Source organism: Palaemon carinicauda, chromosome 8, assembly GCF_036898095.1.
Source record: "Palaemon carinicauda isolate YSFRI2023 chromosome 8, ASM3689809v2, whole genome shotgun sequence".
Lineage (NCBI taxonomy): Eukaryota > Metazoa > Arthropoda > Malacostraca > Decapoda > Palaemonidae > Palaemon > Palaemon carinicauda.
In genome coordinates this window covers 141,387,778-141,676,135 of record NC_090732.1, presented here as the reverse complement: position 1 = coordinate 141,676,135, position 288,358 = coordinate 141,387,778, and the positions used below count along the sequence as shown (strand labels likewise).

At 43.3% G+C, this 288,358-nt stretch overlaps 3 protein-coding genes across 9 annotated transcripts in view; 1 reads left to right on the top strand and 2 right to left on the bottom strand.

The window, feature by feature from the left end:
- Positions 1 to 6,448: 6,448 nt before the first annotated feature.
- Positions 6,449 to 97,504, bottom strand: wfs1 (wolframin ER transmembrane glycoprotein wfs1). Of its 2 annotated transcripts, none has more exons than XM_068379114.1 (6): positions 97,265 to 97,504; positions 49,769 to 49,876; positions 32,993 to 33,103; positions 25,354 to 25,450; positions 18,789 to 18,885; positions 6,449 to 10,070 (listed from the first exon to the last, which is right to left on the bottom strand). In XM_068379114.1, exons 1-6 carry the CDS (start codon positions 97,347 to 97,349, stop codon positions 8,133 to 8,135), a joined length of 2,436 nt encoding a protein of 811 aa, XP_068235215.1. In that variant the 5' UTR covers positions 97,350 to 97,504; the 3' UTR covers positions 6,449 to 8,132. The 2 variants fall into 2 exon arrangements, with proteins under 2 accessions (XP_068235215.1, XP_068235216.1); XM_068379115.1 differs by having other exon boundaries at positions 32,993 to 33,109; positions 97,265 to 97,494.
- Positions 97,505 to 108,318: 10,814 nt separating this feature from the next.
- LOC137645989 (uncharacterized) lies at positions 108,319 to 242,486 on the top strand. 3 transcript variants are annotated; one of them, XM_068379110.1, is made up of 7 exons: positions 108,319 to 108,462; positions 131,775 to 131,977; positions 161,483 to 161,631; positions 189,812 to 189,891; positions 214,071 to 214,171; positions 224,524 to 224,713; positions 240,850 to 242,486. In XM_068379110.1, exons 1-7 carry the CDS (start codon positions 108,438 to 108,440, stop codon positions 241,251 to 241,253), a joined length of 1,152 nt encoding a protein of 383 aa, XP_068235211.1. In that variant the 5' UTR covers positions 108,319 to 108,437; the 3' UTR covers positions 241,254 to 242,486. The 3 variants fall into 3 exon arrangements, with proteins under 3 accessions (XP_068235211.1, XP_068235214.1, XP_068235212.1); XM_068379111.1 differs by lacking the exon at positions 108,319 to 108,462 and adding an exon at positions 108,721 to 108,813; XM_068379113.1 differs by lacking the exon at positions 131,775 to 131,977 and having other exon boundaries at positions 108,342 to 108,462.
- A 29,848-nt stretch (positions 242,487 to 272,334) lies between these two features.
- Rilpl (Rab interacting lysosomal protein like) overlaps positions 272,335 to 288,358 on the bottom strand; it is a 474,364-nt gene continuing 458,340 nt past the window's right edge. For all 4 annotated transcript variants that reach the window (XM_068379106.1, XM_068379107.1, XM_068379108.1 and 1 more), the window contains one exon: positions 272,335 to 275,587. Coding sequence is in view for 2 of the 4 variants with exons in the window: in XM_068379107.1 (XP_068235208.1) it covers positions 275,506 to 275,587 (82 nt within the window). In the remaining 2 variants the exon portion in view is untranslated. The remainder of the gene's footprint in view (positions 275,588 to 288,358) is intronic.

Here is a 288,358-nt window from a genome sequence, read left to right as displayed (position 1 = left end):
TCTCTAACGACCAGAGTTTTGTGTAGTTTACCCTACTCCTCTTCTGTAATGGTAGACCTACCGGAAGGATACGTGCCCTGAGGGCAACCCCGCGGTAGGCCACCTGTGATCTCCAGTAAGTTTTATGAAAGTAACAATACTAAAGATCAGTGAGGCACTCGGGGGAAGGAAGGGAGGGCCATAACCCGAAAGTGTTTCTCGGTAAGTATGTTAGGAAAAATACAAATTACTAAAAATTTGTGATTTGTTCCGACACAGAGACTTACCTCGAAACACTTTCTTAGGAGACTTACACTTTAGGAGGTGGGAGTGCCTCCCTGACTAAAGACCCAAACAACTGGAAAGTAGGATAAACTACACAAACAGCTCATACTAGGGTGAAAAGTGCTTACCCTACATAATTCCTTGATGATATGCTTGATGAATGGAAAAACCATCTAAGGACTTCCTCGTACATTCCTTGAGGTAGTGAGAAGTGAATGTCGATTGGATAGATCAAGTGCCTGTCTAAGAATCTGATCTACCGACATGTTCTTTCAAAATCAAGAGAGATACTTATACCTCTATCGTCATGTGCCCTGGGCTTTCCTGGAACTGAAAGTCCTGCACTAGAATAAGTTTGAATGATGACTTGCCTGAGCCAAAAGGAAATGGTGTCCGGAAATTACTTTTCCGTCGTACCCGAGGAGACAAGATTCTTTATTCCTGGGTGATTCGCCGTCCTCTTTAGATATTTCCTTATAACTCTGTCAGGACACAAATTCAAGTCCTCTTGATTACCTGATTTTGGAATTGCTGGAATAGAGAAACCCTCGAACCTAGGATCCCCAACGGATGGGTTTTGGTTCTGTCGACAATCGAGGGGGAAACTTCGAGGAGATATCTCTCCAACCCCTTGAGTGTTCTACCACATAGGACAACCCATGAATTTCTCCTACTCTCTTCGCTGTCGCTAAATCTAACAAGAAGACCGCCTTAAGTGTAAGATTCCTGGCCACTATATCCTTCAACGGATCGAAGGGAGGCTTACTAAGCATATCTAGAACTCTAGCCAGGTCCCATTGCGGAACCCTAGGAGACGAGGGAGGACAGGACTGTTCAAAGCTCTTTATGAGCATCGAGACGTGTCTAGAATAACCTAGATCTATTCCTTCCAAGAGATAAACTTTCCAAGGGCGGCTCTTACCCCTTTTACTGCTGGAATCGACCTGCCCAACTCATCCCTGAGGTGAACGAGAAAGTCTGCGATGTCGGGTACCAATGCTTCTAAAGTCTTTACTTCTTTGAAGCACACCATTTAGTAAAACCTGCCCATTTTCCTTGGTAGACTGCTGTAGAGGACTGACTCAAGTAAAGTGACATTCGATCACCTATCACCTGTCTTGATTGAATACCCTTGTCTTTTCAGGAGGCGCTGGATAACCTCCAGTCGTGAAGACGAAGGGATTGAGGATTCTCGTTGAACCTCAGAAAGTGTGGGCGCCTCAGGAGGTCTGGTCTATCTCGAAGAGGCCACGGAGGGGGAATAGCCAGACCTTAAGATCTGTGAACCACTCTCTCTCTGGCCACCAAGGCACTACCAAAGTCAACTTTAGGTTATTGGCTGTCCTTACCCTGTTGAGAATCTGCCTGATCAGAGCAAAAAGAAGAAAGACGTACACGTCCAGATCGTCCCCGCTTAAGCTAAAAGTCAACCTCCAATGCCGCCTTTGGGTCTGGGACAGAAGAACAGAAAACGGGAAGTTGCGCGTTCAGTCTCGACGCGAAGAGATCCAATACCGGAGAACCCCCCATTCGGATGATGACTCTTGCTACTTCGGGGTGAAGAGACCATCTGTCCCTACTACTTGGCCTACCCTACTGAGGCCGTCAACTAGAACGTTTTCCCTTTCCCAGAATGAATCTCGCCGACAGTCTGGCTTGTTCCTTTTCTGCCCATTACAGGACTTGCAAGGCGAGAACGCACATCTCCTTCGACTTCAATCCTCCTTCCTTCTTTATGTACTCCACTACTGTGGCAGTGTCCGACATTAATGCTACTGAGTTTCCTTTTAGAAATGGACCGAAGTATAGACAGGCTTCCTGAACAGCCCTTATCCCCAGAACATTGATGTGGAGACACTTTTTTGTTTCCGTCCATCTGCCTCTTGCTGCTTTTCCTAGAGGATGGGTTTCCCACTCTTCTTTTGATACGTCTGTGAAGAGCAGAAAATCTGGAGGTCCAGGGAACAGTGGCATCCCTTTCAGAGTTTTTGCTCGATCTTGCACCATTCCAGGGATTGTTTGTTCTCCGGTAGAACTGGAACAATCTCGTTTGGGGAACTTCTCTGATCCCATCGATCTTTCAAGTTCCACTGGATGCTCCTGATCTTCTGTCTTCCTTGGGGTATCATCTTCTCAATTCTTTGCTCTTCTGGGTTGACCTGCCAGGAAGGGACAGAGGACTGGGTCTAGATTGGTCATCCTGTCTACTGATGGAAATGCCTTGACTAATAAGGAATCCAGGACTATCCCCAAATATGCCATCTTGTTGGTTTGGGACAGATGAGACTTGTCCAGATTGATGGTGATGTCCAGAGTTTTGCAAAGATGAAGAAGTTCCACGCCTTGTTGCTTCAAGACTTCCCTTGAGGAAGAAAAGGAGTAACCAGTCGTCCATGTACCGAATTAGGCGGATCCCCCGTTCGTGAGGCCAAACGGAGACCGTCCTAAAAATTCTCGTGAGTACCTGGGGGGCTGTGGACAGGCCTTAGCATAGGGCTCTGAACTGCAAAATCTGGGCACCCCACTTCACCCGGAGATACTTCCTGCTCGCTGGATGAATGGTATTTGGAAAATAGGCATCCTTGAGGTCTATGGATATCATGAAATCTCCTTCCCTCAAGGACGCCATGATCGTTCTTGGGGTGTCCATCTTAAATTGCGTTTTCCAAATGAATTTGTTGAGGGCTGACAGGTCTATCACTGGTCTCCAACCTCCCGTTGCTTTCTCTACCAGGAAGAGTCGACTGTAGAACTCTCCGGACCCGGAAGATGAACAGTCTCCATTGCTCCGTTCTCCAACCTTGTGGAGACTTCTTCCCCCAAGGTTGCTCTCTTCACGGGGTTTTGGGGGCCAGCCTTGCTTGCTGGAGCCAAGGGAGGTGGAACTTCTAGAAAAGGGAGCCTGTAACCCTCTTTCAAAACAGTTACCGTCCACGGTTCAGCCCCGTGGAGTTTCCAAGCTAGCCAAAATTGTCTGAGGTATCCCCCTACCTGAGGCTTGGGCAGGGGAGGGGAGCTTCCCACAACCTTCTACGGGAGGAACGTCCTGAATGGCCTCTCCTGGCCGAAGAGAAGGAATTCCTATTGGAGGAAGAGGCTGAATTGGTTCCCCTTCGGGAGGGATACGCTGACTGAGCCCACTGTGATGTCGAAGGTACTCTCCTCACTTGAGTTGGGGAAGACCGAGAACTAGCGGGACCCTCGGATACAGGCCTTCCAAATACCGGTCTCCTCGCCGATTGAACCTTCAGCAAGATGGTATCTTTCTTCTTCTTGATGGGAAAAGACCTTCGTCGCAAACCATAATATTCCGGAGGGCCCTCGCTTCCCTGCCCAGGATTCTCCTGGAAAGTTTCTTCAGGACCGAGTCTCTTCTTCCCAAGACCCAGTTCGCAGACAATGCCAAGGCCTGGAACGTGAGAAACTGAAGAGCACGGCCGCCCGATCCGACCAATTCCTTTATGGCTTCTCTCTTGGTAGGATCCAAAGAGTCCGTAGGGATCTGGGTACCTACTAAAGTAGTAGCCCCCCCGTCCCACCATGAGGCGACCTTCACGAGATCCTTGGACATCTCCTCCATCATGATGGACTCGGATGTGAAAAGAACAAGGGGGGCGCCGCAGACACCCTGCCTTCCAGGGCACCTTGTCCTAACACTTCTAGGACGTCCTCTAGCTCGCTAGCCCCAAGTGGAAGTCCTTCTAAAGCATAATACTTGCTTTGTGATTTCAGGCCCTGTAGCAGTTTGGCCGAACTGTGACCTTTGGAGGTGTCCCTATTGCGGGTGAACACCTTATCAATATGGGTACGCCCCAACTTTACGTCCCTCGCCTCGGGACGGGCTCCTCCATAGTTTTATTAAGGCCAGAACGCCAGTCAACTACTTCTTGAGGTAGTGGCTCCTCAATTTTGTGACTCCTTATTAAGGAGATCACCCTCCCATAAGCGAAGTCCTCCAGCGCTCCAAGATTCGCGTCCGCATCCACGTCCTCCGTCCGGCGATGGGATGTAGATTCATCACGAGCACCTCCTCTCTGATGGGACCTGCGGCTAAGACCTTCTGGAGAGACGGGCACCTCTGTCACTTACCGAGCCTTTGATATAGGGACGGGCTCCTCCGTGGAGGCGTGCCACGGAGGGATCCGTGCACTTGTAGAGTCAACACGGGCACCTCCGCTCTGACGAGTCTCGCGGTTAAGCCTTTCAGGAGAGACGGGTGCCTCCGTCATTTCAAGCGTTCGACAAGGGGATGGGCTCCTCCGTGAAGGTGTTCGACGGAGGGATCCGTGCACGACGATAACCTCCATGGGCTGACTCGTCGAAGCCGCCCCCCGGAGAGCCTCACCACAGAGCTTGTGACTGTAGTCAGGTCTTTGAGCTTACACTGGACGGGAATTGCCGTGGTGGCCAGGACCTCCGTCCTATAAGCGGAGTCCTCTGTTAGGACGGGCATAGCCATGGTGGCGAGGGCCTCCGTCCTAAAGGCGGGGTCCTCCGTTAGGACGGGCATTGCTGTGCTGGCGAGGGCCTCTGTCCTAAAGGCGGAGTCCTCCGCTAGGACGGGCCTTGCCATGGCGCGAGGGCCTCCGTCCTATAAGCGAAGTCCTTCGTTGGCACGCCCTCATTGTCGTAGACCAGGTCCTCCGTCCGGGGTTGATGAGCTGTACCGACGGGCGCCTCCGCACTAGGTTGTGGACTGAGGATGGACACTGCCGTGGAGGCGAGAGCCTCCGTTGTTTCTTTTCGAGGGTGACGAGGCTTCCGTGGGCTTGCCCGACGGAGGAAGCCGTCCCTGTCGGTCGCTCGCTGAGCTGACTCTACGAGGCTGCCCGTCCGAAACGGCGACTCCCCACACTGGTCGGGTAGAGTCGTCTATTTCGCGGCCTTACGCCTATCCGACGGGGACCTTGGGTCCTTCCGAGGATCAATCTGTGGCTGGCAGAGGCCCTTCTAGGAGGACTGTCACTGTTATGCCATAGCTGCTCCTCCTGAGTCTTGCCCGACGGCGGAAGCCGTCCCTGTCGATCGCTCGCATGAGCTGACTCGACGAAGCTGCCCGTCCGAAACGGCGACTCCCCACACTGGTCGGGTAGAGTCGTCTATTTTGCGGCCTTACGCCTATCCGACGGGGACCTTGGGACATTCCCAGGATCAATCGGTGGCTGGCAGAGGCCCTTCTAGGAGGACTGTCTCTGTTATGCCATAGCTGCTCCTCCTGAGTTTCTTCCTCGGGGACCCTGATGTCCTCCTTCCATTTCGCGAACTGGAACAGGACCTGGAAGAGATCGCCTTCTCCTGGAACCGCCGACGGTGAGTCTTCCTTCTCTAGGATGCCTTCAGCTGCGGAGGTACCTGAAAAACATGCCCAAGAATCGGGCGAAGAGACAGGGACATTTTACTCCACAAGGGATAAACAGACGAGACGTGACCCTTAAGCACCAGGGCACCGTCTCTAAGACCCCCACTAACCTCACCTTCAGGCCCCCCATATGCCTGGAAAGAATCTGCTACCCCACTATCATGAAGAACAGACTCCTGGGGAAGAGCCCCTGGCTTCTTCCCCTCAACAGACTTACCTCGTCCCCTACTCTGGGTAGGGGAAGGTGGTAGGGAAACTCTAACTGATGTTCCTCCTGTAGACGTCAAGGGCGAAGAGGTGCTAGCCTTCTGGGCGACCTCTTGGAAGACTTCTTATCCTTGGTACCTAAACGTACCCACTGTACTTCTGCCCCTGCACAACAAGCACAAGACTAACAATCACAAGGGAAAGCACAAAGAATATACTGTAAAAAACCCAAAGCACAAGCAAAAGCACTTAGCACGAGGGAGAGCACAACTGGCCATGCGAAAACCACACGGAACACGAAACGGGGTCACAATGGTCGAACTTTGATAAGAAGAGCGTCGAGATGTTATCACGACGCGACCAGAAAACTTACTGGAGATCACAGGTGGCCTACTGCGGGGTTCCCCTCAGGGCACCTATCCTTCCGGTAGGTCTACCATTACAGAAGAGGAGTAGGGTAAACTACACAAAACTCTGGTCGTTAGAGAGGAGGTTCCAGGTAACTCCTAAGAAAGTGTTTCGAGGTAAGTCTCTGTGTCGGAACAAAGCCCACATTAATATCACAAAGCATTAAATTTAAGAAGTAATGGTACATAAAGATAATTCATTTGCATAAAGCAATTTTTCAAATTTTATTAAGCAGCCATATTTTTGGAAAACGGTACAATAATTTTACAAGGCGCTACAACCCATCTGTCTCAAGCACCCATTACAAAAATAATAAAATTACTCCACAAGCTTCTATTCTACAAAACTATGATTTCAATTTTGATTAGGTAGTAATTGTAGAATTAAAAGTTTACAATTACATTTTTGTGCAATATTTAGTACTGAAGACCAAGAATACATGAAGCGCATCGCTGTTTATCATTAGGATAACTTAAGTCTCTGATATTTTTCAATTCACCACAGATCTATTTCTTTGGGGGGGGGGGGGGGGAATAAGTGACTAGTATTAGCCTATTTACAAGCAGAATTGTGATAATTTTAATGTCAAATTTCATTTGCCATGTGTCAAAAAAATACTTATCACAATGAAAGCAATACCAATTGGACATTATTTAAAAATAATACACTAAAATTGGTCCCCAAAATGGCTGTGACATTTAGCAGCTTTGTCTTCATCCATGCTTGTGTCCATTTAAGGTATTAGTATATTAAATTGGAATTTTTTTTTTTTTAAATAAATTTAATCAAGCACGTGAACAATTATCAGGTCAATTCTTTTTATTGAATGAAGGATATTTTTGAAACAAGGTAGTGATTCAGATTGTATGAGAATGTATGGATCTTAACAGAAAGGTATGCTCATTGTTGTCATTAATGTATACTATTTGGTGATTACTTTTCTCTAATTTCATGTAGGTTCGCAAACCAACAATATACTTACGTTTCTGAAAAAAAAGTTTTGTTTTTAAAGTCGACTTCTTCATCAGCAACAAACTATATTTAACGAAGACTTTCCTTAATTTCTTTCCAAAAAGTATATAAGTGCAGTTATATCTATACAAGTATGAAGAGCTGGATTCCTAATCATTGCTAAACTTGGTAAATTTACTCAGTTACCAATTCTCCAAGTCATAAATATAATTCAGTATAATCGCTACTAAAAATAGTAAATTTCTCAACTTACAAATTAATTAAAATCACATTAAAATATCACATACATTCAAAGTTCCTTATGAAACTAGGATACTGTATGTTTCAGGCGTCTATACCATATCTATTTTCTTTTTAAATTGATCTGTCGGTACTAAAAAGTTTAATTCCTTTTCTTTCATGAAGGTAATGGACTCTTAGCTATATGAGACTACACAACCCATTATAATAATTCATTAACCCTTAACTTTTATTTGTACTTTATTATTCATAAAAGAAAACTGAAGTGAATTATTTTGTTTGGAGAGTTTGGAATTGAACAAGGTTAGATGAAGGATTTTATCTAGTATATTTTGAATGGCTTTTCAAGATGCCTAATTTTTGCTCAATTTCACTAATTAGCTCTTGTATTAACGACTTTTATTTTTCATAGTTTTTGAAAAACTAACCGACTAGAAATTATTCTGAAAATTACAGTAGTTTAGAAAAATGTTGGTGGGCTCAGGTTACTATAAATTGTATCGTTATTTGTCAATCATTATTAGATAGTTAATGAAATTTTCAAATCTCATTACTGTTAGGGTAAATTCAAAGCTCATGACATTTGGAACTTCAAGTTCATAATATAGGAGTTAGGATGCTCAAAATGTAGATTTAGCAGTTTTTCTACTAAGGCAATAAAGAGAATAGATGGAAATAATTTCTAAACTGTTAGTATTGGACCCATCAAAAAATTGAATACAAAAGGAGGAACAAGCCAAATATCTATATGAGATTGCTCAATGTGTTTGGTGGCAGATTTAAGTTTCAGTTTACAGTTCACACATGATACTGATGACAATAGAAGTTTAGGATTCAGAGAGCCAATATTTTCTGCAAGAGCTCCTATAAATTCTATCTCATCTCCTAATTGCAATCCTAGCACAAACTCCTTATAATCATTATCAGCAATAATCTTTATTGAAGTTGTGCTAGTACCAAACTTCCAAGATGATGAAGATGAACTCATTGCTAAAGTTAGTTCAAATTTGTATTCATTCCAGTTATCAAGTACACATAGATCAGATCCCACAGCACTTTGAATCACATTACAATGATCAACCTGGCCACCAACAGTTTTACCTGAAGGGCATGGCTTTAATTGTTCACCTACATAACACCTTAGAGGCTTTTCTATTATTTCCGGCATTAAATTTAAGACACTCTGTGGAAGATTCCATATGCTAACAATCTCAACCTGAGTAACAGAACCTTGCCATTTTACAAATGTCCCTTGTAGGGGTAAACATCTGTGGGCAGTGGCAGCACCTGTATCTTTGGAGGGCCAACATACATTTTTGTAATTTTCCCAAAGTAAGTTTGAATGTTGCAACAAAGGTATCCTTTGCATCATACTCGACTGAAATATATATATTAAAACACCACACCCTATAAATACTTTAAACATTAGTATCAAGCTAGGCCACCAGTTTTTAAGGATTAAAGTTAATGCTACACATATAATGAGAATCAACACAGCTGTATAAAGCTCAAAACCTATATGCAAACATAGACTAGCAACAAGCAATCCTGGGATTGCAGTTAAAATAAAAGGCGTGAAAAATGGTAGCATGACTAGAGTTGACCATGTGACAATTGGGATTACCAAGTTACTTGAAGATGTCACAAGCTGAGTTGCCATGATTGCTAAATGACACCACATAAGACTCACCAAATGAGGGAGAAGGAATGCCAAGCCATGTTTTAAAAATACAGTTAAACAACAGGAACACCAAACCAAATGTAATACTGATGCAAAACCCAAATTCAGTTTTACATTATGCCATACATAAACATGATGAGCAACAAAAAGATCCTCTAACCCAGTCCCTGTGACAATGGGAAGCAGCCAGACACTAAGCTTGTTACACATTTCAGGAGCTACTGCAAACATGTGAATAAAAAGTGAAATAAACTGCCATATACTCAGCTCTTCAGGTACGAGAAAAAACGTTAGAGCTGCAACAAGATAAAGTACTGGTAAAAAGTTGATAAGTAGGTTTGATGAAGTAAGAGGCACAGCACATAAATAAAACACAAGAGCTAAAAAAGTGATAGCATACGGTTTCCAACATCTAGATTTAAACTTATTTTCTATTTGTGTTGTGTTGAGATCAGGACAATAGTGAGAAAAGACTACTGACCACATACGGAATGAATCGAAACGTTTTCTGATAAGCAGCATGTGTGCAGAGGAAATAATCATAACTATCAGGGCAACACAAGCAACAGAAACAGGCAGAACAACATTTACTTGTGCTCCTCCTGTAAGAGCTATCAAGGCAAACATCAGGCTTAACACTGCGAGTATGTTAACTGGGCTATTTAACTTTAACGTGTGCACGAAAAAATTTGTTAATACAACACCCAAAAAGTGTAAACAGCTTTGATAGACATCTGTAATTAATCTATGGGGTAAATATAGAATCTTCTGCATCTGAGACTGTTCTAGAGTTTCCATAGGAGTTATGTAATGGTGAAGAGGTGGAACACGACCCTCACAATATAATACTGATGCAGATACCAAGTGATCTTCTGTAAACCGCTCACCTCCATATCGTTTCTCAAGGTTCCGGCCATTCTCAAATTGTGTGGTTTCCGACTGCAAAAGAAAAAATCTACACTGCAGTATATAATTATATGTTTTTGGCATTAAAACAGGTATTGATGAAGAATTATTAAAATTTATACAAAATTCCTATCAAATATTTTTTTATGTGGGAATACCTTTGTATTTCCAATCCAGCTGAACAACTGAAAATATCACATGGTCCATTAAGCCAAATATTTTCAAACATATTTTGAACACTTGCATATGATGAACTATAAAATGCTATGCATTACCTAAATAAATTCACTTACGTAAAAAAAATTAAGTATTTTGTGTTTTTCCTAACTATACAAACCTGACATCTAGAGTAGGATTTCCGCGAAGCTGAAACAGCCGTTAGACTTATAACAAGGTAAACAATGTTTGCCTACTGGATGGGAGGTGCATCCCACCCAGCAAACTGTTTAGCAAACCTCACTTTGACCTTTAACTAAGACTTGCAGGGGTGGTAGAGGCAGGCATAGAAATTGACAGGTCTCAGGTTTGTATAGTTAGAAAAATAAAATTACTTTAAAAATTTGTGATTTGTCCCTACACGTAATACAAACCATTGACGTTTAATAGGAGATTCATCAATAAGAGCAAGTAACCATGGTTGATTAACTAAAGCAGGAAATTTCATTGTACTATGGAAGTGCAGAGAAGTGAGTCATGACTTGCATCAACCTTCTGACTACCTGAGCATGAAGGTACTGCAAGTATTAGGCTAGGTCCATACTAAAATCTAGTAGATTATCACAATGTATGAGGCATTATGCTGCAGCAGGCGAGTGACCCAGCCCTATTGTGATCTGAGAAGGTTCGAATCAGAGATACACCAACTCGGGTCTTTCTTTTGCTCTGATCCCACTGAAATGCATGTGCTGGGAGGATCTCTACTTTAAGACCAATAGGTTTTCAGTTACCACTGAAGTGACCGCACACGAAGAACTGTTGGGCACCACAGATGTACTAAGGCGGCTAGGTGACCCAGCAGGCGCTACTACAGGTAAGCTTGTGGTGTGGTTTGTGCCAGGAACTTGCAAGCCCATTGCAATGGAAAGATTTTCCCTTGTAGGGTGTTTATTCTCATGGTATACAGCACTGTAATGTTCATTGGCTACTTTCCATTTGGTGGGTTAGAATAGATTTTATCTATGGTAAGAAGCTTTTCTAGAAGAATATTCCAAAATTAAACCACTGATCTCTAGTCTTAGGTAGTGCCATTTTCTCTGTACTATGCCTTCCAGATTCCTGGGTTAGTGAAAAAGTCTTAAGAATTTTGGTGATTAATCTATTCTGAAGTAGTTCTAATTCTTTCATTCTGCCCTGTTTTGAGTATTTTTCTCCTGTCCTGTCTTCAGCTGTTGAATCTCGTCTTATTTTGTTGGACGGAAACTTGTGGTCTATTAAAATTCTTATTTCTGATCTACTGTAGATATTAATCTCTGGCACTGTCGTTCAGTTAGTTTGTAATCCATGTTGCATAGGATTTTTCATAATTCTGACCATCCTTTGCATTCAAATCATCCTAGAGAGTACCATCTTGTTCGTAAAACTAGATATGAAGTTTATTCTAATCATCATGCCTTCTCCATCATAAGACTCAATACTAAACAGTATTCTAGAAGTTTTATTCCACATGTGACCAAATTGTGAAATGATCTTCCTAATCAGGTAGTTGAATCGGAGGAAATTCAAAAGTTCAAACTTGTAGCGAATGATTTTATATTGACTAGTTGACCTGTCTCTTTTTATAGTTTATATACGATAAATCTAATTTAATCTTGTTAATGATCCTGAAATTTTCATTTAGATTGTTATTACTTCTCTCTTGTAATTTATTTCCTTGTTTCCTTTCCTCACTGGGCTATTTTTCCCTGTTGGAGCTCTTGGGCTTATAGCATCCTGCTTTCCACCTAGGGTTGTAGCTTAGCTAGTAATAATAATAATCATAACACTGACCTTCCTTAAGGAAAAGGAAACTCTCATAATCCATTCCATACCTACTACACAGTAGATTGTATAGTTTGAGATTATCTAAATGCATAGCTAAGCCAGGACTCTGAAAAATCAAGCTTAATGAAAAATAGTGTCCAATATTAATATCCAGATCAGGAACAAAAAATAATTCAAGACGAAATTCAGCTGCTGGATTAGAATAGCATACAATACAACTATGAAACAATATATTTGACTGGATCCTCCTATTCACTAGATCTCTAATATTTCACAGTAAATTTAAGGAAAATTATTTTGAGAAAGGAATTTTGCTTAAAACTCCAGAATATTAGGATTCCATTGATTTGCAAAACCTCATTACAAATTAGCTTCAACTGGCTCCATTAAAAATGATATTTTTATTATAAAATAAATTTTTAAATATACCTACCTGGTTTCGACGCGGCACGACAGAAATTCAAAATTCGTGGCGATCGCCGTCATGACAGTAGGTGGTCATACAGTCTCTGTTTTCAGAGGGATGGAGGGAGGGCCCTTTTATATATGTAACTACCAATTAAGTATATTTAAAAATTTATTTTATAATAAAAATACCATTTTCAAATATGTAACTTCCCTGGTAGTTACATATATATAGCTGATTCACACAGTTGGAGGTGGGTTGAAAACCTCATCCCATTGGGAATTCGTATAATTATTAATAACTACAATAGTAGTACTAACAATCTGGTTCTAACCTGATAAGGAAGCTGGCTTCACAATGATACTGACTCATTTCACCTGCATTCCTTAAGAGACTCAGGGATCCATTCAGGGGGCTGAAAGGTCTCTTGGGGCTGCCACAAGGTCTTCGACCTTAGCGTGGCTAGACCACCATCTTTGTAAACCTGGCATAGCCAAGGATACTGATTCTGGCGTTACAACCTGATAAGGAAGCTGGCTTCACGATACTGCCTCATTTTGCCTGCGTTCCTTTAGAGACTCGGCGATCCACTCAGGGGGCTGAAAAGTCTCTTGGGGCTGCCACAAGGTCCTCAACCTTAGCGTGGCTAGACCACCACCCTTGCAAACCTGGCATAGCCAAGGATACTGGTTCTGACCACCTACTCCACATTAAAACTAATTTGATTTGCATCCCAGATTGGCGGAAGGCTGCGGCAACGTTCCAGACAATCTGTAAACACATTAAAACTAACTTGACTTGCATCCAGACTGACGGAAGGCTGCGACAACCTGTGAACACAAGTACAAGAGAAAAGGCAAAGGTACATATTAAGTTATCGGGACGGCGCAGTAGACCCTTCTCTAATTACGAAGCCGGAGGTAACATACGGACCCAGGGAACAGCAATCCTCATACTGGATCTGGCCATCTTTGAGATAGCAGTCTGTGAAGATTGATTTCCTTCGTCAGAAAGTAGGCTCCAAAATTGACTTCATTTTATTGTGTTTTTAAGCCATAAAAATTGCTACAGCTCTAACCTCATGTGGTTTTACCTTACTCACAATCCTGGAGAGTTTCCCTTGGGGCAAATCCCTGAATCTTTTCAGGACTCTGTCCATGATCTTGATTGGAGGAAAAGCGTACACGTTTAGACCTTCCCAGTTCAGAAGAAAAGCGTCCAGTGCGCTCTATGTCATTTGTGAGGCGAAGAGGTCTATCGAGTGTTGACCCCACAACATCCAAAGGTTGGTGCACAATTTGTGATGTAGGGTCCATTCTGCAGTAAGAACTTGCTTTCTTCTGCTGAGTAGATCCGTCCTGACGTTTTTCTCCCCTTCTATGAAGTGAGTAATCAGGGCTTGGTGAATGGCCACTAGCTCTTTGATATTTATGTGTCACTTCCTCTCAGACTCTATCCACAGATCCTGTTGCAAATCGTATGCGTCAAACAGGGACGAAATCAACCTCTCTAGTTCAGACAGACCAGACACTTGAAGCGCGCCATGTGCACGAACTAAACCGTGTGCTGATTACTGTGAGAGATCGTCAACCGTAGCCGGGTGACCACCAGGGGAAAGTCCTTGTGACATTTCCGGAGTGCCTTGAGCGCGATCTGAACCGATTATCATCCCCAGAAAAATAAAATTCTGTGAGGGTGTTAGTTAAGATTTGGCCAGGTTACCATCAGACCTAACTGTTGCGTTAAGGGCATTATCATTTGAAGAGCCTCCAGACACTTTACTTGTGATTCTGCTCTGAGTGGTCAGTCATCCAGATACAAAGAAAAACCTTACTCCCTTTATGTGAAGTCAGGGAGTCACGTTGAACATCACCCGGGTAAAAAACGTACTTGTACAATGGACTGACGTCCAGAACAGGTTTTCATCCCCCCACGAGCTTTTCGGACCTAGGAAAAGTATGTTTTAAAAACCCCTCCGAGGAGATGTCCTCTACATTTCTATGACTGATTTCGACAGCAAAAGGCTCACTTGTTCTTAAAGAGATGCTGCCTCGTTTCCTGAGTGGACTGTTGTCAACTCTAAAGGTATCGACGACATGGGAGGCATAACACGTCTCACTCTTTGATTCAGTTTGTTGTCTTGAGAATCTGAGAGTTTGACCACCAGTCGCAATCCTCTGAGTTCCCCTTGAAGGGGCTCTCCCACGAAAGAGCTGACGAGTGGGAAGAGCCTCCTTTTGTACCCTTGCTAAAAAGCTAGCTGGGAGGATTTATTTAGTAGTCCTAGAGAAAAAATCTTGCGCAGCCTGTTAATCTCCGAACAAGGGACAAACCTGAAGATAAGAGGGAACAACACATAGGCCTCTTTTTAAGAACTCCTGCCGTGAGAAAGGGCGGAAAGTTCGATGGGGCCATCCCTCTAGGCCTTATCCAGACAGGCAATCGGATACATCTGAGCCTCAGTCTTAGGGTCTGTGGCTTCTGTGAGAGTTCTGAGAGTCCAGTCCGTAAGGCTGAAGACTTCTATTGTCTAAAAGTTTACTTCAGCCGATGGTCCATTTCAGAATTGGACCACATAAACTTCGACTTGCTCATGGTTGACCCGAGTGAGGAAAAGAAAAGGAGGCCTTCCCTAGATCCTTTCTCTTGGACGTCCATTGGTTGAGAGTTGAGAAAACTCTCTTAACCGATCTAGCCAGGACCATATTCTTGAAGGAGGATGTTTTCGGGGTCTTCCCTTCAAAAACTGAGGGTGGGCTCTGAAGAATAGGTTGAGAAAAAAAAGAAAAAATCTTCTGGGTACAGACATTAACACTGTAAGAATTTCTTTTTTTTTTAAATCATCTGACTGTAATGAATCCTGAGATTCGTCTTCTAATTCGGCTAATGGAACATCGATTCCCTGATTCGAATGAGTAGGAGACAAAACCGTGTTATCCTGTCGGTTATTATCTTCCAAAAATAATTCATCTTGTCCTGAAGACATCTCGTGAAGGATATCGTCCAGTTGCGAAGAAGCATCACGTTTATGTACTGTAAGCCTCGAGGGAGAAACAGATTCCAGTGCTTCCAGCATAAGATCATCATGCTGTAAGGGAGCATCAACATCTGTAAACCCATGCGAGGGAAAATCTTGATCGCGTGCGTCCCGCATTCGTTCAGCATGTTGTATGTCAACAGCGTGATGCGAGGGAGCGTTAGCTGCGCGTTCAGAAAATCGCGAAGGAGAGTTAAAAAACTTGTCTATCCTGTTGCGAGGACAAGTCCCGACCATGAGTACATCATGGGTACAGATTGAGATTGGTGTATGTTACCATGAGAGGTATCAGTCTAATGCATGAGTCCCGAATGCCGTGAGTTTGCCACGAGCCGTGAGGAAGTGTTAATATCGCGTCCAGTCACTCGCAAAGAAGAGACAACTGTTTGTCTATAGTGACGTGTGACAAAACCTGACTATGCGTCCAGCATATGTCCAGACTGCCGCATGCGTCTACTTTGCTGAGAGTTTACAGACTGCTGCATGCGTCCAGATTGCCTTAAGCTAACAGCGTGTCGTATGCGTCTGGCATAAGCAATAGTCGCGTGTTCCGCAGATCGCGAAGGCGAGACAATTACTTGTCTATAGTGACATGGGGACAAAACCTGACTGCATGCGACCAGTATATGTCCAGACTGCCGCATGCGTCCAGGTTGCCGTGCGTCCACTTTGCCGTGAGCTTCTGGCATGTGTCCACTTTGCCGTGACTGTTCAGAATGCCGTGAGCTGTGCGTCTACCTTGTCGCTTGCCGCAACGCGAACTGATCGCTGCGAGGGAGCGTTGCTGAGTATCGGAGAAATACGCTGTCCGATAATAACGGAAGACCGTTTTCTTGGTCTATTGCTGTCCGTAGATTCTTTCAGACGCGATTTTTTCTGCCCGAGAATCGTAAGCGGCCAATAGACACGAAATCGACCTCTTTAATTCAGACAAATCAGATACATGATATGCACCGTGTGAGCTAATTGAACGATGTACTGATCGCTGCGAGGTATCGTCAACTGTCGATATTTCCAGCGCGGCTTGATCCCGATCCGTATCTATTGTTGTGAGGGATTGTCAATAGTGTTAGGGTTTATTACGAGACATAAGTCTCTTGAGAGAATTAGGCTAGGTTCTTGAACGTAGTGGTTGGTGCCAACCACGTCGCGGTTTTGCGTCGTCCGACGAAGACGCAGACATTTTAACCTCGCCTTTCCTGTGGCGAGGGGGAGCGATCTGAGGATCGTCAACATGATCACTCGAGGGGACATCCGTTCGCTAAACAAGGTCTGCCATATCCTTTGGCCTTTCAACATTCCTTCTCCCAGGGGTTGGGGAGCATGGAAGAGGTCCCGGGCTGGGATTATGACGGACATGAACGGACGCACCCTCCACTGCACTGACACTGAATACTAGCACTTTTAATTATTTCACATTAGATCTTAATAGACCTTCCCGTTACAAGAGATTATACACTTTCGTCAATGGCTAGAAAGAGAATACAATAGAATACTATATGATTAATATTAGTATTCTCAAAATTGAAATATAAAATAACGATACCAGTAATTGGGAAAACAAAAAAAGATTGTCAAGAGTATTACGTATTGTAGATTGACTGCATTGCGTCATTATATGTGCCATTGAACACTAGCACTTTAAACTATTTCACATTAGATCATAATAGACCTGCCTTTTGCGAGAGATTATCCTCTTTAGCCAAGGGCCAGAATGAAAATACAATAGGATATATGAATAATATTAGTATTCTCAAAAGCGAAATATTTAATAACGATACAAGTATTGTGAAACTAAAATGATCGTTTAATATCTGACATCTCCCTTAGTAAAGCTACAAGCGTAAAATGACTGTACGCTCGAGAAAAAACTCTAATAGAAAATTGACTAAGGGAAATATACTAATGAGGCAAATATATACTTGAAAATAATATATTTCCCTACATTATACACATACTTATGCTTAGTAAGCTAATATTTTAAAAATTTCTTGCAAGAAAAGAAAATAATTCATATAATGCAAGTCATACTAAGCAGATTACGTCACAGGATAATGACGTCATCACGATGGCGGACTGAATTCCTCCAAGGTAATCACATTCCGCTCGGTTAAGAGTTACGTTACAAAATAGACTCACAATGTTTAATGTAGAAAATGTCTTCCTTCCATTATAACTTTTAAGAGTTGTTCGTTAATAAAGTAGGGGGAAAAATTTTTTTGATCCCTCAATGTACGAACAAGGAACGAAAACAAATACATACGTGCTCCCTGCTAATTACAGAGCGGGAATTAAGAGCAGCTCAAAAGCTGGTCTAGCCCAACACCCAAAGTTTAACAGAAGAACCATTACTGGGTCTGAACATATTTGCTTGAAAATCAAGTTCAATTAAACTGTCCAAGTTGGACCAGCAAAAATACTATCCTAAACAACATCTTTGATAGTTGAAATGCAGCGAAAGCTATTACCAATAATCAGACAAAAAAGGTACTTCACCAAATTGTAGAATATTGTAATATATCCACGAAACGAATTCCCGAGATGTTGTCTCGATCAACGACAGAGAATTTCTGAAGATGTTGGGAATGGTTCTGATAACCTACGAGTGATGGCGCTCATGTATGACCACCTACTGTCATGGCAGCGATCGCCACGAATTTTGAATTTTTGTCGTGCCGCGTCGAAACGCGGGATTTAAGCTATATATATGTAACCACCAGGAAAGTTACATATTTAAAAATGCATCTTATGCTAGATGAAGTGACCACTAGAAAACTGAAAGTTAACCGTTTCATATAATTTATTCATCCTAAGATAAGATAACACTAGAAGCTTTGCCTGAGAGCAAGACTGATAACTTCCATATGAAAACCGCTGAAGTATAATTTTTTCATTTTCTTATGAAATATAAGTATATAGCAATACCATGGTAGATAATTTTTTCTTTTGATACCCTTTCTAACATAACTATATTGCAATACGGTACAGCATTCTCTCTATGATTACTTTGACTATCTCGGAATAAATCAAAAGAAATTGTAAATGCTTTATCACAAAGGGAATACAGAAATGTTTGACTATTGTTTCTTTAGTCCCTTGGAAGCCATTCTAGTATGAGAAAGAAAAATTATAATTTGTACAATTCAATATTACATATGGATTCAATAGCACTGGTTTACATCAATTATATTTTCCACAAGCTTCTCCAATACATTTCTTCCATTTCATTGATACTATTCTCATAAACATGCTATTTATTACAATATAAAGAAATACTCAACTAGGTAATATATCAATAAATTATACAGTACATTAGAAGAATTACTACCTCAGTACATTCTGTAGATTCCTCTTTTCCACTAACCAAATTATGAACTTTGGTGCTCAGGCTGGGACTGTTTATGAAATCATTGCCATCACTTAAACTGCAAACAGAAAATAGTTACTGAAAAATACAAATTAATAGAATAAATGAAAATCTGCATACAATTATATAATATTTCTATACTTTAGCTTTCTTGGGAATACTGCCATTTTACTGCAATGCTCTTTAATTCCGATTCTAAAAAAATGCAATCCAGATGCACCTAGCTGGACTTACAGGCATGAATCTTAACCCTTTTTTTTTTTTTTTATTCTTGACGTTTTATTTCAATCTTTTATATCTGCAATCTACTCTATTAGATAAATTACATATCCTATTCTCATTGTAACAAGCTGAAAATTATGTAAAAATTCAAAAACTATAACCTTGATTTTTTAAATTAAACTTTGCTGAAATAATTTCACACAACATAAGATACAACTAAATAATCTCCAAACATATTACCATCACCGTGTTGTAAGTTCTTACAATATAAAGCATTTTTTCATACAAATCTAAAAATTCTATGGAGCCTTCATTTGCAATCTCATGTCAGCAATACCCTATATTGTTACAGTGGAAAATCGGTACTTGAACAAATCACAAGTCGCACAATAAAGTATATATTCAACCAAAAAATTCAAGTTCAAAGTGTCTCTGAATCTGAAGAAAATTTTCGGAACTCAAATAGCCTTGTCAGCCGAACAACCTCCCACCAACTGCACGGTGTTAGTTTGAGCCACCCTGCCATCGAAGGAAGACCCATGCGTTTGTGTTATAGATTGTACTAATCTGAATTTTTTTGCTATTTTTATTAACTCTAGCTATTGCTCATGGGTCCAAAAAAAGCCAGAAGTGAACAGAAAGATTAGAGGAACACAGTGAGAACAACAATTGAATTAAAAAAGGAAATAATTGCCAATCATGAAAATGGTGTTTGTGTCTCGGATCTCTCTTCTCAATTCAGCATTCCAAAATTGACGATTTTAACTTTTCTGAAGAAAACATACGTGATAAAGGCAGCTAATATTGCAAAAGGTGTGACTAAATAAGCAAAGGTCTCAGGTAATGGAAGAAATGAAAAAAAGTTGCTACTTATATTCATCAGAGAAAAGGAGTTAACCAGTGATTTATACAAAATTTATTCAAATTTCCTATCGATAATTAGCAATAAGTTTTATTTTAAGTTGGAATACCTCTGTATTTCCAATCTAGCGAAACAACTGAAAACATCACATGGTCCGTTAAGCCAAATATTTTCAAACATATTTGTGAAAAAGCATTACAAATTTATGGTGACCTTAAAAAGAAAACGGCTAGTACAAGTACAGCAAGTGATACATTTACGTTCAAACCACGCAGAAATTGGTCAGAAAAAAATAAAATACAGAACTGGCATACATAGTGTAACTAAGCATGGCGAGGCAGCAAGTTCGAACAAAGCTGCAGCTGAAAGCCTCATGAAAGAATTTAATGTTAATGACTAACTAAAGGAAGAACAGTTTCTTCATCAACAGGTTTTTAATTTTGATGTAACCGGGTCATTCTAGAAAAAATGCCAGCGAGTATGTAAACAACAAAGGAGGAAAAAGCACTGCCTCGGAACAAGACTATGGAGGATAAGCTCACTCTTTTATTGTGTGCAAATGCTAGTGGTGATTGTAAGATGAAACCCTTGCTTGTGTCATTCAGACAACCCCAGGTCTTCAAAAAGAACAATATCATGAAGAGTAAATGGCCTGTTATATGGCAGGCAAACACAAAGGCTTGGGTTACCAGACAATTTTACGAGTGGGTGCACCAAGATTTTGCCCCACAAGTGAAAGAATATCTAATGGCATACAATTTGCAAATAAAACGACTCTTAATCATGGACAATGGTCCTGCTAACCTCCCAGGATTAGAGGATTTTTTAGTTGATGAATTTAGTTTCATCAAAGTGAAATTCCTACCACTGTAAACAGGTCATTTCAAATTTTACAAAATTGTACACAAAAGCCCTCTTCCGGAGTGTTTCGAAGTGACAAATGACACCCAGTTACCACTTGGAGAATTTTGAAAAGAAAACTTCAGTATCCTCAGCTGTGTGAATATAATTTTCAGTGCTTGGAGTAAAGCAACTTAACGTACACTAAATTCGGCATGGCAAAAACTTTGGGCAGAATGTGTACCGGAAAGAGACTTTGAGGGCTTTCAGTATGAATCAATTTCTCCAGTCGAAAAAATTGCTGTCATTGATGACAATGTGTCCATGGGAAGAACGATGGGACTTGCAGTCGAAAAAGAACACTGATGAGCCTGTGAAAGGCCACTTAACCAAGTTAACTACTGAAGAGTTGTTGCACCTACAACAACAGCAGAATGATATGATTGAAGAACTGTTATAAGAAGAGGATAAAGGAAAGGAGTAGGTTCCGAGTGCCTTAATTAAGGAAATGTGTGAAAAATGGGGTGAACTACAACTTTTGGTTAAAAAATATCACCTGGATATAGTTGTAGCAAATCATTCCATGAACATTTTCAATTGGCGTGTTATTGCCCACTTCAGAAAAATTGTACAACAAAGGAAGAATGAACTTACAATGGATAGGTTCTTAGTTAAAGAAAAAGGAAAAGCAACTGCAAATATTGATTCACCAGAGCAAAAGAGGCAGAGAAATGAAAAAAAACAGGAATAATTATAATGTATGCAAAATCTTCACTGGTATAATTTGCCCAACTAGCTAAAAAGTTTTCTTTTACAGCTAAATACCAGGAGTGTCGCACTACTGACTAAATAAAATGCATTTATGACATGCGACAGGGGTCTCAAAATGGCTGCCTCCGGTGTCGGCTACGCTCAACCAAACACACTTAAATTATACAAATTTAGTTGTGAGAAGGGAGCCTTAGAATTATACACAGGAAAGATTAGATACTCAACTTTCCAGAGGCTGAAGATGCTGGAGATTGCATGATAATATTCCAAAATCAGTAGGAGTGCACTTAGCTTAAATGCTACAGATTAAAGAAATGATGGGCTGTAGTAGTACGGAGAGGAGGTCCACCGGGTACCTTTATAACGGCTTCCCTTTCATTCCCCACTCTTCCCCCTCAAAGAGTTAAATCTATTCGGGGTGAAGATTGCTATGTCGTATCAAAAAATACATCCCCTGATATTATGCGATATCCTTAAAGATATATTAAGGATACTCGCGTCAGGAGTTAGAATTTTGGAGACCTATGGTTAATTCTCTGGGAGTATCACTGTAGCAAATATCCCTTAGAAAGCTACCTACAGGAACCTTCCATCAGGACGACATGGCCGAGCCCAAAAATACAAAATATATAGTACCATATGTACAGTACTATTATAGTTACCCTTACTATAGACATTATCTATTGTGCAAACAACCCATCTTCTCCATATCTTTAATGGGTCACTTTTATTCTCGGCTTGCCTGGCAAATATCTTTTCTTATCATGGAACATTTTTCGCAATGGGAGTCATTAAAATCTTTGCATCTCGTTTCGCAGCATGAAAATTTTGTAAGCAGATTCTTTCGTGAAGAGAGGTATGACTGTAGTACTTTTTTCATTTAGGAAATAAAGAATATCCTTCGGTAGTTTGCCTTCAGGTGATTTGGAAAGCATGGACGATAAGTGTCAACTAACTTATATATTAAACAATAGAAAAGATTAAAATTAACTTTTTATTTCTTAAGATGATACAGTACAAATGTGTGAATATTAAATGCATTATTACCTCCGCCAAAGATGTTATATTTTTTAGATGGTTTATCTGTTTATTCATTAGTCTCTGTCTTTAGACAGGCTTATGTCAAAAAGGATTCTGATGAAATTTTCACCACAGATAGATCTTAGGTCATGGACGACACCATCAAATTTTGGAGATGATCCAGATCCGGATTTGCATTTTTCACAATTTTAAAGATTACGTCAAAACAGAAAGATTGTGATGAAATTTCCACCACAGATAGATCTTAGGCCACAGACGACTCCATTAACTTTTGAAAATTGTTCGGTACCAGATCGGGATTTGCATTTCTCACAATATTAAAGATTTTGTCAAAACAAATTGATACATTGGATTTTCACCAAATTCTAACTATGAATAGATATTATGCATCGGAAGAAACCATGAAATTTTGGAGGTGATACCACAATTCTGGATCAATATTGCAATTTTCACCATCTACTGTACAGTCAACATATGAAATATGGAGGTGATGTCCGTACATTTTAATCAAATGTTGGCAATATTTATTGGTGGAGGCCTGAAATCTTTAATCGTGGAAAAAGCATTTTCATGGAAGAAATATGTCCTACGTGCAGATTTTCATTGGTTGGCTGGAGAATTCTAGATATACTGCCATTAAGGATTGAACAGTCTTACTTCTTCCAGTTGATTCACAAGCCTAAGTATTGATGCAATAAACAACAAACCATGTTCTGTCTCAGTACTACTGTTGTTCTTACCATAAACTAATTTTCTATACATATTTGTAGCCTATTGCCACACTAAATCTCTCAGGCTACTTGGAATATCAGCAGAATTGTCTCTATGTAGGAACTCAATGAACATAGTTGAAGTTTGTGCTGTGTATCAAATGTGACCAACAAACACAAGAGGTGCCCCAAATTACAATTTCTTCAGAGTAAAAGATTTTAGATGCCCAAAATAAAAAACAAGAGCAAATAGAGAAGATATGAATTGAAAATCCTACTGAGATAAATGGCCAAGACTTACAAGAGGTAGAGCATGTATGTTACTAGGAAGCCACACTGGACTGTAAAGTAGGAGATGAAAGAGCGGTAAGAAAGAGTGGTGATAGTAAGGATGAAATAGAGGTAGGTTATTTATTTAGTTGAGAGAGCAAAGACTTATGATTGGTATATAAAGCCAATACTACTATATTCAGTATAAAGATGATTATGTGACAAAAAATGGAAAAGATTTTGATGTGTCCTTAGAATATTAAGTTTCATGGATTTAGTGTGATGGGGAGATCACATTACAAACAAGGAATTTTGGGAGAGATGTGGTGCTCTAAAACTAACAAAATGGCTCAGAAATAAAAAAAAAAAAAAAAAAAAAAAGGGAGATGGCTTGAATAAGCAATGAATAGTTAGTCCGAAAAACTGAATATGGAGGGAGGCAGGACAAAAATCTGTCGGAGGCCGAAAAAACTGTTGGCAAAAAGGGATAGCTTAGACATACTACACATCATAAAAGAATAGAGAGAGTGCATTTCATGTCTAACCCAAAAAAAGAAAATGCAAACACAGAAATTAGGGCATAAGGCAAATCACGGGGAAAGAAGTTGAACTATAACACAACTCGCAAGACAGTATGATTTCAAGTCAAGGAGAGTGACTCCTCAACTTCCAGATCTTTAATTGATATCTAAATACAACTCGCATCTAATTCTTCGATTGCACAAAAAAGGCAATTGAGAAAGTCAAGAGCTTGATGTTCAATATATCCAGAAGAAATCTTTTAATACTTTCAGTCTTAAAAGTTTTAAATATTATTTTCCTGTCTGATCTTCTGCTCCTAACACGTCTCAATTTCTTAAGCAAAAACTTGCCGTTTATTAAATTCCTCCAATTCTTTTATCAAAGCAGAGAAAAAGACAGAGTCTTGAGGGAACCACCCTATGATGCCTTCCCCATGTTAGGAGACGTATGCACTCATGCCCTGAGGATAAGGTACTATCCACCCCAAGGATAAGCATGACTACTCAAAGCTCCCTTTGAGTATGCATTGTTCCCTGAGGAGGAGATATCAAAACTGTAGCCAGGTGTTTCTTCAGCACAGGAGTGCACTAGATAGAGACATTCATTCTTTAAGACTACCATCGTATACAATCTCTCTCCCAGGACTAATCTGAGAGCAAGCAGAATGGACATCACTTAATTAAGGGCTACCTCAATGTGTCCAACAGAAGGGACCAGGAAGAAGGATGAACATAGTTTACTGTATAAGAATAATGAGAGTACTCAGCCCCTGGAGGGACCGTACATGTTATTGTTATGTCAGAAATATCTGCCATACCCAGTTCATAGGGAAATAGTTGCTGGGTGAGCTCCATCACTCTCCCTGAAAGGAGGAAAAGGGCTTCAAGGGCAGCATATACCCTTTGCTAACCTGGCCTATCTAGTGACTGAAAACAAAGTGAGAGCTCAGTGGACTACTGCATGGGCAGAACTTCCGCACTACCTCACAGCTACCACCACCACCTTTTTAAAAGTTTTAACAGCTGCATCCAAGTGCCCTGAAAGCATTTCCATTAAATTACGAGGGTTTGAATCTGTGAAGGAACAACTCTAAATCACAAACTAAAAACAGGAATAGGAACAAAATTCACAACAGTGCAAATGAGATGTATGTCACATATAGCTACTGCACAGACAATAAGTAGACAAGAATTCTAACAACAGTCTTTACTAAGGTACTTTTTAAAAAATAATGCAGAGAACTAACTCAAATGGAATAACCCTTGTGATGATAACACATATCACACACCTACAAAAGAGTAAATGAGCTGCTCTCCTTGCCAGTTTTTCCTGTAGATCCATCGCAAGGCACTCTCTTATTTCTCTGTAATTATGTTCACAAATCCCTGAAAAATATTAACCAAATGAAATTTAAAATTTAAAATCTGATTACTGTTACTTCCATATACAGTATTATATATGTTAAGAAATATCACAAATTTCAAAAGTAATTTGTACAGTATTTTTCCTAAGTATACAAAACTGAGCCCTTTAATAGGAATATGACTTCAGCAAAGCAGGAACAGGCATTAAAACATACCAAGGCAGTTAATAAGACAAACACATTACCTTTAGGCCTGGGACTTACATAGTGGTTGAGGTGAGAAGGGTCTCTTAAAGGGTTATGGTTTGCACTATTAGGAAAACAAGAAATTACTTTTTAAATCTTTATTTGTTCCTTCAAGAGTACTATCCATTATCTTTGATTAAAACGCTCATCCTTCAGATAAAGGAAGTCTATACAAAAAAAAAACTTTCCCGGGAATTATCAGATCATCAGATCCTGTGGACGAGCAAAGGTGTAGACTCCTGCCAACCTCTTAACAGTCTGTGCATAGAGATGCTACAAGCAATAACTCAGGACAGTACCAAGAAGTTACAGAAGAACCTACACCCTCATACAGAATACACCATGTTTACGTAATGTATCCATGGCTATTAAGAGAAATAGTATCAAATACATTCTATCCATCTTTCCCCTTATCTAGGAGGATGGGAAGATACTTCTTAACAGATCATGAATGTAAAGAAAGGTTGCTTAGTTATGAAGTCAGTCTCTGACTGCCCCATCTTACACGAGACAAGCGGTTTATTGGTTATAAAAACACCTACATATGACACCCCGTCCAGCCCATAGCTATTACTGCTGTACCCCCCAAGAAAGAGAGAAGAAAGAGTGACAGACCAGTTATTCTACCTTAGACGAGATGTTTGTTGTCCCATGAGGCAGCTAGGCTATATACATAAACTTGTTGGGCCGAGAGTACAGTAAAGGTATCCAAGGACATGTGGCTATACAGTATAATACTACCACAGGTATCCAAGGACATGTGCTATACAGTACAGTAGGGTCCCGAATTGTGAGAGAATTTGGTCGATCAATGACCTTGTATAGATGGAAAATCGCATATTTTGAAACACACAACTAACAGAAATAATTCCATTGGGGCCATGGCAACCAGCAACTTGCCTATTCAAATGTGTTTATTACCTATTTCCAATACTTTCTATGTACTATACTGTATTTCTTTATAATATAAAATTGTTCCTGTAAATACATCAAATATTTAATATACTTTAAATTTCTAATAACTTGAAAAATGGTTAAAATTACAACCAGGATGGATGTAAACACCGTATATTTCCCGTTATAACACGACCCAAAATACAGACAAATTTTAATGTTTGTCATATCTATTGTATAAGACAACTGGTGAATAGCATAACCATCACTCTATAGACTAGCTTTTGTTGTATCATTGAAAATCCAGAATTATCAAAATAAAGGTGATTTTACATCATGTGTTTCCAAACACGCCAAAAAGCACAATAGAAAACGACAACCAATGTTTTGTTTACGTTTATCTCTGATCATAACGAAGAAAGAGACGCATTTACACATCTGTGTATTGGTTAGTTTTTGCATCGATAGCAATCTTACCAAGTATTGATTACATGTTGATTTTGTTATTACCAATGTTCTACTTAATTTTTCTTAGAACTTCCAAATAAATGAAATGAATGCCATTTATATACTGTCATGTTTTTCTTTATGACACCACCTGAAACGGAAACCTTCCATTTGTTTACTGTACGCTCCATCTTCCATCATAATAAACAAACAAACGCATTAAACACACATGATCAAAGTGATAACTAATGATATTACAAACATTTAGTAAACATTATGTTATTACAAATATTTTACTTACCGTATCCATATAAATTCCAAAATTCGTAGCAAAGCTGGAGAACTTTTTTTTTCCTTATGCGTTTAATCCACAATAGTAACATTACCAATTCTTCAAAGTGCTAAAAGCTCCTCTTCTTACAAGCTTGGATAAAATAACAGACAACTTTGGTGCTAAGAAAAACACCATTTGGGTCTACACCACCATAAGCATCAAGGTTCACAAAATCGTAAACCTAAACTACTTAGTTTAGCCTCAGAAAAACAGGAATGAGGATGTTAAGATTTTCTCATTACTCTTTATTGTCAAACATCAGCCAAAAGTGTTGCCTTTTCCTTTGGACAGAGATTGACTGAGCCATGTGGTTTAATTAAAGGAGGAACTCTTGCATCTACACTAAAGAGTACAGATTAAAGGGTAGTCCACCACTTATGTTCCCGGGTTGTGGCAGAAAGGGTTTCTTTTATGGTATTGGAGAAGATCTCTTATTATTATTATTATTACTTACTAAGCTACAACCCTAGTTGGAAAAGCAGTATGCTATAAGCCCAGGGGCTCCAACAGGGAAAATAGCTCAGTGCGGAAAGGAAAAAAGGAAAATAAAATATTCTAAGAAGAGTAACAACAATAAATATCTCCTATATAAACTATAAAAACTTTAACAAAACAAGAGGAAGAGAAATAAGATAGGAGAGTGTGCTCGAGTGTACCCTCAAGCAAGAGAACTCTAACCCAAGACAGTGAAAAGCCATGGTACAGAGGCTATGGCACTATCCAAGACTAGAGAACAGTGGTTTGATTTTGGAGTGTCCTTCTCCTAGAGGAGCTGCTTACCATAGCTAAAGAGTCTCTTCTACCCTTACCAAGAGGAAAGTGGCACTGAACAAGTACAGTGCAGTAACCCCTTGGGTGATGAAGAATTGTTTGGTAATCTGTGTTGTCAGGTGTATGAGGATAGAGGAGAATATGTAAAGAATATGCCAGACTATTCAGTGTATGTAGGCAAAGGGAAAATGAACCGTAACCAGAGAGGAGGATCCAATGTAGTACTGTCTGGCCAGTCAAAAGACCCCATAACTCTCTAGCGGTAGTATCTCAACGGGTGGCTGGTGCCCTGGCCAACCTATCGATCAAGTGCTTCTCCCGAGGGCGCGTCGCCTCACAGACGAGGGAGCTGACGCTCAGAAGGTTGTTAGAGAAGATTTCTCCTTTTGCAAAAGAGAGGATCGATCAACTCACGTCTTCCGACGGTGCATCGCCTCTGGGACGAGGGAGCTGCCGCTCAAAAGGGAGTGTTGGAGAAGATCTCTCCTCTTGCAAAAAAGAGGGTCGATCAACTCCTTCCAAGGGCACATCGCCTCGCGGAAGAGGGAGCTGCCGCTCGGAAGGGTGTTGCAACATCATCCTTCCTCGGAAGGACGGACTGCGCAACATTTGAAGGTGAACCTCCAGGTCGTACATCTCCCTTCAGGCGAACCCGGCTAGAGGAACAATACCCAGTACAACCTCCGGAACGATGTCGAAACTCTTTCCCAAAACCTAGCAGTCCCGTAACAAGCCACTCCAAGAAGTTCCTGTCAGTCACTGCTCATGCACACCTGCTGAAGCAGAGCATACCTTAGGTGAGCAGCTGAGGTAGAGGCCAAAGGCCTCTTACTACCTTCCTTGCACGGGGAACCTATGTAAGGAAGGCAGCTCAAAAGGAAATTCATTAAGCATTAGGCCAGTTACCGTAACCAGTTAAAAGGGGATTGACGGGATAGACAGACTAGGTCCTTACTCTACCTAACCGAAATAAAGAGACTGTTAGTCACTAGTGCTGGTGTATGCGGGAGAGTTAACCTACCCCGCTCCCGCCTCCGCTAACTAGTAGTAGGTAGTTACCCCCTGACAAAAAGATTATCAGCTAGTTTCACCTGAGCTGAAATAATACTCCTCATTAAAGTGAGAAGGGTTTTTATTTTGCACAGGAATAAATGCTCTTTTACAAGCCTATGAATTAACTCCCGAAGCTTATAGAATGAAGTTTAGGAGTTGGACACAACAAGATAAGCAGACATATGTAGAATCAAGTAAAGAACAATCAGATTGGTTTGAAAATGGTGTAAAGCTGCAGAATGTAGGGATGATTTACATAGGTTAAGAGAAGCTACCGTATTTCCAGTGTCATAAGACGCACCTTTTTTCCTGAAAAATTACCCCAAAAATCACCCTGCATCTTAACACTAAGAAAAATTTGTACAGGGAAGTTTGACAACCCTCAAACACCCAACTAATAACTTACAAACACTCACTCAACAGATAAAATATAAACCGACAATTATCATTCATGTATAATAAAAAAATTATTTTCATATTATGCTTTGTTTATTATAGTACAATAGCAATTTATTTGTTTTGATAATCAGCTGATGACTCGCTAACCCCCTTCTACAAGCAAACAACTAGACCTAGACCTAGAGTCACATACAGTAGCAAAAGTAGTCCACCTAGAGGAATTTCTAAAGAATTCTTTGATCAATAATTAAGTTTGTGAGAAAATGTGTAGGCTATACGATAAATTTGGAAAATATTAATGGAATTTTACTTCTTTATCAAAATTTGATTAACATTTGGCAATAGTGCTACAATGTAAACAACACTTGGAACACTAAACAAGTAGTTGTTGTGGCAACTACAACTGATTTAGTGGTTTCTTCTATTCATATGTAAATAAATTGGGATATCTGGTGTTCAACTAATTGATATTAACTTAAGCATTTGCCAATATACATAAAATATGAAAATTTACTGTGCCAGACAAAAATCTCACTAGAGTTTCGGACTAGGAATTGCTGCTAGGAATTGTAAAATCCAATTTTTTTCCCAAAAATGCTTTTCTAATTTAAGGGTGCGTCTTACCACTTGTAGCGACTTATGACATGGGAAATACGGTATTTTAATTGAGCAGTTTAAAAACCGTGTTAATGAAAATATTAAGGTTCACTTAAATGAGAGAAAATTATCTACCCCTTGTGAAACAACTGTATTTGCTGATGATTATGTACTGGCTCACAAAGAATCTAGATCTAATGATAAAAGGTTTAATAGGTCAAAGAACTATAGGGACACAGATAATCATACTAATACAGATGATGTAGATCAAAGGTCTAATTCTGAATCGCATGTAAAGTCTCAAAGCAGCAGTTTTAATAACAATTCTGTTACTATCAGTTCCGTAATATGTACTTATTGTAAGAAAGTAGGTCACACGATGTCTGAATGTTTCAAGTTGCACAGGAAAGAAGCTAAAACTGTGGCTCTTGTAACTCTACCACGTCTCGTTATAGTGTGCTACCATTAGAGGTTAACACTATAAATGACTGCGTTTTTGACAGGAAGCCTGCTAATTCCAGTGTTTGTTTTAGACTTGTTGATAAGGTTTTCCAGCCATATACTGCTAAGGGGTTTGTTGCTCTTGATGGTGGTTCACCGTGCCTTGTTTGTATCATGTGTGATACTGGTTTTGCTCAGTCACTTGTTTTGAGGTTAGTTGTCCCTCTGACTAAGCTTTCATTTATTAGGGAGTATGCTTCCATTCGTGGGGTAGGTGCCCATCTTAGGGTTACCTTGCATTTTATGAATCATCATTGTAACAGTTTATTAAGAGCCTATTGTTGTTGGTGTGGTTTCCGAGTTGCCTATTAATGGCGTTCATAATCAGCAGCAGCAGGCCTCCGAAGACAAGTCTCTATGAGCGGTCTCTCTTACGAACGAGAGAGGTGAACACTCGTAGGAAAGACTTGCCTCGGACTTTGCTCCGGCCCCAACGGATGAGTCGACTCAGCAAGGGGGGAGCGTAGTCTTAGGCAAAGAAACCATAACAGCAATCACCATTGATGTGAAGTGATGAAGATGATGAAGGGAAGTTCTCCCACGGAAGGGAGGACAACCCAATACCTGGGGAGGATAACTTTCCCTCAGATGGGAAAGTAGTCCAACTCCTGGAGGCAGACCTCCGAGCAGCGCTCTTTGCTTCCTGTCAACAAGCCTTGTTCAAGTTGAAGATCTGCACTGAGCGCTGCATAAGAAAACGTAGCCGGAGATAGTTCCTCGAAGACAGTGTGCTGATCAGGAGCTGCCACAGGCGCAGAAGGAGAGGAAAGGGATGGCGCAGTGACACCATATTCCCCAGGCATGAACGCCACTGCTCTTCTATGTCAGCTATCTTATAATGATCAGCAATTAAAGGCTACTCCACATTCACATTCAAAGCTTTATAACATCTCGTTATTAATATATATAATCTAAAACATCATCATTTGAAAAAAGAAGAATGGCATCGCTAATTAAGGAAATAAAACAAATTATGTAACAAAAACTCCCTCGGGAGGAGCACCTAGTCTGTGGACGGGAAAGGTGTCCAACGATGAACAGAAACAAAATAAGGACTGCGCACTCCCTTCCCCGGCTGATGTAGACGGGAGAAGGAGAGCTGTAACGTAAAAACTGTAACAAAATAAGAATTACATTAATGAATTCAGCTAAGAATAGTCACTACTTGGGAAAACCTCTTAATCCCTTGGCGGTTAGGGGGGTTCACCGCAGAGATGAAGCCGAGAAGTTAAATTAAAAACAATTATAATTTCACTTAATTAAAGGAAAAACCATTCAGAAGCGCAACCTAACCCGCAAACGGGAAAGACCTTGAGAAAGAGCAACACCTAAGTCAAGCTCTGAGGAGGCCACACTCCCTTCCCGTAGCAGATTTCACGTAGAGGGGAAGGCGACAACAACAGCTGGACGGAGGAGTATCCAAACGATGACGATCTCCCTGCAGCGGCAGCAGTCACACAGAAGGCTATCTGTTAATGAGATAACCGATGTCCAAGGGGGAAAGGTTGGGAGAGAAGGTTCTCCGCCCTCAAGAACCTGCCGTACTTCGCTATCACCCAAACCGCTACATACACTGCAAGGAAGCTAAAACATATAAAGAATAAACACATTAAGAATGTTTCCACATATATAGAAGAGAAAAACAGAAGTTAATAAGACAAAGATTAATGGCAGTCCATAATAGACGAGGAGGAAAAGCTGCTACAACCGCTCACCCTCCGAGCCAAAAGTAAAGTGGGGAACAGTCACAGGTGTGTAAGTGAAGAGGGTAGCTAGCTAACACCCTACCCCATGCAAACTAGCAGGATGAGTAGTTACCCCTTGCTGAATTTTAATGGCTCGTCCTTTCAGCTCCGCCAAAAGTAATACCCTTATAAATAGTGTACATTTATATTTCAGTTACGGAAACTACCAGTTAGTGTACTGACATTCTAATTATATTCCAATCTCTCACTAGCTTCTTTTGTCACAGTCGTTGAAATCATTATCAACAAAACCTTTGATGGAGAGAGTAAAAAATCATTCAAATCCCTAGTCAGGAACTGAAAGGTTCTACAACTAATGTGAACAATGAATCTCCAGCCTTCTGTTAAATACAAAATATGAAAAGCCATGCAATATTTCAATACTGTAGCTCCTATAGATAAATAAGCTATCCTCAGTTACAATAATACATCCTTCACTAATAAGCATTTATATATGAAGAACTTTATTACACCAACAACTTGTAATACAACTAATTACTTAAAATCAAATAATTTTATGACAATATGATTCAGTTAAAAATGCAAAGAGAAATACGAGTAAAGGGGTATTGCTTACCAATATTTTTATCAAGGCAATCTTGCAAAAGTTCTGTTGCTTCTCTATTGCCCTGCAGGGATGATTGATTAAGCCAGAACACAGCCAATCTTGCATCTTCTTCCTCGCTTTCTGCATCTGGTATAAGATTCAAAAATACGAATTCTTCAAATTATATATAATTTTTGCTCTCATAGAGATACATACATATACCAAGGCACTTCCCCCAATTTTGGGGGGTAGCCGACACCAACAATGAAACAAAACAAAAAGGGGACCTCTACTCTCTATGTTCCTTCAGCCTAATCAGGGACTCAACCGAGTTCAGCTGGTACTGCTAGGGTGCCACAGCCCAACCTCCCACATTTCCACCACAGATGAAGCTTCATAATGCTCTCATAGAGATAAAGGGTAAATATCAATTTAAATATTTAAGTTTTGAAACAAATTAATCCATATGTTCAAATTAATCTGTATTTTCCCCAACTATATAAGCCAAGTCCTTTAATAGGAATATGATTTCAGCGTAGCTGAACTCGGCTGTTAAAATCATAATAAGGTATCAATAGCTACTGGTGGGTAACTGAGAAGCCTTACCCCCTCGCCAGCACTAAGTAGCCACTTTGACCTTCACCTAGGACTTGCGGGGTGGTTGAAATGAGTAATGAAACATAAAGGACTCAGGTTTATATAGTTTGGATAAATACAAATATCTTTAAAAATATGTGATTTGTTCCTACACGAATACAGTCATACACGAATACAGTCATACCTCACTTCACGAAAGAATCTGCATACAAAATTTTTACGCTGTAAAACGAGATGCAAATATTTCTATGACTCTCTTTACGAAAAATTTTTCATTTTAAGAAAAGATTTATACCACCCAAGCCGAGAATAAAAGTCACTATAATAGTATAGTACATAATATGGTACTGTATATATTGTTTATGTACAGTATTGTATTATTTTCCATTCATTATTACATTATGCTGTAATAACTACTTAATTTACAGGTATTAACAGTTAGTTTAAGTATATTGAATGGTTGAAATGTATTTGGCTGTACAGTACAGTATTTCACTGTGGTTACACTATAGCTTTATTATAAGATTTAATGTGGTTTTGTAGTTTTTGGAACAAATTAGGCATTTTGCATGTGAAATGTGACAAAAAAAAAAAAAAATTACTTTATGAAAGCCACTCCAGAACGAATTAATTTTGTGTTGCGAGGCATTACTGTACAAACCCATGGCCTTTAATAGTAGACATCCTACGGAAGAAGGAAGATCCCAACAACCAAGCTGGCTGGTTTAAAATCTCAGGATATTCAAACACTTTGGCCTGGAGAGGTGCAAAAATGTTGACTCCAGCCCATGTCCCATCACCCGAGAAAGGTTTCTGTCCAGCGACAGGGGGTTACTAAAGAACCTCTATATTAGAAGGATATTATGTTTAAAAAGTGTGGCCAATTAAAAGTAAAGGGGTTGTACACTTTTGTATCCATCCTTCTCATAACAAGGAGGGAGATGATGTCAACCCTCATTTTTTGCAAGTTAGATAACAGAGACAGGCCCAATAAGTGAATAATCGCGAATGTGTGTTGCCCTAGGGTGGTTTAACTCCTAATCTAACAAGTCACTGCCTCTTGCCTACGAGAGTGCCTGATTAACACACTAAGTACTAGCTATTGTTGTTTTTATTTGGTTTCTACCAGTTTATAATCAAATGTAAAGTACTGAACACGATAAGGCTACAGTACAGTATTGTACTACAGTAAACTAAAACTTTACCAAGTCGTCATCTACCTTTACTGTACAGCACTGTATAACAAAACACTGTTGTTCCTATCTAGTAATAATGTAATATACCACGCACTAATACTGTAGTGTATATTACTGTGATATATGTACATTAATATCACTACTGTACAGGTTAACTGTACTGTAAGTTTTCGGTGTTTTCGTTCTTGACGCATGGCGCAAATCCTTATCTGTCATCTCTTGCACAGTACATCTACAGTACAGTAACTGGGTAATAATATTTATATCATCTTCTATTTCAATAGGTTAGAAAATTAAAAGATAATAAAAGTATCATTAGTAACGTTAACAGTATAATCACTGCATAAATGCATACAGCCACAATATCAGAAAAAATAAAAATCAGATGTTTTGCTTGTATTTCAATCATCGTATGATTTTTACTACTTACTTAGTAGTTTGGAAGGACTGACTTAATAACATATAATATGCAAAGCATAATCATATACTAAAGTTGTGTGTTTAAGTAGAATAAAAATAAGAATTAATTTCATCTTTTCAGTAAATTCATTTGCTTTCATTGACCCAGGATTGTTAATATTTTTGCCAAGATGGCGGTAGATGTTACGTTTACATATTCTAAATGACGAATATGTTAAGTTGTAAATATTGTTAGAAGTCACAATTTTTTTTTTTTTTATACTTTATTAAACATAAATACAGCTTATTTTATAATCTGAAAACAAATATCTCAGTAATATTTGTTTCTTTTAAAGAAACAAACAAAAACATATGCACCAGCTAATCTCTTTCTCCCTTACATGTGCTATACAATAGGTTGTAAGTTGGCCAGGACACCAGCCACCCATTGAGATACTACTCCTAGAGAGTTATTGGATCCTTTGACTGGGCAGCCAGTACTACGTTAAATCCTTCTCTCTAGTTACGGCTTATTTTTTATTGCCTACACGCACACCGAACAGTCTGGCCTATTCTTCCCTCATTCTCATCTGTCCTCATACACCTGACAACATTGAGATTAACAAACAATTCTTCTTTGCTTAAGGGATTAACTACTACACTGTAATTGTTCAGTGGCTACCTTCCTCTTGGTAAGGGTAGAGGAGACTCTCTAGCTAGGGTAAGCAGGTCTTCTAGGACACTCCAAAATCAAAACATTGTTCTCTAGGCTTGGGGAGTGTTATAGCCTCTGTACCATGGTCTTCTACTATCTTGGGTTATAGAGTTCTCTTGCTCAAGGGTTTATATGTGAAAGATCTATTTTAAGAGTTGTTACTGTTCTTAGAATATTTTATCTTAATTGTTCATTACTTCTCTTGTAGTTCATTTCCTTCTTTCCTTTTCCTCACTGGGCTATTATTCCCAGTTGGAGCCCTTGAAGTTATTGCATCTTGCTTTTCCAACTAGGGTTGTATCTTAGCTTGTAATAATAACAATACTTTAATAATAATAATACAGTATACCAGAAGAAACTAAAATTTTAATTTCCTGGGAAATGACAAATTTGGAAACAATTTGTATTTTTCCTAATGATACAAACCTTTAGCTATTTAAAGGGGTATTACTTTCGGCAAAACTGAAAGGACGAGCCATTAAATATTAGCGAGGGTTAAATAATCATCCCGCTGGTTAGCAGGGGGGGCTAGCTACCCCCTTCACTCACACACCTATGATTGTACTTCACTTTGCTTGCTTGAAGGTAGGACTTCAAGGGGTATAAGGTTGGCGAGTAAGTTTGTATAAATAGCTAAAGGATTGCATCGTTATGAAAAATACAAATTGTTTCCAAATTGGTCATCTGTTCCGTAACTAGAATACAAACCTACGCTATTTATAGGGGCGACTCGCCCATTAGGAGGGTGGATGTCCCTGCCAATCTGTCTTTTTGTCTTTACCCGGGGGTTTCCTTTTCTTATGTAGGTTAGTACAAAACATAAGGAGACCCTAACACATCGCTAAACATTGCTATGCATGGTCTGCGGCCTACACAAGCTGTGTGTCGAGATACAAGCAATGTGACTGTCAAGGTATAAGTTATTCCGAGTCCATAGGAATTAACAGAGTTGACAGACTTTACAAATACCACCTCGCTAGGATGTGAGGACGTAACAGTATTGACCAAATACTAGGTTACACAAGGGAGCTATGGTTTACCTGCAGTGATTCAGGCCGGCTTGTGCAGAGGACCAAGGATGTTGCTTTCCCCAAGAGAGGGGAGGATGAAGAAAAGAAAAGACCCAGTCATTCCTTTTCATTCACACAGACTAAAACTGGTTAACACTGCCCTCAACCATCAGCTACTTGTCCAATAAGGAGCTTGAGGTATTAAACCAGCTGTTGTGCAGCCACCACAGGACCAATAGAGAATGTATCGAGTTTCCTGTGGATCACGTCTTGCAGGTAATGAGCAGTGAAAGTCGTCTGATGCATCCACACCCCGGCTTGCAAGATCTGCGTCACAGAGTAGTTTCTTTTGAAGGCCCAGGATGTAGCTATGTCCCTCTGACATCATGTGCTCTGGGTCGCTATGTTGAAGGAGGATCCGGGTTCAGTATGAGGTCAATGACCCTGCGAATCCATGCTGAGATCGTGTTTTTTGTGACCCTCCTCTTGTTCCTCCTGGTGTCGACGAAAAGCGAGGGCACTCAGGGACGAGCTGCAGCGGTTCTCTTGAGGTATTAACTCAAACTCCTTCCTAGCCACAATAACATGATCTGGATTGTCAGTTACAGAGCGGAGACTCTTTATCCTTGAGAAATTGAATCTAGGATCCAATACCCCTCGGATTCTGAGTCTTGGCAACAAACTCAGGGATGAAGCTGAATGTTACCTCTTCCCATCTCCTTGAATAAGAGAGACTATGAAGTTGACTGGCTTGTTTAGCCGAAGCCAAAGGAAGTAAGAACACCATCTTCCAAAAGAGATGTCGATCTGTTGCCTGGTGTAATGGTTCGTAGGGAGGCCTCATTAGAGACCGAAGAACTCAAACCACGTTCCAAGGGGGAAGTCTCACTTCCAACTGAGATCAGGAAGTTCGTAACTTCATACGAGTGGAGAAGTTCTAGCGATGAGGAGATGTCCTTTTACTGCCTAAACTGAGAAGCGCATCTCTTCCCGCACGTACACGAGGAACTTTGCTATTGCTGGAATAGTGGCATCAAGTGAAGAGATAACCCTTCCACGACACCAACCACAGAAGTAGTTTCACTTTGCCTGGTAGACTGCAGCTGAAGATCTTTGCAGATATCCAGACATTCTGTTTACAATTGTTGCAAAAATCCTTTCTGAGTGAAGTGATGCTGGATAGTCAAAGGAAGTAAGAACACCATCTTCCAAAAGAGATGTCGATCTGTTGCCTGGTGTAATGGTTCGTAGGGAGGCCTCATTAGAGACCGAAGAACTCAAACCACGTTCCAAGGGGGAAGTCTCACTTCCAACTGAGATCAGGAAGTTCGTAACTTCATACGAGTGGAGAAGTTCTAGCGATGAGGAGATGTCCTTTTACTGCCTAAACTGAGAAGCGCATCTCTTCCCGCACGTACACGAGGAACTTTGCTATTGCTGGAATAGTGGCATCAAGTGAAGAGATAACCCTTCCACGACACCAACCACAGAAGTAGTTTCACTTTGCCTGGTAGACTGCAGCTGAAGATCTTTGCAGATATCCAGACATTCTGTTTACAATTGTTGCAAAAATCCTTTCTGAGTGAAGTGATGCTGGATAGTCTCCAAGCATAAAGACGTAGCGAGGCTACTCTTTTGTGGAAGATTTTGGGGAGGGTTGTCCGAGCACTGTAGATCGTGTCATGTAGTGGAGGGAGTTCTCTCAGAAGCTCTGGGAACCATTCTGCATGATGCCATAGCAGAGCTATGAGGGTCATTGAGAGGTTGATCGATATTCTGTCCGTGTTGAGAAGTCTTCTCATCAGACAGAACGGGGGGGGGGGGGAGGCGTAAACATCGATGGTGTCCCACCGTTGTTAGAATGCATCTTGACAGAGAGCCCTGGGATCTGGGCCTGGGGAGCAATAAAACGAGAGCCTGAAGTTCAGGGCTGTTGCAAACAGATCCACCGTCGGAGAACCCCACAAAGTCAGGACTTTGTTGGCTACTAGATGATCCACTGACCATTCGGTACTCACTATCTGCGTTGCTCTACACAGATTGTCAGCGAGCAAATTCCTTTAGCCGGGAATGAAGCGGGCTGATAGACACTGAGTAGACTTCGGCCCATCTCAGTATCTCTACTGCTATGTGGGATAGGTTCTGCGAAAAAGTACCTGCTTGTATGTTGATGTAAGCCACTACTGTAATGTTGTCATTCATCACCACCTCTGAGTGACCCACCAGGAATTGGAGGAACTTCTGAAGGCCAAGGAATACGGCCTTCATCTCTAATGTGAAGGTACTTTTCAAACTCTGACCAGAGGCCTGAGGTCGTGTGGTGCAGCAAGTGGGCTCCCCACCCTTCTTTTGATGTGTCGGAATACAGCATCAAGTCAGTGGGGAGGAAAAGAAGATTGTCGCCCTTCCTTAGATTCTTGTCTACCACCAGCCAATTAATGTCCGTCCATTCCTCTGGTCCCCTGGGGATCAAGAATGTCCAGGTCCCCTGGGGATCAAGAATGTCCAAGAAATCGAAGGCCTGATTCCAATTGGACTTCAGCCGCCATTAGAGGGATCACATCCTGAGGCGGCCGGTAGGAACTAGACGGGCCAGAGATGATAGGTGTCCGAGGAGACATAGCCACTTCTGGGCTGGAAGTTCTTCTCGTCTGACAAAAACTCTCGCGACTTTCCTCAGCCTCACTACCCTGTCGTCTTGTGGGAAGGCTTTGAATGGGAAGCAGGGAAGACTTCTTGAGATTTACCATGATCCCCAGATCTTGGCAAACACTCAGAAGTTTGTCTCAGTGTTGAAGAAGGGTTGCCATCTAGTCTGCTAGGATAAGCCAGTCATCCAGATAACGAAGAAGTCGGATGCCGATCCTGTGAGCCCAAGAGAACACTAGGCCGAACACTCTGGTGAAGACTCTGGGTGCTGTGCAAAGACACAAACACAATACCCTGAACTGGTATTTTTTTTTTGTCTAAGCTGAATCTTAGATACTTCCCTGAAGACGGATGGAATAGGATCTGGAAGTATGCATCCTTTAGGTCCAATATGCACATGAAGTCCTATGGCCTTACCGCTTGTCTGACTGTGTCTGTCGTCTCCATGCTGAACGAAGTCTGTTTGCCAAACTTGTTCAGAGCTGTGAAGTCGATGACTGGTCTCCAGCCTCCAGATGCCTTTTTCACAAGAAAGAGTCGACTGAAGAAGCCTGGGGAGTCTTCAAGGACCTCTTGGAGATTGATTGATTGATTTAAAGTTTTCAGGCATCCTGACATCTGAGGTCATTGACGCCGGTAACATTTAATTTATGTATACAAAAATAAAAGATAAAATAAAATAAAAAATAAAAGAGTATTCAATTAAAATCATAAAAGTTGAATGTCATAAAAGTTAAATATTTTTCAGAAGACCTGCTTCTGAAATAAATCTAAAAATGCCACTTGCATGGTAGGACACATCATTTCCAAGAATCTTGGCAAGGATGAACCTGCCACCCTCACCTCGAGCCTCAAACAAATATCTATTCCGCAAGTTGTTATAATTGGGGCATTCGGTCAACAAATGCCTTACTGTTAGAGGTACTACACAGTCGTCACAATACGGTTGGTGTTGGCCCTTCAGCAGAAACTCGTGTGTCAACCGAGTGTGACCAATACGGAGACGACAAAGAGACGTCTCCCATTTTCGAGGCATCATATTATACCTCCAAGGATATATGTCATTTGTTATCTCTCGCATTTTATTGCCATCTTGATTATCCCATTGCTGTTGCCATTTATTGCAAACCAATTTCTTGATGTCAGGTAAGAAATCATCACAGGAAATGGGATACCTTCTTGGCAGCAACTCTGATGCAGCCTCCTTAGCCAGTGAATCTGCCTTCTCATTCCCGGACACACCTACATGTGCTGGAACCCAACAAAATTGAACTGTTATACCTCTCCGTCCAATAATGAAAAGCCATTCTAAAATCTTTAAAACTAGAGGGTTATTAGAATTAAAAACTTCCATAGCTTGAAGGACACTCCTTGCATCACTAAAAATTGTAAAATTACCCTTCTTCTCCAACGCTATTTTCTCAATAGCGGTTAATATGCCATACAGTTCCGCAGTAAATATGGAAGCGGTCAGAGGAAGTGCACCTCTACAATTAAAACCATTAGTATGTACTCCAAATCCAACGCCAGCATCAGATTTGGAGCCATCAGTATAGATAAAAGTTGATCCTCTATGTTCTCTAACATGTTCATTAAAAAGAGACCTGGCTTCTAGGTCTGACATATTCTTCTTATCTCCAATAAAATATTTACAAAAAGATATCCCTGGTAACTTCCATGGAGGCGTTGGTGATACCTTGAATGGAAGTACCTTATTTCTAATTATATCCAGACTATTTAATAATCGTTTCACCCGAAAGCCATAAGGTTGAGGAGATTTTGGGTGCAACTCAAAGTATGATGCGTGTCTTTCGAGGCTTGCAGTCTGAAAGGCGAGAGAGTTAGGGAGTCTTTGCAATCTAAACCAATACCGAAGAATGGAAGACATTCGGTAAAGGTCTAGAGGTAACTCTCCAGCATCAACAAGGAGACTTGGGATAGGCGAGGTTTTAAAAGCTCCAGTAGACAATCTAATACCTGCATGATGTATCGAGTCTAATATTTTTAACCGGCTTGGGGTGGCTCAAGAATATACCTCACAACCATAACTAATTTTGGAAAAAATCAAGGCCTTGTATAATTTTAAAATAGTATTGCGGTCTGCCCCCCACGATGTATGGGACAATACTTTTAAGATATTCAGAGCTTCAACACATTTAGCTTTTAATGCTTTTAAGTGAGAAACCCATGTCAGCCTACAATCAAATATCAAACCTAAAAATTTAGCTTCTCTTGCACATGGTATCCGTTGACCTTTAATGTATACATCCGGGTCTGGATGTACTCCCCGGATACGACAAAAATGGACAACGGTAGTTTTACTTGTCGAGAACTTAAATCCATTCATGTCAGCCCACTGGATAATTTTATCAATAGAGAGTTTGATTTTTCTCTCAACCATTGCCATTCTGGTGCCAGCAAATGATATTGAGAGATCATCCACAAATAATGTTGAGAGAACATCCTGGGGAATGGCTGAGGATATCCCATTAATTACTAGTGCAAAAAGGGTTACACTCAGCACACTACCCTGAGGAACTCCTCCTTCCTGGCACTTACTCTCAGATAGTGTTTCCCCAACTCTCACTTGAAAAACTCTACGTGAAAGAAATGCCTGAATAAATAGTGGCAGCTCTCCTCTCAATCCGATTTCATGAATGGTTTTAAGTATACCATATCTCCATGTGGTATCATATGCCTTTTCAAGGTCAAAAAATACTGTAACATGGTGCTGTTTGGAAGCAAAGGCTTCACAAATAGAAGACTCTAGTCGTATCAACACATCAGTCGTTGAGTGCATTTTTCGGAATCCACATTGAATCTGTGATAAAATACCTTTCTTTTCCAGGTACCACATCAGCCTTGCATTGACCATCTTCTCCATGATTTTACATAAACAAGATGTCAATGCAATAGGACGATAGTTTGCTGCTAAAAACTTGTCTTTACCGGGTTTTAAAAAGGCTAAAATAATGGCTAGTTCCCAAACACTTGGGTAACTATGATCATGCCATATTCTATTAATAATACTTAAAATAAATAGCTTTGTATTAAAATGTACATGTTTAATCATTGCATATGGAATTCCATCGGGTCCAGGGGCTGTATCATTGCAATGAGCAAGTGCGGAATCAAATTCTCTTTCAGTGAAAGGAGAATTATACGACTCTTCCCTTCTTGTTGCAAAATTTAAAATTTTCTTTTCTTCAGCGCTCCTATACTGGTGACCAGGGGCTCCTTCACACTTGCTGGATACATTTGAAAAATGATTAGCCAGGGCATTGCTAACTTCCTTTGCTTCAGTTACATACTGGCCATTCACCTTCAACACTGGTGGTGGGTTGGGGGTGAATTTGCCAGCTATCTTTTTTACTTTCCTCCACACAGAAGATGGTGGTGTTCTACTGTTAATGGAGGAAACAAAAGACATCCATGACTGGCGCCTTGCTTCTTTCATGGCACGACGGAACTGTGCTCTACATTTCTTGTACATAATTAAATTCTCATCAGTTCTGCGTCTACGCAATCGTGTTAAAGATCTTCTTGTGGCTCGGTGCAGGGCAGTTAGTTCTGAAGACCACCACGGGACTGGTCGTCGTTTGAATAACCCTGTTGTTTTTGGAATTGAATTGACTCCTGCTGTATGGAGAGTTCCATTCAGTAAGTCTATGGCATCATCGATATTTTCAACTTGTCCTGCATCCCCCTCAATTTCGCTTAGCTCACGAAATTTATCCCAGTCCGCCTTGTCAAGATTCCATCGTGGCGATCCCTGTAAAGGTGGACCATTGTTGGTGTTTATAATGATTGGTGCGTGATCACTAGTATGCCAATCATCTAATGTTCTCCAATCGAAGTCGATTAGGCAATTAGAGCTTACGATTGCTAGGTCAATACATGACAAGGTACCTGTCTGGACATGAAAGTGTGTGGGCTCTCCTGTATTAAGGAGTCCCACATCTTCATTTTCCACAATTGATGATATGATATTTCCCCTCGTGTTTGCTAAAACATCACCCCACATAGGATGTCTACCATTCGAATCTCCAAGTAAAAGAAAAGGTTGAGGGAGTTGTTGAATCACCTCCACTAAGTTGTCATACAAAATGTTATCATTTGGAGGCAAGTACAGAGAACAAATTGTATATTTTCGCCCTATGTCGATCTGTACAACCACTGCCTGCAGAGGTGTACGAATAGACAGAGAAACTTGGGGAACATCTCGACGAAACCTCTTGGAGAGCACCCTTCTCTAACCTAGGCTGGACGTCTATCCAAAGGACCAACCCCTTTACTGATCCCATAACAATGGAGTTTATCGTCACTGGAGTCTTGATCAGTGGAGGGAGAGATGAAATGAATGGGACGCAATATCATGAACGAATCACGGAGACTGTCCAGGGATCGGCCCAAAGCTGCATCCACCTGTTCCAGCAGCTCTTTAGGCATCCCCCCCACTAGAGGACAAGCAGGGGGATCCCCTATCCTAGCATTTGCAGCCTTTGCCACCACCTCTAGGCTGTTTCCCTCCAGGAGAGGACTTAGTGCCTTTCCTGTCCTTGGCCAGAAATAGACTTTTAGACACCTCCTCCTTCGCTGCCGTTTTACTTGCTGAGGCCTTAGGTTGGTTAGTTTGTGGAGGAGCAGGTGGTCTGTAGGGCCGGGATGTCAAGGCCCTATGGAGGAGGGAGGCCTGATGGGACTTCCTCCATCTCTCCGCAGCTTGCTCAACATCCCTAGGCTTAAATAAAGAGGAACCCTCCAGAGAGGAGTTCCGAAGCCTTACGATCTCGACATTGGGGACTTGCTGATGGAATCTCTTGGATAGCATGTCCCTGCGCTTGAGGATGGCGTTTGCTTACAAGTTCACTACTTGGTGGGCCAGGAATGGTAGGGGTACCCGAGAGAGGGTAGGCTTCCATCACCTTCCTGGTACTTTCTTTGGAAAAATCCTCTGCCCGTACCAGGATCCCTACAGATCCCAACCAAAGATCCAGTCAAGAAGTCGCCTGCATGGCATACTTGGCAACCTTCTCCTAGTTCAGGATCTCCGAGAACATGACTTGACGTCCAGAAAGCCTCTCTAGAGAGACCCCTTTCATCAGTTCCTCTAACTAATGGTGAAGAGGAAGGGCTAGGGGAGGCTTGTACAAGATCTCATAGTATCACATCTGTTGTACACCCGGAGGTGGGAGGAGATTGGGGGACAAGCCTGATAGGAAGGAAGCAGAGAATTCGGAGAGTTAAGAAGCAACCTTACGCCAGGCACTCTTCAGCCCCTGAGACCATGACAAAGCTGCAATGGACTTCAAGGGCTTCTGAGTGCCAAAGACATGATTATTATTATTATTATTATTATTATTATTATTATTATTATTATTATTATTATTATTACTGTCCAAGCTACAACCCTAGTTGGAAAAGCAAAGTGCTGTGAGCCCTGGGGCTCCAACAGGGAAAAATAGCCCAGTGAGGAAAGGAAATAAGGAAATAAATAAATGAAGAGAATAAATTAACAATAAATCAATCTAAAAAAAAGTAACAACGTCAAAACAGATATGTCATATATAAACTATTAACAACGTCAAAAACAAAAGTGTCATATATAAACTATAAAAAGACTCATGTCCACCTAGTCAACAAAAAAGCATTTGCTCCAACTTTGAACTTTTGAAGTTCTACTGATTCAACTACCCGATTAGGAAGATCATTCCACAACTTGGTAACAGCTGGAATAAAACTTCTAGAGTACTGCGTAGTATTGAGCCTCATGATGGAGAAGGCCTGGCTATTAGAATTAACTGCCTGCCTAGTATTACGAACAGGATGGAATTGTCCAGGGAGATCTGAATGTAAAGGATGGTCAGAGTTATGAAAAATCTTATGCAACATGCATAATGAGCTAATTGAACGACGGTGCCAGAGATTAATATCTAGATCAGGAATAAGAAATTTAATAGATCGTAAGTTTCTGTCCAACAAATTAAGATGAGAATCAGCAGCTGAACACCAGACAGGAGAACAATACTCAAAACAAGGTAGAATGAAAGAATTAAAACACTTCTTCAGAATAGATTGATCACCGAAAATCTTAAAAGACTTTCTCAATAAGCCAATTTTTTGTGCAATTGAAGAAGCCACAGGCCTTATATGTTTCTCAAAAGTAAATTTGCTGTCGAGAATCACACCTAAAATTTTGAAAGAGTCATATAAATTTAAAGAAACATTATCAATACTGAGATCTGGATGTTGAGGAGCCACCGTCCTTGACCTACTTACAATCATACTTTGAGTTTTGTTAGGATTCAACTTCATACCCCACCGTGTCCTAATCCTCCTAAAGAGCCGTCTCCAGATCTGAAAACCTATTGAGGCCCCTCATTAAGGTCAGATCGTGCAGAAAGGCATGTTCCGACTCCTTTTGTTCTCCTTCCGATCCAAGACTAGCAGCGAGATCTTCATCATACACCACCGAGACGTCACGGGGTGGGTCCTGATCGGTTCTGGCTAGACTGACTGTAGGTTTGACACCCTCTGCGAGTCTAGTACGACAGCTGTCACACCACTACACTGATTGGGAAACAACTGCAAAACCTTTGCGTTTCTTAAATTAGCCGGATGAGGATGCTGGAATTACATCTATATGCTGTGGTGGCTGAAAAAAGTGGCTACTCGGTGTGCTGGTGAGGAAGTGGGGCTTCCTCGTCACTCGCCAGAAACTACCGACACGTCATAATAATTTCAACAGCAGAGTTCCAGCAATGATAAAAACACTCCTACTAAAAACAAAAAGTTTGTATACGTTTAGGAACAAATATCTTTAAATATACCATTTCAAGACATTAAAGTAATAGTAATTACTACTGTAGTTCCTTAACCCTGGATAGGTACGGTGGGTCGTTTGCGACCCCGAGCGTCAAAAAAAAACAGGTTTTTCTCACGTGACTCACCCCCGTGACTGAATTTGTGGGTGATCGACCTGCAGGAGGTGTCTCCCCTACACGCTCTAGTAGTGTCCAGATGTGCATTGCTGTAGCTGTACTCCTTCCCCGATTTCTGAGACGCGTCGGGGTCGTTCGCGTCCGAGTTTACCCTTCTGAGGTAGTTTGCATAATTATCAAAGTTATTACGTATTATGAAATTGTCGTAGAATGGTGCAACTTGTATAGGTTATCAGTTGTGGAAAGTCTTGGTGGATTGTTTGGCTACCATGTGCATGTTTTTTTTTTTAGTTAAAATGTCGTTCATCACCACGAGGACCATTTTACCGCGAGTGCCCCTTTTTCATTTTTTTCCATTTTTTTGCCAAGTCATTTTTCCGTAAGATATTGCCAAATAGTGTCGTAAAACTTTTGCTTGTTTAGTGTTGGAAAGTGTGTCTAGATGATCTGGCTACCCATGCATGACTTTGTTTTTGTCAGATACGACGTAGTTATTGGTATATTGGGTATTTAACTGCGGTTACCAATTTCTGTTTTTTTTTCAATATTTGTAAAAATTACTACGTAGTAAGGAATTGCCGTATATTATTCATTTTTTTTTCATGTTTATGTGTTAGAAAGTGTGCCTTGATGGTTGGGCTAACACGTGCATGTCTTTTTTTTTATCTGAGATGTCGTATATTAGAATGTCGGGCATTTTACCGCGAGTGTCCCTTTTTCCTTTTTTTTCATTTTTTTGCCAAGTCATTTTTCCGTAAGATATTGCGAAATAGTGTCGTAAAACTTTTGCTTTTTTAGTGTTGGAAAGTGTGTCTAGATGATCTGGCTACCCATGCGTGATTTTGTTTTTGTCAGATACGACGTAGTTATTGGTATATTGGGTATTTAACTGCGGTTGCCAATTTCTGTTTTTTTTCAATATTTGTAAAAATTTACTACGTAGTAAGGAATTGCCGTATATTATTGATTTTTTTTTCATGTTTATGTGTTAGAAAGTGTGCCTTGATGGTTGGGCTAACACGTGCATGTCTTTTTTTTTATCTGAGATGCCGTATATTAGAATGTTGGGTATTTTTCCGCGAGTGCCCCTTATTATTTGTTTTGCATTTTTTTGCTTAGTCATGTTACCGTAAGGAATTGGCAAGTAGTGTCGCAAAACTTATATTTTTATAGTGTTGGAAAGTGTTTTTAGATGATCTGGCTACCCATGCCTATTTTTTTTTTAGCCAGATATGGCGTATATATAAGTATGTGTTCGATTTTCCTGTGATTGCCATTTTTTCGTTTTTTCCCATTTCTTTCAAAATTACTACGTACTAAGGAACTATCACAGAGTAATATTTCATTTATATGTTTATTTGTCGGAAAATGTGCCTTGATGGTTTGCCTAGCACGTGGCTGAAATTTTTTTTTTCTGAAATGCCGTATATTAGAATGGCCATTTTTCCACGAGTGCCCCTTTTTATTTGTTTTGCATTTTTTTGCTTAGTCATGTTACCGTAAGGAATTGGCAAGTAGTGTCGCAAAACTTATAATTTTATAGTGTTGGAAAGTGTTTCTAGATGATCTGGCTACCCATGCCTATCTTCTTTTTTTAGCCAGATATGGCGTATATATAGGTATGTGTTCGATTTTCCTGTGATTGCCATTTTTTCGTTTTTTCCCATTTCTTTCAAAATTACTACGTACTAAGGAACTATCACAGAGTAATTATTCATTTAGATGTTTATTTGTCGGAAAATGTGCCTTGATGGTTTGACTAGCACGTGGCTGAATTTTTTTTTTCTGAAATGCCGTATATTAGAATGTTAGCCATTTTTCCTCGAGTGCCCGTTTTTATTTGTTTTGCATTTTTTTGCTTAGTCATGTTACCGTAAGGAATTGGCAAGTAGTGTCGCAAAACTTATATTTTTATAGTGTTGGAAAGTGTTTCTAGATGATCTGGCTACCCATGCCTATCTTTTTTTTAGCCAGATATGGCGTATATATAGGTATGTGTTCGATTTTCCGGTGATTGCCATTTTTTCGTTTTTTCCCAATTCTTTCAAAATTACTACGTACTAAGGAACTATCACAGAGTAATGATTCCTCTAGATGTTTATTTGTCGGAAAATTTTGTTTACTTTTTTTTTGATTGAATATCATCAAATTTTTTTAGCTAAAATATTGTTTTACATTTTTTTTTTCGATTTTATTTCCCTTCAAAAAACTTTTTTGGGTCAGAATTTTAATTTTATATTCGTAAAATAATCGACAATTATCCAGCAACCCACCATACAATTTTTATGCATATCCAATAATAATTAGATTAGTAAATAACACCTTGAAATTGACATACCCTTCCTACATTTCAAGTGGCAGATTAGGGAGTCTGAGTCAGTGTGGTTGGCGGCCATTTTGTGGACATATCCGAAGCGTAAGCTGCCCTATCTATATATATTCTTGTTCCCTATAGAATTTGTGATATTTTGGTATATTTTTACCTGCATAAATATCATATTATATATTAAATATATGTATTTTTTTACGGAATTTCTAAGTACTCAAAAAATTACCTTTAGATATGGCCCCTGATATAAATGTAATTTACAAAATAATGAAGATTTTTTTACATATTTCTATTTTAGGATAACATATGTTTATTCCCTAAAAAAATTAGCCACTTCCTATTTCATTTGGGTACCCAAAAAAATTCATGAAATTTGGACAAATTTTTTTGGCCAAAAAAAGTTACCCTTTTTTTCTCATTTCAGATCTTCACCTCCATGGGTCTGACTTCATCCAAAATACATCAAGATGTGTCCTAAACATTCAAGAATCAATTCCTAAAAGGATTTGTGTATATATGTATAAACTTTTTTTTTATGAATTTTTATGTCAGGTCTTTTTTTTTTCTACTTAATTTTTTAAAATATTTATAATAAATAGTTTTTCTGCAGATGAGTAGTATTTATCTATACAGTTGTTTTAAGCATTCATTGAAGTTTTTTTTGGCAAAAGAAAAAAGGAGGTTACTGCAAAAACTGATTTTTCAAGAATTTTTTTTGGCGTCGGGGTCGTTCGCGTCCGAGTATACCCTTAAAGGGGTGTCCGAGGACCGTACCTATCCAGGGTTAAATAATGAAGTTAACAATTTGCATAATAGTAATGAAGATGACTTAAAAGACTTTACTATATTCACGTAACATTTTTTGAAACATTAATTTCATGGCTAAATCCTCATTTTTTATTGTAATAAACTCCTAATTTTAATGAAAGTGAAGGTCAAATTTTACATAGAAAAAAAAAATAAAACCAACCATCTCCCAACTGCTGCAACAAAGTCCGTCCCATAACTAACTGGGATTCTGGACAGCCATCCTCTGCTAACTGACTTCGCATTCTCCGTAATAAACCTCTTGGGCCACCTGTAAAAAGCAAACCAAATATCACAATTTTTTTTTAAGTAATTTGCTTTGTTCCTTACTATACAGTACAAACCTGAGTCTTTTACTATAGGAGAATAGATAATAGTTAAGTTGGGGAACACGGCAATTAAAATTATAATGAGGTGTAAACAACAGACAGGTAATTACCTTTCACTTGGATGGAAGCATGGGAATTTCTTGAGGGCTGGCGATGGTGGGAAAGTTTGGGTAAAGAACGAAGGTTTTTTTAGTTAAGAAAAATACAAATTACTTTAAAAATTTGTGATTTGTTCCTAAATGAATACAAACCATCCTTCTTTACTATAGAGACTCATCCCTAGGAGGGAGGAAGTCCCCTTTCCAACTGGCTGGAAACTTAACCCAAGGACACAAAACTCTTAGCATTTTGGATGCTGAAAGTGTAAAGGCTCCTTACACTGTGTGAATACCAGAAAGAGAACCAGCGGGTTTCGTGGCCCTGGCTTTTGAGGGGTGTTCTCAAGCCAGAATTCCTTTTATCATAAACCTGGCAAGGAATGGGTTTGCTGATGCTGCAGCCTTAGAGACCATTTCAAGATTATGGGTTTGCTTCGCTAGATCACACTCCCCCTCATAAGGAGCAAGGGAAAATATGTGCTTGAGTATGGAACAAACACATTAAGTGGGCTTACCTAACTATCTGATTGAGTCCAGCTGGTGAGGTCTTTCAGAGCTATACCCCAAGAGATTGAAAGTAATAAAAAAGGCCAGTCATTCTTTATTTTCATCCCAGTCAGCCCAGCATTTGATCCACAGTTACTGGTCCTGTGAAAGGAGCCAAGGCAGCTATACCACTTGCCGAGCAGTTACAACAGGTCCTGAGAACGTAACTAGGGTCCAGTGGGTCAGATCCCGCAGGTAGTTAGCAGTGAGCGTTGTCAAATGCTTCCAACACCAGCCTGAAAAACATGCATCAGAGCGAAATTCCTCTCAAAAGTTAAGAGGGAATAATACTGTAACTCTTAGGACATGAGCTTTTACAGGTGTCTCTTCTGAGGGTGAGGAAGTGGGCGTCTGAAATCATCTCTCTCTGCCAGAATGGGATTGTGTTCTTTGAAAAATGCTCACAAAGAGATGTTGCAGGCGTGGTCTAAGTCCTAGTCCGCTTGAGATACCACCCGAGTTCTCTTTAAGGGACACAATAATATCTGATCAGATTATCGGTTATATCCCTAAAAACCCTAGAATCAGGCACCTAGATAATTTTGCTTTAGATACAAAGGTAAGGATAAAGAAGAGTGGATCTGCTTCCACCTCCATGAATGGATGATGTTGAACATGAGACCATGGAGTTCGATGATTATTCAGCTGAAGGTAAAGCGAGCAAGGAAACTGTTTTCAGGATAAAGTCCCTATCTGAGACTCACCTCAACAGTTAATAAGGTGCCCTCTTCCAGGAACGTAATATCTATTCAACGTTCCACAATGATGGACTCCCTCAACTGGAGGACAGGTCTGCTCAAAACTTTGTATTAGCATTGAAATTTCTTCTTCTACACCCTTCAGTCTATAGACGGCTCAAGGCCAAAAGAAATCCTTTTACCAGTGAAACAGAGCAAAGACTCTTCTTGCGGAGGACGAACAAAAAATATCAGCAATTAACAGAATAGAAATTCCTGGAGGAGAGCCATCCTTCCCAAGATGTAGGACCATTTGGCCTGGTAGACTGCTGTTGAGGATCTGTGGAGGTATCCATACATCTGTTGCGAAATCTCTTGTGGAAGGGCTTTCTCTGAAAGGAGATGCTGAATAACCTCCTTGAAGGAAGCTGGAGAAATCCCTCTGTACCTTGAAAGATCTTGGATTGTGGCAGGCACAGCAAGTCTGGGAAAGTAGACAATGCTTTTAAGGTTTTGTTAAGAGGAGCAGCAGGTCCAGGTATCACTCCCTTGGCGGCCACTTGAGTACAGTATTACAGTACAGCAGGTTTAATGCTGGTCCAACTTGATTTAGGATTTCTTAACCTGTTAAGCGTCACCCACGTGATAAACCGTTCACCACGATCGACTCGGTACCGCCTTCAACTGCATATTCCGTTCATAACTTTAATTGCCTTTTTCAAGCCGTCAGTCTCGTGACATTACGTTTAATCGTATAGTAAGTATAGGATCACCACTTGGCAACACTCAGTATATGGGGGCTGTAAATAGAAACTTATATGATGTCTGGCAACTATTTTTCTGAAGGTAGCTTGATGTTAGAAAACTGGTTTCCTATCAGTGCGCTTCGGGCGTTCATGCGGAAGTGGTTGTTTGTTGTTCCTTTTGTAATGAACAGTCTAAAGAGGAAGGTTATTTCTTTAGATGAAATAAATGATATTCTTGTTGAGGAATTTGATAATGATAACCTGTTTGATAATGAGAGCACTAGTTTTGAATCCTCCAGTGATGAGTACTGTATATTGAAAAAACAAAGTTTTCTTTCGATGCCGAAAGCGAAAATGACTTCTCATTATCAAATGACTGGACAACGAGATTTCACAAAACTATATAGGAAAGGAAATGCCAACAGAGAGAGAGAGAGAGAGAGAGAGAGAAAGAATAAAGTGGATAAATAATGTACAAATGTATGACGAACATATTTGAAAACGAGAGAGAGAGAGAGAGAGAGAGAGAGAGAGAGAGAGAGAGAGAGAGAGAGAGAGAGAGAGTTGTCCCTTTGCTTTTGTTGCTTATCCAGGCGTAAGATTTACGATTGAAGATAAAAAGAACCCATTAGAATATTCAGTATTATGTAGCAATTTGACGTGAAATAATAGAAGTATTATTTGTTTTTTTACTCTACCATGTAATTAATATCCCTACTTTTAACTATGAATACGAATTATAAGCATAAAGAAATGATACTAACTTTGAAAAATTATCATTAGTGAAATGACCGCTCAGGGCAAAAAAAGCGTGACGGTACGTTAGCGGCAACCTGGTCCAGGGGGGACGCTTAACAGGTTAACAGGCAAAACGGCAATAAAGTATATATATTGAGGTCATCCCACAGATGCTGGAACACGTTCTTGAACGCTGCTTTCAGGTCTGGAACTGGAAAGCAATCAATCATGAGTTTATGGTTAAGGAAGGTCCCAAATGGATCCAATGTCTGAGAACACCACAAAATCAGGATCTCTGATACTGTCCGTAGGCATAAAGATCATCCTCATCCAACAATCTGCACGTTATTCCTCAATTTGACTGCTATTGCACTATGCTCCTTTCATCCGGGATGAAATGACCCAACATGGTAATAGAGATGAGCTCTGTCCACTCAAGGGTCATTACTGGTTGTTGGCACAGTTGCAGAGATGTAGTAATTCCTTGCTTGTTTGTGTAAGACGCAAGTAGTGTTGTCACTCGTAAACACTAACGAATGCTTGCGCAAAAAGGGGAAAAACTTCTGCAAGGCTAAAGCTTTAGTTCTCATTGCTTGAATGTTCCTGGCAACCTGGAACCGTCCAGGAACTTGACACTATGTTTTTACCAAGGAGAGCTTCTCACACTTCTCTGAATGTGTCTATAAAGAGGAGGAATTCCAGTGGAAGTATCGAGACTGGTAACCCCCTTTCATGAGGCTCATCTCATCTAGACACCATCAAAGATCCTTTCTGGATTCCTCCCCTATCCGTATTGAATAGAGCAGAACATCCACATGCTGTGACCAGGAAGCTTTAGTCCCCATTGTAAAGATCAATGATAAGATTTGCCTCTGGGGACTAACCATTCTATGATGTCAAATTCCTAAGGCACTACTGCCACTGATGTGCTGGAAGGGACTGCCACAGAAATCTTTTGGGATGGCTATACAGTACTTTCCTTGCAATGTAACTATATCTATCCCGAGATACACTAGTCATTGAGTGGGGATTAAGAAAGAATTTCCTTGATTCATAACGAACCCCCGGTCTTGACAACAAGAGAACTCGATCTAAGAGGAGGAGAAGGTCGTCCTCCAACCCTGATAGGCTCAGCCATTCATCTAGAGAGCAGAGCAGGTGAAATTCGTTGGCATGCGTCCATGAGGATACCATCTCAAAGATCATTTGTGAAAATTACACAAAGTCCTTCTCGGTGGTCAATCAGTCTGTGGAATCTTGAAGTCACAACATGACATTTTAGCACTCAATTGTCCACGGCCACCTGGTGTATTAGGAACTCAACCGCCCTATCTTCCGTCAGAACAATATCTCGCACGGTAGCCATGGTTGTGACTTCCATACTAGAAGCCTCTGATGGTGAAAAGAAACTTTCACCATTGAAAAACATCCTCCTGAGCAACCCGGTGTCCAGGTTGTACCTGCGAGGTTTAATGGAAGCAGTGAAGGGAGAGTCTCATTCCTCTGATAGTATTTTCTCTGCCTCGTAAAGGCTGCAGGAATCAAGAGAGAGGATAACTTGCTATATAAAACACCTCATTTCCGGAGACCTGAGAATCCCCTTTTTCTAAGATTTCCTTGGGTAAAGCCAACCAAGATGGTTCAAGTCTAAGTGTCGGACTGCTAGGGGCGAGACAGAAAATTTCGATGGCTACCTTCTTGTCCTTCAGGGAAAAGACAAGGCTTCTCCTAAGCTGTAAACCTTTACGATACAGCGCAGCCCCTTGAGGAATGTTCAATCTGTGACTACCATTTCTGTTTTTTGGAAGACAACCATTCCTCCCTTTTGAATGAGACCTACTACGAGTACCCGAGACGTACATTAAAAGGATGCGTCTGAAGCACACATCTGGTATGATGCTTCTGTATAAGGAGCAACATATGGAAGGAAGTTCAACTGACTAACATGCATGTAGTGAAGATCACGATGTGGTAGCACACCCGGGAGATATCAGTCTGGCAGATTCCCCATGACACAGGAGTGTCTGTAAACTTGCCAAAGTTGGGTTCTGATGGAGCAGCTTGCAGAGACAAAGCATCTGGGATAGCGCACCTAGGAAACTCGTCTGGAAAGTGAGCATCGGACTCTCTCTTTCTATGTCTTTTAGGTTCAACAGCACCCTGCACATTGTAGGACTTAGATTTGGCATATTTCATGTTTGAAGCTCATACAATGGTTCAAGGATAAAAAATTTACAAGTGGAAGTTCCACTGTATATACAATATAACATTGCTTTACCAGCAACGCCACCTAAAATTTCTTATTTAACACCAGTTGTTTTGACCTTTCCATACCTCAACATTGAGTTACACAAACTGCTTTAAACTCTCAAATTCCTCCCACAAGATCATGTTAATATTGTCGCTGTTTGAGTTTAAAGTGGAGATATTGTGCTATGGGAACATGAATACAACAAGACTAAAATATATGCTGTAATTGGGACTCGTGAATAGCTCCACTCAGGCTTTGAAACATAAGTACTGTACTCTGTGCAATTTAGCATACAGGGCACAGGTGAAGGATACTCAAGAAGTTTTCTGTCATTGCCTAGACATGATTTTGTCATAATGAGGTTGACTCGATTACTGATGCGTTCAAAAGCCTAGGCGAGGTGATAAAATGTTATTTTCATTAGTAAAATAAATTTTTGAATATACTTACCCGATGATCATGTAGCTGTCAACTCTGTTGCCCGACAGAAATCTACGGTCGGGATACGCCAGCGATCACTATACAGGTGGGGGTGTACACAACAGCGCCATCTGTGAGTAGGTACTCAAGTACTTCTTGTCAACAAGAACTCAATTTTCTCCTCGGTCCACTGGTTCTCTATGGGGAGGAAGGGCAGGTCCTTAAATTCATGATCATCGGGTAAGTATATTCAAAAATTTATTTTACTAATGAAAATAACATTTTTCAATATTAATCTTACCCGATGATCATGTAGCTGATTCACACCCAGGGTGGTGGGTGGAGACCAGCATACATGTTAACAAAGAAGCTAAGTATCCCGTATCTTATTTTAGCCGTTATTCAAAGTAACAAACATAAAATAAATAAGTACCTGGTAAGGAAGTCGACTTGAACCATTACTCTGCCTTTTTAAGTACGTCTTCCTTACTGAGCCTAGCGATCCTCTTAGGATGCTGAGCGACTCCTAGGTGCTGAAGTATTAAGGGCTGCAACCCATACTAAAGGACCTCATCACAACCTCTAATCTAGGCGCTTCTCAAGAAAGAATTTGACCACCCGCCAAATCAACCAGGATGCGGAAGGCTTCTTAGCCTTCCGGACAACCCAGAAATATTTCAAGAGAAAGATTAAAAAGGTTCTGGAATTAGGGAATTGTAGTGGTGGAGCCCCCACCACTACTGCACTCGTTGCTACGAATGGTCCCAGAGTGTAGCAGTTCTCGTAAAGAGACTGGACATTCTTAAGATAAAAGACGCGAACACTGATTAGCTTTTCCAAAAGGTTGCGTCGAAAATATTTTGCAGAGATCTATTTTATTAAAAGGTCACGGAAGTTGTGATAGCTCTAACTTCGTGTGTCCTTACCTTCAGCCAAGCTTGGTCTTCCTCATTCAGAAGGGAATGAGCTTCTCGTATTAACAGTCTGAAACTAATAGGATAAGGAATTCTCTGACATAGGCAAAGATGAATTCTTAACTGAACACCATAAAGCTTCAGACGGGCCTCGTAAAGGTTTTTAAAATAGAACTTAAGAGCTCTACAGGACATAATACTCTTTCTAGTTCATTTCCAACCATATCGATAAGTTTGGAATAACGAACGATATTGGTCAAGGCCGAGAAGGCAGCTCGTGTTTGGCTAGAAAACCAAGATGTAGAACATGTAGCCGTTTCGGATGAAAATCCGATGTTCTTGCTGAAGGCATGAATCTCACTGACTCTTTTAGCTGGTAAAGCATATCAGGAAAAGAGTCTTAAAGGTGAGATCTTTCAGGGAGGCTGATTGAAGAGGTTCGAACCTGTCTAACATAAGGAATCTTAGAACCACGTCTAAATTCCAACCAGGTGTAACCAAACGACGCTCCTTCGTGGTCTCAAAAGACTTAAGGAGGTCCTGTAGATCTTTATTGTTAAAAAGATCTAAGCCTCTGTGACGGAAGACTGATGCCAACATGCTTCTGTAACCCTTGAAAGTGGGAGCTGAAAGAGATCGCTCTTTTCTCAGATATAAGAGGAAGTCAGCTATTTGAGTTACAGAGGTACTGGTCGAGGATACGGATACTGACTTGCACCAGTTTAGGAAGATTCCCCACTTCGATTGGTAGACTCTAAGGGTGGATGTTCTCCTTGCTCTAACAATCGCTCTGGTTGCCTCCTTCGAAAAACCTCTAGTTCTCGAGAGTCTTTCGATACTCTGAAGGCAGTGAGACGAAGAGCGTGGAGGCCTTGGAGTACCTTCTTACGCGTGGCAGACGTAGCAGGTCCACCCTTAGGGGAAGAGTTCTGGGAACGTCTACTAGCCATCGAAGTACCTCGGTAAGTTATTCTCTCGCGGGCCAGAGGGAAGCAACTAGTGTCAACTTTGTCCCAACGTGAGAGGCGAACTTCTGCAGTACCTTGTTGACAAACTAGAACGGAGGGAATGCATATAGATCTAGATGAGACTAATCTAGTAGAAAGGCATCTAAAAGAACCACTGCTGGGTCCGGGATAGGTGAGCAAAGTATTGAGAGCCTCTTGGACATCGAGGTTGCGAAGAGATCTATGGTTGGCTGGCCCCAGGTGACCCAAAGTCTCTTGCATACATCTCTGTGGAGGGTCCAATATGTTGGAATTATTGTCCCTTCCTACTAAGACAAACTGCTAAGACATTCAAGTTGCCTTGGAAGAAATTTGTTACTAGTGAAAAGTCTAGACCTGTTGAACAGGAGAGGAGGTCACTAGCGAACTCGCACCCTGTCAGAGAGTAGGTCCCTCCTTGCTAGGAGATGAACATCAAAGCAGGGAGTTGTCCGTGTTGACCTCCATTACTTTGTCTTGAAGGAGAGACCTGAAGCTTTTCCAGGTCAGACTTACTGCCAGAAGCTTCTTGCAGTTCCATAATCCCGAGCATTCCCTACCGCCTAAGGTCGCACCCCAGCCTACGTCCGATGCGTCTGAGAAGAGAACGTGGTTGGGAGTCTGAACAGTCAGGGGAAGACCCTATAAAAGGTTGATAAAGTCCTTTTCTCAGGTTAGACCAGACTTATCTTCCGGAAACCGGGATCGAGACCGCTTCTAGCGTCTTGTCCTTTTCCAGTGAAGAGCTAGATGAAACCGAAGAGGATGGAGGTGTAGTCTTCCAAGTGACACCAAATGCACCACGGATGACAGTGTCCTAACCAGACTCATCCACAGCCTGACAGGGCCGTATTCCTTCTTCAGCATCTTCTGGATGGATAGCAGGGCTGGGGATTGATCTTCTTGTTCAGCCATGTCCTCATCAGAGGGTTCCTCATCCGAAACTGATGAGGAAACGGCAACGGAGTGGGCAACGTCTGACTCGCTGAATCCGGTCGCACTGGTGGATGCGTGACGGAGCCGGACACAAGATCATGGTACTGCTGCACAGTCTGTGAACTGTCAACCATGGGGAAGCGAGGAAGTACAGCGACAACCCGAAACTGTCTAGACTGTCTGGGTAGTACAGACAACCCCTTATCGGGTTGCTGAGGTTGCCGCACTGCGTCACAACAAGTCACCTCTGCTGGTTGTTGAACGTCTTCCCAGTGACACACTGAACGTCCACAACCACCTCCGAGAGTAGCATAACATCAACGTGCGACTGGCAACCCACACTGGGTCGCACCGGTGGAGGAACCATCTCAACTGGCGGACGTGAGTAGGATACCTCAGCGTCAACAGGGCGTACAACCAACCGGTAGGAAGGTCGTTGGCAAGAAGGGTCTTCTCCGTAAAAAATCCTCTATCAAGGACTAAGCTTGGACTGCATGTCTTGCAACAAAGCCCAAGGTCTATGGGAGCAGGTGTGGCAACAGACGGGGTTAGCGACTGAAGCGGAACCATTTACCCTCTCTGGAAGCATGTTATGCTTAAATAAAAGTCCATAGGAGGCTAAGCAGCTTAAGGCTCCTCTCCAAATGACAGAGTCCTCAAGGGAATATCAGAAGGAGGGAGAACAGCACTTTCTCATCTACAGGAACCATATCCGAGAAAAGCTAGGTTCTCTCAGTGAGGGTTTCACTGGTGCAAAAGCAGCAGACCAGAAGGCAACGTTATGAAACTGCTTGACAGTCTGTGAACTGTCAAAAACTGAACTGTCAACCACAACAGGAGCGTGAGGACATACAGCACTGGTGTATAAGTAGCAGACCAGAAGGCAACGTCATGTAACTGTTTGACAGTCTGTGAGTTGGCAACAACCAAAGTTGTGTGGGGAAGCTTCAACTCCTGACTGACTAGTTTGCTGCTGGCGAGTGGCGGTAACCACAGTGTGTTGCGGAGGCTGACACACCGTGTCAAAACACGGCAGCTTGTGGTAGCTCACGCACGGCAACGGAGTGCTCTGTGTGTGGGAGTCATCATACATCTGGCAGGGTTGACTGTGCATGGGTGGAGGAGCTCTCACAACAAGAGTGTGAGAGCAGGAAGCCATGCCGGGCGCACAACCGTGGGAGGTGTAGGCCCACGGGTGCATCGTCAACCTTCTCCGCAGTCGGAGTGTGGGAGCTGGCAACAACAAAAGCAGAGTGCTGGTGCGTGGGAGGGGCTGCGGTGGGTTGAGGAGCATGCGGTATGGTATGCGGAGCATGCTGTAAGGTATGCGGCTCATGCTGCATGGTATGCGGAGCATGCTGTAAGGTATGCAGAGCATGCTGCATGGGCTGCGGAGAATGCCGCATAGTGCTGGAACCCGGCAGCTCTACAGAACCTTCCCACTGCTGGTGCGGTAGCTCACGCATGTTAGCAGATGGTGCAGCAAGAACATGCGTCTGGCAGGGTGGACTGCGCATCGGTGGTGGAGCTCTCACAGGTGGAGGGTGGGAGCAGGCAGCCGCAGTATCTGCTGAGCGCACAACCTCGGCGGGTTGTAGGTTAACAGGTGCATTGTCAACCTTCCAGCACGATACTCCTGCATGAAGGAGCAAGCTGAGACTGTATAGTCTGCAGCATGGACCACTAGGGTCTATGAAAGACAACAACAAACGGAGCTACTGTCCGTTGTGACTGAGGGTCTAAAACAGCTGGTGCGGCAACAGGAGTTACTGCCTGTTGCGGTACCACCTTGCCTCTCTTGGGAGGTGTGCAGTTGTAGTACTGCAGCGAGTCCGAACTGACCCAGTGGCTACACCTAGGCCGTTGGACTTGCGCGGAAGGGACCGACTTGCACTTAAAAGCTGCAAGATTTGGTCCATGGTTTCTGCGAGAAACCTCTTCCGCAGACGAGGAATAAATGGGCTCTCTCGTCTTTGTGTGGGTGGGGTGATCACGTCGGCAACGTGTGTAGATACACCCGAAACCACGGAGGGAAACGTTTGTTCGTCGATCAAGACCTGTGGAACCCATAAGTCCTTCGACATTACTTCTCCCCTGGGCTTGGGAGCTTGTAAGAGGTATCGGACAAGGTGAACAACTGGCACGAACAAACGAACCCTCGAACGCAACACTGTAACACTTTGCGCATATCACTTTATCACTTTTGATTTTCTGTTTGCACTTATTTCACTGAACTCGAAACTTTAAGTGATTTGTACCTGAAACACGCAATCCTATCCTTCATTAAAAGGTAGTAATTGCGAAAACAGTATTACAATGTAACAGAAAAACATAATGAAAGATAAAGAATTCAGTGGCTGGAAAAGAGACTAAACACTAGATCAAATAAACTACGTTTAAAATCTCTCACCGCATAAAGCCTGGGAACAAGAATAAAACTCTAGAAACGTTTTACCTTCTTCCCCTATAGCGACTAGGGAGAAGAGCAAAAAACGAGAAAAACGTTACCCGCTTGAACGAAACGTTTATCCTCCTCTCTCTCCCTCCGTCTCTATCTCTCTCTCTCTCTCTCTCTTGACTTAGAACCTGAGAGATGAGCCCAATTATATATCGTTAAAACATATTATTTGTTAAAGGAAAAAAACTGAAAGGTTTCCCAAATAAAAAGTTCCTTTATTAGAATTAAAACCATTTAAGCTAAGAAAGAATGAACGAAACGCTAGAATCGGTTTACTCATACTGCAACGTGAAACCGTGAAATACTCTCTCTCTATCGTAACGATAGAGCGCAAGTTGAACGTTCTGAACGTCAACAACTGCGGAGACTAAACAAAACGTTAGTTCAACTTTGAAAACAGTACGAGACTATCAAAGAAATTCTTTCAAAAACATTAAAATTAAAATAGCATAAATTCTTAACAGGAAAAACGATATGACGGGCTCAATGTTAAATAACTTCGGTTCCAAGTAAGGACCGCCTACTATTAGGAAAGGTCGCATATAAACAAACATAAAAATTAATTTTTATAAGTTTATAATAAATGGAAAGTTAATAATAAATGGAAAGTTAATCGAAGAGGCCTATAAATGGCGGAGAGATATAAAATAAATCTATAACTTTGTTAAGCAAAATTACCAAAAACCTAAACACACTTCCGTCTAAGGGAAGGGTGGGTCATAAAAAGTGAAAGAGAGTCTATACTCTCTTCGACACCAACACTTCCGTCTAAGGGAAGGGTCAGCCATTTAAAAGTGAAAGAGAGTCCATACTCTCTTCGTCACCATAATAAAATCTATCCAAAACGAGTTCAAGTTTTGAAATGAAGATAAAAACCCCTGCATAGCGAAAGCTCAAAACTGGAATGGTGTACTTCACCAAAAAGTTGTGAAAACAAATCCAGTTAGGGACGGCGTATTAGTAGGTCTTGCCGGAGGCACGACAGAGGAAAAATTGAGTTCTTGTTGACAAGAAGTACTTGAGTACCTACTCACAGATGGCGCTGTTGTGTACACCCCCACCTGTATAGCGATCGCTGGCGTATCCCGACCGTAGATTTCTGTCGGGCAACAGAGTTGACAGCTACATGATCATCGGGTAAGATTAATATTGAAAAATACACATTAGATGATTGTTCCCCTAACAATGAGTGCTTATTTTTTGTGAGGGCTCTCTAGGATCATGGGGTTGTTCAAAAGTGGGTCTGCTGTCGCCCTTCAAGTGTTTGTGTTTATTTGTACCAGTAGGCAGACAAATATATAGAACAAAATCTACCGTTTAGTACTGATAAAATTTAGTGCAAGGGATTATAAACTTGTAAATAGATGGGAAAATTTAACACCACAGTACAGTAGTCATATAAAATTTTCTACTAAAATTGTTCAATATTTACCCATTGCATTTATTGTCCCTACTTTGCAGAAGTTTTTACATTTTTTCATGATTGGTAATAAAAACAAAATTGTAATGAACTAGTATATTGTAGTTAGAAGTTGATTCACATATGAGAGGGTTATTGTCATAAAATCTAAACTGCCATGACAATTGTTTAAGCAAATCTTTATTTCTTTTTTTCTCATTATAGGACCTTGATGCTTATGGAGGTGTAGACCCAAATTATCTAAAGTTTTTGAAAGTCTTTTGGCAAAACGTCTTAATAGGTTTGCTGAAGGTAATCATCTATACCCTAGTTTGCAATTTGGTTTTCGTAAAGGCCTTGGAGCATGTGATGCCCTTCTTACAATCTCCAATGCTGTACAGAAATCCCTTTATTGTGGTCAGGAAGTTCGTATGATTGGCCTTGATTTTAGTGCTGCCTTTGACTGTGTTAATCACGAGGCCCTTGTTTTCAAACTCAAACAGTTGGGAGTGGGTGGGTCATTTCTTAGCATTAGTATTGATTTTTTAATTAATAGATCTCAAAGAGTTGTTGTTGATGGGCACCATAGTGAGTATAGGAATGTGATCTTCGGTGTTCCACAGGGTAGTGTTCTTGGCCCATTACTTTTCTTACTATATACACATGACTTGTGATTTAGCCTAGAAAACAAGCTTGTTGCATATGCAGATGATGCTACTCTCTTTGCATCAATTCCATCCCCTGAATGTAGATCTGGGGTTGGTGAATCCCTTAATAGAGTTTTAGCTAAAATTATTGCATGGTGCAAATGATGGGGTATAAAGTTGAATCCTAATAAAACTCAAAGTATGATTGTAAGTAGGTCAAAGACGGTGGCTCCTCAACATCCGGATCTCAGTATTGATGATGTTTCTTTAAATTTGCATGACTTTTAAAATTCTAGGTGTGATTCTCGACAGCAAATTTACTTTTTAGAAACACATTAGGTCTGTGTCTTCTTCAATTGCACAAAAAAATGGCTTATTGAGAAAGTTTTACAAGATTTTTGGTGGTCAATCTATTCTGAAGACGTGTTTTAATTCTTTCATTCTACCTTGTTTTGAATATTGTTCTCCTGTCTGGTGTTCAGCTGCTGATCCTCATCTTAATTTGTTGGACAGAAACTTTTGGTCTATTAAATTTCTTATTCCTGATTTAGATATTAATCTTTGGCACCGTCGTTCAGTTAGTTCATTATGCATGTTGCATAAGATTTTTCATAACTCTAACCATCCTTTACATTCAGATCTCCCAGGACAATTCTATCCTGTTCGTAATACTAGGCAGGCAGTTAATTCTAATAGCCAGGCCTTCTCCATCATGAGGCTCAATACTACACAGTATTCTAGAAGTTTTATTCCAGCTGTTACCAAGTTGTGGAATGATCTTCCTAATAGGGTAGTTGAATCAGTAGAACTTCAAAAGTTCAAAGTTGGAGCAAATGTTTTTATGTTGACCAGGCTGACACGAGTCTTTTTATAGTTTATATATGGCATATCTGTCTTTAACGTTGTTAATAGTTTATATAGGACATATCTGTTTTGACGTCCCTGTTTTTAGAATGATTTATTGTTAATTTATTCTCATCATTTATTCATTTCCTTATTTCTTTTCCTCACTGGGCTATTTTTCCCTGTTGGAGCCCTTGGGCTTATAGCATCTTACTTTTCCAACTAGTGTTGTAGCTTGGCTAGTAATAATAATAATAATAATAATAATACTGTAATAGATTTTCTTTTGATGACCAATTATATTAAGAATAAATATTTTTTATTACAATATTTTTTTGTCACCACTCAAATAACCTGTTTTTTCAGCTACAATAGTAAAGAAAATTGTCATTTGTTCAATAACATTACCCAAGATACAGTAACTATCCAGAAGAAAGTGTATATAAATGTAGTGTGGCTGGAGAGCGGTCAGCATCCCGAATCAGGCAGTCTGCATGCTACATCCAGCAGCATTCTGCTAGCCACCATAACAGAGATGTCTGAAGGAAGGTCTAGAAGATCCACGACAGCCTGGAGAAACAGCAATTGAAGGGCACTTCCTTAAGGGAAGAGCGCCTGGGAGAAACTCGCCATCCGAAGACTTTGAAGGAAGGCTGGAGGCAATGCAGCTTCTCTAAAACATCTGGGGCAGCTGATGGGGGTCTAGATGTTACATGATAATCCAGAGAAACAGGAACTAAAGGGTGCTTCTCTCAGGAAGGCATCTAGGAGAAGACTCTCCTTCCGAAGACTTGGAAAATAGACTGGAGTAAAAGCTGTTACTGTAGGGAGGTCTAGAAGTTCCAAGACAAACTGAAGAGATACACCACAGGCATCTAAGATCCCCCTCCTAAGATAGAGGACTTAGCATGCTCCAAAGAGCTAGTGTTCTGGAGGAGACCTCCAGAAGGGCAAGGGCTTGAGTGAAATAATGCTCTGGGTTCGCAGTTGAAGAAGACACCCACAGCACCTCGCAGGGGAAAGATTGATTGATTGATTTGAGTTCTCTGGCATCCTGACATCGCAAGGGAAAGATCCCCTGGTGAGGAGGCTCTGAAGGTCCATGGACAGGCGGTGGAAGAACAGGAAAACCAGAAGAGCTCCTGCCTTCTGGGAAGAGTTGCTCCTGCTCCTGCAGGGGGAGTTCCTCAATAGGAATGTCTGACTGGAGTCCTAAGGGCTCCAACTCAAGCTGAAAAAAGAAACTTTCCCTTGGGAGGAAGACTCACATTTCCTTTGGGGAAGGCTTCCCTTCCTCGAAGACTGCCAAGGTAAGTGTTGAGTGAGGGGTCGTGGCTAAACCACCTCAAGGATAACTCAAAAGGCAATGAAGACTGCTTCCCCAAGGACCCAACAACCGCATAAGCAACGAATTCCAGTCCCAAAATGCCAGGCAGGGACGAAACTAAAAGACTATGAACATATAACAAGAAGCCCTTAGATGCGGTCATATTCCCTGCAGGAACCCGGGGGAAGAAACACTTCTTAAATTCAAGAAGATACAGAACAATCCCCAAAAGACTTTCAAATAATTCATACACGCTAGAAAAGAAAGAAAACCAAATTAAATATGCCTAAAATTCCGTCCAGCAAGAATGTCTGTTCTCTCCCAAGGCCAAAATCCAAATGAGTTATCAGTGAGCTTTGCTGTTATCTAGTCCTATAGTAAAGGACAATGGCTTGTATTCATTTAAGAACAAGTTTACGTTTAAAAGTAAATCAAATAAAAACTATTAACAGAAAGTGATTTGAAATCTTCATACCAGTAAAATGTATGAATGATAAGTTCATAAACATTAATTTACTATTCTAATAGTTATAGCCATACGCAGTACTGCTAAATTCTATAAGAATGAAAAAGAATGGGATTTAAACATAACAAAATTAAAGCAAAGACTGTTAGGACTTAACTAATAATTTACAAAACAACTTTTCCATAACTTTAATCGATAGAACAGTAACCAATTTATATCTAACATCAAGAATGCCCCTAACTATGCAATAAAACCCTTTTTTTTTAATTCTTCTTCAACACTGATCATAGAATTTTATACACATACAATTTCCAAGGAACATAATTGCAAAAGGGGCGAAAGTAATGTACAGTACTTGAATTTTCTATTCATAAAATGAATTTAGGACTTTTGGCAGGGATTGTAGATTGACAAATAACATGGGCCTGTCAAATACTTCTCTTTAAATTTTATAGCACTTGACTGATTCCCAAAGTATATACCAAACCTTTGTCACTTGAACTGCCTAACAATGGATTGGATTAAATCTAAAAATATGTGCCATAAGAAGCAGCACTAGGGCCAAGGTAAACATTCAGCAGCCATTTCCTAAATTAACCCTAAATATGACAAATTCGTTGACAATATGGAGTTTTTATGATAAAACAAAGTTTTATGAATACTTACCTGGCAGTTATATATTTATAGCTGAGTCTCCGACTGTGGCAGAATTTAATCGAAAATCTACGGCAACCGCCTTGTGGTGGTTGTGTGGTTAGATGGTTAACAACCCTTACAGGGTGGTACTTGGAATCATTCCCATTTTCTGTTCCTCAGATTATCTTTGCCCGACCTGTTTCCTGAGGGGAGGTGGGTGGGCTTTAAAATATATATATAACTGCCAGGTAAGTATTCATAAAACTTTGTTTTATCATAAAAACTCCATTTTTATGAATAGAACTTACCTGGCAGTTATATATATATAGCTGATTCACACATTTGGAGGAGGGAAACAGACAGAAAAACATAGTTGGGGAAACAACTAAAGAGTTGTAGGAGAACAAACACCTTGATTCCTTACCTGCTAAGGTAGCTGACTTCAAAGGTAACTGCCTCTAGAGTCGCTTTCCCTTAGGAGTGTTCAGCCAGGAGTAGACCCGCTACGCTGCAAACAACTCAATCGAGTCTGTCAAAGGGGTAGGACCAACAACTTGACTAGACTTCAGAAAACTACCTTCCCATATAATAAAACCTGCAACCTTACTAAAGCTAACCACCTAACCTTGCAGAAATAGATATAAACTATCTATCTGGACTTGAGGGAACCGTACCACAAGACGAGGACCTCAGACAACCATAAAAAACACAAACCCATATACAAGTACATAAACTAAGGTTGAGTAGGGGTAGTAACTCCTTTGCCTAATACAGAAGCCGCAGCTACGTATGGGCCCAAGGTATAACACTTGTCATAGTCCACTCTTACCTCTCTGAGGTAATGAGAAGCGAAGACAGAGTTGCTCCTCCAGAACGTTGCATCCATGATCTGCCTAACTGACATATTTTTCCGGTATGCCAGCGAAGCAGCAATGGCCCTTACTTCGTGAGCCCGTACTTTTAACAGGGCGAAGTTTTCTTCCTCACAAAAGAGGTGGGCTTCCCTAATAGTTTCCCTCAGGAAAAAGGACAAAGCGTTCTTTGACAGGGGTTTTTGAGGATCCTTCACCGAACACCATAAGGAGTTGGAAGCACCCCTCACGCTCTTAGTGTGGGCCAAATAAGCCTTGAGAGCCCTAACCGGGCAGAGGAGGCTTTCCTGTTCCTGACCCACTAGATTCGTGAGGTTAGGGACTTCGAAAGTCCTGGGCCAGGGTTTCGAGGGGTTCTCATTCTTGGCGAGAAAGTCGAACCTCAAGGCACAAACCGCTCCATTTAGGGTGAAGCCTACACGCTTCTCGATTGCCAGGACCTCGCTGATCCTCCTGGCATTCGCTAGAGACAAAAGGAAGAGGGTTTTCTTAGTCACATCTCGCAGAGAAGCTTGCGAGATAGGCTCAAACTTCCTGGAGCACAAAAACTTAAGCACCACATCCAGGTTCCAAGAAGGGGGTCATAAGTGCACCTGCTTCGTTGTCTCAAAAGACCTAATGAGGTCCTGCAAGTCCTTATTCTGAGATAACTCTAAGCCTCTATGCCTAAAGACGGTTGAGAGCATGCTCCTGTATCCTTTAATGGTAGATAAAGCCAGCTTACCATCCTGACTGAGGTACAAAAGAAAGTCTGCAATCTGGCTTAGAGAGGTAGAGGACGAGGAAACCTAGCGCCTCCTGCACCAAGCTCTAAAGGTCTCCCACTTTGACTGGTAGACTCTTTGTGAAGAGATCCTCCTTGCCCTGGAAATAGCTTTCGCCGCTTGTGCCGAAAAGCCTCGAGATCTAACGAGCTTCTCGACAGTCTGAAGGCAGTCAGATTGAGAGCGAGGGGGTTTTGGTGGAATCTCTCGAAGTGGGGTTGTCTGAGAAGATCTGGACTTGCTGGGAGTCTTCTTGGAAAGTCCATCAGCAACCCTACCACTTCGGTGAACCATTCCCTCGCAGGCCAGAATGGAGCCACTAGGATCATTCGTCCCGAATCGAGGAGAGCGAATTTCCTGACAACCAGATTGATGATCTTGAACGGGGGAAAGGCATACATGTCCAGCCCCGTCCAATCCATCAAGAAGGTGTCCACTGCAACAGCCTCCTCGTCCAGGACTAGGGAGCAGTAGTTGGGCATCCTCTTGTTTAGACCGGAGGCGAAAAGGTCTATTACAGGTCTGCCCCACAACTTCCAGAGGCTCCGACAGACATGCGGGTTGAGAGTCCACTCTGTAGGAAGGACTTGTCCCCTCCTGCTGAGCATGTCTGCCCTGATGTTTCTCTGCCCTTGAACAAACCTTGTCAACAACTGGGTCTCGTTCTCGTTCGCCCAAAGGAGAAGCTCTCTCGCAGTTGAGAACAGAGAGAGGGAGTGAGTTCCCCCTTGCTTCCTTATGTACGCGAGAGCTGTGGTGTTGTCGGAATTGATCTCCACAGTCTTTCCTGACACCGAGGTTTTGAAGGCCTTGAGCCCTAACAAAATGACCATCAATTCCTTCCTGTTGATATGCCAACTGACCTGACTCCCTTCCCAAATACCTGAGACCTCTTTGTTCCCTAGTGTTGCTCCCCAGCCTGACTCGGACGCGTCTGAGAATAACACTAGGTCGGGGTTCTTCTTGAACAAGGAGATCCCTTTTCCCAACAGAGCTGGGTACAGCCACCACATTAAAAGATCCTTGATCTCTGTCGGAATGGGAAAAGAAAAAGTGTCCTCCTGGATCTTTCTGTTCCAAACCTTTGCGAGGAAGTGTTGCAGAGGCCTTAGGTGCAGTCTCCACAAAGGGACAAACTGCTCCAGGGAGGATAGAGTTCCCAGCAGACTCATCCACTCCTTCGCTGAGCATTCCTGCTTCCTCAAAAAGTCTTTGACTTTGTCCAGGCACCTGGTCTGCCTCTCCTGGGAGGGAGAAGCCTGAAAAAGAACTGAATTCAGAACTATCCCCAAATAGAGAATAGTCTGATTCGGCTCGGTCTGAGACTTCCCCCGGTTAACGATGAGTCCCAAGTCCTGAGTCATCGTATAAGATAGAAGGAGACCCTTATCCCCTCCTGGTGCAACCAGCCTGCCACATTCGCCAATAGTCTGGTGAAAACTTGGGGAGCTGTACTGAGACTGAAGCAAAGTGCCCTGAACTGGAAGCACTTGCCCTGAAACACAAACCTCAGATATCTCCTCGAAGACGGATGAATGGGGATGTGAAAATAAGTGTCCTGCAGGTCAAGAGAAACCATCCAGTCTCCTGGACGAACTGCAGCCAGCACTGACTGAGTCATCTCCATGGAGAACTTTGTTTTCTCCACGAAGGCGTTCAGAGAGCTGACATCTAGGACTGGTCTCCATCCACCCGAGTTCTTGGGAACCAGAAACAGGCGATTGTAAAAGCCTGGGGAGGCGAGGTCTTGAACCGGCTCTATTGCTCCCTTGACCAACATCTGGTCGACTAGCTCCAGAAGAGCCTCTCGTTTCCCCGCGTCGGTGTACTGAGCCACTAAGGCTAGGGGAGAGTCTGAGAGAGGTGGTTTCTTTAAAAAGGGAATCTTGTAACCTTCCTTGACGACTGAGAGGGACCAGGTGTCCGCCCCTCTCCTTTTCCAAGACTGCCAAAAACGAGACAGTCTTGCCCCTACTGGTGTCTGGAAGACTTCCATCTCATTTTGTGGATCGGGGACTAAACGCACCCCTGCTGGTCCTTGGCCCTGACTCTTTGTCTTCTCCCCCTAAAATCCGCTCTCGAGGAGATCCTGCCCCGAAAGGGCTGTTGAAACTTCTTCTCCTCCTCCTTCAGAGGAGCAGGAGCAACAGGTAAGGTCTTTCTAGCCGACCGAGACAAAAGGTCCTGAGTAGCCTTCTGAGCCAGAGAAAGGGAGATATCTCTGACCAGAGCTTCAGGAAAAAGATTGACGTGAAAAAGGGGCGTACAGTAGCTCCGACTTCTGGGCAACAGTCACAGATCTAGAGGTGAAGGAGCACAAAAGGGCCCTCTTCTTTAAGACCCCTGCTGAGAAAAGGGAGGCCAATTCATTAGTTCCATCCCTTAGAGCTTTGTCCATGCAGGACATAATACTCGTCAGGTCCTTCGTGTCCTCCAGGAGTTCAGACTTCCTGGCCAGAGTCCCGAGAGACCAGTCCATGAAGCTGAAAACCTCGAAAACCCTGAAAATTCCCTTGACGAGGTGATCAAGCTCCGACATGGACCACATCACCTTGGCAGAGTTTAAAGCATGCCTTCTTGCCGAGTCCACAAGAGCCGAGAAGTCACCTTGGGAGGAGGCAGGCACTCCTAACCCCAAAGGTTCCCCTGTCTCATACCACATACCGGCCTTGGAAGCGAGACGAGACGGTGGAAAAGAAAAGGTGGTCTTGACAGCTTGTCTCCGTTCCTTCATCCAATCATCCACTTTAGCGAGAGCTTTCCTAGCCGAAATTGAAAGTTTCATTTTGATGAAGGCCGAAGACTTAGTAGCTTTCTTCCTGGTAAATTGAGAATGAGGAGAACAAGGGGCCGAAGGTTGAAATTCCTCCCCATAAAGTTCCAAAAGAGAGCGAGAAAGAACCTTGTAATCACTAGAAGAGTCGGCAGGTTTTTCTTCCTCTTCCGAAATATCTTCGAGGTCCTGCTCAAGGATAACATCCCAAAGAGTTGGGCTGCCAGCAGTCTGGCAGCGAGAGCTGTTTGAATCCTGGCGCCGAGCGCCGCTAACATCCAGTCGGAGAGAAGCGGTATCGTCACGATGACGAGAAGCGGTATCGTCACGATGACGAGAGGCAGTATCGTCACGATGACGAGAAGCAGTATCGTCACAATGACGAGAGGCAGTATCGTCACAATGACGAGAGGCAGTATCGTCACGATGACGAGAAACGGAAGCGTCCTGAAGATGCAGGCTGCCTTCGCCTTGAAAATGCAGACTGCATTCATCCTGTTTCCTAAGAAACGAGGCAGTAACGTCCTGGCGTTTCGAAAGAGAAACGGAATCGTCACGGCGCCGAGAACGAGAGGCAGTATCGTACTGGCGCCAGGAGAGGCGAGAAGGAAATTCCTGGCAGCGTGCCAATGAAGAGGGTGTGCGGTCATACGGCCGACGAAGTGCGCAGAGGTTTCTTGGGAGAGATACTAAAATCTCTCTTAGAAGAAGATCTCTTCACAGGCAAAGAGACGTCCTTACGTCTGACGGACTGAGAAGGGTGGCTGAAAGCTTCAACTAACGATGAAAGTTGTTCCTGCGTAACAACCATGAAAGCTTTAGCAACCTCAGCTGGCTCTCGCGGTGCCGAAGACGGCAGTTGTCGTACGGCTTGACTGGGAGCGCTGGCAGAAGAAGTAGGGAGTCTAGCAGGATTAACTGGGCTAAGGACTCTCTGTTTCGTCCTTTTAACAGGAACAACATCGAAATCGTCTTCCGAAGGATCAGGGTCTCAGCTACTCGAACCGGGAGAGGGAGAGCGAGACTGCACGTCCCAGTTCCACCCTCTCTTCATTGGTCTTGATTCGTAGCGCCAATTACGTCTGGGAGAACGATCAGGCGAAGACACAAACGTATCCGACACGCCTTTCCTACGCCATACCCCTAGGTCTAGACCTAGGGGTATGGCAGATTCGATCAGTCGCCACCTCCACTGCACTTTCACAAACACTAATTTCACCTACACCCTTACCTTTAAAGGCCTCCAACTGTGCTTTAATGGCCTCCAATTCAGCAGCTAATTTAGCATACCCAGGGTCATCCGTAGGCACAGATCCTGTAGAAGGGGCAGGAGTCACTACATTTGGGGAAGGAATACCTTCCAAAGGGGTTACAAGCAAAGGGTCTGCTCACTAGCAGACTTTGACTTTGATTTAGCTCTTCTAACTCTATCAATCTCAAGTTTGCGCACATAGCGCTTCATAGCTAACCAATTATCATCACTTAAAACCTCGCATTCCTTGCACTTATTATCTAAAGCACATTCAAACCCCCTGCAACCCATACAGATAGTGTGAGGGTCAACCGAAACTTTCGGCAACCTCACCTTGCAAATATCATTCGCACAAATACGATAATGAATTTTCTCACTCATGATAATAAAGGAAAAAAGACAAAAAAACAAAAAACAACACGATTGCCAAATCCCAACACAGTGGACTTCACCAAAAACGAAGTCCAAAAAAGGGATGAAGGGAAAGCGATCCGAAAAAAAACTCTGAAAGGCGGACCAACGATGTTGTCGATCCGGCCGGCAGAGAAAATCTGAGGAACAGAAAACGGGAATGATTCCAAGTACCACCCTGTAAGGGTTGTTAACCATCTAACCACACAACCACCACAGGTTGCCGCGATTTTTTATTAAATTCTGCCGCAGTCGGAGACTCAGCTATACAGTGTATATATAATTTCCAGGTAAGTTCTATTCATAAAATTGTATTTTTCCTAACGATACAAACCTTAGCCATTTATTTAGGGATATTACTTTCTGCGAAGCTGAAATGATAAGCCATTAAAATTTAGCGATAGTTAACTACCCATACCGCTAGTTAGCGGAGGCATGGGGGGTAGCTTGCTACCGCTCCCACACCAGTGATTTAGCTCACTTTGCTTGGAGGTAGGATTTCAAAGGGGAGAGCGCTGACGCGAGCGGGAGATGGTTGGCAGAGTGCGGCAGGCGCATATGGAAGAGTGCTGGTGGCGCTCTGGAGAGAGAGCTGGCTTGCAGTAAAATGCTGGTGCATAGGACAGCAATGGCGCGGGCGCGAAAGAGTGCTGGCGCTCAGGAGAACGCTGATGCGCAGATCGTTGGCGCGTAGGATACGCTGGCGCGCAGGAGATCGTTGGCACGCAGAAGAGCGCTGATGCGTAGAAGATCGCTAGCGCGCAGGATAGCTGGCGCACAGGAGATTGTTGAAGTGCAGCAGAGAATTTGGCGAGCAAGAGATCAAAGTTGCGTGGGCGTGCGCTGAAGTTTCAGTGAGCTCTGTTACGACGGCTATCGTAGGTTGGGTGGCGAGCTGGCAAATGTTGCTCTCTCTGGTGAGGTTGCGCTGAAGAGCGCGGGCGCTCTGTAAAGCATGACGGAGCAGGCTGGCACTGACAAGATGTTGGCGAATGCTGGTGCCCTGCAGGGCGTTGGCAAGCTGGAGAGCGTTGGTGCACTGCTGCACGCTTAGGAGGCTGTACCAGGGACAGGAACGGTGATGGTAGATCGGCAGGTCAGCTGGTAGGATGATCAGGAATTGGGATGTGCCCTTTGGAAGGGCGAACATCCACCGATGGAGATCGCGAACGATCCACAGAAGAGTCCAGGACCAAAGTCCGAGGACTAGCTGCAGCGTCGTCAGGAGAAAGTCCAGGAACAGATGACGCCCATGAGGGTTGTTGAATTAGCAAGCTGACCTTCAGCAGTAGCAACCCTCCAAAAAGGAGTCTCTATGAGTGGCCACTCTCGCAAACAAGTGAGGTGATCACTTTGCAGGAGAGACTTGCCAAAGACTATGCTCCACCCCCGAAGGAAGAGAGACTCTGCAAGGGGGGAGCATGGTCTAGGCGAAGACAGCAACAGCAGTCGGAGTCGATGAAGTGATGAAGATGCAAGGAAGTTCTCCCTCGCAAGGGAGAAACAACCCCACATCTGGGGAGGAAAGCTCTCCCTCGGAAGGGAAAGTAGTCCAACTCCTGGAGGCGAACCTCCAGGTAGTGCTCTAAGATGACCTGGCAAGAGGGCTAACTGAGGAAGCGTAGCTGGAGCTAGTTCCTCGAAGATGAAGTTCTGATCAGGTAGCTGCCACGAGCGTACTTCTAAGAGAAGGAATGACGGCCTCTGAGGGTAGGCAATGAGACAGTAGATTCCCCAGGCATGAACAGAACAGCTATGCTTCGTCGGCTCTCTTTAGTCAAACGAAGAACTGCATTACAAACTGAGGAAAAATAAAATAAATTATGTAACAAAAAACTCCTCGGGAGGATCGCCTAGTCCGCGAAGGAAAAGGAGACCACCGAGGGAACAAACATAAAACAAGAACTGCGCTCACCCTTCCCTGGTCGACATCGACGGGAGAAAGGGAGCGGAGAGTAACTATAATTAAACAAGAATTACAATTATTTAAATCAGCTAAAAACAGTCACTAATAGTAAGAATCACTGACCCTCCACAATTATAATTTCACATAAATGAAGAAAAAAATTGGAAGCGCAACCTAACTCGAGAACAGGAAAGGTGCTCCCCCCAAATTAGTACACTGTCAGAGGCCCATGAAAGGTGAATGGCATTGAGAAGAGAAAGACCGAAGTCAATCTCTGAGAGGCCACACTTCTTTCCCTCAGTAATCCATATGTTCCCTGTGGAAAAGGGTAAGGCTAAGACAACAGTTGAACGAGGAGGGTCCAAACGATGACGGTTCCCCTGTGGCGGCGGACGAGTCAACAGTAGGTCATCCGCCGACAGGAAGAACGATGGCCTTGCCCAAGTGTCTTGAGAACCTGTCGTATACGTTATCGCATGCACAGCACAAACACTGAAAAGGAAATTTACAAAATTTCTATATATATATATACATAAACATTAAGAATGTTTTCATATACAGTATACATACAAAAAAGTAAGTTAAAAGACAAAAATTAATGACAGTCCAAAATAGATGAGGAGGAAGAGCGGTTACAACCAGTCTCCATCCGAGCCAAAAGTAAAGTGAGCTAAATCACCCGTGTGTAAGAGGGAGCAGTTGCAAGCTACCCCCCCCTCTTACTAGCGGTATGGGTAGTTGACCCTCGCTAAATTTTAATGGCTCGTCATTTCAGCTTCGCAGAAAGTAATACAGTACCCCTAAATAAATAACACAGGTCTGTATTCCAGTTACGGAACAAACAAAATTACAATAAACACCAGACAATGTCTATAAGATACTTTCCTAAAATGTAGTAGGTACTAATATTTACAAGTACTGTACATGAGTGAGAAAAAATCACAATTTTTTTAAATAATTTACATTTTTCCTAGCTATACAAACCTGAGTGCTTTTGGTAGGGAATCTGTTTTCAGAGCAAAAAGGGAGGCCAGTGAATCGCTTGAATAATTTACAGAGATAAAAAGTGTTTGGGGTTGTAAACTGCATCCCCCTTTGGTTGCTGGATAGCCGAGGAACACAAACTATGACGTTGAAGGAGCTACAGCAGCGTTCTGAGATACGGCCCCAGCCAAATGCTATAGTCACGAGACAAACGTAAAGCTGTACCACCTGATTAGTAAGGAAGCCAGGGGGACCCAAGCTGGCGGGGTGACAGGATCACTGACCTGAATCCATGCATTGGCCCTGCGAGACCAATCATGGAGCCGACACCAGTCCATTCCAGCTACCGTGGCTTCTGGGGACTGAGGTTTGGGGTTCTGGCTCTGTGACTAACGAGGCGTGGAACTGTAACAGGGAGCCCTGTCCCTGGGAAGCTGAGGCATAGAACTGTGACATGGGTCATAGTCCCTATCAGGTTCATTGGCCCAAGTGATCAAAAATCCAAGAACACTAGAAAACCAGCCACCAGAGTAGCTGGGGACCCAAGCCGTGGCCCAAGGAGGCCAAGGCTCAGCACCATTACACGGAGGTCACGCCCTGGCCCCGTGCATCGGCTGCCTATCCCAATTGGCAACAAAAGTAACCAGGTACCCAAACCCTGACCAAGGGGGCCCTATGCGTGGACCAGTGACATTGGATCACTGTTACATCCCTCATGTTCCACTCTGCTACAGGGGTAGTTAAGGACATTCGGCACAAGTGGGATCAAGGCTCGAAGATGTCACAGGGTTACAGGTTAGAGGGTGGTAACGCTTGCCTACATGGTAGCCCAGGATCCAAGGGGGCCAAGGCTACAGCCATGACAAGGGCCTTGTGCATCAGTTTTAGGAGGTCGAAACATTGGTCCTTAACGCCAGTCCCCCTTGGTTATCAGGTTAGCCAGTAACCTGAGCCTCGGCCATGCTACACAGGGTCACAGCCTCAGCCGTGCATCAGCCCCAGGCGATAGAAACCATGCCATGGTTCCTTCCACATGGGGTTGGAAGCCATCAAATCCTGTCCATTCTTCCTAAGAAAGGTAATGTTGAAAAGAGGGAACCTTTCCTTCGACAACGACTTACTGGACTTCCTCAACTACTTCATTTTAGAAGAAGTGAACAGAGTCCAAAGCCAAAGAGGATGCTAAGGAAGAGTGCGCACGTATCTTCTTTCCAACGTACCTTTCCGAGCCTATATGCAGAATACTTGGAGTCTGAGAAACTAACATAACAATACTCCCCAAGGGAAGAAACCACAGAGTTTACTCCAAAAGGAACCACCACACTGGAGAACACTGTTACAGAGATGGGTAGTACATTAACAGGGGAGTGGAACCCCAGATCCCCCACACACAAGGGTCAAGGTGAAGCAGAGAAGAAAGGGGGACAGGAGTGACTAGATCAAGGAGGATGCACAGAGAACTCTCCCTCTGCACAAGGGAAACATGTCCTTTTGGGCCTTGGGCACCCAAGGAGGGGGAACCACTGAAGATATCACAGGAGACACAGACCCCGCCCTTCACCACTGCTGTCACCGATGGAGACACTGGTACCAAAGAGCCTACCTGAAAGTTCTAAGGAGGCCAAACCAAAACCTTCTTTATGTCCCACTCGTCATCAACAGTAGCACAAACGGAGAAGAACCTCCAACCTCCCATGGAGAGCGGCGAACAGTGGGGAACCCAACACGCCAACAGAACCCGGAAGCTTGCCGACGTCAGTCAGAGGGTTCCTTGCTCCGGACGCATACTACCCAAGAATAAAGCCAGGGATGCAAGTGCATGAGCAGCAATAGCAGACATACCCAATGAGATGAAGGAAGAAGCAAAGCATTTTTAGCCTCTTGATACAGCAAAGAATGCAGCAATCTATACTTGGCACAAGGAAGACTACAAACAATTATGCCCCTAGCACGTGCACCAATCATGTAGTGTGGATCTACAGCTGGCTTAACAAAAAGAGCATATGTTAAATCCAACCTCCACTGACCAGGTGTCTTGTTTCACATTACTGTATAACTATCAACAGCCAGCCTTCATTTCCCTAAGAAAAAATAAAATGAAAAGTTGTATTATGGTCGCATTGGTATTTAGGTACTCAATATGGCCAAAAACATAAGTGAAGAGACTTTGACAGGTAAGAGGCAAGGCTCTTTGCCCTCCCTCCCACCTGTTGCTTATGTTTAACTGCTTGTTAAAATTATTCAACAGACGTTCAGTTAGCATTTCCAGAGGAAAGAATAGGTGTTGATACTAGCTACTGTAGCAATCTTGGTTGTGTTATGATACACAGTAAGTTAAGGCAAAGATATTTGACATCAGTTGTAGGATTTTGTTGAAGCTGAAGGGCAATTGTTTCTTGTTTTAATCGGTGTCTTGGAAATTTGTAATCAAGCCCTAATTTTTTAGGAGAAAAAGAGATGGAGAGACTGGGTGTGTGTAAATGTACTACAACTCGGATTAACACCAACCAATAAGCAACTTACTTCAGTAGTGCAAGTGTTACAAGTTGTCATAGTTCTTTTGGAATTACTTTTTGAGTGATTATTATTATTACTATTATTACAAGCTAAGCTACAACCCTACTTGCAAAAGAAGGATGCTGTAAGCCCATGGGCTCCATCAGGGAAAAATAGCAAAGTGAAAAAATGAAACTAGGAAATAAATACAGTAAACTTAATAAACAAGTGAAATAAAATATTTTCAGAACAGTAACAACATTAAATTAGAGCTTTCATATATAAAACATAAAACTTAAAAACAACAGGAGGAAGAGAAACAAGATAAAACAGCATGCCTGAGTGTGCCCTTAAACAAGTGAATTCAACGGGTGGCTGGTATCCTGATCTTCTGAATTTGAATTGGTCACAATTGTATAAAAGTGTTGAACCTGTTGCTCTTTTGAATATAAATCGGGTCAATATGATTGATAGCCATACCCCTACTCGAATGCTAAAATACTGTGAAAGACAAACTCTGGTTCAATAAGGACTACAAACATGACAAATTCTTAGATAATTTGTATCTTTCCCTTCCTAATACAAACCTGTAGCTATTTATATTGGATATTACTTCGGCAAACATGCTTATTCTGAGAAACAGGAGGCCTATCACCTTTGGAAGGGTAACAGATCAGATATAATTTGGAATAACTATACTCGGCTAAGATCTGTAGCTCAGGGTTTATGCTTCTTCCTCAGGGAGGCAAGCAGCACCTCCATAGATTCCACATGCAAGAAATAAGGCTCTAAAAAAAAATTACAGGAGAGGACAGTCGGCATTTCTTCGTCACTGAAGTTGAGGGTTTCTCAGTGACGGGTAAACTCTCGGCAGCAAGAGAAGGGAGCTCCTCCACAGCGGCAGGTAAAGATGCAAACATTGGCACCAACTAATTGCTCTCCGCAGGTGAAACAATAGCAGGAGGGAAAACAGGAAGAGAAGACTTCTGAGCTCTATCGATTGTTAAGAACTCTAGGAGCTTATTAATACCAAGGGTAGGCCACAACACATAAAATGTCCAGATCACTGCGTGAGTCATCAACAGTCACAACAGCAGGAGCACATTAGGGGGAAGCAGGAGAGTATCACCTTTGCTCGAAGGAGAAAATGTTATTTTTATTAATAAAATAAATTTTTGAATATACTTACCCGATAATCATGTAGCTGTCAACTCCGTTGCCCGACAGAATTCTATGGAGGGATACGCCAGCTATCACAATACTAGAAGGGGGTGTATTTACCAGCGCCACCTGTGGCCAGGTACTCAAGTACTTCTTGTTGACACCTCCTCAATTATTCCTCGGTCCACTGGTTCTCTATGGGGAGGAAGGGAGGGTCGATTAAATCATGATTATCGGGTAAGTATATTCAAAAATTTATTTTATTAATAAAAATAACATTTTTCAATATTAAACTTACCCGATAATCATGTAGCTGATTCACACCCAGGGGGGTGGGTGAAAACCAGTGTACAAGATTAAAGGATAGCTAAGTATCCCATATTTCATATAATCAGTTATCCACAATAACAATGAAATAATAAGTACCTGGTAAGGAAGTCGACTTGAACCGTTACTCTGCCTTTAATAAGATCGTCTTCCTTACTGAGCGCAGCGTTCCTCTTGGGAGGCTGAATCAACTAAAAGGTGCTAAAGTATACAGGGCTGCAACCCATACTAAAGGACCTCATCACAACCTTTAACCTTGGCGCTTCTCAAGAAAGAATTGACCACCCGCCAAATCAACAAGGATGTGGAAGGCTTCTTAGCCGACCGTACAACCCATAAAAAGTATTCAAGAGAAAGGTTAAAAAGTTATGGGATTATGGGAATGTAGTGGCTGAGCCCTCGCCTACTACTGCATTCGTTGCTACGAATGGACCCAGGGTGTAGCAGTACTCGTAAAGAGACTGGACATCTTTGAGATAGAATGATGCGAACACTGACTTGTTTCTCCAATAGGTTGCATCCATAACACTCTGCAGAGAACGGTTCTGTTTGAAGGCCACTGAAGTAGCCACAGCTCTCACTTCATGTGTCCTTACCTTCAGCAAAGCAAGGTCTTCTTCCTTCAGATGAGAATTTGCTTCTCTAATCAGAAGCCTGATGTAGTAAGAAACTGAGTTCTTAGACATTGGTAGAGAAGGCTTCTTGATAGCACACCATAAGGCTTCTGATTGTCCTCGTAATGGTTTTGACCTTCTTAGATAGTACTTAAGAGCTCTAACTGGGCAAAGTACTCTCTCCAGTTCGTTCCCCACCATGTTGGACAGGCTTGGGATCTCGAACGACTTAGGCCAAGGACGGGAAGGAAGCTCGTTTTTAGCCAAAAACCGAGCTGCAAGGAACATGTAGCCGTTTCAGATGTGAAACCTATGTTCCTGCTGAAGGCGTGGATCTCACTTACTCTTTTACCTGTTGCTAAGCACACGAGGAAAAGAGTTTTTAATGTGAGGTCCTTAAAAGAGGCTGATTGGAGCGGTTCAAATCCTGATGACATTAGGAACCTTAGGACCACGTCTAGATTCCAGCCTGGAGTGGACAACCGACGTTCCTTTGAGGTCTCAAAAGACCTAAGGAGGTCCTGTAGATCTTTGTTGGAGGAAAGATCCAAGCCTCTGTGGCGGAAAACCGCTGCCAACAAACTTCTGTAACCCTTGATCGTAGGAGCTGATAGGGATCTTACGTTCCTTAGATGTAACAGGAAGTCAGCAATCTGGGTTACATTGGTACTGGTTGAGGAAAACTGCATTGGCCTTGCACCAGCTTCGGAAGACTTCCCATTAAGACTGATAGACTCTGAGAGTGGATGTCGTCCTTGCTCTGGCAATCGCTCTGGCTGCCTCCTTCGAAAAGCCTCTAGCTCTTGAGAGTCTTTCGATAGTCTGAAGGCAGTCAGACGAAGAGCGTGGAGGTTGGGTGTACCTTCTTTACGTGAGGTTGACGCAGAAGGTCCACTCTAGGAGGAAGAGTCCTGGGAACGTCGACCAGCCATTGCAGTACCTCAGTGAACCATTCTCTCGCGGGCCAGAGGGGAGCAACCAACGTCAGCCGTGTCCCTTTGTGAGAGGCGAACTTCTGAAGTACCCTGTTGACAATCTTGAACGGCGGGAATGCATACAGGTTGAGATGGGACCAATCCAGCAGAAAGGCATCCACGCGAACTGCTGCTGGGTCTGGAATCGGAGAACAATACAAGAGGAGCCTCTTGGTCATCGAGGTAGCGAATAGATCTATGGTTGGCTGACCCCACAGGGCCCAAAGTCTGCTGCAAACATTCTTGTGAAGGGTCCACTCTGTGGGGAAGACCTGACCCTTCCGGCTGAGGCGATCTGCCATGACATTCATATCGCCCTGAATGAGCCTCGTTACCAGCGTGAGCTTTCGATCTTTTGACCAAATGAGGAGGTCCCTTGCGATCTCGAACAACTTCCTCGAATGAGTCCCTCCCTGCTTGGAGATGTAAGCCAAGGCTGTGGTGTAGTCGGAGTTCACCTCCACCACCTTGTTAAGCTGGAGGGACTTGAAGTTTATCAAGGCCAAATGAACTGCCAACAACTCCTTGCAATAGATGTGAAGTGTCCTTTGCTCCTGATTCCATGTTCCCGAGCATTCCTGTCCGTCCAGTGTCGCACCCCAGCCCGTGTCCGATGCGTCCGAGAAGAGACGGTGGTCGGAGGTCTGAACAGCCAAAGGTAGACCTTCCTTGAGAAGAATGCTGTTCTTCCACCACGTTAGAGTAGACCTCATCTCTTCGGAAACAGGAACTGAGCCCGTCTCTAGCGTCATGTCCTTTATCCAGTGAGCAGCTAGATGATACTGAAGGGGGCGGAGGTGGAGTCTCCCTAACTCGATGAACAGGGCCAGCGATGAAAGTGTCCCTGTTAGACTCATCCACTGCCTGACTAAGCATCGGTTCCTTCTCAGCATGCTCTGGATGCATTCTAGGGCTTGGAAGATCCTTGGGGCCGACGGACAAGTCCGAAAAGCTCGACTCTGAAGATCCATACCCAAGGAGACAATGGTCTGGGATGGAACGAGCTGAGACTCCTCAAAATTGACCAGGAGGCCCAGTTCCTTGGTCAGATCCATAGTCCATTTGAAAATCTCCAGACAGCGACGACTTGAGGGAGCTCTTAAAAGCCAGTCGTCTGACGGAGCCGGACACAAGATCATGATACTGCTGCACAGTCTGTAAACTGTCAATCATGGGCAAGCGAGGAAGTACAGTGACAACCCGAATCTGTCTAGACTGTCTGGGTCGTACAGACAACTCCTTAACGGGTTGCTGAGGTTGCCCCACTGCGTCACAACAAGTCCCTACTGTTGGTTGTTGAACGTCTTCCCCGTGACACATTGACTCCGTAAACAAAAAATCCTCTAACAAGGACTAAGCTTGGACTGCATGTCATGCAACACAGCTCAAGGTCTATGGGAGCAGGTGTGGTAACAGACGGGATTAGCGGCTGAAGTGTAACCATTACCTTCCCTGTAAGCATGTTATGCTTAAATAAAAGTCCATAAGAGGTTATGCAGCTAAAGGCTCCCTCCAAATGACAGAGTCCTCAAGGGAATATCAGAAGGAGGGAGAAAAGAACTTTCTCATCTACAGGGACCTTATCCTAGAAAAGCTAAGTTCTCTGAGTGAGGGTTCACTGGTGCAAAGCAGCAGACTAGAAGGCAACGTTATGAAACTGCTTGACAGTCTAGTGAGTTGGCAACAACCCAAGATGTGTTGAGAAGCATGCGGTAAGGTATGCAGAGCATGATGTATGCAGAGTATGCTGTATGCAGAGCATGCTGTATGTAGAGCATGTTGTATGCAGAGCATGCTGTATGCAGAGCATGTTGTATGCAGAGCATGCTGAATGCAGAGCATGCTGAATGCTGAGCATGTAGAAAGCAGAGCCTGCTGTAAGCAGAGCCTGCTGAAAGGAAAGCAGAGCGTGTGCATGGCGTTTAACATTTCTCAGAAATTCCATGACCAGTGCTAGAGTGCTTTATGCATGCTTGCATGGGGTTTAAACCATGGTATGCTGAACAGCAGAGTCAGAACGAGCTGGAACAACAATAGTGTGGTTTCCTCTTCAAGACTCCGATGAGGGAACACCTGAGGCTCAGTCTGCAAAGGCTGAATAAAAGACAAGCAGAAGGAAGGCGCATGGGTGGAGGAGGCTGACTCCTAGCATGAGTGGTTGAACCCAAGGGTTGCGCTTGCTGAGCGGTTGGTGGAAGCGGAGTAGCAAGTTCCAGTTCCTGTGGTGTGAGCGGAGCGCGATGAGGAAGAGGCTGCGCAGAACAAGGTAAATGTCTCGCAAGCTGAGGCTCCTGAGGCGCAAGGCTAAGGTGTTGTGGTGCTTGCCTTATGGAGGGTTGAGCTCGCTGCAGCAAGAGCTGAGGAAACTGACTCATGGACGGGAGAGGTTGTTGTACCTCAACCGAGTGTTGCATCACTGGTGGAGCAGCAAGTGGAGGCGGAGGAAGAGAGGTATAATCCTCCTGATCCCAATGTAAAGGTTGCCTTAAGAAAGGCGGAGGCTGAACACCACAGGGAACAGCAAACTCAGCACGTGTCTCAACATCGTACGCCTGGCAGGTGGAACTGCTGGCAGGTGGTACTGCGATCAGGCGGAGCGAGTGTAGGTGGAGGGAGTGTAGGCGGAGGCGGAGGAGCAACACTCTCAGCCCGACACTCACGCATCAAGTCCGAAAGCTGTGCTTGCATGGACTGTAGTAGAGTCCACAACATCATACGCCTGGCAGATGGTACTGTGATCAGGCGGAGCGAGTGTAGGAGGAGGGAGTGTAGGCGGAGGCGGAGGAGCAACACTCTCAGCCCGACACTCACTCATCAAGTCCGAAAGCTGTGCTTGCATGGACTGTAGTAGAGTCCACAACATCGTACGCCTGGCAGATGGTACTGTGATCAGGCGGAGCGAGTGTAGGAGGAGGGAGTGTAGGCGGAGGCGGAGGAGCAACACTCTCAGCCCGACACTCACTCATCAAGTCCGAAAGCTGTGCTTGCATGGACTGTAGTAGAGTTCACAACATCGTACGCCTGGCAGATGGTGCTGCGACCAGGCGGAGCAGGTGCAGGCTGGGCGAGCACAGGCGGAGCAGGTGCAGGCTGGGCGAGCACAGGCGGAGCGAGAACAGGTGGAGGGAGTGTAGGCGGAGGAGGAGGTGCAACACTCTCAGCCCGACACTCACGCATCAAGACCGAAAGTTGTGACTGTATGGACTGCAGTAGAGTTAACTTGGGGTCGGCAGACACTAAGTTCTGCTGAGGTAAAGCCTTAACAGCAGAGATCTGTTGTGGCAGAACCTTACTCCTCTTAGGCGGAGTGTAATCAACTGATGACTGAGGAGAGTCAGAGCTAACCCAATGACTGCATTCGGGTTGTGAACTTTAACTTCGTACGTCTGGCATAGGTCTGGACTTAACGTTTAAGAAGTCTTGAGACCTGAGACCAGCGTTACTCTGCCTTTATTTTCTCCCCTAATCTCTTCTGCAGACGAGCAAAAAAAAAAAGGGCTCAATCGTCTGCGGGTGGGAGTGACGGTCTCGGTAAGACACGCCCACAACCACCGAGAATACTTCTGTGCGCCGATCAAGGCCTGCTGAACCCTTATGCCCTTCGACATTGCTTCTCCCCTGGGCTTGGGAGCTTGCAAGAGGTCCCGGACTGGGAGGACGACTGGCGCGCACAAAAGTACCCTCACGCACTAATCACTTATCACTTTGATTTCTGTTTGCACTTATTTCACTGAACTCGAAACTTTAAGTGGTTTGTACCTGAAATACGCAATTCTATCCTTTCTCAAAGTTAGTAATTGCGAAAACAGAATTACAATGTAACAGAAAAATCTAATGAAAGATAATTCAGTGGTTGGAAAGAGACTAAACACTAGATCACTCTAGAAACGTTTAGTTTCTTCCCCTAAAGAGACTAGGGAGAAGAGCAAAAAACGATAACGACGTTACTCGTACGCCTGGCAGGCTTGAATGAAACGTTTATCCTCTTTCTCCCTCCGTCTCTATCTCTCTCTCTCTCTCTCTCTCTCTCTCTTGACTTAGAACCTGAGAGAAGAGCCCAATCATATATCGTTAAAACATATTATTGTTAAAGGAAAAAAAAAAAACTGAAAAGTTCCTTTATTAGGATCAAAACCATTAAGTTAAGAAAGAATGAACAAAACGCTAGACACGGTTACTCTTACTGCAACGTGAAACCGTGAACATTCTTTCTCTATCGTAACCATAGAGTGCAAGTTGAACGTTCTGAACGTCAACAACTGCAGAGACAAAACAAAACGTTAGTTCAGCTTTGAAAACAGTACGAGACTGTCAAAGAAAATCTTTCAAACTCTGTGGCGGAAATAGCATAATATGTTAACAGGTAAAACCGAAATGACGGGCTCAAAGTTTATTAACTTCGGTAAAAGACCGCCTACTATTAGGAAGGTCGAATATAAACAAATATAAAAATTAATTTTAATGAGTTTATAATAAAAGGAAGTTAATCGAAGAGGCCTATAAGAGGCGGAGAGATATAAAATAAATCTATAACTTTTGTTAAGCAAAATTAAGAAAGAGAGTCTATACTCTCTTAGACACCAACACTTCCGTCTAAGGGAAGGGTCGGCCATTGAAAGGTGAACGAGAGTTCATACTCTCTCGTCACCAAAATTAATCAAATTAATTCCAAAAGCTAACTAAGCTAATATAGAAGTTTCCAGTAAAGCGACAGCCGAAATCAAAGAGAAATACTTCACCAAAGTCGTGAAAATACTCCAAGAACATAAGCGTATCCCAGAACGTCTTGCCGGAAGCACGACAGAGGAATAATTGAGGAGGTGTCAACAAGAAGTACTTGAGTACCTGGCCACAGGTGGCGCTGGTAAATACACCCCCTTCTAGTATTGTGATAGCTGGCGTATCCCTCCATAGAATTCTGTCGGGCAACGGAGTTGACAGCTACATGATTATCGGGTAAGTTTAATATTGAAAAATAATACTCCCATTCGAAAAACTTCCACGGGTGTGGGTTTAACTCCCTTTCTCTTCTTTCCTCCGTCATTTTTGGCCTTGTGCAAAGGCAAAGAGAAAACCCAGATTCGCACCTGAAAGAGGGATGAAGGAGCTTAAGTGTTTCTCAAAATCAGCTTAGGTAATGCCAAGTCCAATGCCAACAAATCCATCTTCAACTTTTTCTTCCTCTTCTTTGAGAACTCAGCAGACTGCACAGGTCCTTCCCTGTACTAGGAACAGGAAGAAGTCTATGAGCAGTCAAGACCACTGTAAAATCTACAGAGGATGACACTCCACGTCAGATCTTGCTCACGTACCTGCCAATACCTCAGCCAGGTTTACTAGGGTATAGCTGCATATCTGCTAAAGCAGACGAAATCAAAGCACAAATAAACAACAAAGCAACCTGTATAGACAAAAAAAAAAAATAAAAAAATAATGGCCATACCAGGATGCACAGAAGAGTACATCAGTAACCCACATAGGCTGAAGTCATATTGAAAGTAGTGCTATCTATTGTGTGGGCAAAGTTACCCACCATCCTGCAACCAACTGTGTTTACCTTGTTAGAAGCTTAATAGCCATTTCAGTTTCTCAGAATTAATACTCCCATTAAAGTTTGAAGGTTTACATTATGTATAGGAACATACCAACACCAAATTCTTTTGACCATGGACCTTTTCTGTGGGCACGACCATCTCCTTTTAGCCTACCCTGTATGCCCGGTCTACCGTGCACTGTACTTACAACAGATAAGACACTTATGTCAGGTAGTAACATGAAGAGTGTCTATTGGCCTTAAATAAAAGATGACAAATTCGAAGATAATTTGTATTTTTCCTAACCATACAAACCTTAGCTATTTACAAAGGGTTATTACTTTTAGCGTAGCTGAAATGGCGAGCCATTAGAATTTAACGAGGGTGTATTACCCCCGCGCTAGTTAGCGGGGGGGGTAGGGGAGTGGTAGCTAGCTACCCCTCCTCCCCCTCACACACAGGTGAATACTCACTTTCACTTAGAGGTAGGACTTGTCTTGGGGGACAGGGCTGGCGGGCAAATATGTGTAAATAGCTAAGGTTTGTATGGTTAGGAAAAATACAAATTATCTTCGAATTTGTCATTTGTTCCGTAACCGAAATACAAACCACGCTATTTACAAAGGGTGACTTATCCCTTAGGAAGGGTGGAAAGTCCCCAGCCATACTGGCTTTGGCTTTACCCGGGGACTCAGAATCCGAGTGAGTCGCACTCGAGAAAAGGAGTCCCTGCACCTCACAAGTTCCTTGCACCGCAAGGAACCATGTGGCCTACGTAAGCTTGTGTGTGAAGGAAGAAGTGTGACCCGTCTTAGGCAGTTGACCTGGAGTTCCAGAAGGAACTCTGGGTTAAGACGTTCCCAATACCACCTCGTCAGGGTATGGGGGACGCGACAGTATTGACTCAATACTCGGAACACAAGGAAGCATGGTTTACCTGCAGAGGTTCGAGGTCAGCTATGCAGAGACCAGGATGCTGCTTCCCCGTAGAGGGGATGATGAAGAAAGAAGTAAGGGCCAGACATACTTCTTTCGTTCATGCAGACTAAAACCTGATAACAATGCCCTCAACCTTCTGCTACCTGTCCAAAAAGGAGCCTGAGGTTAGACCAGCTGTTGTGTAGCCACCACAGAGCGATAGAAAACGTATCGAGACTCCTGTGGGTCACGCCCTGCAGGAAGCGGGCTGCGAAGGTCATCAGACGCTTCCAGACTCCAGCTTGTAGCACCTGCGTCACAGAGTAGTATTACTCGAAGGCGAGGGACGTTGCGATGTATCCAACATCGTGCTGTAGGGCGACGTGACGGGGGAGGGTCTGAAGACAGGTCGAGATGAATGTCCTTGAGTCCGGGCTGAAGAGGTATACTGGTGACTCTCCCCCCATGTTCTCCTTGTGTTCCCAAATCGGCTGCAACTGAGGCCAAACTGCAGCTGTTCCCAGCGCTAACCTCTCGATTCCTGTACTGGCAAGAAAGAGAAGGTCTTGGGACATCAGACACAGAATGGAGACTCAAAATCTTGAATGAATCGGACCGAAGGGTCGGGACCCACAGATTCTGAGTCTAGCCAACAACTCAGGAGCGAGCCTGAATGTTGCCTTCCCCTCTTCCTTAGAAAGGGGGGGAGTAGTAAGAGACCAAGAAGATTGCTTACACACTGGCCGTGGCCAGAGTGAGCAGAAGACCCAGGGCGGAATACAATCCGAGGCCTGTCGTAAAAGGGTCTTGAGAAGATCTCTTAAAGGACTAAAAGTCCGAGCCATGCTCCAAGTTGGAGGTCTTCCTCCGACTAGGGCAGGGACGATCGTAGCTTCGCATGAGCGAGGATAGATCCAGCGGGCAGGAAAAAGTTATTCCTTTAAGCCTGAAGGTCAGGGAAAGGCTGAGCGACAGGCTTCATTGCCAAGAGCGGAAAGGAGTTTCCTCCCGCCGAAAGGCGATAAGACCGTTATTGCTGGAGAAGAGGCCTCACGGGAAGAGGTATATCTCCCACGGCACCAACCACCTTAGACTCTTCACTTTGCCTGGGAGACCCCTGTGGATGACTATCGCAGATGACGCGACCTCCGTACCGCGACTGTAGCGGGTTGTCTCTTCTAGAGGAGGAAGCGTAGTGTCTCCAGGCATGAAGCCGAAGCGACGCCCCGGTTCGGGAGAGATGTCGCAGTGTGGTTGCTTGAGTAGTCTGCGCCGTGGGAGAAGCTCTCCCGGGAGTTCCGTCAGGGGAAGCAGAGGGTCCAGAAACCGTTCTGCACATAGTCCCAGTGGAGCTCTCCCATTGAAAGGTTGACAGACAACCTGGTTTTGTTGAGACCCATTGTCCGCAGACAAAAAGGAGGGAAGACGCAGGCGTCGAAGTTGTCCCACCATCACCGGAATGCATCTTGCCAGAGTCTCGGGGTCTGAGACTGGGGGGAAAACTAGCGGAAGCTTGAGGTTCCAAGCTGTCGCGATCAGGTCCCCCAGACCAGCACTTGCTGGTTACCCAAGGTCAAAGACCCCTAGGTACACTCTCTCTATGAGGCTCTGCTCGGATAGTCTGAGAGAAACATTCCCCTGCCTGGAATGAGAGAGCCGATGGTGGAATTGAGAGAATCTCAATCATCCCGATATCTCTACTGCAAGATGTGAAGGTGTGAAAATGCGTCCCCTGCTGGTTAGCATGAAGTCGACACGCAACGGGGCGACTTGGCAGGAGCGGTAGGATCTGAAGAGGGGCCAGACTAAGGCCCTTAAGCCTGCCTGAATGATGGAGAGGTATCCTTCAGGTCTTGACCATAGGCCTGGACCGGAACATGCCCCCCCCCTTTCCTTTGACGAGTCCGAGAACCGCATCAAGAATGTGGGGAAAGGACGAGAATATCCACTACCATCAAGAGGCTCCATAGATCAACACCCATTGTAGGTTTAATAGTTCCGCTGGTCCCATAGGGCCAGGGAGTCCGGTTAAACATTGCCTGAAGCCACCGGAACTTGGATCGCCCCACATGGAACTTATCCTGAGGCGACCGTTCGGACTATAAACGGGTCAATGAGGAAAGAAGAACTAGGAAACGTTCCAAGGTAGGGCTGAAAACTCTGCTTGACTGAGAACAGGTACTGCGACTCTCCTCAGTCTTGCCACGGTGAACCGAAAGGAAGGCTCGGAGGATGTGGTAACAGAATCTGGCGTCCCCAGGTGGTCACCCATCCAAGTACCGACGTTGCTTAACCTCGCTGGACGGACGAGAAGCGGGGTTTCCAACGTGGTAAGGCGGTTGACTCAATATCATGGCCAGATACTCCAGATGTTGAGGCAGAGGAAGAGAAGGCTCCAAGCAAAATACCATGAGCCCACACTCATGGTCAGCATTCGGAAGCTTTTCCCGGCGCTGAAGAAGGTCGAAACCCGAGCCTACCGGAGTTGACCAGCCCTCCAAACAGCAGAGGAGGCGGAAGTCTGCACCTGAGCGGCCAAGAGGAAGGCAGGGAGAGTTCTCTGGGGAAACAAACCTGCTATGCCACGGCGGGATAGCCACACTGCATCATAAGCAGGAATACTTGCAGTTTAGGCTGAATTCGACGAGCACCCTGGAAGATGGATGGAATGGAAACTGAAAGTACCCGTCCTTCCGATCCAGGGTTAAAGGAGTCCTGTCGCCTCGTTACCAGTCTGATCGATTCTGCTGGTCTACGCTGGCCGAAGTTTGTTCGACAAACTTGATCAGGGCTGAGAGGTCGACTATGGACATCCCCTCTCAGATCCTTCCTTACAAGAAAGGATCGACTGAGGGGGCCGGGGGTGAAGCCGTCGATGATCCTAAGGAAGACCTTCGCCTAAGGTATGGATCATTCTGCCCAACCGGGCAACTCTGCTGATGCTATGGCATAGAGGTTCAGAGACACTGAATTCGCTGACAGAGACGGCAGGCGCGATATCCTTGGCTACTCACAGAGATTGTGCGGGAATGGGCATCGGGAAGCTGTCATTCGGATGAGTAACCTTAAGCATCCTCCCAGCGAAAAAACCTGCAATCCTAGAGTTCGTGAACTCCTTTTAGGACTATGCCCCCCCGGGGGAGTCTCCCGTGCCATCTGTTCCTGACAGGAGGAAACTGCAATTGGACACCTTGTCCCAGTTGTCGTAGCCGATAACTTAGGCCGACGTGGTTGAAAGAAAAGGGAGCTGGAGCCCTGCAGAGTCTGGAAGAAAGCGCCTTGGAGGAGTGAAACCGGAAGTCGATTTACTCCGCACAGCAGACGTCTAAGTCTCTGTCCTTGGGCAAAGACAAAACTCTTCTCAAGGATGGAAGGGTGTCTGAGGTCGTTGACCTCCACAGATGAGACACCCGAATGAAGCCTTCAGTCAGCGCGTCCAGATGGTACAACATCGAGCTTGTCCGCAAGTAGATACTTAACGACGAAAGGCCAAGGTGCCTGAGCTCGAGAGGAGGAAAGTACCCTTGATCTTCCTGTAGCTTCCTTGAACCAAACCTCGGGCCGTAACCGAGGAGGGAAAGAACCTGGTAAGCTCCCAGAGGAAGAGGTAAGCAGTCACCCCTTGTCCGATGGAGAAATCTTCAACGGAAAGCCCCCCCGCCAAAAATCCTTCCAGGGCGGGAGAAGGAGAGAGTACTCGTGCAGGAGAGGGGACCCTCGAGACCGACCTCTTGGGAACCAACTTCGCCCTGGGGGAAGTCACCACTAAGTCCACTCCTCTCTTTCTCTTCAGCGTAGGAGAGACAGCCGCTGGTTTGTTACCCTGGCCGGTGAGTGCTGGTTTCATAAACCTCATTAACGCCCGTGCCAGCGGATCAAACCATGTCTGCTGCTCCAAGGACACAGAGTCCGAAATCCTCGCTAAGGTGAAAGGGATCGGGCGATCCTTTGGAGAGGACACGACGGTTCCTGCCTGAAAAGAAGGTGGGAAGAATGCTGTACTGACCTGTCTTCGTCCTGCACTACCAACCTGTGCTTGGATGGAGGTGATCCCGAGTGCCGCCTAGGAGCACGCGTCCCTGCTGCTACCACCGGCTGTGGAATTCGCCGCGAACTATGGTCGCGCGAGGGCGAACAGTCGCGCAAAGGCGAATGGTCGCGCGGGCGCGCAGGTGAGTGCTCGCGCGGGCGCGCAGGCGAGCGGTCGCGAGGGCGCGCAGGCGAGCGATCGCGCGGGCGCGCAGGCGAGCGATCGCGCGGGCGCGCAGGCGAGCGATCGCGCGGGCGCGCAGGCGAATGGGCGTGACGGCGAGGGATCGTGCTGCTGCGTAGGTGAAGAAGATCGCTGGCGGTAAGCGATGGCGAGCAGCATGTGTAGGTGAATGATCGCGTGATAGGGTGCGATGGTGATCAGCATCCGCAAGAGGGCGAGCGTTCAGGGTTGTGCGATGAGGAGCAGCATGCGTAAGCGGGCAATCGGGCAGGGTTGTGCGATGGCGAGCAGCATGCGCAGGTGAATGATCGCGTGAAAGGGTGCGATGGTGATCAGCATCCGCAAGAGGGCGATCGTTCAGGGTTGTGCGATGAGGAGCAGCATGCGTAAGCGGGCAATCGTTCAGGGTTGTGCGATGGCGAGCAGCATGCGCAGGTGAATGATCGCGTGAAAGGGTGCGATGGTGATCAGCATCCGCAAGAGGGCGATCGTTCAGGGTTGTGCGATGAGGAGCAGCATGCGTAAGCGGGCAATCGTTCAGGGTTGTGCGATGGCGAGCAGCATGCGCAGGTGAATAATCGCGTGAAAGGGTGCGATGGTGATCAGCATCCGCAAGAGGGCGATCGTTCAGGGTTGTGCGATGAGGAGCAGCATGCGTAAGCGGGCAATCGTTCAGGGTTGTGCGATGGCGAGCAGCATGCGCAGGTGAATAATCGCGTGAAAGGGTGCGATGGTGATCAGCATCCGCAAGAGGGCGATCGTTCAGGGTTGTGCGATAACGATCAGCATCCGCAGTTGAGGGTCGCGCGATGGCGATCAGCATCCGCAGTTGAGGGTCGCGCGATGGCGATCAGCATCCGCAGTTGAGGGTCGCGCGATGGCGATCAGCATCCGCAGTTGAGGGTCGCGCGATGGCGATCAGCATCTGCAGTTGAGGGTCGCGCGATGGCGATCAGCATCCGCAGTTGAGGGTCGCGCGATGGCGATCAGCATCTGCAGTTGAGGGTCGCGCGATGGCGATCAGCATCCGCAGTTGAGCTAGTAGCTGGCGAACCATGTTCCTTCAGAAGTGTTGGAGAACGTTGGCGTGCCAGCTGTAACACACGTGGGCGATCCGGAGATCGCTGGCGAGCTGATGATCGCTGACGAGCTGACGATCGCTGGCGAGCTGATGATCGCTGACGAGCTGATGATCGCTGACGAGCTGATGATCGCTGACGAGCAGAAGGCTACGCGTGGAAGCCTGTGCAAAGAAGAAGAGTCCTTGACCCCGACCTGAACCGAAGTTCTAGATCGCGAGGGCGAACGTGGGCGCACAGGGCACGTAACAGGAACCGCAGGGAAGATCATCTTGAAAGCGCTGACGAACAGGAGAGCGCTGACGAACAGAAGGGCGCGCAGGGAAACCCTGACACGCAAGGGAAGAACCCCCGTGGGGGCAACCCTTAGCCCCGAAGGGATCGTTGTCCGCCGGGAGACTGATGTCCGTCGGAAGACCGCTGTCCGTCGGGAAGACCGTTGTCCGTCGGGAAGACCGTTGCCCGTCGGAAGACGAGATTAGACTGCTGTCCATCTGCACCAAGACGGAAGATCGAGAAAAAGAAGTTGTAGGCTGCAAACGGAGATTCAAAAAGGCGCCTCAAGCACCCTTATAGGGAGATGAGAGGCCCTTACGACGAGGCGGACGGAGGGCCTTACGGCGAGGGAGGCCAACAGCAACAGCAACAGAAGAAACCTCCGAAGAGGAGTCTCTATGAGTGTACTCTCTCGCGAACGAAAGAGAAACACTTCGTGGAAGAGACTGGTCAGCCAGTGACCTAAAAGGGGCAATCCTCCGAAGAGGAGCTCCTGCAGTTGCCCAGCCCCTTGAGCGAAACTGCAGGTGCGACCGCTCAGCACCAAGAGCATAGTCGCACGAAAAAAAGGCAAGAGAAGAACCCCCCAAAAGAGGAAAAGCTCAAGGCTGGACAGGAAAAAAACTTCCCTCGGAAGGAAAGTTATCCGCCCAAGGAGGCAAGCCTCCTGACTGTTCTAAAATGAACTGGAGAGCTGTCCGTCGACACGGGAGTACTACCAGTAGAAGGAGACACGCCCCTGACGACAATACAAGGGGGGAGGCAGCAACAGCCGAATCCCCAGGACTCAACCAGACAGCTCACACCGTTGCTATATTACAGAAACGAACTAGATCGGTAACTGTAAAAAAATAAAAACAAATAATATTAGTACACATTCATTCCCCCGGGAAGGCTCCGAAGAGGAATCCCGAGGAAAAGGAACAAGAATTACACAACAGGCACGTGCCCTCACAACCACTTACACTCGCGGAAGGAGAGCTGTAACCAAAACAGAATTATAACAATTATAATTATGTAACTATGTAATTATGTAATTTAAAAATGAATGAACACTAAGGAAAAAAACGAAAACCCCGAAAGGAATCGTTCTACAAGCTGAAAAATTAACAACTACAATTAGATTCATAAACTAATTGAAACAAAATGTACGGCGTAGCAACCCCACCCACACGGGAAGGAAGCTACAAGGGCGTAGTAAAACATAGTAAAAGGGTGAACGACCTCAAGAGAGAGAGAGAGAGAAAGACCGAAGTCAAACTCGATCGCAACCCATAAAATTAGGCCGTGGTGGCCTAACTGCCGAGGCCTCCACGTAGATATCGTACACTACACACACACATCTGAAAAGGAAACTTACTTATTTCTATACTCAAATATATATACAAACATGAAAACATGTTTACATATATATTGAGTAAAAGAAAAGTAAGCGATTAAGTAAAGACAAAACAGACAATGGCTGCCAAGCGAGGACCAAGACAGAGACGTCTGTCACAGTCCGAGCCAAAAGTGAAAGTGAGTATTCACCTGTGTGTGAGGGGGAGGAGGGGTAGCTAGCTACCACTCCCCTACCCCCCCGCTAACTAGCGCGGGGGTAATACACCCTCGTTAAATTCTAATGGCTCGCCATTTCAGCTACGCTAAAAGTAATAACCCTTTGTAAATAGCGTGGTTTGTATTTCGGTTACGGAACAACTACCATTTTAATTGTAAGACTTGCACTAATTTGCCAATGTCAATAACATTGAATATTTCTATATCTATCAATTGTATATATCTTTCCTACTACAGTCATGCATCATTTGGAAACGCTATGAAGTTTACCAAGTAAGAACACAATTATCTTGCACAGATTTGGTGATTGGACGGGGTGCGTTACATAAAAGCACGGACAGCATTCTATGTTGGGTTAGGAGGAAGTTTAAGGTTTTGTTCACTAATACCAGTAAAAGTTTATATTTTCCCTTTCATTTTATGAGGGCTCAGCAAGTAAGAAAATACAGTATAGCTTTTTGGACAACTCTAGCAATGATTATGGTCAAAACTGTTGTCGATACCACTATCGAGTTGTTTTGTTGAATTTTTATGTTGGGTTAAGTTTGAAACTAATTTATGATGTTAAAGTGCACTCAAATACTACCCAAGGCTCTTACGTCTTCAACTAATGCTATATCTAACCAAACGAATATCATTGAGCCTTCTAATCATATGTATAGGCCATACCTCATGCTCTACTGCACATAAGAACTATAAGTATCCTTGCCTTAAGTCTTACCTCATTATATGTATGTTACTATTACCTTACTACATTAGTATTTTTATTGTGATATTTTGATAAAAAAACTACTTTTTCTTATAGAAAAAATTACGCTCTCTTCAAAAATGACACTCGTTCCCGTCGCAAATTAATAGTTCCAGAAATATATATATCTATATCCTACGATAATGGGGGACCCCCAGTGGGAACTCGGGGTTTTGGGTGGGGAAAACATACTGGGGAGGCGATATATAAATGTAAAACCAGCCTTTTCTTCTCTATACATTACCTTCTCGGATGTATCATAAACGGAGCAAAAGACAAAACAGTATAACTGGACAAACTTTGGAGGCACCATTGCAAAGGCTATGTCTCATGAAAAAATACAGTAACCAGAGCTGCCAACGTGTGAAGTAGATAAAATGTTAGCGTAACATTAGCAGTGTTTCTCATTTAATTTTTCTCATTCTACTTGCCGGTTGTAGTCGCTCCCATTCGTTCGTTTGTACATAGCAGGTTTCGACCTTCTGCGCAAAAACCCTGCCTCCCTGCACAGAGACTCTTCCTCCGCCAATAGGATTTCTTCTTCTCTAATTGTGAAATGTAACTATTCATCTTCTCCACCAGCTCTGTTCAAATCTATTACTTGATCCAGTTCAACTATACCATTCCTTTTATGTAATACCCTCATATACCTATTACGTTTGACCCCAGTATTACTCGTTTTATTATCCGATACCTTATAAAATCACCTCATCTTATATACCCATCAAATATTGTTTATCATACACTCCATTTTATCTTCCTATTTTACTTTTATACATTTTGTTATTACCTTGTCACTCTGGACAAGTTTCCCATTCTAGTTCATTCATGTTTAATCTCTAGACTCCGTTGCTTTTCCGTTAACCAATCACGAACCCATACGTATGTAAAGTTTGCACAGGGGGGTTAATATTTCCCTACCCACACCTTCCAACAAACCCTTTTCCGTGGAAACCTTTGCCCAAGTCAGGTCTCTGTAGTTCAAGTGACGTCTTTTTGCGTATTTTACGATCAAAGTTTTAGAAAATTGTAACGCCTTTTGTAATCCATACTTGAAAGTATTTTGGTGAATTCCAATGTTGATAATTTTCTTAAATTTCGTAATGTAATATACCAACTTTTACAGTGTTCCAAGTGCAGTATTAAACTAAGGCAAAGCAGTTAAGACACCACAGACTCAGTCACAACACCCCTGTGACCCACGAGTTACATTGTCACGGTCATAAAAGTACAGTAAGTCATTAATTTCTTTAAATTTAATGTGTTAGTTTTACTATATTTTGTTAAAGTACGAAGCTCAACATTACCGCTTGCCAGTGCATACAAGGTTGATGTTTTATTTTCTTGTGATCATAAGCGAGGAACAAGAACCATTATATTTAACATTGCTAATGTTAGCGTAACATTACTAATGTTACTGTGCTCAGCTCAACATTACCGCTTGTCAGTACATACGAGCTTGATGTTTTATTTTCATGCGAACGAAGCAAGCTAATGGCGAAGCAAGAACCATTATATATGTTATCGTAACAGTGCTAACGTTATTGTAATGTGAGTGAAGTGACACGGATTAACATGATATACATAAAGGGCATATTGGGTTTGTGACCTGGGAACTTCTAAGTTAGGTTAGGCGGGTTTGTTATGTTCTGTACCCTTTTTATACTTTTTTATATATTGTGTAAAGGGTATAAGGAAAAATTCTTTACAATACACATGATAATATTACCATAGCATTGCTAACGTTAGCCATACCACTGTAACGTTGGTATCGTTGTGTATCATTGGTAACGTTGCAATGTTATCGTTAGCAGTACATACGCGGGTGAAGTGACACGGAATTTGAACAAGTCATTACATTTAAGCATTCTAACAAAATATATATAAGACATTATATCTAAACATTTTATCAGAAAATATATTTTTTCCTGTAGAAAATCCCGTGATTTAACTGGTTTTCACCTTCATTTCATCCATAATAACAGCAACCAGTTCGGCTACTTAAAGTTAGTCGAATTGATTGTTCTGTTGGTTTGCTGTTTAAATGAAGGTAAAATTCCGTCAAATCACATTATTTACTACAGGAAAACATATATTTTCTATTCGAAATCAGAATCTGTAATACAGTAAAACTTTACCCTTTAATATTACTAACGCTTTGTAGCATTAAAGCTAGGAGTGGATCATATCTTCTTGATAGATCAGGACTCCGCACCTAAATAGTGGAGCCTGGTTCAGAAAGGCTTAGATTATCAAAATAAATCTTGATACAGAAACATTTAGATTTAAGTATAGAAAGGGACGTTAGTGTTTTCTCAGCTCTGATATATCCAATGACTAGATAACACGAAAGCAAGCCACCAAACCCGTTTTGGATAACCACCTTGTACACTCCATTGTCGTCTTGAAGATGTTTTCTTTCCTGTATCTAAAGGTACAGTTGGATCAGCAGGTAATGTGGCAGACATAACTCTCCCCTTTCTCAATACTGTGTCGATAATCCTCAAGCAATTAAAATCACACTGTAAATTGACAAGTAGACACAACTTAAATTTGACGTCCAACGCGCTCCTCCCAAAAAGGTAAACAAAGGTAAGTGAGCACCCCCACCGTTCTTGCTTTTTTGTAAGGTTTCCAAAGATGAATAATTAACTATTTGTTTTGATGACTTCCACTGACCTATTAGTTTTTAAACAGACACAAAACTAACCATGACCATTGAGAACATTACCTGAAATGCAAATAATGCTGATTTCTTTTAACTATCACGTTTTTCATCTATCTGTTCCGTGTTTGGTGCTGTAATTTGATTCCACAGCTCATGACTTAACACCATTACCGCAAGTATCGCTCGGATGTCATTAGTATGATATTTTTTAAAATATGATCACAGTTGTGTAATTCATTGTGGATTCTAATACACGGGATGGTAAAATAGTAAGTTAGGGTGATCTGGTAACATTATATGCGTAGGAGGGGCAACTTTCAAGTTGACACATGCAGGTGTGCGTTACGATTAAATGAATCATCGTTATTGCATTTTGTAGCAAAGACAATATTAGCTACACGAAACACATTCTGGAATTATCTATCGTGAGTTGAAAATATCTTCATTTTTATTCATCTTTGTCCTATACCAATTCTACACCTTGAACACGATATTCAGAAAGAAATCCAAAACTTCAATCAAATCAGTGAAGTTAACGCTAACACATTAAGCGTAAAGCGTTTGAGAAATTTAGGTTAACCCCATCAAATATGGGTGTTATAATAGTTACTTCCCTTCAACTGTAATTTTTATTTTTAGAATAACGTCATTGTCCACATTTTACTTTTCATTTATAAGATTGTGCACGCCGCACCCTACGCAATAGACACGGAAGTAAACGATTATCGTTACAGCGTTGGATGTGCATCAGTGATTTTCAGTTACCAGTCTTATTTAATTTCATATTTAAATCGATTTCCTTCAGAACAAAATTAAACTATGCTATAGGATTATCAGGAAATTTGACGAAATCGATAACTTTCTTCATCCTATTTTCCTAAGTTTTCCTAAGTATATTATAATTATTGTAAAACAAAGAAAAAATCTAAAGGTGCTTACATAGCTAATTTGCACAGACATAAAATTGGCCTAACTATGATGAAACAAGACTGTAACGAAAAGAATGGAAAGATCTGTACGCTATAAAATGGAAATTGAAAAAAAAAAATCTTCATATAAACGGCGTAGCAGTAAAACTTTGTAGGTACTAGGTTGGCTAGGGCACCAGCCACCTGTTGAGATACTACCACTAGAGTTATTGGGTCCTTTGGCCAGGTAGTACAGTACTACATTGGATACCTCTCTTCTGTTACGGCTAATTTTTCCTTTGCCTACGCATGCACCAAATAGTCTGGTCTATTCTTTCCCCATTCTCCTCTATCCCCATACACCTGACAACATTGATATTGCCAAATAATTCTTCTTCGCTCAAAGGGGGTCTATATTGCACTGCAATGGTTCATTGGCTAATTTCATTTTGGTAAGGCTAGAAGAGCCTTTTCAGTTATGGCAAGGAGCTCTTCTAGGAGAAGGACACACTAAACTCAAGTCTTGGGTAATGTCATGGCCTCTGTACGTACCATGATCTTCCACTGTCTTGTGTTATCTAGCTTGATGGCACACTCGGTCACAATATTCTATCTTATTTCTCTTCCTCTTGTTTTTTTTTCAAGTCTTTATAGTTTATATGTGAAAAATCTATTTCAATGCTGTTACTGTTCTTTAAATATTTGATTTGATTGTTCATTACTTCTCTTGTAGTTTATTTATTCCTTGTCCTTGTTGGACTATTTTCCTTGTTGGAGCATTTGGGCTAATACAACTTGCTTTTCCAATTATTATTATTATTATTATTATTATTATTATTATTATTATTATTATTATTATTATTATTATTATTATTATTATTATTATTATTATTACTTGCTAAGCTACAACCCTAGTTGGAAACGCAGGATACTATACGCCCAGGGGCCCCAACAGGGAAAATAGCTCAGTGAGGAAAGGAAAAATAAAATATTTTAAGAAAAGCAACACTAAAATAAATATATCCTATATAAACTATAAAAAATTATAACAAAACAAGAAAGAGAGAAATTAGATAGAATAGTGTGCCCGAGTGTACCCTCGAGCAAGAGAACTCTAACTCAAGACAGTGGAAGACCATGGTACAGAGGCTATGGCACTACCCAAGACTAGAGAACACTGGTTTGATTTTGGAGTGTCCTTCTACTAGAAGAGCTGCTTACCACAGCTAGAGAGTCTCCTCTACCCTTACCAAGAGGAAAGTAGCCACTGAACAATTACAGTGCAGTAGTTAACCCCTTGGGTGAAGAAAAATTGTATAGTAATCTGTGTTGCCAGGTGTATGAGGAGAAAGGAGAATCTGTAAAGAATATGCCAGACTATTCGGTGTATGTGTAGGCAAAGGGAAACTGAACCGTAGCCAGAGAGAAGGATCCAATGTAGTACTGTCTGGCCAGTCAAAGGACCCCATAACTCTCTAGCGGTAGCATCTCAACGGGTGGCTGGTGCCTACTACCTACTATCCTAATTAAAAAAAACAAACGTGTATTTCATGTTGATTGTCTCATTTGGGATATCACCACAAACATCCAAATGAGTGCTCTCGCAAACACACACAGGGGCTAATACATCATCATCATCACTTTTCTTTTTCTTTTTTAATGATATCGTTAAGTTGTTTTAAGGCATTCCTGTTAAGAGTTGTGCGTTGTTAGTGCTTAGGGTCATTATTTCGCTTTCCGAGTAAACTTTCTAGTTACCTCCTTTCAGTTCTTATTTGCCCTTCGTTTTGCTAGTAAGAATTCATTTAATACATTTGAATAGATAATTTATGGGCTAGGATTTTTTTTTTTTTTTTAATTGATGAGTGGTGCTTGTGTTAATTTGCAACATCTACAATGTTTTGTATTTTCCAAGTACTGTTACAAGTATAGTTATACAGTAGCTTATGTTGTCCGGGACATAGAAGGGACTCCTGAATATTTCGGTATTATTTCTAAAGTAGGCGATCTAACATACTATGTTTTGCTCTAGCATTAATATCCAACCAGTGGTGTTCTATTGCTATCGAGTAATGCCTCCTGCAGGGTTTCAACCTTATTTTATATTAATTACATTCATAAAAGGTGAAATTAAGGCCATAATTCTATTTATAATAATATTTTTTCACTGCAAGAAGAATTGCTTCCTGCTTATTGATTTTTTTTTTTTTTTTTTTTTTTTGCGTATCTTGCTAGCCTTAAGATAAAGTTCAATGGGCCTACACAAGTGCCCTGTTGCTTTGAAAAATAACCCTGACAAAATTCTGCTGTCTGTAGGGAGTTTTCCACTTGATATACATCATAGATAATTCTAAATACATCACGTAAATACAATTTTACGTTTCTAAAAGCCTTTAATTCCCATTTCACCAGTAATCGTCAATAGGCGTAGAAGGAGATGCTGAATTCCCATTTTAAATCTTCAATTTTAACCCTGCAGCCTTCTTGAAATAAATGTCATCGTTATTCAGGTAATTTAGTCCGCGAGATTTTTACTTGTTTTATGAACATACTATCTTCACAATTATTATATGGTATGCCTACTGTACTTATGATGTTATCCTAACCAATAGCAATCGTGATCTAATCTTTCTTTTGGCAGACTTCTTGGCAAGTCACAATATTTTTCTACCGATTCCATCAGCACAGGCCAGTCATCTGCTTACTTCAAACACTTGTTTGGAATGTCTTCTAATGGCAATGTGGTAAAAGGGGTGGCATCGTCTCTAATGTTTTTGTTGATGGTTTGACTAACGATCAGGTCTATATATGTTTCTAGTCAAGAAGGATAAAAACGTTTCGATTTATTAAGAAGTCAACGCTATTCAATAAGAGAAGTAGGGAAATGAGTTTGCATCAACCTATAGGTAACACGAGGGAGCAAGTCGAGTAAGATGGACTGCAGAAAGTTATGAATTATGAAGTGCAACGTACTCTATGGCAAAACCCATATCATCTTTATCGTTATAACAGTAGATAGATTGATTAATTGATTAGGAGTTACCTAGCATCCTGATTACAGCAGTAGAATTTTTTTGTTTGAGCTATATATGAAAACTAACATAACAGGGAATGTGATGAAATGCAATAGACTTGTCAAGTATAGAGTATGCATTTATGATTGCCTTATAAAAGTATAAACTTTCCGCGGTCAACATAAGTGTTGTAACATGAATTTTCATAATCATATCTATCATCAGAAAACGCTTGTACTTTTTTCTAATGCACTTGCATTCACATGCATATGCAACGCCTGCTGTCGAGAACTTCTCCATATACAAATCGATTCAGATTAAATTTTCAATGACACGGGTAACCTGGCCTGTAGATTTTATTAAGAAAAATATATCATTATAGATTATGGTATTGAATAACTGGAGTACATCGTGTTTTAAAACAAGGAGAAGAAATTCCTTTGGCTTACTAAAAGCTATTTCAAAATTATCAGAGTTTAAAATCTTAATTCCCACTGAATGGCCAATTACGACCCAAGTTTTTTTTTATTATTATTATTCTTGTTAGATCAGTTTCACCCCATCGTTGCCACAAAATTAAATTTGTTAACGACAATTTAAAGATTGAGTTATGTTGTTAACACAACTCTTATTCCGTTTAAAAAAAAAAAAAAAAAGATATGAAAATTGACTTTTAAAAAAAGAAAAATCATGATTAAGTGAGGCTTAATTCATAACTTTACTAACATGTGAAACCGGCTAACTATGGAATTAGTTTCATGATAGATCTTCTTAATCCATAGTCATAAACCTAGTGTTGATCAAATATATGTATAAAGATAACTTAACATATCGTTTTTTTTTTCATTTAGAATCAAAATAATTACATTAAAACATTTGAATTTTCGACGAGATTAAACTGGGACACGTTAGAAGCATACTTTTTATCTTTATTAATGATTATATGGTCGTAAGGAAGCTACTGTATACTCTATAGTGTACTCTGTTTTTTTTTTTTTTTTTCAACGAGAGGGCTATGATGTTTCTTATAATTAGGGTGAAAAGATTGATGAGTACTTACCTTAAGCAGCAATCCTAGATGGAAATATATAATAAGAGATACTTTAGGATGACCATGAGAATATAAAGAAGATTAACAATGCACCAAAGAAAGTGGGGGATGCTTTAATCATATGTGACCTTTTTGGAACGAAAGGGTATTCCACGAATACTTTCATCTCCTATTGCTTTTTCTGTGTCCTGGCTTGATAATGTCTATCATCAATTTACAATTGTTTTCAATCTTAATTATGTCGTCATATAGAATTCTGATCACAGTTCCTACTTCATGTTCAACTAATTATCACCCTGTTTCCGTGAACTGCCTATTAAAACAAATCGAACTCCAATTAAGATATGGACAATGACTTAATCCCATTAAATCAGTCTCACTAGTATCGATGTCAAATGGTCTCACAATTTCTGAATGGGAAGCTCTTCTGCCAGATGCTCTTCACTCAATGCGGTTTTACTATGAGCAACAAACTGCGCACACCATGAGTGACTTCAAATGCCAACGAAAATCTACACTAAGCCAATCGATTTTCTCGTAAATGTCTACTCCAAATCTTACAGTAGGCTACTCCCTAAGAGTCATTAAGAATTCAGGAGTGAAATGCCTGTGGATAAGATCCAGCATATTCATGCCAATGGGATGGACACGAGTCTATAGTACTCTTTTTGACATAATATATCTCATGGTGATTAAACATAAATTGAGTTATTTCAGTGAAAAAAAAAAATCTTGAGAAAACAAGAAAGTCCTCAGTTTCCTCTTGAAAGCCTTAATATCTTAAGCCTTTTGGATGTCTAGTGGGAGCTTGTTGAAGCTTTGGGTCCGTATATTTGAAAGCTCCAGAACCTACAGTAGACATACATCTTGGCTTTGATAACTTGAAACCATCCGTAACTATTATTGTGATGACACGATTTGCTGGCTGCACGATGTGTAACAATTCTCTTAGATATTTTGGATGTCTGGTTCTGATAACTCGATGAGTCATTGCACATATCTTAAACTCGGTTCTAGCTCTAACAGACTGGCATTCCCTAACAATAGTAAGAACGTAGTTTAAAGATTCAGTAGTATCATTAATCCTTTATGGAGAAATAAAATTGTGTATCATCCGCAAATAGTTTAAACTTCATGTTTTTATAGATGGCCCTAATGAGGTTGGACCTAGTAGGCTACACTTCCCTGGGGGTACCTCTCTGCTTAATGGTTCATATGCGATGGATGGTTAAGAGTTTCTAATACGTACACAATAGTTTCTTTTAACCAAGTAATACTAAAAAATTTCATCTTCATTACCACTGGACCGTAAATTATTAAGTATGTTATCTAACCTACAATTCTTATAATTGTATCGCATGACTAGAAAAGTTTTATATATAAATTTCTTCGGATATTAGCAGGGAAACCTACTCTCTACAGGTTCTCTACTGTCATTTTCTCTTGTTCGTTCATAGTATTCAACATTTCATATCACACATAGCTTATTTACTGTCAAACGACTGATAGAATAAGTAAGTCTCCAGTTTCCTCTTGAAAGCCTTAATGTATCTTTTTTTTTCTTCCTCTTGTTTTTTAAAATGGTGTTGGGCAGACTTAATAGAAGCGCCATGGATGCTTGGGGGATTTATCAAGAGGTTTTCTTTTCCTTATCTGATTCTTTCTTTTTCGAAACCATCCTTACTGTCCTCCTTTCAGTTGAAGACTGAAGTGGCTATCCTGGAGGGTATTCAACCATGCATGGTGTATCGGGTCCTCCATGTTGACCAGATTTTTCGACTTTTTTTTTCTATGGTTTATGGGTTTGATCAATCACTTGATTTATATTTCTGTACACATTGTTTTTTATCATTCTAGTTAATTTAGTTTTTAAGTACGATGTATCATTTTTATTACCATTAATTTTTATGCTTTCAGGAGACATTGAGCGAAATACCGGACCAGTCCGTCTTAGATGATTTCGTCAGTATCATCTACTGTATTGCAATATTCGTGGTCTTCATGCAAACATTCAAGACCTTACAGCTGCGTCCTGACAGTATGATATTCTTTCGTGCTCAAAAACTTTGGTTTTTAATATGAGGCACTTATTTGAGCTTCTTATAACTGGTTTTAAGAAGCCAATAATGTTGAAACGTGATGCCATCCCTAGGGCCAGGGGAATGGCGGTGTATATTAGGACTGAATACCCTGCTTCTCATAAGTCCTGCTATGTATGTGGATGTCATGAGATTCAGGTAATGAAAGTTTGTGGCAGGCATAATGACTTCTAGGCCTATTTGTGTTCGATCTACCGGTGTCCAGACATAGATTATTCTATTTTTGATTGTCTTCTTACCATTATGGCTAATATACAAGGAGATGATAGAAATGCCTCCTTTGTCTTTGCTGGCGATTTCAATACTCACCAAAGGGAGTGGTTACGTTCTGTTCCTCATACCGATCACCATGGCTTAAGAGCTTTAGACTTTGCCTCTGAGTCAGGCTGTGAACAAATCATAAGTGAAGCTACTCACAGGTCTGGTAACTGCTTGGACCTCGTATACACTGACTCCCCTAGCGTTATAACAAGTAAAGGTTGGTTCTCCAGTTGGGACATCTGATCATGCCTTGATTTCATTGGTGATGAAGACTGAGCAGCCTGTCCCCGATGTCTCATACTCATGTAAGATTTATATGAAATCTCAAGCAGACTAGAATGGAATTTTGCATGATCTTTTTGGATTGAATCGGTCACAATTGTATAGTAGTGTTGATCCTGATGTCCCTTTGAGTGATAATCTAGTCAACATAATTGAGAGGCGTATCCCTTCTCGTACCGAGTGAAGAACAAATCATGGTTCAATGATAATTGTAGACGTGCTTATTAGGAGAAGCAGGAGGCCTATCATCTTTGGAACGGTAACAGATCAGATTTGATCTGGAATAACTTCATTCAGCTTAGAGCGTTTGTTCAGAGAGTTTATGTTTCAACTGAAAAGGAATACAATTTAACCATAAAAGAAACCCTTTCTGGTACAACCCAGGAACATACGGGGTGGACTACCCTTAAATCTCCACTCTTTGATGTAGATGCAACAGTTCCTACTTTATTTGAACCAGATGGTTCTGTCACTCACTGTTCAAAGGAAAAGGCAACCGTTTTAGCTGATGTTTTTGACAGTAAGCAGAGTAACGAGAAACTCGAACTTCCTCATTCATGTTTTCCTGAGGCTAAACTAACTAGTTTTGCTTTTCGATCTCGTGAAATTAAAGCTCTGTTGATGGATCTTGATGCTTATGGAGGTGTAGACCCCAGTGGTCTCTTTTCTCTGAGTGTGTGTGTTTTTTTTTTTTATAAAGACCGCAGATTTCTTAGCTCCATAGTTATTTGTCCGCAAAGGCCTTGGAGCATGTGAAGCCTTTTTTACAATCTCCAGTGCTGTACAGAAATCCCTTGATGGTGGTCAGTAAATTTGTATGATTACCCTTGATTGTAGTGCTGCCCTTGACCATGTTGATCATGAGGCCCTTGTTTTCAAACTCAAATAGTTGGAGTTGATAGGTCGTTTCTTTGCATCAGGAGTTTTTAAGTAATAGATCGCAAAGAGTTGTTACTAATGGACAGCAAAGTGAGTATAAGAATGTGATATCTGGTGTTGCTCAGGATCGTGTTCTTGGCCCATTACTTTTCATACTATATAGGCTACACATGAGATGTGGTTCGGCCTAGAAACAAGCTTGTTGCATATACAGATGATGCTACTCTTTTTTAATCAATTCCATCTCCTGAATGTAGATCTTGGGTTGCTGAATCCCTTAATAGAGATTTAGCTAACATCAAGGCATGGTGCAAATTATGGGGTATGAAGTTGAACCCTATCAAAACTCAAAGTATGATTGTAAGTATGTCAAGGACATTGGCTCCTCAACATCCGGATCTCAGCATTGATAATGTTTCTTTAACTTTGTATGACTCTTAACATTTTAGGTGTGCTTCTCGCCCTGGACAGAAAATTTACTTTTGAGAAGCACATTAGGTGTCTTCTTCAACTGCACAAAAATTTGGCTTATTGAGAAAGTCTTTAAAGATTTTCGGTGATCAATCTATTTTCAAGCTATCGCATGTCTCGAAAAAACAAAAAGTGGGCTTTAAACTATATGCAGATGATACTCAGTTCTACCTTTCAATTTCAACAACACAAGATTCAGTGAAGAAAATTGACTAGATAATGACTGAAATAAAAACATGGATGCAGAGGAAAAAGCTTAAGTTAAATGATAAAACAGAATGTATGTTTTTTGGCACAAAGGTGGCTTTGAAGAATTACCAGTTATTTCAAAGTATAAAAATTGCTGACGCTGATGTTAGGATTGTGCCTGTTGTGAAAATTTTGGGTGTACTGATGGATTGTAATTTGTCAATGAGGGATCAAATAGTGAATACAGTGAAAGTGTGTAACTATCACCTGAGAAACATAGCATTTATTAGAAAATATTTAACAGAGGGCAGTACAAAAATTTTAGTGATGAGTCACGTAATATCAAGGCTAGATTATTGCAATTCTCTGTACTATAAATTGCCCAATACACTACTAAGAAAGCTTCAAAATGTGCAAAACCGGGCGGCTAAACTTATAAAAGGCATTAAATTTCGGGAGAGAATAACTCCTGCACTGATCGATCTACATTGGTTACCTGTTAAGGCTAAAATTGAATTTAAGATTTGTTTGTTTACTTACAAATGATAAGCCTAAATATCTTCGGATTGCTTGGTCCCCTACCCTCAAGCTACTAGCACTGCTGTAAGAGTTAGACATGCTGATGACCCATATAGACTATTCGAAATTAGTGTGAATCATGCAATAGGAGGAAGAAATTTTTGTTATGCTGCACCAAGACTCTTTAACGACCTTCCACTTGATCAAGAATAGCAAAAATGTGACAGCTTTCAAGAAAAAAACCCCGAAGACTTATCTCTTTGGAAAGTGTTATAATAGTGATAAAAAACTATTAAGCTTGAATACAAATGCTAGCAAATACTGAAAAGATACAGAGCAAAATATAAACTGAAAAGAAATTATTTTCACACATCAAGGCCCGCCTGAACAGACTCTTAAGCAGCCCATTCACGATCAGTAATTACTGAAGGAATTCCTTCAGTAATTGCTGATCGTGAATGGCTTGCTTTAGTGTCTGATGGAGGGCGAGAAATAAACCCTTAAAAGTAAAAGTAAAGTAAGTGTTTTAATTCTTTCATTCTATCTTGTTTCGAGTATTGTTCTCCTGTCCGGTCTTATAGCATCTTGATTTTCCAACTAGGGTTGTAGCTTAGCTAGTAGTAGTAGTAGTAGTAGTAGTAGTAGTAGTAGTAGTAGTAGTAGTAATAATAATAATAATAATAATAATAATAATAATAATAATAATAATAATAATAATAAATGTCATCAATCATTCGGATGTCTCGTTGGAGCTTATTGTATAGTCTTGGAGCCGCATATTTAAAGGCTCTGAAGCCTACAGTAGACATATATCTAGGTTCCAGCTATAGTATCTTATATCAAAGTCCACATACTATATCAATGTGTATTCACCCTATTGTATACAATTCTAAGGCAACCAACACATCGTACAAAGCCTAATAAACTAAATTTTCCATAATATGCTATAACCAGAATGAGAAATAGTTATAAGTAAGATAAATGTCAGGAAGTTAAAAGCTAAACAATTTGCTTTTAAAGAGAACTTAGGGGAAGAAAATGAAAAAAAAAAAAAAATCACGGAGGTGACAGTCTGAGTCGTTACAAGTCGGTAATTACGCCATGACTACTACAGTCTACACTGTAGTTTGACTGAGATTGGCTCCGCTAGAACTAGTGAAAACTTGACCATAAATTCTGGAAAATAGTCCGTGTCATATCATTAGTTTTAGTGAAATGTCTTTGGAGAACTCTAATGAAGGTGAGTGACTTATAAAAGACCAAGCTTAGCTAGTTACTACTCAATTTAATGGGAAACTCGATCTCCCTCATTTCCATTTTCCTGAGGAGTTAGTTTAGCTCTTCGTTCCCTTGGTATTTGATACTCTTAAGTAGGTTTCATACAGTTAAACGGTAGTTTGACAAATACGTTTTTGAAGTGGTTTGGACGTGTGAATGGGGTATTTGATTGCCAAGCACTTTGGTCAAATGGTTTGGAAAAAAATTCTGATCGAGCCTGACTTTAGTGAACTGGTCGGTACTTTGGTCTTCACACAGCAAACCCTTTGCATTTGAGAACACGCATCAAACATGCCTCAGATCTATATATATGGTAATTCTATACAATAGCTCCGCCACTAATAATTTTTATCATAGTTTTTTTCTGATAAATTACTTGGTGCTTTATCTAAAGATGACCTTTTTTTTCTGATAAATTACTTGGTGCTTTATCTAAAGATGACCTTTTTTTCTGATAAATTACTTGGTGCTTTATCTAAAGATGACCTTTTTTTTTCTATGGTAAAGTTTTACTGTATTATAGATTCTCATTTTGAACAGAAAATATATGGTTTCCTGTAGTAAATAACGTGATTTGATCGAATTTGACATTTATTTCAACCGCAAACAAACAGAACAACCATTTCGACTAACTTTAAGAAGCCGAACTGGTTGCCGTTTTTACGGATGAAATGTAGGTGAAAACCGGTCAAATCACGTTATTTTCTACAGGAAAACATATATTTTCTGTGTAAATGTTTAAATATGTCTTTTGTTAAATATATTCTGTTGAAATGTTTAAATATAATGACTTGTTCAAATTCTGTGTTACATAACTCATGTATGTACTGCGAATGCTAACATTAGCAATGTTACGCAACGTTACCAACGTTATGATTGCATTGCGGTATTATTGTACTGTATTACAGGGCAACGTAATCTAGGAAAAAACTATATTCTATAGAAAAAATTCCGCTCTTCGAAAATGACACTCGTTCCGTCACTTTTTCTGTTCGAAGTGAGAATCTGTAATACAGTAAAACTTTATCTATAAGGGTTCTTGTTCTGCCACTGGCTCGCTTACGCTCGCAGGAAAATAAAACGTCAAACTCGTATGTACTGGCAAGCTGTAATATTGAACTGTGCATGCTAACATTAGCTATGTTACGATAACATTAGCAATGCTAAATGTAATGGTTCTTGTTCCGCCAATGGCTCTCTTACGCTCGCAGGAAAATAAAACATCAAGCTTGTATGCACTGGCAAGCGGTAATGCTGAGCTGGGCACGCTACCAAAATAGTAAAACTAACACATTAAGATTAAAGAAATTAATGACTTACTTTTATGACTGCGACGACGTAACTTGTGGGTCACCGGGGTGTTGGGACTGTGAATCTTTGACGTCTTAACTTCTTTGTCTTAGTTTAGTACTGCACTTGAATACTGTAAACGTTGGGCTATTACATTACAAGATTTAAGAAAATTATCAACATTGGAATTCACCAAAATACTTTCAAGTATGGATTACTGCAGTCGTACAAGTTTCTTAAATTACCATCGTAAAATACACAAAAAGACGTCACTTGAACTAACAAAGACCTGACTTGGACAAAGGTTTCCACGGAGAAGGGTTTGTTGGAAGGTGGGGGTTGGGAAATATTAACCCCCCCTGTGCAAATTTTCCATACGTAAGACTTGGTAATTGGTTAATGGAAAAACAACGGAGTCTGGAGAGTAAACATGAATCAACCAGAATGGGAAACTTGTCCAGATCAAGTATTTATGTGAAATCTGGGCGTGACAAGGCTTTGACCCCCTTGCGACCCCCCTTTACACAGCCATATTAAACAGAAGACTGCTTAAAACCCTTTGTGTACTTACTTGGGTTGGAGGGTAAAGGTAAGCTGCACCTTTCCGACTCAATGCCCAATGCACAATAACCTCACGAATCGATGAGCACCAATCATTTATAGTTTTGTCTGAAATTCTTAATTAATTTTAAACAATTTTATAACTAGATTTTACACCAATATAATTATATACAAGTAACAAATTAGATTCTATATCTAAATAAGACTTTTCAAACCAAGTTCCCATGTAAAAACTACACCTATTTTTTTTCACTTTCTCCTTATTTTTCAATATAACATGCCTTCTGTCATACCAAAATGCTTTTTTGTATATATCAAGTCAGCACTTAGAACCACAGGTGGGACATAAGGTGTCACTTTAACTTTTAATAACACCGTAACCTTAGCAGTACCTTATTATTCTTTTGATGTTACCACAATAATGCAAAACAAAATCTTTATCATTTAAATAACATTTGGGACAAGAACTTGGGAGAAAATCTACAGAAATGGATGTCAAATTAGATGGTAAATGAGAAACCGCACCAGAAGTTGAAGGTTCACACGCCTCCATGGCTCTCAAAAGACTGAAAAATTAGCAGTGGCAATTGTGTGAAAAGTGTCGAAAATTGTTCAGTTTCCTAGTTGAACTGTAACCTGATTGGGTATTCAAGTCAAGGGGTTCTAGTTTTGTTAAAACGTTAGTCCCAAGTAAAATGTGGATAATCATCATTCGGTTAAAAACTATGACGTTTGGTGACGTCATGTTATGTAGAATACAGTCGATGATGTAATAATGACATAATCTATGTTTGTTCCGTAACTGAAATACAAACCACGCTATTTACATGGGGTAATTACTTCGGCGTAGCTGAATGACGAGCCATTAAAGTTTTAACGAGGGTTTCCTACCCCACCGCTAGTTAGCTGGGGGTACGGAGGTGTAGCTAGCTACCCCCCCTCACACACACCGGTGAAAGGCTCACTTTACTTTTGGCTCGGGTAGAGAACAGACCTGTCTGTGCTCTCCCTCGCTTTGACTGCCATAATTAATCTGTCTTTTTGCTTTTTCTTTTTCGCAGTGTGACTGAAGTTGGCCTCTGCCGTTATGCATACTTGCCCAGGACTTCCTGGCCGCCCTTGTGGGACCTTTATGTCGACGGTCGACACGGATCCCCACACCTTGTGTCCTCACTGTAGGGGCCAACGGTGTGATAGCGGTAACGTATGTATTGAATGTAGGGAGTGGTCTACCTCCCAGTGGGAGAGGTTTGCCTGGCGCCGTAAGAAGAAGGCCAAAAGGGATCTTTCTCTTTCAGAGGCTTCTCTGAAGAGAGAAAATTCCAGGACTTCTTCTTCCGTTGCCCTTTCCTCCTCCGAAGCTCCCCCTCGAGCGGCCTCTTCTGAGAGGCCGGCGAGTGGTAGCGTAGACCGCTGTGCTTTTGACCGATCCCTGGGTGCGGGAGAGGTAGTTGCCTCCCATAGCGAGGCAGCTGTCCCTTCTCCCCCGGAGGAGAGTTTTTTTTCTAACAATGATTTATTGCAGCTTTGGGCTTCCTTGGGGCTTCAGGTTTCGCCCTCCAAGGAAGCCCTGTTTGACATGATCAAACTGGGTGCAGCCGTCAAACAATCGCCAACTACAGCGGAGATAGATCCTCTGTCTGTGGTTGACGTTGTTGTGATAGAGACATCCCGTGGGTCTAGCTAAACTCCCGTTCCTGTGGCTGAGGTAGCTGAAGGCTTAGACTCTCCCTCCGAACATCCTTCGAGGGAGGATCTAAGTCCCACGGTCTCTCCTGCCGGCGATTCTCCCCCTCGGGGGAGTTCGCTTACAGAGACTCCTCTTCGGAGGCCCATCGATGGTCAGCTTGCTGATCCCACGGCCCCTCATGGGCGTATAAGGCGGAAGGCTCGTCTTCCCCTTCGCCGTAGAGGCCTTCCTTCCCCTTACAAGGGAGTTAAGAGGCGCCTTTTCGGCTCGTCGTCGCCACAATCCTATGCGGAGGAGACGACTCGCCGTTCTCCTGTCCTGCTAGCTACCAACCTAGACCTCTCCGGGGATCGTTTGCGATCCCCTTCGGAGGATGGTCGTCTTTCGGGACATTGTGACCTGTCGCCCAGACCATCCACTTCCAGAGTTCCTGATGCGCATGACGCGCCACCTGATACTGCCACTGCGCAGTCTCCGGGCCCTTCGGGGCTGAAGGGTCTGGAGCGCAAAATGCGTCTCTTGCCCTCAAGGGCCAGGAACCGCCTGAGCGCTCGCCTGCTGATGATGCACTCACCCTCAGGTGTTCGCGCCTCCGTTCCTGTTACGTGCCAGGGTTCCCCTGTGCATATGCGCCCAGTTCCTGACACGGCGCTCCAGCGCTCACCTGCGCATACGCGCCCACCGGTGCCCCAGCGGCCACCTGCGCCATCGTGCCCACCAGCAGTTCCTGATACGGCGCTCCTGCGCTCACCTGCACATACGCGTCCACCGGTGCCCCAGTGGCCACCTGCGCTCACGTGCCCTTCAGTTCCTGCATCATCGCGCGTGGTCCAGGAGGCACCTAAGCTGGTACACAGGCGCCCACAGGTTCCTACGGACTCGTCGCGCCTGTCTGGGGAGACGCGCAACACGTGCCCACGCGCGATTCCAGCTCCAGCGCCCACGCGCTCACCAACGTGCCCTCGTGCTGCGACATCTCAGCGCGTCGCCCAGGAGGCTCCCAAGTTAGCGCACGGGCGCACACGGCCGCCTCTGAGCTCTCCCTCCAGACCGTGGGAGCTTGCATCTGATGCAACCGCGCACGACGCTCCGGTAACGCGCCCTGTTCCTGCTACATGCCCCGTTCCTGTATTCAAGGCGACCAAGGTAGCCCTTCAGCGAACACGAGAGCGTCCTCATCCAATGGCACGTCCTGCGCGGCTGCCGCAACAACGCACTCCGGTGCGACCGCATCCTGATGCGCGCCATGCGTGCCCACGATCGCCGGCGCGACCAACGCGGCCACAGGCGAGTATGCCGGTCTTATCCGACCAGCGCCAACCTCCGCGCCAACGCGCCATCCAGTTTGCTCGCGACCCTGCTCCAGCGCTAACGCGCCCTCGGCCGATTCTTCCGGACACGCGCTCAGGCGTCCCCGTTATCTCGCGCCCTTCGGGGCCGCACCAGGTCGCTGCGCGCCCACACGTTCGGCCGCCTCCTGCGCGCCCGCACGTTCGGCTGCCTCCTGCGCGCCCGCACGTTTGGCCGGCTCCTGCTCGCTACTCGCCATCGCCTACGCGCTCTCGCGACGACGCTCCCACTCCAGCTGCTGCGCGCTATCGCCATCGCACCATCGCTCCTAAATCCCCGCTTGAGCGCCATCGTGCCCGCGCGAGATTCCAGTATCGCGCCAGCCATTCACGCTCGACCCTGACCAGGGCCCGGCTTACGAGCCCCAGCGCGAGCGCCGCCAGGCGGACTCCTCTTCGTTGCGTTCCCCTCCCCGCAAGCGCAGACCAGCGCGCTCGCCGGAGGAGGGATGCTTCCCGGACAGGTCTAGGGACTCTTCTCTTTCAGCCATGCAGGCGAACCCTCGTTTGTCGACTCCTCCTAGGGATCCCTCGATCCCCTTCCCTCCAGAGGGGGTGTCTGACAGCGCGACTGTCAGACAGCAACCCTATTTCGGCACCCTAGTCAGAGCCCTTGTGCAGGCTATTAAGCCCGCCCTCTCTGATTCGGGCCACGAACCAGCAGCAGCTTCCTCCCCCCTGAAGAGGAAGAGAGGAGTCTCTCCCGTGGAACCTCCTCCGAGGCCTATTCTGTCTCCGCGCAGATCCTTGCGCAAGGCTCCTTCTCTCCCCCCAGACCTTCTCGCCCTCCCCTGCGGAGGAGGATTACACCTCCGCAGGAGAGTCGGATGAGCCGGACCACTCCCCCATTGCACCAATGGGGGAGGCTCCTCCTCTCCCCGAGAGGTCTTCTCGTCCAGATGTGGAGAGCCTGCCCCCTTCGCTGCTCGAGTCCTGTATCCCGCCCAGGAGGGAGCCTAAGGACTCTAAGACGATTCCCAAATCGTCAGCGAGGATCAGGCAGGAACCGTCTAGAGCCGTCGAGGATGTCCACGTGTCCCCCTAGGAAGAGCCACTGGGGACGGGAGATTTCGCTGCCAGTCCTTCGGGAGGAGAGCACCAGGAGTCAGAACACGCGTTCTGGCAAGTCCTGATCTTCATGAGGAACCTTAATGGGATCCCAGACCCTGAGGTCCCACCTCGTGAAGGGAAGGACACGGTCCTGGACCGCGTCTACGGCACCCAGAAACCCTCTAGGGCCAGTGCAGCTTTGCCCTGGTCTCAGGGGATGAAGATTGCCAGGGACAAGGTCGAGGGCCAGCTCTCTGAGCTTCCCTCCTCCAGCAGATTAAGTGCCAGTAATAAGCTCCTCCCTCCTCCTCGAGTCCACCAGAGGAGGTACTTTGAGATCCTTGAGGAGTCTTGTCTGAGTCTTCCCTTACATCACTCCGTGGAAGAACTCACAGGGGGAGTCCCTCTTGAGAGACTCTCCAACCGGCACGTGTCCTTCTCAGCCACTGAGATCCTAAGCCAGGAGAAGGTCACCAAGTGCGCCATGCAGGCGACTTCGTGGCTCGACATCTGGCTGGGGTCTCTGGGCATCCTGGTACGGTCCGAGGACCTCTCCAAAGAAAGCACCAGGAAAGCGCTGGAAACCTTTCTTCTCTCGGACACACGGACCATTGAGTTTCTGGCCCACCAAGTCTCGAGCTTGTGGGCCAATACGATCCTCAAGCGTCGGGATGCTGTGGCCGAGAGGTTCCATTATAAGGTACCCAGTGCAGAGGCTAGCAGGCTCAGACACTCTTCCGTTCTCGGTAAGAGCCTATTTGAGCCTAAGGACGTGGAGCTCACTGCTGAGAGGTGGAGGAAGTTCAACCAGGATTCTCTCATCCACAGGGCCCTGACATCAAGGCCCTACAAACCTCCAGCAGTTCAGCAGCCCCGTCTGGCTAAGGACACAAAGAAGACGACCACAGCGAAGCCCAAGGTGTCTAAGCCCTTTCCTGCCAAGAGCAGAAGGGGCAAGAAGTCCTCCAGGGGAGGCAAAAACCCTAGAGGTACCAGCCGAGGCCGGAAGCACCAGGGTTGGCAATCCCCCTGCATGTCCACCAGTGGGGGGATGCCTACAGAGTTGCGCGACAAGGTGGCAGCAACTCGGGGCGGATGCCTGGACGATCTCCGTGATCTCTCTAGGTTATCGCGTCCCGTTTACAGCCTCTCTACCTCCCCTGACAGCGAATCCAGTGTCGTTGAGCTCTTTTGCCATGGGATCGGCAAAGGGGCAGGTCCTCCGGGCTGAAGTCCAGACCATGTTGGAGAAGGACGCTCTCCGGGAGGTTGTAAACGGGTCCCCAGGCTTCTACAGTTGACTCTTTCTTGTGATAAAGGCGTCTGGAGGCTGGAGACCAGTCATCGACCTCTCGACCCTGAACGGGTTTGTCAAGCAGACTCCGCATGGAGACGGCAGACACGGTCAGACTTGCGGTAAGATCACTAGACTTCATGTGCACACTGGACCTGAAGGACACGTACTTCCAGATCCTAATCCATCCGTCTTCAAGGAAGTACCTGAGATTTTGCCTAGACAACAAGATCTACCAGTTCAAGGTGCTGTGTTTCGGTCTCTCCACAGCTCCCCAGGTGTTCACCAGAGTATTCACCATCATCTCTTCGTGGACCCACAGGATCAGCATCCGTCTCCTTCGTTATCTGGACGACTGGCTGATCATAGCGGACTCAGAGGCAACCCTTCTTCGCCACCGAGACAGACTCTTCGAAGTTTGCCAGGATCTTGGGATTGTGGTAAATCTCAAGAAGTCCTCTCAGCAGCCCTCTCAGAAACTGGTATATCTAGGCATGGTCATAGACACCAATCTCCAGAAAGCCTTCCCATCAGACGAAAGGATAGCAAGACTGAGGAAGGTTGCGAGACCTTTCCTCAATCGAGAAGAACTCCCAGCCCAATCGTAGCTTCGTCTCCTCGGCCACCTCTCCTCCCTGACCCGTCTCGTTTCCAACAGTCGCCTCAGAATGAGATCCCTCCAGTGGCGACTCAAGTCTCGGTGGAGTCAAGGACACGACTCCCTGGACACCTTGATCCCGATGGGACCTGCGGAACGGGCGGACCTCAGTTGGTGGGTGGCAGACGAGAATCTACGAAAGGGAGTGGATCTTCTCGTCCCTTCCCCGGATTTGATGCTGTTTTTGGACACATCAAACAAAGATTGGGGGGCTCACGTTCTGAGCCACAGGACCTCAGGCCTGTGGTCAGAATCAGAAAAGTACCTTCATATAAACCTGCTAGAAAGGAAGGCCGTGTTCCTGGCACTTCAGAAGTTCCACCAAGTCCTGGCGGGCCACTCTGTGGTGGTGATGAGCGACAACACCACAGTGGTGGCTTATATCAAGAAGCAGGGAGGTACCTTTTTGGAACAGCTATACCATCTTGCAGTAGAGATCCTGAGATGGTCCGAAGTCCACTCAATTTCACTAGCGGCTCGCTTCATTCCAGGCAAAAGGAATGTGCTCGCTGACAGTCTGAGCAGAGCGACGCAGATGGTGAGTACCGAGTGGTCTTTGGATCCTCAGATAGCCAACAAAGTCCTGACTTTGTGGTTTTCCCCGACGGTGGATATGTTCGCTACGGCGCTGAACACCAAGCTCCCGCTGTACTGCTCCCCAGTCCCGGACCCCAAGGCTGTCTGGCAGGATGCCTTCCAACAACGGCGGGACAACGTCGATGTGTACGCCTTTCCCTCATTCTGTCTGATGAGGAGGGTACTCAATAAGACCAGAACATCAGTCAATCTCTCAATGACCTTGATAGCTCCGCTATGGCATCATGCAGAGTGGTTCCCGGACCTTCTGCAACTCCTCACGGAGATTCCGAGGGAGCTCCCTCTACGTCGCGAGCTACTCAAACAACCACACTCCAACATCTACCACAAAGCCGTAGCTTCGCTTCGACTTCACGCCTGGAGACTATCCAGCATCTCCTCACAGAGAGAGGATTTTCGCAACAAGTTGCGAACAGGATGTCTGGCCACCTGCGCAAGTCATCCGCAGGAGTCTACCAGGCGAAGTGGCGAGTTTTCTCTGGTTGGTGCCGTGGAAGGGGTATCTCTCCCCTCGATGCCACTTTACCAGCAATAGCGGAGTTCCTCGTTTATCTCGGCAGTGAAAGGCTATCGCTCAGCCTTAAGTCTTGCCTTCAGGCTCAGAGGAATGGACATTTCCTCCTCGCTGGAACTGTCTCTCCTCATAGGGAGTTACGAACTTACCTGCCCTCAGTCGGAAGTGAGACCTCCTCCTTGGAACATGGTTCGAGTTCTCAGGTCTCTTAAGAGACCTCCCGACGAACCATTACGCCAGGCTTCTGATCGCCACCTTACCTGGAAGACGGTGTTCCTGCTAGCTTTGGCCTCGGCCAAGCGAGTCAGTGAACTTCATGGTCTCTCCTACGACGTCGCCCATTCAAGGGGATGGGGGGAGGTAACGTTCAGCTTCGTCCCTGAGTTTGTTGCCAAGACTCAGAACCCGGGAGTGCCGGACCCAAGGTTCAACTCCTTCCAGGTTTCGAGTCTCCGTTTTGTAACAGATGACCCAGACCATCTCCTACTGTGCCCAGTCAGAAGTCTGAGGTTGTATCTTAAAAGAACAGCTGCAGTTTGCCCCCAGGTGCGAGCTTTGTTTGTGAGCACCGGGGAGACGAAGAGGAGGGTCACCAGGAATACCATCTCGGCCTGGATTCGCAAGGTAATTCATCTGGCCTTGAATCCTGACCCTCCTCCGTCACGTTGCCCTAGAGCGCATGACGTCAGGGGCGTGGCTACGTCCCTGGCCTTCAAGAAGAACTTTTCAGTGACGCAGGTCCTGCATGCTGGGGTGTGGAAGCGTCAGACCACCTTCATGGCCCACTACCTGCAAGACGTGACACACAGGAGGGTCGATACGTTCTCTATCGGCCCTGTGGTGGCTGCACAACAGCTGGTCTAACCTCAGGCTCCTTATTGGACAAGTAGCAGAAGGTTGAGGGCATTGTTACCCGGTTTTAGTCTGTGTGAATGAAAAGATCTGTCTGGCCCTTTTCTTTTCTTCATCCTCTCCTCCCTTGGAGAAAGCAGCATCCAGGGTTCTTTGCACAGCTGACCTTGAACCTCTGCAGGTAAGCCATGCTTCCTTGTGTTCCTAGTATTAAGTTGTAATACTGTCATGTCCCCATACCCTGACGAGGTGGTATTGGGAGAATCCTAGCCTAGATTTCCATCTGAAGAACTCCAGGTCAACTTCCTAGGACGAGTCACTGCTCACCTTCACACACAGCTTACGTAGGCCGCAGCAGTCTCACAACTGCCAGCGAGGAGCAGGGACCCCTCACCCCATGAGTTCGTTCAAACTCGGGTTCGGGGTCCCCAGGCAAGCCAAAGCCAGTATGGCAGGGTACTTACCACCCTTCCGAAGGGTTAAGTCACCCCATGTAAATAGCGTGGTTTGTATTTCAGAAACGGAACAAATGACAAATTTGTAGATAATTTGTAATTTTCCTATACAAACCTTGGCTATTTACACATATGTGCCCGCCAGCCCTGTCCCCCAAGATAAGTCCTACTTCAGTAAAGTGAGCCTTTCACCGGTGTGTGTGAGGGGAGGGTGGGGGTAGCTAGCTACCCCTCCCTACCCCCTGCTAACTAGCGGCGGGGTAGGAAACCCTCGTTAAAACTTTTATGGCTCGTCATTCAGCTACGCCGAAGTAATTACCCCATGTAAATAGCTAAGGTTTGTATAGTTAGGAAAAATACAAATTTTCTACGAATTTGTCATTTATAACGTACAAATGAGAGGTCGATCTGAAGAGGAATTTGAGAGAGTTATGAAGGCGAGGGCCTTATTTTTTTTAGGTGGGTCAAATTTAATTTAGATTTGTTCCGTAACTGGAAAACAAACCACGCTATTTAATAGGGGCATTACTTTCAGCGTAGCTGAAATGACGAGCCATCAATTTTTAACGAGGGTTTACTGCCCGCACCGCTAGTTAGCGGGGTTAGGGGAGGGTAGCATGCTCCTCCCCCTCTCACACACCTGTGTTTGAGCTCACTTTGCTCTCGGCTCGGATGGTGGTCAGACGTGTCCGCTCTCATCCTCGACGTCATATTGGCAGCCATTTAATTGCTTTTGTTCTTTTCTTTTTGTAGTTCTGTATATGTGAATGTGTCCTCTGCGATCATATGCACCTGCCCTGGGTTTCCCGATCGCCCCTGTGGAACATTCATCTCGGCGGTCGAGATTGATCCTCATGCCCTTTATCCTTCATGTAGGGGCCAACGGTTTGATAGCAACAAAAAGTGTAGTGACTGTAGGGAGTGGTCTGCCTCGGAGTGGGAGAGGTTTTCGCGACAACGGAAGAAGAAGTCCAAACGGGATATTTCTCCTTTGAAGGTTGCTTCGAAATGAGAAAAACCCAAGGCCTCTTCTTCCGTTACCCAGACCTCCTTTGAAGCTCCCAGTCGGTTGGTCTCTTTCAAGAGACCGTCGAGTGGTAGCGTAGACCGATGTATTGTTTTCCAACCTTGGGGCTCGAGAGATGACGTTGCTTTCCCTAGCGAAGCAGCTCCACCTCTCCCCCCGGGGGAGGATATATCACTAACCTCCCTTTTGCAGCTTTGGTCCTCCTTGGGGCTTACGGGTTCACCCTCCAAGGAGGTTTCGCTTAACTATATCCGATTGGGTGTCGTTGTCATGCAATCGTCATCACCTGTCTTTTGTCGACGTTGTGGTGTCAGAGGTATCCAATGCGGTATCACCCATCACTACCTCCACTCCAAACTCTACGGTAGCTGATGGCTTAGTTTCTCCCATGCTTGTGTTTCTCCCCCTCGGGGAGTTCACTTACAGAGACTCCTCTTCGGAGGACTGCAGAAGGTCAGCTTGCTGATCCAATGGCCCCTAGAGGGCGCATTCGTCGGAAAGCTCGCCTTCCTCTTCGCTATAGAGGCCTTCCTTCACCTATAGTGAGGAGGCGCATCTTTGGTTCAACATCTTCGATGCAGTCCACTGCAGAGGAACCTCTAGACCAATCATCCATCACTGCTCCTGCATTGGTCCTGGACCTTTCTGCAGATCGTTCGCGACCTCCTTCGGTGGAAGGTCGTCCTTTTAAAGGACACGTCAACCTTCCACCCGACAGACCTGCCGACCTGCCGTTGCCGTTTCTACATGGGCCTAACAAGGCTCCACCCAAGCACGCTGTTGCGCGCCAACAACATATGAGCTACGCGCCAACAACATATGAGCTACGCGCCAACAACATATGAGCTACGCGCCAACGAGACCTGACGAACGCTCTTTAGTAGCTTGTCAGGCCCCATCACTAAACCCTAAAACAGGGCATCAAGGGCGTACATGCCAACAGGAGCATAGCTCCATCACGTGCTATGCGCGCCCTCATGCGCATATGCGCCCACGTTCTCCTGCGCGCCCTGCGCAAACTGCGCCTGCGTGCCCTGCGCTTACGCGCCAACATTCTCCTACGCGCCCGTGCCGAGCTGTGCACCAGCACACTCATCTGCGCGCCATCAGCCTCCTGCGCAATGGCGCTCGCCCGAGCGCCAACATTCTCTTGCCCGCGCGCATACGCGCCCATCATCCAATTCTCCTGAGCGTCATGCTGTGCATCATCCTATGTGCCAGGAAAAACCTGTTCGCCAACAATCAACAGAAAGCTGTACTTCTGGGAAGTTAGCAATGCTGCCTTCTCCCACGTGCCAACCAGTACCAACGCGCCATTGCTCACCTGCTCGACAGCCTTCTCCCGCATGCATTCGCAAGGATACACGTGTGCGCCCTGCGCACACTCGTCCATCCTCTCCAAGGGATATGCGCCAACATTCTCCCGCGTGCCCCACGTGATTCAACTGCGTGCCCGCACGCTAGGTAACTTTCTCCTGCGCGCGCCCTACGGCTGGCATAGACGCGCGCCAACTCCCTCCCGCGCGCCCATCTACTCAACGTGATAATCCTGCCCGCCTGCGCCCACGAATACTCTCGCGCGTGCGAGCCCTGATATTCTCCCTCATGCGAGCGTCAATATCCTCCCGCGCGCGATACTATTGAACGACGTACGGCAAGGTCGCCATCGCCTCATTCCCCTCCCCGCAAGTACGGTGCATTGTGGGAGAAGGGAAACATCCAGAGGGGTCCAGGATCCCAAAGCTACCACAGGTATGCCTGACAGCGTGTCTGTCAGTCAACAGCCCTGGTTCGGTGCCCTGATCAGAGCCGTGACTCAGGCTTTCAAGCCTGTCTTCTCTGAATTTGGACACAGAACCATGGCATCTTTTACCCCTTTGAAGAGAAAAAGAGGAGTTCCAGACGCGGTCACTTCCCCAAGGGCGAAACTGACTCCACGCAGACCTTCGAGGCAGGTTCCTTCTAGTCCTCAGTTTGCCTCTCCTTCCATTTCGAACGAAGATTTCCCGTCCCCATGGGAATCACACGAGGAGATACTTTCCCCCATCGCACCAATGGAGGAAACCTCTCTTCGCGCTGAGGGGTCTACTCAGTTGGGGATTGGAAGGAACATGCCACCCTCGTCAATGTTGGAGTCTTATATCCTTCCCAGGAAGGAATCCAAAGACTCCAAAACATTGCCAAAGTCCTCTACTAGGTCTAGGGTGGAGCCAACTAGCCACTCAGGGAATGTCCGTGACTCTCCCCAAGAAGAGCCTTCTGGGAGAGGAGGAGACTTCGCTGCAAGTCCTACAGTAGGAGGAGACCAACAAGAGTCAGAACATGCGTTTTGGCAAGTTCTGACTCTAATGAGGGCTCTCAACGGGTTTTCTGACCCAGAGATCCCTCCTCGAGAGGGCAAAGACCGTGTCTTTGGTACTCAAAAACAAGACCAGTGGAGTTTTTAAATATGTAACTTCCCTGGTAGTTACATATATATTGCTCAAATCCCGTGTTTCGACGCGGCACGACAGAAAATTCAAATTCGCGGCGACCGCCGCCATGACAGTAGGTGGTCATACATGAGCATGGCGCTCATAGGTTATCAGAACCATTCCCAACATTCTTCAGAAATTCTCTGTCGTTGATCGAGTCAACACCTCGGAAATTCTTTCGCTACTAATTACTTTATTCTACAATTTAGTGAAGTACCTTTTGTGTGATTATTGTTAACAACTTTCGCTGCTTGTTTCTGGACATTCTCTGGACTTTTCACTATCGATTTAAATAGACTCTGTTGGTTTTTTACTTTTACTGTTTTTCTGTTTACAAAATGGCTGACTCTATAAGAAAGTGTTTTAGAGGATGCAAGACACGTATGCCTAAGGCCTCTATTGATCCACGTTCAGTATGCAGTGGTTGCAGAGGTCAGGTTTGTATGTACAATAACAGATGTAATGAATGCAAGTCTTTGTCTGATTCGGAGTGGGAGGGGTTTTGATCGCTATATTAAGCATTTGGAAAAAGATAGAATTAGGAGGTCTAGATCAACTAGTATACTTTCTAATAGATCTTCTGATGGTGATATTCCTTCCAATGTTCATGTTAATATTCCTATTCCTATTGCAGTAGTCCCAGACCCCAATATGGTGTCGGAGGTAAGTGAGCCTTACTTAAATGATGTGATGGCTGCTATTTCAGCCTTAGGCGCTCAAGTTCGCTCCCTAACTACGGAAAAAGAAGTAATGTGGGGTGCATTGCGTGGTTTGCAAAGCAAAATAGTGAAAGTGAAGTGGAGGGTGCGTCCGTTCGTGTCCGTCATAATCCCAGCCCGGGACCTCTTCCATGCTCCCCAACCCCTGAAAGAAGGAATGTCTAAAGGCCAAAGGATATGGCAGACCTTGATCAGCGAACGGAAGTCCCCTCGAGCGATCATGTTGACGATACCCAGATCGCTTCCCCTCGCTACAGGAAAGGCAAGGTTAATATGTCTGCGTCTTCGTCGGATGACGCAAAGCCGCGACGTGGTTGGCGCCGACCACTTCGATCAAGACCAATCAAGAGACGTATGTCTCCTAATAAACCATCTTGCAGTGACTGGTGTTCGCTGGAGGTTTTCCTTAAGGACGAAGACGACGTGTCAGCACCGAAACAATATCGTAAGATGCATTTTTATGATAAAACGAAGTTTTATGAATACTCACCTGGCAGTTATATATATATTTTAAGTCTCACCCTCCTCCCCTCAGGAAACAGGTCGGGCAAATATGATCTGAGGAACAGAAAACGGGAATGATTCCAAGTACCACCCTGTAAGGGTTGTTAACCACCTAACCGCACAACTACCACACGGCGGTTGCCGTGAGTTTTGAAAAATTCTGCCGGACGTCAGAGACTGTAGCTATATATATATATAACTGCCAGGTAAGTATTCATAAAACTTTGTTATATCATAAAAACTCCATTTCTGGGTCGACCTGTGACGCCCGGTGAAAAGAGTCCTTCTTTACACTTTTCTGATATAAATACTTCCAAATATACCAGAGAAAGTTAAAAGTATGGAATGCAGAGGTTACTACCCTCGCGCGAGCACCCAGTGGGCGTCGTGTATAAAGCAGGGGCATGTGAAAGCCTCTATTCACAGGCTGTCTTCCATTTAGATAATTCCTTCATCAAAGGAAGGGCCATAACAGAGGCCCTAGCTACCTTACCTGAGCTACTCCACCGACGCCCGACACTAGCGACATCTGGACTTCATCCTTCTGTTGGACGTCGTAAGCGCCGTATTGTTCATTTTGTGCCGCTTGGTTTTTTCACTGTTTTCGTGAAGTTTTCATCATGGCCGAGGCCCTCCTTGCTTCTGCACCAATGTTAAGTACCATAGATTGTTTTGACAGCCTTTTTTAGTACCGGGCTAGTCTTTACTTAATTCATTTTAGTGTTTTTAGTGCGACCGGCTTTTTGCCTTCCACGGCGTTGGCAGCCATTGTTATTGTTTTCGTTATTACGTCTCTTTTAACTTGTTATGCCCGTTTGGTACTTTTGTCAACTTAGGTTCATTATCTTTTATCCTGGCCTTGTGCCATATATATTTTTATATTTTGAACCATATTTTATTAATCTTGGTACTTTTTATCGCTTACGAGTCCATATTCTAGTCGAACGGAGAATAGCGTTCGGGGCTTTATTATAGTTGAGTTATTACCATTTGGCGTTATTATATTTTCGCTATTTTTCACTCTTTTTCGTTCTCGTTTTGCTATTCTTCGTTCCTCCCTATTTTAATGTTTTGTTATGATCATGTACTATTATGTGTATTTTATTTTAGGTTCGTTATAGTTTTTTGTTATAGTAACCACGAGAGAGAGAGGCAGGAGTTCCCGTTTTCTGTTCATACGGTCACGTGTCTCCCTTTATCTCTCTCATATATTTTAGTTATACCTAGTACGAGAGGCTGGAGTTCCCGTTTTCTGTTCATACAATCACGGGTTCTCCCTCTCTCTCTCTCTTCCCCTTGCGGGAATCACGCATTAATTTTATTATTTAAATTTTTATCTTATGGTTACTTATAGTTTATTTTGAGGCTAGTGTTTTTTAAATAGGTCCTGTCGTGTGTGAGTCTATTGTATTGGTTATTTGGCTGGCCCAGAGCCACCATTAGTTCCCCCTCCCCTAGTTCCATCCTCTCCCCGCTACAGCCTTGGGAGCTGGGTCTGAACCCCTATCCAACTCCGCCATGAGTTCCATACCATGAGCTGGGAACACGTACCTTTCTGTTATTCTAGTGCACTCCTCCGGGAGGGTTTTGTCCCCTCGGTGGTCCCTTGCACTTTGACTCCGGCCCTCCCCACAGGACTTATTCATCATCCCCCCCCCCCCCCCCCCCCTGGGAGGTCTCCTTCAGAGTTCTTTCATAGATCATACTACTTTTTTATATATAATATAATATGGGTATTTATTATTTCAAGGACCTACCACCAGATCTCCCGCATCCCTGGAGGTCTCCCAATCACTAGTCACTATTCTTATGTAATTACTAAGAGCTCCGGCTCACTTACTCTATATTACTCCGTCGCACTACAGAGTGTGTTCACTTTTTTATTTATTATAGTAATTACAACGGAGCTTCGGCTCTCTTTTGTAGGAACCTTAGATCACATGATTATTCTCAGACTCTTTATAACTTGGCTTGTTATATCAGAGTTTCCGAGAGGATCCAGACTTATGTCTCCCTTTTTATTACAGAAAGTTCGCTGTGCTGCCAAGGGCTGCTCCGCCTCCTTTAGTGATCCGGTAGGCCACGATGTCTGCCGGTCTCACGCTCACTGTGCCATCCCCTTTGTCCGTGAGCCGGGCCAATCCCCTTACATGGTGTGGTTCCCAGTGGCATGCACGTTATGTTATGACCTTTCGTCAATCCTGTGGAATGACGATGTTAGTATTTTTCAATAGTAATTTATAAGGTTATAACATATTTTACGATTAATTTAATTTGTTACTTTCTGTGATACTGAAATTTTTTACTTTTCGGAGTATTTTCTCCTTCAATCTCTTTAATATTCTCACCACTTTCAGGCCGACGAGGATGTCCTCCGGACCGCCAGAACGAGCCTCCGATCTTGGGTTTCGGGCTTTGGGCGTAATGTTCCCTCCGGATCCCCCTACCTCCTCGACGAAGACATGGCCTCCCGTCTCTTTCCGGGCTCCTCCTCAGCTGCGGTTCCCTCAACCTTAGCTACACCAATAATTGAAGCCATCAGGGCGACTATTCCTCAGGACGATAATCAACTCTCAGGAGACGTCTCCGCCCTGAATATTAACGTTGAGCCCATGGACGAGCAGGTAAGTGGTGCGGAGTTGGCAGACCCTTTTCTCTCGTCTTCTATTTCTCCTGCCTCTTCTTTCATCGGCTTTGATAAGCCTCAGGCTTCTACTTTGGATCCCTCTCTCTCTTTACGACCCAAGGTGAAGCCCTTACGCAATTACAAACCTAAGTCTCATACTTCAGCTTCACCAGTCTCTGTGTCTCCGGTTCCAGGACCTTCCACTACTCCTGACATCCCTATGGGATCAAGACCTTCTCAACCTTCCAAAAAAGGCAAGTCCGCTAAAGCCAAGGCTTCGTCGGTGGGCAGTTCCTCGGAACCCCCGTTGACAGAGATGATAAAGGAGATAGGTCAGACTCAGATGCAACAACAATCTGGGGTAATAACGGAGCTGAAAGATATGGTGGCTAATCTCCTCCGTGCAGGGAATAAGGTGGCGCTTCCAGTAGCTCCAGACTCCTCTAAGTGTCCTCCTTTCGAGAAGAACAACCCATGGAGGTTCGCTAAACATGAACCCTACTTAGATGGTGCATTAACACTAGGGGGCTTAGGGACCCGCCCTCTAGTCTAGATGATCTTGAGTTTTACCCTCCGGGGCTTCAGTTCCCCTTCAACGGTTTCGTCCGGTTGAAGGAACATGCCCTTGCTAGGATGGATAAAGTCCCTAAAGAGACTGTAATCTTTCCTAAGGAGCAAGCTCAAGCTGTCTAGGCTCGGACTCTTGCTGAATGGGGTTGCATCAACTCCAAACGGACCCCCCATAAGGGTTCTTATACGATTTTCACCACTCCTCAAGCCATCCCATCTCCTCTTACTGATAAAGTGGCCGAGTTGACGATCCAATCGGCCAAGGAAGGCTCCTCTATGCCTGTCCTTAAGGAGACGGACCCCACCTCAATGCTTCTTCCGGGCGCCTCAGCCCTCTGGAATGATGCCTCCACTACCTTTACGGTGGGAAATTTCGACCCGGACTGCGCCTCATCTCTCTTCTCTGAGAAGCTCCCCAAGTTACCGGATCACCTTCTCAAGTCAGAGTTTGATGCTAGAAACAGACTAGCTAGATCTCTTCACTCCATGATCTCGACAGAGATGTTAGCCTCCCTATACCCGGATGAATCTCTATTTCGAGTGTTTGCTAAGAACCTCCTCCAGACGTTCCAGTTCGACCTGCACGATTTCTGGACATCCCGGATAAACTGCAGGAAGCATGTTCTGGCTGAAGCGTCCATAAGGCACGAGCCAAATAGGCTCATAGCCTCCTCCTGCTGGTGCAAGACTCTGTTTCCACAGGAGGAAGTAGACAAAGTCCTACAAGATGCCGCAAGGGCTAACCAAAACTTGCAAGTGAGATGGGGTCTTTCGACTAAAAGAAAGGTAAAAGCAGTGAAGCAGTCTTTCTTCAAAAAGAAACAACGCTTTACTCCATACAAGACCAACCGTGGACAGTTCCATCAATTCACAGGCCCTCACTCGTCAACTCCTTCTACCTCTAAGACGGCCTCTCCACAAACAGCTCCTCCACCGCAGATTGTATACCTTCTTGCTCCCCAAGGTACCTAACCTAACCCCATGGCTCCTTGGATGCCCTCCCCTGCCTTCAATCCATCTTATGAAACCTCTAGTACCTTTCGAGGATACTCTAGAGGCGGCAACAGGAGTAGAGGTCAGTTCCGCCATCGAGGCGGACCAAGAACCAGGGGTCCTCGAGGAGGACGAGGATCTAAATTCACCCCCTCTCAATGAAGGGAATCAGGTAGGAGGGAGACTATATCACTTCCGGGACCAATGGACCTTCAGTCCTGGGGCCCACAGCATAGTCTCGAAAGGCCTAGGCAGGAAATGGTCACAAGGATCTCCACCTCCAGCAGTGACCTTCTTCCAGAAACCGACTCCAACCTTGGAGGAATACACCACGGAATTACTCAAGAAGAAAGCAGTAAAGAGGGTATGGTCACTGAAATTTCAAGGGTGCCTGTTCACAGTCCCCAAGAAGAATTCGTCGGCGTTGAGAGTAGTCCTGGACTTGTCAAAACTGAATTCTTACATTCTTTGCGACAAGTTCCGTATGCTGACTGTCTCGCAGGTGCGGACCTTACTTCCCCGTGGGGCCGTCACCACCTCTATCGATCTTACAGACGCCTATTATCACGTCCCAGTAGCACGAAACTTCTCCCCTTACCTCGGCTTCCGCCTAGGCAGGAAGGCCTTTGCGTTCAAAGTCATGCCCTTCGGCCTCAGCATAGCCCCCAGGATATTTACAAAACTGGGGGAAACAGTGCTCGAACAACTCAGGAACCAAGGGATCAAGGTAATTGTCTATCTGGACGATTGGCTCATCCGGGCAAAGTCGATCCCGGAATGCAACAAAGCTACAGCCAAAGTGATCCAATTCCTCAGCAAGCTGGGTTTCAAGGTCAACTTACAAAAGTCTCGCCTGCAACCAGCAAGCCAGTTCGAATGGTTAGGCATCCAATGGGACCTCACAAGTCACAGGCTCTCTCTTCCTCCCAAAAAGGTCAGAGAGATAGCATCCAAGACAAAGAACTTCCTCAAACACAAACAGGTGTCCAGAAGAGCCTTAGAAAGAATCCTCGGCTTACTTCAACTTACGTCAGTGACAGACCTCTTATTGAAAGCCAAACTCAAAAACATCAACCGAGTTTGGAGAAAGAGAGCTACAACACATTTACGAGACAAGATATCAGCGATCCCCTCAATCCTAAAAAAAGAGACTCCGGCCATGGTCCAAGCCAGAGAACCTTTCCAAATCGGTTCCTCTGCAATTCCCTCCTCCACAAGTGATGATTCATACAGACGCATCTCTGAGTGGTTGGGGGGGGGTATTACAAGCAACAGATGTTTCAAGGCTCCTGGTCCCCACCATGAGACACTTCCACATCAATGTACTGTACTAGAAGCCATGGCAGTATTCCTGACCCTGAAGCGGCTATCCCCTCCACGGTCCACTCATATCAGGATAGTCTCAGACAGCACAGCAGTGGTACACTGCATAAACAGAAGCGGATCAAAATCTCCCAACCTCAATCAAGTCCTGGTCACGATTTTCGCCTTGGCAGTAGAAAAGAACTGGTTCCTATCGGCAACTCACTTGGCAGGAGTCCAGAATGTAATAGCGGACTCACTATCCAGGATGAAACCACTGGAGTCAGAATGGTCTCTAGACATGGATTCTTTCCGGTGGATTTCCAGGCTGGTTTCCGGTCTCCAGGTAGATCTATTCGCGACACAACTAAACCACAAACTTCCTTGTTATGTGACCCCAAACCTGGATCCTCAGGCATATGCTATGGACGCATTAACCCTGGATTGGAACCATTGGAAGAAGATTTACCTATTCCCTCCGGTGAATCTTCTGATGAAAGTCTTACACAAACTACGCTCCTTCCAAGGGGCAGTGGCTTTAGTAGCACCGCACTGGCCAAAGAGCAGTTGGTTTCCTCTCCTCCTCGAGTTGAAACTCCGTCCCTTCCGGATCCCATTCCCCAAGCTGACCCAATTAGTCCAAACTCAGACTGTGTCAGATTCCTCAAGGATAGCCAAAACCCTAACTTTGTCGATTTCATGAAGTTTGCAGCCCACAGGGACGCAAACATTGACAGGCAGATTTCCTAAAGAATTCGGAACATTCTCGCATGACCTCTAATCTGGCCATCTCATTCTTTTAAGTCCCTATTTGACAAGGGCCTAGCAGCTAGCACTATAACCACGATTAAGTCAGCTCTGCAAAAGATCTTCCTCGTGGGTTTCAATATTGACCTGGCAGATTCCTATTTCTCATCTATTCCGAAGGCATGTGCTAGGCTCTGACCTTCGGTTCGTCCACAAAAGGTCTCTTGGTCTCTGAACGAAGTACTAAAACTCGCTTCAGACACAGATAACGAATCCTGCTCCTACATTACTCTTTTTAGGAAGACCTTATTCCTAATGGCCTTGGCCTCAGATGCTAGAATATCAGAATTAGCAGATTTCCTCCCGTCAGGCGAAGTACTACTTTCTCCAGACAGAGCTTTCCTAGCTAAAAACGGGGACCTGCAAAATAGGTGGTTCCCTTGGAACATTATCCCTCTTCTCCAAGATACTTCTCTGTGTCCAGTCACTACACTCAGGGCCTTTTTAGCTAGAACCGCCACCCGCACGTCTGGCCCCTTGTTTCTCAGAGAACAAGGAGGCACTATTTCCATTCAAGGCATCAGGCAACAAATCCTTTACGTTATTAAGCAAGCTAACCCGGAATCATTTCCCCACGTTCATGATATCCGGTCGGTAGCAACCTCCATTAATTACTTTCTGAACATGGATTTTGATGACCTTAAGAAGTATATGGGTTGGAACTCTCCTATGGTTTTCAAACGCCACTATTTAAAGAACCTACAAGCCCTTAAATTCCCCACGGTTGCACCTGGGAGTCTTATCTCCCCCCAATAATCTCTTTGCTCTTCCTTTTCATCCCTCTCTCTCCTTCTCCCTCCTACCTGCCACTCGCGCCACGTCGCCGCTCTCCTGGGTGGTTCGTTTAGCCCTAGAATTATGTTACCATTGCTTCGTTACCCTGGTTATTACCTTTTAGTGTGTTTAACCTTACCTTATGTTATATCATGTTACCATTTCTTTAGCCATGTAAGGTTTGATTTCGTTTTGTGATTTGATTCTCGGGATGCTTCCCCTGCATTACCTTTTATTGTTATTCCATATTTCTGAATTCCTGTATGGCTAATTTGTAATATTTTATGTTTTACTTACCTTAATATAGTATTTTGTTTTTTGGTACATGGTGTTTGACTCTCTCCTTATTATTTTATAGTATTTATTGGGCTTGGAAGGCATTCTCTGGTACATTTTCACCGGGCGTCACAGGTCGACCCAGAAAAGGGATTTTGACAAAGGAAAAATCTATTTTTGGGGAGATACCTGTGACGCCCGGTGAAACCCTTCCCTTACGTTACCCCACCCTTTCCTTTCCAAGCCATCTGTTCTTGCAGAAGGATGTAGTCCAGATGTCGCTAGTGTCGGGCGTCGGTGGAGTGGCTCAGGTAAGGTAGCTAGGGCCTCTGTTACGGCCCTTCCCTTTGATGAAGGAATTATCTAAATGGAAGACAGCCTGTGAATAGTGGTTTTCACACGCCCCTGCTTTATACACAACGCCCACTGGGTGCTCGCGCGAGGGTAGTAACCTCTGCATTCCATACTTTTAACTTTCTCTGGTATATTTGGAAGTATTTATATCAGAAAAGTGTAAAGAAGGACTCTTTTCATCGGGCGTCACAGGTATCTCCCCAGAAATAGATTTTTCCTTTGTCAAAATCCCTTTTTTCATAACGATACAAACCTTAGCTATTTAAACAAACTTGCCCGCCAACCCTATCCCCCTTGAAGTCTTACCTCCAAACAAAGTGAGCTAAATCACCAGTGTGTGAGTGGGAGCAGTAGCAAGCTACGCCCTCTACCCCTGCTAACTAGCGCTATGTGTAGTTAACCCTCGTGGAATTTTAATGGCTCGTCATTTCAGCTTTGCAGAAAGAAATACCCATAAATAAATAGCTAAGGTTTGTATTGTTAGGCAAAATACAAATTATCTATGAATTTGTCATTTTTACAATTTTGTACTCCTCAGGAATGCCATCAACATCTGAAGAAATCCATTGGGGTCGTCAGCAAGTATTATGTCTAATAAGTAATGTTGCAGACTTTTTTGAAGAATTTTATGATGGAACAAAGAAGAAGAAATTGATATGGGAAGCAATTTCACAAAAAATGTTCAAAGAAGGCCATACTTTTACAGGAGTCGAATGTGATAAAAAGTGGAGGAATCTAAAAGTAAGATTTTGTGTTGGATGTTGGTAATGTATCATAGAATATAACTTCTTTCTTAACCTTTACTGGACAAAAACCTTTCACTGTAACCTACCTCATTGTACTGCACATGTTTCTTACATGCTCATGCACTGTACATTGATACTACAGTATATTGATTTTTTTTCTTCTCTTGCTCTCTCCTGCACTGATAATAGAAAAACCTGTTTGTTCCGTAACTGAAATACAAACCACGCTATTTACATAGGGTTTACTTTCGGCGTAGCTGAAATGACGAGCCATTAAGTTTTTAACGAGGGTTAACTACCCCCCGCTAGTTAGGAGGGGGTAGGGAAGGGGTAGCTTGCTACCCCTCCCCCCCCCACACACCTGTGAGTTGTCCCACTTCACTTTTTGGCTCGGACGAAGACAGACGTTGCTGTTTTTCGTCCTCGTTAATGACAGCCTTAATTTTCTTTTTGTCTTTTTCTAGTTCTGTGTGCTTGGAAGTTGGCCTCGACCTTTGTCATCGTTATGCACAAGTGCCCTGGACTCGCTGGCTGCCCTTGTGGGACCTTCATGACAGCGGAGGACACCGATCCTCACACCCTTTGCCCGCAGTGCCGAGGCCGACGGTGTGATAGAGAGAATACGTGTGGTGAGTGCAGGGAGTGGTCTGCCTCCCAGTGGGAGAAGTTCGGCCGCCGGCTTAAGAAGAAGTCTAAGAGAGACCGTTCTCCTTCAGGGGCAACCTTGAAGAAGGAGGACTCCAAGGACTCCTCTTCCGCCGCCCGAACCTCCCACGAAGCTCCCACTCGATCGGTCTCTCCTGAGAGGCTGCCGAGTGGTAGCGCAGGCCTTTGTGGTGTTTCCCGACCTCGGGGTGCGGGAGAGGGCGTTGCCTCCCTTAACGTGGTAGCTCCCTCTTCTCCGGGGGAGGATAATTTGGATTTTGAAGAGTTTGACCAGACTGTTGCTAATAATGATTTGTTTCAGCTTTGGGCTTCCTTGGGGCTTAAGGGCACGCCCTCCAAGGAAGCCCTGTTTGACTTGATCCAGTTGGGGGCTGCGGTCAAACAGTCGCCGGTAATACCGGAGGTATTCCCTTCGGATTTTGTCGACACCGTTTTGGCCGAGCCTTCCGACGGGTCTGGTCAAACCCTTGATAATGCTCCTGTTGCGGACGTTGCTAATGGCTCTCCTCCTCCCTCCGAAGATCCTCCGAGGGGGTAGGTGGGTTCCACGGTCTCTCCTGCGGGCGGGTCTCCCCCTCGGGGAAGTGCGCTGACTGAGACTCCTCTTCGGAGGACTGATGACCCGGATGCCCTTCCTCGTGGTCGTATTCGACGTAAGGCCCGTAGGCCTCTTCGCAGCAGAGGGCTTCCTTCTCCCTATAATGGAGTTGGGAGGTGCCTCTTTGGGTCGTCCTCTCCTGATCCTCCCCCTAAGGAGGAGCCTCTCCGTCAGGAGCAGCCCATCACAGCAGCGCCCCTTGACCTCTCCGCGGATCGTTCGCGATCCCCTACGCCTGCCAGACCTTCCGAACTGCCTTCTCCATTCCTGGCCGCAGATGCAGTTTGGGCGCCTTCTTACCCTGTTATCCAACAGGCACCAATCCCTTCGGGGTTAAGGGACTCTACTCACGGTGTGGGTAAGTCCCTTGCGCGCCCTCCTGCGCGTTTGCGTGCAGTAGCGCTCAAGCGCTCCCCAGAGTCAAAGTCTTCGGACTTAACTCGCCAACGCTCTCCTGTTCGGCAGCGCTCCCCTGCGCGGCAGCGATCACCTGCTCGCCAGCGCTCTCCTTCTCGCATGTCTCCTGCGCGCAGTCGTTCGCCTGTTCGTGCTTCATGCCCTTATTCTCCTGAACGCACGCGACATCGCTCGCCATCGCGCCAGCGTTCTCCGACGCGCCAGTGCTCCCCGCCTGGCAAACGCTCGCTAAGTCGCTCGCGACTTCTTTCATGTTCTCCTACGCGCCGCCATCGATCGCCTAGTGCTCAGTGCACACCTTCACCCGCGCGGTCTTGTGCTCCTTCACGTGCGTGCCAACGTGTTCCCTCACCAACGCGATCGCTCGCCATCGTGTCCTTTCGCCTACGCCCCAGCGCGCCCACGCGCCGTCTCGCCCGCGCACCCACGCGCCCCCTCGCCCACGAGCGTATGCACCCATGCGCCCCCTCGCCCACGAGCGTATGCACCCACGCGCATTCTTCCACACGTGGCAATGCGCCCGCGCTTCGGAAATCGCCCGCGCTCGATTCCTTGAATGCTTTTCCGCGTGAGGACCGTCGCGATTCCTTTTCCCGCAGGGAACATCAGCGCGGTCAACCGACAGGGACACGGACTTCCAGAGCAGCCTCTGGATTGCCTCCGCACAAGCGTAGGTTTTCTCACCAGGACCAGCCTTACCTTATTGCCTTATTTCTTGTTTGTGTTCCCCCAGGTCCCTCAGTGTGAGGCACCTCGTATATCCACCAGAGAGTTGCTAATGCATCTTCCGGTGTATTTTGCATCTTCCAGGAAGGAGCTACGGAGAGGTCCATGCAACACTCTTTTTCCTCTTCTTTTCAGGCAGGCCCCGTGGTGTCCACTCCGAAGGATCAGGAGATCCCCTTCCCTCCAGCGGGAATAACTGGCACTGCATCAGTTACTCGCCAGCCTTGGTTCCGTCACATTATGAACGCAGTGGTCCAGGCTGTGAAGCCCGCCCTCGTTGATATGGGACTTATACCAACTGCAGGCTCTCCCCCACTGAAGAGAAGGAGAGGAGTGGACTACGTGGGGACTTCTCCTCGGGTGAAGTTGGCTCCTAAGAGGTCGGTTAGGAAGACTCCTACGCCTTCTCCTACACGTGCTGTTTCTCCTTCTCCTATGCGTGCTGTTTCTCCTTCTCCTGTGGACGTGTTATCTCCTTCCTCAGGAGAGTCCAGCGAGGCAGGGCTATCTCCCATGGCACCAATGGGAGGAACCCCTCCTCTTCGGAGAGAAGCTGCTCGCGAGGATGCCCCCTTCCGGACCTCTTTGCTGGAGTCCTGTATTCCTCCTAGGAGGGATCCCAAGGACTCCAAGACGATTCCTAAATCGTCATCCAGGATACGTCCAGAGCCAACTAAACCCTAGGAGGACGTCCACGTATCTCCCCAAGATGAGCCTTTGGAGACCGGAGACTTAGCTGCCAGTCTGCAAGGAGGAGACCAGTTCGAATTGGAACACGCTTTCTGGCAGGTCCTAGGGTTGATGAGGCAGCTCAACAAGTTTAAGGACCCGGAGACTGCCCCTCGTCAGGGCAAGGACACGGTGCTAGACGAAGTCTATGGCACCCAGAAGCCCCCTAAGTCCAGCGCAGCTTTGCCTTGGTCCAAAGGGGTGAAAGGGGCCAGGGACAGAGTCGAAGCCCAGCTCTCCGAGCTCGCCTCCACCGGTCGTTCTTCTGCCGGGTTCAAACTCCTCCCACCTCCTCGAGTACATCAGAGGAGGTACTTTGAGATCATGGGGGAGTCCAGTATGGCCCTTCCGCTCCACCATTTCGTGGAAGAGCTGACAAGGGGAACTCCTCTCGAGAAGCTCTCCGCCCGGCAAGTGACGTTCTCGGCGTCGGAGATCCTGAACCTTGAGAAGGTCGCGAAGAGTGCCATGCAGGCAACTTCGTGGCTGGACGTTTGGCTGGGATCTCTATGCATCCTATTGCGCTCTTAGGATCTGTCCAAGGAGAGCAATAAGAAGGCTTTGGAGACCTTCCTCCTCTCGGGCACGCGTTCGATTGAGTTTCTCGCTCACCAGGTAGCTAACCTGTGGGCTAACTCAATCCTCAAGCGTCGCGACGCAGTGGCCGAGAGGTACCATCCGAAGGTCCCCGCAGTGGACCTCTGCAGGCTCAGGCACTCTTCCATTACTGGGAGGGATCTGCTCGAGCCCAAGGACATAGAACGAACAGCCTAGAGGTGGAGGAGATCGAATCAAGATTCTCTCCTCCAGAGGGCCCTGACATCTCGGCCCTACAAGCCTCCGGCACCTCAACAGCAACAGCAGCCTCGCAAGACACCGAAGCAGGCTCCGGCAGCTGACAGGGGTGTTTAAGCCGCAGCCCTTTCAGACCAAGGACAGAAGGCGCGGCAAGTCCTCTAGGGGAGGTAAGAATCCTAGAGGCAGCGGTCGAGGCCGCAAGCGCTAGGATTGGCAATACCCCCGCGTGTCCACCTGTGGGGGGATGCCTGAAAAGTTGCGTGCACAGGTGGCAGCAACTTGGGGCCGATACTTGGACGGTCTCTGTGATTGGTCAAGGTTATCACGTCCCATTCACGACATCTCCACCTCCCCTGACAGCGAATCTAGTGCCGCTGAACTCCTATGCCATGGGATCGGCAAAGAGGTTAGCCCTTCGGGCGGAAGTCGAGACCATGCTCAAGAAGGATGCTCTCTAGGAGGTCGACGACGGCTCCCCAGGCTTCTTTAGTCGACTCTTTCTTGTAAAGAAGGCGTCTGGAGGCTGGAGACCGGTCATCGACCTTTCAGCCCTGAACAAATTTGTCAAGCAAACTTCGTTCAGCATGGAGACAGCAGACAGTCAGACTTGCTGTGAGACCGCAAGACTTCATGTGCACACTGGATCTGAAGGCCGCGTACTTCCAGATCCCAATCCATCCGTCTTCCAGGAAGTACTTGAGATTCAGCCTAGACAGCAAGATCTACCAGTTCAAGGTGCTGTGTTTCGGTCTCTCCACAGCTCCTCAGGTGTTCACCAGAGTGTTCTCTTTGATTTCGTCTTGGGCACACTGGAACGGCATACGTCTCCTCCGTTATCTGGACGACTGGCTGGTCCTGGCAGACTCGGAGTCAACCCTTCTTCGACACCGAGACAGGCTTCTGGAGGTTTGCCGAGACCTGGGGGTCATGATAAACCTCGAGAAGTCCTCTCTGCTTCCGACAAAACGACTGGTATATCTAGGCATGATATTAGACACCGATCTCCACAAAGCCTTTCCATCAAACGACAGGATAGCAAGGCTGAGGAAGGTCGCAGAACCTTTCCTCAGGTGGGAAGAGCTTCCGGCCCATTCGTGGTTGCGTCTTCTAGGTCACCTTTCCTCCCTGGCACGTCTAGTTCCGAACGGCTGCCTGAGGATAAGATCCCTGCAATGGCGGCTAAAGTCCTGGTGGAATCAAGGCTCCGATTCTCCAGACTTTCTGGTCCCTATAGGACCCACGGAACTGACGGACCTTCGATGGTGGCTGAACGACGGGAACCTCCGGAAGGGAGTGGATCTTCTCGTCCTCCCCCAGAATTGACTCTGTTTTTGGACGCGTCAAAAGAAGGGTGGGGGGCCCACATTCTGAACCAAAGGATCTCAGGCCTCTGGTCAGAATCAGAAAAGTACCTCCACATCAACCTGCTAGAAATGAAGGCAGTTTTCCTGGCTCTTCAACTGTTCCAACGGACCCTGGCGGGCCACTCCGTAGTGGTGATGAGCGACAACACTACGGTAGTGGCTTACATCAACAAGCAGGGAGGTACCTTTTCTCGACAGCTATCCCATCTTGCAGTAGAGATTCTGAGGTGGTCCGAAGTCCACTCGGTCACACTTTCGGCTCGCTTCATTGTTACATAAGTTACCCCTATCAAGTGCGCCTCACGCACGTTTTCTGTAATGTTTGTTATCAAGTGCGCCTCACGCACGTTTTCTGTAATGTTTGTTTTGGTAAGCGTCACTGTGTGTCTGGCAGAAGTTAGCCCGGCTGCTTTGTATCCTTTCTATTATTAAAACGTATTTTTCAGTGACTCTAAGTGTCTGTATGATACCCAATTGATACCAAGGATTAACATGGTAGCAGAGCGTGTGATGAACTAATTCAAGCAAGTGATCAGGTAATAGTAATGAAAAAATTTTGCATTAATTGGCGTCATCTCCCATCAGCACTGGTTTGTTTACTGCGATATCCCGTTTTGGACTTATAATTCTGTGTGAACGACGCGAGATTTAATCAACATGTCTTCAAAATTACGTGATCCGCCTAAATATTCAAGTGATAAAAGCTATGATATATGGCGTCAGGAACTTGCAGCATGGGAAATAATAAGCAATGTGGCGAAAAAGGACAGAGCCATTGCAGTGGTGCTCTTGTTGCCCGATGAAAGTGAGATTCGGTACAAAATCTTTAATGAAATAAAAATGGATGAATTAAATACGCTTGATGGCATGGACAAATTGTATGAGTATTTGGATAAGTGGTGTAAAAAGGATGAACTCTCAGGTGCTTATGAAGGCTGGAGAAAATTTATTAAGTATGAGAAATATAAAGAAGATTCTATGGAAAAATATATAAATCCATCCATCCATATACCAAGGCACTTCCCCCAATTTTGGGGGGTAGCCGACACCAACAATGAAACAAAACAAAAAGGGGACCTCTACTCTCTATGTTCATTCAGCCTAATCAGGGACTCAACCGAGTTCAGCTGGTACTGCTAGGGTGCCACAGCCCAACCTCCCACATTTCCACCACAGATGAAGCTTCATAATGCTGACTCCCCTACTGCTGCTACCTCCGCGGTCATCTAAGGCACCGGAGGAAGCAGCAGGGCCTACTGGAACTGCGTCACAATCGCTCGCCATTCATTCCTATTTCTAGCACGCTCTCTTGCCTCTCTCACATCTATCCTCCTATCACCCAGAGCTTTCTTCACACCATCCATCCACCCAAACCTTGGCCTTCCTCTTGTACTTCTCCCATCAACTCTTGCATTCATCACCTTCTTTAGCAGACAACCATTTTCCATTCTCTCAACATGGCCAAACCACCTCAACACATTCATATCCACTCTAGCCGCTAACTCATTTCTTACACCCGTTCTCTCCCTCACCACTTCGTTCCTAACCCTATCTACTCGAGATACACCAGCCATACTCCTCAGACACTTCATCTCAAACACATTCAATTTCTGTCTCTCCATCACTTTCATTCCCCAAAACTCTAATCCATACATCACAGTTGGTACAATCAATTTCTCATATAGAACTCTCTTTACATTCATGCCCAACCCTCTGTTTTTTACTACTCCCTTAACTGCCCCCAACACTTTGCAACCTTCATTGACTCTGACGTACATCTGCTTCCACTCCACCATTTGCTGCAACAACAGACCCCAAGTACTTAAACTGATCCACCTCCTCAAGTAACTCTCCATTCAACATGACATTCAACCTTGCACCACCTTCCCTTCTCGTACATCTCATAACCTTACTCTTACCCACATTAACTCTCAACTTCCTTCTCTCACACACCTTTCCAAATTCTGTCACTAATCGGTCAAGCTTCTCTTCTGTGTCTGCTACCAGTACAGTATCATCCGCAAACAACAACTGATTTACCTCCCATTCATGGTCATTCTCGCCTACCAGTTTTAATCCTTGTCCAAGCACTCGAGCATTCACCTCTCTCACCACTCCATCAACATACAAGTTAAACAACCACGGCGACATCACACATCTCTGTCTCAGCCCCACTCTCACCGGAAACCAATCACTCACTTCATTTCCTACTCTAACACATGCTTTACTACCTTTGTAGAAACTTTTCACTGCTTGCAACAACCTTCTACCAACTCCATATAACCTCATCACATTCCACATTGCTTCCCTATCAACTCTATCATATGCTTTCTCCAGATCCATAAACGCAACATACACCTCCTTACCTTTTGCTAAATATTTCTCGCATATCTACCTAACTGTAAAAATCTGATTCATACAACCCCTACCTCTTCTAAAACCACCCTGTACTTCCAAGATTGGATTCTCTGTTTTATCCTTAATCCTATTAATCAATACTCTACCATACACTTTTCCAACTACACTCAACAAACTAATACCTCTTGAATTACAACACTCATGCACATCTCCCTTACCCTTATATAGTGGTACAATACATGCACAAACCCAATCTACTTGTATCATCGGCAACACAAAACACATATTAAACAATCTCACCAACCATTCAAGTACAGTCACACCCCCTTCCTTCAACATCTCAGCTTTCACACCATCCATACCAGATGCTTTTCCTACTCTTGTTTCATCTAGTGCTCTCCTCACTTCATCTATTTTAATCTCTCTCTCATTCTCATCTCCCATCACTGGCACCTCAACACCTGGAACAGCAATTATATCTGCCTCCCTATTATCCTCAACATTCAGCAAACTTTCAAAATATTCCGCCCACCTTTTCCTTGCTTCCTCTCCTTTTAACAACCTTCCATTTCCATCTTTCACTGTCTCTTCAATTCTTGCGCCAGCCTTCCTTACTCTCTTCACTTCTTTCCAAAACTTCTCCTTATTCTCTTCATATGACTGACCCAATCCCTGACCCCACCTCAGGTCAGCTGCCCTCTTTGCCTCACGTACCTTGCGCTTTACTTCCACATTTTTCTCTCTATATTTTTCATACTTCTCTATACTATTACAGTACTCTGCAGCCATTCTTCAAAAGCCCTCTTTTTCTCTTCCACTTTTACCTTCACTCCTTCATTCCACCATTCACTGCCCTTCCTCATGCTGCCTCCAACAACCTTCTTGCCACATACATCACTTGCAATCCCAACAAAATTTTCTTTTACTAACTTCCACTCCTCCTCTAAATTACCAGTTTCTCTTACTCTCACCTCGTCATATGCCATTTTCAACCTTTCATGATATTTACTTTTTACCCCCGGTTTTATTAGCTCTTCAATCCTCACTACCTCCCTTTTACATCCACCTACTCTATTCCCCCACTCTTTTGCTACAACTAATTTTCCTTCCACCAAAAAATGATCAGACATACCGTTAACCATACCCCTAAACACGTGCACGTCTTTCAATCTTCCAAACATTCTTTTAGTTATCAACACATAATCCATTAATGCCCTTTCTACTACTCTTCCATTTGCCACTCTTACCCATGTATACTTATTTTTATCTTTCTTTTTAAAGAAGCTAGCACTTATTACCATCTCTTGTTCAACACACATGTCTACCAATCTCTCACCACTCTCATTTTCACCTGGTACGCCATACTTCCCAATGACACCTTCTACCTCTCCAGCGCCCACTCTAGCATTTAAGTCACCCATAACAACTACATAATTTCTTCTACCCAGTCCTTCTACACACCTAGTTAATTCATTCCAGAACTCATTCCGCTCTTCTTCACTTTTCTCACTACCTGTCCCATACGCACTGACAAACGCCCAACATTCCCTACCCAACCTAACCCTTACCCATATTAACCTAGATGATATCTCCTTCCATTCCACTACTTTACCTGTCATCCATTCACTCAGCAATAACGCCACACCCTCTCTCGCTCTTCCCCTTTCAATCCCAGACACTCTACCAGACATTTCACCAAACATCACTTCACCTTTTCCTTTCATCTTTGTCTCACACAAGGCCAATACATCCATCTTTCTACTTCTAAACATACTTCCAATCTCACATCTTTTACTCTCTATCATACTACATCCACGCACATTCAAACACCCCAAAACTAGAGTGCGGGGAGCAGTCACTCTCCCCCCAGCTCCATCTCCGTGTCGATGTCTCGCAGGAATTTTATACAAGAGAGGGGGTTCCCAGCCTCCTCGTCCCGTCCCTTTTAGTCGCCTCTTACGACTTTGATAAAAAAGCAAAAGTATTGAATAAATTCAAGATTGAGATCCCAAAGAGTATATTAGCTTTCATTTTACTAGACAATGCAGCATTGGATACACAACAAAAACAGATAGTGTTAACGACAGTGTCGTTTGATAAACCAGGAGAAATGTACGATAATATGAAAGTGGCTCTAATAAAGCTTTTTGGGAGCCAAGAATGTTTTTCAATGGAAAATAAAATTGAGACCTCGGTTTCCAAATCTGATACTGCAGTGGCAATAAAGGTGGAAAATTCAGAAACTGCTTTAGTAGCAGAGGAAGCGTATCTCTCGGATCGTGGAAGGTATAGATGGAATGACAATAGACGTAATCGCTACATTAGAGGTCGTAGTCGAGGTAGAAGTAATTGCAGGAACAGTGAATATCAGGATTTTGTTAGAAAGTGCTACGTATGTGGCTCAACTTTACATCTAGAAGCATCATGCCCTCATAATGTTCAAGTTAATCAAAATGAAGGGAAGATTGAGGATAAAAATGAGGGAAATAAAGAAGTTCAATGTATGGAAATTTTTACAAGTAATAATTCTGGGAATACATTAATTGAATAATTTAACTATGGGGTGTTAGATTCAGCATGCAGCTCAACAGTATGCGGAATAGACTGGTACCGCACATTTCTGGATTCATTGGACCATAAAGAATTAAAAGAAGTAGAGGAAGAAGAAAGTAATACGAAATTCAAGTTTGGTGATGGAGAGATTTATAAATCATTAAAAAGGGTAATTTTGCCTGTTACAATTGTTGGCATCAAGACGAGAATTGGAGTTGAAGTAGTAGAATGCGCAATTCCTCTGTTGATAAGCAAAACTACATTAAGTACAGTAGTTGTAGTGCTGTTATCAACTTCAAAACTGATATGGTACAAATTCTGGGAAGGGGAATAAAACTAGATAAAACTAGATAAAACTACTACTGGGCACTATAAAATTCCATTGCTTGATAAAACAAAAGTGAAAATTGAGACAGTTGCTTTCACCATATCTGGAGATGAGAAAGAAAAAAAGTAAAAAATAAGGAAGATTCATCAACATTTGGTCATCCTAGTTATGAGAGATTGAGGAAGTTGTTGATTGATGGTGGTATAACTGATCAAGATTGTTTCAATTATGGACAGGAAATATCAAATGAATGTGAAGATGACACACTGTGGAAATTGAACAAGTGTGAGTATGGACCTACAGATGCTGCACGTAACTGGTATTTGACTATGCGAACATTCCTACTACAAATAGGGTGCACTCAGGTGAAAACCGACCCTTCTGCTTTCTACTGGTTTTATGAAGGTGAACTCGAAGGTGTATTTGTCATGCACGTGGATGATTTTATGTGGAACGGAACGGAAAGATTCAAGAACATGGTTATTAACAAAATTCATCAAAAGTTTAATGTTGGACAGCAATCACAAAATATTTTCAAGTACATTGGTTTGGATGTTACTGGAAACAAAAATGGAATCATTGTAGATCAAAACAGATATAGTCAATCAATTTCCCCTATAGAAATCAATTCAGAGAGGGCACTAAATAAAAGTTCAAAATGCAATAAGGATAAAATAGAAAATCTCAGGAGTATTGTCGGACAACTTGGATGGTTGAGCACAAACACTCGTCCTGATATCTCTTATGAAGTATTAGAACTGAGTTGCAGCACGACAAATCCTAGAGTTGAACACTTATTGCAAGCAAACAAGTGCCTCAGAAAGGCGACCATATTCGAGAGTTCTATATTCTTTCCGAAACTGGGTGACCTAAAGAAGTGCAGACTTGTTGTTTACAGTGACGCCTCTCATGGTAATCTTCCTGATGGTGCCAGCAGCGCAGCTGGTTTCATAATTTTTCTTGTGGAGAAAACAACAAGAGCTGTCCTTTGTATTGGGAATCCAAGAAAATTAAACGAGTCGTCAAGAGCACTTTGGCTGCAGAGACACTATCAGCCACAGAGGCAGTCGATACTACATTTTATATTGGAAATGTTTTATCTCAAGTTATCTTCAATTCGGCTAATAACTTAATCCCAATTCAATTGATCGTAGACAATCACTCATTATATGATAATGTTTATTCCACGAAAAATGTATCTGAGAAACGGTTGAGGATTGACTTGGCAATTCTGAAAGAACTGATTCATGAAGGAGAACTTCAAATAAAATGGATGAAATCACAGTATCAATTATTTGATATTCTTACCAAAAAGGGGGTTAATCCCTACAACCTTATGAAAGTATTTGAAATTGGAACATTGTAATTATTTCATGAAATTCATATCCTATAATTTGTATTTTTAAATATTTAACCTAGCCGGTGAATATATAATAGCTGCAACTCTGCGGCTCGACAGAAAACACACTCAAAAAACTCGCGAGCGATCGCTATGAAGGTTGCGGGTGTGCCCACCAGCGCCAACTGTCGGCCAGATACCACTCTTGTATGTAAACAAAACCTTCAATTCTTCTCTGTCGACGTTGACGACAAGACGTGTCAATACTCGCTGTAGAACCTGGAGTTTTCTCAACATATTTGGTGAAGTACTTCATTTTGGTTTGAGCTTTCGCAGTGCAGGTGTTTTATCTTCATCTTAAATCTTGAACTCGTTTTTGGATAGATTTAATTTTTGATGACAAAGAGAGTATGGACTTTCTTTGACTTTTAAATGGCCGACCCTTCCCTTAGACGGAAGTGTGTTTAGGCTTTTAGCAATTATCTTATCACGTTATAAATTAATTATAGATTTTCCTCTATATATTTTATATCTCAACCGCCTTTATTAGGCCTCTTCGATTAGCTTTCCATTTATAATAAACATCAAAATAAATTTTAATGATTTGTTTATATGGGACCTTTCCTGAGAGTAGGCGGTCCTTACTTGGAAACCAAAGTTAAACAACGTTGAGCCCTTTCAATCGTAAATAGCTTTTAAAGAGCTAATGATTTAAAACTTATTAAATGAATATTTTTTAATAGATATTTTATGAAAGATTTTCTTTGAATAGTCTTCGTACTGTTTCAAAGATGAACTAACGTTTAGTTTATTTATGCTACGCAGTTTGCGCTCTATCGTTACGATATAGAGAGAGAGTATCACGGTTTCACTTTGCAGAAAGAGTAAATCGATTCTGACGTTTTGTTCATTCTTCTTTCAAAGCTTAAATGTTTTAAATTCTATTTTAAAGGAACTTTTTAATTGAAAAACCTTTCAGTTTTTTCCTTTGGTCAAATAACCTGTTTTTTTGACGAAACGTAAGTGGGCTCTTCTCTTAGGTGCGAAATCAAGAGAGAGAGAGACTGAGAGATAGAGACGGAGGGAGAGAAAGGAGAGAAAACATTCCGATCTTTATCTCGTCCCAAGCGGGTAACGTTGTTCTCGAGTTACTCTCGTCCCTAGTCTCTGTACGGGGAGAAAGGATAAAACGTTTTTAGTTTTTTATTCTTGTCCCAAGGCAATGTACGGTGAGAGATTGAAAACATAGTTTTGAATGAACTAGTGTTTAGTCTCTTCCCCAGCCACTGAATTTTTTATCTTAAAATATGTTTACTGTTTTTTGCTGGTATTAATGTGCTTGCATTATACGACTGATTTCGCAATTACAACCTTTTGATGAGGGTAGAATTGCGTGCTTCAGGTAGAAATCAGTTTTATTCATACCTGATGTGAATTGTTAAAAGATTCGATTTCAGTGAAATAAGTGCAAAACAGAAAATCGTAGTGATAAAGTGATATTGCGCAAAGTGTTATCAGTGTTGCGACCGAGGGTTCGTCTGTTCGTGCCTGTCGTTCGCCTAGTCCGGGACCTCTTGCAAGCTCCCAAGCCCAGGGGAGAAGTAATGTCGTACGACTTATGGGTTCGAGAGGCCTTGATCAGCGAACAGACGTTCCCTCTATGGTATCGGGTGTATCTTACCAAGATCACCCCTACCATAAGGCGAGAGAGACGATTTTCTCCTCGTCATCCGAAGGCTTTTTGCATAAGAAACCGTGAAACAAGGTTTCGAGGCCCTTTAAGCGAAAGTCAGTCCTTTCAGGACAGGTCCAGCGTCCTGGTTTTAACCATTAGGACAGCTCTGACCCTATGCAGTCATCGGAAGACTGCTCGCCGCCTAACAAAAGCGTAACACAGACTCTGAGAGTCTTTTTGTAGGCAAGGTTTTGCGGTCACAGACGTTACCCTCGTCTCTTACCGCAACCATTCCCGTTGATCCTAAATGGGTTGTACGGCAAGACATGCAGAATAAGCTTGCCTCCCTTATGGAAGACTATTCTGCCGATAAGTCCGTTGAGCCTAGCCGTTTATCTCATCGAGATCCTGGCTTTCAGCCACCCTAACGTTCCTTTGTGCGTCCTGTTGACGTTGGCGTAGCTAAGTCACGTCAGTCAGGTTGTTTAGAACCACACTCGATGCGGTCTCGTGTGGATTTTCAGCCACATTTGGACGTTAGGCCACTTGCTGATGCTTCTGTTGACGTTCAGGACGTTCGCTAACAATCGGAGTTGACTTGTTTTGACGCTGAGCGTCAACCTCCGCATTCTAGAGTTGTTTTGACTGCTCAGTCTAGGCGGTCAAAGCAGTCTCGAGTGGACGCTGTGCGTCCTCACGCACCTGTTGTTGTTGACAGTTCACAGACTGTCAAGCAGTTACATGACGTTGCGTCCTGGTCTCTCGCACCTGTTGTTGTTGACAGTTCACAGACTGTCAAGCAGTTACATGACGTTGCGTCCTGGTCCGCTACTAATGCACCAGTGCGTGTGGACTCTGCTTGTAAAGCATTGCCACCACAGTAGGTCTCTCCCTTGCTTGAGACTCAGCTATTATCGGACAAGGTTCCTTCAGATGAGGAAGTTGCTGTTCCCCCTCCTACTGATATTCCCTTGAGGACTCTGTCAGACGGAGAGGAGCCTAAAGCTGCTTAGCCCTCTATGGACTTTAAATAAATCATGCTGATTTTTAAGGATCTTTGTCCGGATCTTTTTGTAACTGCTGCTCCTCGTTCGCCTAAACGTCAGAGCTTACACTAGGCCTAGCTACTTCGAAGCCGTTGTTTTATAAGCTAGTGCTCTCTTGCTCTCCTAGAGAGCTTTACGTTTGCTAGGCGACTGGTTTATCACCAGGAGGAGTTTGGGGGATACAGCCTTTGCTTTCCCTTCTTTTAAACTGGCTTATAGAGTGAGAGTCTGATATGACACGAGAAGTTCTCGGCTTGGGAGTTCCTACCTTTGCCCAGATAGACTTCTCAAACCTCATAGACTCTCCCTGGCGCCTGACCATGAGACGCTCCAAGATTTTACTGGTCAACTTCACAGCTGTTTTCGAGCCTTTGAAGTTTTGCTGTACAATTATGTCATGCATAAACAAGGCTTTCAGGGATAGCTCCAATGATCTGACAGCCACGTTCTCTGCAGGAACAAGTCCCTCAGGGATGGCTCCATGATTTGGCAGCCATGTTCACTGCAGGAGTACGTAAGAGGCAAGTGCGCTCAATGTGTTCATTGTCAAGACAAACTTCACGATGAAGTCTACCAGGCTGTTTTGACAGCATTTATGGAAGGCGACTGGATGGTCTCTCTCGACCTTCAGGAGGCATACTTCCACATTCCTATACACCCGGATTCCCAACCGTTTCTGAGGTTTGTTTACAGGAATGTGGGGTACCAGTTTCGAGCCCTGTGCTTTGGCCTCAGTCCTGCGCCTCTCGTATTTACGAGGCTTATGAGGAAGGTGGCAAAATCCCTCCATCTATCGGGGATCCGAGCCTCCCTGTACTTGGACGACTGGCTTCTCAGAGCATCGTCCAGCCTTTGCTGTCTGCAGGATCTACATTGGACGTTGAGTCTGGCCAGGGAGTTGGGACTTGTGGTCAACCTAAAAGTCCCAACTGATCCCATCCCAGATTATTCTATTTTTGGGGATGGAGATTCGCAGTCAAGCCCTGCTCGAAGTCCAACTAATGCTGAAAAGAAAACGTTTATTCAGTCAGGAGTTGGAACAGTCTCGTAGGGACTCTCTCATCCCTGGAGCAGTTTGTCTCACTAGGGAGACTACCCCTTCTGCCTCTCCGGTTCCATCTAGCCTCTCACTGGAACTAGGACAAGACGTTAGAGACGGTATCATTCCCAGTCTCCGAACCAATAAAGGCATGCCTGAAATGTTGGGACAGCAATATCAGTCTGAGAGAGGGACTATCCCTAGCAGTCAAGAACCCAAACCCCGTGTTGTCCTCAGACGCGTCGGGTTTGGGTTGGGGTGCGACCCTGGATGGTCGGGAATGCTCGGGTCTGTGGACCTCAAGTCAGAAGAGCATGCACATCAACGGCAAGGAGCTATTAGCAGTCCACTTGGCCTTGATGATATTAGAAAGCGTCTTTGAAACTAAGTGGTAGAGGTCAACTCAGACAACACCACAACTTTGGCGTACATCTCCAAGCAAGGAGGCACACACTCCTTCACGCTGCTCGAGATCGCAAGGGACCTTCTCTTATGGTCAAGAATTCGAGGCATCTCCCTGTTGACGAGATTCATCCAGGGGGACTTGAACGTCTTGGCAGACTGTCTCAGTCGGAGGGGTCAGGTGATACCCACGGAATGAACCCTCCACAAGGACGTGGGCAAGAGTCTTTGGGCTACTTAGGGTCAACCCACCATAGACCTCTTTGCCTCTTCGTTGACCAAAAGGTTACCAATCTTTTGCTCTCCAGTCCTAGATACAGAAGCAATCTACATAGACGCGTTTCTACTGGATTGGTCTTTTATGGACTTATATGCATTCCCACCATTCAAGATAGTCAACAAGGTACTGCAGAAGTTCGCCTCTCACGGAGAGACAAGGTTGACGTTGGTTGCTACCCTCTGGCCCGCGAGAGAGTGGTTCACCGAGGTACTTCAATGGCTGGTAGACTTTCCAAGAAGTCTTCCTCTAAGGGTAGATCTGTTACGTCAGCCCCACGTAAAGAATGTCCATCAAAGCCTCCCCGCTCTTCGTCTGACTTCCTTCAGATTATCGAAAGACTCTCAAGAGCTAGAGGCTTTTCGAAGGAGGCAGTCAGTGCGATTGCAAGAGCTAGGAGAGCTTCTACCATTAGAGTATACCAGTCGAAGTGGGAAGTCTTTCGAGACTGGTGCAAGTCAGCATCTGTGTCCTCGTCCAGTACCTCTGTAGCCCAAATCGCAGATTTTCTTTTACATCTGAGAAAGGTTCGCTCCCTTTCAGCTCCCACGATTAAGGGCTACAGGAGCATGTTGGCTTCGGTCTTTCGACATAGAGGCTTAGATCTTTCCAACAATAAAGATCTCCAAGATCTCCTTAAGTCTTTCGAGACCTCTAAAGAACGTCGTTTGGCAACTCCTGGATGGAACTTAGACGTGGTCCTAAGGTTCCTCATGTCAGACAGGTTTGAGCCATTACATTCAGCCTCCCTGAAGGATCTCTCCCTCAAGACACTTTTCCTAGTGTGCTTGGCTTCGGCTAAAAGGGTCAGTGAACTTCATGCCTTCAGTAAGAACATTGGCTTTTCTACAGAAAAAAGCTACTTGTTCACTTCAACTTGGTTTCCTGGCCAAAAAATGAACTGCCTTCTCGTCCTTGGCCTAAATCTTTTGATATTCCTTGCTTATCAGAGATCGTAGGCAACGACCTGGAAAGAGTATTATGTCCTGTTAGAGCTCTTAAGTTCGATTTAGCTCGTACTAAGTCATTACGAGGGAAATCTGAGGCATTATGGTGCTCAGTTAAGAAACCTTCATTGGCTATGTCAAAGAATTCTTTGTCATATTTTATCAGATTTTTTTAATACGAGAAGCTCATTCTCACTTGAAAGAGAAAGACCGATGTTTGCTTAAGGTTAAGACGCACGAAGTTAGAGATATAGCAACCTCCGTGGCCTTCAAGCAAAATAAATCTCTGCAAAGTATTATGGACGCGACTTTTTGGAGAAACAAGTCAGTGTTCGCGTCATTTTACTTAAAAGATGTCCAGACTCTTTACGAGGACTGCTACATACTGGGTCCATTCGTTGCAGCGAGTGCAGTAGTGGGTGAGGGTTCTACCACTACACTTCCCTAATTCCAATATCCTTTTAATCTGTCTCTTGAAATGTTTTTAATATTGTTTTATGAGTTGTTCGGAAGGCTAAGAAGCATTAGGGGTTTGATGAGGTCCTGTTGTATGGGTTGCAGCCCTTGATACTTCAGCTCCTGGGAGTCTGTCAGCATCCTAAGAGGATCGCTGGGCTCCGTGAGGAAGACAGACTTACAAGGCAGAGTAATCGTCTAAGTCAACTTCCTTACCAGGTACCTATTTATTTTGGTTTTGTTATATTGATAACTGTCAAAATTAAAAAACTCTTAGCTTATACGCTGTAAACATAATTAACTCTGGTCTCTACCCACCTCCTTGGGTGTGAATCAGCTATTATATATTCACCGGCTAAGTTAAATATTTAAAAATGATATTTTAATTATAAAATAAATTTTTGAATATACTTACCCGGTGAATATATAAATTAAATGACCCTCCCTTCCTCCCTAATAGAGACACAGCGGGACGAGAAGAATTGAAGGTTTTGTTTACATACAAGAGTGGTATCTGGCCGACAGTTGGCGCTGGTGGGCACACCCGCAACCTTCATAGCGATCGCTCGCGAGTTTTTTGAGTGTGTTTTCTGTCGAGCCGCAGAGTTGCAGCTATTATATATTCACTGGGTAAGTATATTCAAAAATTTATTTTATAATTAAAATATCATTTTTCAACAAACGTCACTTTTTATTTTTCTTAAAAGTAAGGGGAATCTGTTACATAAGTTACCCCTATAAAGTGCGCCTCAGAAATCTTTTTGTCTCTACGGGTGTAAAGAAAAAGCAGGTATCTAAGAATACCATCTCCTTTTGGCTGAGACGGGTTATTGTCAGGGCCTATAATGATGAGGGATTGCCCCTGCCAAGTAATCCCAGGCCCCATGACATTAGGGGTCTAAGTACTTCTCTGGCTTTTGAGAGGAACATGGCGGTGGGCCAGATCCTTAGAGCAGGCACCTGGTCGAACCAGTCGACCTTCACAACGCATTACCTCAAGGATTGCTCGAGGAGGTCTTTAGACGGTTTCTCTATTGGGACAGTCATCTCCGCGCTCCAAGCGATTTAACGGTGAAGCCCCAGGTACAATCGTGGTTAGCAAAACCAAGAGACACAGGTTCGTTTCCTTTCACCCTTGTCCCTTTGTTCCTTTCCCTGCTCGGAGATAACCCCACATACAACCCGAAGAAGACATGTCTCTACAACTTCGCCACAGGACTCAACATCATGGAATTTTTTAAAGGGTAAGTACTTAGACACTAACATGAGCTCTTTGTGTAGTTTTCCCAACGTTTCGTTTTCCGTATATATATTGCAACCTAGTTCACATCTAGGTTCCTGGACATCTGGTTAGCTTGGTCTGAAGTTCAGGAAGACACTCCCACCTCCTAAAGTGTAAGTCTCCTAAGAAAGTAGTTCGAGGTAAGTCTCTGTGTTGGAACAAATCACAAATTTTAAGTAATTTGTATTTTTCCTAACATACTTACCGAGAACTACTTTCGGGTAATGGCCCTCCCTACCTTCCCCGAGTGCCTTACTGCCCTTGAAGACCTTTTGTACCATCCTAAGAACTTACTGACGAGCGAGACCCAAGCTAACGCCGACCTAGCTCAGGACTACCCTCAGGGCACGTTCTCCTTACGCCTGAGTTAGTCCCCACAAAAAACGGAAGTAGGGTAGACTACACAAAACTCTGGTCGGTTGAGAGGAGATTCCAGATACCTCCTAAGAAAGTAGTTCTCAGTAAGTATGTTAGGAAAAATACAAATTACTTAAAATTTGTGATTTTTAAATTTTGTTTTATTCTGTTTAAAATTACTTTCAATATAATGTTTGTGATATGACTCATTAAGCTGATGGTACTAAATAAATTGTATTCTACTGCACCAGGTTTCTTAGGTATTGCCATGAAAATTGATTTATACATCTCTTGGAATGTATCCTGTATCATATATACTCTTAGCTAACGCTACAATTTTTCTTATTCCCAAAACTCTATATATTAATATCATTTCAATGTTCACATTGTCGTTCCTTGGGCTTTTTCCCTTTTTGAAATTTCTAATAATACTAATTATTTCCTCAATTAGTAAGTTTGGGCCATTCATGTGTGTGTAGTCTTGGTCTCTTACCCCTGTTATTTTAAAAAATATCTTTTACATAACCCTCCCATCATTTCAAGATGGCTTCAGTCTCTATCACAATTATTCCCTCCCTGTTTTTAATCACAGTTCCTCTTTCTGTTCTCTTCCTTCCCACCACTTTTTTATCTTTCTGTGTATGCTTTCAATTTTATGATGTCTCTCTAGTTCTTCTATCTCCATATACTGACCATTAATTCAGGCCTCCTTTGCTGTATCGCATGCTTGTCTAATTTCAAAATTCAGCTCTTCGTACCTTTTTGGGTTCTTTTCTTCATGCCCTCTCCTCTCTTCCATCAAATCCAAGATCCCATCTGACATCCATCTCAGCCATCCCCTTCCCCCTTGCTTGGGCACCATTTCCTTCACTAGTTTCTTAAGAGCTATTTGTACGTTTCTCCAGTCCCTGTCAGTTGCCCCATCCCCCTCCAGTGGTTCTTCGCTGTTTAACACTTCATATCTATTTGGCACTTCAATGTTATATGCCTCTTTAAGCTGTTTATTTGTTAAAAGTAGTGTTATATCCCCTTTTCTTCCCTTTAGCTCTTAATTACCTTCTTCAATTTTAGAACAATATCTGCTACCACAAGGACATAACATGATCACTATAGCAATCTACCCCTGGGTAAGTCCTGACATCTAGCTCTGCATTTCTGAAACTTTTATTTATATCAATAAAGTCTTTGATTTTTACTTCTATCTCCAGGAATTTTCTATCTCCATAAGAGTCTAGATTGTTTCTTGAGTTACGTATTTTTTAATATAAGGTTGTTAGCATCACACTATGAAATTAGCGTCTCTCCCCTGGAGTTGCAATCTTTCAATCCAAATGGTCCAACTAGATCTTCAAATTGTTTCTTTCCTACCTTTGCATTAAAGTCACCTATTATTATTGTGATTTCCTGTGATTTGCATTGTTTTTTTGCTTCAGCTATCTGGTTATAAAGCTCATCCACCTCCTCTTCCTGTACTTCCTTGTGTAGGTGTATAAACTTTGGTGATATTTACAATAGATAGATGGCCCTTCATTTTCATCACCATCACTGTCCAACACTGCTCAGTAACCCAAAACACAACCCGATACTGCTTCACTAACCATAATACCCACTCCTCTCTCAAGATCATCCCCTCCAAGGTAATAAAAGGTGAAATCATCACCTACTACCTTTCTGGCTCCTTTCCATTAAACCTCGCATAATCCAAGGATACTCAAATTCATTCTGTTCATCTCTTTCCATTTCCTCAAATTTGGTTTGTATAGTTAGGAAAAATACAAATTACTTATAAAATTTGAAGTTTTATCATAGCTATACAAACCTGGGTGTTTTGAATTAAGTTTCCAACTGCAACCAATCCTCTCAGTCGTAGGTCTAAGAACAAAGGTCATTTTTTGACGGAGGAGGGAGTGGCTTCCCATCAAACCACTTGTTGTTAAAGGGGCCGGCCAGCTAATGACGTTTTTTAAGGACAGGACTTTGCCATTTATACCACTTAATAAGGTGACTTAGGACATCTCAAAACTGCATATGATTTTTGCCTCTGACCTGTTTTGTGATGCCAGTGCGATTTATCCTGAAAATTAGTGTTTTTCAAATTCTATCTCGTCCCTTGATACTTAATATTAAGACCTGGCATTACCACCCTATATAGACCTGATGTAGACCTCCAATAAAAGTTTTTTTTTTTTGTATTAGTCATTTTTTTGCTAGATATGAATTTTTTTATAATGGTAAAAGAATAAATCCTATAAATCATGGAAAAAGCTAAAAAAAAATCCTATGAAACAAAAACTGGAAAAAAGGGCTCTATTTTATTGTATTATAATGTCTTCCAAAGTTATATACTAAATTTCAATGCCATATTTTGAAAACTACGGGAGAAGATAGAATTTGAAGGTCAATAACTACAGTTTTGAGATACAGGCATTCAAAGTTTTTCTTTGTATTTTTACAAAGACTATTAGTAAATCATGATTATTATGAATTTAATGTTCCTCTTTGGATATTAATAAACCAAAACAATGTTATTTATCATAATTTAATCATAAATTAAGATCCCTTTGCTCAATATCTTGCTTCTTTAGGCGAGACGGTCGCTTCTTCATTATATTCTTCTTTCACTAACTCCGCTCATATCGTCGATATTACTCACTTCTGAACTCTTATTAGAGCGAATTTTCTTCTTGTTTATGTTAGTGAGATGTTAAAATTGTCTTTTCCTCTTTGGCATATCTTTAAAACTAGGGGAGAAGATAGAATTTGAAGGTCAATAAGTATAGTTTTGAGATATGGGTGTTCAAAGGTTTTCTTTGTATTTTTACCAAGACAATACCGTATTAATAAATCAGGATCTTTATGAAGTTTATGTTCCTTTTTAGATATTAATAAACCAAAACAATGTTATTTATCATAAATGAAGATCCCTTTGCTCAATATCTTGCTTCTTTAGGCGAGACGGTCGCTCCTTCATCATCTCTTCTCTTCACTAACTCCGCTATTGTTGCTGATATTACCCACTTCTAAACTCTTATTAAAGTGAATTTTCTTCTTCCTTGTTAGGGAGATGTTGAAATTGTCTTTTTTCTTTTTGGCAGATGAAATTCTTGCCAAAACTGACGTAAAAACGAGGTAATGTCAGAGGTCAAACTCAAACATGTACCCCCTCTGAAGTTTGTGCTAGCATTGAAGGGTATAATCATAAAACTTCCTGTCTTGTGACTCATGGAATCCATTACTCACAATTTGTTTTATATTAAAATGTAATAGTTATCAAAATTTACAATAACAGAAGATATACTGCATTTTCTTCCAGGGATCAATGTTTTTGGTTAATTGAGTTACTTTTACTAATTACTCTTTAATTATGAAAGTAAGTGGAATTTTGACAAAATATTTTGTATATGCATTCTCTGAATTGTTTCAGGATTTTGTGTTTTTCTTCCTATACCCCTATATATTGGCATACCGGCCGGGCCCATTAACCAACAACTTGTTAACAGTTGAATGGCTGTTTCAGAGCTTCCAAATACATATTCTTATTTTTAAGGACTCGGGTTTGTATAGCTAGGAAAAATACAATTGTTTTGACATTCTGTAGAAACCCTCGTTATTTATAGGGATATTACTTTTGGCGAGGGATTGGCACCCCAACCACTAGTTACCGGGAGGGCGGGGGTTAGTCGGCTCTCTCACACCTGTGCTGAGCACCCACTTTGGTTTTGGTTCGGGGAGAGAGACATTGTCTCTCTTTCTCTGCGCTCCAACTTACCGGCCATTTGACTTTTTTTTTTTTCTTAAACTTATGTATTTCTTTATATATATATATATGAAAATAGTCTTTTAATGTTTTTATATATATTTAAGCTTTTCTTTACAGTGAATGTTGCTGTTTGTGTGACTGGGTAGCACATCAGATTCTCAAGGGTGGGGAACCTTCTCTTGCAATCTTTCCCCCTCTTGGATGCCGGACAACCCGAAGGCTGGTGGCCTTCTGAGTGACTCAGCCTTCGCCTCAGAGGAATCACCATTGTGTGGATACAACATTTTTGTTCGGATGTTGAAAGCTGCTCTCTTCCTGCAAGTTCTTTGAGGAAGACTGCTTACGGCCTACCCAGAACTTGACTTCACTTCAGTCTTGCTCTTCCTCGCTGACAATGCCGCTCTCCCTTGTGTAACCTGATACTGTGTACAGTCATACCTCTCTTCACGAAAGACTCTGCTAACGAAATTTTCAAGCTACGAAATGAGATGCGATTATTTATATGACTCACTTTACGAAAAAATTTTCACTTTAAGAAAAGAGATTTGCCAGCCAGGCCGATAATAAAATAGTCACCCATCACACAGTTGAAGAAAATGGGTTCATACAGAAAATGTAGCTGTAGTCTATAATAGTGGTAACTATAATAGTATAGTATTGTACTGTATGTATTGTATTATTTTCTATTTATTATTACATTATGTTGTAATAACTACTTAATTTACAGGTATTAACATTTAGTTTAGGTAAATTGAATGGTTCAAATGTATTTGGATGTACAGTATTTCATTGTTATACTGTAGCTTTATAATGAGACTTAATGTGGTGTTTTGTAGGGTTTGGAACAAATTTGGCAATTTGCATGTGAAATGTGACTCACAACATGAAAAAATCACTTTATGAAAGCCACTCCAGAACGAATTAATTGTGTTGTGAGGCATTACTGTATATGTTTATATATTTCTTGCTTCCCCATTCCCCTAGTGAGGTGGGAATTGGGGAATTTCTAATGGTTAGGTTGATGGAATCGTACAACTCAAAGAATTCTTAGGTGGACGAGTCTTATTGTTTAGTTATCACACAATCACATGGATTGCCCAGGCCACTATCTAATGCATATGCATGAGAATTTAGTGAGGTGTCAGGGTGTTCCTCTAGAAAGATTGTGTGAAACACAGGAACACCTGGGTCAAAAGCCAACCAATAGGTTAGGATTTCCACCCACCTAAGAATGAGTCTTTCCCTATAAATAGCAAAATAGTTTGTGTAGAGTGTCGTAACAAATGACAAATTTGGAGGTAATTTCTATGCCACGGGGGCATAAAAACAATTAGAATAGCGCCAACGTATCCCTGCATGTCGTAAGAGGCGACTAAAAGGGACGGGACGAGGGGGCTGGGAACCCCCTCTCCTGTATTTACAATCCTGTGAGACATCATCAAACAGATGGAGCTGGGGGAAGAGTGACTGCTCCCCACACTCTAGTTTTAGGGTGTTTGAATGTGCGTGGAAGTAGTATGATAGAGAGTAAAAGATGTGAGATTGGAAGTAGACGGATGGATGTGTTGGCCTTGTGTGAGACAAAGATAAAAGGGAAGGGTGAAATGATGTTTGGTGAAATGTCTGGTAGAGTGTCTGGGATTGAAAGGGGAAGAACAAGAGAGGGTGTGGCTTTACTGCTGAGTGAATGGATGACAGGTAAAGTAGTGGAATGGAAGGAGATATCATCTAGGTTAATGTGGGTAAGGGTTAGGTTGGGTAGGGAATGTTGGGCTTTTGTCAGTGCGTATGGGCCAGGTTGTGAGAAAAGTGAAGGAGAGCGGAATGAGTTCTGGAATGAATTAACTAGGTGTGTAGAAGGACTGGGTAGAAGGAATTGTGTAGTTGTCGTGGGTGACTTAATTGCTAGAGTGGGCGCTGGAGAGGTAGGTGTCATTGGGAAGTATGGGTTACCAGGGGGAAATGAGAGTAGTGAGAGACTGGTAGATATGGGTTGAACAAGAGGTGGTGGTAAGTTCTAGCTTTTTCAAAAAAAAAAGATAAAAACAAGTATACATGAGTAAGAGTGGCAAATGGAAGAGTGGTAGAAAGGGCAATAATGGATTATGTGTTGATAACTAAAAGAATGTTTGGAAGATTGAAAGACGTGCACATGTTTAGGGGTATGGCTAACGGTATGTCTGATCATTTTTTGGTGGAAGGAAAATTAGTTGTAGCAAAAGAGTGGGGGAATAGAGTAGGTGGATGTAAAAGGGAGCTAGTGAGGGTTGAAGAGCTAATAAAACCGGGGGTAAAAAGTAAATATCATGAAAGGTTGAAAATGGCATATGACGAAGTGAAAGTAAGAGAAACTGGTAATTTAGAGGAGGAGTGGAAGTTAGTAAAAGAAAATTTTGTTGGGATTGCAAGTGATGTGTGTGACAAGAAGTTTGTTGGAGGCAGCATGAGGAAGGGCAGTGAATGGTTGAATGAAGGATTGAAGGTAAAAGTTGAAGAGAAAAAGAGGGCTTTTGAAGAATTGCTGCAGAGTAATAGTGTAGAGAAGTATGAAAAATATAGAGAGAAAAATGTGGAAGTAAAGCCCAAGGTAAGTGAGGCAAAGAGGGCAGCTGACCTGAGGTGGGGTCAGGGATTGGGTCATTCATATGAAGAGAATAAGAAGAAGTTTTGGAAAGAAGTGAAGACAGTAAGGAAGGCTGGCTCAAGAATTGAAGAGACAGTGAAAGATGGAAATGGAAGGTTGTTAAAAGGAGAGGAGGCAAGGAAAAGGTGGGTGGAATATTTTGAAAGTTTACTGAATGTTGAGGATAATAGGGAGGCAGATGTAATTGCTGTTGCAGGTGTTGAGGTGCCGGTGATGGGAGATGAGAATGAGAGAGAGATTACAAGAGAGCAAGTGAGGAGAGCACTAGATGAAACGAGAGTAGGAAAAGCATCTGGTATGGATGGTGTGAGAGCTGAGATGTTGAAGGAAGGGGGTGTGACTGTACTTGAATGGTTGGTGAGATTGTTTAATATGTGTTTTGTGTTGCCGATGATACAAGTAGATTGGGTTTGTGCATGTATTGTACCACTATATAAGGGTAAGGGAGATGTGCATGAGTGATGTAATTCAAGGGGTATTAGTTTGTTGAGTGTAGTTGGAAAAGTGTATGGTTGAGTACTGATTAATAGGATTAAGGATAAAACAGAGAATGCAATCTTAGAAGTACAGGGTGGTTTTAGAAGAGGTAACAGTTGTATGAATCAGATTTTTTACAGTTAGGTAGATATGCGAGAAATATTTAGCAAAAGGTAAGGAGGTGTATGTTGCGTTTATGGATCTGGAGAAAGCGTATGACAGAGTTGATAGGGAAGCAATGTGGAATGTGATGAGGTTATATTTAGTTGGTGGAAGGTTGTTGCAAGCAGTGAAAAGTTTCTACAAAGGTAGTAAAGCATGTGTTAGGTTAGGAAATGAAGTGAGTGATTGGTTTCCGGTGAGAGTGGGGCTGAGACTGGGATGTGTGATGTCGCCGTGGTTGGTTAACTTGTATGTTGATGGAGTGGTGAGGGAGGTGAATGCTCGAGTGCTTGGACGAGGATTAAAACTGGTAGACGAGAATGACCATGAATGGGAGGTAAATCAGTTTTTGTTTGCGGATGATACTGTACTGGTTGCAGACGCGGAAGAGAAGCTTGACCGATTAGTGACAGAATTTGGAAGGGTGTGTGAGAGAAGGAAGTTGAGAGTTAATGTGGGTAAGAGTAAGGTTATGAGATGTACGAGAAGGGAAGGTGGTGCAAGGTTGAATGTCATGTTGAATGTAGAGTTACTTGAGGAGGTGGATCAGTTTAAGTACTTAGGGTCTGTTGTTGCAGCAAACGGTGGAGTGGAAGCAGATGTACACCAGAGAGTGAATGAAGGATGCAAAGTGTTGGGGCCAGTTAAGGGAGTAGTGAAAAATAGAGGGTTGGGCATGAATGTAAAGAGAATTCTGTATGAGAAAGTGATTGTACCAACTGTGATTTATGGATTAGAGTTTTGGGGAGTGAAAGTGACGGGGAGACAGAAATTGAATGTGTTTTAGATGAAGTGTGTAAGGAGTATGGCTGGTGTATATCGAGTAGATAGGGTTAGGAACGAAGTGGTGAGGGTGAGAACGGGTGTAGGAAATGAGTTAGCAGCCAGAGTGGATTTGAATGTGTTGAGGTGGTTTGGCCATGTTGAGAGAATGGAAAATGGGTGTCTGCTAAAGAAGGTGATGAATGCAAGAGTTGATGGAAGAAGTACAAGAGGAAGCCCAAGGTTTGGGTGGATGGATGGAGTGAAGACAGCTCTTGGTGATAGGAGGATAGATGTTAGAGAGGCAAGAGAGCGTGCTAGAAATAGGAATGAATGGCGAGCGATTGTGACGCAGTTCCGGTAGGCCCGACTGCTTCCTCCGGTGCCTTAGATGACTGCGGAGGTAGCAGCAGTAGGGGATTCAGCGTTATGAAGCTTCATCTGTGGTGGATAACGGGGTAGGGTGGGCTGTGGCACCCTAGCAGTACCAGCCGAACTCGGTTGAGTCCCTTATCAAGCTGGGAGGAATGTAGATAGGAGAGGTCCCCTTTTTTTTGTTTCTTTTGTTTGATGTCGGCTACCATCCAAAACTAGGGGAAGTGCCTTGGTATATGTATGTATGTACAAAACTTGAACTCTTTATACAGATTTTTCCGGCCATCGCCTATCCCCCTGCAAGTCTTGCCTGTCATCAAAAGTGGTGGTATAACATAGGTGTGTGTGTGAGCGGGGTAGCTGGTACTACCCTCTACCCCTACTAACTAATGGTGGGTAGTTATACCTTGCTAAAAGTCTAAGGGCTAGTTTTCAGCTTCGCCAATAGTGTATTCCCAATAAAGACCTCAAGGTTTGTATAGTTAGGAAAAATAAAAATGGCTTCCAAATTTGTCATATTTCTTAGGACCATGGATTTGGATGTTTTTCTTAATCCTAGGAATTTTCAAGTGGATTTTATCTCCAACTCACAACCAGCCAATTTTATTCTAGCGGTGACCAGATTGTGTAATGATCTTCATAATCTGGCAGTAGAATTGATGGAACTCCAAAAGTTCAAACTTGCAGTGAATGTTTTCATGTTGAACAGGTTGACATTAATTTCTCTTTGTAGTTTATCTATGAAAGTTTTATTTTAAGATTATTACTTATCCTAAAATGTTTTAATTTTTTTATTTACTTCTCAGTTATAGTTTGTTTATTTCTTATTTTTTTCCTCGCTGGGCTATTTTTTCCTGTTGGACCCACTGGTATTGTAGCATCCTCCTTTTTCAACTAGAGTTGTAACTTAGCTAGTAATGATATTAATGATAACAATAGCAATCTGAGATTTCAGGCCTCTGCCAATGAATATTTCCAACATTTAACTAAAGTCTTTTGACATTGCCTCCCACTTTTCATATGCTGACTGTACAGTAGATTGTGAAAAGTGCAATGTTTATCCAGAATCGTGATCTTGATCCATATCACTGCCAAAATATCATGGTTTCTTCCGCTATATAATATCTATACATTGTTAAAATTTGGTGAAAATCCAATGTGTCAATTTGTTTTGACGTAATCTTTAAAACTGGGAAAAATGCAAATCCAGATCTAGAATCTGGATTCAGTACCAGACCGTCTCCACAAGTTAATGGAGTCTCCCATGGCCTAGGATCTATCTGTGGTGGAAATTTCGTCAAAATCCATCTATTTGTTTTGACGTAATTTTCAGAATTGTGAAAAATGCAAATCCGGATCTAGAATCCAGATCCGGATCATCTCCAAAATTTATTGGGGTAGTCCATGACCTAAGATCTATCTGTGGTGAAAATTTCCCTCGAGTGGTTTAGACGTAATCCTGTCCACAGACACGGACAAATAAATGAATAGATAAATAAGTAAACAAACAAACTAAAAAACATAACCTCCTTGGTAGAAGTAATAATGCTTGGATACAGTATTTTGTACCCTAGTCATTCTCACATAATATTAATTTCAGACTAATTTCAAGTAGAGTTAATATTGTACAAAGTTCTTCCCCCTAAGCCATTTAGATTTCTGTCCCCTAATCAGTCAGCCTACACTGAAATGTGGTACTTGTATTTTTAGGTACTCAGGGTTTGTTATAACTGATTGGTTTGTAAAAATATATCTTCAATAACCATTTTCCTCTTTTGTCTTTTTGGCTCAAGCTAAAGAAGAATTTGTTTACAATCTTCATAATGATTTTAGAATGCTGTACTGTATATATTTCAATATGTGTATTCTCTTATTATTTTTTCTACAATGTAGAATAATGTACAGTTGCTAGTACTGTATTCTCTGATCAAGCAAAATACTATAAAAGTGATTATTCTTCCAGGCAACTTATGTAAAAGTCCTTCAGAAACAGATTCAGGGGCGCCCAGGTTACAGATTTGAATATTTTGATGTTTTGCACCCCATACTAGGCAAGGAAATTAATCCTCTTGGAATGGGAATGAAAACTTCTGTTAGAACAAAGGGTCAAATGTAAGTGCAATTACTGTGTATACAGTACTATTTTTGTATTTCATAAGCTATAAATTTCAAATGGTGATTAATTTTTTGGCATGTGTTCCTTTGATTGAATGTATGTGTATATCTTAACATACCAGAGGTTTTTTAAATAACATATGCAGTGTATGTATCTAGTTGGGGATGAAAGACAGAATAGATTAGCAGGTTGGATATTGATAAGCATTGTAGACAAGTTAATTGCAGACTAGAACTTAATCAAAATTACATAACATTATAATTTTATCTGTCCTTTCATTCACTTGAGATTCTGTACACTTGTAAATGTAGCATTCATTAACATTTATACAGAGTCATTGTTTTGTAATTTCTCTAGGGAATGCTATTACTCATTGTGTTCATGGACAATCAGTCTTCACAAACCTGTCTCCTAAACAGTGATCATCATACTGAGGTCAGTATCTTAAGTAATACTCATGGAGGCTATTTGTTGATATCCTTTTACCTTATTGTGGAGCCATTTTCAACAACATAACGAACCATGACAGCTAAAGACCAGAAATACTGTAGTATGTGCTGGTCCAGAATATGAGTCCTCATTTACTTGCCGAAGAGGTCCACAATTGGTCCTCTTCTTTCAGGAGAGGTATCATAACTTTAGACTAACCAATCTTCCACAAGGCATAGGAGCACCATCTAAACAAGGAATGGTACTTGTTGCACACTTTTCTTGTGAATGATCTGAAAGTAATTGTAACACAATAAAACCTTATCCTCTGATTCAACAACTGAATATTTAACTTCTGTATATGCTATTGAACCATTGATGCTGTACCAGTATCAGAAAGTATACTGTATGCTTAAAATAACTTAAACATGGACATTAAACTAAAACCACCAGGCAAAATTTTGAAACTCCTGGCCATTACATCACCACTCAGTAGAGTAGGCTGCTATAAAGTTGTTTCAAGTAAGGGTATGTTAGCCCAAAGGGTAATAGGTTTCTCAAATTCTTCTTTCTTTTCTATTTCCTTTTCATTCGTCTTTTCAGTTCTATCATTCACTCATTTTTGCTGTTCATATCAGTCTGTATTTATTCTTTATACAAACTCTTATATTCTTTCTTATTCCTTATTATCCATATTCTTCATTCCTATTCCTTATCCCATTATTCAGTATTTCCCGCTATGTATGTTCCATCCGTATTAAACTTACTTGATGTAGATTTGTTCCCACATGAATGCAAACTACCATCATTCAATAAGAGTATGACTTTGGCAAATGAGTAATGACTGTTAAAAATTTAATGAGGTAGTTATAGTTACCTGGAGGTGGTGAGAAATCCCCCTGCCAGCTGTCAGTCATGTAGACACTCATTTTTTTACTTCAGTCGCAAGCAGTACACATACTCTTACTGTCCATCAAATTTTGGCTGTTTTAATCTCCTTGCTATCTCTTTCCAAATGAATGGATAAGTATGCAGACAAGTTGTCATGTTTGGGCAAACATGAATCAATCAGATGGGAAGTACAAGTTTATACAGTTGTTTGCCAGTTAGGCTAAATATGTGTGACAAGTTTATGTGAAAATCAGCCATTAATTTCACCATTGTTGTGCGTTTTGGAGGGCAATGACTGTTCACAGTCATCCCTTTGCTGTGTGTGGCTGTACAGCAATGATGGAAACCTGAACCTAAAGTTTCTCTTCCTTTGAAATCTCTGGTGCTCTATTGACAGAAAAAAGTTTTATGCTGCTGTTAGTACTTCTAAAGCTTCCCCTGTTAGTGGCTTCTCGACTCTTGCATCTTTCTTGGAGGTGCTGAAGGGTGTGATACCTGCTGGTGTAGTTATGGATACATTTGTAAAATCCCTTGCTTTCTCATCCTCTGTGAGACGATCGTCATTGGTTTCCAAGACCTCAAATCCCAAGAAGGCTGAATAAAAAGTGTGTACAGTACACTCCTCCTCCTACACTGCCTTGTTTTTGTTAGAATCATTAGATGCTGGTACTTCTAAGAAGATAATGATTTCTTCGTAGAATTCCAGGAAGATTAATTGACAGGAGTCACGTAAGACTCTAACCGATCTCTCCCAGCTTACATAAAGAGAGACGGTGTGTTACAGAGAACCAACCCAGACTGCGAATGCATCTTGGTCCGTTGTACAGGGGCTTACACTCCTGATATTGGTACAGTGTTTGGTTTAAAGGTCTAAAGGCTACTCATGAATGGCAGAGGCAAGGGACAGTGACATTGCCCTATCAAACAAGACAATGCCCTAGAGACACCATATACAGTATACATATGATCAGCACCCAAGCCCCCTCTCCATCCAAGTTAGGACCAAGGGGGGCTAGGTGATGGCAGCTGATGACTCAGCAGATAGACCTATATGCTTCCCCAAACTCCCCATCCTTAGCTTACAAGGATGATGAGGTTCCAGCAACCAAAGAAGCTATCAGGTTTGAGCGGGACTCAAACCCCAGTCTGGTGTTCGCCAGTCAGAGACGTTACCACATCGGCCACCACAACTTGAGCTTACATACTTTCAGTCAGGATGAAGGGTTCAGCCCTTCTTTCCCCATTTTCCTCAACTCTTGACTGATCTCTCTTCTCTTACGAGAGAGGGAGAAGTCGTTAAGTGATGAAAACCAATCCAAACTGGGAAGGTGCCTTGGTACACAATATGAGGCCAATACTCCCACTACAGGTGTTCCACAAATTTTCTGGTAACTGTTGGTCCACCACCTCTTTTAATATAAACAAAATCATAAAATCATGAGGGAACTTGAAAATCCCATGGCCGCCTAACTAGTTTACTGGCCGCCCAACAGATGGCTCTGTGTGTAGCACACCATCCATTTTTTGGGCTCGAGCCATGTTGTCCTAATGGAAGTTCCTCGAGGCAACTTCTACTTGGGATATTTCCTGCAAGTGATATACCACAGAATTTTACCTGTAGAGGTATCACAGGCTTCTAACCCATGGAGTGAATATCCCGAGAGATATCGTGTATGTAACAGGGACGTGTTTAAAACAACCACGGCTATCCTTCTATGAATACAGTTAACCATGTTTCGAAGGATATCGGATAGGATTGGATACTTGAGAGAGCCGTTACAACTCCGATCCCAGTGTGTTACTGTAAACATGTTCGCTGGTTCTCCATTCCTTCTTGCAGCGCCCCCAGTGTGTTACTGTAAACATGTTCGCTGGTTCTCCATTCCTTCTTGCAGCGCCATCTTATTTGCCTTGCTTTTGGAGTTTTCTGCTTGTTTTGCAAGTTTTATTGGTTTTTCAGGATTATGGATGCTTTTGCTTCATCGGTTGAGTACCTTACTTTTTTTTGGTGGAGAATAACGCATCTCCCCCCACCTCGTTTTTTGCGCAATGCATCCGTTTTTATCTCACAGCCACTGAATGGCCGAAGCCAGAAGCTCATGTTTTCAAACTATCAGTGTTTTATATGAATTGCTTAACTAGCCTTGTTGAAGTGTGTTGAATATATATTTTTACAATTGGTATAATTCTAGGTTAGACATTTGCTTTATTGCATGCTTGTCTTACCTGGTCTAGGCTTAGGCTTACTATTTTCCCATAGTCTTTGGCCTAGGCTAGCTAATATTTACAAACCCACCTTCCCCTTCTTGCCACGTAACCATACGGTTCTCGTGAAGGCTGGCACACCTCCTTGTCTACTGATACGTCATAGCGGGGAACTGCCACCTTGAAGGGATTCCCTGAGAGCTGTAGATAGATGGACACAGCCGCCCTAGATCAACAGTATCCCATCTTTTTGGGCTCAAGCATGTCGTCCTGATGGAAGTTCCTATAGGGTAGCTTCCTAGGGTATATTACAACTACGGCGATATTCCCAGAGAATTTACCTTAAGGTACCCAGAATTCTAACTCCTGGAGCGAATATCCCTAATGAAAGTACCAGGGATATCGCGAAATATCAGAGGACGTATTCTTGACACGCCACATGGCAATCTGCACCCCGAACAGAGATAACACTTCGAAGGGGTCAATTGGCAAGAAAACGAAAACGAGAAAGAAAGGCTCTCTCTTCTCCCGTTTCGTAAGCGTGCATTGCGTCGATTCTGGCGCCATCTGTATTCCTTTTTGCGTAGCTTAACAACTCGGTGTTTTTTCCTGTGTTTCTCGCAAAATCTTGGATTTAATCGCTTTATTATGCTTTCTCCAACTTCGTCTGCCTCTGATAAGTTGAGTATTATTTCTTTTATGTATAAATGTAGGCTCTTGGTAATTTTTAAAGTGATCAATAGTAATAATCTTTGTTACAAGAGCCGTTGCCTACCGGAGGCGTCCTGGACGCTGTCGCTCGCTAGGTATAAGTTTAGTTAGCCAGAGCGACGTTCCCGGCTGTTTTGCTTTAATAATTTTAGCTATTTAGCGTTACATAGGATTTCCTTATTCGTGCTTTTAGTATTGTTTGTTTTGGCGAAGTATTCGCCAATTCTGGCCTACGCTAGACCATGTAGCCTAGTCGTTTGGCCCTAGTACTTTCCTGCATGATTTTTGGATTTCCGAGTGTTTTAAAATTTTATTGAAGCTTTAGGCAGTTTTATACATTTAAGATTATATTGATTATTTCCAAGATAGTATACGAGTGAGTTTCGGTGATTTAGGTAATCGATTCTCTTGGTGCCTAGGCTAAGTTGCCTATGGAGCCTTAGTATACTTTCTCATACTCCCCGGTTGCTTTCTTTTCTTCGGAGAAGGTATGCAATCCCTTTCCCTCTGTTTAAGCCTTGGGCTTAACCCTAGTGGTTTATCTGAATTAACTTTCGATACAACTATATTGGGGTGTTACTGTACCTTCCTGTTCCAGTAAGTCTGGCTTCAGAGAGGGGCAGAACATCAGAGTTTTTAGTCTGAGTCTGTGTTTGTCTGGCTTGGGGTTGAGCTCCCTCGCTAGTCTGACGCAGACATAGGAGGCTTAACCTCCTTAGGTCACTCCCGAAGGTTTCTGTACGAGATGATTCCTTCTTTTGTGATCTAGCAGACTAGTGCTTGTTGATGTTCTCGGTGGGAGGATAAGATCCTTTCCCCGGGAGTAGCAACACCTTCCTTGCTTTGGTTCAGTGGGGGTTGGCAAGTATTGCTGACCTCCCTCCTTGGATCTCCCTTAGGCTAAGATGAGTTTTCTTGGCTGCGGGTGATTCTTTACTAAAGCAAGGTTGGTAGGACCCTCTTTGTCCCTTCCCCCTCTATCTCTGTAATGGCCTAGCCGTTACAGTACTGTATGTCATTCTACATCTGGACCTAGTATAGGTTAGGATGTGGAATTGACTCGGTCCCTTGCCGGCTGGCAAAGGTCTTCTGCTTTGAATGCTGCCCGGACCTCCCTTGGTCCCTCATCCATGTCTGTCTGTAGAGCAGACGGCATTGGTCAGGAAGCCTGAATTAGATTCTCCCCTTCCTTATTTGCACTCTTTCGGATTGCCAGGCTTTGAGGTAGTACACTCTCTTATCCTGGCATCCATTCTGTTTTCTTCTAGTGCTGCACCCGACCCGGCTGCCGGCCTATGTGGCTGGCAGCCGGGCAGTCGGAGTTCTCTGGTTCTTTTGCTGCTGGCCGGCATCGGTTGTTTACCTTTGCCGGCTGGCTATTGTCACGCCCTTGTCTGCCGGTCACTACGAGCGGTGGCCGGCAGCCGGGTACTACCTTGTGTAGTTGCCGGCCGACATTGGCTGTGGCACATGCATTTGAACCAGCGTTCTGCCGCCTTATAGCTGTTAAGTAGTATACTTTAAAGCTAGTTGTGGTGTGTGCCGGCCGGCGCATTACCTTCTATACTGTACCAGTATTCTTCAGTATAGCATATACTGTAGGGAGAAAACTATAGTATAGTATTGGTACAACACTGTGTTTTCTAACACTTTTGTGTTGTCTTGCACAGCCCTTTGGTGTTGCCTTACAGATAAGAAAGTGAGTTCTTTCTTGTCTATTATCCGGTATTTTAAAATCATATCTTAGGTGTGAGCTCCACCTGTTTCCTCTGGAAATTTTTCATTGGTTACTCTAGGACAGATTAACCATATGATTTTATTATCTGGAAGGCTGCAACATTGGTTGTGCGGGAAACACAAGTGTGTGTCTTTCCTTTCTGATTTGTTATGCTAAACTGTGCATATCCAGTGATACGTAGTTCACTTGATACTCATGGAAATTTCTTCTCTTTACAGGAGGACCATCCGAGTGCGGAAGTGCTTTCTGCAACGTCCGCAGTAAGAACTTCTGCGGACATGAGTTATGTAGGGGGCACGCAGCATGCGCTGTCTCCAAGGGTGATCTCCGGTATTGGGACCCTCAGGTATGTACCGTGTGCTCTAACCTGATTACTGAGGCTTTTGATTCCCCTAGGACGGCGGAATCAAGGGATATAGCAAGGGAGAAGCTTCGTACCTGGGTAAGGGGCTTCCAGAAGAACACCTCTGGACCTTATCTTCCAAGTGAGAAGATGAGGGCTTACCTTTTCCCTAGGGCATCAGCTGATGCAGTGATTCCCCAGCCTCAAGAGGAGATCCCCCTAGTTCAGATCCCGGTGGATGCTGAAGTCGCGGTCGCCTTGCAAGACATCCAGTTGGACGACAGGATGTCAGACGTGTCCGAGCGTCTGGAGGAAGACCTCCTGGCAGAAGGCCAGGATGAAGATCAAGCCCCAGACATTGTAGAGGAAGAGGCCGACGAGGTGTCGGCTGCTCCGGTTCAGATCCCTGAACCTATTCCCTCAACATCGTCCGCTCTCCCAGTAGAGCTGGGACAGGCCCTCTCCTCCATTGTTGGAATGATCCAACAAATGCAGAAGGAGAATAATGAGAAGGCGGCTGCAATGGAACTGCAGATGCAGAAACTTGCAGCATCACGTGGGCCCCAGAAAAGGCTCAGTGTGAAAGACCTTCCCTTGTGCTCAGATGCTAACCCGTGGAGATATGCTGAGCACATGCCGATGACGATTGGGAAGATCGTCTTGTCGGATAAGTTGGGTTCAGTTCCCCTAGAGGAGGTGGAATTCTGGCCCAGCAAAGGGTCATATCCGGACTGTTATGTCCGGTTGAGGAAGGAACCAGCATCAAAGGAGGAGACAGAGCCGAAGGAGGTCATAGTGATGGACCATGCTAAGGCTCAAGCTTTGCTTTCATCTTCGATGAAAGAGAGGGGCTTCACGAACTCAAAGGTGGCTGCATTGAGTAAGAAGCTCCCTTCCTTTGTGTCCTCTCCTGCTAGAGCCTTCCCCTTTTTGCAGAAAGGGTTTGCGGCTGTGTTAAAAGCAGTCGAGGCTGGCAAGCCTTGCCCCTCCTTGGAGGAGTGTAAACCACAAGGACTGGAAGGACGTCCATCTTACCTTCTCAGTCGGGAAGTTGGAGGCTGATATTGCCGGACGTCAGTTCGGTGAGAACCTCCCTAAGCTGTCTGACTCTTTTGCGGAGAGAGCTCGATACAAAAGAAAGACTGGCTGCCTCAATGTCTTTTCAGACCACTCTTGAGACGATGGCAAGTGACCCTAAGATCCATGAAATGTTCATGGTAGTGGCCAAGACTCATCTGGCCACAGTGACGAAGGATCTTTACAGCTTTGTCATGGTGAGGAGAGCTTGTAGGGAGTTCGTGTTCACCTCGGCTACGGTGATGCACGAGCCAAGGAAACTAATCTCCTCCAACATTTGGGGTAAAGACCTTTTCCCTAGCGAATCGGTCAAAGAAGTTGTTGATAAGGCCGCCACGGAGAATAGAAACCTTCTCCAGAAGTGGGGCCTGTCTATCAAGAGAAAGTCTTCCCCGGATGAGGGTCCCCAACCAAAGAGGAAGACTAATAGGACTAGGCTACCGTCTCGGCCAGCCAAGCCATTTAGACAGCAACAGCAACAGCAATTGCCGATGCCTTCAGTGCTCCGACCACATTCCAGTGGGTACCCCAGGCCGTGTCGACACAGTCCCAGGCATTCAACCCAACGTTCGAAGGGCAGTCAACTTCCTTTCGAGCAAAGCCTAGAGGAGCAGCCAGAGGCTCGTCTAGGCGCCCCTCAAGGGGAAGGGGATTCAGGGGTGGTCGCGGTCAAGGTGGCAAGACCTCAGGACAACAGTCCAAGTGAGATGATACCGGTAGGAGGGAGACTTCGGAATTTTCGGGATCGGTGGACCTTCGATCCCTGGGCCCACAGCCTACTCAAGAATGGACTGGGCTGGAGCTGGTACAGCACTCCACCCCTGTGCCCTCGGTTTTTCCAACACTCCACCCCCGTTCTGGAGGAGTACATCCAAGATCTGTTGGAGAAAAAAGTGATCCGAAGGGTAAAGTCCATCAAATTCCAAGGGAGGCTGTTTTGTGTTCCCAAGAAGGACTCAGAAAAACTCAGTCATTCTGGACTTGTCGCCACTCAACAAGTTCATAGTGAACTGCAAGTTCAAGATGCTAACACTGCAACACATAAGACCTTACTGCCCAAGAGGGCATTTACCGTCTCCATAGATTTGTCAGACGCCTATTGGCACGTTCCAATCAATCGTCGACTCTCCCCCTACCTAGGGTTCAAGCTACAACGAAGACTATAAGCCTTCAGAGCCATGCCATTTGGGCTAAATATAGCCCCAAGGATCTTCATGAAGCTTGCGAGCGTAGCTCTCAAACAATTACGCCTAAAGGGAATTCAGGTAGTAGCTTACCTGGACGACTGGCTGGTGTGGGCAGCATCCAAGACAGAATGCTTGCAAGCTTCCCTGCAAGTGATCCAGTTCCTAGAGTATCTAGGCTTCAAGATCAACAGAAAAAAGTCTCGACTTTCTCCATCTCAAAAGTTCCAGTGGTTGGGAATCCACTGGGACCTAATGTCACACCAATTCTCCATCCCGGCGAAGAAAAGGAAGGAGATAGCTGGTTCTGTCAAGAGACTTCTAGATTCCGAAAGGATATCAAGACGCGAACAGGAGAGAGTACTGGGTTCTCTCCAGTTGGCTTCGGTAACAGACCCGGTGCTAAGAGCACAGCTAAAGGATGCAACCGGAGTTTGGAGAAGTTATGCATCAAACGTGCGAAGAGATCTGAGAAGACCAGTTCCGCTTCGTCTACGTACTCTTCTCAGGCCTTGGTCCCAAGCCAGGCATCTAAAGAAGTCGGTATTTCTTCAGCCACCTCCCCCGTTGGTGTCGATTCACACAGACGCCTCGAAGGAGGGGTGGGGAGGTCACTCTCATCGGAAAAAGGCCCAAGGGATTTGGTCCAATCTATTCAAGACCTTTAACATAAACTTTCTAGAAGCTATGGCAGTGCTCCTTACCTTAAAGAAAGTCTCCCCGCGTCACTCGATCCACATAAGGTTGGTGCTGGACAGCGAGGTAGTTGTGAGATGCTTGAATCGACAAGGATCAAGGTCGCCACCTCTCAACCAGGTGATGTTGGCCATCTTCCGATTGGCGGAAAAGAAGAAGTGGTACCTGTCGGCAGTTCACCTTCAAGGAGTCCGCAATGTGACAGCGGACGCTCTATCCAGGTTCACACCGATAGAGTCGGAATGGTCCCTAGACGCAGGATCATTCTCCTTCATCTTGAGTCAAGTCCCAGAACTGCAGATAGACCTCTTTGCGACGAAAGACAACAAGAAGTTGCCCCTGTACGTGTCCCCGTACGAGGACCCCTTGGCGGAAGCAGTGGACGCGATGTCCCTCGACTGGAGCAGATGGTCCAGGATTTATCTGTTCCCTCCTCACAACCTTCTGTTGAGGGTCCTCAACAAACTGAGATCCTTCAAGGGAGTAGCGGCAATAGTGGCCCATAAGTGGCCGAACAGCGTGTGGTTCCCCCTGGCATTGGAACTACGGTTGAAGTTTCTACCGCTACCAGATCCACTTATGACCCAGCGAGTCCAGAAGTCGACTGTCTGCGCTTCATTACAGAAAACCCGTACCCTGCAGCTCATGATTTTCCCTCCCTAGCGGTGAGAAAGCGTTTCGGGATTTCGAAAGCCAACATAGACTTCCTAGAGGAATATAAGTGCAAATCTACTAGAAGGCAATATGAGTCATCTTGGAGAATATGGGTGGCCTTTGTCAAGGCGAAGAATCCGCAGGAGATCTCGACGGACTTCTGCTTATCTTTCTTCATCCACCTCCATGGTCAAGGGTTGGCCGCTAACACGATTTCAACGTGTAAGTCTGCTTTGACAAGACCCATTCTATATGCCTTCCAGGTCGACCTCGCTAACGAGATCTTTAACGAAGTTCCGAAAGCCTGCGCTAGGCTCAGACCTTCAGCACCTCCAAAGCCCATTTCATGGTCTTTAGATAAAGTTCTTCATTTTGCTTCACTGTTGAATAATGAGGAGTGTGCGTTAAAGGATTTGACCCAAAAAGTTATTTTCCTATTTGCACTCTCGTCCGGGGCCAGGGTTAGTGAGATTGTAGCCCTCTCGAGAGAGGAAGGTCGTGTTCAGTTCCTGGATGGGGGAGAACTGAACCTGTTTCCGGATCCTACGTTTCTCGCCAAGAATGAGTTACCCACCAACAGGTGGGGTTCCTGGAGAATCTGCCCTCTGAAAGAAGATGCATCTCTATGTCCAGTAGAATGCCTAAAGGTCTATCTTCGTAGAACTTCAGACTTCAAGGGTGGTCAACTATTCAGGGGAGAAACGTCAGGCTCAAATTTATCACTGAAACAACTCAGGGCGAAAATCACATAATTTATTCGCAGAGCGGATCCTGACAGTACACCCGCAGGTCACGATCCGAGGAAAGTTGCCTCATCCTTAAATTTCTTTAATTGTATGGATTTTGAACATCTTCGTTCATACACTGGCTGGAAGTCTTCCAGAGTGTTCTTTCGTCACTATGCGAAACAAGTGGAGCAACTAAAGAGATCTGTGGTAGCAGTGGGTTGCGTCGTTAACCCTGCTGTTTGACTCTGCGAGGAACAGTGGTTTTAATTGGAACGATTAATTCCAGGGTGAGTGTGTAGTTACATACTGTGCTACAAACTAAGTGAGGGCACCGAGTTGCCCACGTTGACTGTTCCACTTCCAAAGGTGAACCTAGCATAAGTGCAGACATGTGTGCCGAGCGTTTCTAAGCTAATGTAAGGTATGTTAAAAGTGGCACTAATGTTTTTCTTTCAGATAAACAAGTTTCTGTTTACTATCATACTTATGCTTAAAGTTTGGTTATCATCCTCTTATATATATATATATATATATATATATATATATATATATATATATATATATATATATATATATATATATATATATATATATATATATATATATATATATATATATATATATATATATATATATATATATATATATATATATATATATATATATATATAATTGTTGTTAACCTGTCTATTTATTGTCTGTCAATAAACTTGTTCTTGAGAACCTTGCGTCTCCTTCACCTGTGTCAATTTATTGGTATAATTGAGCATTCATTCTATGTATATTTATCTGGTATAATTCTATTAGATTGTTCCTTTATGCAAGCTAACTCCTTCACCTGTGTCAATTTATTGGTATAATTGAGCATTCATTCTATGTATATTTATCTGGGATAATTCTATTAGACTGTTCCTTTATGCAAGCTAATGTTGCATTGGTTTATGCTTTCCCTTAGCGGGAGGACTCCATCCCATAAGGGGACGGTGGCGGATTTACAAGTTTCCTCCTATGCGGATATAAACCTTTGTCCAATACAAGTATTGAGCGGAGAACTGGTCGATATTTCATATTGACGCAGTGGTTCTTTACAAACTATGCTTTACTTAATATAGGGTGAGACCACTATATTGGCTTGTCTGGTATTCATACATAGGTATATGTACTCTTCGAGACTTTTCCAGAGTCTAGTAGGACTCTTCCCTGTAGGGGGCAGGAAGCTCTAACATGGTTTATGGTTAGTTGAAAAGATGTATAACGGTAACATCTTAGGTCTCTAGGTCTAGTCGACCGGGGAAATACCTCCGGGGAGTACGGCACGTTCTGAGAATCCACAGATAGTAATGCTCTGGTATACTTCCATCAGGACGACATGGCTTGAGCCCAAAAAATGGATTTTGAGCGAAGCAAAAAATCTATTTTTGGGTGAGATGGCCATGTCGTCCTGATGGACCCGCCCTTCCCTTTCTATGAAAGGGCTGTAGGACCCCTCCCTACATACAGTATCTGTAGCACCTCGTGTATCGCTACAAGGAATACAGATGGCGCCAGAATCGGCGCAATGCACGCTTACGAAACGGGAGAAGAGAGAGCCTTGCGAACGGCTCTCCTTTTTCTTTCTCGTTTTCGTTTTCTTGCCAATTGACCCCTTCGAAGTGTTATCTCTGTTCGGGGTGCAGATTGCCATGTGGCGTGTCAAGAATACGTCCTCTGATATTTCGCGATATCCCTGGTACTTTCATTAGGGATATTCGCTCCAGGAGTTAGAATTCTGGGTACCTTAAGGTAAATTCTCTGGGAATATCGCCGTAGTTGTAATATACCCTAGGAAGCTACCCTATAGGAACTTCCATCAGGACGACATGGCCATCTCACCCAAAAATAGATTTTTCGCTTCGCTCAAAATCCGTTTTTTTGGGCTCGGCCATGTCGTCCTGATGGAAGGTTCCTTTAGGTAGCTTTCTAAGGGATATTTGCTAAAGTGATACTCCCAGAGAATTAACCGAAGGTTTCCAGAATTCTAACTCCTGGCGCGATTTATCCATAATATAATTTTAAGGATATCGCATAATATCAGGGGACATATTTGTAGATGCGACATAGCAATCTTCACCGCGAATAGATTTAACTCTTTGAGGGGGAAGAGTGGTGAACGAAAGGGGAGCCGTTATCTAGGTACCCAGTGGACCTCCTATCCGCTTTACCACCGGCCGCCATTCCTTTCTCTGTAGCATTTAAGCTAAGTGCGCTCCTAACCTTTTCCCGGTGTTCGTTACGGATTACACTAATATTAATCATGCAATCTCCAGCATCTTCATCCTCTGGAAAGTTGAGTATTTATTCTTTCCTGTGTATAATTTTAGGCTCCCTTCTCACAGTTAGATTTGTATAATTTAAGTGTGTTTGGTTGAGCATAGCTATGAACCGGAGGCGGCCATTTTACGACCGCTGTCGCACATTATTATTGGATTTATTTAGTCAGTAGTGCGACATTCCCAGTATTTAGCTATAAATTTAGCTAGTTAGGCAAATTATATTAGTGAAGATTGTGCATACGACATTATTGTATTCCTCTTCCTAAATGTGACTTTATTTTTTGTATACGCAGGGGGCCTTGGCGGTACCAACCATGGCCGCGATCCCCACCAGAGTTAGGGTAGCCTAACTCGGATATGTATACGTTAGTAAAGTAATTCCCCATATATAACCTCGCCCTATCGTTCCTTATTAATTCGGATGGGGACATACATCCGCTAGAATTTATAGATAAAGTTCGATATATATTCTCTTAGAGAAAAGAGGCTAAACCCTTCCTCCCTCCCTGAGCCGCCGCCATTACAGGCGGCAACCTCTATCTTTTGTCATCGCCGTTGAGTAGAACTCCGGCTTGACCTAGATAGTAGTAACACCGTCTTTCTTCTTTGCCTCCGAGTACTCCGGCTTTGAGGTTAGATGGTAATTGAGGGTGCCCTGTCTTGCAGCCGACAATGTGGCCGACAGGGGAATCTTTGCTCCTCTGCTGCCCACGACGTCATCAGCACAGGAAGCCATGCTTCCTTAGTCCTCGATCGAAGGTAGGCGGTATACCTGCTGCCACCTCTCTTTCCTGTGAACTATAAGACCCTTCTCCCCCCTGTCCTTTACTGTTTGGCTAGTTATCATAACATGCTTTCATCGGTACTTAGACAGTCATCCCGGCTTGCCGGGTTGACTGCGTTGCCGACTGGAACCCTACCGGCGGCGGTTAGGTAGCCGCCTTCCTTCACTGGAAGTGAATGCCCAAGGGGGAAACATTGAGCCGGCCCTGACGGCTGCCGGTGGGAAACCCAACATACTGTGAGAATTCTTCAGTCCTCTCTTGGTCTGCCATCCACAAACCTGCAACAGGCAGTATAGCCGGCGGCAGACTTTTGTGGATGAATGGAAGCTAGAATCAGATGGATTCCTCCCCTTCCATTAGAACTCTCATTCTGGCAAGGAGACAGTAGGCAGCAGGATAGTCCTCCTACACTTCCAGTTATTGTGCTGTACCATAATAATAGGAAACCCTCCTTTCCCTTCTTTCTCTCTCTCTCTATCAGTTAGTGCTGCCAGGTACTAACCTAACCCGGTAGTGTACCGGTAAAACTACAGTATACAATAATACAGTAGTATAAGTAATTTCTAACGTACTCTGTGTATCCGATCACAGTCTACTGTTGGGACTGCATACCATGTTGAGGTTGAGTAATTCCTCAACACCCAGATGAATCCTTTGATCATCGGGACCCACATAAAACACCGTTCAGTATTAATATACAACTGGTGGAGAAGTTAGTGTAAATATTTACTAATCCCGTCTCTAAGTACCAGAGTCGTTCCACCCTGTATTATCCCTTATAGGGAATCTAAATATTACTATTGACGAAGGTCTCAGCGATTGCCTTGGAGAGGAAACACAGATATGTGTCTTTTCTATTTCCTTTCTAGCTTACTATCCTAAGCTATTAATTACAATAGTAAGTATTACTATTAAATGTATGCATTTATATCAATGATATAAACAACTGAATACTCATCAAATTCTTTTCCTTTACAGGAGGAGCCAATGGTGACGTGAGCAGTTATGTTCTACAACCACAAGAGTAAGGGCTTTCGTGGGCATACGGCGTGCAGGTCTCATGCCCCCTGCTGCATCGTATCTGGATCCCTGAGGTACTGGGACCGGAAGGGTTGCTCCAACTGCTCGACCTTGCTGACCAACAGCTTTGGAGAAACCATCCCTGTCTCCATAGAGGCTAGGGATACAGCAAGGGAAACCCTTCATAGGTGGGTAAGAGAGTTCCAAAAGAACTCTCCGGGACCTTACCTGCCCAACGAATCTCTCAGGTGCATTCTGTTCCCTAAGGCTCACCCTGGTGCGGTAGTGCCCCCGGAATAGGTCCAGCCTCCCTTCATCCAACTGAAGATCGATGCGGACATCCACAAGGCACTCGAAAGCATTGTCATCCACCAAGAACGGATCTCGGAAGTGTCTGCCGACACTGAACAGGACCTACTGCAAGAAGGCCCTGAAGAAAACGTGGTTCAACTACCAATGGAGGAAGGATCCGTTTCGACGGTGATTGAGGACCCCCAGTTCACCGTGACGCCATATCAACCTATGCCGTCGACATCTTCAGCCCCAACTCCTCAACCAACTACACAGGTTGACAAGAGCGAGGCGCTCCTATCATCGATTCAGCAGATGTTGGAAGTGTTCCGAAAGGAACAGGAGGAGATGAAACAGGCCATCCAACAAACGAAGAGAGAGGTACAAGAAAGGAACCACCCCGGAACTTCCAAGGGCTCTATTAAACCTCTTAAAGTATCAGACCACTGTCACTGCTCCGAAACCAACCCCTGGAGGTATATGGAGCACATGCCCATGATGAATGGGAAGCTATTCATCTCTGAGAAGTTGGGGTCCAAGCCACTTGAAGATCTTGAATTATGGCCCAGCTTTTCATCCTACCCAGATTGTTACATGAGACTGCAAGATGAACATGCATCCCGTAAGAAGACGGTACCAAAGAAAGTCATTATCTTCGAACATGGTAAGGCACAAGCCATCCTTACCAAGACCCTGAAAGGAGCCGGATACACCAACTCCAAAGTCTCAGCACTGAGCAAGAGGCATCCAACCTTTATTGCTCCTTCCTCCAGAGCTTTCCCCTTTTCTGAGAAAGCCCTCGACTGTGTCATTAAGGCAGTCGAAGAGGGCAAACCCTGCCCAATCCTACAGTAATGTAAGCCATTCTCTCTAGCTGTGCCTACCTGCGAGGAGAAGTGGAAAGATGTACATCTGACCTTCAGTTGTTTTAGGGATGAGTTTGATCCAGAGGTTCCTCCTTTAAAGAGCTGTCCTCCCCTGAAGTCTGAAGTTCTACAAAGATAGACCTTTAGACACTCTACCGGACATAGAGAGACATCTTCCTTCAGTGGGTAGATTCTCCAGGGACCCCACCTATTAGTGGGTAGCTCGTTTTTAGCAAGAAAGGTTGGATCAGGTAAGAGATTCAGTTCTCCCACTTCTGTGAACTGAATGTGGCCCTCATCTCTAGCCCCGGAGGCTATGGCAAACAGAAAAATAACCTTTTGGGTTAGATCCTGAGGGAACAATCTTCATTGTTCACAGATGAGGCCTAATGTAGGACCTTGTCAAAGACCTTGAGATGGGCTTTGGTGGTGCTGCAGGTCTAAGCCTTGCACATGCCTTTGGAATCTTATTAAAGATTTCATTCGCTAGATACACTTGAAAAGAATATAGAAGAGGTCTAGTCAAGGCTGACTTGCACCTAGTTATCGTGTTGGCCGCCAGACCTTGATTATGAAGGTGGACAAAGAAGGACAGACAGAAGTCCATTGAGATTTCTTCCGGTCCTTTTGCTTTCACAAAAGCAACCCACTTTTTCCAAGAAGACTCATATTGTCTCCTAGTTGACTTAGACTTGTATTCTTTTAAGAATTCTACATTGTCTTCTGAGATCCTAAACCTTTTCCTAACCGCTAGGGCATGAAAATCATAAAATGAAGGGTTCGGGTTCTCTGTGTTAAACCGAAGGCAATTAACTTCTGAACCTTCTGAGATAGTCCTGGGTTCAGAACTAGGGCCAGCCTCAGCCTCAGTTCCTTCATTAAAGGGAACAGGTTGCTCTTGGGCTACTTGGGAGCCAACAGAGCCACTCCTCCGTGGAAGGATCTAAGCACGTTGAGGACCTTCAGCAGGAGATTGGATGGGATGAACAGGAATTCCTAAGTCCATCCCCTCTGCACTAGAGACATGATGTCTGTTATCTTTACTAGAGGATCCTCATATGGGGCTACATATCGAGGTAGTATCTTGATGACGCTCGTGACGAAGAGGTCGATCTGCAGCTCGAGGACTTGTTCCCATCTGGGAGAGAATAGGTCTGCATCCGTGGACCATTCTAACTCTATCGGCTTGAGCCCGAATAGAGCATCCGCTGTCACCTTGCGGATCAGTTATACATGAACTGCTGATGGGTGTCATTCCTTTAGGTAAGGGATGGATAACATCACCTAAATTAGATGAGACGCTCTTTAGCCTTGTCGGGTTCAAGGTCTCATTATCGCTTAGATGACCCAGATCAGCCTGAGGAGGTCTGATCTGCGTGGAGAGAGTTACCCCACCCATGACAGGGCCAACATGGCCTACAGGCTTTTAGCCTTTGACCATTGTTAGGAAAGCGAATAAGGGAAGACCGATATTGGTCCTTTTAGATCTCTTTGAGCGTTTGATGCGTATCTTCTCCAGACTCTTAACGCATCTTTCAGCTGTGCTTTTAGCATTGGGTCTTTTATTATCGCGAGCTGGAGAGAGTTCAGAACTCCTCCCTGTTAGCGTCTTGGAATCCTGACTGATTACCATAGTCTCTTGACTGACCCTGCGATCTCCTTTTACGTCCCCAAGGGAAAGGAGAGTTGGGGTGACCACAGGTTTCAATGGTTATTTTAACCATTGAAGCCTTTGAGCTGGAGAGAATTGAGACTTCTTGAAGCTTATCTTGCATCCCCGATGTTCCGGGAACCGGATCACTCCCTTGGATGCTCATAGACCAACCACTTCGGGTGTTGCCCACCCCAGCCTTTCGTCCAGGTACGTTGTTGCCTGTACCATTTCTAGGGCTGGTTTTTGCTTGACTGTGTCTGCTAATCCCGTGAAGATACTTAGGACTGTGTCTAGTACGACAAGTATCTTGCCTAGGATACACGTTATCTTCTGTAACTTGGATCCTAGGTAGGAGGGGAGGGGGTGACTGACGAAGTTGTCAACGGGCATCTTTCAGGTTTGACAAGACTGCGAACACCCCTCATTGAAATAAGGTCCTTATGTTTAGAAGGATTAACATTCTGAACTTGAATGGCGACAAGTTCAGAATGACTAAGTTTTCTTGAGTCGTCCTCGTGAACACCAAACAGCCTTCCCTGGAATTCGATGGACTGTACTTTCCTTACTGCTTGTATGCTCTAGAGCTCTAAGGTATACTCTTCTAGGAGGGTTTTGGAATGTAGGAAGAGTTGAGGAAATGATGGTGGAGGTATGTCTACTTCCCGTCCTAGTCCCATCTCGATTAGGCCTTGGACCCAAGGATCGAAGGTCCAGCGATCCTGAAGGAACCTCCTTCCTACCAGAAGCGTCTGTTTGCTTCGCAAGATCAGAAGGTTTACATATCCGACCGCTTGCCTGTGGCACCGCGGTCATTGTGACTGTGGGATGTTATTGAACATCCCGAGGAAAACTACTAGACTTTTCTGTCTTCCTTTTAGGTTGGGGACCCACAACTGCAGAAGACTTTCTTTTTGAAAGGATGCCCCACTTTTGGAGAAGCCTTATGTTCTCCATGGTGGCCTCTTTAATCGTCTTTCTAACTATCTCGTTTGGAAAGAGGTCTCTACCCCAGATGTCAGAAGATATTAGCTTCCTAGTTTCGTGTTTCATTGTCTCGGCAGCGAATACAAACTCTCTACAGGCTCTCCTAGCCTTCATAAAGGCATAAAGGTCTTTTACTAAGGTGGCCATATGCATTTTGGCCAAGACCATGAGCATGTCTGGGGTAGTTTGGTGGGTTTAACACAACTCTATGCAATTCTGTAAGGATAGGGAGGCTGCAAGTCTCTCCTTTGTTTCTTGTTCGTTATACAAAAGAAACTCTGGTAGTTTAGGAACATTCCCACAAAACTGTCTACTAGCAAGATCCGCGTCTAGTCTTCCAGTTGAGAAGGTTAAGTGGACTTCCGTCCAATCCTTCTCCTGCCTGGGAAAGGCTAGTGACAGAGGCTTGCACTCCTCAAGTGCAGGACAAGGTCTACTTGCTTCCACTGCCTTAGCAACAAATTTAAATCCCTTCCACGTAAAGGGGAATGATATTGAAGCAGGAGCAAGATAGGAAGGGTGTTTGTTACCTGGTGTGAATACTTTCGACACCGAGTAACCCGCCTTTCTCAGGCTATTTGACAAAATAGCCTATGCGTTATCATGGTCGAGAATCATGACTTCCTTACGTTCCGTATCTTTTCTTGACGTTGGTTCATGTCTCAGATGAATGAAGCAATTAGGGAAAGCGTCAAAGCTTGGCTGAAATTGGATTTTGTCTAAAGGAACAGCACCCATCTTCTCCGAGATGTAGAGTTTGCCGTTTAAAATCTGCATAAGCTCCGCAAACCTCCAGGGATTGGTTTTGGAGCATGTCTGAAGGTCTTGGTCTATGGGTCGTTTGTATGACCCCTTTTCATCTTGTTTGCGAAGGTTTTCTATTAAACCTTTCATTTGGGCCCATAATTGGTCCATTCCATCAAATGGAAGGGTAGGGGGTGATGATGTCGATGTCAGTGGCTCTACAGCCGACACAGACGGTCCCAACACGACCTTCTCCCCTTCTTCCCTTTCCCGTGAGGGCTTCCTGCCCTCCATCCCAAAGGCTATCTGGCCGCGGGGAGGTGTGAATTGTGCCTGGGGCACCACTATTTCCTTACTTGCTTTCGGTAATAGTAGGTTACGCAACCTATCATTAGGTAGGTGTGGTCCCGGAGAGATTTTCTGGAAACCTCTCACCCAATTGCATAATTTGTTACGAGCTGCCTCCCTAAACTCTATCGACTTGGGATTCTCGAAACCGTCGAACATTAAGGTCCGACATACATTGCAAACCTGCGGGTTCCAATAATGCAGGGATTCGGGAATAATATTGCAGGGGGCATGAAACCTGCATATATTATGACCGTAAAAACACTTACTCTTGATCTTGCAGAAGACTGCAATACATGTCATTTGGTGTTCCTCCTGTAAAGAAAGGAAAACAGGATGAGTATACAATTGATTATCTCACTGATAAGCAATATATAAAAGTCATCTTTTGACAAAATAGCTTAGGATAATAAGCTATAAAGGGATAGTGGGAGACACATACTTGTGTATCCCCTGCAAGCAAATGCTGTTACCTCCCCTCAGTATTAATTATAAGGGGATTCCTCTATCAAGGGAACTCCAACTAAAAGGGTTCTAACCCCTAGGGGTAGAGAAGTTCCCTTTTTATTCTTAACACTGTGGGGTAAGGATGACTGATTTCTCAATCAGAATATTGAAGGAATACCAATCTTTCAATATAGGAATGGTACCAGCAGAAGCTCGCACAAGGATACCCAAGATATGTTAGAAATAACTACTGTATAATCATACTATAGTTTTCTGCTTGCAGTATATACTATATTGCAAATTACTGGCTACTGTATAATTATATATAATGTAGTTCAGCCAGTGTGCTGCCTTTGTGGCAAGCATCTGATGGTACGGTCCAGCTGGCATGATGCCAACTGGACTAGGAAAAATTAAAGACATATATTTGTGTATCCCACCCAACCTATTTGCTGTGGCCTCCCTTACAATATTAAATCATAGAGTTTCCTGATCAGGGAGACTCAAGGATAAGGGCTCTACCCTTTAAGGATTAGAAGTGTAACACCACCAGCCCTTAAAATATTTAATATTGTAGGGCAATATGAAAACTGATTACTAATCAGAATATTGAAGAAATTCTATTCTTTTAATATACGATTGGGCTCAGCAAATACCTGGGTAGGGATACCCAAGATATATTGGAAATAACTACTAATATAATATATACAATAGTTTTTCTATCTGCAGTATATCCTATACTGCAAATATATTGACTACCTGTATAAACATATACTGTAGTTCAGCTGGCGTGTTGCTGGCATAGCTAGTTCTTACAGGCACATCCAGCATGCTAGCTAAAAGAGAGAGAGATAGCATGGAGTGAAGGCTACCTATTACTGTGTATGTATACAGTAATTAAGGATGTAAAAGTCTAATTTTACTGCCTTCTCCAGAAAGAAGGTTCAAATGGAAGGGGAGAATGTAACATTCAGGCTTCCATCCAGCCATAGTACTATCGCCGGCAAGGTCCCGCCGGCACGCTGCCGGCAGGCTAGCCTCCGGCAGTGCTAGTACAGTCGGCGTGCTGCCGACTGAGTCCGCATCTATCTGTGCAGGCCTGGCCGGCAGTAGCTATACCCCGTCGACAGAACTTGTGGCCAGCAGTCCAAGGGAGAACTGAAGAACCTTGGTGACAGAAGGGACTTCCCACCCACAGCCATCATGCCTGCCGACAGCCGTCATGGCTTCCAACAGATGACATGGTTATCAACAGCATGCATCGCCTTTGGCAGCCGCCATAGCCGGCGACAGCTTGTAAGACACATGGTTGCCGGCAACCAACATGGCCGCCGGCAGTTGTCATGGCGGCCTGCAGCTGGCATAGCCGCAGGCAGCCGGACAACGGCTGTAGAGAGGGAGTCTGGCCAGCCCCGGCAACCTTCCGGCAACGGTAAGGTTGTAGGACGCCGGCTCAAGAAAGACAATGGCTCGGCCATCATAAAAGAACAGAGGGGGAGGAAAAGGGTCCTATATGAGGTGTGGAAGGAGCCGGCAATGTTGCCGAACCTACACACCTCTAAGAAACTCTGTTTCAGTATCGGCGGCATCCTAGGCGACAGGAGAATTTTCTATTCTCCAACCTAGGGTGTGCCAATACAGTTAAGGGGACGGCAGCAATGCCGCCTCCTCTCAACAAGGGAGAAACAGAGTTCCAGAGCTGCACCATCCTAGGCCTCAGAAATATACTACTCTTCAGCCTAGGGTCTGTGAGCATAGGACTAGTCTACTAGGCCACAGGGAGAAAGTGGCGGTATCATACAACCATTTTAGGTGTAGCCTAGGGATGGCTAGCCTCCTATGCCGGCAGCCTAGCCGGCAGGGGAATGACTATTCACCCTGCAGGCTGACTGCCGGCACAAGACTAAATTCTCTGAGATTCTGATTGAATCCCAAAACTTGCCATCTGCTGTTAAGGGATGGGACAGAAAACCCTAGGGTAGTCATGCCTGAATTAAAACTCAAGGCACAACCCCCTAGGGCTACACTCAGAGGGAAGAGAGATTACCCTTAAAACTCTATTAGAGACGAGTATCGGTTATATAATAATTCTAGGAGATATCAATCTCTGATGAATTGAAAACCAATACACGAGGGTAATCGGGGAAATGTCAAAAGTATATGTTGCCTAGGTTAGGTTACCCAGGCAAGGCAAGATTTCGGTTACCCATATCACCGAAACTCTGACATATACGATCGACACAGAAAAAGGAAAATTATGCATATAAATATCTTTACAAGTATCAAATGCCTAAATAGCTTCCATAATTAAACCGCGAATGTCGTTCTACTAACTAAATCTCACATGCCCAGCAAACGACAGCGCCCATATCGCCTTCGGTAACAGGCCTAGCTCCTAATCACAATAAATTACTCTAATTTCACTGTGAGACAGGAACTAAAAAGGGATTTTGACGAAGGAAAAATCTATTTCTGGGGAGAGACCTGTGGCGCCCGGTGAAAAGAGTCCTTCTTGTATATCTTTTCTGATAAAACCTTCCAATTATACCAGAGAAAGATAAAAGCATGGAATGCTGAGGTTACAACCCTCGCGCGAGCACCTTTTGGGTGTCGTGTATAAAGCAAAGGCGCGTGAAATCCACTATTCACAGGTTGTCTTCCATTTAGTTAATTCCTTCGTCAAAGGGATGGGCCGATACAAAGGCCCTAGCCAAACCCCCAGCGCCACACCACCCACGCCACGACGCGAGCGCCATCTGAACAACATCCTTCTGTATTGGCCATGATGGCTTGGAAAGGAAAGGGTGGGATCGTGTAAAATAAAGGGGAAGGGTTTCACCAGGCGCCACAGGTCTCTCCCCAGAAATAGATTTTTCCTTCGTCAAAATCCCTTTTCTGGGTCGACCTGTGGCGCTCGGTGAAAATGTACCAGAGAATGCCTTCCAAGCCCAACAATAACTACTAATTTAATAAGGGGAGAGAAACTACACCATGTAAAGAAAATCATATATAATTAAGGTAAGTAGGCATAAAACATAAACTAGCCACAGGGCATAGTGAGAGTAAGGTCAAACAAACATGATAACAGGGAAATCTCTGAGTATCATAGGAAAACATGCAACAAAACTGACATGGCTAAGAATATCCCAACCTTACAACAACGGAAAACAATAATAGTTACAATCATATTAACCTAATATGTAATAAACTTAGGGCTAACGAACCACCAAGGAAGCGGCGTCTTGGTGCGAGTGGCGGGTAGGAGGGAGAAGAGAAGAGATGGATGAAAGGAAGAACAAAAGATCAATGGGGAGAGATAAGGCTCCCAGCTGCAACCGTTGGGTATTTAAGAGCCTGTAAGTTCTTTAGATAGTGGCGTTTGAAGACCATAGGAGATTTCCAACCCGTGTACTTCTTAAGGTTATCAAAGTCCATATTCTGGAAATAGTTGATGGAGGTAGCTATCGATCGGATATCATGAGCATGGGGAAATGATCCCGGATTGGCTTGTTTAATGAAGTATAGGATCTGTTGCCTAATGCCACGTATGGAAATGGTACCTCCTTGTTCTCTGATAAACAAGGGGCCAGACGATCGGGTAGCAGTCCTGGCTAAAAAGGCCCTGAGAGTGGTGACCGGACATAGAGAAGTATCTTGGAGAAGAGGAATAATCTTCCAAGGGGACCACCTATTTTGGGGGTCCTCGTTCTTAGCTAGGAACGCCCTGTCTGGGGAAAGAAGTACCTCACCTGAAGGGAGGAAATCCATGTTCTCTGAGTTTCGTGAGAGAGCTGCTAGTTCTGAGATTCTGGAACCCGAGGCCAAACCTGTTAGAAATAAAGTCTTCCTAAGAAGAGTGATATAAGAGCAGGATTCGTTGTCCGTGTCGGAGGCCAGTTTGAGGACATCATTTAGAGACCAAGAGAACTTTTGAGGACGAACCGAAGGTCGAAGCCTAGCACATGCTTTTGGAATAGATGAGAAATAAGACTCCGCCAGGTTAATGTTAAACCCAACCAGGAAGACTTTCCTCAGAGCTGACTTAATGGTGGTTATAGTGCTAGCTGCTAGGTCTTTGTCAAATATGGACCTAAAGAAGGAGATGGCTAAATTAGGAGTCATAACCGAATGGTCTGAAGTCCTTAAGAAATCTGCTAGTTTCTTAACTGCCGAATCATATTGCCGAATCGTTGAGTCCCTTTTGTCTGATTCTATAAAGAGGACATTATCTGGGTCGATGTTTGCGTCCCTACGCGCCGCAAACTTCATGAAATCCACAAAGTTAGGGTTTTGGCTATCCTTTAGGAATCTGACACAGTCCGAGTTTGGACCACCTGGGTCAGTTTGGGGAATGGGATCCGGAAGGGACGGAGTTTCAACTCGAGGAGGAGAGGAAACCAACTGCTCTTTGGCCAGTGAGGTGCCACTAAAGCTACTGCCCCGTTGAAGGAGCGGAGTTTGTGCAAGACTTTCAGTAGAAGATTCACTGGAGGGAATAAGTAGATCTTCTGCCAATGGTTCCAATCCAGGGTTAATGCATCCATGGCATAAGCCTGAGGGTCCAGGTTCAGTGTCACATAACATGGGAGTTTGTGATTGAGTCGGGTCGCGAATAGATCTACCTGGAGACCTGGAACCAGCCTGAGTATCCACCGGAAGGAGTGCATGTCCAGGGACCACTCCGATTCCAGTGGGCTCGTCCTGGATAATGAGTCTGCTATCACATTCTGGACTCCTGCTAGGTGAGTTGCTGACAGGAACCAGTCTTTGTCGGCTGCCAAGGTGAAGATAGTGACCAGGATCTGATTCAGGTTGGGTGATTTGGACCCCCCTCTGTTAAGGCAGTTGACTACGGCCGTGCTGTCTGAGACTACTCTGATGTGGGTCGACCTCGGAGGGGAGATTCTCTTAAGGGTCAAGAACACCGCCATGGCTTCGAGAACATTGATATGGAACTGTCTCATGGCGGGTGACCAAGAGCCCTGAAACATCTGATGTTGGGAGTAACCCCCCCAACCACTCAGAGACGCGTCGGTATGAATTGTCACTTGTGGAGAGGGGAACTGTAGAGGAACCGACTTGGAGAGGTTCCTCCGATCGGACCATGGTTGTAGTCTCATTTTCAAGACAGAGGGGATCTTCAAGGTCTTGTCTCTTAAAGGTATTGTCGCCCTCTTTCTCCAAACTCGATTGATGTCTTTGAGTTTGGCTTTTAATAGGAGATCGGTCAGTGAGGCAAACTGGAGTAGGCCGAGGATTCGTTCTAAAGCTCTTCTGGACACCTGTTTGTGTTTGAGAAAGTTCCTGACCTTGGAAGCTATCTCCCTCACCTTCTTGGGAGGAAGGGAGAGCTTGTGCTTTGAGAGGTCCCAACGGATGCCTAACCATTCGAAGAGGCTTGATGGTTTTAACTAAATGGAAGACAACCTGTGAATAGTGGATTTCACGCGCCTTTGCTTTATACACGACACCCAAAAGGTGCTCGCGCGAGGGTTGTAACCTCAGCATTCCATGCTTTTATCTTTCTCTGGTATAATTGGAAGGTTTTATCAGAAAAGATATACAAGAAGGACTCTTTTCACCGGGCGCCACAGGTCGACCCAGAAATACGCATATTGTAAAGATTCAATACTCAACTTTCCAGAGGTGAAAGAAGCTGTAGATAGCCTAATAATAATCCTGAAAATCGATCGAAAATGTCAGATCAACAGGGAACACCACCGTGCGAATTTGCTACAAAATTAGGAATGTCCGCCATATTGGATTGTCAGCCATATTGGATAAGGTGCCATTGTGATACTCAATAGTAGTAGGGGAACTAGGGTAACCTTGATGCGGCTCCCCTTCTAATTCTGCCACTTTCCCCCTCGAAGCGTAAACGCTATTCGGGGTGCAGATTGCTATGTGGCGTGTCAAGAATACGTCCCTTGATATTATGCGATATCCTTGAGAGAAATTTAAGGATATTTGTGCCAGGAGTTAGAATTCTGGAGACCTAAAGGTAAATTCTCTGGGAATATCACTGTAGTACATATATCCCTTAGGAAGCTACTCTTAGGAACCTTCCATCAGGACGACATGGCTTGAGCCCAAAAATATAGTTGTAATTTTTTACCACAGTAAAGTGATATAGAGATAGAGTGTGTAGAGATAGGTAGTGGCGTGCACTGCTCCCAGTGTAAAGGAGTGCGGGCTATTTTAAATCATCGCCCAGCTTGAATTTTATCGCAATTTCTACGAGAATTTTTATTCAATAGGTATTGCATTGTTCTTGGCTGCAAAAAACCGAAACCGTGAAGCAAGAACTCGCAATTAATGAAGGTCGACTGTACTGTACTCCGTTTCTGCTGTAAAAGGCTATTGCTCAGCCTCGTCAAGTCTTTTTGCTTAATGTGGTAGAAATTTCTTCCTCGAAAGAGATTTCTATGCTTATACAGAGCTTTTGAGTTGTCCTGCCCTCCAGTAAGTTTTAGGAACCTTGAGGAAGGCACCCCATGAGCCCCTAAAGCATGCGTCTGATAGGGACCTTGCCTTAAAGATAGTGTTCCTTCTCGCTTTGGTGTCAACCAAACGAGTAAGTGAACTACACAGGCTTTCATTCATCATCCATTAAAGGGGTTGCAAGGAGGTCTCTTAAGCTTTGTCGCTGAGTTTATTACAAAAACCCAAAATCTCTCGTCAGATCCTAGATGTTTGTGTTTTGATGTTTCTTAGTCTTTGGGGGTAACCAAGGGCCCTGATCAACTCATATTGTGTCCTGTTAGGGGGTTGAGGAGCTACTTGAAGTGTTCCAGGCTAATCAAGCCTTGTCTGCAAAATCTCTTCATAATCACAGGGAGGAACAAGAAGAGAGTTGCCAAAACTACCATCTCCTTTTGGTTTAGGCAAGTTATTTCCCGGTCTTTCGAGTCTTCGACGTCAAGCTCCCAAGTCAAAGCACACAACATTAGAAGTGTTGCTGCCTTTTTAGCTTTCAAAAGAAACCTCTCTGTGATACAGATTCTCATGGGAGGAGTCTGAAAAAGACAGATTACCTTGATAGTCCATTACCTGCGGGATGTGACTCACAGGACCATGGGACACGTCTACTCTGGATCCTGTTGTTGCTGCTCAGCAGGTGATATTGCTTCCTCGGTTCCTTAACAGGTCCAGTATCTGTAGACCAAGGGCTAAGGTTACAAGTAAGGGTGGGATGAAAGTGAAGAGTAATTGGCCTTCTTTTCCTTTCAACCTTTTTCTTCTCTTTGGGTATAGCTTCAAAAACCAGCCAGCACGACCTGCTTTAGAGGTAGGCAAGTTCAATTTGCTTTCAGCTTTTGAGTGCATAAGCACTTGAGAGCCTTTTTCCCACATTCCTTGCAAGGGGGAGATGTAATGCAATCAAACATACCTTACCTTTTTACTTTTTAGACAATCTTCCACTATGGCAACACTTCAACACTTTGGTTAAAGCTCAGAGAGGTCTAGCTGCAGATATTTAAGACTGCACAGGATGTGTTGTCCATTTTTTACTTCATTTTATGGCTCACAAGGTGTAGGGATCAGGACTTAAGCACTAATGCTAAGGGCGAGATTCTCGGGTTAAGTTTCTATTTAGTTTGAACTTGGACTTACTCCCTACTAAGGATGAGTTTCCTATAGTAAAATAAATGATGGTTTATAATTTCTATTTATCTTAACTATACAAAAATGAGTTCTTTACTCAAACTTTTCTGCCATCACTAACCTCTGACGTAAGTCCTGGCTGCAATCCAATTAAGCCTGCAGTGGCTTCCCCGCTGCCAATAGGGAATTACCTTGCCGGCTGTTGATACTTCGTTAAAAGTTTTAACTGCCGTATTCCAGCTTCACTCTTATCTTTCTCCTTCAGTAAAGAACTCGGGTTTGTATAGTTAGGAAAAATTTAAATATTAAAAATTTGTCATTTTCAAAGCTTTTCTTAATTATTTTACAAATTGTTTGTATTGCACTCATTCAGTTTTTGTTTAATGCAATTTCTGTTAAGCTTTGTTTGATTTAGATTGATACTGTATGTCTAATTATATAATCATATACCCTTTGGTCACCAGGCAACAGCCAAACAGCTTGTCGTTGAATCTTCATGGGAAGTATGGAGGCAACTCCGAATACGAAGAAATTAATGTTGATGGTAAGGCAATCTTGTACAGTCATAATCATATTAAATTTAATCTTTTGAATGATTTTATTTCTAGTTTTATATGAATTTAAAATTACAAACCATGACTTTACCTGGACGTATCACTGTGACATACAGTAATTCCTTGCCTATTACTGGTATTTCATTCCAGGAACCCCCTATATAGCTGATAAACCGTGAATTACTGTAGATTCAATAAATATGTGGTATAATTTGTTTTCATCATATTTATAATTTTTCATATTTTATTATCTTATAAATTTAAGCTTTTATAAACCCTCCCAACACTGCAGCTAACTTACCTGTGGGCCTTTGAATCCCTATGGAACACAAGGGAGAGGAATGCATGTGAAGTCTTTCAAATGGTTCTCTAGTTCTCCACAGTCCAATCTTCTAATGAAAAAGTTGACTGACAACTGGTGACCAATCTCCTTTACTATCAAAAGGAAGACAGCAAGTACCGTTTGGTCGGCCATCATGAAGATATCTCATGCTCAGAGAATCTGAAGGATATGTACGTCTAGATATCCATCTTATGGTCTTTCAGAAGTTTCCACCTCATCCTCTTGGCTTTGATTTTTAATTCAAAGCCAGAGCTCCAGTCTGTCTTATCTTTCTGCTACCTACTAGATTGGAGTTTTTTCGACAATCTACTTGTAATATCTCCCACTAGGAGGCAATGCTCCAGGACTAAGACAGTTGACTTTTTATTGCCATGCTCTGAGAATCATGTTAATCAGTAACTCATCCACATGGCCAGGTAGAAATAGAGGACCGTATCATGCTAATGACACATTGAACTTTTGTTTCAACAGACGTAAGGAAGTCGCACAGTTGCTCCCGCACCACCGACAACTTTTGGTTGGATGGTAAGCAACGTACTTTGTAACTTTTCTTGTTATGGGGAAATTCCACACGGCTCCCAAACTAGTAATTGCTCCAGTATTGTTGGAAGTTACACTGGTAAGCAGTCCCCAATTTTCCTTCTTTCTTGTTTCAGAGGAATATGGAACAGGAACATCAGGCTTGGTGACTGATTAACTTTTCTTCTTCAGGGGAGTTCCACTTGAACTCCACCACCAGGAATCCTCATATTCCCGGACAAATACAAGGAGAATGGGGCATATCTGTAAAACATGAAGACCTCAGGGCAGTGGTTCCCAAAAGTAAAACATTTGCTTTTCAACCTACTGGAAGTTCAAGCAACACTTTATGCTATCTTCCCAACAGGTTTTAATAGTTACCCAGTGGCATTCTAGAACAACTCCAGCTTCATGACTTAGTCTTTAAGCAGAGGGGTTCTGTTTCACAGGTTCTGTTTCACAGACCCTTGGTGTTTGGGCAAGCAGACACTCACCTGGGCAGCCAACATGATAGAGTTGTATGCAAAATTCATTCCAACTAAGGAATATTCTAGCAGACATGCTCTGTCACTAGGGTTACGGAGTAGGATCAGTGACTCTTCACTTTTGTGCATGGTGGAAAGGCTTCATACACTTTGGGTATCACCATTAAAGGACCCAATTGCCTCACAATTGATCCAGAAGTCCAATTATAGAACATCTGTAAGTACACTGCTCCATCTTTCCAAGGAAGTCGGTAGCATTTGGGTCACCTTCCAACTAGTTCTCCAGATACCTTACTCTTTCCGCTCATTTACTTGATTTACCGATTACTTAACAGTCTTTGGATAATTTTGGTTTCAGGACACCCTGACAGCTCCCAAGTGCTACATACAAGGTGGCATCTATGCTAATGGCATTGTAAAAAGGCATATTCTCTCTGCAATGAATTATGGTTCCCCTCATCTTCCATGGCCAAGAAAGCTCTGCTCAGAAACTGCAATAAAAAGCTATCACTCAGCCTTTAGTTACACCTCTAACTAAAGAGCTTGGACCTTTTCCCCTTCATAAAATCACTTTGGAACAATCTTCCTTCTCTAGGAACTCAAGCCCCTTAAAGATGTTGCTTAAGTCCTCAGGTCTCTCAATCTTACCCTCATGTACCCTTGACTGTGCTTCAGATAGCATTTGACCCCTAAATTTCTTACAAACCCCAGCCTGTACATTACCATGAGCTTACCATCTGATATTTTGTGTCATGAGTCATTCTCAAAGGAAGAAGGTCTTCCTCTCCCTTGTCCAGAGTTTTGTCCAAGAGCCAGATTTTGGCTTGGCACACTCAAATCTCATGCTAGCAGGGACATAATGACACTCTTCTGTCCTGTGAGGACATGAAGTTGCTTTATAGAGATCTCAAATCCTATAGCAGAGCACTAGACACTTTCATGGTGAAAGGGTAAAGATAAGATATCCAAGAACATGGCTTCTTCTTATTCATGTACCTTCAGTCATACTGATCCAGTGAGATTCTGGAAGTACCATTCCGGTTCATGTCAGGACTATCGGATCTATCCTCACCTTTAGGAAGGTGAGGGTAGGAATCTGGTATAACAGACAACTGTTGCTGCCCACTACCCACAGGAGTTTATCCACAAGTAGCTCTTCAAGTCAAGTAGCGTCTCGTTTAAGATAACGGTTGTGATATAAGTGTGGCCATTCTCCTCTTCCTTTTCAATTTGGGGTGAAGCAATCGCTTGGTTGTATTCTGGATCGGACGCTAGATGCAGCAAGCCTCATGACTGTAAGTTTTCTTTACACAAGTTCTAGAGAGAGAGGCTTCAGCCTTTCAGACCCACTGGTTTTGCTATGCCACACCCCTGGCTCCTCCCCCAGACAGCCGTAAGCGGGCACAAACCACGCCCATCGGGGCGGAGCAACCAGAGACATGTGAGTTGACAGGAACCAAACCGCCATATTTGAAGTTGACAGGACACAGGCAACACCTGTTACACCTCACCATTACTACAACCCTCCCCTAATTATTGTTACGAGGGACAACGACTTAATCAACCAATTAAAATGTCCAAAAGAGTCGTAGTATCAGCAGATGTGCATAATCTTAGCGAAACTAGTGATGATGACAATGTCCCACCAGCACAACCCAAAAAGAAGAGGTGTCCCAAAATGGAAGAAACCAGCCAGGAACCTTCCAACAGTGAAATTCTTCAATTGTTATTACTACAGAATCAAACATTATTGAAACTAGTGGAGAAAGGGTAAGGTTTAATATTCTGTTTTTATATAAAAAAAGTCTTGGATAGCAGCGGATATAGACTGATGACGTCACAAGCATGGCAATAAAAGGTAAACAGTGAGCCGGAATGGACCGTGCGGTAGTTATAATCGTAAAAGTTTGAAAATAGATAAATTTCGAGACCGAAGTACATTATCATCTAATCCTAAATTATGTGTAAAGTGAGCCTAAACATTATTAGGGCTAGATACTTAAATGCCAAAGGTAATTAGTAAGGTGAGGTGTTAACTAGGTTTGCCTTACGTTCCAAAGAGCCGAGTAGCCTAACTAGCCTAAATTTTTTTAACTTTGAGTTTAACATACTACGTCAATCTAGGCTACCTATTAGCCGCTCCCTTTCGCCTATCCCACCGAGATCCTATCGTCGACATTTAACTGGAGGGGTTCCTGTCAAAGGCGGTATAATTGCGCCTACCTCAGCTAATGGGTAGAATTTTATATCACTCGTTTCCTTTCGATATAATGGTTTACCCCTTACCATGAGGAACTGCGTCTTAAGAATTTCTGACAGGTCGGCTATATAAATAATATAAGATGATTACTGTAGAGGCTATATAAATTTAAGTATGAGATATTAGTGAGAGGATGCCGATTGACCTGAATTAACCGATGAAGGCCATTTGAGCCTAGAACCCGATTGCCTGGCTTCAGCCTTCTAGGTCTGCTGCTGTCCAACCTGATTTGTAAATTCATGAGCCATATTATAGACATCAATTAAACTTTTATAATCAAATTTGAGTCTAGGTTTTCACTCCTATTGCAGAAGTGGTTCGACTGCAAAAAGGAATGACAATACTCCTTCTCCTAAGCGCCCTCGCCATAAAGTAGATTTACCTGAGAATGCAAATGAAGAATTATTTACAACTTATTGTGAAGATAGTAGTGACTATGAAGAATTTAACCTGCTTACCTTTAACAAACCTATTCCTACTTATATATCTAACAATTTTAATGCTGTGCCCTCCATTCATAGAGATGGGAAAATACAATTAAATGACTCCCTAATTGCATTAACATTAAGTGAAGGAGACAAGAACTCTCATGATCAATTCTTTGTTTGTAATCATAATAAAGAACTTGCAGATCTTTTCAAATTGATAAATTTGCCAAAGTTGAACTTTTGGCCAAGCGGCATGTTGTTTAATGAAGATTTCAAGAAGAAATTTCACTTTGATATTGAAAACATTAAAATGGCTATATCTTCTTTTCAAGGGCATGCAGCTCTGGCCCAATTAGCTTACCCCTCTAAGATTAACGATATTGATTTCATTACTAAAGTGATAATTGGGCCTTTCAGGAAACACATTGATCTAATTAAAAGTTGTTCCGTAACCGAAATACAAACCACGCTATTTACAAAGGGTATTACTTTTAGCGCAGCTGAAATGACGAGCCAATAGTTTTTAACGAGGGTTAATTACCCCCGCGCTAGTTAGCGGGGGGTGGGGAAGGGTAGCTTGCTACCCCTCCCCCCTCCACACACCGGTGACTTGCTCCACTTCACTTTTGGCTCGGCGGTGATCAGACGTGTCTGTTCATCGCCTTCGCGACAGCCTTTAATTTTCTGCTTTTTCTTTTCAGCTTGTGTGATTGGTTGGAAGTTGACCTTCAGTTATTTTCTTTTATTTACTATGCGTACATGCCCTGGAGTTGCCGGCCGTCCTTGTGGGACTTTCATGTCGGACGTTATTACGGATCCTCACACCCTCTGCCCTCAATGTCGGGGCCGACGGTGCGACCAGGATAACATGTGCCGTGAGTGTAGGGAGTGGTCTGCCTCCCAGTGGGAGAGGTTTGGCCGTCGGTGTAAGAAGAAGTCCAAGAGAGACCGTTCTCCTCCGGGGTTAGCCTTGAAGGAGGAAGGTTCTCGGGACTCTTCTTCCGCCGCCCAAACCTCCTCCGAAGCTCCCCCTCGTCCGTCCGCCTCCTAAGGAGAGTCGTCCGAGTGGGAGCGCAGGCCCTTGTTCTGTTTCCCTACCTTCGGTGGGGGGAGAGGGCGTCGCCTCCCATAGCGAGGCGGTTCCCCCTCCTCCTCCGGGGGAGGTTATTGATAATAATGCCTTATTCAGTGATGATCTTTTACAGATTTGGTCGTCCCTGGGGCTTAAGGGCTTGCCCTCCAGGGTCGCTCTTATTGACCTTGTCTCGTTGGGGGCCGCTGTTAAACAGTCGCCGGTGGTAGCGGAGGTAGACCCTCTGTCTATTGTCGACGTCGTGGTGACAGAGGCCTCCGACATGGCTGGGCCTTCCGACGCAGGTGCTGTTGCTGGTGATGGTGCTCAAGGCTCTCCTCCTCCTTCCGTGCATCCTTCGAAGGGGGAAGTGAGTCCTTCGGTCTCGTCTGCTGCCCAGCTTCCTTCTGAGGGAAGTGTTTTGACGGAGACTCCCCTTCGGAGGACCGATGGTCCCGACGATCTCCCCCGAGGCCGCCTCCGCCGTAAGGCTCACCGCCCTCTACGCCACAAGGGCCTCCCTTCCCCTTACAGGGGGACTAAGAGGCGCCTTTTTGGGTCTTCGTCCTCCGGGGGGGACTCTCCTCGTCAGCCTCAACCGACTGCTCCGCCCTCCTTGAACCTCTCTGCAGACCGCTCACCATCTCCTGCCGGATCTTCGCCTTCTGGAGAACTCGTCACCCGACGGGCAACGGTCCCTTCGGGGCTAAGGGATTCTTCCCTTACGCGAGCAGGGCTAGCGCACAAGCGCTCTCCTGCTCGCCAGCGATCTCCTGCTCGTCGACGATCTCCTGCTCGCCAAGACTCTCCTGCTCGCCGACGCTCACCTGCTCGTCGGCTCTCTCCTGATGTTCGCCCCCCTCGCCAGCGCTCTCCTGCTCGTCAGCTCTCTTCCGAGCGTCAGCGCTCATTTGAGGACAATCGCCCTGCGGTCTCTGACCACCCTTTAGTTCCTGCTGAACTCCCTGCTCACCATCCACCTGGTCCTGTGGCTACGCAACATCGTGCTGCGCGTGTGTCAGAAACACATGTTCGCCAACGCGCCAGCGATTTTCCCGTTCCTGCTCGTGAACGCGCCGCACCACCTGTCCTCTCACAGGACACGCGTCGACCTTCTGCTCGCCAGCGATCACTAGCTCGCCAGCGATCACCTACACATGCTGCTCGCCATCGCACGACCCTGCATGATCGCCCGCTTACGCATGCTGCTCCTCAACGCACAACCCTGAACGATTGCCCTCCTGCGGATGCTGATCACCATCGCACCCTTTCACGCTATCATTCACCTGCGCATGCTGCTCGCCATCGCACAACCCTGCACGATCGCCCGCTTACGCATGCTGCTCCTCATTGCACAACCCTGAACGATCGCCCTCCTGCGGATGCTGATCACCATCGCACCCTTTCACGCGATCATTCACCTGCGCATGCTGCTCGCCATCGCACAACCCTGCACGATCGCCCGCTTACGCATGCTGCTCCTCATTGCACAACCCTGAACGATCGCCCTCCTGCGGATGCTGATCACCATCGCACCCTTTCACGCGATCATTCACCTGCGCATGCTGCTCGCCATCGCACAACCCTGCACGATCGCCCGCTTACGCATGCTGCTCCTCATCGCACAACCCTGAACGCTCGCCCTCTTGCAGATGCTGATCACCATCGCACCCTATCACGCGATCATTCACCTACACATGCTGCTCGCCATCGCTTACCATGACGCGGTCATTATCGCCAGCGATCTTCTTCACCTACGCGGCAGCACGATCCCTCGCCGTCGCGCCATCGCTTGCGTTCGTCACCTCGGACACGTGTTCATTTACCTGCCCACCCTCACGCCCACTCGCCTGCGCGCCCGCGCGATCGCTCGCCTGCGCGCCCGCGCGATCGCTCGCCTGCGCGCCCCGCGCGATCGCTCGCCTGCGCGCCCGCGCGATCGCTCGCCTGCGCGCCCGCGCGATCGCTCGCCTGCGCGCCCGCGCGATCGCTCGCCTGCGCGCCCGCGCGCCCGCGCGATCGCTCGCCTGCGCGCCCGCGCGATCGCTCGCCTGCGCGCCCGCGCGATCGCTCGCCTGCGCGCCCGCGCGATCGCTCGCCTGCGCGCCCGCGCGATCGCTCGCCTGCGCGCCCGCGCGATCGCTCGCCTGCGCGCCCGCGCGATCGCTCGCCTGCGCGCCCGCGCGATCGCTCGCCTGCGCGCCCGCGCGATCGCTCGCCTGCGCGCCCGCGCGATCGCTCGCCTGCGCGCCCCGCGCGATCGCTCGCCTGCGCGCCCGCGCGCGATCGCTCGCCTGCGCGCCCGCGCGCCCCGCGCGATCGCTCGCCTGCGCGCCCGCGCGATCGCTCGCCTGCGCGCCCCGCGCGATCGCTCGCCTGCGCGACCGCTCGCATGCGCGCCCCGCGCGATCACCCGCGCGATCACCCGCGCGACCATTTGCCTTTGCGCGACCGTTCGCCTTCGCGCGACCGTTCGCCTTCGCGCGACCGTTCGCCTTCGCGCGACCGTTCGCCTTCGCGCGACCATATTTCGCGGCGAATTCCACAGCCGGTGGTAGCAGCAGGGACGCGTGCTCCTAGACGGCACTCGGGATCACCTCCATCCAAGCACAGGTTGGTAGTGCAGGACGAAGACAGGTCAGTACAGCATTCTTCCCCACCTTCTTTTCAGGCAGGTACCGTCGTGTCCACTCCAAAGGATCGCCCGATCCCTTTCACCTTAGCGAGGATTTCGGACTCTGTGTCCTTGGAGCAGCAGACTTGGTTTGGTCCGCTGGCACGGGCGTTAGTGAGGGTTATGAAACCAGCACTCGCCGGCCAGGGTAACAAACCAGCGGCTGTCTCTCCTACGCTGAAGAGAAAGAGAGGAATGGACTTCGTGGTGACTTCCCCCAGGGCGAAGTTGGTTCCCAAGAGGTCGGTCTCGAGGGTCCCCTCTCCTGCACGAGTACTCTCTCCTTCTCCCGTGGACGAGGCCTTTCCGTCCTCAGGTGAGTCCAGTGGGGCGGTAGTCTTCCCCTCGGCACCAGGGGGGGAGACTTCGCTTCAGGCAGGAGAATCGTCTCGTGAGGAAGGGGCCCCTCGAACCTCGTTGTTGGGATCCTGTATCCCTCCCAGGAGGGAATACAAGGATTCCAAGACCATCCCTAAATCCTCTGCAAGGATTCGTCAGGAACCCACGACTACCCAGGGGAATGTCCACGTATCACCCCAGGAAGAGATTCCTGGGGCAGGAGACTTAGCTGCCAGCCCGCAGGGAGGAGAACAGCAAGAGTCCAAACATGCCTTCTGGCAGGTCCTAAGCCTGAAAAGGCAACTTAACAGTCTTACGGATCCAGTCATCCCCCCCCCCCCCCCCCCCCCCCCCCGTGAAGGCAAAGACGCGATTCTGGATGAAGTGTTTGACGTTCGGAAGGCCCCTAAGACCAGTGCAGCTCTGTCCTGGTCTCGGGGGCTGAAGAGTGCCAGAGCTAGGGCCAATGCTCAGCTCGCACTTCTTGCCTCCTCCAGTCGTTCCACTGCCGGGAACAAACTCATCCCTCCTCCTCGCCTTCAGCAGAGGAGGTATTTCGAGATCCTGGGTGAGCACAACCTCGCTCTTCCTCTCCATCACTCTGTGGAGGAGCTGGCGAAGGGAGTTCCCTTGGAGAAACTCTCTGCCCGGCAGGTGTCGCTCTCGGCGGCAGAGATCCTTAACCACGAGAAGGTCGCTAAGTGTGCCATGCAGGCCACTTCGTGGCTGGACTTCTGGTTAGGATCTCTGGGCATCCTATTGCGATCGGAGGACTTGTCCAAGGAGACCAATAGGAAGGCCCTAGAGACCTTCTTGCTCTCGGGCACCCGCTCCATCGAGTTTTTGGCGCACCAGGTTACCACCCTGTGGGCCAACTCGGTGTTGAAGCGTCGCGATGCTGTGTCCGAGAGATTCCATCCGAAGGTCCCCGCCGTAGATGTGTGTAGGCTCCGACATGCCTCCCTCCTGGGGGAGAGCCTGTTTGAGCCTCAAGACTTGGAGCGAACGGCTGAGAGGTGGAGGAAATCCAGCACGGACTCCCTCCTCCACAGGGCCCTTACAACTCGGCCCTATAAGCCTCCAGCCCTGCCACAACAGCAGCAACAGCCTCGTAAGGCTCCCAAACAGGCACCGGCAGCTAAGAAAGTGGTGTCTAAGCCCCAGCCCTTTCCAGCCAAGGTCAAGAGGGGCGGTAAGTCCTCCAGGGGAGGCAAGACTTCTAGGGGTGGCGGCCGCGGCCGCAAGCCCTAGGGGTGGCAGTCCCCCTGCGTGTCCAGCTGTGGGGGGATGCCTTCAGCGTTGCATCCGCAGATGGCAACATCACGGGGCCGATGCTTGGACGGTCTCAGTGATCGGCCAAGGTTATCGCGTCCCGTTCACATCATCTCAACCTCCCCTGACAGCGAATCCAGTGACGTTGAGCTCCTATGCCATGGGATCGGCAAAGGGGCTGGCCCTTCAGGCCGAAGTCGAGACCATGTTCGAGAAGGGTGCTCTCCAGGAGGTCGTGGACGGCTCTCCAGGCTTCTTCAGTCGACTCTTTCTTGTAAAGAAGGCTACTGGAGGCTGGAGACCCGTCATCGATCTCTCGGCTCTGAACAGGTTTGTCAAACAAACCCGGTTCAGCATGGAGACAGCAGACACGGTCAGACTTGCGGTGAGACCACAAGACTTCATGTGTACACTGGATCTAAAGGATGCGTACTTCCAGATCCCAATCCATCCGTCTTCCAGGAAGTACCTGAGATTCTGCCTAGACAACAAGATCTACCAGTTCAAGGTGCTGTGTTTCGGTCTCTCCACAGCTCCTCAGGTGTTCACCAGAGTGTTCACCCTGATTTCGACTTGGGCGCACAGGAACGGCATTCGTCTCCTTCGTTACCTAGACGATTGGCTGATCCTAGCAGACTCGGAGTCGACCCTTCTTCGACACCGAGACAGGCTTCTAGATCTTTGCCAGGATCTGGGGATCTTGGTAAATCTCGAGAAGTCCTCTCTGCAGCCGTCCCAACGACTGGTTTATCTAGGCATGCTAATAGACACCAATCTCCACAAAGCCTTTCCATCAGACGACCGGATAGCAAGGCTGAGGAGGGTGGCGGAACCTTTCCTCAGGCGAAAAGAACTCCCCGCCCAATCGTGGTTGCGTCTCTTAGGCCACCTATCCTCCCTGGCCCGTCTGGTTCCAAACAGCCGCCTCAGGATGAGATCCCTTCAATGGCGGCTCAAGTCCCGGTGGAATCAAGGATCCGATTCCCCGGACATTCTGATCCCAATGGGGTCTCTGGAACAGACGGACTTGCGGTGGTGGCTGGCCGACGAGAACCTGCGAAAGGGAGTGAGTCTTCTCGTCCTCCCCCCGGAATTGACTCTGTTTTCGGACGCGTCAAAAGAAGGGTGGGGGGGGGGCGCACGTTCTGAACCAGAGGGCCTCAGGCCTTTGATCAGAATCAGAAAAGTGCCTACACATCAACCTGCTAGAATTGAAGGCCGTCTTTCTGGCCCTTCAACAGTTCCAACGGTTCCTGGCGGGTCACTCCGTGGTGGTGATGAGCGACAACACCACAGTAGTGGCTTATATCAACAAGCAGGGAGGCACTTTTTCGCAACAGCTATCCCATCTTGCAGTAGAGACTCTGAGGTGGACCGAAACCCACTCGATAACACTATCAGCTCGCTTCATTCCTGGCAAAAGGAATGTGCTCGCCGACAGTCTGAGCAGGGCTTCGCAGATAGTGAGTACCGAGTGGTCTTTGGATCCTCAGATAGCCAACAAAGTCCTGACTTTGTGGGGTTCCCCGACGGTGGACTTGTTCGCGACAGCGTTGAACTTCAAGCTGCCCCTGTACTGCTCACCAGTCCCGGACCCCAAGGCACTCTGGCAAGATGCTTTCCAGCAACGGTGGGACAACATCGACGTGTACGCCTTCCCACCATTCTGTCTGATGAGAAGGGTGCTCAACACGACCAGACTATCGGTCAACTGTTCCATGACTCTAGTAGCTCCGCTATGGCATCACGCGGAATGGTTTCCGGACCTTCTGCAACTCCTGACGGAACTCCCAAGGGAGCTTCCTCCACGACACGAGCTTCTCAGACAACCCCACTCCGGTGTCCCTCACAGGGCCGTAGCCTCACTTCGGCTTCACGCCTGGAGACTATGCAGCGTCTCCTCGCGGAGAGAGGCTTTTCGCAACAGGTTGCGGAGAGAATGTCTCGGCACCTGCGAAGGTCCTCTGAGGGAGTCTACCAAGCGAAGTGGAGAGTCTTTTGTGGTTGGTGTCGTGGAAGGGGTATCTCTCCACTCGATGCCACTATTCCAGCAATAGCGGACTTCCTTGTGTATCTGCGAGAAGAAATGCGCCTTTCTGTCTCGGCGGTGGAAGGCTATCGCTCAGCCTTAAGCTTGGCCTTCAGATTGAAGGGCGTGGATATTTCTTCGTCGCTAGAACTCTCTTTACTCATACGAAGCTATGAGCTTACCTGCCCCCAGTCGGAAGTGAGATCCCCTTCTTGGAACGTGGTTCGAGTCCTCAGGTCTCTCAAGAGACCTCCCTTCGAGCCATTACGCCAGGCCTCCGATCACCACCTGTCTTGGAAGACGGCTTTCCTACTCGCCTTGGCCTCGGCCAAGCGAGTTAGTGAACTTCATGGTCTCTCGTACGACATCGCCCATTCAAGGGGATGGGGGGAGGTAACGTTCAGGTTCGTCCCTGAGTTTGTGGCCAAGACTCAGAATCCTGGAGTGCCGGATCCTCGGTTCGACTCTTTCAGGATCGCGAGTCTCCGTTCTGTAACAAACGACCCAGACCAGCTGCTACTATGCCCAGTGAGGTGTCTGAGGTACTACTTGAAGAGAACGGCTGCAGTCCGTCCTCATGTGCGAGCTTTGTTTGTGAGCACAGGCAGGACAAAGAGGAGGGTCACCAGGAACACCATCTCTGCTTGGATTCGAAGGGTTATCCACCATGCCCTGAATCCTGACCCTCCTCCGTCACGTCGCCCTCGGGCCCACGATGTCAGGGGTATTGCTACATCCCTGGCCTTCAAGAGAAACTTCTCTGTGACGCAGGTACTTCAAGCTGGGGTCTGGAAGCGTCAAACGACCTTCACAGCCCACTACCTGCAAGACGTGGCCCACAGAAGCCTCGATACGTTCTCTATCGGCCCTGTGGTGGCTGCACAACAGCTGGTCTAACCTCAGGCTCCTTTTTGGACAAGTAGCAGTAGGTTGAGGGCGTTGTTACCGGGTCTTAGTCTGTGTGAATGAAAGAGTATGTCTGACCCTTACTTCTTTCTTCATTGTCCCCTCTCTTGGGGAAGCAGCATCCTGGTCCTCGCATAGCTGACCTCGACCTCTGCAGGTAACCCATGCTTCTTTGTGCTCCTAGTATTAAGCTTAATACTGTTGCGTCTCCCATACCCTGACGAGGTGGTATGGGGAACGTCCTATCCTAGAATTCCTATCTGAAGGTCTCAAGGTCAACTTCATAGGACGAGTCACACTCTCCTCCTCACACTACTTATGTAGGCCACTCGTTCCTAGAGATGCTAGGAACCTGTGAGGTACAGGGGCTCCCTCTCTCTAGTGCTGCTCACTGAGGGATCGAGCCCCCGGGCAAGCCGAAGTCAGTAAGGCTGGGGACTTTCCACCCTTCCTAAGGGGTAAGTCACCCTTTGTAAATAGCGTGGTTTGTATTTCGGTTACGGAACAAATGACAAATTCGAAGATAATTTGTATTTTTCCTAACCATACAAACCTTAGCTATTTACACATATGTGCCCGCCATCCCTGACCCCCAAGTCAAGTCCTACCTCTAAGTGAAGTGAAGCAAGTCACCGGTGTGTGGAGGGGGGAGGGGTAGCAAGCTACCCTTCCCCTACCCCCCGCTAACTAGCGCGGGGGTAATTAACCCTCGTTAAAAACTATTGGCTCGTCATTTCAGCTGCGCTAAAAGTAATACCCTTTGTAAATAGCTAAGGTTTGTATGGTTAGGAAAAATACAAATTATCTTCGAATTTGTCATTTTAATCCGCTCATTCAGAAGTTGAACTTAACCCAGGAACCTCAATTTAGATACCAGAGATGCTATTATTAAAGCTGAAACTAACGATATATGGGTCTTATCAGATGATCAAAGGAAAGCTGCTGCTTCGTGCTTTTGAGGCGGTCCCCTTCCTAGGGGAGGGGACATTATCTCTAGAGGCGGAAGGTTCAACTTTGGCAAGCATCAGGGCTACCCCAGAGGGAAATTTAACTTTTACAGAGGATTCAGGGGAAGCTTTGGGTTTAGGAATAGGTTCAATCCCTACAGGCGAGGTATCAAGAGAGGTGGCCGAAGAGGGGGAAGGAGTACAGGGGGACAGACAGCAATTAATTCAGACGTCAAAGATAAGAAACAAAACTAATTATGCTTTAATTCTTAATACCATCGAGGCCTGCTCGGACCAAGAGGAAAATAACCTGGAGCTACACAGTAAAGATAAAAATTTGGCAAATGTACCCACTAACAATTCAATGATATTGGAAGAGTTGAATTTCCCTACAGAAGCCTCTAGCTCCAAGGAAACCTCTTGCCCCTCCAGTAAGTGGGATAGGTAGGTCATTGACAAATAAATTAAAAAATTGACAAAAACTCCCAGATTCTTCTTTTGCATGCAACTTGATCAATAAGGGTGTGAGACTCCCATTTACCAATAAAGATAAGGCTCAAAAGACTTTGATAAGATTAGGGGTTGATAGATATTATTCTTCTAGCAAGAGAATAATACTAGGGAGAGAATGTAACAGATTACTAGACCTAGGGGTAATAGAACAAATTAACAGAAATTCTTTCTACTACTCTAACCACATATTTTACAAGCTTAAACCCGATGGGAGCATTCGCCTAATCTTCGATATGAAATGCCTTAATACTATGATCAAAAAACCTTCTTTCTCTATGCTGAAACCTAAAACTATATTCCCTTATTTGCATTTAAACAACTGGGAATGTAGACTTGATTTGAAGGACGCTTATTGGCACGTCCCTCTTCATTCAAGTGCTCAAAGATTCTTAACGTTCAAATTAGGAAAGCGTAAATTCAAATGGACGGTTGTTCCCTTCGGGTTAAAGACAGCTCCTTACATCTTTTCCAAACTAATGTACACAGTAGTTAAATACATTAGGAAGAAATATAATATACTCATCTTTAACTACTTAGATGATATTCTCATATTGGCAGATTACTTTCACAAATGCGAGGCTCACATCCAAATAGTCATTGAAGTGCTCACGGAGCTGGGTTGGCAAATATCTATTAAAAAGTCTGTTATTCATCCAGTGCAAAAGATAGAGTTCCTGGGAGTTCATTATAACTTGGAGAACAAAACCATGAGACCAATGCAGAAAAACATTGATATATGTATCAGGCTTGCCAATACAGTATCCAACTTGAACAGATCTCACCTCAAATTATATCAAAGATTGATAGGATCACTTAACTTCCGTTCCTACTACACCTTTTATGGTAGATACTATCTTAAATTCCTTCACAGATTTCATAGATATTTTGCTAAAGGATATAGAATCATTCCTCCTCCTTTCAAATCCTTTCTAGAAGAATGGAAACAGACTAACATGTACTGTTTAGTGATATAAACATTCCTAATAATCAAGTAGATCTAGAACTATTCACAGATGCATCCAACTTTGGCTGGGGTGGAGCATTAGTAGGAGAACATGGCATACTCTCAACTAATAATACATGGCTACAAAATGAGAATACTCTGCACATATAGAGAATTACTTGCATGCATTTACTGTATAAAACCCTTCAGAGAGAAAGTAAGAAACAAAGTAGTACTAATTCACATAGATTCACAAGTAACAAATTGCTGGGTCAAAAAACATGGTAGCATTAGGAACAAATTGGCCCAGGAGGTCATCAAAGTGCTACTAAACATCAAAGAAAAATACAACATAAACATTCAAACTAAATGGATTAAAGGGAAAAGCAATGTGATGGCTGATTCCCTATCGAGAGACTTTGGTTCCATACATCCAGAAGCCACTCTTGACGATAATCTATTCAATTTAATTTGCACAGATATAAATTTCTCTCCTGAAATAGACCTTTTCACAAATGGCTTTAATTCTAAATGTAAAAGATTTTGCTCTTCCGTACCCAACACAAAAGCAATCGGCAATAATGCTCTTCACATTAGCTGGGAAGGTTCTTCTCCTCTTTATGCTTTTCTCCCAGGCTTCTTACTGCATAAAGTTGCTTTTAAGATATATAACGAATGTAATAACAACATGCTCTTCTGCACTGTTTCCCAGGGAACGGAACCATGGATTCCCCTAGTCAAGACAGTCTCCAAGGAGTACTAGAAGTACAAAGTCAAAGCAGAAGGCTGCCAGATACTTCATATGGACTGTACCTTACCCTTAGCGCAACACCACTTAAATTTGATCGCCTTCAGAATATAAAAGATCAACTACCTTCCATATTTCCTCCAGAGATATGCAACAAAATTACTTCCAATTTACAAGACAGCTCCATGGCCAAGTACCAAAATCTCTTCAGTAGCTTTAAAGAGTTCATACACAATAAATATGGAAGTAACAACAAGTTCCCTCTTTTATCAGTGCTACTCTATTTTAACGAATTAATAGACAAGGGCCTAGCATACAACACACTAAAAGGATACCGAGCTGCTCTTGGACCGGTTTTGAAGGGATACTTTCCCAATTATTGTCTAGCAGAAGACAAGTATATTAAAGCTATGCTTGATGGAGTAAATAGAAGAAGACCCAGCAATTCTCATCAATTTCCAGGCTGGGATCTTGATAAAGTGGTTTCCTTCCCCAACACTACAAGAGATGATTCTATGCTGCTCATGATTAAGAAGACCTTATTCCTCGTAGCTTTGGCTTGCCCATTGAGAGCTAACCAATTTAATCATCTATGTATCTCCAGGAGCTCTTTCACGCCAGAAACCATTGTGTTAAGGAACCACCCTTCCTTCTTGGCCAAGAATCAGAGAAACAATTACACTCCTATTAAATTCAGCTTTAGGCGTCACCCTATCAAGCCAAAAATTTGTCCAGTTAGACAATTAAACTTTTATCTGGAGTACACAAATAAAATCTGTGCAGAAAGGAAAATAGATAGGGAAGACCATATTTGGCTGGATGAAAACTTCAAGATCATGTCCCTTCCAAAGATGAGGCAGCTATTCAGGGACTGTATTTTCAGAGCTGATCCCAATGCCAGAAAACACTCCACCAATTTCCACTCTATCAGAGGTCAAGCAGCTTCAAGGATGATGTATAATGGAGTTACGCTGCAAGAGATAATGACTAGGATGAATTAGAAAAGCAACTCTGTATTTGGGTCATTTGATGCGCTCCTCGGTCTACAGGGAGCTTTCGATGCAGTCGTTGCAGGATTTCATCTTCATGCCCCCTGAAGTATCGGGTGAGCAAAACCAGTGGGTCTGAAAGGCTGAAGCCTCTCTCTCTAGAAGTGACAGTTTACTTGTGAACCTAAGTTCCGGAGAGAAGCGGCGAGGCCTTTCAGACCCAGGGTCTAGTTCACCCTCCGACCCTACCCCCGTAACCAAGGAGACCATTCTGGAGGAAATAAGGGATTTGTAAAGTAATTACATACAAAGTCAACAGCTTACATGTCTCTGAAGGCCAACCATAACATTTCTCAATTATTCATAAATTTCTTTAAGATATACTTAGAATCTTATCCTTGCATTTAGAGGAGAGGCAACTTTTAGGTAACAAGATAGGAATATCATGCAAAGGGGAGGTGAACTCCTGTCACATTATATCATCTTAGAATATAAAGAGGAATGGAAAATGTCAAAATTCACAAATTGGAACTTTGAGTTACTATTTGTAGTAATTTGCAATCTCAAATAAATCTCACAAGAGGAAAATGGAATGGTAAGTACAGATATACTTCATAGCAACTTGCAACTTCAAATATGGCGGTTTGGTTCCTGTCAACTCACATGTCTCTGGTTGCTCCGCCCCGATGGGCGTGGTTTGTGCCCGCTTACGGCTGTCTGGGGGAGGAGCCAGGGGTGTGTCATAGCGAAACCAGTGGGTCTGAAAGGCCTCGCCTCTTCTCTCCAGAACTTAGGTTCACAAGTAAACTGTCAGTTCTGTATTAAAGTATCTCCCCCATGCTCCCAAATGAAGGGGAGGATGAAGAATATATTTGCAACCCATTTCTCATAATGATCATACATTCAGACACAATATTCTTTCGGATATAGGCTCTTCCATGACTGCCCACTGGTCTCCTAGTATGAACAAATAGTTGTCTTTGTCCAGTAAGAGCCTTCAGTATATTTTGGACAAATCATGGATATTACTGGTAGTATTCCTAATTTTCTATGTGGGATTAGAATTCTAATTTTATCCTTTGAACAAAAATGCAATGCCATTCATAGTTAAATGCTTGATCACAGAAACTCACTAAAAATTGTATCTGAATTTTATGAAAACCTTGAAGGTTAAGGTTTTAGATAGTAAGAGTAAACCTGCATCTCCTAAATTTTGCAGAAATGCTATTTTTAAAAGGATTTTAAAGATAGTTCAATAATGTACTAATGAATGTCGGTGTTCGGTGGACAGTATCTTGAAGGATCCTGGCTTTCTAAGTAAGATTATTCAGTGTATTTTAAGTCGAAGCTATCATGGAAAAACTAAGAAGATGGAAAGCCCCTGGATACGATGAAATAACTGCTGAAATGATATTGGCCGAAAAGGAAGTGACTCGTAGATTACTTACAAGATTATTTTGTAGAATGGGGTGTGAAGTTGCAAAACCTGATGAATGGGAGCTAGTAGTGTTGGTGAAGATCGCAAAAAAAGGAGGTCTGAGTGATGGCAATAATTGCAGAGGCATCACACTTACGTCAGTTGTCATGAAGATATATAGTATGCTCATTGTAAAGAGACTAGAGAGAAAGATTGATGAAAAGCTGAGAGATGAACAAGCAGGATTTAGAAAAGGTAAAAGTTGTACTGATCAAATTTTCATTTTAAGACGTACAGCAATGTGTAGAATACAGAAATCCACTTTTGATGGCATTTGTTGACTATGAAAAAGCCTTTGATAGTGAGCACAGGCCAATTTTGTGGAGAATCCTACAATATTATGGAGTTCCTCTCAAATAGGTAAATTTGATTAAGTCAGTTCATGAGCATAGAAAGTGCAAAGTTAATGTTAGTGGAGTCCTGTCAAATGAATTTCCAGTGATCAGATGAGTACTCCAAGGGAATGTGCTGTCACCTATGTTTTTCATCCTCCTCATGGATTTTGTAATGCATAGAACAGTTGGGGATGGTGGATAAGGATTGGACTGGATTGGTAACAGGAAATTAGCAGACCTAGTGTATGCAGATGACACTGTCCTTATTAGCAGAACACCACAGGACTTGCAAAACATGCTTACCAGAATGCATGAAATATCATATGAGGTAGGGCTCAAGATAAATAGAATAAAGATAGAGTTAAGAATGGAATATGCAATGGAAGGTGAAGAGGAGAAAGGATTAATGAGGTGGAATCATTTAAATATTTAGGAACTATAATCTCTAATACATGATCTTTAAAATTTGAGTTTAATGAAAGATTGAAAAAACAAATCAGACAATGGGTAGGTTAAGTAAAATTTAGAAATCCAATCACCTGAAACTACATATAAAAATCAGGCTATACAGTATATCAGTTTAATGAGACTGCTGTTACTGTATGGACAAGAGTCATGGTATGACAATGAAACAATATCCAACAGATTTTGTAGATTTGAGAACAAAGCCCTGAGAAGAATATTGGGAGTTAAATGGTAGGACAGGATTAGAAATGAAACTATAAGAGAGATTACTCAAGTGCCTTAGGTGGATGAGATCATGGTGAGGGGTAGGTGGAGATGATTTGGGCATGTGTCTTTGCACTCCACAGAGAGATTAGTTCACCAAACTTTCAACGGGGCTCCACAAGGTGCTAGAAGAGTTGGAAGACCCAGGCCTACATGGCTGAGGACTATGAAACTTGGAGTAGAACATGATGAATGGAGAATTATTGATTTATAAGCTCAAGATAGAGATGACTGGTGAAATCTAACCAAGCCCCTTTGCGTCCATAGGTGTAGGAGGAGATGATGATGTTGATGATGTCCTAAAGTGGCTGCTGGCACTGGGGTCGTAAATTTTTTGAGTTTAATTGATTTATAGACCTATTTTTTTCAATAATTTGAATAAAGTTCGATAAACAAGCTGGAGTCGCATATTTCAAACTATATTTGGGTCAATTTTTCATTAAGTGTAGACCAATTGAGTCTAGAATTCTAATTATACTTTATTATACATTTCAAATTTATTTTTAACTTATCTTTTTCTTTCACTGGCATTCCACATTCATCAGAGTTTGGAAGTCAGCAATATGAACATCAGGGGAGGTCTATCTATCTATCTACCTTGGCACTTCCCCCTATTTTGGGAGGTAGCCAACATCAAAAAAGAAATAAAAGTTTTTTTTTTTCCCTCTTCATTCCTCCTTGATTGACAAGGAACTCAGCCAAGTTTGGTTGGTACTCCAAGGGTGCCACAGGCCACCCTCCCCCATCTACCCCCACAAATTAGGTTTCATATGCTGACTACCCTGTTGCTTCTACATCAGCAGTCACCAAGGTGACCTGAGGTAGCAGCAAGGCCTATCGGAACTATGTTCATATGTATTCCTAGCATGCTTTTTTGCCTCTCTCACATCTATCCTCTTATCACCTAGGGCTTTCTTCACTCTATTCATCCACCCAAACCTTGGCCTTTCTCTTGCACTTCTCCCTTCAACTCTGCATTCATCACCTTCTTCAGTAGGCGACCATTTCTCATCCTCTCTATAGCGTCTAACTGTCTCAACACATTCATATGTACTCTAGCTGCTAATTCATTTCTCACACCCATTCTCACCCTCACTACTTCATTCCTAACCCTATCTAATCAAGTTACACAACCCATACTCTTCAGACATTTCTTCTCAAACACATTCAATTTCAGTCTCTCTGTCACTTTCATTTCCCATAGCTGATCCAGACATCACAGCTGGTACAAACACTTTTTCATACCGAACTCTATTTACATTCATCCCTAACTGTCTATTCTTTACCATTCCCTTCACTTCCCCTAACAAATTACTTGGCAAAGGGTACAAGCTCCCATTCGTGCTTCATTGCCGCCCCCTCCCCCCATCCTCCACTCCAATAGCGTTCCACACATACGCTCCAACATCTCTGAAGGCTCTGGCCTTGGAGGCAGAGGTCCAGGAAATGTTGAAGAAGGATGTGCTAGAAGTTGTACACGATCAGTCACCAGGGTTCTACTGTTGTGTCTTCCTTGTCGATAAGACGACAGGAGGTTGGAGACCGATCATCGACCTTTCGCCATTGAACAACTTTGTTCAGCAAACTGCGTTCAAGATGCTAACAGTTTGCACTGTGCTGTTAGCCATCAGGCAGTATGACTTCATGCTTTCGATAGACTTGAAGGACGCGTACTTTCAAGTACCAGTTCATCGGTCGTCTAGAAAGTACCTCCAATTCACCTTCCAGGGCACGGTGTACCAGTTCAAAGTCCTCCCAAGTGTTCACACGAGTGTTCACGATGGTAGCAGCTTGGGTCCACTCGAGGGGGCATCCGCCTACTGATGTTCCTCAACGACTGGCTGATTCTCGTTTCCTCGCAGGAGCAGTTGATTCTGGATTGAGACTCGCTTCTGGCAGTTTTTCGCGATCTGGGGATCGTGGTGAACTGCGAGAAGTCGAACCCCATTCCCAAGCAGAAGGTGAAGTATCTGGGAATGCTGATCGACTCGGCAGCAGCTCGCATAACGGATTAGCAGACTCAGAGAGGTTGCGCAGCCATTCCTGTCGCAGGAACAACTTCCAGCCCTCTAGTGGCAAGCTCTTCTAGGTCACCTCTCCTTGCTGGAGAAGTTAGTTTCTTTCGGGCGGATCCATCTCCGCTCCCTTCAGTGGCGTCTGAAGGACCAGTGGTCGGCAGCCACCGATCCTCCCTCTCCTCCGGTCCTCATGGAACGCGAGGTAAGGGAGGATCTCTTTTGGTGGCTAAACGAGGAGAACCTCATGAGAGGGTTTTCTCATAAACCCTCCTCCACCTCAATTCCGTCTGTTCACAGATACGTCCACGGAAGGTTGGGATGCACACCTGGACGACTTGGTCATGTCAGGTGTGTGGTTGGAAGAGAAGAAACACCTGCACATCAACGTGCTGGAAATGATGGCAGTCTCGAGAGCACTCTTTCATTTCCAGGCCTGTTTGAGGAGCACTCGGTAGTGCTGATGAGCAACAACACGTCCGTGGTCGCGCACGTCAACAAGCAAGGGGTCACGCTCTCACGTCCCTTGCAGCGTTTGACGAGGCAGGTGTTTCTGTGGGCAGAGAGTCAACAGATAACCTTGTCAGCCAGGCACTTTCCAAGCAAGAGAAATGTTCTGGCAGACGCCCTAAGTCGCAGAAACCAGGTAATAGGGGCAGAATGGTCTCTTCACCCTTGGTTCGCGAGTTGAGTACTTGACCTCTGGGGAGAACCATGCATCGACCTTTCGCAACACGGCACAACGCCAAGCTTCCCATGTTTTGCTCTCCAGTACCAGATCCCGCGGCTGCGTTAGAGGACGTACTGCAACATCCTTGGGATCTACTGGATTGCTACACGTTTCCCCCCTTTTTGCTTGCCTCACGCAGTCCTGTCCAGGGTCCTAGTAACTCCAGGACTCGGGATGAGTCTCATTCCTCCACTATGGCCACACATGGAGTGGTTTCCCGATCTGTTGTCGCTCCTGGTCAAGACACCGAGAGAGCTACCATACTGGCCCAATCTCCTTCGGCAACCTTTGTCAAACAGGTACCACCAGGCGGTGCAGTCGCTTAGACTTAACGCGTGGAGACTATCCAGCATCTCCTCAGAATGTGAGGCTTTTCGCGACTTGCTGCAAGAGAGATGTCAGGGTACCTTAGAAGATCCTCTCCTCAGTCTACCAGGGGAAGTGGTTGGTCTTCTGTGATTGGTGTAGTGGAAGGGGTATCTCTCTGGTCGGAGCCTCTCTGACTCAGATCGCAGACTTCCTAGTCTTTCTTCGCAGAGATAAGCTCCTTTCGGTTTCTGCCATTAAAGGGTACAGGTCTGCCCTTGCAATGGTGTGATGTCTGAAGGGCATAGATATCTCCAACGCTCATTAAGAGCTTCGTACTGTCGTGTCCCCCGAGGGAACTTCGAGTTCCCCAGTGGGATGTCACCTTAGTTCTCGGGTCTCATACTCGTGCTCCATATGAACCCTTGAGCCGTACCTCAGACAGGCACTTGACCTTTAAGACTGTTTTTTTCTGCTAGCCTTAGCATCGGCGAAGAGAGTCGGGGAATTATACGACCTCTCTTGTAATGTCAGTCACGCAGAGAGTTGGAAGGAGATCTCCTTGAGTTTTGTGCCAGAGTTTGTGGCCAAGACTCAGAACCCAGCGATCCATGATCCCAGGTTTGAGGCCTTCACTATTTCTTCCTTACCGGATGCGGCGAGTGACGGTTCAGCTGAGAGGCTTCTCTGTCCTGTCAGGTGTCTCCGGCGCTATCTTAAGCGAACTCGGCATCTCAGACCGGAATGTCGATGACTCTTCGTTAGCAATGGCAGAGCCAAGAGAGAGGTGTTGATGAACAAAATATCCTTCTGGATCTGTGAAACCATCTGCAAGGCATATGAGACTTCCTCAAGAGTCCAAGCACCAGCGAGGGTTAAAGCTCAGGAGATCAGGGGCATTGCCCGCACACTCGCTCTCAAGAGAAATCTTGCAGTGGGCCAAGTGCTGAAGGCTGGCGTTTGGAGATGCCAGGCCACCTTTACGGCCTTTTACTTGAGGGAGTTTACCCACAAGTCCTTGGACACCTTTGTTCTTGGCCTGTGGTAGCGGCTCAAGCTATTGTCTGACCTCTCCAGTTCTTCCAGGACAGGGAAGTCTCGTCTTGATTTTATGGTATGTTTGGCAGTGTGAAAGCAGGTTGCAGGTGATCCGCCTTTCTCTCTGTCTCTTCCCTCGGAGTTCCATACATCAAGACAAGTCTTCCCAGGTAAGATTGCTAGAGTTTGTTTACAGGTATTCTCCCCGCATCTTCTGCTAGGCAGGGAAGACAGTGGATGTTTAAACCCTTTGCCTTTTGGTTTTGAGTTTCATCCAGTCACTGTGACCCTAGGGTTGAGTGTCTCTTATGTTCACGCTCACTGGTCGCGCGATGCTCTTACACATCGCGTAGCGACTCCCAGTCTCTCAGACCCCACCATCATCATGTCGGGTCAAGAGACGGGTAGGTGGATTTAGTCCTCTGCTCTCATTTGAGACCAGGTCTATATCTGGGTAGTTAGTTGTCCACAAGCAGCAAAGGCAGACCTCCCACCAACCAGTGAGTCTTCCTATATTAAATGATTACGAGGTTTGTATATCGCGTCGGGGGGGGGGGGGGAGCTAAGCTCCGCCCCATACCGCCAGCCAACCAATCGACACAACTGCCTGGTTTTCTTTCTCTTCGGCTGTTTCAGCTGAGCTGAAGCGAATGCCTATATTAAATGATTACGGGTTAGTATAGCTAGGAAAAATACTATTTAGGACAAATTGTCATATTTCATCACCCGAAGTTCCATAACACACTATGACTAAAGAATTATGTGACTAATGGTAATGGTTGTTGATCTAGCTGGAGTATGGTAACTTTGGTGTTAACTGTCGCCGAGACTTTGGGGCTATTGTATAGAATTTGCAGAATTTTAATTGAATTTTTATTGTTCAGGAGCTTATGCTTCAAAGAGGGTATAGCTACTGAAGATCTGGAAAGCTTTGAAATGATTAATTTTGTTGAAAGAATTTTTTTTGGTTATTTGAACTTATGCCTTTCTTTGAAGATTAAATTAAAAAAATTTTCACTGGTTCTGTATATTAAATAACTTTCAACATTTCCCTCTTATTTTACTTTATCAGAAGGTTTTGTGTGGGTACATTCTTCCGTGAATCTACTACTTGATAATGTAAAGGACACTTTTAGCATCGTATCTCCAGCCACAATTCAAGAGAGATGGGAGGTTGGTGTAAATCAGCTTTCATCTTTATTATAGTTTTTATAATTTTCCATTGTTATTTTGTCTCTCGCTGTTTGGTACAGGTTTTATCTATCCATTTGCATTGGTTTTCATTGAATTATGTATTGATTGATTACTGTTAATGATACAGTGCCAAAAAATTATTTGCAATCTTGTTTTTAATTACTGCAATCTATTTATATGACATAGCAGATCATCTAAGCCATAAGTATCATTTGTTCCTACACGAGTAAAAACTCTCGTCTTTAAATATGAGTATGATTTCAGTGTAGCTAGAATTCAGCTGCTGAAATTTATGAGTATCAGTAGTTACTGAAGGGTGGCAGGGAAGCAGAGCCTTTCCATCAGTTCTTGAGTGCTCCTGTTCATATGTGCTTATTTGTTAGGGTGCACCCACCTGTTCATGCGTGTTCTGCTATTCGCAAGCACTGTATTAATCATGTGCACTCTACTTTTTTTGTTTGCGCTCCTGTTAGCACATACTATTCTGTTCATGAGTGCTCTCACTGTTAGATTGCTCAAATAGGTGAGTATATGCTTATCAGTTGAGCATAAATGTAAACCAATCACTTTATTTTTCTCCGTGACCATTTGTCTCTGGAAAAAATCCTAGCCCATCACCTGAAATTTTTTATCAGGTTGCTAGGACGTGGATTGGAGTCCACTCTTGCATCTCCAGGTCTGAATATCCTGAGATTTCAAGCCAACCTGTTTGGTCATAAGAACTTCTCTCTTAAGGATGACTCTCCAATTAACCCTTTCACTATGAGGCCACGGATCTGCTACACTAGCTGTATATGAGATTTGTCACCAACGAATGTACTTGCTCACTTACTCTATAATAACCTACATTTCCATGTTTATTTTTTACTGCTGATTACTGATTACAAAATAAATTTTTCAAAAGTTTGTTTTATTTTCCATTGTATTTCAGTCTAAACAACCAAAATACTTTTCAATTTATTGTGAAGTGATAATAGAATAATTTTTCAAAAATTTGTTTTATATAATTTTCTCTAGAATAATAGTAAAGCACTCTAATTTTGTGTAAAAAAGCTTTGTATTGATTGAAGTGACTATGTTATTCAGTAATTCTATGATAACCGTCAAAAGATATCAAACTACTCATCAGTAATAATGAACTTTACGCTGTACAGAAATGTAATGAAAATATCCATTGATTTCATATGACACAAGAAATATTCTAAAAAAAACTGATGACAAAAGAAACATATATCTGGCCCCCAGCCTTATTGCCTTATTCTATGTTTGGATTCCCCCAGGTCCCTCAGTGTGAGGCACCTCGTACATCCACCAGAGAGTTGCTAATGCATCTTCCAGTGTATTTTGCATCTTCCAGTCTTGGATGGTCTGGGATGCATCTTAGGTATTTATCAAGCTTATTCTTAAACACATCTACGCTCACTCCTGATATGTTTCTTAGATGAGCTGGCAGCGCATTAAATAGTTGCTGCATTATCGATGTTGGTGCGTAGTGGATTAATGTCCTGTGCGCCTTCCTTAGTTTTCCTGGTATAGTTTTTGGCACTATTAATCTACCTCGGCTTGCTCTTTCTGATATTCTTAGCTCCATGATGTTTTCAGTAATTCCTTCTATTTGCTTCCATGCTTGTATTATCATGTAGCGTTCTCTTCTCCTTTCTAGACTGTATAGTTTTAAAAATTGCAGTCTTTCCCAGTAGTCAAGGTCCTTAACTGCTTCTATTCTAGCAGTATAGGACATTTGTACACTCTCTATTTGTGCAATATTTGTTTGGTAGTGTGGGTACCAGAGAGAGAGAGAGAGAGAGTAAATTTAGTTCATAAGATGACTCCCAAAGACTTTGTTGCACTTTTGTAGCATAGCTTGTATTAATAATAATGATATTGATAATAATGATGATGACGTATACCGACATCACTTTGTGTATTACCAGGCATGTTTTGCCGTATAATGACGTCATCGTAGTGAAGGGGTTTAAGGCGTCCTTTAACGGGACCGTCCGCTATCTCTTCATTTTTTTTTCTAGATAATTCAAAATACACCATTTCTATATATGTTTTAGACATATATAAATACCTTTTTCATATAAAAATTTCAAATCATTTGACCAAAATTTTTTGATTTATTAGCAAAAATCATGATTTTAAAAAAATATTTAGGTACTGTACATTTTTTCTCTACTAATATGACACCAATTGTATTGAAAATCTTACCAGAAAAACTTCTTTATAAATCAAATAATTCTGTGACAGATTTTTTTTTAATGATTTTTTTCTTAATTATCATCATCTAGACGTAAAATAATCATGAAAATAAGAGAAAAAGGAAAATCAAAATTCTGTTGCTCAAAATTGTGGAATTATTTTTCATCTTTTCAATGATATCTCTCTCTCTAACACTGAACATTGAATATGTTAGGAAAATGTACCCAAGTATGAATAAGTATGTTTTTGAGTTATGAGCTCCTAAAGATTTGCTGTTTTTTTTTTTTTTTTTTTAATCAAGATAACATTATTATGATAACCTTACTTTGTACTTTTATTGTTTATTCCTACACAAAGGCTCCCTAAACGAAGCATTTAGACCCTAAGTTTACTAATACACTTGGTGTAAGGATGTCATGAGTTGCCAGCATTTTCTCATTGTTGCCAGAGTTTTAGTTATAGTGTTCCAGCTTTGTACTCTATTTCATGTTTTCCTCTCTTTTTAGTTCTGTTTTGTTGCTCTCTGCTTACTTTTTTCTTTCTTTGACATTAGGTAACATTGGCCTTGCTATAAAGTTCACGAGAACATTGTGAAAATAATCATGTACATACAAAACGGATTTTGAGCAAAGTGAAAAATCTATTTCTGGCCTTCGACCCGTGCCGCCCAGTGAAATACTCCTTTTACATCATTTCTAAGGTAAAAACTGCTATGAATTTACCAGAGAAAAATTTGTATAGGAATGCTAGGTTGAACCCAGCTCGCTCACCTTAATAAAGTGTTGGTATAATACTGGGGCGCTGAATAAATCACAACCAGAGCCCTCGCACCATTTAGATATCTCCTGTCAACATCCCCGAACAGCCGTTCAACATCCTACTACTACTAGCAATCCCACGCCAGTAACGTCACTCCTTTTATAGCACGCGCTATCAAAAACACTTATTTTGCCTTGGTGTGTGAATTTCGCTGGTTTTACCTGGATTTACCTCAAGATGTCGGACTCCACTGTCACTCCATCTAAGTTAAGTACCAGATCTATGAGTTTTGAGATTTTGGAGGGGGCCTTGCCCTTTTTTGCTTATATTATAACAGTTTTATTTTTCACAACCCCGCGTGGGTCTTTCATGGCGCTCGGCTTCCTCCTATCTCTCTCTCGTGTCGTTCTTAACGCTTTTCAATGAGTCCTCCATACTGATTGTTTCTCGTTATGAACTTTCTGGGTATCCACGGTTCACACACCGTATTAATTTATTATATTGATATCCTGTTATTACGATAACAGTTATTACGATACATGAGCGTATTCTCATTAGGTTGGCATGCCTGGCCGCCTTCGGGCGTTTCTATTCCATTAATATTATTACTTGGATTATTTACATTCACACGCCACGGACTTGCTTCTCATTTTTAACGTCATTCGTTTTCTTGCATTAGCTCGAGGGTCTTTCATGAGTCAGATATTAGTTTTTCATTTTGTTAGCACTTCACTGACTCTGTGTTATGTTGAAAAATACCTTTGTTTCAGTGCCTTAATGTTACCATTTTCTGAATATATAATTGTTTGATAAAAATGTGTTGTTTCAATAATCGTATGGTATATTTTGTAATGTTAATTGTAATTAATTTAAAAAAGGGCTGCCAAGTAATCTAAAACTTATAAAGAGACCACCATGCAAAAAATCTCACAATAGTTTGAGAACCATTAGACTAAAGGGAACCAATTGCTTTTGGGCCACTTGGGGCCACTGCTGCTGCTGTCCCTCTGAAGGATCGAGGACTCTTAGCAGGAGATTGGTTGGTGGAAACAGGTAAATGCGATTCCACCTGTTCCAGTCGAGGGACATGGTGTCCATCGCCTCTGCTTGAGGGTTCATATAAGGGGCTACGTAACGAGGTAGTTTCTTGTTGTCGCTCGTTGCGAAGAGATCGATCTGCAGTTCCGGGACTTTTTCCGAGATGAAGGAGAATGAGTCTGTACCTAGGGACCATTCTGTCTCTATAGGCTTTCACTTGGATAGAGCGTCTGCCGTCACATTGCGGAACCCTTGTAGGTGAACTGCAGATAGGTGCCATCCCTTCCTCCATGCCAGGTAGAAGATGGCTAATATCACATGGTTGATGTGGGGCGATCTCGAGCCTTGTCGATTTAGACACTTTACTATCACCTCGTTGTCCAGGACCAATCTGATGTGGATTGATCTGCGAGGGGATAGTTTCTTCAACGTCAGGAAAACTGCCGTAGCTTCCAAAATGTTGATATGAAAGGTTTTGAACTGGTGCGACTAATTCCCTTGGACTTTTTTGTCGAGAGAATGGCCTCCACATCCTTCCAAGGAGGCATCCGTGGTATCACCACTGATGGTTGTGGTGGTTGCAGGGGAAGTGTCCGTGCTAGGCTCTTGGCTGTTGACCACGGCCTTAACTGCGTGCGCAACAAGGTCGGGGTGAACCTTAGTTGGTCTCTTAGAGCGTTTGGTGCGCATTTCCTCCAGACTCCTGACGCATCTTTCAGATGTGCTTTTAGCACAGGGTCTGTCACTGCTACAAATTGGAGAGAGCCCAATACTCTTTCCTGTTGGCTTCTTGAAATCCTCTTGTGACGGATTAGTCTCCTGACAGATATTCTATTTCTCTCCTCTTCTTAGATGGAATGGAGAGGTAGTGGGACTTTTAAATCCCATTGGATTCTTAGCCACTGGAACTGTTGAGCTGGAGAAAGGCGAGATTTCTTGCGATTGATCTTGAAGCCCAGGTGTTCCAGGAACTGGATCACCTTGTTGGCTGCTTGCAGACAAGTAGTCTTGGATGCTGCCCATACCAGCCAATCATCTAGATATGCTACCACTTGAACTCCTTCGGAGCGTAGCTGCTGGACGATTTGTCTGCTAGCTTCGTGAATATCCTTGGGGCTGTGTTCAGTCCAAAGAGCATTGCTCTGAAAACAAACTTCTTCTTCTATAGTTTGAATACTAAGTAGGAGGAGAAAGGGCGACTCATTAGAAGATGGCAGTAAGCATCTGCTAGGTCTATTGAGACTGTGTACGCCCCTTTTGGCAGAAGGGTCCTTATGTGTTGCAAAGTAAGCATCCGGAACTTGTTGAGTGGAGACAAGTCTAGAATGACTTGGGAACACAAAACAGCCTTCCCTGGAACTTGATGGACTTCGCTTTCCTTATTACCTTCTTGTTCAAGAGTTCTGAGGTATATTCTTCCAACAAGGGGGTGGAGTGTTGGAAGAATTCTGGAAAACGGGGTGGAGTTCTGCTCCATTTCCACCCCAGTCCATTTGTGATTAGGCTATGGGCCCAGGGATCGAAGGTCCAGCGATCCCGAAAGTGATGCAGTCTGCCCCCTACCTAGAACCCCTCATTGCTCGGGGGTTCCTGCGGATTTGTTTCCGCTACCACATCCTCCTCGGCCCCGAGAGAAGTTACCTCCGGGAGAACTTCTCTTAGGGCCTTTTTCTTTCTGCCTAGGGTGAAAGGAAGTCGACTGCCTCTCAAAGTTAGGGTTAAACACTGGCGACTGGGCTACCAGTTGTTGAGGGACCATTTGGAAGGTGGTGTGAGGCATCATGGTCATAGTCACTGCAGGAAGTTGTGCAGGTCTGCGTGGTCTCCTTGAATTTTTATTTTTAGGCTGGGGACCTCCATCCGAGGAAGATTTCCTCTTTGAGTTCATGCCCCACTTTCGGAGGAGGTTCCTGTTCTCCGAAGCTGCTCTGCAATGATCTCTTGGACCAGTTCCTGTGGGAAAAGGTCTTTACCCCCAGATGCTCAAGGTAATCAGCTTCCTTGGTTCATGTCTGATGGTCGCTGAGGCCAAAACGAACTCTCTGCAGGCTCTCCTCGCTCTGAGGAAAGCATATAAATCTTTCACAAGGGTACCCATGTGAGACTTAGCCAGGAAGGTGAACATTTCTGTGGCATTATGTTGACCTGCACTCATTTCCAGTCAGTTCTGATGAGAAAGGGAGGCTGCAAGTCTCTCCTTCGACTCCTGTTCCCTCCTCAGAAGATGGTCTGGCAACTTCGGAAGGTTCTTATTGAACTGTTGGCCTGCTATCTCTGGATCCAACTTAAAGACGGTTGGGTGGACATCCTTCCACTTCTCCTCGCAGGTAGGCAGTGCTAGAGAGAATGGTTTGCATTCCTCTAGGGTTGGGCAGGGTTTGCCCTTGTCGACTGCCTTGACGGCAAAGTCTAGGGCTTTCTCCGAAAAGGGGAAAGAGATGGAGGAAAGGGCAAGAAAGGTGGGATGTTTCTTGCTCAGTACTGAGACTTTGGAGTTGGTGTACCCGGCTCCCTTCAAGGCTTTCAAGAGGATGACTTGCGCCTTGTCATGTTCAAAGACTATGACCTCTTTGGGTACTGTTTCCTCTCGGGCTGCATGTTCATCCTGCTGTCTCACGTAACAGTCTGGGTAGGCCGAAAAGTTAGGCCAGAACTCAAGATCTTCAATCAGCTTGGCCCCCAACTTCTCCGACACGAACAGTTTCCCATTCATCATGGGCATATGCTCCGCATACCTCCAGGGATTAGTTCCGAAGCAGTGAGGGAGATCCAACACTCTATGGGGCTTCTTAGTGGTGCCCTTGGTGGATCCAGGGCAGTCCATCCTCTCTTGCAACAGTATCTGCTGCTGCCTGAGTGATTCCCACATTGTCTCTTGTTCCTTTTGGAACAATTCCATTATCCTTTGTTCTTGTTGACCTGCGCAACTGGTTGTGGAGTTGGGTCCGAGGAAGTTGACGGCATAGGTTGGTATGCCGTCACGGCAAACGGTGGGTCTTCAGTTGCCGTTGATACGGATCCTTCTTCCTCCACTTGTGGATGTTCTACGTTTTCTTCAGGGTCTCCTTGCAGTAGGTCCTGCTCAGTGTCAGTGGACACTTCTGACATCCTCTCTTGGTGGATGTCCATGCCTTCCAGTGCCTTGTTTATGTCTGCGTCGAGCTTCAGTTGTATGAGGGGAGGCTGGACCTGTTCCTGGGACACCACCGCATTTGGCAGAGCCTTAGGGAACAGTAGGCACCCTAGGGGGTCATTGGGTAAGTATGGTCCTGGAGAGTTCTTCTGGAACCCTCTTACCCATTTGCGAAGGGTCTCCCTCGCTGTATCCCTAGTCTCTATGGTGCTTGGGGGGGCTTCTCCAAAGCCGTTGGCCAGAAGGGTTTAGCAGGTGGTGCAACCCTTCGGGTCCCAATATTTCAGGACTCCCAACACGATGCAGCAGGGGGCATGAGTCCTGCACTTCGTGTGGCCACAAAAGTCTTTACTTTTGTGGTTGCAGAACAACGCTGCACACTTCTCCATCGGCTCCTCCTGTAAAGGAAAAAGGGCCCAATGAGTATTGATATTTTTTATATCAGTGATATAAAAGTATACAATTTTTATTAACAATACTAATCACTATTGCTTATGGTAGCTTAGGATAGTAAGCTTGAAAGGAAGTAGAAAAGACACATATCTTTGTTTCCTCTCCCAGGCCATTGATAAGACCTCCGTCAGTATTGATATTTAGTTTCCCTGATAGGGATAATACAAGGTAGAAAAAACTCTAGGAAATAGAGTTAGAGTTAGTAAATGTCTTATACTAATATTATCCACCTGTAGTATATATTAATACCGATCGGGTATTTTAGGGTCATGATGATCATGGAAAACCATCTGGGTGTTGAGGGAGTACTCAACCTCAACATGATATCGTGGTCCCAACAATTGTCTGCAATAGGAAACACAGAGTATGTTAGAAAATGTGTACTACTGTATAATTGTATACAGTAGTTTTGCCGGCGGCACTGCCGGTGTTAGGTTAGTACCTGGCGGTACTAACTGATAGAGAGAGAAAAAGTATTTAGGAAGGAGAGTTTCCTATTATTATGAATAAACATAACAGTTGGAAGTGTAGGAGGACTATCAGACCGCCTACTGTCTCCTTGTAAGAATGAAAGTTCCAGTGGAAGGGGAAAGAATCTGTCAGGTTTTGGCTTCCACCCATCTACAAAAGGCCTGTCGCCGGCTATGACGTCGGTGGCAATGAATGTGGATGGCAGCTCAAGGGAGAGCCCCAAAGTATGTTAGGTTCCCACCGGCAGCCGTCAGGAGCCGTCTCAATCTTCCCCCCAATAATATTCACTTCCTGTGAAGGAAAGGAGTAAGGGGGAAGGTGGCAGAGACGGCTGAAATAACTGCTACCGGCAGGGTACCAGCCGGTAACGCAGTCCCCATAGCAAGCCGGGATGACTGTCAGAATACCGGTTAAAGAATTTTGTGACGGCTATGACGTCACTAAAGGACAGAAGGGGAAGGGTAAATGGTCTTATAGTTCATTGATATGAGAGGTGGCGGCAGGTATGCCGCCTTCCTTAAACAGTGAGCTGAGGAAGCATGGTTTCCTGTGCTGACGACATCGTTAGTGGCGGAGGAAGCATGGCTTCCTGTGCTGACAACATCGTCGGCGGCAAGACAAGGGCACCCTGAGTTAGTCACTATCTAAATCAAAGCCGGAGGCAGCAAGAACTTTGTTCTACTCGACGGCGATGAAGAGAGACAGTGGTTGCCGCCTATAGCAGCGGCGATATCGGGGAGGGAGGAAGGGTTTAGCCTCTTCTCTCTGAGAGAGAATGAATATTTTAACTTATCTATAGATTCTAGAGAATGTAAATTCTCATACGAATCGAGAAGGAACGATAGGGTAAGGCTAAACGTGGGAAATTACTTTACTAATGTATATATGAGCGGGAGTAGCCTAGCTCTGATAAGAGCCCCGGCCAAGGTAGTTGGTACCTCCGGGGTTCCCGCCGCATACGATAAGTAAAGTCACATAATAGGAGGAGGAATAATATTCATGTATGCAAAATCACCACTTGTATAATTTGCTTAAATGGCTAACATTATAGCTTAATACCGGGAATTGTCACCCTACTGACTAAATAAAATGCAATTGTAATGGGCGACTGCAGTCATAAAATGGCTGCCTCCGGATCTCGGCAACACTCACCCAAACACACTTAGATTATTGAAATTTAACTGTGAAAAGGGAGACTAAAATTGTACACAGGAAAGAATTAATACTCAACTTTCCAGAAGATGAAAATGCTGGAGAGTGCATGATGAATATTCCCAAAAACTTGTAACAAAACACCGGGTTAACGGGGAGCACAACTCGCTTAGAGAGCTACAAGAAAAGGAATGGCGTCACGGTAGTAGTAGGGATGGACGTCCACCGGGTACCTAGAATGGCACCCCCTTCTTTGCCACTCTTCCCCCTTGCATCAAAGAGTTGAATCTATTCGGGGTGAAGATTGCTATGTGTCGTCTCCAGAATATGTCCCCTGATATTATGCGATATCCTTTATTGGATACTCGTGCCAGGAGTTAGAATCCTGGAGACCTTCGGTTTAATTCTCTTGGAGTATCACTGTAGCAAATATCCGTTAGAAAGCTACCTAAAGGAACCTTCCATCAGGACGACATGGCCCAAAAAATGCAAGTAAACAAACAAACATGCAACATAAATTCTATACGTCTTTGGAAACTCTGGCTGTTCTTCTCGTAGTTCGCGTTCGCCTACCCTCAACCAGTGTCTTCCATCTCTGGCAGACGTGCGAGATTTCAAAATATATATGATAATATTGCTACATATATTAAAAAATAAACACGATTATTCTGTCAAACTCAGTTGTGCAGATGACGTCATCATTTAAAGATCGCTTTATCTTCATTGTTTGTAAAAATAATTGTCTGAAACTTCTGGAGAGCATGTAAGATATGTTTCTGCATGCATAGAAACAATAAAACAACTTTTGATTTCTGAAAGTTATGTCAAAACGCCATAGCCGACAGTCCCCTTAAGTTACACTTCCTGCCTTATCCACCCCTTAATTCTTAAGTGAAGGTCAAGGCGGCTACTCAGTTGTCAGACAGTTCACCACCTGCCAGTAACTATCAACATTTTGTTATAAATGTTAGCAGTTGAATTCCAGCTTTGCAGAACTCATTCTTGTATTAAAGGAATACCTAAGGTTTGTATAGTTAGAAAGAATACAAGTTACTTGAAAAACATTTTTTGTATTTTTACCATATGATAGTCCTTATATAATCTTTATTGTCCTTGTCAGGAAGTTTCTTTAGAATTGAATAATGGCGGTTTTAATGTCAGCTGTCTACAGTGTCAGAGAAAATGGGAAAATTTACAGGATGGCTATTATTATTATCAAACAAAATCTCAGGCAACAGGAACTTCATCCCATTGGCCGTATTTTACCAAAGTAAAAGAAGTAATGATTGCCTTGCATATTCCTGTAACTGGTGAGTATTTTAACTATAGAATTATGAAGTTTTATTTAGAAATGATTTATGTCACTGTTTGATACAATAATTCATATTGTGTAGCTGTTTAGCAATTCATGTTGTCTGTGTTGAATGCTTAAAATGATCATCAGCCTTCTAGATAAGAGCGTTACATCATCACCACCGTTTAATTTTTGCTTTTGGTTTTCCCTTTACTTGGATACACGTCTTAAGAATGCTCTCTAGTGTTTCTTATCTCATGGACATATTGTTTTAATTTCCCTTAGGTCAAAGTCTTTGTGTGTGTTATTTCTGCATGAATTTTTGGGTATTCCCTTTGGTTAGTATTCTGCCCTTTCATATATTCCCCTTATTAACCTGATTAGTCTTTTCACTCCTCATCATGTACCTATATTATTATTATTCTTTGGTATAATCAATATTATTATTATTATAATTATTATTTTTATTATTATTATTATAATTATAATTATTATTATTGTTATTAGAATAATGATTTATGTTTCAAGAATCCTATGGAACTTTCTTAAGCTGCATACAAGATTTTTCTCCATTGGATATACATGCACACTTATTCTGTGATAAACTATATTTCGATGTTCATTTTTTTTTTACTGCTGATTATACAGTGAAATTTTCAGAATTTTACTTATTTCTATATTTATTTTACTTTAACAGGAAAGCACTGCGCTTTCATGTACTTTTCCTATGAAAAATCTTTCTATTCATTGTGAAGTGAATATAGAGTTTTTGTAAAAAATTTTGGTTTGTTATATTAATTTACTCTAAATAATAGTAAATCAATGCGTAAACAGCTTCATATTCATTGCAAAGTGATTATGTAATTATGTAATAATTCCATAATTGAAAGCCATAGGAAAACCTGCAGAATTTTATTAGAGATACTGTTCATCAGGGCGATTATTGAATCTATTTGATAATGCTGACAATGCGATGTTGCATGAACATGAAATTTTAAAGAAAAAGACAAAGCAGTCAATTCTGGAAAGTATCCAGAAAGTGTAAATTAAAGGATGCAGTTATTGATAGTGAACGCCATTTAACAGAGAATTCCTGATGTTTTACCTGAAGTTCTCATGGAGCAAAATTCTCCCGCCAAGCAATAATCCCTTCCTCTCCCCTTAATAGGTGAAGCACATTGATGGTAAGTATGTAGTAAAGTACTGTACAACTTTGTTCCCTCGAGGATATAACCCTCCTGTCCCATGTTTAGTGTACCTCCTGAAGGGCAGGACTACAAGTAGTTCCCCTCCTGAAGGACGGGATTGTACTTATTTACCCTGGTAAAGGGTTGGACTGTTAGCAGTTTCCCTCATGAAGAGATCATGTTGCTGATCAGCGAGACAATGAACTCCTATGGGGGTGTTACTCAATTGGAGTTTCCCTTCCCGTGGTGGGAATTTTCTATTGCAGCTCAGGTGTTCGTTCTTTCTTTCATTCCCAATAGTGATCGTCGTCTGCCAGGCATGCCTGACAAGCCCCTAAATGTGAACCTTGCAAAGTGCCTGTGTTCTCTCCCTCCCCTTTCTCTTTGTTGGGCGCTTCCCCTGGGGAAGTAGTTAATGAAAGGGATGTTCTTGTAGGAACGCCTTTCGCTTAATTCCTTTGGGCTTGACGATCACTGTGGGAGGAAGTGATTGTACTCTCCTGCTATTTGGTTCCTTTATGGTCAGTCAAGTGGATCTGAGTACATAAGCCTGGGGAAGGTTGGCATTGCAGTCACATTTCCTGTTTCCTGTTGTGACGAGGGAAGTTTGTGCCTTACCCAAAGTTTCTCCAGTACCTTCAGAGTTAGCATTTGTGAGTATGGCGGTTGGCCAATAAGGGTTTTTTTTTTCCTTAATGCTACTTGTGCTCAGGTTGATTTTGATCGTTAGTTCTCTATTTGCTCAGGAGTTTTTCCTTACGATTGGTACCTTCAAGATTAATCAGTTAAGGAGAAGTGCAGGGTATACCTCATAGCCCCATGTGAGTGGTTCCTAAATGCATCAATTGGCCACGTTGAAGGGATCCAGTCTCTTTTTAGAAAGCTCCTGTGGCTTCTTTCTCCATGGAAACATCAGCTGGGTAACTAGACTTTCCAAAAAAGGTTGGCCAGGGAAGAAGAATCACATAGTTTCCTATTCTAGTTCTTTTTCCTTCTCATCTTTATACAATTGTAACACTACTGCTCAGAAAAAGAATAAGTTTAAGTTCAAAATGACCTATGCAAAGAGTCTCTTAAGATTTTGAGTGATCTCTTCTTACACGTGAGAGAAAGCCAGCGCTCTACTGAAAACCAGGGGAGGTACCTTTTTGAGCAGTATACGAGCATAGGTTCATGCTACCAGCACTCGGTCTCATATGATAGGGATGAAGAAATACCTCTTCCCTTTTCCCTGAACTACCCCTGGATCTCTTTCTTTGGATCCTGAGGAGACCGCTCATTAGTTGTATAATTTGACCAGCACCTGCACTGGACATTTAAGCACATCATCTAAGGTAACACATTCACCTTAAATCTTAAGGAAGGTTGGAATGACTGGCCTTTTTACTTTTTCTTGTTATCCTCATCATGGGGATGAAGCAGCTGCAACTGTTGTGTGTAGCATTGTGGTCACAAAATCAGGGAAATAGAAGAGAAGTCCTCCATATGTGGGCTCAGCTCAATATTTCTGAAAAAGAATACAAAATTATGGGACCAGGCAAATGGAAGGGCAAAAAAAAAAGAAAAAAAATTCTGTACCACTAGTACTGTCTGCTGTGGAATATGCCGAACTGGTCAATGACTGGTCCCTGTTCTAGGCTTCGAGCACTGAGCCGGTCTGACCATACGACCACACGTGCTCTCCAGAGGGAGTGTACACTATGCCTTTCTTGCTCTCAAGGGTCTGGGTTTGTTTTCCAGACATGGAATAGCATGGCCCTATTCATGGTCTGCCTGCTAAATATATGCACCCAGACCTATTCTGAATTGATTTTTGTTAGATGAAACAAACCTAGAACTGGTTGAGAAACACATAGTCTCTATCCTTGTGGTACTGTTGAACTGATTATTGGTCACAGTAGCACCTTTTGGCCACAAAGGCAAGAATTGCTCCAAGGATCGAATAGCTGCTGGAATCCTCATCTACGTCTTAAAAGGGTAATGTCGTGGTAGTGGTGAAAAGAGATACCATTTATTAGTACTTCTTCATCAACTGTACAGTATCCTAAAGGCTTTGGTATTTTAAGGGAAATTGCAGTGAAGCCTTTGGAGGCAGCCATGCCATTTGGCTTGGTCTAGAGCAGGGACGGGGAACATGCGGCCTTAAGGCCGCATATGGCCTTCTGGATCATCAAGTGCGGCCTTCTACGGCCTTTGATATATGTACAACAGGGATCGGCAACCTTTTGAGCACAATGTGTCACTTGATAATTTATAAAAAAAATTTTACTACCTTGCGTGCCAGTTGTTATTTTTAGAACCATATAGGAAAATTAAAATTATACATGTATAGTATGTAGTGACCATTTCACTTATAATCTATTTTCCTGAACATGCATGACATAAATGTTTGATATGCCATAATAAAGCATATTTTCCATTAGTAAGAGTCTTTCAATGCTTAGCAATACACAGACATAGTTTTTAACTGACTTCAGTTCCTTGTTTTCGCAAACATTCACGGTTTTGAACACATTACTTTGTTTCTCATAGCTGGATACTACATTCTTAATTGCCTTAGCCTTGACTGCTAGTGTTTTCTTTCAAAGTGTGGTTCAACACTCGATGTGAGAGACACAACATTCTTGCAGCAGAGAGCACAAACAGCACGGTCAATCTGATAAATAAATCCAGTCATTTCTCCATGATGACTGAAATAATCGGACATGAAACTTTAATTTTTTTTTCATAGTACAGTAGTCATCGTGACAATTAATTAGAAAGAATATTACATACGGTGACTAAAAGACTCACTGGAACAACAGGGACCATACTCAGGTAGCGTAATCAAAATCTCAAGGAATTATAAACGGGACCATACTCGGGTAGCCAATCTGACCTGATGAGGGGAATTACTTGATCGTGGGATATGACATGCAAAATCGTATTTGTGCGGATCGGTACACATCATAGGAAAGGAAATGTAGTGAGATAGATAGATCGATAGATAAATAGATAGATAGATATATGATAATTTAAATCATAAAAAATTATAAGAAACTATGCACAATACACATTCTCTCTCTCTCTCTCTCTCTCTCTCTCTCTCTCTCTCTCTCTCTCTCTCTCTCTCTCTCTCTCTCTCTCTCTCTCTCTCTCTCTCCTCTCTCTCTCTCTCTCTTAGGATTACTTCTTTGCTCCTTCGAATCAAAGGCCGTGCCGCGTGCCATAGGTTGCCGACCCCTGATGTACAGCATGTGCAGTATGGTTCTGCTTTGACAATGAATAGTGTGTGTTTGAAATCATTCTACTGTATGTACACACATACAAATATGGGAAAGTTGTGTTCAGTGATGTACCTCCCAGAGAATGGAAGCAATTTTTCCTTGAATTCAATGAATCCTAACTTAATACAACTAGCAGTTTTTCCTTGTCAGCTGCAGCAGCTGTTGTAGCTGACAAGGAAAAACTACTAGTTGCAGTGAGTGAGTGATTTAACGCATGATGGACGAGAGTGTTCCTGTTTTGTCCATCTCCTCACTGTGATCTATGTTAGTTTTAGATGAGTCAACAGGTTCCAGATTTTTGGCATAAAAATATTTTATTTGTGCTTTCACTGATGAGTTTTGATTGTATGAAAAACAGCTTCCATTAGATAACCTTAACGCAAGGACAAGAGGAACAGACATTTTAACAACTGCAATATGCAATATCACAAAGGAGGACTAAATTTTACTTCCTTATTATAATAAGTTATGCACTGATGGTGTTCCACCTATGATGGCTAAAAACTAGGGATTTATTGAACATCTTAAGTAAGCAAATAATTGATTTTTTTCAATGAAAACAGCTAAGTGTGTTTAAACCTAAATATTTTTACTGGGATGTTGCATTTTTATGAGAAGTGATTGTTTAAAAAATATCTACTTGCTAATATAAAATATTTTAAAAGGTTATATTGTTGATATTTATAAGCTATCTTTTCCAAAAGATTAATATTATCTTATTTATCACTTTAATACAAAGAACCTACTTGCTTAACTAAAGTAATATGAAAAGACATGCTTTCGATATTATTCATATACTTACGGTAGTTTGAAAACTACCCAAACTTGAATGAAATATTTTAAAATCTAGTTTTCAATATAATTCATTTACTGATTACTTTTATAAAAAGTACTCAATTCAAATATTTGAAATTGTAATGCTTTAAGTTTTATAAACCTGTCACTCTTTAGATTACTAATAAATTATTTGGAGGATGAAATAACCAACAAAATTCTATGCGGCCTTAAGGAGCATTGAGGAATTGCAAGATGGCCTTCATCCAAAAAAAGGGTTCCCCACCCCTGGTCTAGAGGAAGGTTCAAGCTTTCTCTAAATCCTAGAAATGACTGCAAGCAGCTTTTTCCTCCAGAAGGGTTGGACCTGGCTCCACCCATTCTTGACTCTCTCAAGCTCAGTCCAGAAGGGATGTTAGTAGGAGAAGGGGGAAACCGGTAGTTGTTAGACTGTTTTCAGTCGGAACTTTTGTTCCATATTCAGCCTCCAAAGAGGAACACCTCATACTTTTGGTAACTCAAGGGACTGGTAGTGCATGCAGGTCTTCGTCATTTTCAAAGTTCCTGTTTATTTTCTTAGATATTCACACGAGCGTCTAATTGAATGTTAATTTTTCGCTGCTTAGAATTACCGCTTCAGAGGTTTAATGATGAGATTGTGACTACTATTTGCTCATATTAAGATTTGATAATTGTAATTGAGGAAAGTCTGATTTTACTCCCAAGAAAAGGACCAAGAAAAGGACAAATACCCGGGAATGCTGTTTGACAGATTTTTTTCATTATACTCTTAACAGAAACTCGGAGAGGAGGAGCATTTGTTCCTGATCAGTAGGAAGTGCTGAACCACTCATAATAGTAAGAAAGAACTATTGGTAGAAAGAGAATAGAGAGTAAACTCTCTTCTTCTACTAACCCGTTGAGATACTAACGCTAGAGAGTTTTAAGTTCTTTGACTGGCCAGGCAGTACTACATTGGATCCCTCTCTCAGGTTACAGCTCATTTTCTTTTTGCCTACACATACACTGGATAGTCTGGCCTATTCTTTACATATTCTCCTCTGTCTTCATACACCTGACAACACTGAGATTACCAAGCAATTTTTATTTGCTCAAGGAGTTAATTACTACACTGTAATTTTTCAGTGGCTACTTTCCTCTTGGTAAGGGTAAAAGAGAGACTTTAGCTATGGTAAGCAGATTTTCTAGGAGAAGGACACTCCAAAATCAAACCATTGTTCTCTAGTCATGGGTAGTGCCATAGTTTCTGTACCATAGTCTTCTTCTGTCTTGGATTAGAGTTCTCTTGCTTGAGAGTACACTCGAGCACACTTTTCTATCCTGTTTTACTTCCTTAAGTTTAAAAAATAATTATAGTTTATACAGTATATGAAATATTTGTTGTAATGTTGTTACTGTTCTATAAAAGGGATTTTGACAAAGGAAAAATCTATTTCTTGGGAGATACCTGTGACGCCCGGTGAAAAGGGTCCTTCCTTACACTTTTCTGATATAAATACTTCCAAATATACCAGAGAAAGTTAAAGTATGGAATGCAGAGGTTACTACCCTCGCGCGAGCACCCAGTGGGCGTCGTGTATAAAGCAGGGGCATGTGAAAACCACTATTCACAGGCTGTCTTCCATTTAGATAATTCCTTCATCAAAGGGAAGGGCCGTAACAGAGGCCCTAGCTACCTTACCTGAGCCACTCTACCGATGCCCGACGCTAGCGACATCTGTACTTCATCCTTCTGTTGGACTTCGTAAGCGTCGTTTTGTTATTTCAGAGGATGAAGATAAGCCTGCTAACGCGGCTGCGGATTATAAGGTTTTCTCTCGCTCCCTCCTTGAGCTTTATGGGGAGGAGTTTCAACCTGCTTCTCCTCGTTCTCGTCAGTCGCAGTTTAGCATGAAGAAGGCCAAAAAGCAGTTGGCTTTCAATAAAATGAAGCTGTCGGCTTTCAACAAAATGAAGCTGTCCATCTCGGCTAGGAAGGCTCACGCTAGAGTTGATGACTGGCTGAAGGAGCGTAGGTAAGCGGTAAAGACCACCTTCTCGTTTCCACCAGCTCGACTTGCGTCTAAGGCGGGCATGTGGTACGAGACTCGAGAAGCTCTGGGCCTGGGAGTGTCTGCCTCCTCCCAGGGGGACTTCTCTGGCATTGTTGACTCTTCCAGAAGACATGCCCTTAACTCAGCGAAGGGGATGTGGTCTATGCCTGAGCTTGACCACCTCGTCAAGGGAATTTTCCGAGCCTTCAAAGTCTTCAGTTTTTTGGACTGGTCCCTGGGTACGCTGGCCAGGAAAACAGAACGGTTGGAAGAAACAGAAGACCTTACTTGTATTATGGCCTGCATGGACAAGGCTCTTAGGGATGGGTCAAATGAGTTAGCTTCCCTATTTTCTGCCGGAGTTTTAAAGAAGAGGGCCCTTTTATGTTCCTTCACTTCCAGAGCAGTTACGGTCGCGCAGAAGGCTGAGCTCCTCTACGCCTCTCTCTCGGAGCACCGTTTTCCTGAGTCCCTTATCAGGGACATTACCCTTTCGCTTGCGCAAAAGGCCACACAAGACCTCCTGTCACGCTCTGCAAGGAAGCCTTTACCAGTGATTCCATCGTCACTGAAGAGAGAGGAGAGGAAGCTTCAGTAGCCCTTTTGAGGTAGAGCTCCTATGAGAACAGACTTCAGGGGAAGAAGGCAGGAGACGGGCGGTAGAACGAATAGAGGTTCGTTCAGGTCCCACTCCAGGAGATGAAGCTAAAGTCCTCCAGATAGCGGTAGGAGCAAGGCTGTCACTTTTTTGGCATGTCTGGAAGAAGAGAGGGGCGAACGCCTGGTCCCTTTCGGTCATCAAGAAGGGATACAAGATCCCCCTCTTGAAGAAGCCTACGCTTTCAAATACACCTCTAGCCTTAGTGGGGCAGTACTCGGACGCTGTGAAACAAGGGGCTCTACTGGATCCGGTGAACCAGATGCTGGAGAAGGGAGCGATGAAGTCAGTTCTGGAACTATCTTCCCCAGGTTTCTACAATCGCCTGTTTCTGGTACCCAAGAGTTCGGGTGGATGGAGACCAGTTCTAGATGTCAGCGCTCTGAATGTCTTTTTGGAAAAGACAAAATTTACCATGGAGACGACTCAGTCGGTGCTGGCAGCGGCACGTCCAGGGAACTGGATGGTGTCTCTGGATTTACAGGACATTTACTTTCACATCCCCATTCATCCGACTTCAAGGAAGTTCCTATGATTCATGATTCAGGGTAAGTGTTTCCAGTTCAAGGCTCTTTGCTTCGGCCTCAGCACTGCTCCTCAAGTCTTCACCAGAGTAATGGCGAACGTGGCAGGATGGCTTCATCAAGAGGGGATAAGAGTATCTCTATATCTGGACGACTGGTTGATAAGATCCCGGTCGAAGGAGAAATGTCTGGAGGACCTATGCAAGACTTTTATGATGGCTCAGGAACTGGGTCCTGTCATCAACAAGGAGAAGTCCCAGACCGAACCGAGTCAGACAATTCTTTATTTTGGGATAGTTCTGGACTCAGTTCGTTTTCGGGCCAAGAAAGGCAGACCAGGTGCCTCGGGAAGGTTCAGGAATTTCTGGAAAGTCAGAAGTGCTCAGCGAGGGATTGGATGAGTTTGCTGGGAACCCTCTCCTCGCTCGAACAGTTTGTCTCTCTGGGAAGAATGCACCTCAGACCTCTTCAACACTTCCTATCAAGGGTGTGGGACAGGAAGATTCAGGAGGACTCGTTTTCCTTCCTCATTCCAGCAGAAATCAAAAGTCATATGATTTGGTGGCTGGATCCAGCTATTTTAGGGGAAGGAATCTCCCTGTTCAGGAAGAACCCAGACCTAGTGTTGTTCTCAGATGCTGCGGAGTCAGGATGGGGAGCAACACTGTGAAGCAAGGAGGTTTTAGGCTCTTGGGGAAAGGAACAAAACGGATGGCACATCAACAGGAAAGAGTTGATGGCTATTCTGTTAGGACTGAAGGCTTTCAAAGACTCCGTGTCGGGGAGGATAGTGGAGGTCAATTCGGACAACACCTCGGCTTTGGCTAACATCAGAAAGCAAGGGGGAACTCACTCTCTGTCTCTGTTCAAAACAGCAAAAGAGCTCCTTCTGTGGTCGAAGGAGAACAACGTAGAACTTCTAACAAGATTCGTGCAGGGACAGAAGAATGTAGGGGAAGACATGCTCAGCAGGAAAGGGCAAGTTCTTCCCACGGAATGGACCCTCAACCATCAGGTCTGTCAGAGTCTGTGGAAGTTATGGGGGAGGCCTTTAATAGACCTCTTCGCCTCCAACCAAAACAAAAGGATCCCCAACTACTGCTCCCTAGTTCCGGACGAGGAGGTGTCCATCAAGAAGGCGTCTACTGCTATAGTAGACGCCTTCTTGATGGACACCTATGCATTCCCCCCATTCAAGATCATCAATCTGGTCGTCAGGAAATTCGCTCTCCTCGAATCAGGAAGAATGATCCTGGTAGCTCCATTCTGGCCAGCAAGAGAATGGTTCACAGAGGTGTTGGACATGTTAGTGGACTTTCCAAGAAGCCTTCCTCCAAGTCCAAAGCTTCTCAAACAGCCCCACTTCGAGAGGTATCATCAAAACCCCCTCACTCTACGACTGACTGCCTTCAGACTATCGAGAAGCTTGTCAGAGCGAGAGGCTTTTCTGCGCAAGCTGCATGAGCTATTGCCAGAGCGAGGAGGGTCTCTTCGCAAAGTCTACCAATCGAAGTGGGAAACCTTTAGAGCATGGTGTAAGCAGCACAAAGTTTCCTCAACCACTACCTCTGTGAGCCAAATAGCTGATTTTTTGTTGTCCATCAGACAAGACACTAAACTGGCCGTATCCACTATTATAGGGCACATGAGTATGCTTTCAGCTGTCTGTAAGCACAGAGGCATAGACTTAACTCAGGATAGAGACTTGCAAGATCTCTTGAAGTCTTTTGAAACAACTAAGCAGGCTCAGTTAAGACTCCCAGCTTGGAATTTGGATGTGGTTCTGAGGTTCCTATGCAGCAAGAAGTTCGAACCCATCTCACAAGCGTCCCTTAGAGATGTTACTAAGAAAACCCTCTTCCTGATGGCTCTGGCCACAGCAAAAAGGGTCAGCGAGGTTCACGCCATTGAGAAGCAGTTGGGCTTTAACCAGGATGGAGCAGTATGTGTGTTGAGGATCGACTTCCTCGCTAAGAACGAGAATCCATTAAAACCCTGGCCGCGGACGTTTGAGGTTCCTAACCTCACTAATGTGGTGGGTCAAGAGCAGGAGAGGCTCCTCTGCCCAGTTAGAGCCCTCAGGGCATATTTATCTCGTACTAAGAATGTTAGAGGTGCATCCAATTCTTTATGGTGCTCAGTAAAAGATCCGCTAAAACCCCACTCAAAGAATGCATTATCATTCTTCTTGAGGGAAACAATAAGAGAATCTCACCTCTTCTGTGAGGAGGAGAACTTCGGTCTTTTAAAAGTAAGGGCTCATAAGGTGAGAGCCATTGCTACTTCACTGGCATATCGTAAGAATATGTCAGTTAGACAGATTATGGACGCAACGTTCTGGAGAAGCAACTCTGTGTTCTCCTCTCATTACCTCAGAGAGGTAAGAGTAGATTATGAAAGGTGTTACACCTTGGGCCCATACGTAGCTACTGCTTCTGTATTGGGCAAAGGAGTTACTACCTCCCCTCAACCTTAACTTTTGTATGCCTGTGTTTGGGTTTTGGTTTTTATGGTTGTCTGAGGACTCTGATTTGTGGTACAGTGCCCTCAGTCTAGCTAGATAGTTGGTTAGTTTGAGTAAGGTTGCAGTTTTTAAAAAAGGGGCATAGGTAGTGCTGATGTCTAGTCAAGTTGTTGGTCTCACCCCATTTGACAGACTCAATTGAGTTGTTTCAGCATGACAGGTCCACACCTGGCTGACACTCCTAAGGGAAAGCGACTCAAGAGGCAGGAACCTTCGAAGTCAGCTACCTTAGCAGGTAAGGAATCAAGGTGTTTTTTCCTACAATTTATTGTTGTTTTCCCAACGATGTTAGCTGTCTGTCACCCTCCTCCAAATGTGTGAATCAGCTATATATATATATATATATATATATATATATATATATATATATATATATATATTATATATATATATATATATATATATATATATATATATATATATATATATATATATATATATATATATATATATATATATATATATATATATATATATATATATATATATATATATATATATATATATATATATATATATATATATATATATATATATATATATATATATATATATATATATATATATATATATTATATATATATATATATATATATATATATATATATATATATATAATATATATATATATATATATATATATATATATATATATATATATATATATATATATAAATATAATATATATATATATATATATATATATATATATATATATATATATATATATATATATATATATATATATATATATATATATATATATATATATATATATATATATATATATATATATATATATATATATATATATATATATATATATATATATATATATATATATATATATAATATATATATATATATATATATATATATATATATATATATATATATATATATATATATATATATATATATATATATATATATATATATATATATATATATATATATATATATATATATATATATATATATATATATATATATATATATATATATATATATATATATATATATATATATATATATATATATATATATATATATATATATATATATATATATATATATATATATATATAATATATATATATATATATATATATATATATATATATATATATATATATATATATATATATATATATATATATATATATATAATATATATATATATATATATATATATATATATATATATTATATATATATATATATATATATATATATATATATATATATATATTATATATATATATATATATATATATATATATATATATATATATATATAATATATATATATATATATATATATATATATATATATATATATATATATATATATATATATATATATATATATATATATATATATATATATATATATATATATAATATATATATATATATATATATATATATATATACAGTGAACCCTCGTTTATCGCGGTAGATAGGTTCCAGACCCGGCCGCGATAGGTGAAAATCCGCGAAGTAGTGACACCATATTTACCTATTTATGTAACATGTATATTCAGACTTTTAAAACCTTCCCTTGTACGTAGTACTGTTAACAAACTACCCTTTAATGTACAGAACACTTAATGCATGTACTAAAACAGGCACAAATATTAAGGGCGACTTTATATCATGCGTTTCCTAAACACGCCAAAAAGCACGATAAAAAATGGCAACCAATGTTTTGTTTACGTTTATCTCTGATTATAATGAAGAAACAAACGCATTTACTCATCTGTGTATAGGTTAGTTTCTGCATCGATTATATTGATTATTCAGTACAGTAGGTTGATTTGGTTATTACTAATGTTTTACTTAATTTTTCTTAGGACTTCCAAATGAAATGTTTTTCTTTATGACGCCGCCTCAAACGACGGCGTCATAAAGTACGTTCAGTAAACAAACTAAGGAATTTAACGCCCATGATGAAAGTGATAAATAATGATATTACAGTAAAAGCTTTAATAAAATATGTTATTACAAATATTATTTACCGTATCTATATAAAATCATACATACGTAGCAAAGCAGGAAAACAATCTACGAGAGAGAGAGAGAGAGAGAGAGAGAGAGAGAGAGAGAGAGAGAGAGATTGTTTTACATACATAAATGTAAATTTTAAACAAAAAAAAAATAGCCCCATTTCATATAAAATAGATTACAAATATTTTACTTTATCATATTACAGTAGTTTGTATAATACTGTAAAGTTCAGTACAGTATGTTGTTGTTAAAGTCGTGGCGATGAAATTATCACGAAACAAAAACACGCCATTTGAGTACAACAGCTGATTCTCTCTCTCTCTCTCTCTCTCTCTCTCTCTCTCTCTCCTCCTCTCTCTCCTCTCTCTCTCTCTCTCTGTCTCTCTCTGTCTCTGTCTCTCTCTCTCTCTCTTCGTGTTATACAATACTTACATTTAGATGAAGAAACTAAAATTAGTTTTCTTAGTGTCAATTAAATACGAAACGAAATAATTAGGCCGAGTCTACATCCATTTCAATCATAGCTAAAAATACGGCATCTGATTTCATCAGCAAACCACTATTTTTTGGGAAATATCATTTTATTCTAGAAAATTGCCACTCTTTAAATAGTTAATTGCACATTAAGAAAGAGTGTACTTTTGTTTTTAAATTTCGGGTTTGTTTTAAAAATCGAGTATTGTTGACTTCTTTTTTTTTACTTTTGGCTGTGATTAGATCAGCTGTCATCTAGCTGCCGCTCTTGAGTGTGTACGAATACACTAACAAAGTATCATTTATACCATTTCTTAACTTATTCAAACTGTCTACAGTATACAGTTGATATTACATAAGCACCAATGTGTTATAACCTATCAAATTTTTTTGTTTATTACATTTAAACCCCCCTCTATCTCTCTCTCTCTCTCTCTCTCTCTCTCTCTCTCTCTCTCTCTCTCTCTCTCCTCTCTCTCTCTCTCTCTCTCTCTCTCTGTGGGCTACTTTTCACTACCTCCCATTCCTTACCTCTCTATCTCTCTAACAAATGATATCTTTGTTGCTCCTCAAAGTTTCATTTATATTGAAAATCAATCACGATTCAATTTTCCTTACTTTCTCCAATCTCGCACCATCGGCCACATCGCGGTATTTTCGATATTTCTGGAAAATCCGCGATATATGTATATACATGGGTTATGAAAAAAATCCGCAAAGTGGTGAATCCGCGATGGTCGAACCGCGAAGTAGCGAGGGTTCACTGTATATATATATATATATATATATATATATATATATATATATATATATATATATATATATAACTGCCAGGTAACTTCTATTCATAAAAATGGAGTTTTTATGATAAAACAGTTTTATGAATACTTACTTGGCAGTTATATATATATTTTAAGTCCCACCCTCCTCCCCTCAGAAGACAGGTCGGGCAAAGATGATCTGAGGAACAGAAAATGGGAATGATTCCAAGTACCACCTTGTAAGGGTTGTTAACCACCTAACCGCACAACCACCACACGGCGGTTGCCGCGAGTTTTGAAAAATTCTGCCGGACGTCAGAGACTATAGCTATACATATATAACTGCCAGGTAAGTATTCATAAAACTTTGTTTTATCCTAAAAACTCCATTTTTTTCCACATAAAATCACAGTGTTTTACCATTGTTTAGAGATAATTACAAAAATCTTTTTTTCAAAATAATTCTTTAATCACTTACCAAAGAATGAAAAAATATTTTTGTTGTTTAGAGTGAAATACATTGGAGAATAAATCAAAATTTGAAAAAAATATTCTGTAATCAGCTTTAAAACAAATAAACATGGAAATGTAGCTTATTATAGGATAAATGAGCAAGTATATCCAATGATGTCAAATCTCGCATAGAGCTCCAGTAGCGAATCCATGACCTCGTAGAAAAGGGTTAATAGAAGTAACCAGAGATCAGGATGATTTACTTCTCTGTCCTGTGAGGGCACTACAGCACTACCTGAAGACAACTCAGTCCTTCAGACCACAGCACCAGACTCTTCCTTAGCACTGGCATTGGTGAATAAAAAGAAATTATTGATACCATCTTCTGGCTTTGGGAAATCATCAGACGGTCATATCTGGGGTAATCCGAAGGATCAGAGTGAACTTCCCAAGCATCGATTACGAAGTCAGAGAAATTGGCTTAATGCTAGCCTTCAGGAAGGCTGGTGCCTGGAAATGCCGAACAAACTCCCCCACCCTCTACCTTCAGGAGTATACCCAGAGGCCCGTGGATATTTTCACCCTTGGTCCCCGGGTGGTAGCTACTGAACAGGTTGTGTAGTGAACTTAGATCTCTCATGGGACAAGAAGCATTTTGTCTAAGACAGCGGTTGTGACAAAAGTCTCTCTAGGATGAGAGGTATGAATGTCTGGCCCTTTTCCCTCTTTTCTCTCCCTTTTTTAGGGTGCAGTGATTATGCTATCATTTACAATATTGCTTGGTTGATGCAAGAAAGCCTCTCAACAGAGGAACTTTAATGTCCATTTTGAGTAAGAAGTTTCTCCCCCATCCTTCTTATGAGTGGGAGGATGGACAGAGATGTATGTAAACTCATTTCTTTAAAGGACCATAATTTTTAGACATCATTTCCTTTAATGGATATAGGTTCTTCCATCATGGTCTATTAGGCGTTGGTAGGAACCTAGCCTATCACCAGGGATAACCTATTCCTAGGTTGTTAGGAGGTTGGCAGGAATCATCACTACAGGTCCAAGTGCTTGGACATCCTGGAATTTAATCTATCCTTATAGGGATAAGGAGAAGTTTCTTATTAAGTGACGAAGATGTTTATTTCTGTAATAACAAATCACAAATCTTGAAGGTCATTTGTATTTCTTCCTAACTATACAAACCCGAGTCCTTTAAGTTATACAGTACTTCCCACCTCAACTGCCCTACAAGTCCAAAGTTAAAGTCAACGTTGGTTTCTCAGTGGACTGTCGAGTGGGTCTGGCTCACCCGTCACCTAGAAGTAACTACCACCATTTGATTATAAATTTCAACAACCGAGTTCCAGCCTTGCTGAATCATACTCCTATTAAAGGACTCATTTTGTATCTTTAAAAAAAAAACAAATTACTATAAAAATTTGTGATTTGTTTTTTATTTACGATTAAAATTTTCAGTTCAAGTTGATGTTGAAACAAATGAGAGGTGTACTGGAAGAAAGGAACTGAAGAGTCAAGGCTTAAAGAGAATTGTTTCAAGAAAAAAACCTGTGGATAGAAAGTACCATGATATGCCAGCTAAGAGTATTCTGAGCCGAATAAATCAGCTGGAGTCATATGCCAACATCAGCCATCGCTTGGAGTATGTTGAAGGAAAGGTGGAAGAGATGCAGTATAACCTTGAAGCCTTTAGGCAAACTAATATTATTCTGTCGCAAATCGTATCAGAACTAAGGAGAACTAATCAAATGATTGAAATTGAAAATGGCTGCAGGTTTAGAAATTCTCACAAACAGCAGCAACAAGCACATGGATCAGGAAGTCCAAATCCGGAAATCATAATAGTTGAAGAGCAGATGTGATTTATATTTTATTTAGAAATTTATGGGTAACAAAGGAAAAGGTAAGCTTAAAATAAGATTAAAATATTGGTATAAAAATGCAAAATCTGAAGCAATTTCAGTTTTGACAGATCAATGTACCTTACAGTATATGGCTGTATACCTTGTCTTATATTTTTTTTAATTCTGCTCATATTGTATTATTGCACATATGTACAGTGTAAATTTTTTTATATTTATCCAGTAGTCACATTGGTATATATATCAAACCAGAAATTTGTATTAAACAAGTAAAAATTCAAATCAACCCCCTAAACAAGATGGTAGTCCCCCTGTATGCCTGGACACAAATGTAAACAATGATACACTACAGCATTTGTATCTCAGGTTTTATCTGCCAAGTGAGGTGTACTGACTTGTTTCAGGAGCAATCAATTTGTTTAAAAACATGTTTCTAACCAAAAGGGCAATACTAGCTCACGTAAGACCGTCTTTGAGAAGTATTGGTAAGGTGACCATGCCTATCTCAAGGACTTCTCAACCTCTGTCTACGTCATCCTAAGTGGGCACTGATTTACAAGTTGATGAAAAGTGGCTAGATATACAGGGATGCACTCACCTTACCGTTTTTTTAAATACCAGTATGTACTTACCTTGTGTATTCAGTTGTGTTGAGGCCACACACCAAAATATCAAAAAACAAGATTGCTCTCGTTCTCAAATATAATTGCCATCACATTTTGAAGTATCATTTAGAGAGGTTAGGAGTTAACTTGATCCCATTTCTGCATATATATGGGATTCAGCTTTGGGACTACCTGAGAAGAATGTAGAAGATTAAGAAATTTTTTAATTAGATGTTTTTTTATACTTACCCAGTAGTCACACTAAACCCACCCAACCTTCCCCCTAATATCAAGACAGACAGTGAGATACAAATGGAGTGCCATTATTGTATTTAATTTTTGGGGTTGGTATACAGGGGGAGACCTCCAGCCTGTCTAGGTAGTAGTTTTGAATTTTCGCTTGCGGACTCCATACCTCTTGTTTGGTAGATATAGCTTGGTAGCCTCAGGGCAAGTTGAAAAAAGATGATTATGAAAATGTATTATATTGTCAAAGAGTTTCAAGAAATCTTATATAGTAGCATGATTACTATATATAATTGTTAATATGAAGCAAATATTTTCAACTAATAGAATACAGCATCTTGTAAGATTTACTGTATATGCAATCATAAATAACATTCCTGTATTTTGCATTTTTATTTATTCTTGTGGACCTACTATACCAACGATATTATTTCATCTAATGTTTTGGGTAGTTATTTTATATGTATTTTTTTGTTTGGGGGCCATTAAAATACCCTGCTTTGTTTTAATTTTGCTTCTCTTGTTGACATACTAGCACTAAATATAGTTTGTTCCGTAACCGAAATACAAACCACGCTATTTACATTGGGTTTACTTTCGGCGTAGCTGAAATTGACGAGCCAATAGATTTTAACGAGGGTTAACTACCCCCGCGCTAGTTAGCGGGGGTAGGGGAAGGGGTAGCTTGCTACCCCTCCCCCCTACACACCGGTGATTTGCTTCACTTCACTTTTGGCTCGGATGATGTGCAGACGTGTCTGTCTATCGTCCTCGTTATTGACAGCCTTAATCTTTTCCTTGCTTTTCCTCAGCTGTGTGTTTGAAGTTGGCCTCGCCCTTTGGTATTCATCATGCGCAAGTGCCCTGGGATCTCCGGCCGCCCTTACGGTACCTTCGTGTCGGCGGTGGATAACGATCCTCAAACCCTTTGCCCGCAGTGTCGCGGCCGACGGTGTGATAGGGAAAATATATGTAGTGAGTGTAGGGAGTGGTCTGCCTCCCAGTGGGAGAGGTTTGCCCGCCGGCGTAAGAAGAAGTCCAAGAGAGACCGTTCTCCTTCGGGGGTTGCCTTGAAGGAGGAAGGCTCTCGGGACTCTTCTTCCGTCGCCCAAACCTCCTCCGAAGCTCCCCCTCGTCCGGCTTCTAGTGAGAGGCCGCCGAGTGGGAGCACAGGCCCTTGTTCTGTTTCCCGACCTCGGTGTGCGGGAGAGGGCGTCGCCTCCCATAGCGGGGCGGCAGCCCCTCCTCCTCCGGGGGAGGATTTTGATAATGTTGATCCTGTGTCTAATGATGATCTTTTTCAGCTTTGGGCTTCCTTGGGGCTTAAGGGCCTGCCCTCTAAGGAAGCCCTGTTTGACCTTATTCAGTTAGGGGCCGCTGTCAAGCAGTCGCCAGTGATAGCTGAGGTAGATCCTCTGTCTATCGTCGATGTCGTGGTGGCAGAGGCTTCCGACGAGTCTAGTCAAACCTCTGCGGCTCCTGATGTTGATGACGTTGCTGAAGGCTCTCCTCCCCCTTCTGTACATCCTTCGAAGGGGGAAGGGGGTCCCAAGGTCTCTCCTGCGGCTAAGTCTCCCCCTCGGGGGAGCGCTCTGACTGAGACTCCTCTTCGGAGGACTGATGATCCTGGCTGCCTTCGCCGTAAGGCTCATCGTCCGCTTCGCCGCAAAGGCCTCCCTTCTCCCTATAAGGGTGTCAAGAGGCGCCTTTTCGAGTCTGCTCCTCCTCCGTCCTCCGATGGGGACTCCTCGCCGGGAGCAAACTGTAGCAGCCGCATCCTTAGACCTCTCCGGGGATCGTTCACGTTCTCCCAGTCAAGATGCCTGAAAACTTTAAATCACTCAATCAATCAATCACGTTCTTCCACGCCTTCCAGACCTTCTACTTCCTGTGCAGATGGCCAGCAGTCTTCTGATCTCGTCAGCCGACGGGCAGCAGTCCCTTCGGGGCAAAGGGATGTTGCCGACGATGTGGGCGCTTCCCTTGCGCATCAGGGTTCCTCTGCGCGCCCTCCTGCGCGTTCACGCGTAGTAGCGCACTCTCCTGTTTGCCAGCGCTCTTCTGATGGTCAACGTCCCACTGCTCGCCAGCGCTCTCCTATGGACAACGAACATCCTCCTGTTCCTGCTGCGCGCCAGCGGTCTCCTGAGCGCACTAGATCTCCTGCTCGTAACGCGCACCTGCGCTTCCAGTTCCTGACACGCGCCCTGTGCGCCCACGCGCCCTAGAACTCCGGTTTAGGACATGGGGAAGGACTCAACTTCTCCTCGGGATCCTGCTCGTCAGCTTTCTCCTGCGCAGCAACGCACGCGGTCTCCTGCGTGTACATCCAGAGTTCCTGCACGCCCATGCGCCTCCTCTTCCTGAGACCACTTGCGAGCATTCGCCTTTGCGCGGCGCGCCGATAGCTCCTGCACAGTCTTCTACGCGCCGTCTTCCTGCTCGCCAGCGTTCTCCAGCGCGCCAGCGATCTCCGACGCGTCAACGTTCTCCTGCTCGTCAGCGATCTCTTGTGCGTCAACGATCACCAGCGCGTCAGCGCTCCCCTGAGCGCCGGCGATCTCCAGATCCCCCTCGTGATCCATCGCCTGCGCAAGCGCTCTCCTACGCGTCAGCGCCCAGCGGATCCGGAGAAACATAGGTCCCCTGCAATCAGCTCGCCTGCGCGTTCTACGCGCCATCGCTCGCCAACGCGCCATCGCTCGCCAACGCGTCATCGCTCGCCAACGCGCCATCGCTCGCCAATGCGCCACCACGCCACCACGCGCCATCGCTCGCCAACGCGCCATCGATCGCCGACTCGCCATCGCTCGCCCGCGCGTCACAGGTCTCCAGGACACTATCGGTCCCCTGGCCCTCAGCAGTCTCCTGAGCGCTCTCATTCGGCCACGCGCCAGCGCGTTCACTCGCCAACGCGCCAACATGCTCACTCGCCAGCTCGCCAACGCGCCTGCTCGCTCGCGCCCACGCGCTCACTCGCCTATGCGCCCGCGCTCATTTGTCTCCGCGCGATTGCGCGCCCGTGCTCCAACAGCCTTTCGCGCTCGACTCTTTTATATCGCCCCCGTGCGAGCGCCAGCTCGACCCCCGTTCGCGTCGGGTTCCGCAGCTCGCGGCAGCAGCAGGGACGCGTGTCGCCAGGTCGCAGTCGGGATCGCCTCCGCCTAAGCGCAGGTCTCTTTTACAGGACAAGGAAGGACCTTCGGAGAGGTCAAGGCAACTTTTTTCCCCTAACTTTTTTCCCCTTCTTTTTTGCAGGCAGGTCCAGTGGTGTCCACTCCAAAGGATCGCCCGATCCCCTTCCCTCCAGCGGGAATTTCGGACTCTGTGTCCGTGTCTCGGCAGTCTTGGTTTGGTCCTCTGATGCGGGCGTTAGTGAATGCTATGAAGCCGGCACTCGCCGATCTAGGACACAAGCCAACGACGGCCTTGCCCCCGCTGAAGAGAAGGAGAGGAGTGGACTTCGTGGTGACTTCTCCCAGGGAGAAGTTGGTTCCGAAGAGGTCCATCAGGAAGGCTCCGTCCCCTTCGCAGTCGTTTTCTCCTTCTCCCGTAGACGAGGCCTTTCCGTCCTCAGGAGAGTCATTTGAGGCGGAGGTCTCCCCCTTGGCACCAGGGGGGGAGTCACCTCCTCATGGAGGAGAATCATCTCGCGCGGAAGGTGCCTATCAGACCTCTTTGCTGGAGTCTTGTATCCCGCCCAGGAGGGAACCCAAGGACTCCAAGACGATGACGAAATCTTCTTCACGAATTCGTCAGGAACCAGTCAGACCCCGGGAGAACGTCCACGTGTCTCTCCAGGAAGAGCTTCCGGGGACAGGAGACTTAGCTGCCAGTCCGCAGGGAGGAGAGCAGCAAGAGTCTGAGCAGGTTTATGGAACTCAGAAGCCCCCAAAGGCCAGCGCAGCTCTGCCCTGGTCCCAAGGGCTGAAGAGTGCCAGAGCCAGGGCCAACGCTCAGCTCGCATTACTCGCTTCCTCTAGTTGTTCCTCTGCCGGGAACAAACTCCTCCCACTTCCTCGTCTCCAGCAGAGGAGGTATTTTGAGATCATGGGGGAGTCTAGCCTCACTCTTCCCCTCCACCATTTGGTGGAAGAGCTTACTAGGGGAGTTCCTCTTGAGAAGCTCTCTGCCCGGCAGGTGACGTTCTCGGCGTCGGAGATCCTGAGCCATGAGAAGGTCGCGAAGTGTGCCATGCAGGCCACTTCGTGGCTGGATATCTGGCTAGGTTCTCTGGGCATCCTATTGCGCTCCGAGGATCTGTCTAAGGAGAGCAATAGGAAGGCCCTGGAGACCTTCCTCCTCTCGGGCACTCGCTCCATCGAGTTCCTGGCACATCAGGTTACCAACCTGTGGGCCAACTCGGTGCTGAAGCATCGTGATGCGGTGATCGAGAAGATCCATCCGAAGGTCCCCGCCGTGGATGTCTGCAGGCTCAGACACGCCTCCCTCCTTGTGGAGAATTTGTTTGAGCCCCAAGATATGGAACGAACAGCTGAGAGGTGGAGGAAGTCTAGCCAGGACTCCCTCCTCCAAAGGGCCCTTGCATCTCGGCCCTACAAGCCTCCAGCTCCGCAGCAACATCAGCAGCAGCCTCGCAAGACACCGAAGCAGGCGCCGGCAGCTAAGAAAGTGGTGTCTTAGCCCCAGCCCTTTCCTGCCAAGGACAAGAGGGGCGGTAAGTCCTCCAGGGGAGGCAAGACTCCTAGAGGGAGCGGCCGCGGCCGCAAACGCTAGGAGTGGCAGTCTCCCCGCGTGTTCACCTGTGGGGGGATGCCTTCAAAGTTGCATGCCCAGGTGGCAGCAACATGGGGCCGATGCTTGGACGGTCTCCGTGATCGGCCAAGGGTATCGCGTCCCATTCACGACATCTCAACCTCCCCTGACAGCGAATCCACTGTCGTTGAACTCCTATGCCATGGGATCGGCAAAGGGGCTAGCCCTTCGGGCGGAAGTCGAGACCATGCTGAAGAAGGATGCTCTCCAGGAGGTCGTCGACGGCTCCCCAGGCTTCTTCAGTCGATTCTTTCTTGTAAAGAAGGCGTCTGGAGGCTGGAGACCGGTCATCGACCTCTCAGCTCTGAACAAGTTTGTCAAGCAAACTCCGTTCAGCATGGAGACAGCGGACACGGTCAGACTTGCGGTGAGACCACAAGTGAGACCACAAGACTTCATGTGCACGCTGGATCTGAAGGACGCGTACTTCCAGATCCCAATCCATCCGTCTTCCAGGAAGTACTTGAGATTCAGTTTAGACAGCAAGACCTACCAGTTCAAGGTGCTGTGCTTCGGTCTCTCCACAGCACCTCAGGTGTTCACCAGAGTGTTTACCCTGATTTCGTCTTGGGCGCACAGGAACGGCATCCGTCTCCCCCGTTATCTGGACGACTGGCTGATCCTAGCAGACTCGGATTCGACCCTACTTCGACACCGAGACAGGCTTCTGGGACTTTGCCAGGATCTGGGGATCTTGGTAAATCTCGAGAAGTCCTCTTTGCAGCCATCCCAACGACTGGTTTATCTAGGCATGTTGTTAGACACCAATCTCCACAAAGCCTTTCCATCAGACGACAGGATAGCAAGGCTGAGGAGGGGGGTGAACCCTTCCTCAGGCGGGAAGAGCTTCCTGCCCAATCGTGGTTGCGTCTCTTAGGTCACCTGGCCTCCCTGGCTCGTCTGGTTCCAAACGGGCGTCTCAGGATGAGATCCCTGCAGTGGCGGCTCAAGTCCCGGTGGAATCAAGGATCCGATTCCCCGGACTTACAGGACCCGATAGGACCTTCGGAACAAGCGGACCTGCGGTGGTGGCTGGTCGACGAGAACCTGCAAAAGGGAGTGGATCTTCTCGTCCTCCCCCCGGAATTGACACTATTTTCGGACGCGTCAAAAGAAGGGTGGGGGGCGCACATTCTGTACCAGAGGACCTCAGGCCTTTGGTCAGAATCAGAAAAGTACCTGCACATCAACCTGCTAGAAATGAAGCCCGTTTTCTGGCTCTTCAACAGTTCCAACGAACCCTGGCGGGTCACTCCGTGGTGGTGATGAGCGACAACACCACAGTAGTGGCTTATATCAACAAGTAGGGAGGTACTTTTTTGCATCAGCTATCCCATCTTGCAGTAGAGATTCTGAGGTGGACCGAAGTCCACTCGATAACACTATCAGCTCGCTTCATTCCTGGCAAGAGGAATGTGCTCGTCAACAGACTGAGCAGGGCTTCGCAGATAGTGAGTACCGAGTGGTCTTTGGATCCTCAGATAGCCAACAAAGTCCTGACTTGTGGGGTTCCCCGACGGTGGATCTGTTCGCGACAGCTTTGAATTTCAAACTGCCCCTGTACTGCTCCCCAGTCCCGGACCCCAAGGCACTCTGGCAAGATGCTTTCCAACAACGGTGGGACAACATCGACGTGTACGCCTTTCCACCCTTCTGTCTGATGAGAAGGGTGCTCAACAGGACCAGACTATCGGTCAACTTGTCGATGACTCCGATAGCTCCGCTATGGCATCACGCGTAATGGTTCCTGGACCTTCTGCAGCTCCTGACGGAGCTCCCGAGAGAGCTTCCCCCACGACACGAGCTACTCAGACAGCCACATTGCAACATATTCCACAAAGCCGTAGCCTCGCTTCGGCTTCACGCCTGGAGACTGTCCAGCGTCTCCTCACGGAGAGAGGCTTTTCGCAACAGGTTGCAGAGAGAATGTCTCGGCACCTGCAAAAGTCCTCTGAGGGAGTCTACCAGGCGAAGTGGAGAGTCTTCTGTGGTTGGTGTCGCGGGAGGGGTATGTCTCCACTCGATTCCACTATTCCAGCAATAGCGGAGTTTCTCGTTTATTTGCTGGAGGAAATGCGCCTATCGGTCTCAGCGGTGAAAGGCTATCGCTCAGCCTTGAGCTTGGCTTTTAGGCTGAAAGGAGTGGACATTTCTTCCTCGCTAACCTGCCCTCAGTCGGAAGTGAGACCTCCTCCATGGAACGTGGTTCGGGTTCTCAGGGCTCTTAATAGACCCCCCTTCGAACCATTACGCCAGGCCTCTGATCGCCACCTGTCTTGGAAGAGGGCTTTCCTGCTCGCTTTGGCCTCTGACAAACGAGTTAGTGAACTTCATGGTCTCTCGTACGACGTCGCCCATTCGAGGGGATGGGGGGAGGTAACGTTCAGGTTCGTCCTTGAGTTTGTTGCCAAGACTCAGAACCCTGGAGTGCCGGACCCACGGTTCGACTCTTTCAGGGTCACGAGTCTCCGTTCTGTAACAAGCGACCCAGACCAGCTGCTATTATGTCCAGTGAGGAGTCTGAGGTGTTACTTGAAGAGAACAGCTGCAGTTCGTCCTCAGGTGCAAGCATTGTTTGTTAGCACAGGCAGGACAAAGAGGAGGGTCATCAAGAACACCATCTTGGCTTGGATTCGAAGGGTTATCCATCATGCCTTGAATCCAGACCCTCCTCCGTCACGTCGCCCTAGGGCACACGATGTCAGGGGCATCGCTACGTCCCTGGCATTCAAGAAAAACTTCTCTGTGTCGCAGGTGCTTTAAGCTGGGGTCTGGAAGCGTCAGACGACCTTCACAGCCCACTACCTGCAGGACGTGACCCACAGGAGCCTCGATACTTTTTCTATCGGCCCTGTGGTGGCTGCACAACAGCTGGTCTAGCCTCAGGCTCCTTTATGGACAGGTAGCAGTAGGTTGAGGGCATTGTTACCCGGTTTTAGTCTGCGTGAATGAAAGAGTATGTCTGGCCCTTACTTCTTTCTTCATCTTCCCCTCTCTTGGGGAAGCAGCATCCTGGTCTCCGCATAGCTGACCTCAACCTCTGCAGGTAAACCATGCTTCCTTGTGCTCCTAGTATTAAGCTTAATACTGTCGCGTCCCCCATACCCTGACGAGGTGGTATTGGGAACGTCCTATCCTGGATTCCTATCTAAAGGTCTCAAGGTCAACTTCATAGGACGAGTCACGCTCTTTCCTCCACACACAAATTATGTAGGCCACACGTTCCTTGCGGAGCAAGGAACTTGTGAGGTGCAGGGACTCCTTTTCTTGACTGCTACTCACTTAGAGTCGGAGTCCCCGGGTAAAGCCAAAGTCAGTAAGGCTGGGGACTTTCCACCCTTCCTAAGGGGTAAGTCACCCAATGTAAATAGCGTGGTTTGTATTTCGGTTACGGAACAAATGACAATTCGTAGATAATTTGTATTTTTCCTAACCATATAAACCTTAGCTATTTACACATATTTGCCCGCCAGCCCTGTCCCCCAAGTCAAGTCCTACCTCGTAAGTGAATTGAAGCAAATCACCGGTATGTGTGTGTGTGGGGGGGGAGGGGTAGCAAGCTACCCCTTCCCCTACCCCCGCTAACTAGCGCGGGGGTAGTTAACCCTTGTTAAAATCTATTGGATCGTCAATTTCAGCTACGCCGAAAGTAAACCCAATGTAAATAGCTAAGGTTTGTATGGTTAGGAAAAATACAAATCATCTCCAAATTTGTCTTTTTTTTTTTGTACATTATAGAGGCTCAAATATACCTGGTCCCAACTCTGTTTTGGTCCAGTATAATATTTTAATTTTGAGAGGAAGATTATTGTTTTAATTTAATCCAATTTTAATGGTATTGCTTTGTTTTTCCTGCTGGGGATGTCAGATTTGAGCTCCTTCTATGTCATTGCAGCTTTGAAAGAAGTTTATATTCTTATTATCTATCTGTTCCTTTTCATTGTTGGGTAGTGTAACAGTTTGGTGAACATAATTTTGTTATGCTACTATTTTCTAACTAATCATAAATTTCAGCGATCCCCTTATTAATTCAAAGACTTAGGTCTGCAAGTAAATTGGGAGAGTCTGATTTGGAACCAACCGCAAGGACAGTGTACCTGGGAGTAGATATGGCCTTACTCGATATCCTATTTTGCCTAAGAAAAAATGGGATTTGTAGGTTTAAAGGCTGCTCATGAATGGTAGAGGCAAGGGACAGTGACATTGCCCTATCAAGCAGGACAGTGACCTTGAGACTTACCATATATACTGTACATATAATCAGTACCTAAGCCCCCTCTCTGCCCAAGCTAGGACCAAGGAGGGCCAGGCAGTGGCTGCTGATGACTCGGCAGATAGTCCTATAGGCTCCCCCAAACCCCCTATCCTTAGCTCGCAAGGATGGTGAGGTTTCAGTGCCCAAAGGAACTAATGGGTCCAAGTGGGACTCAAACCCCAGTTGGGCGATCACCAGTCAGGGTCATTATCACTTGGGCCACAACAACTTTAAAAACCTAAATTCCCACAACTCAACAAAAAATTAATTGCAACGTCACAACCAGACGGCTTTCCCATTGCAGTTTCAGAAGCCAGTTAGGAGTATCTTGAGAGGTGCAAGTCTTTTTTAATCTCATAGTGGGCATCCCTCTAAAACTTCACCAGAGATTTTTTACTTTAAGATGTATGAAACAAGGGATGGGCTGTCATCATCTGGACTTCTGTAGGACAAGGAAATACTGCGCATATAAACTTTTTGGAGCTGAAGGTAGTGGTTTTTGGTCTCAAATATTTTCTTTTTAGAGCTTGTGTCTGCAAGTCTCTATTGCACAACCTTCTCAAATTCAGGAGCTTGTTAGATAAAACAAGTTAATGCGTGAGCAGGATGGTTGGAAGATTATCCCTTTCCCATGTTCTGTTTGATCTGGATGACATTGAACAAGGTTCAGAATTCTGAGAATATCTCTACTGTATATCATTTGTAGCTTCTCATTCCCACTTCATTTCTCTCATCTAGCTGTCCAACCTCTCCTAACTTATTCTTCATAGTGTAACTGCAGGGTTTTCTCCCTGTTACACTTGAGTGCTGAATGGCCTCAGACCCCAGCTCTGAGCTATATCCAATTCAAATCTCTTATAGTGGTAGGAATAGTTTCTGGATATTCTTTTTCTTTTAAAGGATGCACAACGAGTAACCCAATTTTTGCAGGGTTCACAGGAGTCTGAATACGTAAGCCTTCTTGTATGAAAGATTATTTGGCAAATCCTCACAAACTTTTCAGCAAAGGCAGCCAAATCTGTCTGAGGACTATACAGGACCTAAATTCTCAAACTGTACTAGCTCAAGTGGAGCTTATACTGTAGTTAGTGTGGTGAGAGGATTATGAAATTGGTCCATACCTCTATTCCAATTTAGCAGATCTCCTTTTGGCTTGAATGGGTCATTTTAAGAACACATCTGGATGTAACAGATGGCAAGACATCACCATTTATAGTTAAGTCTGTAGTCATGGCCTCTCTCACTCTCAATTTTTAAGATAAATCAGAACTTTTGATTGTTTTGATGGCTAGCTTTTATGGTGTTGAAGTATTTTTTTTTAAAGATTCTACCTTAGGTTTGGAACTTAGAGATATCTGAAATCTTCCCTATAATACCTGGTGGTTGCATCACGATAGGTATTGTCTGTGATAATCAGTAATTTAGATTCTGGGGAATTCTCAAATTTTGAATTCTCCAAATTATCATCATGGTTTCCCATTGACATAAAATTTTCTCTTGTACTTCACTACTATGATATACAGGAGTTAAATCTAAGTTTTTGGTACATACAGATAACCATCCATACTATCGAGAGATGATCTTATTCTAGTGGCTAAGGCTTCAATTATATATCTTCTCCAGCGAGCCCTTGCTTGGACCCTATGTCATTCAGTTTGGGTTATCAACAGCTAGTCTTCCCCCTTCCTTATATAAAAAAATATTATTATTTAAAACATCAACATGTTCATAACTTATCAGTCAGTCATAAGCTGCCAAATTTATCATGAAATTATCTCTTGGCACATAAAAATTCAAAACGAGACCTAACAGCTGCCTAAATACCTATTGGGTGACTTAGGCAGAAACACTCATTCTTTTGTACATTTGTATATAGAGTGCATCTTTAGCATCTGATTATGCTTTCTTTCATGAAGAATCTTTTAAAAATATTACAGCATTCTCTCACTCAAGTAAAATTCAGTATATTCCAATGTGTACAAAAGACCTTTGGTCTTTTCAAATAAGGAATGTCTTTAGCAGAGCAGGAATGGCCATTTAAGTTGTTAATGAGATACTTAACGACAAAGAGCGAGCGTGGGTTAGGTAGCCTGTCAAAGACTCCACTTTTGTCTTTGATTGCAACGAATACAGTCGCGCTGTTGCATCTTGCCCAAAACTGTTTAATATTTTTCTCAAACTTTTTAGTTTGAGTGGTTGATATTAGCTTTGTGTTAATAATAAAACAAAGCAGGATGTGAGTGTAGGTTGAACATCATTTGTAGCTAAACTGGTGATAGATCCACTTACTCTTAATCTTAGAGGTATGATTGTTTGCAATTATACTCATTTACCAAGTGTAAATTGTGGTGTCCTGTTATGATGGGCATATTTCTTGAGGAAGGTAAAGGCTAATTCTTCTGTGGCATCATTCTTGCCAATGACCATGACAATACCAGAGAGACTGTTAAGCCCTTTGTGCTCCTGATAGAGTTTGCCGTTTGCTGAAGCTTATAGGTACAGTATACACTTCAGGAGCAGAGAGAACTCAAATATACATCAATAAGTTTTTTTTTAAGGTCTGGAGTGTGAGGTGATCATCTCACTCCAAAGTCCTTGCAGTAAGCTAAGGCTATCTCGCACCTGGTGTCCCCATTGCTAGTAACCCCAGTAGTGACCCGGTAGTTGAGTTGGTTGAGTTGATTGAGTTGACGATCAGATCTGTGGATCTGAGAACTTGTTTGCTTCCAGTCGGTCAGACAAGATCCTGCCCCCTGCAGTCTCAAAGCAACAAAGGTTCTATGTGCCAGAATTTGATGCTTCATCACCGCTTTAGGTCGACATAACAGTTTTTGCACTGTCCCTGGGCAACTCTCAAGTCAGAAGGCATGAACTTCTTAGCCTCTGATTTGGCAACCATGGAGTCTGCTGCCGTTGCCACTCTCCAACCTGTCATATGGCCTGACCTGTAGTCAGGCATGGTGGCATACTTTGCAAGGGTAATGGGATTATCAATCCCCTTAGTACTTTGGAGAAGTACAAGAGCCTTGTAAAATCTGGTGGGAAGGCAGTGCCCTTCTTGGCATATCAGTCAGTGAACCAGTTGACTTAATTGAGTTTTGAAGAGGAGGGATACTTTGGTTTGCCAATTCTCAAGGCAAGTTGATCCAGAGGTAGTTTTGATGCCACATTTCTCCTTCCAAGGAGTGTGTAGGTGATAGTGAAGTGGAGAATTGCTTAACAGGATTCTCTAATGCATCATTCAGTCTCTCTCAATGGCTCTCGCTCTACGATGGTGACCACTGCAAAAATTTGGGTGTAGCCATGCCTGTGGGATTGTGGGTAAAGGTCATTGTGACCTTTAGACCCGGAATTGGGCGGACTGTAACCCGTAACACTTTAATAGATTCTGTGCATGCACAGCCCTTTTGAGATTCCCAACCTGGTCAGGTCAGGTCAGGAAGCTTGTTAGAGCAAAGAGGGGAGGGAAAGGGAAACGCTAATGTCAGTGTTCCACCCCTCATCTGTTGCCATGAGTAGAGGGGATGCCTGTCTTACTATTGTCCAACCTGGCAAAGACACAGTGTCGAGTCTTTAGATGGTGTTCTTCAGGACGGGTACTTGCTGCTCTTTATGGATTGCCTGCCACCCCTATCTTACAGACTCAGTGTTTTTGATCCTCGAACATCACTGAAAAGCCTGGCTTTATTGGCAGAGGTGAAAGAGATGTTGGAGAAGAATGCACTCAAAGTCATTTGAGATAAGTCTGCGGGCTTCTGCAGTCGACTCTTCCTGGAGGAGAAGTCAACTTGGGGCTGTAGACCTGTCATCAACCTCTCTCCTCTGAACCAGTTTGTTCAGCATTGAAAGGGAATGGTTTGTAACAAGTTCCATCAGAAAAGAAGACTTCAGCCTTTCAATGTAACCGAAAGATGCATACTTCGTAGTAACAGTAACCATTCATCAGCCCTCACGGAAGTACCTCTGCTTCTTCCTCAACAATGCAATGTACCTCAAGACAGTGCGTTCACTGTGTTCACTATGGGGCAGTGTGGGCTCATTCACCCAGGATATGTCTATTGATATATCTCGATTCTGGAATCCTCCATTAGGTAAACTACTACAGGTTCAAGATTAGCTTCTTGCATTTTAAAAGTTTAAAGGTTGGTCATGAATGGCAGAGGCAAGGAACAGTGACAATGCTCTAGCAGGACAATGCCTTAAAGACTGATCATGTATAAGTATGATCAATATCCAATCCCCCTCTCCCCCCAAAGTAGGACCAGGGAGGGCCAGGTAATGTTTGCTGATGACTCAGCTGGTAGACCTATAGGCCATACCAAACTCCCAATCCTTAGTTCATACGGATGGTGAGGTTGCAGACACTACAAGAACCTATTGAGCTTGAGGGCATATTGAACCCCAGTCCAGCAGATTGTCAAGCAGGAACATTTCCATTAAGCTATCAGATTGTGATAAATTCTGAGAAGTTGAGTGTCATATCCAAGCAAATGTTAAAGTATCTTGGCACACTGATAAAGATGGCAGCAGTGAGAATCTTAACATTAAACGATTGCAACAGCAAGGTCAGAGACATAACACAACTATGTCTGTCCAAGACAGGACTCCAAGCTCGGTACTGGTAGTCTTTAGAAATAAATAGAGAGAAAGAGAGGATGTGTTAGGTAATTATCTCCAAGGAGATAACTATCCAACACCTTCCCTCACTGGGGAAGCTCATTTCACAAGGGCGCCTCCACCAGAGACCCTTTCAGGAGTGTTTGAAGGGTCACTAGTCAGCCTCCAGGGATCTCCCAAACCATCCTGTTCCAGTGAGACAGGAGGGATGGACCAATCATTCTTTGTAGCTGGGCAAGGGAAACCTTATCAGAGAAGACCCACTCAATTCTCCACCTCCAGACATATAACTTCTATGATGCATCGAAGAAGGGGTGGGGCACACACCTGGGCAACCTGGTCACCTTGATTGTATGGTCAGTGAAAGAAAGCATCTACAAAACATTCTAAAAATACAAGCAGTTTTTCTAGCTCAGGGAGCATTCAAAGAATGGTTTAGGAGGCACTCAGTAGTATTAATGAGTGACAACACTACTATAGTAGCTTATGACAACAAGCAAGGGAACTTGGTTTTGCTTGCCCTTTGGAAGTTGACAAAAGCAGAGGCTCTTCTGAGCAGTGTACTATGATACATCGTAGGACTAGGGGCGATGTGCTAGCAGATTGAACCTTATAGCCTTGCTTAGTGTAGATCCTTCTTGCCCTGTGGGGATCACCAGGAATTGACCTGTTTACTACCCATGGGTAGTGTTGAAGGATGCCATCCAACACCCATGGGATCATCTGGAACCCTGTGATTTCTCCTCCATTCAGCCTGATTGCCAGCACATTAGGCCTCAGGATTACCCAGGTAGCTTCTAGATGGTCACATGGTAAGTGGTATCCCAATCTGTTGACACTTTAAGTCAAGGTCCTGAGAAAACTACCCCAATGAACCACCATTATCTGTCAGCTGCACCTTCAGACATACTGTACCACTAATCCATGAAGTTGCTTGCACTTCATAGTTGGAGATTATCCATCTCCAAGCAAAAGGCTTTTCTCAAGGTCTCACATGGTGTCTAGATATCTGCAACAGTCCTCTGCAGCTGTCTACCAGGGAAAATAGGCCATTATCTGCAATGGGTGCCGTACAGGTTATTGGCACAGTCTTTCTTATGTAATAACCCATGCTGAAGGTTGGGAGGAGGTTTCTTTAACTCTGTGCCCCTGTTTGTGGCCAAAACTCAGAACCCATCGAGTCAAGACATCAAGTTTGAGACAGTCTTCATCCACTCTCTGTGGATTGTCTGGTAGCTATTGAGAGAAGATGCTTTTGTATATCCTTCTGAAGTGGACTTAGCATCTCAGGACTGAGTTTTAAAGAACACTCCTCTTTATGGCTTTGTGAGACATTTAAGAGCATACACTTCAGCCTTTGATGGTTTTGCGGCACCAGCTTAAGCCCACTTAGACCCTGAAAAATCTGCAGTCAAACAGATGATGAAGGATTTTGGAAGTGCTAAACAACCTTCACAGCTTTTTTGAAGGGAATACAGTAATACCCTTTTTACGTCAGTTCAGATTTTATGTCATGTTTGCTAACAGTAAGTATCAGTCTCTACATTTTATAATAATGTACTGGGCAGTAATGTACTTCACATGGAAGCTTATCAATGTAAATATAGGATGTAAGAACTTTTTTTGTATCCAGTATTTGTAAAGGAAATGTATAAGTTGCTTTGTAGGGGGAAAATCTGACCTATGCCGGATCTCTTGAAACCAATCAACAAGGTAGAGGTGGGTATTACTGTATACCCACAAGAACATCAACCCTTTTTATTCTTGGCCCTGTAGTGGTGGCTCTAGTAGTTGTGTGGTCGACCCAGCTCCCACATGGGACAAGAACAAACCTGTCTATGGTAACGTGTTCGATAAAAGTCTGGAGAAAAGGTCGTGTGATTGGTTCTTCTGCTCCTTCTTTATTTTCCCTTTCCAGGGGATGAAGCTTTCATATAGTCACTTGCTGGATGTGACATATGATACTGTAGAGTCTCATTTCTGAGCACCATTCTTAAGACTGGATCTGTAAGAAGTACAGTAGTTCTTTCCCATTCTCACCTTATGAGGAGTAGGATGATGGATTGAGTAACTTAACATTGTCCATCTTGCACCAGGTATTTCATTCCAGACTGCAAATTTATTCATCTACCAAATATCCAAATACTGGCCAGGCCCTATCAGCTTATTCATTCCTATAATGAGCTGATAGGAGGTTGCTGGAGTCATCCCTTGCTCCCATATGGAACCAGGAGCCTGGCATTCCATGGAAGAAAATAAACTTCGGTTGGTTCTGGGGGACTTCCTGTTCACCAATAAGTGAGTCTCCATTTTTTAAAAAACAATAGGTTTGTATACACATAAGAACAAATAACAAATGTTAAAAGCAATATGCATTTATACTAGCTATGCAAACCTAAATCCTTTAGAGTTGAACTTATCACCTCAACCACCCCTCTCAGTCCTAAGCCTTAGGTCAAAAGTGAAGTGGCCTTGACAGGAAGGTGGGAGGTGCGACCTTGCCTTTGCTCTCCACCGGTCGTAAACTACCTTGTTAACGATTTTAACAGCTGTAATAGGTCCATGTAAGACATTCTCTATTTTAAAGGAATCATGTTTGTGTAGCCATAAATACTACAATTTACTTTTAAAATTTGTTATATACAAACATATATTGTAATCTTAAAAATGTTCCATTTTGGTTTATCATTTGTACATATTAACTTTGTATGAATTACCGTTCATGAGTGTTATCGTAGTATAGGCCACTAAATCAAAGTTAGTCTAGTTTTCCTTAATTTCAAGCCTCAGTATGCTCTACAATTTTGTTTTTGTAGATTTCTATTCATTTTTATTGTTATTATTATTATTATTATTATTATTATTATTATTATTATTATTATTATTATTATTATTAGCCAAGCTATAATGTTAGTTAGAAAAGTAGGATGCTAGAAGCCCAAGGGCTCCAACAGGAAAAATAGCCTAGTGAGGAAAGGAAATAATGAAATAAATAAAACTACAAGAGAAGTAATGAACAATTAAATCTTTTAAGAACAATAACATTAACATAAATCTTATATGAGACTATAAAAAACAGCCAAAGAAAAAAAAAACAAGAGGAATAGAAATAATAGAATTCGTACTAATGGAAAGAATTTAAATTCATTTGTTCCTACGCAAATTCTAACCTTTGTCCTTTTGTAGGAGTATCCTTTCAGCGAAGCTGGATGCTGCTGTTAAAGTTTCAAACAAGGTGGTGGTAGTAAAAGCTGGGTACCAGGTAAGTCCTGCCAACCCAACAGGCCACTGAGTAGCTACTTTGTTTTCAGCTGCTGGATAGTACAGATGTACTTCCAGTTTCTTCATCTGGGTGTTTTAATCTTTTGCTTTTTCTTTTTGATAAATGTTAGAAAATCATCATGTGCTTGGGATATTTAAGAAGTCAAATCTTTTCCCCAATATCTAGCTGTGCGACAGCTGTCCGTGTAAACCTGTCAATATCCACATTTTTGTTCCTGTTAGACAATATTCCTATTTGCTGTTTATTCTTTTGCTAGTCTGACCTTGTGACGACAATAATGTAATCCTAAGGCAGTTGCCATTCCTTAGACATCGATGTACTCCATTGGAGGAAGGAGGTGTTTTCTGCAGCAGAGTGTAAAGGTGAGGGGCGCCGCCCTTCTACTTACCTTCTACTTAGTGGCGCTAATGATGTAACACCTGGTTGGGCTGTCTCATAGAGTTCCTGTGACTTCTTTCCCATGGGAAAGCAAACTTCAGTTCCTCATTCTTCTCTGCCTCAGCATTAAGAAAGTTTTTGCTGCTACTTCTACAAGAAAAAGTATAGTCACTCAGTATAACTACTACAGTTTCTCTCCCCGCAGTAGAGACAGAGCGGTACCAGGAATCTCCCTTCGTGAGCGATTGCTGAGATTTGTCCTGTAGCGGGAAGAAACATTGACACATGCACAACACTAGGGAAGTGTGTGGGTACTTGCTTTAGGTGTTCACACACCTTTTACCTGTCTTATACCAGGAGGTTGTTGAGAGCTTTCCCAAAGCGGGAAGAAACAATCGCATTCAGTACGAGGTGAGCAACTTACTGGAAGTTGTGATGGAAGAGCAACACCCTTTTTTCCCCCCTGCTTGGATGATTTCTTGGATGAGAGTGGAAAGTAGTACATCCTGAGAGTTGTCCTTTATTGGAAAGAAAATAGATACACACTACTCCTACACCCGTGTTTGGTGTTGTATGGGGGGAAATTCTGAAAAATTATCCCATAGCAGGAATAAATGTTGGCATGAAGAGCTCTCAGCATCGTACCGAATGCAGTGCCCACGACCAAATGCTGTTGCTTCTCTCCCGAAGAAGAAATCATTGAAGGGTTGATTAGCTGGAATTGTGTTTTCAATCGATCTCTTAATACACAAGGATAGTATGTACCCACTTTCCAGGTAGAACAGTAAGTACCAGGAACATACCTAACACAGAGGTTTTTTGGTATATATCTAGTCTTTGATCTTGTACGAGACCAATCATGCACTCCTTTATTGGATTGAAGAACACTGCCCTCATCCTTTTCTTTCTTCAGAGAGTTTCAGAGATCTACAAGGTAGATGACAGCCCAGCAGCAAGATTATGGCCAAGTGCAACTTAAAGCAAGCAAGAACTTGATTATATTGGCAGACTATCTCGTCACAGACATTCTTATCTCTCATTCCTAGCTGACCAGTCCTACTGAGATCGCTCACTACAAGACCATTCCTGTAGGTAGTAGGTTGGCCAGGGCACCAGCCACCCATTGAGATAGTACCGCTAGAGAGTTATGGTTCTTTGATTGGCCAGACAGTAGTACATTGGATCCCTCTATCTGGTTACGGTTCAATTTCCCTTTGCCTACACATACACAGAATAGTCTGGCCTATTCTTTACATATTCTCCTCTTGTCCTCATACACCTGACAACACTGAGATTACTAAATAATTCATCTTCACCCAAGGGGTTACTGCACTGTTGATGTTCAGTGGCCGCTTTAGGAAAGGGTAGAAGAGATCTTTAGCTATGGTAAGCAGTTCTTCTAGGAGAAGGACACTCCAAAATCAACCATTGTTCTCTAGTCTTGGGTAGTGTCATAGCCTCTATACCATGGTTTTCCACTGTCTTGGGTTGGAGTTCTCTTGCTTGAGGGTACACTCGGCCACACTATTCTATCTTATTTCTCTTCCTCGTTTTGTTAAAGTTTGTATAGTTTATATAGGAAATACTTGAATGGTTGGTGAGATTGTTTAAAATGTGTTTTGTGTTGTCAATGGTACAAGTAGATTTGGTTTGGGCGTGTATTGTACCACTATAAGGGTAGGGGAGATGTGCATGAGTGTTGTAATTCAAGGGGTATTAGTTTGTTGAGTGTAGTTGGAAAAGTGTATGGTAGAGTACTGATTAATAGGATTAAGGATAAAACAGAGAATCCAATCTTAGAAGTACAGGGTGGTTTTAGAAGAGGTAGGGGTTGTATGAATCAGATTTTTACAGTTTGGCAGATATGCGAGAAATATTTAGCAAAAGGTTAAGGAGGTGTATGTTGCGTTTATGAAACTGGAGAAAGCGTATGATAGAGTTGATAGGAAAGCAATGTGGAATGAGATGAGGTTATATGGAGTTGGTGGAAGGTTGTTGCAAGCAGTGGAAAGTTTCTACAAAGGTAGTAAAGCATGTGTTAGGATAGGAAATGAAGTGACCGATTGGTTTCTGGTGAGAGTGGGACTGAGACAGGGATGTGTGATGTCACTGTGGTTGTTTAACTTGTATCTTGATGGAGTGGTGAGAGAGGTGAATGCTAGAGTGCTTGGACGAGGTTTGAAACTGGTAGATGAGAATGACCATGAATGGGAGGTAAATCAGTTGCTGGTTGTGGATGATACTGTACTGGTTGCAGACACGGAAGAGAAGCTCTGATGATTAGTGACAGAATTTGGAAGGGTGTGTGAGAGAAGGAAGTTGAGAGTTAATGTGGGTAAGAGTAAGGTTATGAGATGTACGAGAAGGGAAGGTGGTGCGAGGTTGAATGTCATGTTGAATGGAGAGTTACTTGAGGATGTGGATCAGTTTAAGTACTTGGGGTCTGTTGTTGCAGCAAATGGTGGAGTGGAAGCAGATGTACGTCAGGGAGTAAATGAAGGATGCAAAGTGTTGGGGACAGTTAAGGGAGTAGTAAAAAATAGAGGGTTGGGCATGAATGTAAAGAGAGTTCTGTATGAGAAAGTGATTGTACCAACTGTGATGTATGGATCGGAGTTGTAGGGAATGAAAGTGACGGAGAGACAGAAATTGAATGTGTTTGAGGTGAAGTGTCTAAGGAGTATGGCTGGTGTATCTTGAGTAGATAGGGTTAGGAACGAAGTAGTGAGGGTGAGAACGGGTGTAAGAAATGAGTTAGCAGCTAGAGTGGATATGAATGTGTTAAGAGGTGGTTTGGCCATGTTGAGAGAATGGAAAATGGCTGTCTGCTAAAGAAGTTGATGAATGCAAGAGTTGATGGGAGAAGTACAAGAGGAAGGCCAAGGTATGGGTGGATGAATGGAGTGAAGGAAGCTCTGGGTGATAGGAGGATAGATGTGAGAGAGGCAAGAGAACGTGCTAGAAATAGGAATGAATGGCAAGCGATTGTGACGCAGTTCCGGTAGGCCCTGCTGCTTCCTCCGGTGCCTTGGATGACCGTGGAGGTAGCAGCAGTAGGGGATTCAGCGTTATGAAGCTTCATCTGTGGTGGATAACAGGGGAGGGTGGGCTGTGGCACCCTAGCAGTACCAGCCTAACTCGGTCGAGTCCCTTGTCAGGCTGGGCGGAACGTAGAGAGGAGAGGTCCCCTTTTTTGTTTCATTTGTTTGATGTCGGCTACCCCCCAAAATTGGGGGAAGTGCCTTGGTATATGTATGTGATTTATTTTAATGATATTACTCTTCTTAAAATATTTCATTTTTCTTTGTTTCCTTTCCTCACTGGGCTATTTTCCCTGTTGGAGCCCCTGGGCTTATACCATCCTGCTTTTCCAACTAGGGTTGTAGCTTAACAAGTAATGATGATAATAATGATAATAATAATAGTAATGTGCTCTGTTTCCACATGTCAGGTATGCACACACCAGTTATCCATGCACACCATCTCATTGTCATCATTCAACACTTGATTGGTCTTCAAATGCTTGGAACTTCACAGAGAGACATAACTTGATTGGACATCCATTTTGGAATCTGCGGAATCAGATACTTCGCTATCCTACACCATGTATTGGATACCACAAGCTCAGACCTCTCCCATAGGGAAGACAACTTTATGTCCTCGTGACATTCGAATAATAAGACAACTGTCACCTGCTTCTTAACGTTCTACACTTCTCAATGTTTTAAACTGTTGGATTAACATCTTCCTACATGCCAAGGTCCTTCCATGCATCGAGATATACCTGTTTGTAGACCAGTCTACCTATCAAGATTTACTCTGCTCCAAGAGCACTCTACAGCATGAGACTTCCCCATAAGTTCTTGAATAGCAAGTGGTTTGTATTAATATAAGAAATGAAATTTTTTATAATGCATTTCTTCGTAACTAAACTAAACTGTGTCCTTTAAGATTCACTTCCTGCTTCAACTGGCCAGCAAGGTTACGGTCAAAGTGTAGGCTCAGTGGCCTATTGGGTGGGTGGCCTGCCACCTGGCAGTAACTTCTACCACCTCATTTCAAGTTTTAACAGCCATATCCAGATTTGCTGAAAGCTCACTACTATTAAGGACTCAGGTTTGTATAGTTAGGAAAAGTACAAATGACTGAAATATTTTTTGTCAATTTAACATTGTGAGTTAGTGTTCTTTGTAGTAGGATTGTACCTTTTGTTTATCTCAGAGAATAGGGTACTATATGTAATGTGTCAGCATATACATAGAGCTTTCCAGGTAAGTTTTTTCAAGTTTTTATACAAAGATTCTCATTTATTTTGCTCTTCATAACATAAAATAAGTGTGATTTGAGATTATACTGACAGTATACGAGGTGTGAACATAAAATGCGTGTGATTCCAAGATAATAGTAACTACATGAGAGGTGTAATTTTAAACTGGGTAAAATATTTGGTGTAGAACTTAGACCACCAGCTTGATCCTTGCTAAGTGTTCTAAGATTTGATTGAAGGAGAGGATTCAGCTGCTAAGTTTACTTACCTCTACCATTCCAATGAGAGTAGTTGATTGTATTCTGGTATTCCAACTCGGGGACAGTGACGTATGTGTGCTATGGTTCCTACTACCCCATAAAAATGAGAGGAGTTAGGGGTGCAATCTTCTTCATATATTAGCAAGAGAGATTTCTGGCTCCATGAGAATTCAGCAGTTGTTTCTGCTACCTAGCACTCGACCAGTCACCCTTGCAATCTCAAGAATGCCCTTGCCTCTGTTTGCTTATTTCACACTAAGTCAGCTTATGTCTAATAACTTGTGCAAAGAACCCACTATTTAGGGATTTGGTGGCCTGGTGGTAACGTCCTTGCCTGGTGATTGCCTAACTGAAGTTCGAGTCCCGCTCAAACTCGTTGGTTCCTTTAGTCGCTGTAACCTCAACATCCTTGTGAGCTAAGGATGGGGGTTTGGGGGAGCCTATAGGTCTGTCTGCTGAGTTATCAGCAGCCATTGCCTGGCCCTCCTTGGTCCTAGCTTGGGTGGAAAGGGGGCTTAGGCACTGATCATATGTACATATGGTGTCTCTAGGGTATTGCCCTGCTTGATAGGGCAATGTCACTGTCCCTTGCCTCTGCCATTCATGAGTGGCCTTTAAACCTTTAAATGAATACAGTACAGTAGTTTTGAGGATCCATGACATTGTTGCATCGGCCTTCTAAAGTTATCCTGCATGCTAGAAAGTTCAAGAGCCTGCTTGCTTCCTTTCCTAATATTCTACTCCAGGCTATTCTCAGTCCACTGAGCTTTCTTCTTAGCAGTGAGAAGTTTGCTCTTCTTGCCAAATGAACAGGCTGCTCATTAGTATCCACAGCAATGTTTCCTTTTTTCCGTTTTAAGACTCAATTGTTTAATTCTTTCAAATTTCAAGCTCTTCCAACTCATTGGGTTTAGATGGAACTTAATTTATGATGGGGCCTCATCTCAGTCTTGTATGTGCAATGAACTTCAAGGATGCCATCATCCCCATTATGCATATCTACCTGTGGTCTGAGAACTCCTTGCCCCTTTGAAATTCCCCAAGTTGACTCTAGAAGGACTGGATGTTCCTGTTGAATGGAGAAACCTAGAAAGGAACCGAGGATATCATCATCCCCAATTTAAGAAAACAACTGAACTAGAGTAGAAAGAACTTCTCAACAGGTTCAGGAGTATATACTGGAACTCACTTGGGTATCCTTTAATAAGCATAAGACTAACCAGTCATCCAGGTACAAGAGTACCCATATGGTTAACAAGTGCAGCCATCTGGCCACTGATGTCATGACCCTTGTAAAAATCTGCAAGGCTGTACTTAAGTCGAAGGAAAGGCACCTGAAATGTCACTAGGGCAAAGGATAGATATCCCATGGAGAACTTTGTAACTGCTAGTCATTTTTTGAGTCTGGAAACATCCAACAGGCCTCCGGGTCTATCCACCTGATACAAAAAAAAAAACAAAAAAACAAGGGGATGATCCATTTATTTCTACTGCTCTCTTATCGACCTTTTGAAATTTCTGCAGTAGAGCCGAGGTTGTCTTTATCATCCTGATAAGACTACAGAACGATTAGGTAATCGAATAAGGGATGCTGGAAAATGAATGGTAGATGGTAACCCTCTCACACAGATTTGGTCAAAAACAGTACTAGTTGTTCAGGAAGTTGTTATTATTACAAGTCAAGGAAGATATGCAAGAAATATTTAGCAAAAGGTAAGGTGGTATATTTTACATTTATGGATCTGACAAAGCTTTATGATAGAGTTGATAGGGATGTGATTTGGAATGTGATTAACATTATATGGAATTGATGGAAGGTTGTTGCAAGGAGTGAAGTGTTTTTACATAGGCAGTAAAGCAAGTGTTAGGTTAAGGAATGAAGGGAATGAGGGGTTTCCATTGTGAGTGGGGCTGAAATAGGATGTGTGATGTTGCCATAGTTGTTCAATTTATTTGTCAATAAAGCTGTAAGAGGTGAATGCTCAAATGCTTGGTCGAGGATTGAAACTGATGAGTGTGATCATGAGTAGGAGGTCAATCAGTTGGTGTTAGCGGATGATACTGTATTGGTTGCAGACTTGGAGGAGAAGCTGTGTCGATTAGTGACAGAGTTTGGAAGGTTATGTAAGGGAAGGAAGTTGTTTGTGCGTAAGAGTAAGGTTATGAGGGGCACAAGAAGGGATAGATTAATTGTCGCGTTAAATGGGGCATTACTTGAAGTAGATCAGTTTAAGTACTTGGGTTCTGTTGTTACTGCAAATGGTGGAGTGGAAGCACATGTACGTCAGGGAGTGAATGTAGGATGTAAGGTGTTGGGGGCAGTGAAGGGAGTGGTAAGGAATAGAGGGTTAGGGATGTATGTAAAGAGAGTTCTGTATGAGAAAGGGATTGTACCAACTGTGATGTATGGATCAGAGTTGTGGGGATTGAAAGTGACAGAGACAGAAACCGAATGTGTTCCAGATGAAACGTTTGAGGAGTATGGTAGTTGTAATTCGATTGGATAGGGTTAGGAACAACGTAGTAAGAGTCAGAACGGGTGTGAGTAATGAATTAGCAGTTAGAGTAAATATGAATGTGTTGAAGTGGTTTGTAGAGAGGATGGAAATGGTTATCTGCTGAAGAAGGTGACGAATACAAGAGGAAGACCAAGGTTTGGGGGGATGTATGGAGTGAAGAATGCCTTAGGTGACAGGAGGATAGAAGTAAGAGAGGCAAAAATAACATGCTAGGACTAGAAATGGGGCATTACTTGAAGTAGATCAGTTTAAGTACTTGGGTTCTGTTGTTACTGCAAATGGTGGAGTGGAAGCACATGTACGTCAGGGAGTGAATGTAGGATGTAAGGTGTTGGGGGCAGTGAAGGGAGTGGTAAGGAATAGAGGGTTAGGGATGTATGTAAAGAGAGTTCTGTATGAGAAAGGGATTGTACCAACTGTGATGTATGGATCAGAGTTGTGGGGATTGAAAGTGACAGAGACAGAAACCGAATGTGTTCCAGATGAAACGTTTGAGGAGTATGGTAGTTGTAATTCGATTGGATAGGGTTAGGAACAACGTAGTAAGAGTCAGAACGGGTGTGAGTAATGAATTAGCAGCTAGAGTAAATATGAATGTGTTGAAGTGGTTTGTAGAGAGGATGGAAATGGTTATCTGCTGAAGAAGGTGACGAATACAAGAGGAAGACCAAGGTTTGGGGGGATGTATGGAGTGAAGAATGCCTTAGGTGACAGGAGGATAGAAGTAAGAGAGGCAAAAATAACATGCTAGGACTAGAAATGAATGGTGAGCAATTGTGATGCAGCTCCAATGGGCCCTCCTGCCACCATGGCAGGTGTAAACTGAGGTAGCAGCAGTTGGGGAGTCGGCATATGAAGCTTGATTTGTGGTGGCAGACAGGGAAGGGTAGCCTGTGGCATCCTAGCAGTACCAACTAAACTTGAAATTTGGCTAAGTCCCTTGTCAGGCATGGAGGAATAAGGAAAAAGAACTTCCTTTTGTTTCTTTTTGGATGTCGACTACCTCTCAAAGTTGGGGGAAGGGCTGTGGTAGATAGTTATATATACAAGCCAAGCTACAACCCCAACTGTAAAACCAAAATGTACAAAAACATTAGCTCCTGCTCCAACAATGTAAGAATGCAAGTTCAGGAAGGTAAAAGATAAATAACATAAAACTTTAAATGAGAAATAATAATGTATTAATATTGGTAACATTATATAGATGTCATATTTAAACTATGGAATGAGAATTGTTGATTTATTTTCAACAGAAAAGCATTTGCAACTAGACGTTCAAAAACTTTAAAGTAACATGGGAATTATGGATATTTGGCAGTAATCTGCATTGTTAGAGCTACTATAAAGCTATTTACCAAATGGAATAACATTACCAATGCTCCAAGTGCAAAATTAAGCTATTCTTGCTAACTTGGGAAAAATAAGACAACTTAGGGGCAAAGAAATCAGCTCTGTCTTTAAAAAAACAAAAGAAATTACAATTTGGGTCTACACTTCCATAACCATTTTTACCAGTAAAAGGATTTAAATTTTGTGACCAAAATGCTTAACTAGTTAGTTCAGCTACAAGAAAACAGGAATGAGAAGGATAGAATATCTCATTGGTCTGCTTACTGTAAAATATTTAAGCCAAAAGAGTTGCCTTTTCCTTTGGGGATTGAGTGACAGAGCCATTTGGTTTAAGCAAAGGAGGAACTTAAGTCTACATCAAAAAGAGTACTGTAGATATCAGGGCAACACACCATTTTTGTTCCTGGGTTTTACCAGAAAGGGTTTCTTTAATGGCAAAATTATAAAGTAATACATCACAATAGGAAATTAATTGGTTTCGTAGTGGCTTTCGTACCGGGATTTTTTCACATTGTGAGTCGCCTTTTACATGGAAATAGCCTAATTTGTTCCAAGCCCTACAAAAACAACACATTAAATTTTTGTGAGGCTAAACTCCACTAAACACAATAAAATACAACCTTTTTGATCATACAATATCCTAACCATTAATAACCTGTAAATTAAATGTATAATTATAACAGACAGTACAACATTGCAATAATAAATGAAAAATACTGTACAGTAACAAAAATGTGAAACCTTACCTTTAGAGTGAGGCAGTGACCGAGAGCGAAGTGGCGGCGCGGCAAAGGAGGATGGCAAATGGCAGAAAACATTACCAAGTGGCAGAAAACATACACACTTAACTTTACGAAACACATTAATAGATGGCAGAAAATATTAATGCTTAACTTTTCGATAAACTTGAAATTAATTAATTTTTTTTTTTTTGCCCTTTTCTTTTTTTCTTTTTTTTTTACATCTTGTATTGTCTAAATTTAATCATCTTCTTCATTACTGCTACTTTCTTTTTTAGTGGGATCACTTTCAGCTTCCTCTTAGCCTACTAGTTTCAAAGGCCTCTTTGATAAATACCTATCCATGGAAGCTTGTTTCTGCCTAGCTGCTTCTTAAAATGTTCCTGAAATGACTCGTGTAAACCTCATTAACCTACTCAAGAAGACAAACTTGTGTAAACCTTTCCTAGGTGTGTCTTTTCTAAATGAGCTACCATTTTATGGTAGGCAGCTAGACCCTCCTTAATTTTTGCCATTGTCAGAGGGCCTCCTCCTCCTTACCACAAGAGAACATTTCATGAATCACGTTCACTTGCAAGGCTTCCAACTACGTCAGGTCGTCCATCTTAAGTTCCTCTTGGTGCTCCTTGATAAGCTCATTAATGCCGTCCTCATCGACTTCCAGACCCATGACCGTCCCGAGTGTAATGATCTCTGCAACCTCAGATTAAACAGGTTTAGGATCGTCAACTTTTTTGGCATCGGCTTCAGCTTGGCCTATAGGTAAGCCCTTAAAATCCTGTGGAGACAGCATCAGGCCACAGCTTCTTCCACGAAGAATTCAAGGTGCACCTCGAAACCTCCCACCAAGCTTTATCGATGATTTTAAGGCATATCACAATTCTCCTTCCAGAATTGATGAAGGGCGAGGTTCGTGCTCTCAGTGATTTTGAAACATCTCTTGAAGAGATATTTTGTATAGAGCTTCTTAAAGTTTGAAATCACTTTCTGGTCCATGGTCTGGAGGAGAGGGGTGGTGTTAGGCGGAAGATAAAGAACCTTGATGAATGAAAAATCTGCTTCGATATCTTGAAGGCCAGGAGGGTGAGCAGGGGCATTGTCCAACACCAACAGGCATATCAGAGGGAGGCGTTTCTCTTCCAAATATTTTTTTTACAGTCGGGCCAAAACATGTCTACTCACTCGGTGAACAAGTTTTTTGTTATCCAGGCTTTTGTATTAGCCCTCCACAACTCCGAAAGCTTCTCCTTAGTCACTTTGTGGGTCTTGAAGGCTCGAGCAGTCTCGAAGTCATACACCAGCAGGGGCTTCACCTTACAATCCCCACTGGTGTTTGCACAGAGTGCAAGGGTAAGCCTGTCCTTCATAGGCTTATGCTCGGTTAGCGTCTTTTCTTTCGCTGTGATGTAAGTCTGACAAGGCATTTTCTTCCAAAAAAGCCCAGTTTCATAGCAGTTGAAGACTTGCTGGGGACTGTAGCCTTCCTGGAGAGTTAACTTGTCGAATGTTTTAACAAAGGCTTTGCCTGTTTACGTGTCCGAGCTGGCAGCCTTCCCATGCCACACCATCGAATGAACTCCAGCCAGGAGGGTGAGCAGGGGCATTGTCCAACACCAACAGGCATATCAGAGGGAGGCGTTTCTCTTCCAAATATTTTTTTTACAGTCGGGCCAAAACATGTCTACTCACTCGGTGAACAAGTTTTTTGTTATCCAGGCTTTTGTATTAGCCCTCCACAACTCCGAAAGCTTCTCCTTAGTCACTTTGTGGGTCTTGAAGGCTCGAGCAGTCTCGAAGTCATACACCAGCAGGGGCTTCACCTTACAATCCCCACTGGTGTTTGCACAGAGTGCAAGGGTAAGCCTGTCCTTCATAGGCTTATGCTCGGTTAGCGTCTTTTCTTTCGCTGTGATGTAAGTCTGACAAGGCATTTTCTTCCAAAAAAGCCCAGTTTCATTGCAGTTGAAGACTTGCTGGGGACTGTAGCCTTCCTGGAGAGTTAACTTGTCGAATGTTTTAACAAAGGCTTTGCCTGTTTACGTGTCCGAGCTGGCAGCCTTCCCATGCCACACCATCGAATGAACTCCAGCCAGGAGGGTGAGCAGGGGCATTGTCCAACACCAACAGGCATATCAGAGGGAGGCGTTTCTCTTCCAAATATTTTTTTTACAGTCGGGCCAAAACATGTCTACTCACTCGGTGAACAAGTGTTTTGTTATCCAGGCTTTTGTATTAGCCCTCCACAACTCCGAAAGCTTCTCCTTAGTCACTTTGTGGGTCTTGAAGGCTCGAGCAGTCTCGAAGTCATACACCAGCAGGGGCTTCACCTTACAATCCCCACTGGTGTTTGCACAGAGTGCAAGGGTAAGCCTGTCCTTCATAGGCTTATGCTCGGTTAGCGTCTTTTCTTTCGCTGTGATGTAAGTCTGACAAGGCATTTTCTTCCAAAAAAGCCCAGTTTCATAGCAGTTGAAGACTTGCTGGGGACTGTAGCCTTCCTGGAGAGTTAACTTGTCGAATGTTTTAACAAAGGCTTTGCCTGTTTACGTGTCCGAGCTGGCAGCCTTCCCATGCCACACCATCGAATGAACTCCAGATAGTCTCTTAAATTTTTCAAACCACCCCCAAGAACCCTTGAACTCTGGGTGTGCCTGTTTTGATGTCCCTTCTCCTGCGTTGTCTTCAGCCTGAGCATGCACAAGATCATCGAAAATGGTGCTGTCCTTCTGGCAGATTATCATCTCAGTGATCATATCTTCAGCAATTTCCTTGTCCTTAATCCAAATAACCAGCAGTCTCTTCATCTCGTCATGGAGGCTCCTCTTGCTGGGAAAATTAGTTACTCCCTTAGAAAGTGTTGCTGCTTTGATTGCTTTCTTCTGTTTAAGGATAGTTCCTATCGGAGACGGATTTCGGCCATATTCCTTAGCGATCACCCTTAACTGCATGCCAGCCTCGTACTTTCTTGATTATTTCAAGCTTTGTCTCTATAGAAAGCATCTTCTTCTTTTCCTGCATATCAGCAACTTTCTTGGGACCCATGGCTAATAATGTACAAGTTGATTAACGCAACACGGTACAATTCAGAACTAAAAGTACGAAAGCGAAATCACAATCACGAATTCAATGTTAACTATAGCGCTGCCGAAACGAAGTGAGCGAGGGATGCTGATTCATATATGCATGATGGAATGGATGCCGACCAATAAAAGAGCAGGATCGTATGGTGGTATCTAGCATTAGAGTTGGGAGATTACCAATGGGAGCACAGAAGGATGGTGGAGAGTTTAAGGCTGGCGGTCAACAAATTTTAGAATTAGTCTCTGCAGTGGGTGAATCTCGTAGTGTACCTCGTTTCGTAGCATGAAACATTTTCCGCAATATGAGTCTGAAAAATATTTCCATCTAGTTTTGTAGCATGAAAATTTTGTATACAGCTTTTATATCAAGTATCACTGTATTTCTTTTCAATTAAAGAATAACCTTTTTCAGCAATAGCTCTCAGCTAAGTATAGTTACTTCAGGTCAAATCTCTTCTATTATTTTCTCAAAGATGAGAAGCCTTCAATTTTTCCAAATAAACACATACAATTAGGTAGAACAAATTTTCATTTATGAGAACACCAGCCTCAACCACATCTTTGACAATTGAGGGCAATTAGTATACAAGAGATTACTCAAAAAGCCATTCTAACCTGCTTGAAATTATATATATAACTTATAAGGCCAGACTAGTTTAGTAGGCAACAATAAACTTTGGTAAGATTGATTAAAATAAAAAAAAATTGTATTGAAATTTATTTCAATACTTACCAAAGTTCATTAGCATTCCCTCCCACCTTCTCACACATTGGTGGACAACAGGTTCTCACATTCTTGATATACTCCTGTCAGAAGTGGAAGACGAGAACAAGGGCATCCTCATGCTCACAACCACACAGTTTAGGTGACAGCCATGCATACTTTGCAAGAGCAAGGCAGGACAGCCATTGCACCGGTGGGGAAAACTGTAAAAATCTTCAATATATATTTAGGAGGCAAGGGTGTCATGGCAATGAACTTTGGAAAGTATTGAAATATTAGTCTATATTAATACATACAATTGTTTTTGACAAGGATGAGAAAGTGTTCTTTTCAAGAGCATTGTGAAATGCACATTTTTCTTGGAACTAAATTAAAGAATTTTAAACAAAAGATTTTTCTATTCAGAACAAACTTTCTCTTTCTGGTACAATATGAGAACCACATCTTTTTAACAGAAAAATTTACAGACTAGCTCTGTAAAATACCTATCGATACAATCCTAAACTCAAAAGTACAAGAAAAATTATATTTTTTACAATATGACACAATAGATCAGTATTAATTACATGATCTTTATACAAACATTCAACACTAACATATGATATAATGGATAAACCTATTTTCATGTAATGATTTTATAACAAAGTTCTTAATTACAGTAAAGTACCTTTAAATTTACCCTTTATGTCTGTACAGTGTACTCAAACCTGCAAGCTATGTTTATAAACAATATTGATTAATCATGAAGACTGTAAGTATATATGAATAATCAACATATTTTTTGTTTTAACTGCATACTGGCAACCATAGATGTACTACTGATACTAAAAAGTGCCAAAAATTGTCTAGTTCATATAAATAGCAATAAATGTGCATGAGATTTTTCAAACACCATTACAAAATCTAAATTTTACAGGAATACATTTAGATAAAAGACAGTCACAAGAAATGAATTTGGTGTGTCTATGTCATATCTATTAAAATGAAAGGACATGCTTTTGTAAAATGGCTACCACAGTAAGACCACAGATCACAATAAAACCTTCTAGCTAAAAGCAATTACAGTAGTAAGGGAATATCAATTTACTTAGAATGTTTAGGAAATTGGAAAATACAATTGTAATTAAGGTGATTACATTTACACCGTAGAATTATAAAACAATAGCTTTGTTCTTATAGCTAGCCTAGTTAAGAGAAATTAAATTTATCTAAATTTCTTTAAAGAATGATACTGATTACCAATTTTCAAAGTTACTGTAAATAATAACCCATAAAAAATTGTAGCATAGTCAAATTTAAAAAAATGTAAAAAATATAAATGAACATTATTGTAATTCTCAAATTATAAATAGTTAGATAATTTACTGGCTATCTTTGCTGCTTCTGTTTTAAACATATGATGGTGTTAGGCATAGCACCTGAAAGGTTACCTTATAATAATCATAAAGTATGTTTTGACTTGTCCAGTGGTTAAGTTAAAGAAACAGAAACTGAAAAAAAATTAGTGATAAAAGACTGGCTACTTTGTAAGGTATGTATAAAATCTTAAACATGAACTGAACATGATTAGGGGATGATTATGCTCAAAGTCATGACCACTATTAACAATACAATGCTGAATGGTAAAAGATGCACTTCAACTGTTCATTTTTGTTAGCCTTAATACTGCAATTTGAATTCATTACTTTACCTGAAAATTCAATATTTACTAAGAAAAATAGTTAATGGTTCATTGTACATCAGGTAGCTTCTAGCCAAAACAAACTACAGTACTGTACTATAAAAAATTCTAAAAATATTTTCCACCTCAAACAATTTTCAATAACTACTATACTGTACTGCATTACAGTAAAAGAAAAAAGTGCTTCTCACATAACATAACAATATGTGGGCAAAGATCACCACAACATTAGATAAAGATGGATATCCAACTAACATAAAAGCTTCCTTCGTATAAACCATAAACCATGTATTGCTTGCATTCATAAAAATTTGTTTTCATCTGTATGCTTTCCATTCTATGTACTGTGGTATGTTTCCGGTGGCCCAACGTTTTGGAAAATAAAGGCATTTTACTGTAATTTACCTTAACATTTCTGTAGTCTCCTCAAAATTTCTCAAACCTCAATAAAATATACGCATCTTGCTGATACATTTTCTTTTCTTAAAATAGTTTTCTTATAAAGATTCTGTACTATACACAATATTCAATACAAAATATATCCTTATATTATATTTTCTTTCACTTTTCACTTGGAGAAATATGCCTTTGGTATAATCTTGCTGTGGCTCAAATATCTGTTACAGAAAATTGATAAACATTAGTAAAGAAAATATATACAAAAGAAAGTAATTTTAGTAGTTAAATTTATCTCAACTACATGTCTGAGATAATGTTATGCTGCTGAATTACTTGGCTTACATGAGTGTTAATTTGTTTCAGAAAATTTAATTAATGTACAATATTAAAAGTAGATAAGGGTTTATAAAACTTATAAAAATTAAACTCGGGTATAAGAAATTCATCACAACTAGAATCATTCCAATTGACAGAGCTTTTGTTTGATAAATGTAATTCAGGGAAACATTGAAGACTAGACAACAACTCAGTCTGTAATAAGTAATGCTGTTCATAAGGTAAAGATAATGGTATACAGGATGAACAATTTTCATTTTCAGTCCTTGTGAATGAAGATAAAGTGAATTTTTCTGATGTATTGTTAAGTAGAGAATAATCAGCGTAATCAACCTTTACACTTTGAGACACTGGATCAGCAAATCTGCTTGTATGACAATGTTGAATATATTTACTGGAAGGCTCATCTCTAACTGTACTGTTTAAACAATTCCCTTGAAATGCATTATCACTATATCTATTTTTATTTCTGTAATTCACAGGCAGGTAGCTTTCAAATGGGTAACTTTCAAGGGTATTCTTAAAGTACTCAGGTTCATTTTCTGTTAAATGCCCTTCACTAAAATCACACTCATATGCAGGACTTCTTGATGATTCCCATTGAGGCCATCTTTTTTTACTAGCTTCTTTAAACAGCCATAACAGATCTTCATCCTCTTTATGTGAACTGCCATTATCTGTATTACAACAAGTCATCTTACATTCTGCTCTGCTGAAAGAATTGTCCAGCAAACACTCATGGTCTTCCAAGGTTGAGCAGACCCTTCTTTGGACTAGTTCCTGAGCCCCCCTCCTCATCGCCAAAAAGCCGACGGAAGCTGTGATAAGAAAAGCAAAATGTATTTATAGCATAAATATGTTTTATGCATAAAACATTGGTTTATTAGTAATCTACAGATGTGACTAGGATTTAAGATGCAGTGATATCCTGAAATTACTAAAGAAAACAGCAGTCAATGTTTAATACTTCAGTAAGAAAATATAAATGCCACTACACCATACTATACTGTATTTGTTTTTCTGATATTCAACAATCATATATAAATCTTAGCATTGCTTTCAATTATTCTATAAAAAAAAAAAAGTTGTATTCATTTGATGTACTCAAAATTTAAGTTTGTTTTAAAATCCTAGTACAGAATAACATTATGTATTGCCATAAACTTCGGATATGTAATTAACTCCTCTTCCTTACACTTTCTATATTGATGAAGCCCTTAAATTATGTAGTGACTTTTATCTATAATTTTTAATATGTAACTATAAACATGTATACTGTACTTGCTTCCGGAATGAGGATATTTTAGAGGAAATAGGTTTCTGACCTTTGCATAAAAATTAAATATATCCTAGTGGTAACTACCAATGTGAAGAGAAACCATTTAAAGATTGTATGAGAGGGCTTTAAATAGAACTGAGGGGTTTAGAAAGGACCAAAATTTCAGTTTCTCACGGCCAAAGTAAAATCTTGTGATTTTTTTTTGCTGCATGCTCACCAACCAGTGAAGATGATGCACAATGCTACCAGTACAAAATTTATGTCTCTAAGTTAGACTAAGTTTAATTGGTTGAAGGTGAATGGTAGTTTTCAAAATCAGAGCTAATAATAAGTCATTCTGAGAGCCTGAACTAAACTACCAGGCTCCAATTCAGCTACCTGCTTGTTTTATTATGTGTAAGATCCAATATCCATGCTACAAAAATATGGTTATAATTTGCACCTTTGCTCAGAGAAGCTGTGTTTGATAAGCATTACTGATGGAAGTCATCCTTAAAATAAGATTTCCTACCTACATGCTTTGACAACTTTTTAAAACTAAGTTTTAGAAATAAATTTAAACTTTTATACATTAATTAAATGATTAAGAATAGTCTGACATAGCAACAGTTGTTTCTTTTTTAGGCCAAAATGATTTACTAATTTATTGTACATGTAACTTATAATTATCTGCAAAACATTTGCTATTAAACCCTGTATAGGGCAAAGTTCGGTGATAAATTTTTGTACAAGTTGTATAACCATTGTGTGAAAAGTCTTTTTTAACCATGTATACAGTACCATCAAATATTGGAAATTCATCATACATGATTTCATCTTCACCTCTTTAAATTCTTCTGCTATCAGCATTTTAAAGATAGCATCAAGATGATATATACATTTGTGAATTATCGTTACTATAGATGTATGGTCGCTACTTTGGCAATTAATGTTTGGTCTGTAAAATCAGACCCAAATGGTATTTTTCCTTTGTTTTTTATAAAGACAGCAGATTTCTTAGCTCCAAAGTTATCTGTTATTTTGCGCAAGTTAGCAAGAAGAGGAGCTTTTAGCACTTGTTGGAGAATTGGTAATGTTACTCCTCTATGTAAATGTGTTTGTGGTAGCTCAAGTCCCTCTGATTACCGCCCAATTTCCATAACTCCCATATTATCTAAAGTTTTTGAACGTCTTCTGGCAAAACGTCTTAATAGGTTTGCTGAAGGTAATCATCTATTCCTTAGTTTGCAATTTGGTTTTCGTAAAGGCCTTGGAGCATGTGATGCCCTTCTTACAATCTCCAATGCAGTACAGAAATCCCTTGATTGTGGTCGGGAAGTTCGTATGATTGGCCTTGATATTAGTGCTGCCTTTGACCGTGTTAATCATGAGGCCCTTGTTTTCAAACTGAAACAGTTGGGAGTGGGTGGGTCGTTTCTTAGCATTATTATTGATTTTTTAAGTAGTAGATCTCAAAGAGTTGTTGTTGATGGGCACCATAGTGAGTGTAGGAATGTGATATCCGGTGTTCCACAGGGTAGTGTTCTTGGCCCATTACTTTTCATTCTATATACACATGACATGTGGTTTGGCCTAGAAAATAAGCTTGTTGCATATGCAGATGATGCTACTCTCTTTGCATCAATTCCATCCCCTGAATGTAGATCTGGGGTTGGTGAATCCCTTAATAGAGATTTAGCTAAAATTAGTGCATGGTGCAAGTTATGGGGTATGAAGTTGAATCCTAACAAAACTCAAAGTATGATTGTAAGTAGGTCAAGGACAGTGGCTCCTCAACATCCGGATCTCAGTATTGATAATGTTTCTTTAAATTTGTATGACTCTTTCAAAATTTTAGGTGTGTTTCTCGATAGCAAATTTACTTTTGAGAAACATATAAGGTCTGTGTCTTCTTCAATTGCACAAAAAATTGGCTTATTGAGAAAGTCTTTTAAGATATTTGGTGATCAATCTATTCTGAAGAAGTGTTTTAATTCTTTTATTCTACCTTGTTTTGAGTATTGTTCTCCTGTCTGGTCTTCAGCTGCTGATTCTCATCTTAATTTGTTGGACAGAAACTTACGGTCTATTAAATTTCTTATTCCTGATCTAGATATTAATCTCTGGCACCGTCGTTCAATTAGTTCATTATGCATGTTGCATAAGATTTTTCATAACTCTGACCATCCTTTACATTCAGATCTCCCTGGACAATTCTATCCTGTTCGTAATACTAGGCAGGCAGTTAATTCTAATAGCCAGGCCTTCTCCATCACGAGGCTCAATACTATGCAGTACTCTAGAAGTTTTATTCCAGCTGTTACCAAGTTGTGGAATGATCTTCCTAATCGGGTTGTTGAATCAGTAGAACTTCAAAAGTTCAAAGTGGGAGCAAATGCTTTTTTGTTGACCAGGCGGACATGAGTCTTTTTATAGTTTATATATGACATATTTGTTTTTGACGTTGTTAGTAGTTTGTATATGACATATCTGTTATGACGTTGTTACTTTTTTTAGAATGATTTATTGTTAATTTGTTCTCTTCAGTTATTTATTTCCTTATTTCCTTTCCTCACTGGGCTATTTTTCCCTATTGGAGCCCCTGGGCTTATAGCATCTTGCTTTTCCAATTAGGGTTGTAGGTTGGATAGTAATAATAATAATAATAATAATAATAATCGATTAGTTGAATCAGTAGAACTTCAAAAGTTCAAAGTTGGAGCAAATGCTTTTTTGTTGACCAGGCGGACATGAGACTTTTTATAGTTTATTTATGACATATTTGTTTTTTATGTTGTTAATAGTTTATATGTGACATGTCTGTTTTGGCGTTGTTACTTATTTTAGAATGATTTATTATTTTGTTCTCTTCATTTATTTCCTTATTTCCTTTCCTCACTGGGCTATTTTTCCCTGTTGGAGCCCCTGGGCTTATAGCATCTTGCTTTTCCAACTAGGGTTGTAGCTTGGATAGTAATAATAATAATATTAAAAGTATTTAGGTCTACAGTATATGTAAAACAGTACTGGACCAATGTAGATACAATAATATTACAGATCTCTAGTAGATCTCTAGTGTTTGGTGTATATAGGTCCTAATCCTCAATTATTAATACTGTTATTTTGATGCTGCAGTAGGTCAACTGTCACTGCTACTAAAGAGAAAAAATGGCTAAGGGAGATGATGAGTCAAGTTCTTTAGTGTAACCCAATTACATCATTATTCGATAGATACACACTAACTGATTAAGCAAAAATTCTATCTCTCTGAGCAAGCTTATATTAAAAAAAAAATGCCTCTTCTGTGTGGGATTCCAGAGAAGAAAATCTTAAAGATGATGAATAAATTACAAACATATATGGTACATACATACAGCAGTTGAGAAGTTCCTCAAAGCAAGAGGAATAACACCGTAACCTCTCTCAAACCAAACTGCATCACTAATCCCAATTTTTCTAGGAAGACTTACTATTTATGGAATGAAAGATCCATATTACTGGACTTTGTGCCATTTTACAATTTCCATTGAGGGGGTATGGAAACTGCAGAACTAAAAGCACACACTACTTTTAAAGCCACAGGTACTAAAACCAATAAGGGAGGCTTTCAAATGTCTATATCATGAATGTCATTTTCTTTAAAAGACAAAAGAAGTAGACAACTGAAATTTAGAAAATATTTTTTTCTATTCAGTTTGCCTCTGTGTAAATCACATAGAATGTATTTCTCCAGAAAGTACCATATGTTTTTTCTAAGTATGAAGGTAACTAACAATGTTGCTTTAAAGCAAATACTTTATGAATAGTTTTAATTTATAAAACTATATCAGTGGTGTAATGCAAGGTTTATAAAGCCACACTGTCAGATATATATATAATAATATTTTGTTTTCTTTACGGTGAGTCACATTAATAGAAATATATACCATAATTATAAACACGAGAATTAATTGAACATATGACTGAAATGCATGCCCTAATTAAACATGAGAATTAATTGAATACGGGAATGTCTACCCATGACGATAGTGAGTACAATATGCATCAAAATATGTATCACATCATAATATAAAACAGTTTATATATTCACGTAAAGACCCCAGGCCTGAAGTAGCTTCAAGCCACAATTCTGCACCAGAATCTGAGAAATAAATTTTGACAGTCCCACTGTAAAACTTGACACCATATTCAAAATTATTAATTATTTTTCGTCAATTAATTAGCAAAGATATGTCCCGAAATCTGAAGTTTCCAAGTCTACATTAACTTGTAATGTTGGTTTCTTACAAGTAGTACCATACATCTTGTTTGGGGTATTGCTTACATTATAACCCTCTGGTACAATGTAGAGTAATGAAATAGTGGATTTTAGCAGTATCCTCTCGGAATTAGTTGCACTGCTTTCTGCCTTCTCGATAGTACTCGGTACATGAAATATAATGTACATGTATATTTAATTCTTCTACAACTTATTAATGGAGGGGTTATCACTGATATTTCCCTTAAGAGGTTTTTGGGGATTCATGTTATCTTGAAGTAAACTTAACTTTAGTCATTAACTATGAAAATTCATCTGTATAGAAAATTACATATGTCGGCAGATATAAAAACAAAGCATAGCTTCTCTAAGACTTGAACTACACCAGGTGACGGCTTAAAGCTTCAAATCGTGCATATAAGGAAGATCCACCCTAAATTCTAAGCTTGGAACAGGTAGTTGCGTGATATGTATTTCTTAGGGGAAGAAAAGTATGAGTTGTCAAGCTGTATCTTTAGCAGTACAATGAAAATGGAAAACCCCTGAGACTATTTTTTGTTACTAAAATTTAATTATTCCAATGAGTATAAAAATTGTTTGTCCTTAGGAATCACCATTTTTGGTTACTTAAATTTAATTGTTCAAGTGAGTATAAAAGATTAAACAATCAAACCTTTTAAAAAATATGAAACCACACATTCAAGTTCTGAAATATAAACCTGATTAATGGAGGCCTCTTAATAATAAAAGACAAACCCATCAGTTATAATACTTATAAATCTAATCCAAGATACTTTTGTACAGAATTAAACATTGATAAACATTCTTTTCAAAAAGGCCCTAGTCAAAAATTTTAACAAGATTACCCTAGCTAGTTGTAGTCATTGATAAATTCTTAGAATGACACCATTAAAAATAAATATACCAGTGTCTTTGATACAAAATAATGGTGGACTGTCTTTTAGAACCTATATAAAGTAGAGGGCTTTGAAAACCCTAAGTTTAGGAATACTTCCGATAGTTTCCAGGTGATTAGATGTAGAACAGATTGGTATGGATGAAGCATCATTGAAAATGGTTGTCTGAGTAGATTGATTGGTACGGAAAGCTTTTCAGACACTGCCACTAAAGACCACAAATCCACTGACCATTTTCCTTGTGTCCAGAACAGGGCTTGATTTAATTTTATTATTTGCACAGAGCCTGAAGTTGTTTTACATCTGCTAAATCTTGGTAAAAGATGGTAATGTGGAAAGATCTATATTTTTCCTGCATCTTATGGTACAGTGTCTACCTTCTATGCTAAGGGATCCTGTACATAAGAACAGTACACTTTTATTTTTGTTTAGTGACGTTGCAAACATTACGTACCAGTGATCCCAACATTTACAAATTTCTTAACCTACTGTACTGACAAATGTAGCAACCATATGCTTATAAGCACTAGACTCTTTGGGCATAGATGAACTTTTCATTTACACTTAAGAATTTCAATCTGATCATGAAACTCACTTCCTAGAGAGGGATTAAGCAGCCTACACACACCTCACAAGATTCTAAAGAAATATTGTCACCAACACGAGACACAAAGTGAATGTCAAACAAGGTCACTCATAAACAATTCATAGAACAACACCGCAGAAATTGCTAACATATTCGGAGCAAAAGACTGAAGAGTTCAAATATTGACTGAGCAGCATCACCTTTTTATCAGTTACTGTACTGTACTTGTACATCTACAATGGACCTGAAATAGGGCAATAATAGTACCTCAGAGACTGTCCCACCATTGAGGCACATAGCTGTTCTCTTCTTCATAAAACCCAAAAAAGGCTGATTATCCTCAGAATTATCTAAAAGGTCAGATAATCCAAAATTAAAATCAAATCCTGAATACAGGTATGTGCAAATTTAAGTGCAAATGTTTTCAAACTCGAACAGATTAACAGCAGGCCCCCTGTAACCAAAATTAGCATAAATAAAGGCAAAGAGAGGTAAATACTCAACTTTGACAAAGAAGAGGAAGGCATTCCAAACTAAAATTCTTAAAAAAAAAACTGCGAAAAAAGCACCCACAAAAACAACCGAACTGTAGCCAAAAGCTGCGATCAAAGGAATGAGAAGCGGGACCGTATTGGGGCACTGGAAGGTGATAGGATGTGTAACGGCTTTTTACTTATCCTACCCCTTAGTGGACTAGACTGGGAAAAGTCTGTTTGGGGTGCAGATGTCTATGGTTATCTTAGGATACGTCCCTTATTATACACGATATCTTTGGATAGTCGTTTCCGGGGGTTGGAACCCCGTGATACCTGACAGTAATTCTCTTGTAATATCAATCGCAGAAATATTAAACTAGAAGTTGCTAAAAGGAACTTCCATCAGGACGACATAGCTAGCTCACCCATAAATAGATTTTTCCTTCGTCAAAATCCCTTTAATTACCTGCCTTATTTTGAATTTGGGATAATTTATATATCTTACCCAAAATGAACTACATACCTGAAATAACTCATCTTAACCCTTTTACCCCCAAGGGACGTACTGGTGCGTTTCACAAAAGCCATCCCTTTACCCCCATGGACGTACTGGTATGTCCTTGCAAAAAAATGCTATAAATTTTTTTTTCATATTTTTGATAATTTTTTGAGAAAATTCAGGCATTTTCCAAAAGAATGAGACCAACCTGACCTCTCTATGCCAAAAATTAAGGCTTTTAGAGCAATTTAAAAAACTATACTGCAAAATGTGCTGGGAAAAAAATAACCCCCTGGGGGTTAAGGGTTGGAAATTTCCAAATAGCCTGGGGGTAAATGGGTTAAAGACTAATTGACATATATATAGTCTTAGAATTTTATTTTTAAGACCACATTACGCTGTTTTTCAATGGACTACTCACGACATATGGGAACTAATGCGTATGAGATGAAGACACTAGCTCTAAGCAGGTGAGGTACTAATCTCTACATTTAACCTGTAAGAGAACAAAACATGTAGGTAGTTAGTTGGTCCAGGTACTAGCCACTCAGTTAGAGAGCTCTATGTGAGAACCTCAAACTTGGAAGGTGCCATGTACCATTAGAACCCTTATTGAAAGGTGTATGTATTAGAACCACTAGCTAATACTTGAAGAGTAAGGCTTGATTTTGAAACAGGAAAGGTTAGGCCTAAAATGTTACCCTGCATGAAAAAAAAATTGGTTTTCATAGCTTCCGTAGAAGGATTTTTTGGGGGTTAAAGTTCTGTGAGGACTCCAAGGACTTCCCTGTTTAAAGCTAGGACAGGGATTCCAATACAACCTTATTACTAAAGAAATAATGTTCCCCCCTTCTAGGGTTAGTGCATCAATGTGTACAGTATGGACTCGGTGAATGTAGGGAAAACCTGCCAGTTCAGGCACATTAAAACTGGCCACAGCACATCTGAACCTCCATGTCGTAAACCATGTGACATCACGCATGGTGTATTATAAAACAACCAGCATTCCAATTCTCACTAGATATTAGATGTCATACACAGGGCCCAACTTCTATTACTCTGTTTGTCAACCTTTTGAAATGCACATGTCATGCAGCTGCATTATTAAGTACCCATATTCAGTTTTCCTTCTCTTTGGTAGGGTATTCATAGTTATGGGTAATACTTCTTATGGTGTTAACATTCAGTTAAGAACAAGGTGTTTATGCTTTGTTTACATTTGTCAATTAACAGGTTCAGTTATAGTCTTTCATGCGTGTTTGTCTGTCAATTAGGTCCCTTTTTCAGTTTTAAGTACCTTCCCCTTTGTCACTGAATACAGATCCTGAGACAGAACATCGTAGAGTCGAGGTTGTTTTCCTCCTTTCTATGTCGGCGAAAAAATTTTCTAAGATTGCAGGTTCTGCAAAGTATTTACCCACCAAGGACTTTTCAGATCTAAATTCAGCAGTTATGGATTTTGAAAATAGTGCCTTAGTGGACCAGGCCCCTTTCTAGGTTGTTGACTTTGAATCTGAGGATGACCTAGATCCAGCAGAGGTGGAATCCAGGTTTCCACTATGCAGGGCATCAGTCCTGGACTGGGTATGCTTGCACTTTCCAGGAAGATGCCTCTCTGACAGCTAGAATAGTTGAAGTTTCCATTTTCTCCCTTTATAGTCAGCCCACTTCTGGTGTGGTTCATTCAGGCACAGATAACATGTCTTTTGGCTCTTACACACTTCAGCCAAGACATCCAGATGAGGTTGAGCCTTCGGGTTTCCAGATTCCTGTAGGAATTCTTTCTTCATGTCCAGATCAGCTGTTGGTGGTCCTTTGAGTTACCAACTTCCAAGGGATTTTCGAGCAGGGTCGCTTTCTTGCGTTCCTGCAGATTTGGTTGTGGCTTGTCCTTCTGGGGCTCAGCCTTCAAGGGGAGATCCAAGGAGGTCTATTCTTTCCGGTTCTAAGGTGTCGGCTGTTGCTGAGCCTTCAGGTTCCCCCTTCCGTTCCTGGTTTTGAAGGCTCAGTAGGAGGGTACGGCGCAGTAAATTCTTCTGCCATGGAAATAGATAAAGGAGATTTATAGGTAATCCTGGTGAACCATGTGATTTGTGCTCATTCTGGCCAGAGTCCTATGTGTTCACAGTAAATATACAGATTTGCCATTAGACGACCAAGTTCGAAAACCAGGTAGAATTTCCAGATTCAAGATGGAGATTCAGAGTATACCCCCAGCTATCCCCAAAGGTGGTGGTTCTAATAATGCATAAGACAGCTCTCTATAATTTAGCAGAGGCAACATCAGATTTGGGGTGGTTGTTCCTTCTTGAACATAGTTTGTTCAATACTTCGGTGGTCAGAATGACAGTGCCCGGCCAGAAAATATAATTTCTGGTAAAATTGACAAAATTACCATGTTAGTCTATGATGAAAGTGCTTTGTAAGGGTGACTACCTTGCACAAAGAGTATAGCCCCTTTCTGGAAGTATACCCTAAGGAGGAAGGGTTCAGAGAAGTTAGCCGAGTAGTAGGATGCTTGAGTTGGAACTAATCAATGGGGTTTTTTTTCCTGCTAGTTCCAAACACCCTTCTGAGTTTAGTGCCCATCAGACCCTGTTCAACCTAGTATCGGTAGTGACATCTTTGGAAGTCGGGGCTACAGGGTGTTCTAAGTTTGCAACAGTAGCCATGGTCAAGTTGCTACACAAGCCTCTTTACGAAGGCAAAGTACAGGGGGGATGCTCCATGTCCTTTCTGCTCTAGATTAAGAAAAAATGGAAGGAGAACTTTTGTTCAGCAATCTGCTGTGTAAGTTGCTCTTCCCTCAAGCCCTTGTGAACCGATTCAAGGCTAACACACCAGCTATGGACATGTCACTTCCAGAGAAGTGGATGAAAGGGTATCAGTCCATTCTTAAAAGAAAGAAAACTCCCTTTCTTAAGGGCACTCCCCATAAATTCCCTCAACAGTTTCTAAAACTCCCACTCAGAGACCTACTCCTGGGTCCCATGCCATGCCAAGACCTACACAGAGGTCTTTTTGGGAGGAGAGGAGGCACCATAATTCCCCCTCCTAAAGTGAGACTAATCATCAAGGTCAGTCCAACTTGTTTTGGACTAGAGGAAGCCACTGGAGGTCATCCAAAGGAACAAGGGAGCCAGTAAATCTAGCAGAAGATAGGGATATTGCCAATGAGGAGTATCAGGATGGGGGTAGTCTACATTGTTTTTGGGAACATTGGATTTTTCTCAGTGGGAATAGAGTATAGTCTCCTTGGGTCTCAGTGGGTCGTGAATAATAAAATCTCACCAAGCCACAGTGTTTGCCAACTCAGGACCCTGAAAGGAGTCATAGAAAGCTGCATGTTCCTAATACCCCTGGGCAGACTAATCAGCATTACAAAGAAAGACTCCCGGAGAGAAGAGTAATCTTCCACCTGTCTCAACTCAACAAATACATCAGATGCGACCCATTTAAGATGACAAACAAAACAGATTCATTAGTTACTACACCAATGGGCTTTGAACTGTACCATAGATCTCAAAGTCACTAATTAGCAATTCCCTATAGCCCACCCCTTCCAACCTTACTTCAGCTTTTTAGCTCTAGAGGGGGTTGTACAGGTTCCAGGCAGTGGCCATTGGCCTTAACATCATCCCAAGGGTGTTTACCAAACTCGTAAAGGGGGTGATCAAACTCATGTGACTGCAGGAAGATTAGGTCATATCCTACCTGGATGATTGGTTTGTCTGAGAGAAGAGTTATGTCACAAATACACTACTGAGGTTTTGCAAGAACTGAGTTTACTGATAAACTTTGCAAAATCGTGACTGTTACTGGAAAGGGGATTTCAGTGGTTAGGTTTCCAATGGAATCTGGTTACAGCCACTGTAAGCTTTACAAAAGCATCTCAGCAAAGAATTCTAAACAGAGTACAGTCCTTTGTTTGAGTCGCTATTTTTCCAAATAACAACTGGAAAAAATCTTGGGCTTCATTCAGTTTGCCTCCATAATAGACCGAGTGTTGAAGAACATGCTAAAAGACCTCAACTGGAAATGGAGAAGCCATCAAGAGCTACTGCCCAGTCGGTACAAGAGAATCCTCAGGTCTTGGGTTACACCAAATGCATTGGCCCAGTTGGTCCACTTGGTCCCTATCCCAGTTTCTATGATAATTCATATAGACGCTTCCAAATCAGGATGGGAAGGTTATTTGGGAGATAATTTCATGTTTCGGAAATGGTACCCTCAGTTCAAACACTTCACATAAATATGTTGGAAGTTTGGAACTAATGGTGGTTTTTCTGACACTGAAGGGGATTTGTCCAAGATGAAATTCTCATGTAAAGATCTTCATAGACAACTAGGTTGCAGTCTGTTGCTTCATGAAAGGGGGATCATGCTCAAGACTCCTTAATACAGTGACTCAAATTTAGAAGTTCCTTCAGGAGAGGTGTGTGTTTCTCTTCCCATTCTACCTGCCGGGTTTACTCAATGTAGTGGCGGAAAGCCTATCCAGGCAGACTCCTGCAGACTGAGAGGACCCTGGACAAAAAGTCTTTACAGGAGATCCTGGAGTTAGTGCCGGATCTCCAGATAGAACCATTTGCTATGAAAGAGAACTACCAACTTTCTCTCTACATAGCTCCTAATGTTGACTCCTGAGCAGTAACAAGAGATACTCTGAACCTAAATTAGAACAGGTGGTCGTCTATTTATCTATTCCCGCTGATGAGTTTGATTTAGAAGGCTTTGAATATCTTTCAGAATTTTTCGGGGCCAACTGTGCTAATAGTACCACTTTAGCCCAATAACCCATGGTACCCATTACTTCTTCGTCTGAGATCAAGACTACACCCCCTGTGGTCTACACAGCTGTATCAGAAAGTGGAAGGTTGGACTACATTCGCTTCCTCCTTTCGTACCCGGAACCTTCACGCTTGGATTTTCTCTCCTACATTTTCAGAAGAGAATTCTCAACCCACAATTTGACATATTTGTTGAGCTGCAAGAGGTCTTCATCCACAAGACAATATCAATCAGTGTGAATGACATAGTTCTCTTTCCAGCTCAGATAACCCCGGACTTCTTGGCTTCCTTTTTGGCTCACTCCTTTGAAGAGAGGAAACTCCGCCCATTCCCTATCATTTTTCAAAAACATGCAATTTTAGGACATCCAAAGTTTTATGGGATGGTTTGGGCATTGAGTGTTTATTAAACACTACTTGAAATAAATACAAGCAGTACACCATTCATGCGTGGTACTCAGCGCATTTGCGACCAATGCAAGGCAGCCCGCGACAAATGACAAATCAGCCGGGTTTTTCAGAAGAAGCTATGTAATGGGAGAGGCAGAGAGCCAGCAATCTTCAATCATCTTTGCGAGGTAAGAATCAGACTGGTTAGTTTTTCTTCTTACCCTTGGATGATGCATGTGGGTCACAGGTTGTGCTTGGTTGTACCTTATTGGACACAAGTCTACTGACTAATACTCAGTACTTAGTCCTTGGAGACCATACAACACTTCAACCCCCAAAAAGGAGTTTTGTTGTACAAAATACTTATTTTTGGAGAGGTGCTCTGTGGTTTCCGAAAAACCTCCTGCCTTCCTTG

Bases quoted from the DNA above. Each gene is read 5' to 3' on its own strand.
- wfs1 (XM_068379115.1), bottom strand. From the start codon at position 97,349: ATGTCTGCCACATTACCTGCTGATCCAACTGTACCTTTAGATACAGGA. The intron at 33,110-49,768 runs GTTGGTTTTATT...ATCTTATACCAG, and splicing joins GTTGCAGCAGTTGGGAGATG to ATGCAGAAAGCGAGGAAGAA. The intron at 25,451-32,992 runs GTAAGCAATACC...AATATTTTTCAG, and splicing joins TTGCCTTGATAAAAATATTG to GGATTTGTGAACATAATTAC.
- LOC137645989 (XM_068379110.1), top strand. From the start codon at position 108,438: ATGTCTTTGGAGAACTCTAATGAAG. The intron at 161,632-189,811 runs GTAAGTGCAATT...TTTGGTCACCAG, and splicing joins GTTAGAACAAAGGGTCAAAT to GCAACAGCCAAACAGCTTGT. The intron at 214,172-224,523 runs GTTGGTGTAAAT...TGTCCTTGTCAG, and splicing joins CAATTCAAGAGAGATGGGAG to GAAGTTTCTTTAGAATTGAA.